The sequence below is a fragment of the Schistocerca cancellata genome, chromosome 1 (assembly GCF_023864275.1).
Source record: "Schistocerca cancellata isolate TAMUIC-IGC-003103 chromosome 1, iqSchCanc2.1, whole genome shotgun sequence".
In the NCBI taxonomy this organism is placed as follows: Eukaryota; Metazoa; Arthropoda; class Insecta; order Orthoptera; family Acrididae; genus Schistocerca; species Schistocerca cancellata.
This window is the reverse complement of record NC_064626.1, coordinates 310,749,586-311,037,943: the sequence shown is the minus strand read 5'-3', so window position 1 is coordinate 311,037,943 and position 288,358 is coordinate 310,749,586.

Genomic DNA, 288,358 nt, shown 5'->3' with positions numbered 1-288,358 from the left:
TAATTGCAACTGTGCTAGTTCTTCCCTATGTTTCCTACTTACTTCTAATTGCACCTCTTTAAGCTGTAATAGTGATTGTACCTCCCCCTGGTCGGCATAAACCTCTCGCTGCATACTGTCAGAACCTGTCTCGCCTCTTATACTGAGCTTTTCTACATCTGCACTAATCGTATTCATTCTGACCTCTACCTCTTTGATTCGCTCATCCGGCAACACGTCCCTACGCTCAGTAGTATCACTCTCTATTGCAAATACTTGTACCTCCAAATTATTACCTTTTTCTTTCACAGCGTCACATACTTGCTTCAATGCACCCAGATTCTTCTCCCCCTCATCTAACCGATTATTAACTGCGGACAGGCGCTCATCGATAACTGTGTGTAGCTTCCTCATTGCCTCTTTATTTCCCTTATCCATTGCCTCCAATCTTTCCTTATTTGCTTCCAATCTTTCCTTAGTCTCCCTATCCATCGCTTCCAATCTTTCCTTATTATCTCTATCCATCGCTTCCAATCTTTCCTTAGTTTCTTCAAATCTTTCCCTATTCTCCCTGTCTCTCTCCTTATTATCTCTATCCATCCTCTGTAAAAACTGCAGTAGCACACTGTCATTTGCTACTTTCGGTGCACTCGCCTCGTTCGCCTGAGAAACCATAGCTTCGCTAAGGGTAGCTGCACTTTCACTGCATACCTGACCTAGTCCCGGCTCGCCCGCGTCGTCGGGTAAAGCCCCCGATTGTGAACAATGCCTGCCGCTCAAAGGATCACCTTGCAGCGGTCCACTGAACAATTCAGCCCCTTCCGAGTGTTTGCCGTCCCCGCTCATTAACGGATGGTAAACAGCTACTTCCTGCTGCACTGCTACGTTCACCCCAGAATCGCTATTCTTCATGGTGGCTACACTTTTCGACTGCGACCTAGTTACTACGGACATTACGCAAAAAAAATTATACCACGATCTTCCAGCCTAGGACGATATAGCAATTAATTACATAAAAAAATAAAAGATCCTCACCAATCCAGAAAGAAATCGCAAACAGAAAAAAATTTACTTCTTAGCGCTATCACCATACATTCCATCAAAAAAAAACCTTAACAGCAATATATCCTGGCAAAATAATCTGGCAAAATATCCTGGCAGAATAATCTGGCAAAATATCCTGGCAGGGTCGAAATTATGAGAGGCACCCACATGCCTCGCTCATACTGTGGCATCAAGCAGTCAGGCCTGCAAGATGAGTGGTCTGCCAAGCGAGTGGATTCATCCTTCTTTATCGAGTAACATGAGCTCTCGTACTCACAATTAAGTTACAAATTATCCTCCTGTATGAATAATACGCAACGGAAACACGCATCTGACTATCAGTAATTTACAGAACTCTGACTGTACACTACGCACTGGCAATACCACATTTTCTTTCCTTTTTTTATTTAACGGCTTTTGTCTACACGTGGCCACCGCACTGAATATGAATGGCGCACACATTATAAATTCGGGACATTATGGCAACATACAATTCAATGGAAAAGTCCACCAATCTTTTTCATTTCACTATCTTATTTATTCCGATAAATTCTCTAACCTAAACACACAAATTCTATAACCTACAACAATAACACATGAGAAATTCCGCCCAGTGGGCATGACTTTACATTGGTGAATCTCTATATTATGGTCTCGTAATTATTTAACGCTACAGTGCACTTTCTGGATAGGATGGTGGATCTTTTATTATACCTCACACTTCGACTCTCACAATCATCATCACGTAACTTTCCTCCAGACCGAGCGGTACAGAAGGAACAAGCATAACCCACTAATCTTTTGAAACTACCCTGCTACTCTCCCATGCAAACCACACATACCCAAATTACATGACATACATCACACTGCAATAAGAAGTATAAAACACTAAATAGTCACAACACTATCACTTTCAGATTTCCCACTTCAATCAGTATTTATCCCAGTTTCACACGACACCGCCCCACTTCGTAATTCTACTTTCCTACTGTGAACTCTGGAGATATATGCACGTCTTCCTGTGTAATGCAAGCCAAGTGGCGTTGCTGGATAGACGGCCGACTCACCTTGCTTCTCTCTCAGAGTTTGAATCTAGCGTCACACGGAATCGTATCATGCAAAGTAATATTAAGAACGTATTCATCGCACACGAAAGTCCTCAACTGATACCATGGACGAGTACTTCTCTTTATCTTTTGTCTCATACACAGTTTGAGACTCACACAGTACTCACCACGTGGAAGTACTCGTCTCTAATTTCAAGTCCTGCACACGCCATTTCTTAAATATTTCAACTTACGGTACACACTTTATTTCTTAAATATTTCAACTTATTGTACACACACTAGTAATTCAGCTTAACTTAAGCACACGGAAGTATTTCAACTTATTGCTACACGTGGTTTCATTGTGACCGTTGGTCACTTCCGAAGATTACTACAATCCCATTAATATTACCTGCCTGACATTTAATTCTCCCCACAAAAGTTCCTGAAATAGAGAAATTATTATTTCAAACTACTCTTAAATATTCCACATGCATACCATGACTCCACTCTTTCGTCATTACGGAGAACAACTAAAACAGGTGTTAACAGCACAGGATCCAGCGGCAGAGTACCGAAACATGGCCGTTCTCGAGGTCCTCTCACACCTCTGTCGAAGTGGGGGAGCACCATACTACCCTATTGGTCAGCCACATTTCAGGTGCTCAAAGCTCAGGTAAATTTCATCTCTTTGGTCCCACCAAAGGTGGCCAAAGGATCGACTCAAAGATGATCATATATTCACATTCACTATCTGTGGTTAGCAGACGACCATACATTCATTCATTTCAAAAGATCTCACCAAACTGGACGTAGGGATTTACTTTGTGGGAGTGCAAATCTGATCAATTAAATAAATAAATTGTCATTCTTTCCCACACTGGTATCCGGCTTCGCTGTATTAATTGAGATTGAGTTATTTTACAAAAAAAAAGTGTTGTTCTGACAAAAATAATGAAGTATGTTGTACCTATTTTCAATGTCGGGTGGTACTGTACCCTTTCAATGTGTTCTCTTATTTTTGCTCTTCAAATTGTGTTTTTCTGTGTTGTGGTCTGAAATATTGTGACAATAATGGCGTGTGAAAAACGTAACACTAGGCTCCAAAGTAAATTGAAATGACAGTGAAGACGAAAGCAGTGTGTTAACGCCACCATGTAATGAATTAACTAATATTCACAGTAGTAATTTGGTAACTGTGCATAGGGAAATGGAGCGGGCGTCAAATAATGGTGTAGACAGTGAGACAGGTAGTAAACAGGGAAGCATTATCGACCGATCGGTCGGCAACATCTCGCCTCAGGAATTGGGAATGACAGAACACAATATTGCAAATACTGTAGACTCAGGTTTTGGGTTCTCACCGTTTTCTCAAATGAGTCAAGACACATTTTCTGCTTGTCAAAATGTGAATGTTGCTGGTGCAAATGCACTGCCGAAAAGCGTAGAGGAACAGATTCCAGACACTAATGCATTGTTATTACAATTAATGCAACAAATGGGACAAAATCTTCAAAAGTTAGACACAATGGAACAAAATCTTCAAAAGTTAGACACAATGGAACAATATCAGAGACAAACACAGCAACAGTTACACACAATGGAACAAAATCAGAGACAAACACAGCAAAAGCTTCAAAGGTTAGACTCATTGGAACAAACTCTCGAACAAACTCGTGAAGATTTAACTGCTGAGTTACATAACATTGAATCGAAATGTCAGAAAGTCTGTAATGACGTAAAAACACAAATTTGTGAGCATTTCCAACCTATTTTTTCGCGCCATAAAAATGCATTACAGAATCATGAAGCAGCCATAAAAGAACTGCAAACTATTGTTCATGAAAATCACGACACCTTGCAAGCTAAAATTGACTCAGTTGCATCTACCAATTCAGTTACGCAACTTGCAAAAACTCAAGAAAACTTAAAGGACACAGTAGATACGATTTCAACACAAATGGACACTCTGAAACTTGGTTCAGAAAAACACACTGAGGAAATAAGTACACTATCGGAGAAAGTAGCCGAACTTTCGGATCAGTTCACTAACTTATCTACAAAGGTAGATGATGATCTGAATGACACAAGACCTGTAGCAATCACTGACACAGAAGAGTGAGAACAAATTAGAAAATTCAAACAAAATCAGAATCAAATTAATACGCAACACCAAAGAGAAATCCGGGAAGTACAAGATCAGCTGACATAGGTAATACAAGAATTACGTATTTCAGAGGCCACTCGCGCTCCAATATGGGAAGAGGGACATAGAAATACGGAACAGCCACAAAATAATAACTCAGGGTACTTGAAATTATGAAAGAAATTGGCAAGGTACACCGAATTTTGAGATGGAACAGCCGACACGACGTAACAATGACCGATGTGCTACTCGCCGACACGATGATTTTGACTATAAGCTGTTCATTACTACACGTAAATTCAAAACGTTTAAGAATTCTGCCAACGACATTCATCCACAAGCGTGGCTCCATCAATTCTCTCATTGTTTTCCTCCCAACTGGTCATTGGAGCACAGGTTAGAATTTATGTGTGGCTATTTAGAGAATGAACCAGCTGTAAGAATGCGATCAATCATTCACGATTGTCACAGTGAAGGAGAATTTTATCATGCGTTCCTCTCAGCATATTGGTCTCAAGCTACACAAGACCGAGTAAAACATAGCATCATAATGATGAAACATTTCGAACAATCAGAATTTTCCAGTCTTGTGAAATATTTTGAAGACATGTTGCACAAGAATCAGTACCTGCCAAACCCATACAGCCCCTCAGAACTCATACGCATTTGCTTGATCAAATTACCTGAAAATTTACGACATATTATTTTGGCAGGGCATTGCAAAGACGACATTGAAGCTTTTCAGGGACTCTTACAAGAATTAGAAATTGACACAGACAGTCGCGGGATGCGAAAACAGGAAAACAATCACTACAGGTCACATCCGTCACTATTACGTGACAACAGAAACAATAACTGGACATGACAAGTCTAATCTTACAACGCAAATCGTGACCAAAACAGACACCACCCATATGACAACCACTGGCAGAGTAATAATAGTTACAGAGAAAGATCGCATTTCCGTAGTAATGAATATGACAGAGATTACCATTCAAACAGATAATATGAGAACAAAAACAATTATTATCAAGGGAGACAGAATAACTTGAGACGCAACAGTTCAGCGCACAGTTACGATTCCGGGAGAAATTCTTCACCACATGACCGACAAACAAGAAACTATGTCAACTACCGACAAAACGACAGAGCTGAATTTCATCAGAACTGGCGAGCTTCAAACAGAGCAGGGCCCTCTCGGCAAGGCGAATTTGTAGAAGTTAGGTCTCCAAATCCCAATAACGACGCGCGCCAACAAAGGAACAGACAATGACTCACACCGCAGGCTGCCGCGTGCGCCGGCTGGCTCAGAGAAAAATAACATAGACGCTAACCTTGAGAAAAATTCCAGTATTCTTTACGGACGAATACCGCATGATAATTGCATTCAAGTTGAAACTCTGCATACTGAGAAGAGCAAAGGGTTACACCACATTTCACATGTAAAACCATTTATTGACAGATAATCTGCTTTTTAACTTAGTCTTTGCAATTTTCACTTCACGCTACTTGTACAATTTGTCACACTGAAAAACTGTTAACATGCAACAATGTTTTGAAGTTCAATATCCACTCAAGAACCAAGAGAACTTATTTAAACAGAAATTACGAATGCATTGTTATTGCGAACAGACGTCACAGTGTTATTGTGTGGGTGCATTCTTGCTTGTTAGTTGCACGATTACGTAACGACTATAAGGCTCACATACTTAGAACATTTACCAGTACTGCTAATGAGATTTTAATGCAACATTTTGGTTTACTTGAAAATACATTCTGAATTAAAGTACTTTCTGAGAGATACCAGATGACACAGTGGTTAGTTTATGTGACAGCTACATGATTATATCACGACATTACTAATGAGTGACAATTTACAATGTTGCTTTTGTGGTGTATCTGTTTTATATCTGCACAGTTTTTCTGAATTCTTCTGGAAAGTAAAACATGTTTAATAGTAACTTTTGTGGTATAGCTACAATGAGACAGCCTTTTCCGTAGCACAACAATACGTTACAGCACAGTAATTTCTTCATCACAACAATAAGCGAAATAACTAAGATACCTATACGCAAAGCATTTCACTTTTGTTTATCATGAGGTAAGTACATGGACTTCTGCAGAACTTAGCTTTCGGAGGACAATAACTACGACACTTCCACAGAGATTATCTTACAGCAAGACGCACATTTAGCGCTACAGGACACGTATTTGAGTGATTAATTTTGTACTTAACACATTTATTTTTAAAGATTTTTGAATTACAAAGAAAGTTTTCCATGATACATTCCATTCCATTGCTGTAATCAGTAACACCTGAGGGTATAATTACACTTATCCTCAGGGGGTACACGCTTACTTTGTGTACCATGTGTTTGGCAAGTACAAGGAGCCCTAGCTAATATGGTATTTGCTTATACAACGTTACACATCGGTACCATATTCCTCTAACACACAAATTACACAGCTATCTGATTATTTAACAGAGAAACAAACATTTTTTTTACTACATCAGTGACACATGTTTACGCAATTACACAGTTGGGTAACTTCACACGTACGAAATTGTATTTTGTCTGTACTGTGTGAACTGTTCATATTTTTTCGGACCCATTGTGATACTGTGAGAGCTTTGAATGATGTATTTGGTATGAGATCATGATTTTTAAAGTACGTTTGAGGCAGATGACACTTTTGACATGAGCAGATGATTTTTTTTAGGTTTTGAAATTATTGGAGGAAGCTACGACGATTTTGAGAGTTGACTGAGGTGTTATGGTGTTATTTTTACGATGACGATGTGTATTATTCTGTTGAGGTATATTTATGATCAATAAGCTGATGTTATATGAGGAATTTGATTATGCTACATATTTATTAGGAAGAAATATTGAAGAAGTGTCGACGAATAAGGTAAGGAATAATGAGTAGTGTTTAGGGACTCTGGTTTGTGAAAAAGGTTGTTGGAAACCAAGAATCGTACTTTAAGAGTTATGAAATGTGTGTAAATGCGTGAATGTATCACAATGCAGGCGAAAATTTTTTGGACACTGATATATTCATAAGATTTTGTTTCTACACATTTGCAACGCAAATTCTCGACCCGTGAAATTTTGTATATGAGACTGACACTGTAGCGGAAACTGCTGTCGTAAATATTTCCGTAAGAAAGTTAAGTGACCACCTGCACATAATGCGTTTTGTGCGCCCATCTGAGAGGTAGTCGTCTGACAAAAGAAAGCCATTAGTGTGTGCGCCTTTCAGAGGCAGAGGTGGAGAAAAAAAAAGGAGACCATTAACCTCGCTATTGACATTCCTTTGTAGAAAGCATCGCATATATGACACGCTCATTACTTGAAAACATATGATTACTCGTACTTTGTGCTAATTATTGAAATGCTTATGAATTGATGGGAAATATTCGTACATCTGCACACCTGATTATGACAAGTGTCTTTCTACAAGAGTTGAGAGCTACTGACTTACGAAATGCCACATAGCTATTGAATGATGTTTTTATGCTTTGGTTTGCGTAATTGCTTATTTCATTTGATATCTGTTTTCCAGCTGTGTTGCAGCATTACTTTTATAAAATAAACTTAGATGCATTTGCTAATGTGAACACTTTCTGTCAACAGATCTATTAAATAATTATTTTATGATCCACATTCTTCGAAAAAGGAGCTCTTGGAATGGAAAGAACAATAAGAAGGGACTAATAACAGTAACTGCATACAGAATTTTCTTTTCGAGTACTTGGTAATTTTTTGTAGAATTAGTTTTTATGGTGCACCACTTTAATTACATAGACATTAAGATGTGAATATACATTTCCCTTATCTGCATTGTTGTTTTTACTGTAATATTTTTTCTGCTTGAGCTATGTCATGTTTAGGTATAAGTTACTGCTGTTTGCCAGGCATAGTGCTACTGAATTTTAATTTGTGTTACTCTTCTAAGCTAGTTTTACTACTGATTTATTTTTCTTGTTTGCTGCACAGTGCCTTATATTAGTTGTAGTCCTGCAATTGCTTTGCCTATTTAAATTTTTTGTCATTGCTGTTCATGTTAATTGTTTTGTGCTGCTGCATTGCCTCGTCCCTTAGTTTAGCATCTGAGCTCAGTACATTTAAGTTAGCTTAAGAAGGGGTAGCCTATAAGAGAATGAGTTGCGATGAATTTGAAGAAATGCACTGAGAGGTTATACGAGATAAATACAGAAAGCATGCTTGGATAGAATTTTTTGGGTGGAAGCAAAAGTTGAAATAAGACGAAAGATCTATGGAATGAAGTTTTGGGTTGGACTGCAGTATCAAATGTTACACTGAAAACAAACCCTGTCCTTTCCTTTTGGTGTTATCCCACTATGTGTTTGTCTACCCTTGTGTATTTGTTTTCTTCCTGTCTCTGTGTAGTTTCATAGAATTTTTTCTTCTTCTAATACTAAGCTACATTCACTATGATGAGGAATACTGATATCCTCGAATATAATTTGCATTAATAATAAGTTATTTACTTTGTAAAGATGTTTAGACATTATTTATTCTGTTTTGGTTTTAATGCTAATGTGTGGAGTGGATGTTTCAATAATTATTCTGATCTTTTATGTATTTACTTATGTCATAATTCCAGTAACACTGATGTATATGTCTATTTCTATTCTTTTGTAAAGCCTGTATTACTACAAATGTTATCTGTATTGTTATGTTTTTAATGATGTATTTTGTACCTTTGTTATTGTATTTTTTTATGTTATAAAATTGTAATTGACACCAGTTCATCAAATTAAGTAACTTGTAAGTTACATTTCACTGCACACGTTTCTGTTGGTCATAGTAATGGACAATATGTGAGAAGTAGGGACTTTTAGTGTTTGCACGTGTGTTAATAATTCAGCAAGGGACTGGATAACAGCATTGCTGGTTCTAAGGACAATTCCAAAAACTTCGTGAGTGCACAAGTGGTGGTTATGGTCTTGCTATATTATCCACAAGACTCTTCAATGGTGATTGTGCACCTGCACAGTCACAACAGATGGCTGCTTGCCATCTTTACAAGGACTACAGTGAGTCTGCATCTTTGATGACCCACCAATACGATACTCTCTACCAGGACTACAGTGAGTCTACTCTGTGATGACCTACCTACCAATATTGTTCAAAACGTCGATTGACTCTGCTGTGGGTTTGCTCTGTTGTGGCCCGTTACCTGTCTGCATGTCAAGAGTCAGCACTGTCTTTCCGTTGGAAGGACAACACTACTTCTTCACGACTGCATGGAAATCCACTACTTCCGTGTGCATTGTCTTTTACTGCTCAGACTTTGAAAAAAACACTGCAATGTTACTGTGATGAATGATCAGGACTGTCTTTATGGACTGTGAGAAAATTTTAGCTTTTGACCAACATTGTATCAATAAGTGTGTGCATTTGATTTCTTTGTTATTGTAATTATGAAAAATTTTATCAAATCATTATTCGCCACTGCCCAAAACAATTCATAAAATTTTTTGTGGGGAGCATGGGGGCTATGTGAGTAGGCTGTTTATGTTTTCTTATTGGCAACGTTACGTAGCGCTCTGTATGAAAATCACTGGCTGTGCTGTGTGCAGTCTGTGGCTAGTTTGCATTGTTGTCTGCCATTGTAGTGTTTGGCAGCGGCAGCTGGATGTGAACAGCGCGTAGCGTTGCGCAGTTGGAGGTGAGCCGCCAGCAGTGGTGGATGTGGGGAGAGAGATGGCGGAGTCTTGAAATTTCTAATACTGGATATTATGAACTGCTATGTATATTATGGTTTTTCAACACTATTAAGGTAAATACATTGTTTGTTCTCTATTAAAATCTTTCATTTGCTAACTATGCCTACTAGTAGTTAGTGCCTTCCGTAGTTTGAATCTGTTATTTAGCTGGCAGTAGTGGCGCTCGCTGTATTGCAGTAGTTCGAGTAACGGAGATTTTTGGTGAGGTAAGTGATTTGTGAAAGGTATAGATTAATGTTAGTCAGGGCCATTCCTTTGTCGGGATATCTGAAAGTCAGATTGCGTTGCGCTAAAAAAATATTGTGTGTCAGTTTAAGCACAGTCCTGTACTATTTTTCTAAGGGGACGTTTCAGGTGTTTAAAATATGTTGTCGTATTGAGGAAGAACCGTGTCAGTTACGTGAACGTTGAATCATACTACCACGCACAGAACAGTTACACTTGTGCCTTGTTGTTTCGTAGCTTTTATAGTTGCAGGGGACTTAATTAATGAATTGTGTTAACGGAAATTTCCGTTCATTCTTTATTGTTATTTTATGCAGTCAGATTGCGTATTTACACTACTCAGGGCCAACCGGTTACGAGACTTCGTAACCGGACTCACAGCTACTAAAATATTTGCATTTATATAATTAAGCCCCCATACAACGTCCATGTCCGATGGAGGACTCGAACCTCCGGCGGGAGTGGCCGCGCAATCCGTGACATGGCGCCTCAAACCACGCGGCCACTCCGCGCGGCACACATATCCTTCTGTTTGAGTTCAATAGAGGGGTGACAGTAGCGGAGGCAGCCAGAAACATTTGCGCTGTGCGTGGAGATGATGCCACTGGACAAAGCATGGCAAGAAAGTAGTTTTCTCGTTTCATGCATAACATCAGTAACTTTCCAATTTCAGGAAGACCTTCAGGTTTTGATGAAGAACGTTTAAACACATTAGATCACAACGATCCACGTTGTCTATTCGAGAACTGGCAAATGTGATGAACTGAGATCATTCCACCGCTGTGCGACATTTGGATACAATGTGGAAGGCTCAAAACTCAGGTATATGGGTACGGCATACTCTAAGCCAAAATCACTTAAATCATGCGTGTACTTCTGGTTGCTCGTCATCCAATTGGCTCGTGAACAACGCCGACCATTCCTGTCCTGTGGCGTTATTGCTGACGAGAAATGGGCGCCTTTATGCTAGCATAGGGAAAAGAAAGAAATAGCTGAGCCCAAACAAAGCAGCAACTCCCCTTAGAAGACCTGCGCGCACCCACAAAAGCTAATGTTATGCATCTGGTAGAACAGCGATGGTGTGATGTACTACGAATTGATTCCCAGACACAATCCAAGGACAACGATCAGGGACACTTTGTGACATGATGCTACTCCACGATAACACCCGCCCGCGTTCTGCTAGACTGAGAAAAAAGAGAGAGAGAGAGGGAGAAACACTATACAGGAGCTGGCTTTGGAAGTCATTCCGCAGCCACCTTATTTACCTGATCTCGCGCCCTCAGATTTTAACCTTTTCCGCTCTCTAGTGAACAAAGTTCAAGGAACTTCCTTTCCGGATGAAAATGCGCTTCGAACACGGCTCGGTGAGTTCTTCGCCGCAAAACCACTTGATAGCTACAGGCAGCGGAATCGAAAAGTTACACCAGCGCTGGTAGACTGCTGTAAATAGTAAAGGAGAATGTATGATTGATGACTAAAGTTTTGTTATGTTTATCTGTTGATTTATTACACTTATGGGGAAACACTACGAACTTATACAGGAAACTAATACCTTATTTCAGCTAACAAAAAATACAGACAGAGACCTCGTATATACTGTGCAAACCACTGTGAAGTGCAAGACTGATTGTACTTAGCGTCAGAGCTTGTGAAGAATATTTCTAGATTCTTCACTCAATAATGGGTCTTGAAATTGTGTAAGCAGGCTTTCACGGTATAATTTACGTCTGTCTACTGGCGTCTGTCATTTCAGATCTTTCAAAAGTTCTGTAAAGCTCTCCGAGTCAGACAAACCTACGACCATTCGTGCCACCTTCCTTTGCGTATTCGTTCAGTATCCCTGTTAGTTCTGTTTCACAATAGTCCCACATACTTGAGCAATATTCTAAGAAAGGACAGACAAGTGATTCGTAAGCAGCCTCCTTTGTAGATTCGCTGACCAGTCTGAAATGCCAGTAGAAGGCCGCAAAAGGAAACCCGAAGTTTTAAATTTCGTGTTTAAGAAACCGTTCGTGTAGGAGAATCGTAAAAACATACCGTCATTTGACCACTGAACAGACTCCCGTATGGACGACATATTAATAAACATCACTGACGTAGAGAAACAATTGAAAGAGTTGAAAAGAATAAATCGCCATGTCCTGATGGAATCCCAGTTTGGTTTTACATCACTGGCCCCTTACCTAGATTGCGTTTATCGTGAAAATTTTTACCAGCGCGAAGTCCCAAGTTACTGGGAAAAAAGCGCAGGTGACTGCTGTATGTAAGAAGGCAAACGGCGAACCCGCAAAGTTACAGACTAATGTCCATAACATCGGTTTGTTGCAGAAACCTTAAACATATTCTCAGTCCGAGTATAATAAATTTTCTTGAAACCGAGAAACTTATGTTCACGAACAAACATGGTTTTAGAAAGAATCGATCGTGCGAAACTCAGCTTGCCTTTTTCCCACGAGACATACTGCGAATTGTGGATGAAGAGCGACAAGCAGATTCCATAGTCCTAGATTTCCAGAAAGCAATTGACATGGTGACGTATTGGAGATTGTCAATGAAGGGACGAGTATATGCAATAGATTTGCAGATACGTGAATGGCTCAAAGAATTCTTAAGTAGCAGAACCGAGTACGAGGTCCTCGACGGAGAGTATTCACAGAGGCAAGGGTATCGTCAGAAGAGCCTCAGGGAAGTGTGATAGGACCGCTACTATTTTCTGTAAAAAAAAAATGATCTGGCAGACAGGGTGGGCAGCAATCTACGGTTATTTTCTGATGATACAGTGGTGTAAGTTGAGTGACTGTAGGAGGAGAGTTGATGTGATGAATGGCAGCGAGCTCTCAATGTAGAAAAATGTAAGTTAAGGCGGATGAGTAAGGAAAACAAACCTGTAATGTTTGGTTACAACATTATTATTGCCGTGCTTGACACAGTCATGTTGTTTAAATGTAGTGGCGTACCACTGCATAGCGATATGAAATTCAACGGGTATGTGAGGATTGTGGTAAAGAAGGCGAATGGTTGACTTCAGTTTACTGGGATATTTTTAGGAAAGTCTGGTACATCTGTAAAGGAGACTGCATGTGTGAAGCTAGTGTGACCTATTCTTGAGTACTGCTTGAGAGTTTGGGATCTGTACCAGGTTGGACTTAAGGGGCTCCGGAACGCCCTATACTTGCAATGTTAAAATAACGCTTATAAATTACATCTTTCCTCACAAAGTATTTGAGGTAGGAAGTTGAACTTTTTACAAATTATTTATTGGAATATGGGCTACAACTTAACACAGGGATTTTACAAAATTTTAGTTCAGTTATTAAAGATGATTTTTTTTCAATTGTAATGAAAATTCACAACATTTTTTTGCAATTTTTTATTTATATATTCAAAAATATACAGTTTTTTGGAAAATGGCTGTGTTAAATTATGGAGAAGGTACTGTGTAACATTTACTGAAAGTTTGAAACAAATATGTTTGGAAGATCCTTAGAAAACATGTAATTAGTATGAGAAAATAAGTTTTGGGAATCGAGCGACAAAGATTGGATTAACTTTTTAGTGCATTCCAGGTCCATAGGATGGATTATCTTCATCCTCTGCAAACTCCTCCTCCAGCTTCCTCTTGTTCCTCCTCCTGTTTACTCTTGCTTGTATTTCTAGACTCTTTACAGCCCTGTCTGCAGCCCGAAGGCGTTCCTTGTCTAAAGCAAGCATCGCTCGTACCATGTTAGAACCTATCTTCATTCCCATATTTCTAAATACCTTGCACCTTACAATGTTGCCATCATTGAAAGTCGCAACAGCATCATACACACCAAAGTGAAGTGTTTCTATTCCAACAAATACAGTCTTGGGGATTCTCGACCATATAACACTATTTACACTTTCATTGGGGTTTTCAGTTTTTCCGTGAATACACTTTTTCAACAGTTCAGGTGCTGCTAAGTCTCTGAAAATAGGTTTTATCACCTCCGTTATTGCATGAGGCAGACTATGCTTATGAGTGTACACTTCACCAGTTAGCAATCCTTTGTTATATTTACACCAACTGTCTTCTTCTTTGGGACACAAGCTATGTTGGGGATTTTCATCGGTTGAAGAAGTATGAAAAAAAGAGCCCTAACAGCCTTCTTCATTTCGTCGACACTTTGTGTATTTTGCCTAATAGCCATTCCATAATAGTTCTGTATTTTGTCAATTACACTGTCAGTTAACCTTCCCTTCCCATCCAACCCTTTACCATCACTGAGTTTTTGTTTTTTGTACGAAGCTTTCAGTCGCCGAAGTCTTGTTCCCATTCGCTTCTGTACGTGTCCAATACACTCAAATTTCTGCACTACAACATCATCACCATAGGGCTTCAGTCCTTGAACATGTTTGAAACTTTTAGAATCACCGTCACCAAGGTAATTAACATATCGCACAGCGCCACAGTGGGTCACGCCCATGTAGAACACATTTCAAAAAAAATTTAAAAATAGTTGTAGTCTTCGGAATTGAATAAATTATGTATCTATTAAAAGGTAATAGTCTGCAGATTCAGAAAACGCAAAAAAGTAAAAATTGAACTTTTCATGATTTTGAGCCTTTCCGGAGCCCCTTAAGGAATACATCGAAGCAATTCAGAGGCAGGCTTCTAGATTTGTTGCCCGTAGGTTCAAACAATATGCAAATGTTATGGAGGTGCTTCGCGCTTATGTGCTGGGAGACTTGGAACCACTGGTTGCTGTGCCAGCCGCTGCAAGTAGTAGCGGGCTAATCACTGGAAACACAACTACACTTTCTGTAGGCGTCTTCTGCCATCTCAAATGGTCTATATGCATAACCCACCTGTCGAATACCAGAGCACGCAAGAGACCCCTTCCTTCCAAACCGAATACCTGACTGGTAATCGATCCAGAAATACTGCTGAAGTTGATAAATAATTAATTTACAGTCTCATGATCATGATGTAGGGGATATAAGGCGGAAACGGTAGCTATTTCACACACGCACTAATTAACAATGACGCAGAACGAGTAGCAGGTTGACTAGAGATACACTTTTAAAAATAGATCTTTGCATACAGAGATGGAGGAAGGGAGATAGATAGATAGATAGATAGATAGAGAGAGAGAGAGAGAGAGAGAGAGAGCACTGTAGTTTGCTTTTCCAGATGACGTCATGGTAGCTTCGCAAGTCAGTGTTTGGACCGTCAGACCATTCTTGATCCGATCAGGTTACAAGTCTCTCACAGAGTTGATGATGTTGAAGGATCCTCAGAATATACAGCAAGGTAAGTGGGTGTATGTTTTGAAACAGCCAAGTTTTCGTCGAATTTGCACACAGTATGAGGGAGGTACAGTTCAGGTGGGATCTTTATAGGTCACCTAAAATTCTTCTGTATCGGCCAAGAGAAGTGTAATAGTATCTAGTCTTCAGTTATTTGTGTTTCTTCTTTTTACTATGTTTGTGTTCCTATTCTTCTGTTCTTCATGTCGCTTCTTTCTCTTGATATAAATATTGTGTTTTGAATAAGGATATCGGTAATTGCAGACAGGTAGGTTATGTGTTTGGTGACATTATACATGGAACTTGGGTCGTTGTGTGTGACTCAGATTTCTCAGAAGTCAGTGCCAGGTGACTGACTGCTACAGATTATGATGTTTATCAGTCTCTCTCTGGCAGAGAACAGCAGAAGGAAAAGCAAATAGAGTTCACAGTTCTGTACAGCTATTAGCAGTTGTGCTGTAGGATTAACTGACTGTATAATGTGTGCAATTTGTTTATCTCATCTCCATCGTGTAGTACAACTGTGAAGACACGTCATTAGTAGCCGTCTAAACACCCATCTTGAGCCGACCCAGCAGGGCTGCTGCCGGTGGCCTTTTGCTACCTGCTCTGTCGTTGCTGGACACCCAAGGTCTCCAGGCAGCCGCATTTGAATAGGCGTGCTGTTTGCCCAGGTCCATGACATGGCTTTAGCTTACCAACGGCGTCCCTTGCTTCTGCTTTTCTCTGCAGCTGTGCCGTTAGCCTCCTGTTCCATCCACACATCACACTGTTGCTTCTCGTGTATCTCACAAAGCTTTTTTGTGAATCCTGTATCCACTAATACATACAATTAATTTCCAATTCACACAAATACTATACAATACGTGTAGCTGAGAGAACCAGTCAACGTAGGAATTCTAAGTACTTTAAAAAAAATACACTTAACAGGCCTGTTGTTGTTGGGAACTTCATACCTGTGACGGTATAAATTCATGACGAAATTTGAAATTCCAACTATCATTTCATACATCACGCTTCCAGTCATGACTTCAATTAATAATAGGTTTTGATTATTTAATGAATTTCTCTCTAAAACATAACACTGTTGCTTATGCACACAAACTACTGTGCAGTGTCGATCTGTCTCTATTCTGAGTAGCTTTAAACAGTGTGTGTATGTGTGTTTGAAGTAAATTGTTTAAATGCCTGTATTAACAATGTAATTAATATTTCCTGTGGCACATCTTTTGAAGCATTATTGTGAAGTCTTCAAGATATGATGTCGAGCACCAGATTTAATAACTCCTGAAGCAGTTCGTGAAGTGCCCCACAAGGAGGCGTGCCAGGAAGGCTGGGGCAGTTTAGAGTCCATGGTGGGGTGGAAAAGCGCCTCAGTTGTTTCAATATCTGTGGTGTGCGTACTGTAAGACCTTCGGTACACACACCATCAGATTATTTGACTTGTCGCTCTAACGAAGTAGGCGAGTGTCAGCAATATGTCTCGTGGTCTTATCGTGGCGTGTTTATCTTCTGCCGTTAGGTCAGACGATAGAAATGCTACTTGCACTCTTAGAGTAGCAGATTGACGGTGACCAACTTTAAACAGAACTTGATTAATTTTCACACACATTTATCAAAATAATAAAAAGCATAGATATTACGTAACTTGATTCTGGATGCTGTTTACAACTGACCATCTGAAGATCCTTTGGTCTTGATACGTTAATCTTATTCTCACATATCTCTGATACTTGACAAAGTGTCTGTACATTTCTCTTCATGGCTATGTACAGGAATATGATAATCTTATTAGGCGCAGACTGAAACTTGACTATAGACTGGTGCAGACTAATGCAGACTGGTACAGACTGACTAATCGGAGGTCTGTACACTCGTTATAATACCTCGAGCGTTCAGGTATCACTGCGTGAGTGTGATCCACGAGGAGAAAAGGTTCTACGTTAGCAGCAATCTCATTGGCTGCGTTAAATATTAATACGCGGATCGGCAGAAGCAGAATTTGGTCCGTCTCTAAGACAGCGCCATCTCGTAGTGCGGAGATGGACGAGTGCTGCGCCTGCGCTGTTGTGCTTAGCGGCGCGAGCTCTAGTGGGAAAGTTGTGTACGTGCAGACTACGTGGAACTATGTACACAACAATATCCCATGCTAGTTGGTATGTCATCTGGAAAGCAAACTACAGCTCTCTCTTGTCTCTCTCTCTCTCTTTGTATGCAACTATCTGTTTTTAAAAGTGTATTTCGAGTCAGCCTGCTTCTAGTTTTATAACACTGTTAATTTGTGTGTGTGAAATAGCTACCGTGTCCACCTTATATCTGCTACATCACGATCATGTGACCGGAAATTAATTATTTATCAACTTCAGCAGTGTTTCTGGATCGATTACAATTCAGGTATTTGCTCTGAAAGGAAGGCATCTCTCACGAGCACTGGTATTCGACAGGTGGGTTATGAGTACAGACCATTTGAGATGGCAGATGACACCTACAGGAAGAGTGCTTTTTTCCCAGAGATAAGCTTGCTGCTACTTGAAGCAGCTGGCACGGATACCGGCGGTTCCAAGACCCATGGCAAATAAGTTCGGGCGTGCTGCTGCACGAGCCTGCATGGTGAGACAGCTGCCAGCTGTCTCGGGCCCTGGGGTACGTGGGCAGGACAGCCTGCATGGGTGGTGAGAAGCGAGAAAGTTTTCAGATACGTTTAAGCCATCTATGACAGTGTCATTAATTATTTACTTGTGCGATTGGTATGAAAAAAGCACCACAATTGTTTAAATATTGCACACTCTGCAACTGATTTCCTTAAAAATTCTTTAAACAAACTATATTCCACACACCACCTTGTATCCCATAAATTGCTTAAATAAACAATATTCCACATGTTGTCTAGGTTGTTTAGACAACATTCCATACACTCCAGTCGATTCCCACCAATCAATATTTAAAGAAGGGAGAGGCAAGGAAAACTGAATGATACTGATTTAATTAATTAGTCAATCAAACTGATACAGTGGTAGGGAGGAAGGAATTAGGATAACCTGAAGCAGCTCATGAATACAAAAAGCGGTACAATTCAGCTATGTCCTGCCAATTTTTAAATCAATTTAATTAATTAGTCAATTAATCTGATATCAGAATTGTTGCTGTTTTTATTAGAGGGAGTGAGAGGGGGAAGGGGAGGGGTAGGGTGACATGGAAAACCACTTAACTGAACAATAGGTTATGGACGGATTATCCCCAGGGGATAGGTTAAGGACCTGTCAATCAAAAGAGAACAATAGGTTTGCTCTGAATGTATACTTGCCCCCGATGTAGGCAACTCATAATGTTCGCATATGTGCCCATTGACCCCCAACTGACTAGTAGTGGTACACGGTACCCTCCGCCTTTCACAGTATGATGGCATGCAAGGTGTAAGTTTAGATTTTGCCAATGAATTGAAGACTGGCACGTGTATTGTATTTCTTGTTCAGGTAGTGCGTGGGTAAAATTTAACCTCATTTATATGGAAACTTAAACATATGAGACACATTGGTAGTGACTGATATGACATTTCATACTGAAATCAGTGGTGGGTCATAACCACAAATTCGCAATTATTTCGTAAACCATATCCAAGTCAGTTTTAGTTATTAAGTATCTCACACCCTGTATACGAGTCCCTGAAGGCATCAACAATGTTTGCTGGAGGAACATGAAGGACAAGTTGTCAATCAGCCTCATCCCAGACACGTTGAACGTGCAGCGTATCAATTGAGCATGTGATCGTTCCTCCAGAGAATAGAACTAAGATCTCGGCTTAATATCCCACTGTCAATGAGGTCGTTAGAGACAGAGCACAACCTGAGGTGGGATAATGTTGGGGTACTGAAACAGAGGATGACAGACTAAAGGCCGAAATACTAAATGTCTTTTACCAAAGCTGTTTCACAGAGGAAGACTGCACTGTAGTTCCTTCTCAAGATTGTCGCACAGATGACAAAATGATAGATATCGAAATAGACGACAGAGGGATAGAGAAACAATTAAAATCGCTCAAAAGAGGAAAGGCCGCTGGACCTGATGGGATACCAGTTCGATTTTACACAGAGTACGCGAAGGAACTTGCCCCCCTTCTTGCAGCGGTGTACCGTAGGTCTCTAGAAGAGCGTAGCGTTCCAAAGGATTGGAAAAGGGCACAGGTCATCCCCATTTTCAAGAAGGGACGTCGAACAGATGTGCAGAACTACAGACCTATATCTCTAACGTTGGTCAGTTGTAGAATTTTGGAACGCGTATTATGTTCGAGTATAATGACTTTTCTGGAGACTAGAAATCTACTCTGTAGGAATTAGCATGGGTTTCGAAAAAGACGGTCGTGTGAAACCCAGCTCGCGCTATTCGTCCACGAGACTCAGAGGGCCATAGACACGGGTTCACAGGTAGATGCCGTGTTTCTTGACTTCCGCAAGGCGTTCGATACAGTTCCTCACAGTCGTTTAATGGACAAAGTAAGAGCATATGGACTATCAGACCAACTGTGTGATTGGATTGAAGAGTTCCTAGATAACAGAACGCAGCATGTCGTTCTCAATGGAGAGAAGTCTTCAGAAGTAAGAGTGATTTCAGGTGTGCCGCAGGGGAGTGTCAGAGGACCGTTGCTATTCACAATATACATAAATGACCATGTGGATGAAATCGGAAGTTCACTGAGGCTTTTTGCGGATGATGCTGTGGTATATGGAGAGGTTGTAACAATGGAAAATTGTACTCTAATGCAGGAGGATCTGCAGCGAATTGACGCATGGTGCAGGGAATGGCAATTGAATCTCAATGTAGACAAGTGTAATGTGCTGCGAATACATAGAAAGATAGTTCCCTTATCATTTAGCTACAAAATAGCAGGTCAGCAACAGGAAGCAGTTAATTCCATAAATAATCTGGGAGTACGCATTAGGAGTGATTCAAAATGGAATGATCATATATAGTTGATCGTCGGTGAAGCAGATACAGGACTGAGATTCATTGGAAGAGTACTAAGGAAATGCAATCCGAAAACAACGGAAGTAGGTTACAGTACGCTTGTTCGCCCGCTGCTTGAATACTGCTCAGCAGTGTGGGATCCATACCAGATAGGGTTAATAGAAGAGATAGAGAAGATACAACGGAGAGCAGCGCGCTCCGTTACAGGATCATTTAGTAATCGCGAAGGCGTTACGGAGATGGTAGGTAAACTCCAGTGGAAGACTCTGCAGGAGAGACGCTCAGTAGCTCGGTACGGGCTTTTGTTGAAGTTTCGAGAACATACCTTCACCGAAGAGTCAAGCAGTATATTGCTGCCTCCTACGTATATCTCGCGAAGAGACCATGAGGATAAAATCAGAGAGATTAGAGCCCAAACTGAGGCATACCGACAATGTTTCTTTCCACGAACAATACGAGACTGTAATAGAAGGGAGAACCGATAGAGGTACTCAAGGTACCCTCCGCCACACACCGTCAGTTGGCTTGCGGAGTATGGATGTAGATGTAGATGTAGCTGAACCAAGTAGACTGTGTCGTTTTCAAAGCAACCATACAGGCATTTGCCCCAAGCGATTTTTCGAAACCACAGAAGCTCTACCCCTAGACTGAATCTTTAGTTCTAGGAGGATTGAATGTGAATGCTGCGTCTTAATCACTGAGGCACCTTACACAGAGACGTTAATTTCGGACATTCTTTTTAACTATGGATTTCTGTCTTTGCATTACCTCGTTATTTCGTAGTTCATTTGTCCATGTAATACACTCCTGGAAATTGAAATAAGAACACAGTGAATTCATTGTCCCAGGAAGGGGAAACTTTATTGACACATTCCTGGGGTCAGATACATCACATGATCACACTGACAGAACCACAGGCACATAGACACAGGCAACAGAGCATGCACAATGTCGGCACTAGTACAGTGTATATCCACCTTTCGCAGCAATGCAGGCTGCTATTCTCCCATGGAGACGATCGTAGAGATGCTGGATGTAGTCCTGTGGAACGGCTTGCCATGCCATTTCCACCTGGCGCCTCAGTTGGACCAGCGTTCGTGCTGGACGTGCAGACCGCGTGAGACGACGCTTCATCCAGTCCCAAACATGCTCAATGGGGGACAGATCCGGAGATCTTGCTGGCCAGGGTAGTTGACTTACACCTTCTAGAGCACGTTGGGTGGCACGGGATACATGCGGACGAGCATTGTCCTGTTGGAACAGCAAGTTCCCTTGCCGGTCTAGGAATGGTAGAACGATGGGTTCGATGACGGTTTGGATGTACCGTGCACTATTCAGTGTCCCCTCGACGATCACCAGTGGTGTACGGCCAGTGTAGGAGATCGCTCCCCACACCATGATGCCGGGTGTTGGCCCTGTGTGCCTCGGTCGTATGCAGTCCTGATTGTGGCGCTCACCTGCACGGCGCCAAACACGCATACGACCATCACTGGCACCAACGCAGAAGCGACTCTCGTCGCTGAAGTCGACACGTCTCCATTCGTCCCTCCATTCACGCGTGTCGCGACACCACTGGAGGCGGGCTGCACGATGTTGGGGCGTGAGCGGAAGACGGCCTAACGGTGTGCGGGACCGTAGCCCAGCTTCATGGAGACGGTTGCGAATGGTCCTCGCCGATACCCCAGGAGCAACAGTGTCCCTAATTTGCTGGGAAGTGGCGGTGCGGTCCCCTACGGCACTGCGTAGGATCCTACGGTCTTGGCGTGCATCCGTGCGTCGCTGCGGTCCGGTCCCAGGTCGACGGGCACGTGCACCTTCCGCCGACCACTGGCGACAACATCGATGTACTGTGGAGACCTCACGCCCCACGTGTTGAGCAATTCAGCGTTACGTCCACCCGGCCTCCCGCATGCCCACTATACGCCCTCGCTCAAAGTCCGTCAACTGCACATACGGTTCACGTCCACGCTGTCGCGGCATGCTACCAGTGTTAAAGACTGTGATGGAGCTCCCTATGCCACGGCAAACTGGCTGACACTGACGGCGGCGGTGCACAAATGCTGCGCAGCTAGCGCCATTCGACGGCCAACACCGCGGTTCCTGGTGTGTCCGCTGTGCCGTGCGTGTGATCATTGCTTGTACAGCCATCTCGCAGTGACCGGAGCAAGTATGGTAGGTCTGACACACCGGTGTCAATGTGTTCTTTTTTCCATTTCCAGGAGTGTATTTAAAATCCCTCTGGATAACCGTATCGTATACAATCCTCCACTGTAGTCTGCAAAAGCTATTTGAACACCTAAGGAATGCACTCGAATGTGTGGGTTATTTGGGTGTAAAGACGGCCTAGTGGTAAATTAATGAATTGATGTGAACGAAATGTGTTGATTCTGTAAGAAGCAATTCTTCTGACACAACCACATTTTTTTCCAATAACTGATTGTGACTAACTACCATGTAATCAAATATTCTAGTTATGCTGTGTTGATTTCTTAAAATAAGTAAGAAAAGGTAACTAAAAAACACACATAACGAAAACTCACAGTATTAAAAAATGGAATTTGTTTATTCGCAAAGAAAAAATGTCAGAATGTTCCATGTATTCTTCTTCTTCTTCGTTTTGGCCTCATTCTGCGTCTCCATGGGGTCGGCGTGGTAGCTCGGACGTGATATTATTACTGCAAGTGGGTCCCCAGATGCCCTTCGCGACGCCACTACTTGACGCTTATGTATAAAATTGTTTACAGTAAAAGCAGGAAATTATACAGACATGTTACATATGCATAATGATAAATCATTGAATAGTTTTTGAAATATGATCTAAAATGAGCTTCTTTAGATATCAATAAACAGATCAATATCTCATTATAAATGAAATATTGCATTATTGTTACTGAGGGCTAAAACAAAGAGTTCTGTACAGTTACGTGAAAAGGTTAGACACTGTACAAAATTTTTTTGTGGTATTGTTTTTAATTGTGTGATTGCTTAATAAGAAATTTGCGAAATAATGTTAGTAAAGAAGTTATTTGAATAACGTAGTGAAGAACTGCTAAGAGAAAATAAAGTTGTACGCTTGACTTCCAACTGCCATCCGTTTCATGTGGTGCACAAAGTATAATTTGTAGTTAATTTGTATTGCATTAATAGACTGTTATAAAGCGATCTTCAAGTGCAGCTATTCAAACATATATAATGTACAGAATGTATTTGAAATATTTGAAACTTGTAAGAATTAATGTCTACCAGAACGGTGGTTAGGCATGCAGGAATTCTTTTGACTAAGGTAGTCAGTTGAGGAAGGAGGAAGCCGAGTAAGTTTAAAGAGTCTTATGTCGCTGTTCTTGGTGGTGTGCGGTGGTAATGTCTTCTGCGATCGATGAGTCGCGCGTGGTAAGTGATAGCATCGTGTGCATGTAGTTTGGATTTGGTCATTTCAATGCAACAGTTTGCAGCTTTGGGAGTGTGTGTTCCCTTTATATTAGTATAGGCTTTTGTTACTCAGCTCTGCGTTGATGACTTAGTTGTCCAAATAGACTTCAGCAAACTGGTTAGATGTAGCAATTTGTACAGCTTATGATTTGGAGTACTGCACTGCACGTTGCCTTTGTATGTTCTGTTTGCATTAACAGCCCCCTCATTTCAAATTCTGTTGTTTTACTGTATTTAATATTAGCCTCTGTAAGGGCACCATTCAGTATAACTTGTTTTGGTGCTAAATAAAATAAAGTGAATCTTAATAATGTTGTCTGAATAGAGATGTGGCAATGGAAATGGATTAATAACTGCTTGAACAATTGGAAAAATTGATTGGAAAGAATAGTTAAAAGAAATTTGAAGGTAATTTATGAATCTGTGCACAATCTTGGCTGAACTTTGACGCCAGTATCAACAGACCTTTAATGTCAATACATTCAAGGCCAATAAACATAAGTTGCATTACGTACTGCTTCACGTTAACTCCATAGTGTTTAGCTTCGATTGTGACAAAGTCGAGGCAGGAACGCTCCTCTGGATACCGCATGAATTGTTCTTCTCTGCACCGAACCTCTTGATGCAGGATCTCGGCGGCGAGTGAAATGATGAACAGATAGGAGTTGAACTTGTAACCCTGTGAATAAATATTCCTTTTCTAATAACTTTATATAATACTGTTAGTGAACGGTTAAGATACACACTTTTAATAATGCTGGTACGGCGTACCCAAGCATACGTCCATACGCTACCACTTCCCGAAACAAAAGGGTGAAGGTACATGAATTAATAAATTGAAGAGCATATGTTTTACATTGTTCACACAGAAATTTAACGATGTATCAAAACATTGTCCTTGCCACAAAACAACTCGTTAGGTGTTTTGCTTTATAGCTCATTTTAATTTACATACAACTTATGTATAAGAAAAGAAAAGGAAGAAAAATAATATGACTCAATACACGTCGGAGTATGTTTTTATCTTACGGACTATCCTTGTATCATCTTGTTTAATATTTCACATTTGTTTGTACTGTTTTGGCACAAGTCCACCTGGGCCTAGCCATCTCGGATTATATCTAGTTTAACATCTTTTGTTTATTGTATTGTGTTTAATATTTCACATTTGTTTGTGCTTTACAGTTTATTCATTGACTGTTGCTTAATCTAGGCTCCTATGATTAAAAGGTTTCATCAGGGCACAATGCAATAACACACGGCCATACCCCTAGTTCAGTAGGCGAGTCACTAAATTACTATATAGGGCTCTGTACTTGACGACGGTGTAACAGCTGAAAACCATTCTGTAAAATAACAAATGTTGTAAAATATTTCGGCAGCGTTGTGTGCTTTTTCGTTCATAATGTCGGTATTATACAATGATGGGGATAATGCATGGCGCTGATACTCCTGTTATAGAGGATAAAGTGGTCATTAGTGCTACAAAACATTAGTTTTGATCTTGAAAGGGTAAGCCGACGGGTGTGAGGGAGTCGAGTGAATGCTTTCCAGACGCCGACATTGTACAATAGCGACAGAGACACGCTCGCACGGGCCTGAAGTAGCGGCTGGGCTAGAGGTTCCGTTACTTCGCAGAAACTTAGCGAAAACACTTTCTGGCGGGCTACCAGCGAGGCGTGGGAATGACTTGTGTACCCAGGCAGGTTTGGCGGGCAAATTCCCGCGCTTTCTGCAAAATCTAAACTGTGATTGGCTTGCTCAGGACATAGCTCCGTGACGTAGCAAAATCGGCGCAGAAATTGGCGCCAAGAATCTCCATTGGTGGAATGGTAGTGCTCCGGCAATAGAGTGGTATTTTCCGCCGGTTTTCGAGTTGCTGATTGCAACGGTTAACCACGGCCACTGTCAGGGGGGCGGGAATGTTCTGTGTTCGGTCTGTATGGGTGCTCTTATGAAGAGTCAGCTCTCGCCTTTCAGTCGGAGTAGGTTACAACACTGAGCTCTCACTGCTCTGGACAGCCTGCCTTCCATTGACTGTCTAATATACTTTTATTTGATTGTAACTGTTTAACGAAGTTGCTGAAGTTTCGACTTCAACGTAACTTTCTGAGTACAGTTGGCAATTGAGCGTTCTGCGTACAAGCGGCCTATGTTGTCTGTCTTGGGCAATTTTGGCTAAAGTTGACTGTATCGGAGTTACTGTGTGACTTCGCTTGTGAAAATCAATCACTGTACCGTCAGTGATTGTGTGGCGAGCCTTCTTCGTCTCCCTCAGAGGCGCATTGTATTGATAGGAAGTCTTTAGTCTGGAACAACCAGACCAGGACACTTTGTTTCGGGCTATACTCGCGATATTATCATCACCACGACGGGACGTCGAAGCAACCAGCCATCGCTTCCAGTACGCCAGATCGTGTCCTTGCAGCTAAGAAGACAGCTTGGTAATGTACGTCTGCAGCACCGGCAAAGCAGGCATTTTTGCTAGGCGATAATCAGAGCTCAGCAGAGTGCGCCTGTTCGTCTTTTCTAACTTTGTTCTAACTTGGGTGTTCATTGTCTGAGTTCTCACTAATGTAGCAGCAATTAATGTTGGGTTAGCTGTGTGTCTCTCTTAAGATTTGAGTTGCAAGGAATTGGCTCCACATACCACTTCGTCATAAACGTCACAATCTAGTTTAGGGACAACTTCACCTTCACAGCGTTTATTTGAGTATCCAATTTGAGCCAATTTGATGTATTGTAAATGTTTCATGTGTTTTTGTTTATTATTTTGTGTTTAGCCTTAATAAATCATATTGTTATTTTGGACAGAACTTTCATTCTGTTAATCGTTAGAGCAACCCTATCATTTCTCACTACGTTAATGAAACCTTCCTTTATTTAACTTATTTATCAAATTAAATTATTGCAGGTGCCAAACTCTTTTCTACTCCACTTGCAGGGTTGATTACAGTCAGTTCGCGTATCTTTTTAATCCATGTGCAACAGCAAAAGTCGGAGTTAGAATAGGGGGGGGGGGTTTGAGCATCATTTACATATGTAGATTCTAGAAGAATTTAGTGTTAAATACACTGCTAGCCCCGGCACCTCGCAACTTACGCTGACAGCACACACACCCATGCCCGAGGGAGGACTCGAACCTTCGACCGGGGGAGCCGCGCGAACTGTAGCAAGGCGCCCAAGACCGCATGGCTTCCCTGGGCGGCGGTCGTTAAGGAGAGACAATGCTGGTAGCCCATTGGTTCATCTAGGTGGCAGCTGCCCAATAGTTGGACGTCTATTCACCCGTACACATCTCCGCACCCATCGTTCATCCCTGTCATCTTCCGCAAGGCGTTCGATACAGTTCCCCACAGTCGTCTAATGAACAAAGTAAGAGCATTTGGACTATCAGACCAATTGTGTGATTGGATTGAAGAGTTCCTAGATAACAGAACGCAGCATGTCATTCTCAATGGAGAGAAGTCTTCCAAAGTAAGAGTGATTTCAGGTTTGCCGCAGGGGAGTGTCGTAGGAACATTACTATTCACAATATACATAAATGACCTTGTGGATGACATCGGAAGTTCACTGAGGCTTTTTGTGGATGATGCTGTGGTATATCGAGAGGTTGTAACAATGGAAAATTGTACTGAAATGCAGGAGGATCTGCAGCGAATTGACGCATGGTGCAGGGAATGGCAATTGAATCTCAATGTAGACAAGTGTAATGTGCTGCGAATACATAGATAGTTCCCTTATCATTTAGCTACAAAATAGCAGGTCAGCAACAGGAAGCAGTTAATTCCATAAATAATCTGGGAGTACGCATTAGGAGTGATTTAAAATGGAATGGTCATATAAAGTTGATCGTCGGTAAAGCAGATGCCAGACTGAAATTCATTGGAAGAATCCTAAGGAAATGCAATCCGAAAACAAAGGAAGTAGGTTACAGTACGCTTGTTCGCCCACTGCTTGAATACTGCTCAACAGTGTGGGATCCGTACCAGATAGGGTTGATAAAGGAGATAGAGAAGATCCAACGGAGAGCAGCGCGCTTCGTTACAGGATCATTTGGTAATCGCGAAAGCGTTACGGAGATGATAGATAAACTCCAGTGGAAGACATTGCAGGAGAGACGCTCAGTAGCTCGGTAAGGGCTTTTGTTAAAGTTTCGATAACGTACCTTCACCGAGGAGTCAAGCAGTATATTGCTCCCTCCTACATATATCTCGCGAAGTGACCATGAGGATAAAATCAGAGAGATTAGAGCCCAAACAGAGGCATACCGACCATGTTTCTTTCCACGAACAATACGAGACTGGAATAGAAGGGAGAACCGATAGAGGTACTCAAAGTACCCTCCGTCACACACCGCCAGGTGGCTTGCGGAGTATGGATGCACATGTAGATGTAGATGTAGATGGCCCGTGGTTCAAATCAGTTGCCTCGACGGCGATTTTGCATAGCGCCATTTTGGCATGCACGGTATGCTTTAACCACGGGGGCACGCGAACAGTTTACAAACTTGGCCGTTTCGAAAACGCTTCCACCCTTAGTCGGAAAGTCAGTCATCATTCCCTTTTAGACATGAGATAAATCGCCAAATTTCCGCGTTACCTCAACGACTGCACTGTTTCTCCGCGTTCCCAAGATACACTACATATGCCCTCCACTGCTAGTTGTGCCACCTGCCGTCTGTCAGAGGTTATGGCACGTTGACGTCGAACATACTCGATGGTTTCATCGCAAACCCAACATGTGAATTATACATCCTAATCGTTCATACAGAGAGGCAGAGTAATATTAATTATGAGTACTATCTTGACTCATAAGTCTTTTAAATGGAAAAAAAAGACAACGCAGAACGAAGAAGAGCGTGAGAGAATCATGTGAGATGTAATAGGTGTTATACTTCTGACACTTCAAAATGGCTCTGAGCACTATGCGACTTAACTTCTGAGGTCACCAGTCGCCTAGAACTTAGAACTAATTAAACCTAACTAACCTAAGGACATCACACACATCCATGCCCGAGGCAGGATTCGAACTTGCGACCGTAGCGGTAGCCCGGTTCCAGACTGTAGCGCCTAGAACCGCACGGCCACTCCGGCCGGCTCTGACACTTCCAATTCTACATTTTAATCCATAGTAGACATTCTTATCTGTGACCTCTCTACGCTACTGCTGTTGACAGGGCTCCCTTCTGAAACACTGATACAAGGCAAAATTTCCCCGGATGGGAAAGAATCAAATCTTTCTTGAGCATTTGTTTGCTTTAGGTCTTGAATAGTCCAAAAATTTTGGAAACACAATGATTAAGAGATATGTGCATGACAGTGATTTATGAGGGTCCACGTACACTACGAATCTTCTTCCTGACTGGATTCTACGGTCACGGTCTTCCCGCTGCACGATATCGAGCTATTTTAGTCTTGAACATTTTCCTGCCTCGCAGTGGCCTTTTCGTGAGAAGGATGAAAGGAAAGAAGGTCAGCGTTTACCGTCTTGTCAAGCTGTCAAGGTACTTAGACACGCAACACAAACATAAATTGGACAATGGCTGCGAAAGATATCAGTCGTGGCCTAGTAAAGGGTCGATACCGAAATTTGTCTCAGCGATCTAGCAGATCTAGACGAGGAAGGCCGAGAAGGGGATTGAACGTAGCCTCCTCTGAAAAAGAGTTTTTGTATCTTAACCACTGCGTCAAATCGATCGAGATTTGCAGACGTAATTGGAAATATGTACATAAATGTTAAAAGTGTAACCCTGCCGGTGGCAGGATACACCTTTAAAAAATTCTTCGGAAATTGAACCCGCAACTTGCACCGTTGAGCAGACCTATCAGTTCATTACAACTGTAAAGAAATTTATAACGTCTGATGGATACTGACCGCTGTTAAGTGTACCCACGGTCATTCTACATGGAATGTCAAAATTATTTCCTCATTCACTATAGAACTGCATGAGTTGCCTCCTTCACTCCCTTCTCTCACTCCATTCCCGTAAGTCAGCTCCTGGGCATGTTCTTTTTACAAAAAGAAAACTAGCTTGCAAATTCCGAAAAGGGTAATGACTGGATTAAATTCTGCAGTGAGTGACTTTTTGACTTTTGACAACCACAGTAAGCAATCGGTCTATGTTTGGAAAAAAAAAAAGGGAAGCGGTAAGGACGAATTCTGTCTGAATGGCTCAGAACGTGTCCAGATCTGTCATTGATTTCGAGATATGTTCCAGCCGCATAATCGACCGAGCAAAGTATGAGAATCCAACCAGAGATTTCGCTGTTCAAATATTACAGACCGTTACACTCGACAGTTACTCGCTGGTGGGCGGTATTATATTATTTTACTGTGCTGTAATTGCTTTGAAGATAAGAGCGACCTTTTAGGCGTTTTACGGTCGCAATAAACCCGAGGCGAGAAGACTTTACTGGGAGTTAATCCGAGATGGCCAGATTTTAGTGGAAATAAAGCCAGAGACGTAAAAGATCCAGCACCCGGCCTATGTGGGGCAATGTGGAAGCTCTGACGCAGCCATTCCTCTCACCAATACCGCCTGCATATACGCGCCGACACACACTTTTCTCCGTTCTTCAAGCACAGGACAACTGCAGTGGATCAAGTTAAAATTGCGAATTTAGCCGTCAGCTTTGATTGTGCGCCAGCTTTGAACATGCGTCACATAACATAAATAACATGGCTACTATAGCGTCATCCCCTTGGCCCTAATTCGAAAAATGAAACTTTCTTATGTAGGAGAATTTACTGCATCGGTATAATATTTCGAGTCACAACTATTATGATCAATCACAGACTAATAAGAAACATTTATCGCAAAGAGAACGAATAGAAAATCGTAAAAGAAGCTCTACACCCTTAATGAATACTGTGATGTATCGCACGACGTTAAAAAAAGAAAATTTATTTATCTTGAAGATAGCGGAGCTAGTGCCACATAATACAATTTCGCTATACAGGGGTGGATACAAAGTTGTTAATACATTTATGTATAAATGCTGAATCGAAATCGTTATCACAAAAAGAATCTCAACTACCTATCGGAAAGCAAATGAATCGGAGTTGCACGAAAAAAAAAATTTACTACTGTAGTAGAGTCCGAGAGAGACAATATGAATAGAAAAAAAGTAAAGTCAAAAGGCTGATAAATTGACGAAATATTAGAATTCTCGGCGAATCCAAAGACTGGAAAGTCGTACAGGTCACACCATTATTCAAGAAAGGTAGTAGCAGTAATTCACTAATTTACAGGCTCGTAACATTAATGTCGACACGCAGCATGGTTTTGGAACACACAACACGAAGTGTTGAGTGCTATTGACAACGGATTTCAAATTGATTGCATATTTCTAGTTTTCCAGAAGGCTTTTTGACACTCTACCTCACAAGTGGTTTATGGAATATCGTCTCAGTTATGTTTCTAGACTCATGATTTCCGGTCAGAGAGGTCACAGTTCGTAGTAATTGACGGAAAGTCATCGAGTAAAACAGAACTGATTTCTGGCGTTGGCCCTCTGCTGTTCCTTATCGATATAAACGATGAGGTAGACAATCTGAGCAGCCGTCTTAGGTCGTTTTCACATGATGCTGTCGTTTATCATCTAGGAAAGTCGTCAGAAGATCAAAGCAAATTGCAAAACGATTTAGAAAACATACTTGAATGGTGCGAAAAATGGAAATTTACGCTAAATGATGAAAAGTGTGAGGTAATCCACAAGAGTGCTAAAAGTAATCATACTTGAGTTACACGATAAATCAGTCAAATCTAAAGGCCGTAAACTTAAGAAAATATCTAGAACTTACAATTACGAACAACTTAGACTGGAAAGAACTCATAGAAAATCTTGTGGCGAAGTCAAATCAAAGACTGCGTTTTATTGGCAGAACACTTAGAAAATGTGACGTACCTACTAAAGAGACTGGCTACACTACGTTTGTCCGTCCTCTTTTGGAGTGCTAATGCGAGCTGTGGGACCCTTACCAGATAGGATTAACGGGGTACAGACAGAAAGTTAAAAAAAAAGTGCAGCACGTTTTGTATTATCCAGAAATAGGGGAGAGAGTGTCACGGATATGATGCGGTGATTCTCGTTGCCGCGGAATCTCTCACGAAATTTCAAACACCAACTTTCTCTTCCGAATGCGAAAATATTTTGTTGCCACCGACCTACATAGGGAGAAACGATCATCATAATAAAATAAGGCAAATGAGAGCTCGCACGGTAAGATATAGGTTTTTTTTCCGCGCGATGTTTGAGACTGGAACAATTGAGACTTATTGCGAATGTGGTTCGAGGAACCCTCTGCCAGTCACTTAAGTATGATTTGAAGAGTATCCCTGTAGACGTAGATGTAGAGAAAACAGAAGTGAGAGCTTTTTTACTGATGCACAATAGAATTTAAAAATATAATTTCTCTTGAAAGCAACGAAAATATGAGAACCAGTAAAACTACAAGAAATTAAATTCAAAATATGCACGAAGATCTAACACGACAACAGCCGTTACCATTACGTCATTGGGGAAAGCCGACAACTAGCATTGCAGATCTCTTGAACCAACTCAGTATTACTTAAACACTATCTGCATAAGTGTTATTCACGTAGGAGACAGTGCAAGGGAGAAGGAAAGTTAGAGCTTAGTGTCTTGTCGTCCACTAGGTCAGTACTGAAGAAACGTAAGTTCAAATTGAACACAAAAAGCGGAGAGAATCGCAGAGGGGAAATCTTCCCACCGTAGATCATGTGAAGTCAAAGTGACCACATTGTTGATCATCCGCACGTTGTACTACATCCTCCACTCGTTATCGACAATCACCTTCTATACTGGGGATTAACAGCATGTTGTCTCTCAAGAGTCGTGCACAGATACGGCATTGAGCAGGTACTGATGAAATGGAGACTGCATTTGTTTTTTGAAACTAGGCGAAGGATAGTAGCACCGGACTGTGTCAATGGCATTCACGCTGCGTGACATCAATACGATTTGCGTCATAATTGCGTCTTCTTGGTGGTTAACTAAGGTGCGCGGACTGACTCCCATAAGTAGCTGCTGCAGTCACAGAATTACACTGTGCAACAAACTGATTTGGTTCTGTCGTCCGTATTAACTACATAAATCCGTTTAGTAATCCTCTTCGACCTATGAAGACCACGGCCATAGAACATTCACACAAAGGATGCTTTCACGACGGCTGTTTATTTCTTTGGTGACGCACGGGGTTTGGGCATATTTTCTTCACGACGATTAGTCTCCAGGTGCTAGACACGATGGCATAGTAGGAATATGTGTCGAAATATTCAGTAATTAATTTCATACTGCCAATACGTCACATCAGAGAGAACCGCTGAATTATTTATTCCTGGGTCGCTGTTTTATGACGTCACAGGAAGGTCATCAAAGATCCCACACTATGTTGAAGTGAGTTCTTGTGCTCTTCCGGAAGAAGTATCTGCAATATTTGAATATTTGTTTTGTACAGCACCAAGTGCCACGTCTTCTTTCTTGTTAAATTTGTATGTTTGTTTACGAATTTGTGAAATCCTATGTAAGGTATATTTCGGAGGTTGGGGGGGGGGGGGGCATTTGTCCTCTGGCTGCTTTGATGTGGGCCGCTACGTCTTCCTTTTATGCGCCAACCTCCATATCTCAGCACTTACAGTCAACATCCACAATTACTTGTGGATGTATTCTAATCTCTGCCCACCACCACAGTTTTTACCCTCTACAACTACCTCTAGTATCTTATAAGCTATTCCCCAACGCCTTAACACATGTCCCAACATCCAATCCCTTAGTGTTTTCCATATGTTCCTTTCTTAACTGATTCTGCAGAGAACCTCTTCATTCCTTGTCTTATCAGTCCATGTAATTTTCAATACCTTTCTATAACATCACATCTCAAAATCTCCGATCTTTTCCAGTTTCCCACAGTCCATGATCCACTACCACACAATGCTGTGCTTCAAATGCATATTCTCAGAAATTTCTTCCTCAGACTAAGACCATTGTTCGTACTAGTAGACTTCCTTTTGCCAGGAACGTCCTCTTTCTCTGTGCTAGTATGGTTTTTATGTGCTCCGTGCCTCGTCAGTCATAGGTTATTTTGCTTCCAAGGTAACAGAATTCCTTCACTTCATCTGCTTCGTAGACCCCCAATTTTGATGATAAGTTCTCCATTAATCTTATATTTGCTACTCCTCGTTTCTTTCGACGTTCCTCGATTTATTCTCAATACAGGCGACTGTTCAGTCCACCCAGTATATCGTGTATTCTTCATCGCTTTCACTACAGACAGCAATGTTATCAGTGAATGTTATCGTGGATGTTCTTTCACTCTGAATTTTAATCCCACTCCTGAACTTATAATTCATTTCCGTTAATGTTTCTTCGGTGTCCAGACTCAAAAGTAAGGGAGAAGACTGAATTCCTGCCTTACACCTATTTCAGTCTAAGCACTTCGTTCTTGATCTTCTTATTCTTCCCTTTTGGTTCGTATACATATTGTTTATCAGCCGTCGCTTTTTTCTCAGAGTTTTACAATTTTTCCAGGTCGACAAACCCTATGAACGTGTCTTGATTTTTCTTCAGTCTTGCTCCGGAATCAAGCGCGATGTCAGCGCCACCTCTCTGGTGAGTTCACATATCTTAAAAACTAATCGTCACCTTAGAGATCCTCAGCTTTTTTCTCCTTTCTTCTGTATGTCATTCTTGTTAGCAACTTTGATGTGTAAGCTGTTATGCTGACTGTGCGAAAATTCTCGCACATATCTGCGATCGGTAGCTTCGGAATTGTGTGGATGATGTTTTCGCGAAAGCCTGATGGTATATCCTTGATCTCATACAATCTATAGATCACCTGGATTAGTCATTTGGCTGCTACTTCCTCCAATAATCCTCCGCCTCACTCATCTCCTCTCCCTCCAGCTTAACTCCCATCGCTCCGCCATTTTTGTCTCACTTGACCTCGAAAAGGCCTACGACCGTGTCTGGCATCCCGGTCTCCTGTTTAAACTCCAAACCTACGCCCTTCCTATCAACTACATCCGTCTGGTGGCCTCCTTCCTCTCCCACCGCCCCTCCTATGTTACCATCCATAACGCCAATTCCCACACCTTCTACCCCTCTGCCGGTGTGCCCCAGGGCTCTGTCCTCTCCCCTCTCCTCTACCTCCTGTACACGGCGGATATGCCCCAACCCCCTCCCCTCCAGTACACCTCTTGCAATATGCTGATGACACCGCATTCCTCGCCCTCGCTCCTACCCTCCAACGGTCCCAACGCCTTCTCCAGAATCACCTTGACCTTTTTGCTGCATGGTGTAACCAGTGGCTCCTGAAACTCAATCCTTCCAAGACCCAGGCAATCATCGTAGGTTGTACCACTCGCTCCTTCCGGCTCCTGGATTTCTCCCTTACTGTCTGCGCACGTCCTGTCCGCCTCACCCCCACCCTCACCTACCTTGGCCTCACCATTGACCGTCACCTCACCTGGATACCTCATCTCCGCTCCATCCAATCCAAAGCCCACAACCGCCTCCGACTCCTCAAACTCCTCTCTGGCCGGACATGGGGGTTGCACCCCTCTACCATCCTCCACACCTACAAATCCTTAATCCGTCCCATCCTCTGTTATGCCAGTCCTGCCTGGATATCTGCCCCCCCCCCAAATTCTATCAGTCCCTCCAGATCCTTGAGCGTCATGCACTCCGCCTCGCCTTCCGTATCTGCTTCCTGTCCCCTGCGCGGATCCTCTATGATCTCATTCCTTTCCCCCATCTGCTCCTATTCCTCGAACATATCCGCATCCTCTACACCTCCCGCCGTCTTGAACCCCCTCACCCCTTGGTTGCTCCTCTCCTCTCCCATCCCCGCCCCCTGCCCCGTCTTCACCGTTGTGTCCCTCCTACCCTCCATCTCTACACCCTCCATCTCCTTTCCCAAGGTGGCTTCCGTCAACTCCCCCTCCCGGATGATGCCCTCTCTCCCTCCATTTATCCTTCCTATCAACTCTGATCCTCACTCCCCCTCCTTTCCTTTGTCCTTTCCCTGGGCTCCCTCTTCCCCCCCCCCCTTCCGTCCTGTTTTCTCCCCACTAAACCTCTCCCTACCTCCCTTCTCCCCCCCCAGTCCTTTTGTATTCCCCTCCTCTGCCTACCCCACTCCCTGTCGCGTCTGCCCCCCACCCCTCTTATGGGTCCTCATCCTCCATCAGCTCCTTTCCCGGTTCCCCCTTTCGCTTTTACTCTCCTTTCCCCCCTTTTTTTCCCCATCTTCTGTCCAGTTTCCCCCCACCTGCTCTCAACTGTGGTATGTCACATTTGCCAACTTTTTAGTGCAGTGTTCCAGTGACTATTCCGTGTTGTTTGTCTTTCTCGTGTTGCGAACAGAAACCATGCTGTCGCTAGGTGCGAATTTTATGTCTTTTGCGAACAGAATCCAAACTGTCGCCGTGTTTTTTAATTGTCTGTCTATTGTTTTCCCTGTCTGCTTCGTATGTATTTTATTAGCATCATCATCCCTCTGTTGTTTGTTTTAAGTTCCACGATTTCTTTTCGCCATGTTACTCTTTAAGTCTCCGATTTTATCGCCTGTTTTTTATTATTTATTCTCTTGATCTTTCTCACAAAATCTGTAGGCTGAAGAGCGGCATACTAAGCTGCTGCCAGCCCGCCCCCTTCAGGGGGAATTGAAATTCAATAAAGAAAAAAAAATCCTCCAATAATTTTAGAAATTCCGACGGAATGTCATCTGTCTCATTTGCTTATTTGATCGCAAGTCTTCGCGAGCTCTGTTAAATTCTAATACTGGATCTACTGTGTCTTCCATAACGACTTCTATTTGTTTGTCTATCACCTCAGCATATAAGTCTTCTCTCCAGCACTTGCAATGTGCTCTTTCCACGTATCCGCTCTCCCATTTAACAGCGGAATTTCTTGACTATTTATTTCATTTGTAAATGACTTATACTGTTGTATTCTTGACTTTTCGTAAGCATTTTTGGAAGTTCTTCTTTCGTCAATCAGTTGATTTCCTCTGTTATTCAAAATTTCTTCGCAGTTACCTTTCTTGTACCTACATTTGCCTGTCGAACTTCTATGAGTGCCCTTGTTAGGGATTCAGAAGACTGATTATCCTGTAATTAGTTATGTTACTTCTGTCTTAGTTTTAACACTGAAATAACTTCAGCTTATCTCCAGTGCTCTGGTATTCCACTTGAGACAGACCGTTCCGAATTTTAGAAATGTTCCACCATACATTAACAATTCGGAGTTAATTCCAACTAATTCAGGTGCTTTTCTGTTTTTCGTTTTCTTGAATGCCTGTTTTAATTCTGTCATATGTATTAAATCTGTCCCTTCCTGTGCTGTACCTTCCGTTGCCTCTTCGAAACCCGGAATATGTCATAATTTTTTATACTGATTTACGTAGTCTTCTGAAAGAATGTCAGTAATATCGGCAGTACCATTGTTCTTTTTTAACTGTCTGATCACATTATATGCTATTTCCTGTCTGCCATACATGTCATGTTCAGCTCTGCTTATGAATGTCTCAAATAGGTACCCCACTCATACAGTCGTAGTCGATGGTGACTTCAATCTACCCTCGATATGCTGGAAAAATTATACGTTTAAAGCCGGCGGCAGGCATAAAACGTCATCCGAAATTGTACTGAATGCTTTCTCAGGAAGTTATTTTGAACAATTGGTTCATGAGCCCACTCGAAGAGTAAATGGTTGCGGAAGCATACTTAACCTCTTAGCAACAAATAATCCTGGACAAATAGTGAGTATCGTGACGAATATAGGGATTAGCGACCACAAGGCAGTTGTTGCTAGGCTGAATACCGTAACACCTACAACCATCAAAAAGAAACGGAAAGTATATCTATTTTAAAAAAGCTGACAAAAATGCTCTTAACGCCGTTTTAAGAAATCTGATCATGTAAGCGTAGAAAAGTTGTGGAATGATTTCAAAGAGATAGTATCGACAGAAATTGACTGATACATACCACATAAATTAATAAGTGGTGGTACTGCTCCCCCATGGTACACAAAACAGGTCAGATCGCTGTTGCAGAAGCAGCGAAAAAAGCATGCTGAATTTAAAAGAACGCAAAATCCCCAAGAATGGCAAAGTTTTACAGAAGTTCTAAATATAGCGAGTACTTCAATGCGAGATGCTTTTAATAATTTCCATAACGAAACTCTGTCTCGAAATCTGGCAGAAAACTCGAAGAGATTCTGGTCATACATAAAGCACACCAGCGGCAAGACGCAATCAACACCTTCTCTGCGTGATAACAATGTGAAGTCACTGGTGAAAGTGCCACTGAAGCAGAGTTATTAAACACGGTTTTCCGAAACTCCTTCACCAAAAAAGACGAAGAAAATATCCCTGAATTCCAATCAAGAACAACTGCCAAGGTGAGAAAGATAGAAGTAGACGCCCTCGGTGCCGCAAAGCAGCTTAAATCACTTAGTAAAGGCAAGGCCTCGGGTCCAGATTGTATACCAGTCAGGTTCCTCTCAGAGTATACTGATAAAATAGCTCCATATTTAGCAATTATATACAACCACTCGCTCACAGAAAGATCCGTACCTAAAGACTGGAAAATTGCTCAAGTCACACCAATACCCAAAAAGGGAAGTAGGAGTAATCACCTGAATTACAGGTCTATATCACCAACATTGATTTGTAATATTGTTTTGGAACATATACTATATTCGAAAATTATGAAGAACCTCGAAGAAAACGATTTATTGACACACAGTCAGCACGGATTCGGAAAATATCGTTCTTGCGAAACACTTTATACTCATGAAGTAATGAGTGATATCGACAGAGGTTGTCAAATTGATTTCATATTTTAGATTTCCAGAAGGCTTTCGACACCTCTTAACCAAACTGCGTGCCTATTGGATATCGCCTCAGCTGCGCGACTGGATTCGTGCCTGTCAGAAAGGTCACAGTTCGTAGTAATAGACGGAAAGTCATCGGGTACCATATTGATAGGGTAATTAATTAAATTGATCATGAGAGTCACTTTGCATGGTGAGTAATTTTTTTATAGCAGTCGGAGTACACTCAGTAGATAGGTCAAATGGGAATCCAGGGACGGGAGGTGTTTTTTTCAAGAAACACTATTGAGAAACGACATTTGAAGCTGACCACAAAGGGATTCTGCAGCCCACAACATACATTTCGCATGAGGAAAGCGCTATTAAAACCACGATCACAACGACTATGTTACTGTCACCCTGCATAAAAAGTGGTCTTGAGCCTACAGGCACACACGGGTCGCTGTTAGTGTTACGATTTTTGGTATACATGCTGTCCGCTATTTCGAATCAAGTCTATCCATTCAACCACATACTTGCATTGGATCTTATAGAGATGTCTTTTAATGATTACAGCACGGGTGAACTATATTAATGCCACTCTTGTATCTCTAAACGAGTCACCTTTTTCGAACCTATCTGCTAAGGATCCCATACAGCAAAAACTCCAGCGCTGTTTTTTAGACAGTCTCTCTGCATCTTGTAACTGCTCCTCAGTCTCTGCCTCGCCGTCACTGCAGCTTCTTTCATGTGATCGTCTTAGTTTAAGTCAGTCCTGAACGGAAGTCGGAGAGCGCTATATGTAAGACCTTCTGCATCTCGTGGAGAAACAGGATGAGCTGAGTTAATGCAACAATACAGTATTTTGACTCGTCGGTGGTAATGGGAACATATTTTCGTATCTCCAACAACAGTGTACAGTGTGTAAGGTCAGCGCCACGCGAAGCTTTCTTCTGGAACACAAGGTAGTAGGAAAGATAGTACAAGCAGTTATGGTGGTGTTTCTTGTTGGGAAAATTAGGAAGACTACACATCTTACAGGACATGGAAGAAGGACGAGGATGCTGCTACTGCATTGCGATACATCTCCAAACTACATACAGGTTCTGCAGTCCGAAGGAGATCTGCGTCTCTCAGGGTGCATTCATGTCTATCACCCAAACATTCCCTTCCATCTCGGTATTTAGTACCGTCCAACACCGAAAACCTAAGAGCTATAAAAACTCCAGTAACATCATCCGTTAGAGAACTCTTCTAATATATCTGAAACAAGTAGAGTCTGCTTTCCAGCACTGGCCATATGTGGCGATCCTATAAATTTACAGGTATTGGTTCATTGGAGCGGGCGGCTCGTGATCGAAGTTACTCCCACAGACCGGTGTAGAGTTTCGTCACCTGTATTGCAGGAGGACCATATCCAACAGACTATCAATCATACGAGAGGGCTCCTGTATTGTTCCTTCATAAGCAGTTTAATACATTGTTTCGTTGTTGTTGTTGTTGTTGTTGTTGTAACACGTCCAATCAGTTTACACCGCCATACATTTTGTTTTTTCTACGATGACTTAGAGATCTGTGTCAGCTGCTGATAAAGTGACATTAACACGTTTAGATCCGTTGGCTCTCACAGAAAGCTAAACATCGCATGGAGTAAACTATACTGCTACCACAACACAGGCTCTGACAGTAACTCGATCTTCTGTCTGGAGTATGGGACTACGGCTCGTCAATATCCAATAAAACAATACCAATTGCCGGTCTTCAGGTTTTATTTTTAGGCTACCAGTTTCGACGATTCACTACATCTTCAGGCGTGCTTTTGTAACACGAAGGTTACTCGATAGAAGAAGGCCTGCAGATGACGTAGTGTGTCGTCGAAACTGGTGGCCTAAAAATAAAACCTAAATAGCGGCGATTGGTATTGTTTTATTGGACAACACAGGCTGGTAAAGATAAAAGACAGAGGGGATGTTTCTCACTGACAAAAATGTGGAAGACATCACAACATATCAAAACTGGAAGAGTTTGCGGTAATGCAGAGTGCTTCGAACAGCTATTCAAAGGTGACGACCTGTACAGTTAATCTCATCTTCCCCATCGACAGGATAGCGAATGTCTCGGTGTTTCATTTCGAAAAGCATTGGTCCTTCATTTTGCACTCATGTACGTGATTACTGTTCTAGTGTTGACCATCGCCAGAAGGTGCTGTTCACAACACGCCCAAGGCAGTAGAAATAAAAAGAGTTACTTTTACCTTATTGGTGAAAAAAATTTTAAAAAATAAAAACATGTGTAGGGCATCGCAGCATATGGAAATGGGATGAGTCTGCACGATTGAGGAACGCTTCCAAACAGTTGTATGAAGGTGATGACCTCTACATTTAATCCCATGCTCCACAGCGACAAGTGGCAGATAGCCAGTGTTCCGCCAAGGTTTCTTTCATCTCAACCGAGTTGTCTCAGTCAATCATAATGTGGTAATCATCAGCGACCAAGTGGACGGTCGGGATGGGAAAGACACCGTTGATATGGGACGATGTACTGTAATACACACCGCAGTTGATAGCGAGATCAGTTTTAGCAATTTTACCTGCTATTCTGTAATTTCAACGCCAGTCAGTGACACAGAAGAACACTTCCCAGTTTCTGCATCATCGCTAAATCACCCCTCAACTACTTTTCAAGTACCATATACTAGATTGCGAATGCAGTTAGATGACTGTACAGTACATCCAGTCGACGATATACACCAAAGCACACCAGACAGCGTCATATACCGATGTAAAGGGGTTATCTACACATTTGCAGCACATCGAACGTAGTGCACAATTTACTATTACGACTGTCTGAATGGGCGCCACAAATTATTGTCACATTCGTAAAATAATATCATAGGTGGACAGATCCCTGCCACATCGTCCTTGACCAATCCCTCCTGCAACGCTAATCTTACCCACAGCACCCAACCGAAAGCACCAGATCTCCCCAGATGCGTGTGTGTCGAGGAGGGTCGCAACTCTTATCGATGTACATTATACATGACAGTGTTGCGTTGCTATAACAGACAGTTAAGAAGAAACGTGCAGTTTATACATGATAGAGGTCCAGAAGTATGGAGTTTGAAACATTCCATGTAAATCAACCGTGCAATCAATTCTGAAGCATTATTCCACTATCTGGAGTCAGTACCAGGAAGGTACCCGAATGAGCATAAACGCAAAATCCAATGATTATGCGGTTCTGCACCTAAAAATGCTGTATTGTTAAAGCTATACGGATTCCGAAGTATTAGTCGTGGGGAACGCAACGCTCTTGATACTCTAATGGAGGATATATCTGTCCGCAGCGCGGTTAGAGGCGCCATGTCACGGACTGCTGGACCACTCCCGCCGGAGGTTAAAGTCTTCCCTCGGGCATGGGTGTGTGTGTTGTTCTTAGCATACGTTAGTTTACATTAGTTTAAGTAGTATGTAAGTCTAGGGACCGATGACCTCAGCAGTTTGGTCCCTTAGGAATTCACAAACATTTTTATATCTGCCCATCATCAGACACACAACCACTCCGCAAGTATGTTACCCCATTTCCTATGGTGACAAACTTTAAAATGATAAAACTACTTTCTTCTACACTACCCTGGTATTCTAGGAAGGCATCATCACTGTGTATACACACCTTGAGCTGCTTATGAACCAACTAGAGCGAAGTCTAGAGACTGTTGTTCTGTCTCTCAGAAAAGTAATCGATCTTTTACGTCTTTTTGAGTCGTAAACGTACGTACCCTCAATCACACTTCCCATGTGAGCCGTGCATATCATTAGTAATAGTAGTAGTATCAGTTTTGAGTGATGCGGCTATGTCTCACTAGGAAATAGAGCGGAGAAAAACCGATTTGAATAATTTCGTTATCTGATACATAGAGGTACCACACACTCACTGCTGCAGGAAGATGCGCAGGAAGAAGCAGCAACTTCTTATGAAGGAGTAAGCACCACGAAGAGTAAACAAAGGAGATGTAACAGTCTTATTGCTGTTTGCTGTAGCATCACCACAGCTCTGACAGCATACCTATTGCACAAAGAAGACCTGGTCTCATGTTAAATAGTTTTGATCATGGGTAGGCTGAAGTTCAAGACATTAGTCAGGAAGAATCAATACGCAAAGAAGTGGGATACAGAAGTACTAAGGAATGATGAGATACGGTTGAAGTTCTCGAAGGCTATAGATACAGCAATAAGGAATAGTTCAGTAGGCTGTACAGTTAAACGGTGCATCACAAAAGTTGGGAAGGAAAACATTGGTACAAAGCAGGTAACTGCGAAGAAACCATGGGTAACAGAAGAAATACTTCAGTTGGTTGATGAGAGAAGGAAGTACAAAAATGTTCCGGGACACTCACGAATACAGAAATACAAGTCGCTGAGGAGTGAAATAAATAGGAAGTGCAGGAAAGCTAAGACGAAATGGTTGCAGGAAAATGTGAAGACATCGAAAACGAAATGATTGTCGGAAGGACTGACTCAGCATACAGGAAAGTAAAAACAAACTTCGATGACATTAACAGCAAGGGTGGTAATATTAAGAGTGCAACGGAAATTCTACTGTTAAATGCAGAGGAGAGAGGGGATAGGTGGAAAGAATACGTTGAAAGCCTCTATGAGGGGGAAGATTTGTCTGATGTGATAGAAGAAGAAACAGGAGTCAATTTAGAAGAGATAGGGGACCTAGTATTAAAATCAGAATTTAAAAGAGATTTGGAGGACTTAGGTCAAATAAGGCAGAAGGGATAGATATTCCATCAGAATTCACGTTGGTATGTAGAATGTGTGAGTCTGGCGACATACCATCTGACTTTCGGAAAAGCATCATACACACAATTCCGAAGACGGCAAGAGCTGAAAAGTGAGAGAATTATCGCATACTCAGCTTAACAGCTCATGCATCCAAGTTGGTTACAAGAATAATATACACAAGAATGGAAAAGAAAATTGAGGATGCGCTAGATGACGATCAGTTTGGTTTTAGGAAAAGTAAAGGCACGAGAGAGGCAATTCTGACGTTGCGGTTAATTATGGAAGCAAGACTAAAGAAAAATCAAGACACGTTCATAGGATTCTTCGACATGGAAAAAGGGTTCGACAATATAAAATGGTGCAAGATATTCGAAATTCTGAAAAAAGTAGGGGTAAGCTATAGAAGAGACGGGTCACATGCAATATGTACAACAGCCAAGAGGGAATAATGAGACTGGACGACCAAGAACGAAGCGCTCGTATTAAATACGATGTAAGACAAGGATGAAGCCTTTCGTCCCTACTGTTCTATCTGTACATCGAGGAAGTAATGATGGAAATAAAAGAAAGGTTCAGGATTGGAATTAAAATTCAAGGGGAAAGGATATCAGTGATACGATTCGCTGATGACATTGCTATCCTGAGTAAGAGTGGAGGAGAATTACATTATCTGCCGAACGGAATGAACAGTCTAATGAGTAGACAGTATGGGTTGAGAGTAAATTGAAGGTAATGATGAAGAAATTTCTGAGAATGTACGTCTGGAGTACAGCATTGTATGGTAGTGAAACAGGGACTATGTGAAAACCGAAACGGAAGAGAATCGAAGCATTTGAGATCTGGTGCTTCAGACGCATGCTGAATGTCAGGTGGACTGATCAGATAAGGAATGCCGGCCGTAGTGGCCGTGCGGTTCTAGGCGCTGCAGTCTGGAACCGCAAGACCGCTACGGTCGCAGGTTCGAATCCTGCCTCGGGCATGGATGTGTGTAATGTCCTTAGGTTAGTTAGGTTTAATTAGTTCTAAGTTCTAGGGGACTGGGGACTAATGACCTTAGAAGTTGAGTCCCATAGTGCTCAGAGCCATTTTTTAAGGTAAGGAATTAGGGGGTTCTACGCAGAATCGGAGAGGAAAAGAGCATGTGGAAAACACTGATAAGGAGAAGGCACAGAGTGGTAGGACATCTGTTAAGATAAGACATGAGGCAATGACATCCTTGGTACTAGAGAGAGCTGTAGAAGGCAAAAACTGTAGAGGAAGTTAGAGATTGGAAAACATCCAGAAAATAATTGAGGGCGTAGGTTGCAAGTGCTACTCTGAGATGAAGAGGTTGGCACAGGAAAGGAATTCGTGGCGGGCCGCAAAGTAATTTCATCCTTACACCACATCTCTCGAAGACACCCGCCTGACACTGTTAAAGGTGATATATGTGACGTCGATCCTCCCTCCTACAGAACACTCGAAGGAATGACTGTCTGATAAAAGCAATGCTACTTCTCTTTAATACTTAAGGAACAACACTATTTGTGAGAACCGGCAGTAATTCGGAAATTTAGTTTAGTTTCCAAATAAAGTACACTATGGGAGGATAGTCCTGTTAATAGGAAAAGCTACTCAATAGAGTTACCCTTTTACAGGATTTGACCGTATGTTGGGTCTAATGGATAAGTAAATCAGACTATTCAGTTCGTTTCCTAAGATCTTACCCAGTGGTTAGAAACAAACGCAGTATGAATAAATACGCTAGGATAACCCTGTTATAAGTTCATATAGTGGTTTAAAATACGTACCAACTGTCGCCAGGCTATCCAGGCAATGAACCTGTGAAGTGTTGTAAAAGCAAAAGTATGAATTGGCTACTTTCTTACTGCTGTTTAAGTTGTTTCTTCAAATAAATATCACTCCACGTAAGCAACGTTGCTACAGACACTGGAATTATTTGACTACTACATTCTTATACACTACGTTTTTAAAAGAGAAAAAGCTCAGTATATAACTTGAAGGAAGCTACAAAACATTTGCCAATGGGGGACCTTTAGAAAAGGCCTCATCTTTATGATTAATTACGTAGTGGGACCTATCTTTACTTCATTTTCCAGACCAAAATAAATAAATTACACTAATCTAACCTTCCTCACTTGTATCTTGACAGTTTCCATGTGTTGGGGGAGCACTTGAAGGACCAGGATTTGAGTCCCTAAAAGGGCACCAAGAATTTTAATTTCACGCCAGTTTCTGGGTGGGGGTGGGGTGGGATGTCAGCACAGCCCTGGGATAAAGAAGCTCCCACAAAAAATCGAAATTCCATCCAATAGGGTATGTGGGGGAGAGGAGGCGTAGGGGGTGGGAAGAGGTGGAGGGGACTGGGGCCCACGTGCAGGCTGAGGAAAACGCACGATGCCCTCCGGGGGTGGGCTGGGAGTGCCCGTAGTTGGGGAGATTAATTGATTAATTTAATAATTTGCATATCAATTTGTTATCAAAATTGCAAAAAAATGTTCAGATGTGTGTGAAATCTTATGGGACTTAAATGCTAAGGTCATCAGTCCCTAAGCTTACACACTACTTAACCTAAATTATCCTAAGGACAAACACGCACACCCATGCCCGAGGGAGGACTCGAGCCTCCGCCGGGACCAGCCGCGCAGTCCATTACTGCAGCGCCCTAGACCGCTCGGCTAATCCCGCGCGGCATCAAAATTACACCTGTAACCCCATCTTCCTGCTACTATCAGATATATATAGAGAGAGTATACAACAAACAAAGCTGTTGTTGCGTACTGTCTTTATATATCTGACTACCAAGATTTTTCAGACAATCCGATGATGGGCTCTATCTGAAACACATCGCTTAAAGGCATTGGTTTGTATGCTGATGGCTTTTTATTTTGTGACCAATACAGCAATTTTGCACTGTTCGTACTGATCTGTAGTATGTTCATATTCTTCCTGTGTGACTTCATGTCAGAATTACAACTGGCAACCGATACCTGTTGAAATATCGATCGTTTTACCTATGAGGAGTAATATATAGCATTTGGTGATGTAGGCAGTCTTACTGTTGTAGTTCATTACCCACAGTAAATTACTAAAGCATACCATCCGGGCAGATGCAAAGCCACAAGCACAACTGTGGTCTATGCAGGACCTGCACCTACCCATTTTCTACCGATCTTGTGACAGAACCTCACTGCAACGTGTCATGGGCGATGGGTTGGTCAGAGGGGTCTGGTAGTATGGCCTTCACGTTCTCCAAACCTGAATCCGTTGGATTTCTGGCTATGGGGACTTTTGTAGACACGGTGTGTGAAAATTAGCAAAGCGTGGGAATAAATGTCGAACAATAAATAGATGTCTAAAAAATAAAACGAACAAAGAAAGGAGAGTGAAATTTTATGAGACAGCGGCAGTTCCAGTGCTTGTCTACAGAAGTGAATCCTGGGTTACAAGTAAATGTCAAGAAGGCCGCGTACAAGCAACGGAGATGAGGTTTCTGAGAGCAGTGAAGGGAGGCGCAAAAGGCAATGGGTCTCGACATTCGGAAATTACGGTAGAACTGAACATATTTAACATCCTCAATAAAGTACAAGAAAATAGGAGAAACTGGAACATCTCGAAAGAATGAGTGGAGAAAGATCACATCTCAGATAAGAAGACTTAAGCCAGTTCGGAGAAGTCAAGGAAGACTGAGGAAGCAATGGGTACCGTAACAGGCAAAACAAGAAATGGCCTAATGATTGAAGTGAACATGACCATAATGATGACGATGATGATGATGATGATAATGATGATGACGATCGTGGTGTACGGCCCCCTGTCGACAATGGGCAGAGTTTACAGTAGCGTCTGACCAACGTATGTGATGCAGTCACAAAGGAACCAGGTGTATATGAAAGAGGGCGCGATGCACTGCGAAGAAAGGCTGGATGAAGTGTCAGGAAGCATGGTAATCGCACGCAGCATTACCTATAGCGCCCACATCTACGTAACCTGCAGATCGGAAAGAGAGGACAGATTGACCCATACCTGAACAGGTTTTTGTTTCCTGACATACCATTATAGGAACATTCGTCTAGCTCGAAGAATACTACCTTCTGTAGAAATAGGTGACACTTTTTTGAAGATCCTATGTAGCCTAGTTTGTGTCCTCCTGCCGTTCCATGTACTCCTAACGGTTTTTCTTCTAAGCTATTGTGCTATCTCTATTCGATGGTCACACTTCATTAAAATGAATCATTTTTGAATTAGAAATAAAAATTGAAAAAAACTTATAAAAGAATGGTATGTTGCAGGGGTTTCATTTAAACTGAATTAACTAGTTTCTCCAGTCACGCCCACAGTACCACGCGATCCGACCGACTGCCGATTTCTCGACTGTCCTAAATTATAGTTACGCCGCAAAAACTGCAGTGACGTGTGACCAGCTCGTGGCCTCAATAAAGGCTTTGTCATTCGTTGTCTTCACAAGGGTAAATAGTCAGCTTTCCAGTCCTACCTCCTGTGAAAAACCATTAGCGGTATCGGGAATCGAACCTGGGTCTTCTGTGTGATGGGCAGGCTCTCGGCGTCCAGATACTGAGGTTTCAGATCAGTGTCAGTACAGCCGGTGAGCTACGTTCCTTTTTCTCTAGCTGTTAAGTCCCAAATTTAAGAAAAGTAGACAGACGGGTAAAAAGTAGCTACACCCCTGCTTTCTTCGTTCGTTTGCTTTTAAAGACCTATACATGAACCAAAATTACCGAACTATCAGTTTAATAAGTCACGGGTGCAAAATAGTAACGCGAATTCTTTACAGACGAATGGAAAAACTAGTAGAAGCCGACCTTGGGGAAGATCAGTTTGGATTCCGTAGAAATATTGGAACACGTGAGGCAATACTGACCCTACGGCTTATCTTAGGAGCTAGATTAAGGAAAGGCAAACCTACGTTTCTAGCATTTGTAGACTTAGAGAAAGCTTTTGGCAATGTTGACTGGAATACTCTCTTTCAAATTCTGAAGGTGGCAGGGATAAAATACAGGGAGCGAAAGGCTATTTACAATTTGTATAGAAACCAAATGGCAGTTATAAGAGTTGAGGGGCATGAAAGGGAAGCAGCGTTTGGGAAGGGAGTGAGACAGGGTTGTAGCCTCTCCCCGATTTTATTCAATCTGTATATTGAGCAAGCAGTGAAGGAAACAAAAGAAAAATTCGGAGTAGGTATTAAAATCCATGGAGAAGAAATAAAAACTTTGAGGTTCGTCGATGACATTGTAATTATGTCAGGACATCAAAGGACTTGGAAGAGCAGTTGAACGGAATGGATAGTTTCTTGAAGGGAGGATATAAGATGTACATCAACAAAAGCAAAACGAGGATAATGGAATGTAGTCGAATTAAGTCGGGTGATGTTGAGGGTATTAGATTAGGAAATGAGACACTTAAAATAGTAAAGGAGTTTTGCTATTTGGGGAGCAAAATAACTGACGATGGTCGAAGTAGAGAGGATATAAAATGTAGGCTGGCAATGGGAAGGAAAGCGTTTCTGAAGAAGATAAATTTGTTAACATCGAGTATAGATTTAAGTGTCAGGAAGTCGTTTCTGAAAGTATTTGTATGGAGTGTAGCCATGTATGGAAGTGAAACATGGACGATAAATAGTTTAGACAAGAAGAGAACAGAAGCTTTTGAAATGTAGTGCTACAGAAGAATGCTGAAGATTAGATGGGTAAATCACATAACTAATGAGGAGGTGTTGAATAGGATTGGGGAGAAGAGAAGTTTGTGGCACAACTTGACTAGAAGAAGGGATCGCTTGGTAGGACATGTTCTGAGACATCAAGGGATCACCAATTTAGTATTGGAAGGCAGCGTGGAGGGTAAAAATCGTAGAGGGAGACCAAGAGATGAATACACCAAGCAGATTCAGAAGGATGTAGGTTGCAGTAGGTACTGGGAGATGAAGAAGCTTGCGCAGGATAGAGCAGCTTGGAGAGCTGCATCGAACCAGTCTCAGGACTGAAGACCACAACAACAACAACATGAACCAAAACTGATTACTAAATATAACAGAGATGATCCAGCTATTCACTTAAAAATTCAAGCATACGAGAAAACTTTAAGACTATGTTTTTATTGTAAAGAGGTTAAATGACATCAACTGTCGGAATCAATAATTTTTGAGAACATTTCCCGTCGAGAACAGCGATCTGGCAAAAAGTACTTTAAAGATATACACAGTCTCGATGGAAAAAAATTTATTTTGTTGGTAACAGGTTTCAGTCAGTATTTTACCATCCTCAGACATTCATAAAAGGGTAGGAAGATTTTTCTGTTTAGAAAAAGTGACAAAAAGCAGATTTCAGAGTCCCTGACGGCTCAACACAAAAGTTTTGTCTCTAGTACAGATAGTGTTGAGGATCAGTGGACAAAGTTCAAAACCGTCGTACATAATGCGTTAGATGAGTATGTGCCAAGCAAGATCGTAAGAGATGGAAAAGAGCCACCGTGGTACAACAACCGAGTTAGAAAACTGCTGCGGAAGCAAAGGGAACTTCACAGCAATCATAAACATAGCCAAAGCCTTGCAGACAAACAAAAATTACGCGAAGCGAAATGTAGTGTGAGGAGGGCTATGCGAGAGGCGTTCAATGAATTTGAAAGTAAAGTTCTATGTACTGACTTGGCAGAAAATCCTAAGAAATTTTGGTCTTATGTCAAAGCGGTAGGTGGATCAAAACAAAATGTCCAGACACTCTGTGACCGAGATGGTACTGAAACAGAGGATGACGGACTAAAGGCCGAAATACTAAATGTCTTTTTCCAAAGTTGTTTCACAGAGGAAGATTGCACTGTAGTTCCTTCTCTAGATTGTCGCACAGATGACAAAATGGTAGATATCGAAATAGACGACAGAGGGATAGAGAAACAATTAAAATCGCTCAAATGAGGAAAGGCCTCTGGACCTGATGGGATACCAGTTCAATTTTACACAGAGTACGCGAAGGAACTTGCCCCCCTTCTTGCAGCGGTGTACCGTAGGTCTCTAGAAGAGCGTAGCGTTCCAAAGGATTGGAAAAGGGCACAGCTCATCACCATTTTCAAGAAGGGACGTCGAACAGATGTGCAGAACTATAGACCTATATCTCTAACGTCGATCAGTTGTAGAATTTTGGAACACGTATTGTGTTCGAGTATAATGACTTTTCTGGAGACTAGAAATCTACTCTGTAGGAATCAGCATGGGTTTCGAAAAAGACGGTCATGTGAAACCCAGCTCGCGCTATTCGTCCACGAGACTCAGAGGGCCATAGACACGGGTTCACAGGTAGATGCCGTGTTTCTTGACTTCCGCAAGGCGTTCGATACAGTTCCCCACAGTCGTTTAATGAACAAAGTAAGAGCATATGGACTATCAGACCAATTGTGTGATTGGATTGAGGAGTTCCTAGATAACAGGACGCAGCATGTCATTCTCAATGGAGAGAAGTCTTCCGAAGTAAGAGTGATTTCAGGTGTGCCGCAGGGGAGTGTCATAGGACCGTTGCTATTCACAATATACATAAATGACCTGGTGGATGACATCGGAAGTTCACTGAGGCTTTTTGCAGATGATGCTGTGGTGTATCGAGAGGTTGTAACAATGGAAAATTGTACTGAAATGCAGGAGGATCTGCAACGAATAGACGCATGGTGCAGGGAATGGCAATTGAATCTCAATGTAGACAAGTGTAATGTGCTGCGAATACACAGAAAGATAGATCCTTTATCATTTAGCTACAAAATAGCAGGTCAGCAACTGGAAGCAGTTAATACCATAAATTATCTGGGAGTACGCATTAGGAGTGATTTAAAATGGAATGATCATATAATGTTGAGCATCGGTAAAGCAGATGCCAGACTGAGATTCATTGGAAGAATCCTAAGGAAATGCAATCCGAAAACAAAGGAAGTAGGTTACAGTACGCTTGTTCGCCCACTGCTTGAATACTGCTCAGCAGTGTGGGATCCGTACCAGATAGGGTTGATAGAAGATATAGAGAAGATCCAACGGAGAGCAGCGCGCTTCGTTACAGGATCATTCAGTAATCGCGAAAGCGTTATGGAGATGATAGATAAACTCCAGTGGAAGATTCTGCAGGAGAGACGCTCAGCAGCTCGGTACGGGCTTTTGTCAAAGTTTCGAGAACATACCTTCACCGAAGAGTCAAGCAGTATATTGCTCCCTCCTACGTATATCTCGCGAAGAGACCATGAGGATAAAATCAGAGAGATTAGAGCCCACACAGAGGCATACCGACAATCCTTCTTTCCACGAACAATACGAGACTGGAATAGAAGGGAGAACCGATAGAGGTACTCAAGGTACCCTCCTCCACACACCGTCAGGTGGCTTGCGGAGTATGGATGTAGATGTAGATGTAGATTCATATCATGATGTTAGGGGGTGGCTGTGAATAGAACGCGTAGCAGTTGTTCGTGGAGTTACAACACAAGCTCAATTGACCGCTATCGCCTACCATCAAATATGAAGGTCTGAGGATGATCAAAAACTGACCGACACTGGTTACCATAAAAATAAATGTTTTTGCAGTTGAGGCTGTTTGTGTCCATTTTTAAAACATCGGAATCAAGATGAGCCAGCAGAAAGGAATACTTTTACTGTGTGCTGTTCCAGACTTCCCGTTTCCTGACATAACATTAGAGGAACTTTCTTTAAGCTTTGGAGTCTTACACTTCTTACGTGATGATGAGGTGCCGAGACTTCTGCTTTGTATAAACCTGCGTAGCTTTTTTCCAGTTTTCACATTTGGACGGACTGTTTTGTTCTCACAGATATCGCCGGAGCTGTCTCGGGGCTCGTTAATCACAGTCTGTCATCTGATGGCCGAGCTGCAAGCCACGGGTTCCTATGTTTCTTTTTTTTTTATAGTGTGTCTTAACACACTGTTTATCCTTTTCAGAGTGCTGGAGCTAACGAGGATGTGTTCTGACTTGGTGGAGTCATTGTAATGTTCTTTTTCCAGTGTATCCTCGTAAGTGAAAGACATCTTACTTGCAGCCTACAATAAGAGCACTACTCAAAAAATTAATTTCATTGCTTGTGATCTCGTAGTATATAATTTTCGTCATCCTTAGACAGCCTCCTCTCCCCAGCGATGCGTGGCAGGATTACGTAAGAGTACTTTCTTGAAATATTTTATTCTTGTTGCAATTGCTGGCTTAGACATTTGTAGAAATATTTGAATTAGGGTATAAATAACGAAAGTTAGAAGACAACATATTTACAGAAAAATTAGAGTAGTTGTAGTAGCAATATGAACTCAGGACTTTCTTCGTGTAAATGAGACTGAATTTGTTATCTACCTAGCCCGCATCTCGTGGTCGTGCGGTAGCGTTCTCGCTTCCCACGCCCGGATTCCCGGGTTCGATTCCCGGTGAGGTCAGGGATTTTCTCTGCCTCGTGATGGCTGGGTGTTGTGTGCTGTCCTTAGGTTAGTTAGGTTTAAGTAGTTCTAAGTTCTAGGGGACTGATGACCGTAGCAGTTAAGTCCCATAGCGCTCAGAGCCATTTAAACCATTTGTTATCTACCTCTTTCGTTTTTCAGAACAGTATTTGAATTAGACCACCATAGTAATCATATGAGTTCCTCATTGTGTCTGATGAGAATTTCTTCTTCTGTTCTAAACTGTAAACCACTGATATCAGTTGTCTCAAAGCTGTCTTGTCCTTGTTTAACTTTTGTTCTGATACATGCCATTCATGGAAGGGCATGTATCATATAGAGATCAGAGTAAAGGTGAGCGTGATCGCAATTAGACTGAAAACATCGGGATACTGTGCGAAAGTACTGCTCGACCGGAGCCTTGTAATCTCTGTGGAGCAAGGGGGAACGAAGGAGCTCTGATACTGTGGAAGACCTTCGGCTCCATGGAAGACGAACCTCCGGCACCAAGGAAGACGAATATGATGTATAGAAGACACAGACATGTTAATGAGAGGTCTTTGAGATTGTAGTATTAGTTCGTTCTGAGAGTAGTAACTTCCCATGTAATGTGTAACCGTTCATGAAAGTTTGTGACAATATATAGAGTTAATTTGAACCAACCTACACCTCATTTAAGAAGAGAAGCAGTGTTTTGTATTATAGCCACTTCACTTGCGCGGAAGAAGGAAATTCAATGCCGAGGAAGACCAGGGACCCTAAGATGAATCACAAGGGTTGCAAGACTGAATCTTCGCACCAATCGCATAAGGAAATGTTAAGGCGGCGGTGTCAGGTATAGCTACATGGAGTAATAGGGCTAGGACAGACGTTGGTCAAGTAATCAAAACATCGCCACACAACGTGAATGCAGCAGTCATCAGCCACTAATAAACAATCCGCGTGGCAACCATATGGTCGTAAGTGGAAATAAATAAATAAATAAAGGTTCAAAGAAATTCCGCACTAAATCAGCAAAGAGAAGAGGTGTTGCCAAGGACAACAGGGATCATAAACAACAACGTCGATGGTCCTGCGCTAAACTGACGAAACACGTAACCGTAGACGACCCATCAAGAACTATCACGCAGCCAGCAATGTCCGTCCAGCACGCAGCCGTCGATGACTGTTTCATCACCAAAGTGCAGTTTACACCAGCGCAACGCCAGCATGCAGTCTACACCACTGCGACACCAGAGTGGAGTACACACTACAGCGATGCCAGTAGTCTATACCACCATGGTACCATCATGCAGTCTACACTTTTGTAACGTCAGCTCGCAGTCCATACCACCGTGACTCCAGCACGCAGTGTACACCACTGCGATGCCAGCACGCAGTCTACACCTCTGCAAAGCCAGCATGCAGTCTACACCTCTTGCAAAGCCAGCATGCAGTCTACACCTCTGCAAAGCCAGCATGCAGTCTACATCACAGCAGCACACAGTCCACACCGTTGTGAAGCCAGCATGCAGTCTACACCACTGTGATGCCAGCATGCAGTATACACCACCGCAACACCAGCATGCACTCTAAACCACTGTGATGCCAGCATGCACTCTAAACCACTACATTGTCATCACGGAATCTTCAACAGCCAGACCATCACCAGCATGCACTACGACTGCTGTGAGCTGTACCAGTATTTCACTTCAGAATTGGTGCTGTGGTTGTAGTGCGGTGATTCATAGTACTTGTGAGTTTGTTTATGCTGACGATGACAAGGAAAATGTCAACGGAGGCTATTATGTAAGTGTTATTACAAAAACTGGAAGATATACAAAGACAGTCAAATGAAAAATTTTCACAAGTAAGAGAAGCATCTAATGAAAAATTTTCGAAGATCGATAAGAGATTTGGACAATTAATGGACAGTAATAGAAATGTCAGTAGCGTTATAATGATAAGTTAACGCAAATAAGTCAGGGGCCAGATTAAAGATACTCATGTGCGAGTAATGGAAAACCTAAACAGACTGCGAAAAGCATTAGAATCTCAGATTAAAGACATTCACGAAGCTTTAGAGGAGCATTTAGGACATAACCTAAATCAAAGGCTGAGCGTGTTACGAGAAGAAAGATACACTGATGTCTTGAAGCAAAATGACTTAGTTCAGGCAGAGATACACGAACAATCAAAGATTTGCGTACAGACGTAAATGGTTTACATAAATTTGCAGAAACAGAATGTAAGTAGGTAAAGGATCAGATGTCAGATGCAAAACGCGCATAGAGATTTTAGAACAGAGAGACGACAACGGAGATTCCGTATATTTGGACGAGATACATACAAGTTAGAAGGAAAAATTACAAATATTGTTAGGAAATAGGCAGCTTTCTGGGGAGGGAGTCACTAACAACGCCTATTAATTTAAAAGACTATGGAGCGAATTGGCAAAAGCTAGAAGGGAATTAACAGAAAGTCAAGTTAAAGGTAAATCTTTCGATGCAACAACACTATTAGAGAGACTACAGTTGGGAAGGAAGTTCACTTTTATAAACATTTTCCAAAATGTAAACCAGATGGGGAAGTACATCTAACGCACTACTTCAAGCGTTTTCCGGGTAATTACCACAAAAGTGGGAAGACGCTAGAAAGATAGATATCATTTTGAGTTATTTGCCAGGGGGTGCTATTGATTTGGGAGACGCTCACTTGGAAGAGTTTTTTACCTCGAAGGACGATTTTCAGGAGAAATTCAAGCGTAAGTCTTGGTCTAAAACTATACAAGAGAAATCGTCACTAGAATTATCAGACCCACATTTTAACAGGTCATAGGTTAGTTTCAAAACGTATATAGAATGGCATCTACCAAGCTGTAAGTATTTGGAGAACCCAGTAAACGAAACACATCTTGCAAAGGTACTGGTAAGGTGTTTATCGCACCATGTAAGAAATGAAATTTTATATAGTGACTGGTCTACCATGAATGAACTGCTGTCGTTTGTTGAAAATCTAGATATGATGAATAATAAGCGCAATAATTTCAGTCACGAACATACATGCCAGGAAGGAGGTAAATTTAACCCTAAGTGGCGAAAAAACAGGAGGTTAATTATTGTCATGTAAATAAAAGTCAGAGTAGTAAATCTAAAAAATAAAAAAGGACAGCGAGTACGAAGCGCTGATACACAAACATTTACAAATAGTGGCCTAAAGGAAGGTGCTAGAATAGTTCATCCTTTTCCGACAAAGCAAACAGCAATAGTAACGGAAAAACGATCTGCATTCTGGTCAAGGGGTCATGATTCAGGACGTGTCCAACTAACTGTAGGCCCATGTGAAAAAAAAAAAATTGGTTACCTTTAGTGAGGCAACATCACTACGAAATTGGTTACTTACTGAAGAAGACGAAGAAACAAGTATTGAGTTCACTGAAACAATAGTTAGCCCGCCCGTTTAACCGTGCAGCCCAACGCACGGCTTTCTGGATTGGGAAGGAGCACCTGGTCCCCGGCACGAATCCGCACAGTGTACTTGTGTCGCGGTCCAGTGAGCCGGCCAGTCTTTGGATGGTTTTTAGGCGTTTTTCCATCTGCCTCGGCGAATGCGGACTGGTTCCCCTTATTCCGCCTCAGCTACACTACGTCAGCGATTGCTGTATAAACAAGTTCTCCATGTATGTGTACACCACCATTATTCTACCATGCAAACATAGGGGTTACACTCATTTGGTGTGAGATGTTCTCTAGGGGGGCTCCACCGGGAACCGAACTGCACAATAACCCTGAAAGAGTGGTTTGGTGTGGGGCGGCGGAGGGATGAAGTGGACTGTGTTAGTCGTCGTGGGGTTGTGGACTGATGCGACTGAAGTGGGGACAGAGCCTATCCATCGTTTCTAAGCCCCCGGTTAACATACAATACAATACAGTAAAATACAAACCAACAGTTTGGGGAGATTCATGATCAGGAAGTGGGTGTGTACATAGATTCTTAAAGTGACATTTCTATTCTGTCCAAGTCTTTGTTTGAAGTATTAAAACCTAAGAGTGTGTGTCCAATAGTGCCAGTTACTGGGGCATATGTAGTAGGAATAAGTGGAAGCAATGCAAGACAAATGAAGCATGAAGTGCAGTTACCAATAGCATTAAACAATTTTATGTTTATGAAGACATGCTTAGTAGCACCTAATGTAAATTTTCAGTTGTTAGTAGATATTGATTGGCTGATCCGATTTGAACTCATACTGGATTTTTCAACACAGGTATTAACATGTACTTATCAAGACCACTTACTTGTAGTACCATTTAGTGGCAAGATTAATGGTAATACCAAGACTTATGACATCTGCCTTGCAACAACGAACATAGTGATGGACTTAGAGAACACTTTGGGTACACAAAGTATGCTGCAAGAAGTAATTAGGATGGAAACTTATGAATCTGTTAACTGAGTTACAGGAAGATGATCTATACCATACATTCACGAAGTATAGTAAAGTTTTCTCAGATAAACCTGGAGCACTTGGTAACTATGTATGTAGTTTTTCGATCAAAGATGAATCACCTTTTTTTCTGTAAACCATATCCAGTAACTTTAAGTGTGTGACCAGCCATACAAGAGGAGATTAATAAAATGTCAGTAAGAGGAATAATAGAAAGGAGTTTTAGTGTATGCAGTAACCCATTACTAGGAGTGTGTAAAGCAATGGGAGCATCTAGTGTTGGACAAACATACTCTAAATAAGCACATAGGACCTGAAAGAGGTCGACCAGTCAGTATAGACAAAATATTGACAAAATTTGAACAAGCAAAGTATTTTAGCTCGATAGACCTTAGAGTGGCTACTGGAAAGTCAAACTTGATGAGACTTCAAATAAATGTATTGAATTTTTGTATGAGGGTAAGTTATACCAGTTTAGAGTGTTGTCCTTGGGATTAAATATCTCAGTATCAGTACTCATAAGAACCTTGGATGCTGTACTAGGTAAGGATTTACGGAAATAACTAATAATCTCTGTAAATGAAATACTTCTAGTGCCCAAGACACTGGAAGAACATCGTGATTTACTAGTTAGAACATTAGAAAGTTTTTATGTTAATGGACTAATGACTATCAAAGTCGATTTTTGGGAGACAACAACTTAAGTTTCTTGGTCACTTGGTAGGCAAGTATGTTGGCCCATACAGTGTCAAGGAGGTACCACACCCCAAAACAGTACTTTTGGCAGAGCTAACAATGGAGAAAGAGAAGGGTTTATACAATGTGGAAATAGTACTCGTAAAGAAGTACAAACAATGAACTTCGTGACCAAAAAAAAAATGTTCAGTTGGCTATGAATTTGAAGAACACAATATAAGAGGTGTTATGTAATTATTATTGAGGATGTAACTGATGACTTTAATTAACTTTTGTAGTAATTTGACATGTTGTGGATGGGTTTGTTTAACTTTTATAGGAGAGGTGTGGGATTTGTGCGTATAACACGTCACACACACACACGCACACACACACACACACACACACACACACACACACATACACACACACACACACACACACACGCGCGCAAGCACACATACACAAACCACACACATCCAAAATGCGTATACACGCCTACAGACTATGCACCAACAAAGATAATTTAGAAATTTTTTTTTTGCGAGACTTGTCACTTTTTTGATGGGAGAGAGGGCAGGGTGTCCTACTAATAAACTTGAAATAGAAATGACAACGCAACACTATAAGAGAAAGGAGTTTTGGTGGGAGAAAAATAGACCGGAGAACTCATAGCAGAAAAGTGGGAGATAGCTAGAGTTTCATGGAGAGTGCAGCCGTAAGGTGAGGTGAAGTGAAAGGAGGGAAGTACTGAAGTACTCAATTAAGTAGTAAAAAAGGAGGGAGAGGTACTTCAGATTGGGAGTTAAGGGTAAGTAATCCTCAAAGAAGGGACCTTATGCCAGGTTATGGTGGACCCATGGAAGGGAGGGCGCCAGCCACTTTACAGGAAACGGGAGCGAGTACTGAATCCCTGGAAAGATAGCATACCAGAGGGCAGAACTGCTTACAGGTAACAATTGTGAACAAAAAGGAATAAGAACCCTGCTTAAGGGAGCATGTCCTTCAAAGTAGATAATAAATTGAGAAAGCAAAAATTAGCTAACTCTGTATTTTACCACGGGTATTTGAGTCTCTGAGGAATCTCACGTTTGATTTTAAAGTTGTATATAAAAATTGCTTACTCCAAAGGCAAGAATGCAAATTAATGGAATTAATGGTTAAAGAGCTGATAGTTCTCTGAAAGAAAGCAGTGTAATTATGATTCACTCAATGTCACTTTGCTAGCCCAAGTATAGGAGCTATTAAATATAAAACAACAGATTTAACGAAAATTCTAATTAGAGGATATGTATGTTTGAACTGATTTACTGTTAAGTGTATGATCGTGACATCTTTTCTCTTAGTGGAGGGATATGTAAAGATCAATGCCATTCAAGGATGAAAGTGTATCATGTACGTCAAATATAGGGCTCAGAGTAAAGATGAGCGTGATCGCAATTCGTTTGTAAACGTCGGAATACTATAGGATACTATTACTCGACACGTGTGGAGTTAATCTGCTGGAGAGCATTTGTAATCTCCGTGGAGCAAGGAGGGACAAATGTTATCACAGAAGACTTCCGGCATAAAGGAAGACACGTATGATGTATATAAGCGATTGTTGTTATATACTATTCACAGACATGTTACTGAGAGATCTTTGAGACAGTAATATTAGTTCATTGTGGGTGTAGTAACTTCCCAATAGCGTATAACTCTTTACGAACGTTTGGGAACAATATACAGAGTTAACTGGAACCAATGAACACTTTATTTAAGAAGAGAAGCAGTGTTTTTTATAGCCTCTTCACTTGTAGAAATTTGCACGGAGAAAGAAGTTCGATGTCGAGGAAGAACAGGGCACAGCATAGCTGGCTTGCCCCTGTGATGAATCACAAGAGTTCCAAAGTTGAATATTTACACCAGCCAAATAAGGGAGTGTTAAGGCGGCGGTGTTAGATGTAGCTGCATGGAGTAATTGGTCTAAAACAGACGTTGATCAAGCAGTCTAAACATCGCCACACAAGCTGAATACAGCAGTCATCAGCCGCTAATAAACACTCCACTTTCACTGACTTCAGTACAGTTACACTACTGGCCATTAAAACTGCTACACCAAGAAGAAATGCAGATGATAAACGGGTATTCATTGGACAAATATACTATACTAGAAGTGACATGTGATTACATTTTCACGCAATTTGGGTGCATAGATCCTGAGAAATCAGTACCCAGAACAACCACCTCTGGCCACAATAACGGACCAGATACGCCTGGGCATTGAGTCAAACAGAGCTTGGATGGCGTGTACAGGTACAGCTGCCAATGCAGCTTCAAAACGATACCACAGCTCATCAAGAGTAGTGACTGGCGTTTTGTGACGAGCCAGTTGCTCGGTCACCATTGACCAGACGTTTTCAATTGGTGAGAGATCTGGAGAATGTGCTGGCCAGGGCAGCAGTCGAACATTTTCTGTATCCAGAAAGGCCCGTACAGGACCTGCAACATGCGGTCGTGCATTATCCTGCTGAAATGTAGGGTTTCGCAGGGATCGAATAAAGGGTAGAGCCACGGGTCGTAACACATCTGAAATGTAACGTCCACTGCTCAAAGTGCCGTCAGTGCGAACAAGAGGTGACCGAGACGTGTAACCATACCATCACGCCGGGTGATACGCCAGTTGGGCGATGACGGATACACGCTTCCCATGTGCGTTCACCGCGATGTCGCCAAACACGGATGCGACGTTTTGCCATTCACGCACCCAAGTTCGTCGTTGAGTACACCATCGCAGGCGCTCCTGTCCGTGATGCAGCGCCAAGGCTAACCGCAGCCATGGTCTCCGAGCTGATAGTCCATGCTGCTGCAAACGTCGTCGAACTGTTCGTGCAGATGGTTGTTGTATTGCAAACGTCCCCGTCTGTTGACTCAGGGATCGAGACGTGGCTGCAAGATCCGTTAGGGCCATGCGGATAAGAAGCCTGTCATCTCGACTGCTAGTGATACGAGGCCGTTGGGATCCAGCACGCATCCGCATCCGCCAGTGGTACTGTCAGTCAATCAGGAAGAAGTGTACCTCCGCCGTGCGGTAAATTAGGACCGCGCCCGCGTTGATCACGGTAGCCAGCCGAGACAGGAAGTCTGTTCCAGATCCAGTGCCGCCAACCATACGCCGACGTCACCACCAAAGGATCTCGGAACCGGCTCACAGGTATGTTGGTATTCTGTCAGAAACCGTAACGTCTGACAGACAGTAACTTAAGAGTTAATCTGCCCCAATGCGCTCCGCTCACGGACCGTGAGGACATAAACAATGGATAGTCAACTAGTAGAGAACGAACTGTGAATGTGAAAGCTTTCGTTTTGTTGTTTCAAGTACTTGCCTTTAGTTGTGCACTTATTTCACAGTTAGGAAAGAGCTACAACGTTGGTTACTTGTTTCTTTGACTGTCAACGAAGACCATTTTTGTTGAATTCATTGTGTTTTTAAATGTAGAGGATGAACTACATGCTCTTGTGTTTCTTATGGAGGTGTTCAAGGTTCAGGATACGTCATAAACTTTTATAAAACAGCAGAAACAGCAACCAAAGTTAATGGATAAAGGGTAAAAGTGCTTGAATTAGTTTATACACATTTTCTTTGAATGGTAAAAAATAAATTTGTATACTTTTCCGCGATCAGGAGAACAGAGGCGGCAGTGAAACCTGTTGTAGTAATCCGAAAACAAGTATAACACCTGATCTTGGCTTTTGAAATAACAAATCTTAGTGAAATTAACTCTTCCCGAACAGACCTCAGAAGGCCCAGTGTACCAACCGACCGCCGTGTCATTCCCAGCCGACAGACGTCACTGAAGGGGTATGTGGTCACCATACTGCTCTTCCGGCCGTTGTCTGTTTTCGTGACCGGAGCCGCCACTTCTCAGTCAAGTAGAGGGCACCCTGCGTGTCAACAGCGCTCGGCAGACCTGGAAGGTCACCCATCTAAGCTCGACAACACTTACCTTTGATGATGTGACGGGAACCAGTGTTATCACTGTTGTAAGGTCGTTAGCAACAAATCTTACTACTTCTTGATATTTCAATCGTAATTTTACTGTATATTTTCGTGCCCCATGGAATAATTTGACGCAAAGATAATCCGTTATTGAATAGCTTAGTAGTTAATTTAGTTTCCTGATAAAAATTAAAAGTTAGTCTTCTTTTATATAACAGAAAATAAGGAAGCAATAGCTTATACAGTAAGTAACATATTACTCCAAAGAATAAGTTATTAGATTCCTCATACAAAATTAAATGTTAAAATCTTGTTTTGTAAAAGAAAGCAAGAAAACAGTAACTTACGCAGTAAAAAACACTTGACAGGGCTAGGTTCTAAGCATGGAGTGCAGTGCTAAGATTTCGTAATAATGCAGACCTGCCCGTACAGTGGTTAAGGAAGTATTATTCAAGTGCAAATCATCGAATTTCACTTTGTTAATGCGATAATTTCTTACGAATGAGTCCATATTATTAACCACAAATCTCATAAGAGGGTTAATGTGCAAGAAAGACGTTTTTGTAGCAAAATAACGCGAACGTGATTCACAATGTAGTACTAGAATATTGTGAGTGGACAATTATTAATTTAGTAAAACGTTGCAAGTTAAAACTATTACCTTGCTCGGGCCATACAACAGTATCTAAACTATTTCATTAGAGACGTTCTGAAACCTTATGTACACTTTTCAGAATAATGGAAAAAAAATGACAAAACCGGAAAATCACTTCTACAATAGAAAAGCAGTTGCTCCTAAGTGGAATAAGCCTGAAGGGGAAGCGGGACACTCTTCTTGAACACTAAATTTAATTAACTGTAAATGGAAGTGAAGTTGTAGCTTTCATCTAATTTATGAAATAATATAGTTTGGCTGCACTACACAGATAATGGCAGGAGTCACATTTCAGCCCACACTTTTCGAGAGAAAAGCGCAACCATATCCCAAGTCGGCCGAATTTAAACTATCGGTACTCCAAAAGCCCTCTACAGGCTTTGACTGTTCAAAGATGTCACTAAACTCGCCCAAAGATGTAACAGACTTGAACGAGCAGCTCCTATTAGACGGAGGGGTTCCGACAGCCGATCAGTTCCAGTCATTCCAACAGGAAGGAGGTACGCGGCTCGTGTTGTCTGTAGTTCAACCATACTTAGACGGTCAATACCACGGTTCGATCGCGTCCGCATTGTTACTTTGTGCCAGGAAGGGCTCTCAACAAGGGAAGTGTCCAAGAATCTCGGAATGAACCATATCGACGTTTTTCGAACATGTAGGAGATACATAGAGACTGGAAGTGTCGATGACAAGCCTCGCTCAGGCCGCCCAAGGGCTACTACTGCAGTGGATGACCGCTACCTACGGATTATGACTCGGAGGAACCCTGACAGCAACGTCACCATGCTGTATAATGCTTTACGTGCAGCCACAGGACGTCGTGTTACGACTCAAACTGTGCGCAATAGGCTGCATGATGCGCAACTTCACTCCCGACGTCCATGGCGAGGTCCGTCTTTGCAACCACGACACCATGGTACAGATGGGCCCAACAACATGCCGAATGAACCGCTCAGCATTGGCATCACGTTCTCTTCACCGATGAGTGTCGCATTTGCCTTCAACCACACAGTCGTCGGAGACGTATTTGGAGGCAACCCTGTCTGGCTGAACGCATTATACACACTGTTCTGCGAGGGCAGCAAGTTGGAGGTTTTCTGCTGTTTTGGGGTGGCATTATGTGGAGCTGACGTACGCCGCTGGTGGTCATGGAAGGCGCCATAACGGCTGTACGACACGTGAATGCCATCCTCCGACCGATAGTGCAACCATACCGGCAGCATACTGGCGAGGCAATCGTCATCATGGACGATAGTTCGCCCCCCCCCCCCCCCCATAGTGCACATCTTGTGAATGACTTCCTTCAGGATAACGACATCACTCGACTACAGTGGCCAGAATGTTCTCCAGACATGAACCCTATCGAACATGGCTGGGATAAATTGAAAAGGGCTGTTTATGGATGACGTGACCCACCAACCACTCTGAGGGATGTACGCCGAATCACAGTTGAGGAGTGGAACAATCTGGACCAACAGTGCCCAGATGAACTTGTGGATAGTATGCCACGACGAATACAGGCATGCATCAATGCAAGAGGACTTGTTATTGGGTATTAGAGTTACTAGTGTGTACTGCAGTCTGGACCACCACCCCTTTTTTTGATATATTGACGAGTCATCAATTATTTCGTGAGTTGGTTACCTTTACTCCTTAAATTATTTATACATACGTTTATGTAGAGAAGAAGTTTTTAATGTTGACTCGAATACTATCTTCGAAATTTTGAAAGTAGCAGTGGTAAAATACAGGGTGTGAAAGACTATTTACAACTTGTACAGAAACAGGACTGTACTAATAAAGTCAAGCAGCATGAAAGGGAACCAGTGATTGAGAAGGGAGTGAGACAAGATTGTAGCTTATCCCCGCTATTGTTCGATCTGTACGTTCAACAAAGCAGTAAAGGAAACCAAAGAAAAATGTGGAGTAGGAATTAAAGTTCAGGGAGGAGAAATAAAAATTTTGAGGTTTGCCGATGACATTGTAATTCTGTCAGAGACAGTAAAGAACTTGGAAGAGCAGTTGAATGGAATGGACAGTGTCTTGGAAGGTGGGTATAAAATGGAAAGCAAGAAAAACAAAACAAGGCTAATGGAATGTAATCGAATTAAATCAAGGGTCCCAGATCACTCCAACTGTACACGCCCCCATAACATTACGGAGCCTCCATCAGCTTGAACAGTCCCCTGCTAACATGCAAGATCCTTGGATTCATGAGATTGTCTCCATACCTGTAAACGCCCATCCGCTCGATACAATTTGAAACGAGACTCGTCCGACTAGGCAACATGTTTCCAGTCATCAACAGTCCAATGTCGGTGTCGACGGGCCCAGGTGAGGCGTAAAGTTTTGTCTCTTAAAGTCATCAAGGGAACACGAGTGAGCCTTCGGCTCCGAAAGCCTATAGCGGTGACGTGTCATTGAATGGGTCGTACGCTGACACTTGTTGATGGCCCAGCTGAAATCTGCACCAATTTGCGGAAGGATTGCACTTCTGTCACGTTGAACGATTCTCTTCAGTCGTTGTCGGTCCCTTTCTTGCAGGATCTTTTTCCAGTGGCAGCTATGTCGGAGATTTGATATTTTTCTGGATTGCTGATATTCACGGTACACTCGTGGAAGGGTCGTATGGGAAAATCTCCACTTCACTGCTATCTCGGAGATGCTGAGTCCCATCAATTGTGCGCCGACTATAACACCAAGTTGAAACTCACATAAATCTTGATAACCTACCATTGTAGCAACAGTAATAGATCTAACAACTGCGCCAGACACTTGTTGTCTTATATAGGTGTTGCCGACCGCAGCATCGAATTCTGTCTATTTACATATCTCTGTATTTGAATACACAGGCCTACGAGTATACCAGTGTCTTTGACGCTTCAGTGTAGTAATTAATTAATTTGTGGTAAGGTCGTATGGGACCAAACTGCTGAGGTCATCGGTCCCTAATCTTACACACTACTTAATCTAACTTAAACTAACATACGCTAAGGACTCGAACCTCCGACGGGGGAAGCCGTCGCTGACTGTGACAAGGCGCCTCTGACCGCTCGCCTACCAGGCTTGGCTGCTTCAGTGTAGATTTAAGTGTTAGGAAATCCTTTCTGAAAGTATTAATATTGAATTTAGCCATGTATGGATGTGAAACATGGACGATAAACAGTTTAGACAAGAAGAGAATAGAAGCTTTCTAAACGTCTATCTATCTATCTATATCCGAATCCCGCTCCAGCTACTGCCGGGTCTGGGTGCTGACGAGTCCTCTCCATTTGGCTCGGTCCTCCCACCACTTCTCTTCCTCCACTTGCTGCCAGGTCACACCTCTCCTTTCAACAGATATTCTCACTCCCATTTTCCACCGTGTTCTTGGGCGCCCTCTAGGTCGTTTCCCATCCATCTTTAGTTCTTCCATAATTTTGGGGAGTCTCTGCCCATGCATCCTCTTAACATGCCCATACCATCTTAATCTCTTTCTTTCAATTTCTTCTCTCATACTTTCTTGTTTGAGGTCCTTTCTAATCTCTACATTCCTTACTCTGTCCATTCTTGTTTTTCCCTTTACTGCTCTGAGAAATTTCATTTCCCCTGCTTGCAGTCTGCTCCAGTCCCTTTCTTTCATTGTCCATGTTTCTCCACCATAGGTGACAATAGGGAAGTAATAATTCTTATACATCAGGAGTTTTGCTCTTTCTGGAACTTCATTATTCCAAATCAGATGTTTTATTGTTTGGTAGAAATTGCCTCCCTTCTGTAACCTCCTATTAATTTCGTTAGTTATTCTTCCATCCATCTTTCTAAACGTAATGCTACAAAAGAATGCCGAAGATTAGATAGGATAGAATGGCACGGAAAGCTGCATCAGTCCAGTCTGATGACCACAACAACAACATACAACGTTGTACCGTACATACTGCTGCTCTATTCCACAATATCTCTCACCAGAGCAAAGAACTAATATTATTTGCGTCGTCCGGGAGGCGAACCCGAACAGCCCGCGTCACAGGAAAGCATTCTACTACTTGTCTCACTGAGACATTAGTCTATGGCTTAACAGAACTCCTACAAAAATTAAGTATTATTCATTCACCATTTTAAAAATAAAAGTTTTCAAAGAAAACTGTTTTTCATTCTGAGTTTTAGTTAGAGGCCAATGCTGATTATTTTTGGGCGACTGGGAGGGGGGTACTAACCAATATCTGATTGAACTCAAAGGTAATGGTCTGAGAAATGTTGAACACCATTGTTCAAGTCGTATACTGTCCCTGGGCTACACTTTACCTAACGTGCTCTCACAGCACATTTTGTTCAACTTTAGATACGCCATCCAAAATTCAAAAATAGTAACCGTGGAAATAATGCAATAAATCCATGACGGTGATTGACTGCAACGTTGGATAAGCCAACAAAGTGCTCGAAGTGCTGTGAATGATATGAAAGTTGAAGAAGCCTTTTTTTTACGTTTACTTTCTCTTGCTCAAGTGCGAGGAGTATCAGTGCGGAATTTGTTGGTTTTTTCCCGATATGCTACAGGATTTTCTCAGTCGTTCGGATTTTTTTTTATCTGAGGCTTTTAGTTTTCAGTTTTAACTTAACATCAAAGATATATTGAATAACTTATTTTTAAACATTTTCTAGCTTTATTTCAGAACTCTTGCTTATCCTTAAATTAATCGTATACATCACCACATCGTTTAATCAAAAGGCTGCATTCGTATTAATACTTATTTAAAAAGTTTAAGTGGGTAAACTATGAGTGTCTTTCGATAAGTAATGCAACACTTTTTTTCCTGAAAGCAAGTTGGCTTCATTCAAAATCGCAATACACCACATTATTCCCCACTCTTTTGGCTACAAAACCCTATTTTCCAACATAATCTCCGTTAAGTGCTACACCCTTACACCACCTTACCGGGGAACATTGCAAACCCGCATAGTACAATTCTGCTGGTCGGCGGCTGAGCCAACGTCTTGCTGCATCAGTAACCTCTCCGTCATCCACGCATTGCTTCCGCAGAGTGCATCCTTTCTTGAGTCAAACAGATGGAAGTCGTAAGGTTCGAGATTGGAGCTGTAGGATAAAATCAAGAACAGTACAATGAAGTTTTGTTAGTTTCTGTCGGATGCACAGACTTGAGTGAGGACTTGCGTTGTCATGGAGAAGGAGAAGTTCTTTTGCATTTCTGTGGCGACGAACGCAGTGCAGGATTCACAGCTGTGTGCAGCCGGCCGCCACGCGGAAAATCGGACAGCTTTTCGCGATCTTTCTGCGATGATGAAAAGCGCGCCCCCAACGCCTCACCGTGCTTTTTTCACTGCCATTTCTCCGCAGACATTCTACAACCACCTATGAATATCTACGATGCTCTGGTTTTTCACCAAAAGAAACTCAGTGACAGTTTTCTGCTTGGAACACACTTTCGTTACAGACGCCATTTTGAAGGCTACGTATAGTGCTGCCACCTTTCGGAACTTCATGAAACTAAAGGAGCTCCAGCGGGAATATTGCACGATGCCCCACGACAAATTCCGCAGTTTTTCAACCGAAATTAGCCTAGAAAAATAATATGCAGCATTACTTACTAAACGCTGCTCTTATCAGTCGTTTGAGATACAACTACTTCTGTGTGTTTCTTGTGGCACATATTTTCAAACACACCGAAGCCGTCTTATCAAAGCCCGTAATTTTAGAATTTGGCCCCCTCTTGGAAGTGTTTCTACAGTCGTCCATGGCTATTATTCACGGAATATCATATACTGTGCAATTACCGAAAAAACATGGTCTGGATGAACAGGAGATCCAGATAAGCGAGGTTCCACTCTGTTAAAATGCAGAAACTGAAAAACTTATGCGATTAGATGAATTTTAAGCCAAGTGATTCAGCTCACGATTAACTAGCATTTCCATCCTTATTTTTTACTATGTGTGTGTTTTCCCATCTCACCGAATGGTCTCGCAAGTAGGTCAGTTTAGAAAATGGACGTGTATAGTAGTGAAGTACTTCTACTAGATAAGTGGAGCTGTTACGCGGAGTTGCTTGGCCCGTTCGTTTCAGAACGGAGGACGCGTCCAACAGAATTGTCTGGCGAGCTGAGAGCAGGAAATACGTGTAGGGTGCGGCAGGAAACTGCGGACAGATCTGGGCCGTCGGCAGCTTTCTGGGAGCCGTCCGAGACCGACCCACTTGGACGGACAAAGAGACAGGCAATTGTGTGGTCACCGCCGCGTCTCCGGGACGCCGGGATTATTTTTCTTCTTTTCCGCCTCTCTTCTCGCCACTTGCCGCTTTGCGGGAGAGCAGCAGTGTTGGCCAAAAACACCATACGTTATCAGTTTACTCGTGATTTCGTGACTGGAACATCCACTACACACTAGTCTGAAATGTTTGTTTACTAGTTTCTCTGCTTTGTTTTAAAAGATTACTCACTTGGAAGCAGTGAATGAAGCAATGTGTTTTGATTTCTTCGGATTTCTAGACCTCTCGCGGCGACTTGCTTTAGACGGGTCAGATAAGGAACATATGGCTTCCAAGTCCCGTATTCTATGCATTACTCGTATTACTAGTGTGCACTTCGAAAGTTCACATGAACTAGTTTTTTATCATGTCAAGATTGCGACATCTGCTAAAGGCAGAAGTAGAAGGAAGGATGACTCTTGCTTCTACCACGTTTTCCAAGAAAGCGCTATGCGGTTGGTAAGCTTCTAGAACTGAAAGATGATCTGCTGCCCCTCTCGCTTCCTCCACCTTCCCAATCCAAGTAGATGGGCCAAAGTCCTTCTGAAATTAACTATTTGAACAATGACCTACGGAACAAATTAAAAGCTGCTTCTTGTAGTCTTCATTTGGATTAAGAGCTAAGGTTTACTTTCAACTGAAGCAACCACTTGAGTTAAAAAAAGCAATCGACTTCATTGTGAGACAGAATCTTCAAAGATGAAACTGTGTACTGAAGATAAGACTTTCCAGAACTGCATTGAGTGCTAGAACACCTTTTGTGTGCCTCTTAGTTTATTCATTGTGCCAGTTGCACAGCCCTTGTAATTAATCAAATTCCGCATCATCTGATCCTTGGTTTCTAAACTGAAATGCGAATTATCTCTTCCTGTGAGATTATGCAAATTCCTTTATGGGCTGATGTGTTCTTTTAATCACTACGTCAACACTTTAAGCGACGATCATCCTTGTGCGGCAATTGATTTATCCCGGTTTTTGCACACCTGTATAACTCCTGCACATATCGGCTTTATTGCAACAGAACAACCGACGCGAAATCAGTAAAAATAAACATGGCCAAAGGCCCTGTACAAGCCGCTTACAAGCGACGCCTTGTATTCAGCGACTGAACAAGTGTCAGATGACAACTTATGGTAACAAAAAATAAAGAAACATTACAGTAACTCTTTGTGGCATTGAGATACCGGATTATACTCGATGGATCGGGAAAATATCAACGTCTTCAGTCGCTTTCCCAGTTAACCGCAGACTAAACATTTGGTGGACCTGAAATCGCCCTGCTTTTGCAGTGTATGAGAAAGAGGTCGACAAAAGACAAACCTGTGCTGAAAACTGGAAAGACATTACGGTTGAAGAAAGGACGTTCGTGCCATAAATGATAATACTTCGTGGGTGCTGAACGTCTGTGAAAATAAACAATAAAAACATGTATAGTGACTACGGATATTGACTAGCATGGTCTGATACTATTAGAATCGAAAGAGAATATCTCGAATTTTCCATCTGGACTAACAGATTAAATTCGTGGTTTTAGGGCGCACAACTTCAATGGTCATTAGCGGGATTAAATTCGAAATCACAACCACATTAATCCTAGCAGAATAAATTACTTTCATAGCTCACCATACTTCAATATTTTTGCATCGCATTTATTAGACAAACGCGGATTCTGCATGAAGCAATTACTAATTCAACTGACACCATTCAGTCTTTTCGAGGTACAGTACAATGCGATGTGTGTTAGACTTGTTTTCATTTGCGCACACATAACTCTATCTTTTTACAATTTTTTGAGCCCTGGAAGATCAACAGTACGCCTGAGATGTACAGAAAAACAAATAATTACAGCTAAGAGAAACAATTGAAATGAAAATATAAATGCAATCAGTCTAGAAAAGAGCTTGTAAATAAAAGGCTCGTGCGACCGATCCTAGAATATTGCTCAGTTGTGTGATACCAATACCGAATAGGGGTAAAAGGGCGCCGGCCGATGTAGCCGAGCGGTTCTAGGCGCTTCAGTCTGGAACCGCGCGACCGCTACGGTCGCAGGTTCGAGTCCTGCCTCGGGCATGGGTGTGTGTGATGTTCTTAGGTTAGTTAGGTTTAAGTAGTTCTAAGTTCTAGGGGACTGATGACCTCAGATGTTAAGTCCCATAGTGTTCAGAGCCATTTGAACCATTTGAACCTGTAAAAGGGCATATTGAATGTACTCAATGAAGGGCTGTACGACTTTTCACGTGTTTGTTTGACCCACGGGTGAACGCTTCGGATAGGTGAGAAACCTAAACTGGCAGACGTTTGAATAAAGATCCCGTGAAAGTCGCCTGCAACGTTTCAAGCATCACTTTCGAGGTATCTAGGAGTATACAACAGTCTTGCACTTATCTGTTCCACAGGCATTGTGAAGGCACGATGTGACTAACTGCACAGCTCACGGAGATGTTGAAGCAGTCTTTTTTTCCCCACCCGATACACTAATGGGACGGGAACAGGCCCAGTGGTTTGCAGAATATAAATGTAGACGTGATGTAGAAGAAGATAGTTTTAAAGTGCTTTACTCACAAGGTCTAGGATTACACAACGATATCACAGTATCGGAGTTGGCTACATTGGATAACCAAATTTAAAGTATTTGTATGCACTCACCACTGATTACGAGCCTGCAGTGGTTCGCAGGTTGGCTCATATGCAAATAAAAATTTTAAAAAGGAATGGTTACAGTTTCCGTACAAACTAGCAACTACGGGTCCATGCTTGTCGCCTTGAAATGGCGCTTTGTTCATGAAGAGGAAGTGTGGACCAGTTATAGCTCCGAAATTCGTACTTCGTCTCTGCACCCCTGAGCGTTGATGGTACTGCTCAAATCACCAACGAAGCTATGATGGTACATCGATAAACATGATTCCTCGCACTCATCCCTAACACTTCATCATTTTACAGTGAGACCTATTTGAGCTGACCACTTGAATTGTTGTGATAGAGTGGTCGTCTGGAGGGTTGGTCTTCTTAAAACGTGATCAAGGTAAAATGTAAAACTGAACATAATGGATTTAAACACAATTAATGACAACAACTGCTACAATGAAAGACAAGCTCTTATAATGTATTAATAACCGTAACAATAATACAATGCGCACCAATCGTTTAAGTAGTAAAATACGCGTAAATTGGCATCCGTACGCACTTTTTAGTACGTTTGTTTACAGTCACATTCTCATATTCCTTTCCTACTTCACATAGTAAGTACATCATTTTCTTGTTGGAAAGCTCAGAAGCAAGATATTTGTGTCTAGCAATAATATGTGAGGCATTGCCTAAAGGGATTGTCTTCACAAAAATTGTGTCATCTTCATTATCACTGTCTTGGTTGTCACTGTGCTGAGGATCTGGGTTCATTTCCGCAACGACAACTTCTCAGTTATCACCACTATTGAAGCACTCAGTGTCTTCGTTCACTGTAGAAATGCCCACCTAAATACTGGCAGCATCGCTGAGCTGACTGTGGAGTTTATTGATTCATCATCACCTTCTTCTTCTCCAGCATCCACTTTTTGTGAAGAGTGAAAACCAGAATTAATGAATCATTTTGTAATTGTTTCGTTTTTCACTTCATTCCACGCACTTTTAATCCAGCTGATAGCATAACCTAGGTAGCGTTGTCCAGTTTCGCAACAAGGGAACGCAAAAGCTTTTAAAAGACCGGATCACTCTTTGGTCAAGAGGCAGAACACACGATGTTGCGTTGGAAGGAAAAAATTTACTTCCACGTTTGATAACTTTTCTCTTCAGTGAAATGGTGCATTATCTACGAAAAGTAGGATTTTACGTCTCTTTTTGCTCATTTTTGAATTAAATTGTCAGCCAAGAACGAAAAACGCCACACGCCATCCCTGCATTTTTATTTGCAAGTCAGGAAACACTAAGCAAGGAAATTATTTTTGAAGCACCGTGGACGATTTGATTCTTTTTCACCGCAGAGGTTAGCACGAAGACAGATCATTAATCTTTGTTTTGGCATTTTGCCGCCTTTGCATTGATCGCCCTTCACATTTACTGTTTTGTTTGGAATAGCTTTAAAAATAGACCAGTTTCATCCATGTTGTAAATGTCACTATCACAATAGCCAGTTGTACTTACGCTAAGTCTCGACATCCAGTCGGATAAAACATCGTAACTTCTACAGTTTCTCCACAGACTGCTCGAAAAACAAGACTGTGTCCAACACGATAACGTCCAATCAGCCGTTGCTTGCATTAAAATTACGAATTCCAAGATCAGAAACAAATTTAAAGAGGTTTTTCTTGTAGCATCGGTCCACTAATAGGCAATGCTTTGGCACATGCTCTATTAAACCGCATTAAAGCAGCATTATTAACGTCTTCAGATGGTTGACACCGTATTTTTTTGAATTTTTGTTGGCGTTTTCTATCCATTCCTTAACAAACCTGCCGGGAGTTGCAATTGTATTCTGTATTTGGCTTTCTCCATTAAACTCACTCGATAACTGACGCTAAGATTTTCCTTTTTCACTCTCTCTAATAATAAAAATTCGCTGTTTTAGAGAAACAACAACAATTATCTTTTATTTGAAGTAGCCACGACTCTTCACTACAGAGGAATGATCAGAACTGTTTGCTATTAGAAGTACAAATGACAATGAAATTTTGAAAGGGTTGTGTTATATTTTCGACGAGAGACGTTACAGTAATACAGTATTGTAATTCCCTTCTCTATGATTGTTTGTGGTCGTCTTAAATGGAGGACATTGTTAGTTAAAGAGCGGTCGTTAGTCGGGAAAAGAAGTGGTCACCTTAAAGATAATAAAGATGCATTGGTCCTACAGAAGCTTATTTCCGTTCCTTAAAAATATGACCGTTAATAGAGGGGGTCGACTTAAAGGGTTGGTCTTCCCGAGAGGTTTCACTGTATCTCCAAAGAAATATATGGTGACATTTATTTTGCAAACTGGAATGTCGTGTAGCGAGGGCCTCCCAGCGGTAGACCTGATCGCTTGGTGTAAGTCTTTTAAGTTGACGTCACATCGGCAACTTACGCGTCGATGATGATGATGACACAAACACCCAGTCCCTGAACGGAGAAAATCTCCAACCGAGCCGAGAAACAAACCCAGGGCGCGCGGCTTGACAAGCCGGCGCGCTGTCCAATAAGCTACGGTGGCGGACGCAAACAAATTCATCGATGAAAGTGTTACGTTGCGTAGTGGTCATTCGCGATGTCTCCGACTCCACAGCACGAGGGCCCGCTTCTGCACTGATGTTAGTGGCAGACACGCTACTGGATTAAGTATATGTTGATACCTTCAGCTGCTGACAGAGTTGATATATATAGCAACAGGGACAGGTGAAAATGTGCGCCTCGACCGGTACTCGAACCCGGGATCTGCTGCTTACAGGGCAGACGCTTTATACATGTGAGCCACCGAGGGCACAGAGGATACTGCGACTGCAGGGACTATCTCGCGTGCGCCTCCCGCGAGACCCACATTCTCACCTTATATGTCCACACACTACATTCGTAGTGCCCCTACCCAACACACTCATTACTCGTGGATATGGTGTCTGTTCTTTCGGACATGTCCGAAAGAACACACACCATATCCATATAAGTAGCTATATAAGTAAGTCTGCGTTCACATTCGCCCCGACAACGGTCTCCATATTCCGTCCCCAGACGTCGCCCGATTACATGCTTAGAGACAAATGTTCCATTGTGGCTTTTGCTGTTAAACAGGCGCCGAAAGCACGTGAATGAGCTATACCTATCTCGAAAAGTACGTGACGCGTGCTGTACACACATTTCTCATTTACTAAAGTAAAAAGATGAAGAGAGAAATGTTCTATTAAATACTCGAGATGATTCATGGAGACGTTGAAAAGCAAAATTAGAACCGCTCTGTACAACTTCAAGTAAATTCACCGAAGCAGTCATATATCAATTCATCTTCAATGACTGTAGTTTAGCATACGTGTGGAAGACAAATATAAATTTCGGGATAAGGTACTCTGAATACCTAAAGGACTGAAAAGTGGAAACACATACGCCACATTTGAAAACCACCTCATATAACATAAAAATCACGCTACAGGCATAAAAAATCCAATTAACAGTTATAGTAATTGGTGAACAGATAATGCCCACCTACCACAACTCAAAACTAACCTACTACGGTAACACAAGATACGCCACTCTTCTCACCTAAACAAATTATTATTTTTTCGGTTACAATTTACGCACAAAATTTCCGATAAAAATTTTTGCCTACTCTGATTTCCAGTAAAGCTAAGATTGCAGGTCGTAGATTCTGAGCTATATCCCGATTACGATAAGTTTTCATTCTCAGGGTGGTTCAAACCCCTTCGTTCTTTGACTAAACTTATAATTTTCTCTCGCCAGTTGGTGTGGCCGAGCGGTTGTAGGCGCTTCAGTCTGGAACCGCGCGACCGCTACGGTCGCAGGTTCAAATCCTGCCTCGGGCATGGATCTGTGTGACGTCCTTAGGTTAGTTACGTTTAAGTAGTTCTAAGTGCTAGGGGACTGATGACCTCAGATGTTAATTCCCATAGTGCTCAGAGCCATTTGAATCATAATTTTCTCATAGCCCATATTTGGCTTGTGAGAAATTCGGCAGATTCTAATGAAGAAAAAAAAAACTGGTTTGAGTTTCACCGATTGTCGTTCAAAATCTGCACGTCCGGGTGGTGAGATCAACTGCACTGCGGCCGCGCACTTACTGCCGTACTGGTTTGAATAGTTCGGCCGTCTTCGGCCGATGTCGGTCGTTGGCGGAATCCAACGATGTCGGTGGCGCAGTGAGCGGGTCCTGGGTGCTCTGAATTGCAGAGGTACACACCTTGTCGGGAAACCATAGTACTTTTGGTAGCTGTATGCTCTGTAGAAAGTAGTTACCTTGCAGACATCGTCCAACTTCGTTGTGCAGTTAAGGTCAGATTTAGATCGTGCAAAGGAGATGATACATTTGGTGTGTCTTAAAGTGTGGTAAAGAGAAGTGTCTGAGAAACGTCACCTAAACAATAGGATGAAGCTGGGGCAGATTTTACGCTACCGAGACTAGAGACAGTGTGTGACTTGTTTCAACATGCCCAGGCTTCTACGCGGCAATTTCAGGGCTTTAGGCAAAACAGAGTCCAAACGCCATTTTTGTGACGTGAACCTGTACTTATTACCAAGAGAGCCTACGCTACGCCCACACCGATAAATAAAAGGAAAAGACAGCCACTGTATAATACGCTATTTTTCGCTATAGTATAGTGAGGGGCTTATCTGAAGAAGGTATATCTCACTTCGTATGTAGGTACAATAACACACGTTTGTGGGCAAATCATGAGTTTACTTACTTTGTGTGTCTTTTCCTCTTTTCCAGATTACACGCAAATTTTGGACACTAGCGTTCTCCCTTCTTACTGCGGGCTAACATCCCAAACGTGTTCGGGTTCACATGCTGTTCCTCTTCGTCGAAATATCTTGGCTCAAATTCGTCTAGGGTTTGAACCACATGTGTCGCATTGCACGCCCTAAATTAGACACTTGTGACCCTTTGGTTAAATTGTCTGGCTGATAGCAAGTTTACCAAATACAAAGTTGACATATAATAACAGTAATAATAATATCGGGAACTAAATTAACGACCCATAAATGATGTAGGCTACACAGTTGGGATTTGGTTAGAATAATGTTTATTCAAAAAGCAAACTAATAGTGAAAGTGGTCGTATTTAGAGTTACTGTTACACTCGAGCGCATATCAATTTGACAGAGTTCGATCATTCACAATCTCATGGTGAATTAAAAGTCCAAAACTCTACCTCGTTAACGACGCAAAAAGTTAAGAGTTCACAGAGGCGCGCATCTGCTCACCGCTCAGAGACTAAGTCCCGCGATACCACACAACGCGAAATTTTTCTTAGTCATTTCATTTCACTTCCTATCTGCCTAAAGATGGACTGTCCGCTTTCGGGTCTCAATCCGAACTGTACCCTTTGGGGTCTCCAGCCGAACTGTCCACTTTCGCGTCTGCACCAGCACTCTGAGTCCCTCTACCCGTCCCCGGCCGCGTTTCCGGCGTACCAAGCATCCTCGCTCAACTGACTAGGGCAGTTCCCTTTTCTGAAGCCGTCCATCTGACTGGCTACAGCTTATTTTACATTACTTTACATTTTAACATATTTAAATAATCAAAGCTTGACCACTTTCTCGTCTAAATAAAGTAACAATAATATCCATCACGTAATAAACGTTAAATTCTTTTACATAAAACCAATACAGTTTCCTTCTTAACTTTGAATGTCACGACCAGTAGCCTTGCACCAATGTGCTTTCTGATAATTAACTAAAGAACAAAAGTAGCTATTATGCACTAAACTTTTAAAACAAATATTCTATTACCTAATGATTCAATAAGGTGTATGCTGTCATCGTTCAATATGTTTTGTATGGAGGAAATGATGATCTGATGCTTAACTGAAAATACTGATGATTTAAATTTACTACGTCTTTTAAACAAATAAAGTTACAGAGTTGATATTATAACATTTGTCATTTTAATGATGCGTTTCTATATGAAATGTCGATCGTTCAGATCGACTAAAGCGTTCAGATTTTAGCATTCAGCTCTTTGTTCCAAAACCTGAGAATTTCACTTTAACAGCAAATCCTAAACTATTACAGATACGATCAATATTCAAGTTTTATTGGGATCACCATGAAAATTTAGGGAGGATGGCAGATTAAAATTATGTGGCTTGATTCTTTGCATTACTACAGAATTAAATAGTTTTCATAATGTTTCCCTTTATGGCTGATCTTAGGTCCGCCATATTTAACATGTTACGTCTCCTCGGCCACAAACAGATTCTGCTGGGTTTCCCTATGACGTAGGTGCTCGTCTGTCTCACTCGCACACTACAGTGCTTAGGCCTCAATAGACAATAGACGCCTGTGGCTTTCCCCATCTGGTGGTGAATCTGAGCCCTTTGTGGCAAAAGGTCCTCGACGACAGGGTTCGTTTCACAATTCCTGTAGGCTGACTCTTTCGGCCATATATTCGTAATTTATTTTACAAACGAAAGTTTATTTCTGGTCAGTGCCCATTTTTTGCAGCACTTCCATCGATTAAGCTCAATTTCTTTTCCTTTCGACGAAGAGTCAACAAATAAAATACCATAATACAAGTAAGTCCTCACTCCGTAACGTTGATAACTGATGTAGCCTAAAAGAATATCTTAATGTCTCCTCGTTAACTTACATGAGTCACGTGGCAGCAGTAAGGCGTTTATTTTTGGTACCGCTAACCGTACTGTGCAAGTAGTAGCTGTGTTTACTCGGCACCCCGCCACGCTAGACTCAACGCCACTCCTCGTTCCATTCACACTGTTTGGGTGATGGTTTGTGAAAGCGGTAATTGTACAAACAGCACTGATGGTTTAGTGGTGAAAAAGGGGCGGTAGACAGCTCTGCTGTCAGGTGGGCGACCGAGGTACGATTCCTGGCCGATGTAAATAATTTTAATTGCTTTCCCACTTGAGAAATATTGTAGAGTACACTGAATGTTAACACCAGGTCCTACAAGCGAAAAATTTAGATTTCGAATACATTAGTATGCCTTCGGTGGCGCAGCGGTTCGGGCGATGTTTACGTCTACATCTACATCTACATACATACTCCGCAATCCACCATACGGTGCGTGGCGGAGGGTACCTCGTACCACAACTAGCATCTTCTCTCCCTGTTCCACTCCCAAACAGAACGAGGGAAAAATGACTACCTATGCCTCTGTACCAGCCCTAATCTGTCTTATCTTATCCTTGTGGTCTTTCCGCGAAATATAAGTTGGCGGCAGTAAAATTGTACTGCAGTCAGCCTCAAATGCTGGTTCTCTAAATTTCCTCAGTAGCGATTCACGAAAAGAACGCCTCCTTTCTTCCAGAGACTCCCACCCGAGTTCCTGAAGCATTTCCGTAACACTCGCGTGATGATCAAACCTACCAGTAACACATCTAGCAGCCCGCCTCTGAATTGCTTCTCTGTCCTCCCTCAATCCGACCTGGTAGGGATACCAAACGCTCGAGCAGTACTCAAGAATAGGTCTCATTAGTGTTTTATAAGCAGCCTCCTTTATAGATGAACCACATCTTCCCAAAATTCTACCAATGAACCGAAGACGACTATCCGCCTTCCCCACAACTGCCATTACGTGCTTGTCCCACTTCATATCGCTCTGCAATGTTACGCCCAAATATTTAATCGACGTGGCTGTGTCAAGCGCCACACTACTAATGGAGTATTCAAACATTACAGGATTCTTTTTCCTATTCATCTGCATTAATTTACATTTATCTATATTTAGAGTTAGCTGCCATTCTTTACACCAATCACAAATCCTGTCCAAGTCATCTTGTATCCTCCTACAGTCACCCAACGACGACACCTTCCCGTATACCACAGCATCATCAGCAAACGTCCCTGCCACATACGTTGCATGGGAGGCATTTAGGCTAAGTATATAACGGCGTATGGCGGTAGTGCATAGAACGAGTCATGATCTTGTCGTTCCGCAAATCGTAACTGAATTTTAGTTTTGCTAATGCATATGCTCAACCGAAGGCTTACGAAATAGAGCGTTATGTACGGGGCGAGATAAAAATCTATCCTGGAGTTCTAGTCGGAATACACTTGTCCATAGTCAGTAGCATGGTCTATGTAAAGCTTACTGATGAGGTGGTGTGTGGCGAAATACTACTTCGACACCGTCAAGGACTTCGTTTCTGTCATTCGGAAAGGAATGTTGGAGCGGTTACAGATGAACACAACGGCATGCGACTACGAGCAATCTGAGTCTTTAAACTCCCGCTCGAGATGCCACAAGAATTGGTGATCGACGCATCTCACCCTTACAGATCGGTTCTAATCCATGCGCCTGAAACATGGGTGAGGTTCAAAACGTATCCTGTCCTAAATGGCTTCAGACAAGTACGGATCGAACTATGAAAACATTCCCCATCGTATCTGTCCATCTCTGATTGTAGGCGATTGTCGTCTGTGATGGACAACCACGAACGTGTTCCGGGTGTGGAACGGAGGGACACGTACGTTCCGAATGCATCCAGAGAAGTTTGTTACAGCTGCCACGGACTGATGCCCCATTCACTCCGCAACTGACCGTGCTTCCCGTGATCCATGCCCTGGCATTATGCAATGAAGCAGGAAACGCGACAGAAACATACCAGAGCAAAGGGACAGTGGCAGATCACGGCGAAACAGGGAAGGATGAAGTCACACCTGACTGCCCACAGTAGTCGCAGGACGCCCTGGCTTCTCGCGGCCCCCTTGGATACGACAGTTCTGGACACAGACAATCCGATGGAGGACGATTCCGAAGTGCCTCACGACCAACAAAAAGCCGGACTAACCTCTGATTTGGAGGCTCGGCAACGGAAACACGATCATCAAAATGCTGGAAGAAGTGTCGCCTCCCGCTGGAAAACGATCAACAGGGTCCAGAAGGGAATGCTGAAGGAGAAAGCGGAGGAGTGGGACCGACGTCACCAGGAAACAAGAAGGGCTATGGCGCCTGCAATGCACTGCAACGATGGAACACTGGGAGACTGGTCACAAGAACCGCCCCAGTGGGAACCAGATGAAGCTGGTAGAGTAGCACCCACAAATTCTCCCACTGTAAGACCGGAAGGGTGCATGGAGTAACACTAGACAAACTGAGGGGCTGGCAGGGGATGGTAGAAAGAACACAGCTTGGTTATGGTGGTCTGTTAACATTAGTAGGAGGGGGACGCTTGTGAAGATGAAGTTGCTCAGTGACGTGTTAATGGCTGCGGATAGACATAACGCTGTTATAGGAAGTTTGGATGCTCCGCCCCCCCCCCTCCTTACGCCCTCTCCTCCTCCTTGTAGCACAGCGATACTACTGAAGGAACGGATACGTTCAGACGTCGTGCGAGGTTACACCGTTGTTCCGGGGACGACACGATTCTTGTGTAATCGGCGGAGAGATTTTAATTCTGTGATCGACTGGAAGGACCAGTATCCTAACTACATTCCCTGTTAAGGACTTCGCGAGCTGGTCATCGGGATGGAATTAGTCGATACAGGGGACTTGAAGCATCACAACCAACTGGGAAACACATTTTTTATAAGCCACTCCGAGAGCCGTTTGGATCGGATAAGTGTTTCAAGGAAGTTAGTGTCGTCGACGGCCGACGCAGAAATTTGGCCGACTGCGTTTACAGACTATGAGACATATACCGGGTGATCAAAGAGTCAGTATAAATTTGAAAACTGAATAAATCATGGAATAATGTAGATAGAGAGTTACAAATTGACGCCGGCCGGTGTGGCCGTGCGGTTCTAAGCGCTTCAGTTTGGAACCGCGTGACCGCTACGGTCGCAGGTTCGAATCCTGCCTCGGGCATGGATATGTGTGCTGTCCTTAGGTTAGTTAGGTTTAAGTAGTTCTAAGTTCTAGGGGACTGATGACCTGAGTAGTTAAGTCCCATAGTGCTGAGAGCCATTTGAACCATTTTTACAAATTGACACACATGCTTGGAATGACATGGGGTTTTATTAGAACCAAAAAAATACAAATGTTCAAAAAATGTCCGACAGATGGCGCTTCATCTGATCAGAATATCAATAATTAGCATAACAAAGTAAGACAAAGCAAAGATGATGTTCTTTACAGGAAATGCTCAATATGTCCACCATCATTCCTCAACAATAGCTGTAGTCGAGGAATAATGTTGTGAACAGCACTGTAAAGCATGTCCGGAGTTATCGTGAGGCATTGGCGTCGGATGTTGTCTTTCAGCATCCCTAGAGATGTCAGTCGATCACGATACACTTGCGACTCCAGGTAACCCCAAAGCCAATAATGGCACGGACTGAGGTCTGGGGACCTGGGAGGCCAAACATGACGAAAGTGGCGGCTGAGCACACGATCATCACCAAACGACGCGCACAAGACATATTTCTTGCGTCTAGGAATACTTTTTTTTTTGTTCTAATAAAGCCCCATGTCATTCCAAGCGTGTGTGTCAATTTTTACCTCTCTACCTACATTATTCCGTGGTTTTTTAAGTTTTCAAATTTATACTGACTTTTTGATCACCCGGTATTTGTACTGACACCCCCTCCAGACAACAGATATGGAGACAGAGCGGTAATTGAAAGATGAAAGATGATGCTATTGACAAGGGATTTCAGATCGATTCCGTATTTATGGAATTTCCGGAAGGCTTTTGACACTGTACCACACAAGCGGCTTGTAGTGAAATTGCGTGCTTATGGTATATCGTCTCAGTTATGTGACTGGATTTGTGATTTCCTGTTAGAGAGGTCACAGTTCGTAGTAATTGACGGAAAGTCATCGAGTAAAACAGAAGTGATTTCTGGCGTTACCCAAGGTAGTGTTATAGGCCCTTTGCTGTTCCTTATCTATATAAACGATTTGGGAGACAATCTGAGCAGCCGTCTTCGGTTGTTTGCAGATAACGCTGTTGTTTATCGACTAATAAAGTCATCAGAAGATCAAAACAAATTGCAAAACGATTTATAAAAGATATCTGATGGGTGCGAAAAGTGGTAGTTGACCATAAATAACGAAAAGTGTGAGGTCATCCACATGAGTGCTAAAAGGAATTCGTTAAACTTCGGTTACACGATAAATCAGTCTAACCTAAAAGCCGTATATTCAACTAAATACCTAGGTAATACAATTACGAACAACTTAAATTGGTAGGAACTCTTAGAAGATGTTGTGGGGAAGGCTAACCAAAGGCTGCGTTTTATTGGCAGGACACTACGCTTATTCGTCCTCTTTTAGAATACTGCTGCGCGGTGTGGGATCCTTACCTGATAGGACTGACAGAGTACATCGAAAAAGTTCAAAGAAAGGCAACAGGTTTACTATTATCACGAAATATGGGAGATAGTGTCACAGAAATAATACAGGATTTGGGCTGGACATCATTAAAAGAAAGACGTTTTTCGTTGCGACGGAATGTTCTCACGAAATTCCAATCACCAACTTTCTCGTCCGAATGCGAAATATTTTGTTGACACCAACCTACATAGGGAAGAACGATCACAACGATAATATAAGGGAAATCAGAGCTCGTACGGAAAGATATAGGTATTCATATACGAGATTGGAATAATAGAGAATTGTGAAGGTGGTTCGATGAACCCTCTGCCAGGTACTTAAATGTGATTTGCAGAGTATCCATGTAGATGTAGAAGTAGAATGTCTCACATCTGAGTGACGTGGATTGCCGCCGCATGGTGGAAGACACGTGGCGTGGCTACCTCACACAGAAGATACTCTTATGGCTCCGTCCTACAGAGGTAGATCGAATGTGCGAAGCCAGCTTTAAGAAGGACGTTGATAGGTTATGGGAAAGAGGCTTATCGACGGCAGCGCACAACCTACGACTTTCACTTTACGACCCTCTGGGAACTGCTTGCTCAACCACCTTCACTGGAACGTCAGAATACTGTTCACCGAGTCAAAGTGAAGCTGATACAACTTGCAAAGGTAAGGATGGCGGGTATAGTAGTACGCGCGCGGTCGCCAGAGTGCCTCACAATGAACTACCCTCGATGCATTATCTCGTACGAGAAAGACGACGCAGACCAGGACGTTAATTTATGAGATCGTTCTCTGTGAAGGCAGTTGTTTTACAACACAAAGGGACACAGCACAGGCGTTCACGGATCATTTTAGGAGAGTCTTTCGGACCGATGAGCAACGCTGGAGGGAGCTAGGTACCTCCTCGACGAGATTCCAGATGCGACACGTGCGCACGTTCGAACGGGGAAGCAGACGTCTTATCTGAAATTATTTGTGAGGAGCTGGAAGCAGCAATTACGCGAGGGGCCCCCAATGGGTATCCAGGCCCTGACGGGTTCCCGTTGGAATTTTACTGTGAGTTTGTGACCAATATGACACCAATGTGTTCATGCATGTTTAATGAGCTTCTGAAGAAGGAACTCTCAGTTGCCGTTCAATCCGCGAAAAGACTCGTGATCCCGATACCCAACCCACGTGGTGGCAAACGATCATCTGATTATCGCCCCTTGACCCTCCTTAATAGTGACTACAAGATCTTTGTGCGCATACTGGGCTGTACGTATCAAAACGTCGTTGGCGGATCGTATACATGCAGATCAGACGTGTCTTGGCGCTACAAGCAGTATCCGTACAGCCTTGGGGTACAATCGTGATATCGTCACCCTAGCGTCGGCGTATCGCCGCTGCGGGCCGGGGGTAGGGGGGAGGGAGTGTCGGCGGGACTGGGGGAAGGGGTCGCAGGTCGCCATGTATTTCGACCACGCCTTTCATCGGGTGGATCATGCCTACCTGCTAGCAGTGATGAACAGGATGAGTGTCCCACATTTACTGATCGCAGCAGCGGTGTGACTGTTGCATGGTGCCAGATCAGCAATAGTGGTCAACGGAAGAGGAATGAGTATTTTAAGATCCTACGATCTGTCACGCAGGGCTGCCACTTATCGAGTCTCCTATATGCAATCGCTCTACAACCGTACCTCGCAGACCTTCACCATCTATTAACGGGGATCTTCCTACAGCATTTATCATTCACACATGGAGCATATGGAGATGATATTGTGTTTCTTGTCCAGACTGAAAAGGAGATTTGCTCCGCACTGGGTTGGCTTCAGGCTCATCGGATGGCAGTTGGCAGAGGTCACCTTCCGAAAATCATAATGTACGCACAAGGGGTGTGGACTAGAACCAAAAATGGAAGGACCTGTACCTGTGATGCAAACCCTGAGGTGTTTGGCTGTCATCTTGCATAAGGAGACTGCGGGAACGGCTCCGAACAACTATCGCCTGTTGCTGAACAGAGTTGGCACGTCTGTACGATCAAACGCCGTATGGTCGACGAAAATGCTGCAGCGCGTGTCACTCGTCAACCTTTATGTCGTTCCCATGACGCGCCACCAAACACACTTTCTTCCTATGACGCATCTGATGGCTAAAAGGCTTCGGGTAGCCTTTGGTACAGTTCGACACACTTACCCTCCCAGCGCGAGAAAGGGGTGCTGGCTTTTTCAACGTCAACGAGAAGGCGCGGGCCATGAGTACTAGTACCTGCGCAAACGGTGACGCCAACGGGAATCACTACATTACGGGGGCGTTCATCGGACATATATCGCCCCCGTTAACGTACACGTGGATGTTCATCGTTGAACACAGTTACATTCGGGCACGTTTACCGACATCCCGACAGCCGACTCGAAGGACGAGTGCAATTTGCTTCTTCGACAGAGTTCTGGGAATAATGTGGAACAGAAACAAACATTCTGCCGTTAAACGGAGTGTGGTGAGGCGCACGGTTCACCACCCTGACCTACCTACATCAGTCAGGTCGACATGGTAGATTGTCGTGAACACAAGTATCTCACGAATGACAAGAAGTACGCTATTTATTTGGTGGATTCGCGCATGTGTCAACGATGCGGCATGCTTGACACCGGTTGGTCTATGGCGCGGGGTAGGAGATCTGGACGGTTGGTCTATGGCGCGGGGTAGGAGATCTGGACTATGGCATGGAAGATCATAGCGTTCATAGGGCGCATGCAGTGACCAATTCCGACATAGTGTTTTCCCGGAGGGAAAGTTTTTTTCGCGTCATAAGATGAATGCGGTGGCATGAATCACAGATATGAGGGCCCTGTCATATACACCATGATACAGATACGAACGTACTGAATTATTGACCACATTGGCAATACGGATGTTATGGCTATGAAAATACAAGGATTCATACGCAGATTTCATAGGAACGGTTTTTGTGGGCCCATCAGATAGGGGAGGTGTGCCGAGAGCGCAGAGATGAGCAAAGATAATGTCGTTTGTGAAACCGTTCAAATAAAGCGCTCAGATAAGGAAAGCAGAGCGAGTAAACGAGCAGGGAGCAAGAAACAGATGCTCGCAGCAAAAGGTTTTTTTCTTTCTTAGGTTACCTTCCATTCAGAAAGCTGTTGCACTCAGCGACTGTTATATTGACTTGTAAATTATAGAGTGCAGCGATCAGTCGTCCTTTTTTAAAATTTATTGTGCAGATCTATATTTCGACTCGAAGCTAGCCATTCTCAATGCACTGTTATTTTCGCTCAATGCATGTAATGCCTGTTGGTCGGGTTTCATCCACAGTTCATTGAAGGTAAACAGGCATTACATGATTTTTTCTTTTTATTTTAATTTTATATTTATTTTTTATTTTTTAATATGTTTGTGAATTGTTAAAGGGTGCCAGAGGTGGTTCCACCTCGTTGTTATTTTCCTGCTGCATGGTCGGATGGCAGTGGGATTCCTTCCAGGACAGTTATAAGGTTATCGGGAGATACTAGGATTTTGTAAATAATGAAGGTTCCTGTTTCGCTTACTGCCTATACCCAGCAGGCATGATGGAGCTGAGGGGATACTGCGGCCAGGCCTCGGGTTCGATCCCTCCTCACTCCCCCCCCCCCCCCCCCCCTCGTTCCCTTTCTAAAAGAAAAAAAAGAAAGGAAAAAAAAACGGATGCCCGGGTTCGATTCCCGACCGTTGCATGTAATTTTAATATTTTGCCCACTTGAGAAACAATGTGGAATACACTGAATGTTAAGACCATCTCCTGCTATCGAAAAGTTTACATTTCAAATACATTAGTACTACTTAGGACGTAATTTAATAATAAAACTTGAGTCGTAATCGCACGTTCGCATTTATCTTACGAACGGTTAGGTTGCTGATCCATGCTTGCTGTAAAGTTTCTAATTCTCTATTATCGTACGCTCTCGCTAGTGTCAGCTTACGCCATTAATTGTGACACACTCTTATATGGCAGGTGACTGATGATGTAGGACGCAGCAGCTCAGTTGAAATGGACAGCTGCCAAGCGGGGGGATGGAGAAGTGCGTCAAACCAACTTCAGTGTTGATAACGGAAACAAGGACAATTAATTTTATTTTTAGGTGCCAGGAGGAATGAATAAAGGATATTTCCAGATTGGTGACGCTGCCACGAGACGACAAACAAATGGTGACCAAAACACGAGGTAATGGTTGATTTTGTTCTGGCGACGTCGCCCACGTGTCATAAAAAGCAAACGTCATATGTCACCAGTTTACCGTGAACTAATTTCTGTTTACAGTGAACTAATTTCTGTACTCACACCTTCACTTGTACATCTCTGGCCTCCGCAATCGTACATGTAAGTGTTGGACGTATAGTGCGAGAATACTCGCTCTTCTACCCTTATTTAGACTCAAATCATAAAACAGAAAAGAAAACAAGGTATCTTCTATAAAAATTGTGCTTGTGTAAGTCTCGTAAACGCTACAAGATACACAAAGCGTGCGAACACTGCAGGGCTTGTCTGGCTGAGACACGCATGCACTTGCAACGATGTCTTGGTACATTTTCTTCTCGGGACAGTGTAGCATGTAGTCTTTTGTGTTAAGTGCTGGTGGGTAAATCTATTTTGTGATTGCGCACACGCGGATAACGTATCTTACTGTCTTCTAAAGCCCAGGGTGGTAAACAGACACTCTACATAGTTATTAATTTTGGCCCTGTAATAGCACTAATGTTAGGTGCAGATCATCTCAAATTAATTAGAAATTCTGCTGTGACGTAAGAAGAATGCACAAATTGATATAAATGAGAGTCTGGTATTTTTGTAAAATGACAATACAACTTCTCCTGTTTCATTCTACATTTATCACTGCTTTCAGGGTTCAAGTGATAACATAAAAAGCAAGTTCAATTACTCTCAACTCTTAACAATATAATTAACATTTAGACATTGAATATGTGATTATTAAATCTTTATCTCTATATATGAGAATGTTATAACTAGCAAAACAATTAAATCTTCACCAGTGAAATTTACACCTACGTTGTCGTATCTGTTCAATGGATAAAGTTGGTGGAGAATGATATTTTATCTTTCAAGCTAATCAAACTCTCATGTACTCAATGGAGGGCATGTTAGTATTCAACTCTTGAAATTCTATATTCAAAGCATATGCAGGTGGAGTATTTAATGTCGCCTAATGCGTGTTGCTACATTAGCAATCGGGAACTGCAGCGGCGTTGTCTCCATGCTGGATCTGAAACGCTAATTCCCTACTCTGGCCTTGACTGAATCACTCAGTCTCAACTTTCCCGCATTCCGTAGAACTTTAAATTTTCCCTAGTCTAAATAATGGCTATTGCATATTCACTAAGGGATGGAGCGACGTGCAAATGCTCTGCTCGAAAAATTCTCGCAGGAATATGAACTACCGCTTTACATCTGTCGCCATGATACGTGAAGCGTACCGCCCTCACTTCGCAGACGTAAAGGTCTCAATGTCTTCGCTATTTTTCCACACATAGATGTGGCCTGCTGTGAGACGAGAGAGCTCTGTTAATTTAGTTCTCGAAAATGCTTTTATATGACGTGACTGTCCCCACCATGTCTCTTCTACGTCACACAGTATAGCTTCAGCCAACTTCTTCCTCGTTATAGGTGAATTTTTCTTGCTGGGTCGCCGCTAGCCTTGTTAATGCTGTCTAGCCACTTACCCATGGTCTCAGCTGTGTTTATTTAAAAGGTATTATATTGTTCTCACCGTATTTCTTTCTGCGCTGCAGCTGGGCCTTCTTTTGTTAATGTTAATTGTGGTTTCCCAATGCCATTACTCACATGCACAGTCCGCCTCCAAACTGCGTTCACTTTATGTCGTTTACGCATGCCCCTGTTGTTATAAGGGTAGATATTGGTTTGCTATTCGGTACATGAGATTATTACAATTGCTTTCTGTTAGCCGGCCGCGGTGGCCGTGCGGTTCTAGGCGCTTCAGTCCGGAACCGCGAGACTGCTACGGTCGCAGGTTCGAATCCTGCCTCGGGCATGGATGTGTGTGATGTCCTTAGGTTAGTTAGGTTTAAGTAGTTCTAAGTTCTAGGGGACTGATGACCTCAGATGTTAAGTCCCATAATGCTCAGAGCCATTTGAACCATTTTTGCTTCCTGTTAATAATGTAGAGTTATTTTCTGGGGAATTTCTTCTGTACTGTAATTATGAAGCTCATGTAAGGTCCGAAAAATGCGGACGCCTTACAACAGTGAAGTGTGGAAGGAGCAGCTTCAGCCTCTCTTGCGTTCTCTTGGGACTGCTCAGCTGAACAGCACTTGGCGGTACACTGAAATCACCGGCAGTACGGACACACTCGGCTCGCCAGCGCTCCACCATAGCTTTCATCGAATTATTATTCCTCATTCGTCTTTTTGGTAGTTTTCAGTTGTAAACATGATACACTTGAACAGTTATATGTAGAAAAAAAATGTTTAATCGGAGAGGTGCTTCCCCGTGAAGGTTTCTGCTGCTGTCTTTCACGTCAAAGCTCTACAAATTAACGCTAAAATATAAGAAGTGTATCTTATGCTACGGGCACTGAAGCCAAAGCAGGTGACTTTACATATAAGGAAATTCTGCTGTCGTTGGATACACAATGTTTGTTGTCATCCAATTTGCTGTTGCCATGCTATCAGAATTATGTTAACGATTTCGAACTCTGAGTAATTAGTTCCAGCGGTAGGGCCAAAGGGCAAGAAAGAAGGATCATTTTGGATTACATGTTGTTGTTTGAATATAATGATACTGAGCTCATTGTCGAGCTGTCAGTACCTACAAATGACACACGTCTCGAAACCACATGTCATTTACCAATCATTTTATAACACTGTCGTTATTTCTATAGTTATCGAATGATGTGTGATCAAGTAAGCGAAGCTGCCTTGACTGAAAGCTACAAGCTGTATATTAAATAACTTCCGCGATGCCAAAAATTTAATCATGTGTGTGCATTTGGCACAGAAAATGAATTCAGAAAGTTTTGTGAATGGTGACCATAAGACGGTACACAACGAAAGAAGACCGCAGTTTCAACTTTATAAGTTCTTTGCTTAGCCAGCTCTTGTTTCGTATCCGAGCTGGCCTGCTACAAGTACTCGCCGTTCCAGGTAGGCGCACAGTGTTTCAGAACAACACTGGAAAAGACAGTTGAAGAAGAAAAGAAATGGAAATAGATACTGAATGACTGAAGAAGTAGCCTACGGCGCTAAGCTTTCACCGAAGATCGGAATTAGTTCGTGTTAAAGAGATCGAGCGAGAGAATGCAAATAAATGCAAAGTTCTAGACAGGGTTGTGGGCTGTACTAGACAAACTGACCTGTCCACAGCGTCCTAAATACAGTCATGCATATCCCCAGTCAAGGACATGAAGTGGGGCCCCTCCACTTTCTACATGCCTACCCCCACTTCATCCCATACCCAACACGACAGAACGTCGCCCGTATCTCGTTTTTCACTGCCAGCCCTTACCTGTTCCTCTACTCTTTCCTGTCAACTACATATGCACTACATTCCACAACTACCTCAACCGCTATCCTCCCACTTGACTCTAAAACTGAAGTAAGAAAAATTTTTAAAAAGTCAATTTTAAATACCTTAATGAAGCTAAAATATATTCATAAGTTAAACACCTATTCGTCCCTGCAACGTGGCCTACAACAAATACTGTGCACCATACAAGGTACGTTTTGATTAAACAAACAGAAAACTGTTTCTTGTGAGAATATTTAATTATAAGGACAACCTTCTTATGTGCAGAATAAAAGCATGGAAAATTAACTAAATAAAAAACTTAATAAAATCACAAAAGTGAAATAATATCTAGCATTATACTAAAAGAAAACAAGACTGAACAGACAGTCTCAAAAAAGCGTGCAAGTTTGAATAAGCAGGTAAAAACGTAAGCTGTTAATGAAATTTATTTGTTTAGTGACCTAATTCTTGACATACTTGCTCGTTCTCGCACTTGCAAAATAGTCCTTTATTTTCGTGCTCTTTCATTTTTTACATCAGTTATACACCCACATCTCCATCTACAGTTCTGCAAACCACTGTAAACTGTGTGCCTGAGGATGCTTTTTACTGAACCACGCATTTACATCTGTTCCCCTTCCACCTGCGGATTGAACCTAGGAACAATAAATGCTTTTGCCACTCATAGAGAGCTGTTATCTCCATAATTTGATCAGCAGCATGTCTATGGGACAGGCATGTAGAAAGCTGAACACATTCGCAGTTTCTACGCTGAAAAAGAAGTCTTCGAGTTTTCCAAGCACGTTCTTGAGAGGTGTGCGGAGTGTTGCTTCGACTTCTGCCAGTTAAGATATTTCAGCTCCCAGTCAAACAAGTCGGTGACCATTCGCGCCACATTTCTCCTACTACCGGTATTTCCAAACACGTTGTAGAATGCCAAGCTCTTCGAAGTGCTTCTCTACCTCTGAAATTCGCTTGTTACCCAACTTCAACTCAATGACCCATCTTTCACAGACGTTGGAAGTTTCGTTAAACAGTCTCGCATACGATCCTTTGACGCAAACTATTTCTGGGAGCAACCGAGCACTATGTCGCAGCTTTAAGAGAATGGACTCGAATTTAGGAGGACGGCGATACAAATCCCCGCTAACCCATCCAGGATGAGGTTTTACGTGATTTTCCCCAAAATCGCTTGAAACTAATTTCGGGATGATTCATTTGAAAATGACGTGGTCAATTTCCTAATCCATTCTTCCCCTGCCCGACTTTTTCTCTAATTACCTCATTGTCGACGGGGCGTTAAACGCTATCTTCCGTCTTTATTTCTAACGGTATCGTCCCTAGGAAGTCGTATGTGGCTGCGGCTTCCATACTCCAAGAATTCAGGGCCTTGGTTGCTGTATTAATACTTTCAAATGGCTTATTATGAATTTTAAAAGGGTAAGATGATGGTTTTACAAACTATTCCTCTTATAAATTGCGTTTCTCGCAGCTTCAAGAGCGTCAACGAATCTCTTTTAGTGTATACAGGGTGATCCATTGATCGTGACCGGGCCAAATATCACACGAAATAAGTGTCAAACGAAAAAACTACGAAGAACGAAACTTGTGTAGCTTGAAGGGGGAAACCAGATATCGCTATGGTTGGCCCGCTAGATGGCGCTGACATAGATCAAACGCATATCAACTGTGTTTTTTAAAAATAGGAACCCCCATTTTTTATTACATATTCGTGTAGTACGTAAAGAAATATGAATGTTGTAGTTGGACCACTTTTTTCGCTTTGCGATAGATAGTGCTGTAATAGTCACAAACATATGGCTCGCAATTTTAGACGAACAGTTGGTAACAGATAGGTTTTTTAAATTAAAATACGGAACGTAGGTACATTTGAACATTTTATTTCGGTTGTTCCAATTTGATACATGTACCTTTGTGAACTTATCATTTCTGAGAACGCATGCTGTTACAGCGTGATTACCTATAAATACAACATTAATGCAATAAATGCTCGAAATGATGTCCGTCAACCTCAATACATTTGGCAATACGCGTAACGACATTCCTCTCAACAGCGAGTAGTTCGCCTTCCGTAATGTTCGCACGTGCACTGACAGTGCTCTGACGCATCTTGTCAGGCGTTGCCGGTGGATCACGATGGCAAATATCCTTCAACTTTCCCCGCAGAAAGAAATCCGGGGACGTCAGATCCGGTGAACGTGCGGGCCATGGTATGGTGCTTCGATGACCAATCCACCTGTCATGAAATATGCTATTCAATACCGTTTCAACCGCACGCGAGCTGTGTGCCGGACATCCATCATGTTGGAAGTACATCGCCATTCTGTCATGCAGTGAAACATCTTTAAGTAACATCGATAGAACATTACGTAGGAAATCAGCATACATTGCACCATTTAGATTACCATCGATAAAATGGGGGCCAATTATCCTTCCACTCATAGTGCCGTACCATACATTAACCCGCCAAGGTAGCTGATGTTCCACTTGTCGCTGCCATCTTGAATTTTCCGTTGCCCAATAGTGCATATTAAGCCGGTTTACGTTACCGCTATTGGTGAATGACGATTCGTCGGTAAATAGAACGCGTGCAAAAAATCTGTCATCGTCCCTTAATTTCTCTTGTGCCCAGTGCCAGAACTGTACACGACGTTCAAAGTCGTCGCCATGCAATTCCTGGTGCATAGAAATATGGTACGGGTGCAATCGATGTTGATGTAGAATTCTCAACACCGACGTTTTTGTGATTCCCGATTCTCGCGCAATTTGTCTGCTACTGATGTGCGGATTAGCCGCGACAGCAGCTAAAACACCTGTTTGGGCATCATCATTTGTTGCAGATCGTGGTTGACGTTTCACATGTGGCTGAACACTTCCTGTTTCCTTAAATAACGTAACTATCCGGCGAACGGTCCGGCCACTTGGATGATGTCGTTCAGGATACCGAGCAGCATACATAGCAAACGCCCGTTGGGCATTTTGATCACAATAGCCATACATCAACACGATATCGACCTTTTCCGCGGTTGGTAAACGGTCCATTTTAACTTGGGTAATGTATCACGAAGCAAATACCGTCCGTACTGGCGGAATGTTACGTGATACCACGTACTTAAACGTTTGTGACTATTATAGCGCCATCTATCACAAAGCGAAAAAAATGGTCCAACTAAAACGTTCATATTTCTCTACGTACTACACGAATATGTAATAAAAATTGAGGGTTCCTATTTTAAAGAACGCAGTTGATATCCGTTTGACCTATGGCAGCGCCATCTAGCGGGCCAACCATAAAGCCATCTGGTTTCCCCCTTGAAGCTAGACAAGTTTCGTTCTTAGTAGTTTTTCCGTTTGACGCGTATTTCGTGTGGTATTTGGAACGGTCACGATCAATGGACCACCCTGTAGATGGTTTCTTGTCGGCCAGCCCAAAGCGTTGGATTTGGTGTCTTTAGTGCTGCATGGGAAGTACTCATGAAACAAGATTTTAAATCCTGCCACCATAGCATGCTGTACCAAAAAATACGTGGATGTTTACAGTTGTTTCGAAATACAGAACTACTTCTTGATTAGCTTATTAGCCTTTGATAAATTTAATTGTGACGTGGTTATTTTTTGTCATTCATTGTGGATGTTCGGTCACAGCCTTGGCCGTAACACGTGCTCACATCTTTCGTTGTATATACTTAATTCAATGATGTTCATATCCAAAGGCAGAACGATCTTTGACCTAGGTAAAGGAGGTAACCGATTCGCATATCTTTATGTCAGAATGAACAGGAAAACACTTTTTCGTTGTTTTAAGATAGCGAAAGTCTTCTCTTCACTAATAATTTCTACCACATTTTGCACTTTTCGTTCCCATTTCAATTTTAGTCATGTTTTCCTATTTCTTTCACCCGAGAGGGAGCTACCCCGCTCGTCCCAGCCTAATTACGCGGCTAGTCTTATCGCTGGATACTTTCCTTGATTGTGCGGTTATTATTTTCCCCTTGTCCTCTTGGAGCAAAGAACATAGCACGACGTGACGCAGTTTTCAACAATACGGGGGTTCAGCTGTGTCCTTTGCCGTTGCGTAGCATCAGTCTGAGACGAGGCGACTAGCGAGCAACACGAATGTGTCCAACCCTACTTAGCAAAATCTTAAGAAAACAGCGAAATGCAGTAAGGGCATGGAGCAGCGACAGCAGTCACAAGGTAAGCGATCAATCAACATCTGAGTCCTGGCAGTCCATGGCACAAAATCGACTGCACCTAACTGTCGACGTGTAAATAGTTTTTTTACAGGCAGGTACATCTAATGAATATGCAGATCTTCGACATAGAAGATGTATTCAGGGTACCTTGTTTTTGCGATGCAGTCATCCAGGCTTTATCAAGTTTTGTCTGAGGCGGTTTCGGTTGGAGGTATTTTGGGTTTAAGGAATTTTATAAATCTTGTAAATGAAGGAAAATTTCAGTACTTCAGATTATACATTCCGCTACGGAATTTCTGTGCCGAGCTATCTCTTTATTCCTCGTAATATAGACGTTGTTCAACAAGTCGCTTCGGGGTTCTGATAAACATGTTTCCCGTGCACATATCGTAAGAAATAAAATATTATTATACGAATTTCTAACAATTATACACGAATTTCAAACATTAAGCAACATTTTTTTGTCAGAAAACTACTTTGTTTTTAAATCATGGGTGTCTTGTTAACGAAATGATATGCAAGTTAAAATTCTTTTTCCTGCTTACATATAAGTAATTAATGTAGGACAGTTTTCGTTTTTGTGCCAGTGCCGTTCATATCCTCAATGTTAGTACTGTTCACCCACATTGGTGTGGGTCATCGCTTTCCTAGAATTCACTCGGCAGAGGTCGCTGAAATTCGAGCTCACAGTTTGTTGATGCTCCTCGCTGCCAACTTGATGATCAACTAATATGGTTCTCATGAGGCCTGATACTTTCGTTATCACTGTTTAATTAATTCTGCACTCCATTTCAGTGATAAGTAATTTGTAGCTGTGAGTGTCATTTGTATGTAACTTGTTATGCCACTGTGTACACCCAGACATGACACTAGAGTATTAAGCGTTCAGTCTAAGAAGACTCTCGGAGCAGTGGCTCACGAGAGTAGCTGTCCCGATAGAAGTCAAAAGACTGTATGAGTGCGGACGAACATGCACCTGTTTGCATTCGCTACCAATCTGAGCTCCCAATATTGTTTGGAACGAATGTCTTCATTGAATGTATTAGTAAATTTAAACTAGTTGAAATTCGGTTAGATATAACATTTCTGTTACTTTTAACTCCGCTTGTTACTTTTGCTTTCATTTATGAGCACATAGAGACACTGTACACAGCCCCGCCTGCTAGCTAAAGTTTACTAAACGATTGGCATATCTTTGTCAGAATGATTTCCGAAAGCAACTTTGCTTCCTTCAGCATAGGGAAAGACCTCGCAAGACTGATCGTTTTTATTAATTTTTAAATTTCAATTGCATTTTATTTTTTTATTTTTTACTTTTTTTCTCTCCTTTTTTTCCTTTTGCAGTGGGTATCACAATGATTCAGAGAAGCCAGTATGTAAAGATTTCTGCTGTCTTTGGTGTCACGACGTAGTAATATCACACTCCCTACTCGTCTCTGGCTCAGGAATATTCGTAGCTAAGTGTGTTCCTTTCCTCTGGTGGTTACGTTGCTTTTTTTGTTTAATGTGAACAATGCTCAAGCACTACTGCTCCCGTGCAGAGTTAGTGTGCGGTAGAGATGTGCAAAAAAAGTTCTTTTTATGGAGCCATTCCTTTTGAGATAGTTCTTCTTACTGAACTGATTCGATGAACAACTTTAAGGAACAAACGCAGCATGCATACTTCTAAGAACTTTTTTTTGTGTGTGCTGTCTTTTTGTGAGAAAGGGCTGAACACTTTCATTTTTAAGACATTATTGGGAAGCTGGGTAGTGGAAACAATAAAGATCAAATTATTCTCGTTGTCACCAAGAGTGAGCGTTTACTTGCTATTTCTTTTTCTTAACTCACAAGGTCAGGAAAAAGAAAAATGCCTTCTTATTTAATAGTTCACAAAAATTAATTCTTCAATTGGCGAAGAAATATTTAGGTACGGGATAAAGAAAGGTGTAAAAAAACAATAGAAGTGTGTAATAAGCTGAAACAAATACTTATTAAAAATAATGTTAAATTGATATTACTATTGTTAATGAAGTATTTACAGTATTTTTAACTTCACGGTTTTAAGCATCATATTGTACAAAAATTATTTTGGATAACTTTTTTGTGTGTAACCTATTTCTTTTCTCACTCATTAGCTGACATGGTGTCATGGTTAGTTAGTAAGCTCCCATACTTGAGTCCAACAGCAGCAAAATTAATAAACCAACTAAGAAGGAGCTTTACACGTTTTGCCTTGACACGGACTAATTATTAGAAATGTGGGAACTCAACAAAACTTTTAATGTTATGTGAGCCTCACTGCCCCTTTTTTAAACTATTTTGTGCCTGATTTTATCCTGAGAAGCTCTGTAATGTATGTAAATACCGTAAATGTAAATGTGATTCAAAAAGTACTTGAAGTGAAGTGAAGCGCAGCTGGACAGCAAGAAACTCTTTAGCGCGCAATCCCCGCAACGATAGTAGTTGTGAATCTTTGAGTATGGACTCTAAAAAAAAGACAATTGATTTATATAAAAAAGAGAGCTATTAATCTGTATCTTGTGGAAAGAGTACGTGTTGCTAGGCCGTCGCTCAGAACTTATTGTTACATTTAATGAAAATTGATTTTTTAGTCATAAAACCGAGTAAAGTATGTATAAGAGTTGCCAAACATTTATGTATACAAAATTTTCTGGAAGTGAAGAACAGAAATATATTGTTTTTGGAAAAGGAGGTGCACTTCATTGTCGTCGCCATCTATCAAAAATGGCTCTGAGCACTATGGGACTTAACTTCTGAGGTCATCAGTCTCCTAGAACTTAGAACTACTTAAACCTAACTAACCTAAGGACATCACACACATCCATGCCCGAGGCAGGATTCGAACCTGCGACCGTAGCGGTCGCGCGGTTCCAGACTGGAGCGCCTAGAACCGCTCGGCCACCACCGTCTATCAATCGACAGAATTGTAAGTGTACAAAGATAGTTTTCATTCAATAATAACAACTTCTCATAATTTCTTAATTACAGTAATTGGATTATGTTCTTGTACAATAGTATGGTGCTGAACTCCACTGACCAATTTTGATGTAGCAGGACGTGAAGTTTGAAGGAAGTTCGTGTGCTAAGCAATCTCCTTTTCTTACGAAAAGCAGATTGCTGTTTGATCTTATTTACTTACAACAGTGGTCCCTTAGGTATGAAAAGCTACGAAAACTTGGGCTCGAAGCTATCCGCAATACGGCGAAGTAACTAACAGAGTCTTATTTTAAACCTTAAAGAACTCTCTCTCCAAACACTTATATTGTTTTTGTCTTCAGTCCTGAGACTGGTTTGATGCAGCTCTCCATGCTACTCTATCCTGTGCAAGCTTCTTCATCTCCCAGTACTTACTGCAACCTACATCCTTCTGAATCTGTTTAGTGTATTTGGTCTCCCTCTACGATTTTTACCCACCACGCTGCCCTCCAATGCTAAATTTGTGATCCCTTGATGCCTACAGTAAAGCGGCATGCCCTCGGGAAAAATTACGGCTGTAGTTTCCCATTGCTTTCAGCCGTTCGCAGTACCAGGACAGCAAGGCCGTTTTGGTTAGTGTTACAAGGCCAGATCAGTCAATCATCCAGACTGTAAACAAATATATAAATATTCATATTGTAAACAAAATTGAAGCATGACAGTTTCTTTTATGAACTGTCAGGTTTCAAACTCATTGGTTCCCTTTTCCATCCATTCCGGACTAGAGCCGTTTTTTGCTACAATCGCCATTTCTAAGCGCCACCTCCTGGGAATTCCTCTAACGTCCGCAGCTCGTGGTCGTGCGGTAGCGTTCTCGCTTCCCACGCCCGGGTTCTTGGGTTCGATTCCCAGTGGGGTCAGGATTTTCTCTGCCTCGTGATGACTGGGTGTTGTGTGATGTCTTTAGGTTAGTTAGGTTTAAGTAGTTCTAAGTTCTAGGGGACTGATGACCATAGATGTTAAGTCCCATAGTGCTCAGAGCCATTTGAATTCCTCTACATCCGAGCGCAGGTGAAACTCGTTCCCTTACGTCGTATTTACTAACACAGGAATTGCTTGCACCAGCGTACCGATCTCTACCGCTGACAGATGTCACGCGAGAGGCGCCCTGAGCAGTGGAACAGCTCACGGAACGGAGAACAACAACACCGCTGCGACAGCAAACAGGAGTGCGGGTGGTCACGCACCGCACGGCGCGCCTGTTCTGGTGAGGACGCGGAGCTGTCGCTAGTTTCACTCGCGGCCCGCCGGCGCGTTTGTTTATTGTCCTAAATAAACAGGGGAAGCGTGGCACCGCTGGTCCCCTCGGGGAGAAGAAAAGACTTTCGGCTGTCGCAATAAACGCAGCACGCGCTGTGTGAAGGGAAAGCGGCGGCGGTCTGCTTCCGGCGAGAACGCGTCACTCCGTGCGAATCAGGTCTGGGCGCCCACTTTCCGCCGTACACACACCTCCGGGTGTACTCACAGCCTCGTGGGCGTGCCTCCCCGCGCTGTCTACCAACGGAAAGCAGTGAGTGCTGGGGGCGCTCTCGTCTCCTTCATTTCCTCACACCTTCCTACAGGTGCCCAAAGTATATATCAACGGACACTCACTGGATTAGGCTCCACGTGTGAAGTTGCTACGCACGGAGATGTATAATGAACCGAAAAAGACACCAGCATGTGGATAAGTTACTCAGAAGCCTCGGTTTTGCTGTTAGGTATCTCTCTCTCTCACTGTCTTCATCTGCAGACAATATTGCCAACACACAATACTGGCCATTAAAATTGCTACACCACGAAGATGACGTGCTACAGATGCGAAATTTAACCGACAGGAAAAAGATGCTGTGATATGCAAATGATTAGGTTTTTAGAGCATTCACACAAGGTTGGCGCCGGTGACGACACCTACAACGTGCTGACATGAGGAAAGCTTCCAACCGATTTCTCATACACAAACAGCAGTTGACCGGCGTTGCCTGGTGAAACGTTGTTGTGATGCCTCGTGTAAGGAGGAGAAATGCGTACCATCACGTTTCTGACTTTGATAAAGGTCGGATTGTAGCCTATCGCGACTGCGGTTTATCACATCGTGACATTAATGCTCGCGTTGGTCGAGATCCAATGACTGTTAGCAGAATATGGAATCGGTGGGTTCAGGAGGGTAATACGGAACGCCGAGCTGGATCCCAACGGCCTCGTATCATTAGCAGTCGAGATGACAGGCAACTTATCCGCATGGCTGTAACGGATCGTGCAACCACGTCTCGATCCCTGAGTCAACAGATGGGGACGTTTGCAAGACAACAATCATCTGCACGAACAGTACGACGAAGTTTGCAGGAGCATGGACTATCAGCTCGGAGACCATGGCTGCGGTTACCCTTGACGCTGACCACCGAAAGAAGCGCCTGCGATGGTGTACTCAACGACGAAGCTGAGTGCACGAATGGTAAAACGTCATTTTTTCGGATGAATCCAGGTTCTGTTTACAGCATAATGATGGTCGTATCCGTGTTTGGCGACATCGCGGTGAACGCACATTGCAAGCGTGTATTCGTCATCGCCATACTGGAGTATCATACGGCGTGATGGTATGGGGTGCCATTGGTTACACGTCTCGGTCGCCTCTTGTTCGCATTGACGGCACTTTGAACAGTGGACGTTACTTTTCAGATGTTTTACGACCCGTGGGCCGGCCGCGGTGGCCGTGCGGTTCTGGCGCTGCAGTCCGGAACCGCGGGACTGCTACGGTCGCAGGTTCGAATCCTGCCTCGGGCATGGGTATGTGTGATGTCCTTAGGTTAGTTAGGTTTAAGTAGTTCTAAGTTCTAGGGGACTTATGACCTAAGATGTTGAGTCCCATAGTGCTCAGAGCCATTTGAACCATTTGAACGACCCGTGGCTCTACCCTTCATTCGATCCCTTCGAAACCCTACATTTCAGCAGGATAATGCACGACCGCATGTTGCAGGTCCTGTACGGGCCTTTCTGGATACAGAAAATGTTCGACTGCTGCCCTGACCAGCATATTCTCCAGATCTCTCACCAATTGAAAACGTCTGGTTAATGGTGGCCGAGCAATTGGCTCGTCACAATACGCCAGTCACTACTCTTGATGAACTGTGGTACCGTTTTGAGGCTGCATGAGCAGCTGTACCTGTACACGCCATCCAAGCTCTGTTTGACTCAATGCCCAGGCGTATCAAGGCCGTTATTACGGCCAGAGGTGGTTGTTCTGGGTACTGATTTCTCAGGATCTATGCACCCAAATTGCGTGAAAATGTAATCACATGTCAGTTCTAGTATAATATATTTGTCCAATGAATACCCGTTTATCATCTGCATTTCTTCTTGGTGTAGCAATTTTAATGGCCAGTAGTGTATTTTCACTCGGTTCTGTCTTGTGGCATAATCTTCTGGGGCGTTGTGGCTAAGGTTAAAGAAATGTTTATTATACAGCAGCGTGCAATAGAAATGTAGTGAGAAGCTGATAGTTGCACATCTGGCAGAAGCTTCCTTAGCCGCCTAGGGATTCTTACACTTACATGCCAGAGCATATACTCGCTAACTGTATTTGTGATTAATAACAAGAGTGACTCCGGAATTCACAACCACAATACTAGAAGTAGAAATAATATATACGTAGACTATGCAGCCTTCTCTGAAGTTCTTTCACAGGTTTCAGGTGGACTTTAGGCTGGAATTTGAAGATTCACAAACATTTACTAATCAAGTAGAAGAATAACTTACTAGCTACTCCTTCTAAAATCCGTAAGAAGACTTGGAGTCAAGAATGAAAAATCCGTGTAACTCTAATATTTGTGTTGGGTAACTCTTGACTGTGGCCATACATAGTCAAATGTTGTGATCTGTGAGAAGTTATACAGGGTGGTCGGAAATTCCCGTTACATTCTTCTAGGACTTGTAGAGGGGAGTGAGTACGTCGTATTTTGAATAGGAACCCATACCCGGAAACGTCATCCAACGAGATTGCAGAGCGTTGTAGTTATAGGCGCGGGCGTCTGTAAATGAACGTATACACGGGTTGATTCCGTGATGATATTACAGACTTTCTAGGATGATGGGGAAAGATAAATGTATTAATTTGATGTAAGGATCCCTGTACCGGAAACGAACGAGTTGAAAGTTATAAACGAAAACCGTTCTGATACCTCTGACAGTTGAATACATGTGCCGGTTCTTGTGTTGAGAAGAGTGTAGGGCTGGTAACTTTCAGTGGTGGTAGTGTGGACAAAAACGAGAAAAAAATGGCCAATAAAGCTGGGCTCTAAATTGCATACCTGAGGGGCTATGACCATTCGTTCATCTTCGCTAATGTGAAACATCTCTACTCAGCAAGTGTTCACAGCTGTTAAAGTACGCACTTTAGAGCCCACGTTTATTGGACATTTTTTCTCGTTTTTTGTCCACAGTACCACCACAGAAAGTTACCAACCCTACACTCTTCGCAACACAAGAACCGGTACATGTATTCAGCTGTCAGAGGTATCAGAACGGTTTTCGTTTATAACTTTCGACTCATTCGTTTCCGGTACAGGGATCCTTACATCAAATTAATACATTTATCTTTCTCCATCATCCTAGAAAGTCTGTAATATCATCACGGAATCAACCCGTGTATACGTTCATTTACAGACGCCCGCGCCTATAACTTTGACTCTCTGCAATCTCGTTGGATGACGTTTCTGGACATGGGTTCCTATTCAAAATACGATGTACTCACTCTCGTTGGATGACGTTTCTGGACATGGGTTCCTATTCAAAATACGATGTACTGACTCCCCTCTACAAGTCCTAGAAGAGTATAACGGGAATTTCCGACCACCCTGTATAATCGCATTGTTTGAGATGTTGAATATAGCCGCGCGGGATTAGCCGAGCGGTCTCAGGCGCTGCAGTCATGGACTGTGCGGCTGATCCCGGCGGAGGTTCGAGTCCTCCCTCGGGCATGGGTGTGTGTGTTTGTCCTTAGGATAATTTAGGTTAAGTAGTGTGTAAGCTTAGGGACTTATGACCTTAGCAGTTAAGTCCCATAAGATTTCACACACATTTCAACTTTTCTTTTGTTAAATATAAAGTGAAGATGAATAATAGAGGAGAAGGAGTAGTAACTTTTTTCCAAAATAGCTGCTTCTCTCCTAGTATACAGAACATAAAGTAATCTAAAAGCAATTATCATAATTATCGGTTTCGGTAGATTATCGCTACTCATAATTTGTTTCTATTATTCTTTACAGGAGTACCCATCAGTAATTGCTTCTGCTTCTGCCTAGTAATGTCTATCATGACTCGTTCCAAATTCCTAAAGGGCCTCCTTTACACTAGCATTTACGATAGACATTGTGAGATGAATGAATGAATGGATGAACGAATATGAAAACTTGTGCGTGGCGTGATATACCCGGTGTCAGGTTTTGAGTGTACCTAGTGCTGCAGAGGAATGCTGAAGATGATACGGGTAGATTGGCCAGTTGTTAAATATATACTTAATCCACCTGAGAAAGGAAATTTATGGCACAACTAGACCGTAAATAAGGATCAGTATCCCATTCGGCCTTCTTCCGAGTGAACTGACAGACTAAATCTACAGAGCTCGTGACCGTTTTTTGAACCGGAGGTCTTTTTGAACCCGAGGCCTTTTTGAACCCTAGGTCTTTTTGAACCCAAGGTTCCCATCCCGTCGTCGAGATCCCAGTATGCATCAAATTTCTAACCACGGACTCAATTCGTACAAAGTTCTTTCCTGCCAGACAACAATTCTGGCCCTTGTGTATCTGTGACAGCATGGGCACGGCCCTCTGCTTTAAACAGAACGTATAGCTGCTGAAACTGCAATCTGTCGGCTCACTCGGAAGATGGTCAAACGGGAGATGGCAGAAATATCTGTTGAAGAAATGGAATTTGCGCGACTGCGCGCTTAAGATCTAATTGAGCAGCCAATGCCTCGGGAGAACATGTAGATGCATGGAATGGTTACGTAGGCCCAGACGGTTGTTATAAGAGACAAGAACATTTTCATTCGCCGTCACAAAACTAGATGATTGCTAATGAGGCAGCATTACCTGTTTATAGAAATACTTTGAAAACCATCAATGACGTGAGTGAGGGAGATAACAAAGAAATATCGTGATGCAAATTGGACGACATATGGCTCTTGGTTGTCTGTCGGAAAGGTGTTCCAGAACGGCCGCTTCTTGCAACTTGAAATGAGAACGAAGCTATTAAGCTCAGTATCAGGCATCATGCAGAAATGGACCTAAACGAAGCAGACAATAGGTCTTTCGCCGTTAGTATGTTTACGCCGTTCCTATGTTTTTATTTTTCTTGTGCTAAGAGCGAAGGGGATAATGCCTACATGACTAATTTGGCTATCAACATGGAAGAAAGTGAGTGGTTCAAATGGCTCTGAGCACTATGGGACTTAACTTGTAAGGTCATCAGTCCCCTAGAACTTAGGACTACTTAAACCTAACTAACCTAAGGACACCACACACATCCATGCCCGAGGCAGGGTTCGAACCTGCGACCGTAGCGGTCGCGCGGTTCCAGACTGCAGCGCCTAGAACCGCTCGGCCACCCCGGCCGGCGAAGAAAGTGAGTGCAGCAGATACTCTGAAACCAGTCACTGACGAAGAGGCCAACGGTCGAATAAGAGGTCACTTCTACACGAAGAGTGTTAGTGAATATACTTGTACTAGGGCCATTTCTGTGAAAGATGAAATTTTGCTTTTAAAGTTATTCAATTCAGAACTCAGTGATGTGATGTGTTGTTTGTGACTAGTGTTCTACGGTGCTAAATGGCGAGGTCATCGGCGCCCAAATCAGAAATTCGTCGTAACTTCAACACGTAATAATTGCCTACGAGTAGTGTTTGCAAGACGATTCGTCATGGTCCCATACGAACTTCCTGACTTTCGACAACATTTACGGCACTTCCGACGCTGGACTCCACGTACCTCTAACGTCATAGTCGCAGAGCGATCCACGTTGGAGTGTGCAGTTACACCGATCTTGCGGCTCTGAAATCGATCATCAGTCATAATATTGCTGAAAGTAAAATCCAGACGATGCCATTGAACCACAGCTTACTTATAGGTAGTATTTTATTAATGTCAGCTGTTACTTTTGCAGACAAAATCAGTTTGCATTTTCTTACATGATATACAGCGAACCATGGAAGAAAGGCAACGAACAGATTCCATATTCCTAGATATCTGGAAAGCATTTGACACATTGCAGGCTGTTAACTAAGGCAAGGGCAATTGGCATGGGTTCCTAGATACGTGAGTGGTTCGAAGACTTCTGAAGTAATAGACCATAATAACCCAGTATTTTGTCGTCAAGGGTGAGTGTTCATCGGAGACAAGGGTATTGTCAAGAGTGCCCAGGGAAATGTGACACGACAGCTTTTGTTCTTTATATACATAAGTGAACTGACGAACAGGCTGAGAAGCAATCTGCCACTGTTTGCTGAAGATAATACGATGTGTGAGAAGGCGTCGTAGTTGAGCGACTGTAAGAAGATACCAGATAACTTAGACAAAATTTCTACTTGGTGTTATGAATGACAGCTTGCTCTCAATCTGTAAATGAGTAAATTAATCCAGATGAATAGGAAAAACAGTCCTGTAATTTTCGAAGACCGTATTAGTAGTCTGTTGCTTCACAAAGGCAACTCGATTAAAAATCTAGATGCAGTGTTGCGTGAAATGAAACGAGCGACGTAAGGAAAGGCGTATGATCGACTTCTGTTTATTGGGAGAGTTCTAGGAAAATGTGGTTCATTTGTAAAGAACACTAGTCGACCTATCCTTGAATGGTGCTCGTGTGTTTGGGAAACCCACTAGGTCGGATTAAAGGAAGACATCGAAGCAATTCAGAGGCGGGTTGCTAGATTCGTTACCTGTAGGTTCACTCAAGACGTGAACATTATGAAGATACTTCGTGAACTCAGATTGGAATCCGTGGACGAGAGGCGACATTCTTTTTGAGGGACACTACAAAGAAAATTTAGAGAACAAGCAATTGAAGCGGGGAGCACAACTACACATTTCGCATAAGCACCACGAAGTATAGATAAGAGAAATTAGGGAGCATACGGGGAGATACATGCAGAAGTTCTCGTCTTGTTCTGTTTGCGAGTGGAACAGGAAAGGAAATGACTAGAAGTTAGCCTCTACCGTACACCGTACGGTGGCCTCCGGTGTGTGTACGCATATATTTGGCGGCTGTCTGTGAAATATTACCTCAATGCGGCACAGACACAATCAATCAAAGTAGTTACTAACTATGGGCTATTGAATTAATATCAGGCGAAGAGAGATTCGGGGTACTACCACAAAGTAAACCAGGTGGAAAACTTGCTTCCTTTGCGAGGGTACTAGGAAAATAGTCTATCTACGAAGGAGACTGATTAATAACACTAGTGTGACCCACACTAGAATATTATTCAGGTATGTGCGACATCTCGCCAATGGTCGCTGGTTTGTGTCACGAAAATGCTGAAAAACCCGAAACGACAGACGTATATAAAATATGCCAGCGATCCCACAAAAGCGTGCTTACAGAATTCCAAGAACCAGTATTAAGAGCTGAATTTAAAAATATAGCTCCCTTGCGTATGGCTCCCGTAAGGAGCGCGAAGAGAAGATAGATTAATTGCAGCATGGGCAGAGTCATTTAAGTAGTCGTCGTTGCTGCGCATCATACGGTAATGGAACAGGAATAAGCCCTAACAAAAGGTACAATGGAAGGTGTCCTCCCCAGAAGCCTTCATAGTGGCTTTGCGGAGTATGGATGTAGATTTATATGCAGCAGAATGCTAACGAATTTCCTGCAGCACTAGAACAGAAGCTTACTTGGGATTCTCTTGCCAAGCTAGTGTTTCATACGCCGTTTTCCATTATTAAGACTGACTACGAGTAGTTTTCTGTATAAATAATGCTCATGACTTAGTTGCACGCGGGACTACCGGAGCAAATGTGTTTTTATAAAACAGATCTACGTACAAAAGACCGAGAATTACCTGTACCTCTTAAGTCGAACCGGTATAGCGTATATTGTATATTTGAGCACGTACACATAAAAACTCTGTATCCATTGGATCAGTATGTGCATCATCATGAACTGTATAGAGATCTATAAGCCTCCTCGTCTTCTTTGATACATTGAGGAGCATCTCAGTAAGTGGCTACTAGGATAGCGGAGTGCGTGTGGCGTGGACATGGGAGTTATTTAACTCAGAGGATCCCCTCTTTGGGATCGGCGATGAATTGCCTGCCGAAATCGAAGAGTGACCAGCCGCAATGTTCTTCAGAGAATGTTCATCTTAGCAGATCGGAAGTAGGAAAGGTTAATACGACATTAGTAAACTGCAGAAACATCAATGGTGAGGTTTTAGAACTAGTGCCGCTCATTAAAGGTAATAATGCCCTGATAATTTTAGGAACAGAGAGCTAGTTGAAACTATACTTGCGCTCTGCCAAAACTTCGGTTCTGTAGTTTTGGTACACTACATAAATGACGTAGTAAGTTGTGGGATTACCGGCAGTATTAGCAGAATTGATAGGGAAAGAAACATAAATGACTGTATAAGAGAGAAAATGGGAGCTGCGACTTTCCTTCGTTTTTTCTTTTGGTTGTTTGTTTTGCACGTAATTAGAACCTCACATCGTTCAGTGTTAGGCCATTGTGTGTCTTTACAGAACATAAATTGCATTTTATAAGTGGTAAAAATTAGTTGATCACGTAACTACTGCGTTTTTGTCAAACTGAAACAATTACTTTTGATGCAAGTACAGTTTATATGCATAAATATAAAGAAAAATATAATTATTGTTGTTGTTTTGTGCTCAATAGAACATAATGATCAAAGGCAAGTGGTTCCTGTTATTACTGATAAATGCGAAATCATATTATTAATAACAGATATATATTTTATACAATTTCTACGAAGTATTGGGGCGATGTTTGATACATCGTAGTTTAGCGTTTCTTTTGTTTAGTTTTACCTTTTTGATGAGGAAATTTCGTTTCCTAGCTCTATACAGGGTGAAAAGTATTTAAACCGACAAACTCTGGGAGGTTGTTGGGGACATCAAAACAAATATTTTTCCCGAATGTCATTTTTTCCTATGAGCATTATTTAAACCGGTGGAGGCCGTATTACGCTCTTCAGTTGTTAGAGGGCGTATTACGCTCTTCACTTGTAGGCAACTGCTGTACCCCAGTGTAGTACTGCATTGTCTCTGTTTACTAATGGAGCGATACACCTGGTGTGAGTACACTGATATGGTTGGTGCGTACTACGTAGCACACCACAACGGACGAGCTGCACAGCGTGTTTATCAACAACAATATCCTAATCGCCGTATCCCGCATCATGCGACCTTTGCTGCTGTGTACCAACGACTGCGTGAGATCGGGTCACTTAGCAGATTACCTGGACAGGGACGCCGTCGCACGGTAAGAACGCTGCAATTTGAGGAAGCTATCTTGCAGTATGTGGAGCGGGATCCTTCAATCAGCACTCGTGCAATTGCGCGTAACATGGAGAAAAATCAGATGAATGTAAGAACAGTCCTTCGAGAGCAATTTTTACGTCCATTTCACTTACAGCGCGTCCACAGCCTGGAACCAGTTGATTATCCACCCAGAGCACAGTTTTCATAGTGGTACCTGGAATAGTGTGAAATGCATCCTACACTTCCATCCTCTTTGTTGTTTACCGATGAAGCAATGTTCTGGTTTGATGGAGTCTTCAAGATGCACAATTCGCATGTTTGGGGTGAGGATAACCCAAATGCGACAGTTACTAGCGCTCATCAAATGCGGTTCTTCGTTAATGTGTGGGTCGGTGTTGTTGGGGACTGTTTAATTGAGCCATATCTGCTACCTAGGCCATTAAATGGCAGGCACTATTACAATTTTCTCGACAGAGCATTGTCAGCATTGCTGGAAGACGTCCCGCTCCCTACAAGACAACGCATGTGGTTCCAACATGACGGGGCGCCGGCACATTTCAGTCATCGTGTGCGTCGATTCCTCGACCGACAGTTCCCAGAAACGTGGATTGGCGGAGGTGGTCTTGTACCATGGCCTGATCGATCCCCAGATCTGTACCCACTGAATTTTTTGTGTGAGGAGAGATGCCCAACCTTGTTTACGCTACTCCTGTTGCATCAGAAGAGGACCTGCTTGCCCGGATAGTAGCAGCAGCAGGAACAATTCAGGATACACCTGTAATTTTTACTGTAATTGAAATTGGGTTGTGTTAATGTGTTGTCTCTTGGTCATAAAAAGAAATGGAAAAGTGTTTGTTGGTTTACTTAATTTGCCGCCAGAGAAATCTTCCTCTCCTCGTTTAAACACTTCTCATAGGAAAAAATGGTATTAGGGAACAATATTTGTTTTGATGTCCCCTACAACCTCCCAGAGTTTGTCGGTTTAAATACTTTTCACCCTGTATAGGGTGTTTGGGGAGAAAAGCTCAATATTTTAAACAGTGATAGTGTAAGTAATTCTGAACAAAAAATATTATATTAACATAGGTCCGCAAATGCTTCGTTAGGGAGGTATGGGTATTGAAAGGAACTTTAATTCTGCAAAATTGATGTGCACAACGTGAACGTATACGCAGTAGAACTGGACCGTAACGTGATTTTCTTGCAAACGATGCACGGGTACATGCCATGTTTACGCTATGCAACCTACCACGTATTATGGTCCTGTGACGTACGTAGAACCATCACCCGTTGTTTGCGCAGTTGTGCCGTGTAAGCCGCATTGTGTAGTGTACCGGCGACGGATCGTTTAGCTGTGTAGTGTATGGTGTTGACTGTGTTCATACAAGCGCTGCTAACAATGCCACATGTTTACAGTAATGAGGAATACGCTGATGTGTGTGTTTATGGTTTCTGCGACGGTAGTGCTACCGCTGCAAGAGAAGAATACCACAGGCGCTTTCCGACTCGACGATTACCTGATCGCAGGGTGTTTACCAAAGTGTTTCTCACTTTGTGTGCCACAGGCTCTCTTCCAAGCATACATTTTTCGTCCGAGCGTGCGCGCCAACAAACGGGAAGAAATTATCGCAAGTGTTCAGCGAAGTCCCTGTACGAGCATACAAAGAATGTCCCTGCATATGAATGTCCCGCAGACACGTGTATGGGAAACATTACATGCGGAAAACCTGTATCCAAAAACACCACGTTAGCGACAATGCCCAACGAATTCAATTCTGTCACTGGGTGATTGAGAATAGTCATTTGTTTCCATACATACTATTCACTGACGAAGTCCAGTTTTCACGACGTGGAATAAATAACACACGCAATAATCATCAATGGTCACGGGAAAATACACACGCTTCAGTGGATAACAATTTCCATGTTCGTTTTGCCACAAATGTTTGGTGCCGCAAGATCGGTAACCTTTTGATAGGCCCATTTATTATCAATCAGCGATTGACGGGCGAGGGATACCTGCATTTTTTTGGAAAATTCATTTGTGGAACTGTTGGAAGACGTTCCTTCCGCCAAGCGAACTGGAATATACTTTCAACATGACGGTGCCCCTGTACATGTTACCTTACGTGTGAGGGACCATCTCAACCGCACCTATCCTAATCGCTGAATTGGTCGTGGCGGTGCTATTAAGTGGCCTCCAAGATCAATTGACCTTACACCTTTAGACTCTGTTTATGGGATTGGATGAAATCAGAGGTGCAAAAAGTGAAGGTAAATACACGAGATGAACTGCTGCGTCGCAGCATGGACGCTACTGAATTGATTAAGAACCAACCACAGACAATTGAACAAGCAACACAACGTGATATCGCTAGAGCGCAAAAGTGAATTGACGTTCATGGTGGGATATTCGAAACTGTTCTGTGAAATGTACAACATCTGTACTATAAGTGTTAAAGCCGTTTGTAAAAGACGTGGTACGTCATTTGAAACTGAATACATGTAACATGCATATTGCACTGCACTATGTAGTAAATGCAAAGTAAGTGACTATTTTGTAAAAATGTGTGTACTTTTCTGTAACATTGTTTTCAAGAATATCACGTTACGGTCCAGTTGTATTGCGTGTACGTTCACGTTGTGAACATCAGTTTTGCAGGTTTAAAGTTCCTTTCAATACTCATACCTCCCTAACGAAGCATTTGCGGACGTATGTTCGTACAAAATTTTTTGTTCAGAATTACTTATACTACCACTGTGTAAAATATTGACCTTACCTCCCCAAACACCCAGTATAACTGTATTGTATTCTCTAGTTTTACTACAACATCCCTCTATTTCACGTTACATATCAACAATTGCCGAATCAACAATTTTCGAAGAAAGCACTAACAATTGCAGTTTTGCTATAAATACTGTTTACTCTTACGTAACAGGTAGGAGGAAAACTATGTAGAACAAAAATGTTCGGCAGGTTATCTGGCCATTTATACAGGGTAAGTCACTAACTAGTGCCACCAGTAATAACTCCGAAAGTATGATGGGAACTGAAAAGTTTGTGGGACAAAAGTGGCACGGGACAACAGGGGATAATATGTCATTGGTTTTTTGTTGCTCAGTGGGGTCGCTTCAGAGGTATGAGCGTCAATTATGTTTTTTTTAATGGAATTCTATAGTTTGGTACTTATTTTCTGATAGGGGCTATCGAGACAAATTCAATGATGTGTAACAGTAAGTCCTTTGAAGGTCAACGAAGGTAAAAAATGGTGGCATGAACGTCCATTTGCAGAAGGTATTCGAAGTGATGACCATTGGTATCAATGCAGTTGTGCAGTCTCCTTATCAGGGACTGAGTGGTATTCCTTAACACATGAGCACTTATCGAAGCGCATGCTCTGACAATTCTCTCTCGAATATCTTCAGATGTAGTTGAAACATCTTTATAAACAATGTCTTTTACGAATCCCCACAGTAAAAAAAATCCAGAGGCGTCAAGTCTGGCGAACGAGCCGGCCTCGACACATTTCCTCCGCGTCCAATCCAACGATCTGGGAATTGTCTCTGCAACTCATTTCTAGCCATCAGTGAAAAATGTGTCGGACACCCATCGTTTTGATACCACATTCTGTTCCTTGTTCCTAAAGGTATTTATACCAATAACAGGCCTAATATTTCTTGCAGGGATGTGGTGTACTTCCCACCATTAAGATTTACTTCCATGAAATAGGGTCCTATAATTCTGTCCTCCAGAGTCCCACACCATGCGTCCACCGATCACGGTTTTTGGTGTTCAAATTGCCGCAGCCAACATGGATTTTCACTTGCCCAATAATGCAAGTTATGCAAATTAATGTTTCCATGTTTCGTGAACGTAGCCTCGACAGTAAATAAAATCGAATTAATAAATATGTCATCCCCCTGAATATGAAGTAGAGCCCATCGGCAGAATGCAATGCGATGCATGCAATCCGTACCAGTTACTTCTTGGTGAAGATTGATGTGGTAAGGATGGTATTCGTGATGATGTAGAACACGAAAAACACTACTTCGGCTCATGCCAGATTCCCTTGCGATTTGACGCGAACTAAAACAAGGACCTCGAACCACAAGTAACAAGAGCACCATTATCCGTTTCCTTGTTAGTAACTTTCCTTTGCCGGATATGTTTCCGAAGCGCTAAAGATTGCGAGCTAACGTCCCTAGACGTTCGAGCTCACATGCGGTTCCTTTTCGTCGAAATGTCTTGGTTCAAACTCGTCTAGGGTTTGAACCGCACGTGTCGGATTGCACACCCTAAATTAGACACTTGTGACCCTTTGGTTAAATTGACTGGCTGATGGCACGTGTGCGAATTTGTATGAAACATACAACCTTAATATAACATGCAACAACGGGAAATAATAATATCGGAAGCTAAATTAACCACAAATAGATAATGTAGGTCACACAGTTGCAATTTAGTTAGAATAATGTTTATTCAGAAAGCAAAATAATTACGAAAGTGGTCGTATTTAGAATTACTAATATATTCGAGCGCATATCCATTTGACAAAGTCCGATCCTTCACAATCTCATCCCGAATTACCAGTCCAATACTCCATCTCGTTAACTACGCGAAAAGTTACAATTCACACCAGGCGCGCGGCTGCTCACCGCTCAGAGACTAAGTCCCGCGATACCACACAACGCGAAATTTTCTACGTCGTTTCACTTTCCAGCTACCTAAAGATCGAATGTCTGCTTTTGCGTTCCAATCCCCACTGTACCCTTTGGTGTCTCCAGGCGAACTGTCCGTTTTCGCGTCTCCATCCGAACTGTCCTCTTTGGCGTCTCCACCAGCACTGACCCTCTGCCCGCCCCCGGCCGCGTTTCCCACGTGCCGAACATCCTCGCTCAACTGTATAGTGCCGTTCCCTTTTCTGAACCCGTCCATCTGATTGGCTACAGCTTATTCTACATTATTTTACATTTTAATATATTTAAATAATCAAAACTTGACCACTTTCACGCTCTAAATAAAGTAACAATAATATCCATTACATAATAAACGTTAAATTCTTTTACATAAAACCAATACAATTTCCTTCTTAGCTCTGAATGTCATGGCCAGTAGCCTTGCACCAATGTGCTTTCTGATAAATAAATAAAGAACGAAAGTAACTATTACGCACTGAACATTACAACAAATATTCTATTACCTAATGATCTTATAAGGTGTCATGCTCTCATCGTTCTGTGTGGAGAAATGATGATCTGATGCTTAACTGAAAATACTGATAATTGAAATTTACTATATCTTGTAAACAAAGTTACTGGGTTGATATTTACTACATTTAGAATTTTAATGATGCGTTTCTATATGAAATGTCGATCATTAAGATCGACCAAAGCGTTCAGATTTTAGCATTCAGGTCTTTGTTACAAAACTTGTTAATTTCACTTTAACAGTAAATCGTGAACTATTTTAGATATGATCAATATTCAAGGTTTATTAGAATCACCATGAAAATATATGAAGGATGGTAGATTAAAATTACTGTGGCTTCATTCTCTGAATTACTAAAGAATTAAATAGTTTTCATAAATGTTTCTCTTTATGGCTGATCTTAGGTCCGCCATATTTAACATTGCTACGTCTCCCTGGCCACAAACAGCTTCTGCAGGGTTTCCCTATGATGTAGGTTCTCCTCTGTCTCACTTGCACACTACAGCGCTTAGGCCTCTTTCAGCACAACAGACGGCTGTGAATTTCCCCATCTTGTGGCGAATTTGTGCTTTTTGTGGCACACGGTCGCATATGACAGAGAAAGGGGGGGGGGGAAGGGGTTGGGGGAAAGGTGGGGGGATATAAGATGGAGATTCATCATAAGTGCTACAGCTTCCAACAGACTGAGGAGTTTAGAATCGACACAGAAATCAACCAAGAGGACTGTGTAGCACCAAATCCTCTTGTCATCAGCCTTACACGAAAATTTCCCGATTCTTAAACGGGGAATACGAAAGAAAACGTATTAAGTAAACAAATCGCAACCACCCGAGTTTCGCTGGTGACACTGACCTCTTTGCCACAAGTACACATATTATTCACCAATGAATGGAAAATAAGTTCTAAAGGAGATCTGGAAATCAATTATAAGAATATCAAATTGCAAAAATCAGCACATCAAAAGGCAGTTGTACAGTTGACCGTTTTTTATACTTAGCATACTTGGAGAAAACTACTGGATCGACTGCAAAAGAAACGAACAGAAGGGAAAAATAGCGTTGAGTAATATGATGAACCAAATAGAGTTTTCACATGTTAGCTTTTGATGTGTTTGAAATGGGGAGCTTACAGTGTGTATTATCGGTTTTGATTTATAGAAGTAATACATGGCCTTTTAATACAAAAATATTTCAGAAACTGACAATATCTCAGGGAACAATGATGAAGTGTGCGATGGTACCTGATGGTCTTCCGCTGTGCAGTTGCTCTTCTAAACAGGATCCCATATCAGCAAATCAGCTGCGACCTTACCTGACTTTTCTCACACTTTAGGTAGTCAGGCTCTGCACAGTTCTGTTTAAAAGGAATAGCTCGGTGTAGTTAGAGGCTCAAGCCGCTCATGTCTGCATGCCTGCACGACCGGCATCTAACTTGCTGCAAATAATAAACTGAAGCTGTGGTCTTGCAGTCAAATAGTCTAAGCACAAGCTAGAATTGTGAGTTAATAAATACACAGGAATATAAATAGAACACAAATAAACAACTGAATAAAACGGTTTCTATTCTGATGTATATAATTGACGTACACAACAGAGATTCATGTTGAACAATGTGTATTCGTGAATGTGAAGCTACAAAAATGGAAAGTGCTCCTACGAAAATTAAGAATAATCCAGATGGAAAATATCCTTTCCAAATGCAGTAAAATTATGTTGAGAGGTTCGTGTGAATGGTAGTAGAATTCCTAAACTAAATAGCCACCAAAGATACACGAAATATTCTCCAGCTCAAGACGGTTCAGAGTTCAACATTATAATTCACAATTTTACACACATGCTACAAAGAATTCTCTCTCTGTCCTCAGTCCCGTAATACAAGCGGAAAAAGTTAAAGTCCTACACTGGAGCACATTCAGATCTCTGAAAATATAATGTCCCTTCAGAAGTTATGACACGGTAGTGGCCGTTCACTGCCCAAAATTAATCACCTACATGATCAAATACCACTCACTATCGCAAGCAGGGCTGCCTTCTTCAAGCACATAGATTAAAAGTGTTTTCTTCGAGGTGTACCCGAAAAATGCCCAGAGTCGCTCCCCTGAGCTCTTCACTCGAAAAGTCTGACTCCTGTAGTGTTCCGCTACTGTCTGCTTCTCCATTGGCTGAATACTGTCACCACCAAAAATACATCATTGTTAAGTTCTACAGGCGACATTAACTCAATTTGGCTACTTCCCGCACTAAACTAATATATTACAACAATAAAGAAATATTATAAACATTCATTCATGCCGGCCGTGGTGGCCGAGCGGTTTAGGCGCTACAGTCTGGAACCGCGCGACCGCTACGGTCCTCGGGCATGGATGTGTGTGATGTCCTTCGGTTAGTTAGGTTTAAGTAGTTCTAAGTTCTAGGGGACTGATGACCTCAGAAGTTAAGTCCCATAGTGCTCGAAGCCATTCATTCATGCTAAGTACACGCACAGTAAATGTAGATAAAGGTTTGTTCGTAAATAAATGAGCCAGTATTTTTGCACAAATGTGCTCATGTTAAATGACAAGAGATTTTCTCTAAGCGTTGTTCAATTAATTATTTGTACGTGCTTGACAGAAAGGTCTTTTGGCATTCTTTTTAATGGTGGTGTCAGCTAACACAAGCGATCCACCGCTTTTTAAACTGCCAGTTTTTGTAATAGCTCTGGCACTTAACATTAAAATAAAATCACTGGCAAAATTTAATTAAATAAATACACATGTATGGCAAATTATAAGGTATTCATGCTGCGTCCATTTGTTGTGTTACTGTGGGGAATGCGATCTTCCGACAAACATCTGCATTGCGAAAAGGTATAAAAGATGTCATAAACTGATAAATAAAATGAATACATATGAATGGCTTTCAAGATGATAGCTGTCATACAGCGCTATCATCTGAGATTTAGTTTGTTGACTTCCCATTAAGTGTTTAAAAATTGTCAATTCAAGGTGCATTGCATTTATACCGGGTGATCAAAAAGTCAGTATAAATTTGGAAACTGAATAAATCACGGAATAATGTAGATAGAGAGGTACAAATTGACACATATGCTTGGAAGGACATGGGGTTTTATTACAACCAAAAAAATACAAAAGTTCAAAAAATGTCCGACAGATGGTGCTTCATCTGATCAGAAGAGCAATAATTAACATAAAAAATTAAGACAAAGCAAAGATGATGTTCTTTTCAGGAAATTCTCAATATGTCCACCATCATTCCTCAGCAATAATTGTAGTCGAGGGATAATGTTGGGAACAGCACTGTAAAGCATGTCCGGAGTTATGGTGAGGCATTGGCGTCGGATGTTGTCTTTCAGCATCCCTAGAGATGTCAGTCGATCACGATACACTTGCGACTTCAGGTAACCCAAAGCCAATAATCGCATGGACTGAGGTCTGGGGGCCTGGGAGGCCAATCATGACGAAAATGGCGGCTGAGCACACGATCATCAGCAAACGACGCGCGCAAGAGATGTTTCACGGATCTAGCAATTTGGGGTGGAGCGCCATCCTGCATAAACATCCCACGTTCCAGCATGTGTTTATCAGCCAGGCTGGGGATGATGCGATTCTGTAACATATCGGCGTACCTCTCACCCGTCACGGTAGCAGTTACAAAACCAGAATCACGCATTTCCTCGAAGAAAAAAGTCCCGATAACGGTAGATGTGATAAATCCAACCCATACCGTGACTTTCTCGTCGTGCAATGGAGTTTCCACGACAGTTCCAGGATTTTCGGTAGCCCAAATACTGCAGTTGTGGGCGTTGACAGACCCTCGGAGCGTGAAATGAGCTTCGTCTGTCCACAACACGTTACTCAACCAACCGTCATCTTCCGCAATCTTCTGAAACGCTCACACTGCAAATGCCCTCCGCTTCACTAAATCGCCAGGTAAAAGTTCATGATGCCGATGGATTTTGTACGGATAGCATCGGAGGGTACGCCTAAGTGCCAACCAAACAGTAGTGTATGGAATGCCGGTGCTACGTGCGACTGCACGAGCGCTGACTTCCCCGTGCATAGACGAACCCGCTACAGTCTCCATTTCTTCCTGATCAGTCTCGGCAGCATTACGCCTTGTGCTCGGTCGGCCACTACGGGGTCTATCGTCTAAACAACCCGTGGCTTCGAACTTCGAAATCATTCTCGCCACAGCTGCATTTGTCAACGGACCTTTACCCGTTCGAATCCCCTTCCTATGGCGATAGGATCGTAACGCTGAACTAGCACATTCCCCATTCTGATAATACAGCTTCACTAAAAGCGCCTTTTCAGGTAACGTCAACATGCTGCGACTGCTGGCGCATCTGATTCTCTCTCTCATTACAGCTCCTTTTATACACGATTGCCATGTGCAGTCACTGAAGTTTTGCTGTCCAGCGCCATCTGTCGGACATTTTGTGCACTTTTTTTTGTTCTAATAATACTCCATGTCATTCCAAGCATGTGTGTCAATTTTTACCTCTCTATCTACATTATTCAGTGGTTTATTAAGTTTTCAAATTTATACTGACTTTTTGATCACCCTGTATTTAGTGACTGTGAAATATTAAGTTCTGTAGTTTTAAAGACATTGAAAATATTGTTACGTCATTGGATGCTGCTCATGTTTCTGAGATTGGATATGTATTCAGATTTTCTTTCATACTCGACTGTGAATTATAGTTGAATCTCAGAGAGCTATAACTAAGCAGTATTTAAGACCGTCTGAGAGTCCGCCATTCACTGGAACATTGTTCGTCCTCTTAAGTGACCCAATATTATCAAAGTCCCCCGTACTGCGATTTACCCACACCCGGCCACGTAGCTCGCCTTTGTGGCTCACCTGGCTGGACCGGCCACGATGCGCCCTCGGCCCTGGGGCCGCACAGGCAGCCTCAGCCGTGCAAGCAAATTCCCCTCCCCTCATACCAACTCCAGTCGGATAAATCCCACGCCTACATACGCATAATGTTACAGGTGGACTTTGGGGATTACTAGGGGAGGCAGGAAAACAAACAAATGGCTCAGATAGCGGCTGAGGTTCATGATGGATACTGTAGCCCAGTGAACACATGGAACTTGGACCAGATTTTTTGCTTGATTTGGACTAAATGATGATCTGACGGAAGTTAGGCAAGTGACAGTATGAAAACTGCAAGAGGTTCATCAATTCGTATCACTGAAGATGCGAGAGCAGTGGATGTCAAATGGCTTATATGAACAATGTTTACGTCAATATCCAACGAGCCAGTAATTTTGACGATTGTTCTTAACATGTTATTAGGTCTACAACTTTGCTTTCGCCGTTTTGCAATAGACGGCAGTAGCGGCAAGTGGGGTTCAGGTGGTTGGTCATAGGTGTAGTACAAAAAGCTAAGGCATCTATAAACATAATGCCATAAAAATATTAGTCGATTTGTGATTGCATCTTAAGACTATTCTCGATTAAGTACGTCAACTTAAGTACCCATTTCTCACCATTTGTGGGAAGTTTTAATTTTCTGCCTTAACATGAAGAAATCTGCGGCTGTGGCTCTTGAACTGCTGGGTAAGATCAATGGTGAGGGAACTATTACTGGAAGAATGTGCAGAGAATGTTTTTCAACGCCTTAAGAACGGTGATTTTGATGTCGAAAACTGGCATGGCCGTGGAAGACACAACGTTTTCGTAGCTACTGAAACAGACGAAGACAGTCACAGCACATCATTTCCGAAAGCAATTTATGCGTTCGAGCCCAGCACTGAAACACAAACGGCCACAATATAGCGATAGACACGTAAAGGTAATTTTGCAGCAGGTCAGTACTCGACCCCATATAAAATCCGTCAAAATATACATGGAAACGTTGAAATGAGAAGTCCTGTCCCTCCCACCTTTTTCGATCAGTGGCATACAGCCTGGCTGACCAGCACTTCCCATCAAATGAACAAGTGCAAAATTGAATCGATTCACGGATCCCCACAAAAGACGCCCAGTTCTTCCGCCACGGGATTCGTATGCTATCCGAAATATGGCCAGCGATAGGCAATAGTATGAATCATAATTTTTTTTGTAAGTTTTTCAGAATAAAGCCCTGAACTTCGAGAAAAAAACGGCGGAAGCAAAGTTGTAAACCTAGTACTTGGCATACTTTTGCAATATATTCAGTTGCAACCCATAAGAAGCGAATGTTATTATACACGTCTTCAAAGATCCCGTTAAAACATTCAGTAAAATACGGTACATAATTACATTAAAAATATGATTATTTCAGCACCTCAATAACAACAAAAAAAGATACGAGTTTAACATAGAATAAAATGTACCGTTATGTATATTAACACAGAGAAAACATTGTTGCGGTATCTTTAACGGGAATGAGCTTACTTAAAACTAGTGGTTTGCATGGGTAGCACTAACAATGGAAATTTCCCATCGCATCCCTCTGAGATTTAGTGCTAAAATGTCCCAGTTGATAGCCCGTCAAAAACTGAACACAGATCAAGCATGAAAACAGGAAGAAGGTGTACTGAACTGTGAGAAAGTGGTTCAGATGACTCTGGGACTTAACATCTCAGGTCATCAGTCCTCTAGAACGTAGAACTACTTAAACCTAACTAACCTAAGGACATAACACACATCCATGTCCGAGGCAGGATTCGAACCTACGACCGTAGTGGTCGCGCGGTTCAGAAAATTATGACCTTTCCATTTGGACTGTTCTCCTTCTGATGTCTTGGCAATTGTGATCCTACACATATTTAATATGAGTCATGTGGTAAGATTATATTGCTGTCGGAAGTAAATATGATGAATAGTGAGAACAGGCAGAGGCTTCAAAAATGGTTCAAATGGCTCTGAGCACTATGGGACTAGAACTTAGAACTACTTAAACCTAACTAACCTAAGGACATCAGACACATCCATGCCCGAGGCAAGATTCGAACCTGCGACCGTAGCGGTCACGCTGTTCCAGACTGAGGCGCCTAGAACCGCTCGGCCACATCGGCCGGCGAACTGAAAAAAAAAAAAAAAACAGAAATAGTGAATGGTCCAAGCTGAAGGTGTGCAACAGCGAGCTAATTTCAAGACGCACGGCATCGTGGTTTTGTGGTCACGGTTGTGGACTGCTTAGCGATTGACCCATCGTCAATTCTCCCTCGTGCCCCGCTTTCTTTTTTCAGAAAATTACGACCTTTCCATTTGGTCATTGACATGTCTGTTCTCCTTCTGAAGTCTTGGCAATTGTGATCCTACACATATTTAATATAAGTCATGTGGTAAGATTATATTACTGTCGGAAGTAAATATGATGAATAGTGAGAACAGGCAGATGCTTCAAAAATGGTTCAAATGGCTCTGAGCACTATGGGACTAGAACTTAGAACTACTTAAACCTAACTAACCAAAGGACATCAGACACATCCATGCCCGAGGCAGGATTCGAACCTGTGACTGTAGCGGTCACGCGGTTCCAGACTGAGGCGCCTAGAACCGCTCGGCCACAACGGCCGGCAGGCAGATGCTGCGTAGACCTCTCACAAAAATGAAAACAACAAATAAACGGGTATGAACTACGCTACAACAAAGGAATTCAAGAGTCAATACTTCCGAAACGGAACACAATAGTCATAACGTGAGGTAACTGTATAGAACAAATAGGAGGTACATACACCTGGAGGTTCTTTCCTTACACCTCGCTGTTGCAAACGGACGTTATGCCACGACACAGACACAAATATGAATACAGCCGAACAGACACGTCAGTGACCAGACAGACAGTCCATAATTTTGTGAAAAAGAAAAGGGCCAAAGGAGATTTGGACACAAATCTCTCCCTTCGCAGCCCACCACCGTGACCAAATAACCCGACGTTGTGGTTACTGATAAACGCTAGTTGTCCCACATCTTGAGCTTGGACCATTCACTCATTCTACTCCGCTTCTTTTTACGCAGTTCAGTACACATTTACCTGTTTTCAGCTTGATCTGTGCTCAGTTTTTGACAAGCTGTCCACTCGGCTATCTTACCGCTAAATCTGATGGGGTTGCGATGGAGAGGTTTTTTTCCCTTTATTGTGTTTCAATGCCCCATATGGGGCGGGCTGGCAGCAGCACATGGGCTGCTTTTCAGCCGAAAGACAGTAATTATACAATAAAAGACAGTTAAAATGATAGAAAGGAGAAATATATCGTAGACATATATAGATATAAAAAGTGGGAACAGTACAGAAGAGAACAGACGAAAAAGGGGGCGACTGTAAAATGGAGATAAAAACTGTAAAATAGTAGCTCACAAAAGAAATCACACTGGGACAAATTAGAACTGAAGGCGAAGTATGACCAGAGTATAAAAGTATCGACGGATGGCGTAGCATATAGCAATCACTGACAGTAACACTATGTACAAGTCCAGCACACAATGAAAATCACAGCTCTTGACGCATGAGAGAACAGCACTAAACACAACACTAATGCAGCACACTTGAGAATGAATAAAAACCTGGGAGGATCTGCTGGCGGGGGGGGGGGGGGGGGAGAAGGTAGAAGAGAAAAGGAGGCGAGAATGGAGGGGAGAGACAGGGGGATGAGGTGGGGGGTGGGGGGCGCACCAAAGGAGGGCTGGGGAGGGAAGGGATGGGAGAGGAAAACAGCCAAGGAGATGGTGCAGGGACTCACAGAGGGAAGGAGGAAAATCTGCTCTGGGAGAAGGAGGGGAGAGGAAAAAGGGAGCCCTGTGGAGGGGAGGGGGGCAACGAGGCTAGGTTACAGATGGAAGGAAGGGTAGATGTCATGGTGGAGTTCAACATCCAAGAGGGGGAGGTGCTGGAAAGTGCTAAGATGAAGGAGATGGAGGGTGTGGAGGTAGAGAGAGGGAGGGATACAGCGATAGAGATGCAGCAATTGGCGGAGGGTGGAGAGGAAAAAGGAAACCAGGGGGTGGGGGGATCAAGCCTGCAGACAGTGTAAAGGACGCAGAGATGTTGGAGGAAAAGGAGGAGGAGGTGGGGGAGGGGATGAGGTCATACAGAAGTTGTGTGGGGGAAGGAAGGCGGATACGGAAGGCAAGGTGGAGCACATGGCGTTCGAGGAGGAGAGGACAGATGAGGGATTTGTAGGTGTGGAGGATGGTGGAAGGATGCAATCCCCATGTCTGGCCAGACAGGCGTTTCAGGAGGCGGAGGTGGGAATGGGCTTTATGCTGGATGGTCAGGAGATGAGGAGTCCAGGTGAGGTGACGATTGAGGGTATCTTAGGGTGGGGGTGAGCTAGATGGGACAGGTACAAATGGTGAGGTAAAGATCGTAGAGATGGAAAGAGCGAGTGGTGCGGCCTATGACGATTGCCTGGGTTTTGTAGGGGTTGATACGAAGGAACTACTGGTTACACCAAGCGATGGATGTAATTATATAGAACTGTACGACTTGTCTGACACAGTGATAATTTTCTTCATGGGCCTTGTAGAGTTATGATAAAAATTCAGACAACAGCATTAGATAACTGAATGGCATGATTTCATTTAACTTCAACAATGTAAGCAGCCTACACCAAGAACGTTCTCAGGAGGCACGAATGTTACCTATTCGATATTTAATTGGCGTTTGGAGTGACATCTCACGGCGCTGATGGAAGCTGCGAGGTACTGCACAGTTCGGTGCACGCTGCAGTCACGCGCCAGCTGCCCGTCTGAAATGAAAGTGTGGCACAGTCCACCAAGCCGCAATGGATTTAACTCAACAACGACAACTTACTGGCTGGCCAATTCCAGCGCCAGTTCTTGCATGAACTTTTCTTGCATTTCCCGACGCAAAATCACTGCGAACTACCCTCTGCCATGCAACAGTAATATGGAGAGCTCTCTCAACACAACATCAGTCTTCAGAAACCTCTGACACACATCAGTATGCAGCACCATCTGCTACGAGAGATCTTTATGAAACACGCTTGGCTACGAAAAATTTTTAAAAAACATTCTCTGCCACGGAGCATTGGTACGAAGCATCCCTGGCAACATAACATCACTACAAAGCACCCTCTGCCCTGCTACATTGGTTTCATGTTACATCGATAGGATGCACCCTCATTGGTGCAAAATAGTGCAAAGCACGTTCTGCCATTAAACATCTGAACGAGAAACCCTCTGGCATACAACACTGGTACAAAACACTCTCGATCGCTCAGTATTGGTATGGGGTACCCTGTACCTTTTAACATTAGTAAGAAGCACTTTACACTAAGAAACACTGGAACGAAGCACCATCTGCATTGTAACATCGCTACGAAGCATCGTCTGCCAAGCGACATTGGTATGAAGCACCCTCTATCAGTCGACTTCGGCGCGAAACATCCTTCGTCATGTAACAGTGACATATAGGACTCTCTGCCGTACGAAGCACTCTCTACTACGAAACACTGGTACGGAGTAACGGGCGAGCTACCGCGATTCCAAGGAGTTCTGCCATTCACGACCGTATCTTACGATAGTCCTTGAGACTGAGCCGAACATACAGAGAGAATTACGAAAGGGGATTTCCATTTATATGTGTATAGATTGACAGAAGACGATAAACAGAAGAAGTAATAACACAGAATCCTGTGTAACGATCGGTGAATACAACACTTCTCTGATATGGTAACTGTGAGATGATACCCACGGAATTAGTCAAGGAATGCCAACGATTATGATGTCGTGAAGAAAATTTAAGTGTGAATTAAACAATACATAAAAAGGAACTTAAAAATAATAAAGAGCTTCTGCATGAAAATTGTCGTTTTTTGTAGTAGTGCGTTTCTCCTAATGTACTTTTAAGACTCATTATCTCACATAGTTGTTCACTTACCTTTACATGATTACATTTTAAGTAGTAAATTTTTTATATTTTATACTTATAGGCAGACAAGTGCCCTGTTAGAAGTATTACGTACACATAACTTCACTCCAAGTTTAAACGCAGCCAAAACCTCTTACACAAACAGAAGCTAAACGATGTCAAAGTTAGCGTAAGGAGGGCTATGCGTGAAGCGTTCAGTGAATTCGAAAGTAAAATACTAGGTACCGACTTGACAGAAAATCCTAGGAAGTTCTGGTCTTACGTTAAATCAGTAAGTGGCTCGAAACATCATGTCCAGACACTCCGGGATGATGATGGCATTGAAACAGAGGATGACAAGCGTAAAACTGAAATACTAAACACCTTTTTCCAAAGCTGTTTCACAGAGGAAGACCGCACTGCAGTTCCTTCTCTAAATCCTCGCACCAACGAAAAAATGGCTGACATTGAAATAAGGGTCCAAGGAATAGAAAAGCAACTGGAATCACTCAACAGAGGAAAGTCCACTGGACCTGACGGGATACCAATTCGATTCTACACAGAGTACGCGAAAGAACTTGCCCCCCTTCTAACAGCCGTGTACCGCAAGTCTCTAGAGGAACAGAAGGTTCCAAATGATTGGAAAAGAGCACAGGTAGTCCCAGTCTTCAAGAAGGGTCGTCGAGCAGATGCGCAAAACTATAGACCTATCTCTCTGACGTCGATCTGTTGTAGAATTTTAGAACATGTCTTTTGCTCGAGTATCATGTTGTTTTTGGAAACTCAGAATCTATTATGTAGGAATCAACATGGATTCCGGAAACAGCGATCGTGTGAAACCCAACTCGCTTTATTTGTTCATGAGACCCAGAAAATATTAGATACAGGCTCCCAGGTAGATGCCATTTTCCTTGACTTCCGGAAGGCGTTCGATACAGTTCCGCACTGTCGCCTGATAAACAAAGTAAGAGCCTACGGAATATCAGACCAGCTGTGTGGCTGGATTGAAGAGTTTTTAGCAAACAGAACACAGCATGTTGTTCTCAATGGAGAGACATCTACAGACGTTAAAGTAACCTCTGGCGTGCCACAGGGGAGTGTTATGGGGCCATTGCTTTTCACAATATATATAAATGACCTAGTAGATAGTGTCGGAAGTTCCATGCGGCTTTTCGCGGATGATGCTGTAGTATACAGAGAAGTTGCAGCATTAGAAAATTGTAGCGAAAAGCAGGAAGATCTGCAGCGGATAGGCACTTGGTGCAGGGAGTGGCAACTGACCCTTAACATAGACAAATGTAATGTATTGCGAATACATAGAAAGAAGGATCCTTTATTGTATGATTATATGATAGCGGAACAAACACTGGTAGCAGTTACTTCTGTAAAATATCTGGGAGTATGCGTGCGGAACGATTTGAAGTGGAATGATCATATAAAATTAATTGTTGGTAAGGCGGGTACCAGGTTGAGATTCATTGGGAGAGTCCTTAGAAAATGTAGTCCATCAACAAAGGAGGTGGCTTACAAAACACTCGTTCGACCTATACTTGAGTATTGCTCATCAGTGTGGGATCCGTACCAGATCGGGTTGACGGAGGAGATAGAGAAGATCCAAAGAAGAGCGGCGCGTTTCGTCACAGGGTTATTTGGTAACCGTGATAGCGTTACGGAGATGTTTAACAAACTCAAGTGGCAGACCCTGCAAGAGAGGCGCTCTGCATCGCGGTGTAGCTTGCTCGCCAGGTTTCGAGAGGGTGCGTTTCTGGATGAGGTATCGAATATATTGCTTCCCCCTACTTATACCTCCCGAGGAGATCACGAATGTAAAATTAGAGAGATTAGAGCGCGCACAGAGGCTTTCAGACAGTCGTTCTTCCCGCGAACCATACGCGACTGGAACAGGAAAGGGAGATAATGACAGTGGCACGTAAAGTGCCCTCCGCCACACACCGTTGGGTGGCTTGCGGAGTATAAATGTAGATGTAGATGTAGAACTTTATCTGACCCAAGGGCTTTTCCTGAAAGCATTCAAAGCTGATTTTCAGTCATGCGTAGTTTTAATATGCGCAGAGATATCGACTGAAATTTTTAAAACGCAGTATTTATTGCATTTAGCCTGCAGTATCGAGTGCCGTAAACGATAAGGTAACTTGTACACCAAGAAAAATTATCACCCAGGCTATAACAGAGGTAGATTTTACACAAACAGTAAATGGCATTATTTTTATTTATATTGCGTTGACCGAGATCTCAAAAATGAAACTGTAAGGATATTTATTTATTATTGTTGGGTTTTTCACTATATTTATCGTGAACCCAGCCTCTCTAGGACAGTCTCAGTGAGTTACCATCTCCACTACGAGAGGTCGACACCACTGATTTATGCGTTTATGTGTTACTAATACCGCTGGTGTCCACCCCTGGTAGCTGAGTGGTCAGCGCCACGGAATGTCGTACCTAATGGCCCGGGTTCGATTCCCGGTTGGGTCGGAGATTTTCTCCGCTCAGTGACTTGGTGTTGCGTTGTTCTTACCATAATCATTTCATCCCCATCGACATGCAAGTCGCCGAAGTGGCGTCAACTCGAAAGACTTGCACCAGGCGAACGGTCTACCCGACGGGAGGCCCTAGCCACACGGCATTCCCATTTCCAATACCGGTGGTGCCAACTTTCTGAACGAAAATTAACCGTCGCTTGATCTTATCTATGATGTCTGACATAACGGTAACTGTATTAATTCAGATAACTGTGTCAGGAATGTAACTTTCTGTCAATGGATGCACTTCTTGTTAACACCAAGATTTTTTTCATTATGTTTATTCAGAGTCTAACACCGGTTTTGTTAACTACAGATGAAAAAATAAACCACCTAAAAGGATACATACAAATACTCCAGAAGTCAAAACATGAGTCAGAAAAATCATTCTGCACAATAAAAATCAGGTACCTTTCGATTGACGGCGAAATTTAGATATATATTTCTCCCTTTTGTTCGTCTACATCGACTTTTTGATTCTCTTTCTCTTGAATAAATCATCAAATTTTTCTCAAATTGTAATCATCTGTTTGCGTACATATACAGTCATACTCAGAAGTATCCGAACGACCTGAATTGCATTTCGCCTGACTCGCATGCCGCAGCTGTCTAGCAGGTCCTCTAATCGCTCCATGGTACAGTCGTTTGACTATTGAAAATGGTTCCAACAAGTCACCACTAAAAAACACCGCTCTGTATCGCAGTGGTAGCACACTGGACTCGCATTCGGGAGGACGACGGTTCAATCCCGCGTCCGACCATCCTGATTTAGGTTTTCCGTGATTTCCCTAAATCGCTCCAGGCAAATGCTGGGATGGTGCCTTTGAAAGGGCACGGCCGACTTCCTTCCCCATCCTTCCCTTATCCGATGAGACCGATGACCTCGCTGTTTGGTCTCTTCCCCCAAACAACCCAACCCCAACCCTGTATCGCAGTAACTCAAGATGTAAAGTAATACCACGATGCTACTAATAACAGGGAACACCTTATCACAGATAAGACTGTCCTTAAGACTTGTAAGCTCACATTTATTACAATAAATAACATACCTGAAACGTTACCACTCTCATTATTGCGTCAGATAGGTAATGCACGTAGTAAGTTCGTCGTATTCATGATTTCCTCTTCAAAGTAACCTACAGAACTTATTATATCACACAAAATGACATTAAAAATTTAAGTTATTCACGAGCAGCTAGTTGAGAATATGTATGAACTTCAAATGACACGACGAACCTTCTCGTTCTGCATATGGATTCCAACCCAGGTCAGGCAGACTAAGCAAAGATTTCGTGACTGACGCAAACTAACAGTCATTCCTGGTTAGGCATACAGAGAGTGATATACCTCGATTTTAGACAGTATCAGTTAGCAAATGTCAACTTTAAATTACATAACGCAAACATTTTAACGGACGCGAATTCCTCCCCAGCATCTCTTGTCCCTGTTGACGAACTACGAGAGATGTTAAATATTGCTTCTTCACAAGTAACTTACTTGAAATGCCGTGAAGTAAAGCTTTGTGTTGGACAGGGATTCGAACCCAGAACATAATCGGATTGATATCGAAGCACAACCATATCAGATTTCCTTGGCAGTAGCTAGACGTTTTAACTGAAATGACGAGACGAAACATTAATTTTTTCCTTCCCAGGACTCCAACCCGGCACCTATCGCTGTAATATCCTAGAGAAAACGAACGTTAAATATGGGTTTGTTACACCAGCAGCGACATGTGAGCGCGTTTGAACTAGAAATAATATGACTAAGAGTTTAGTGCTGACTGGGAATAGAGCTCCACACATATCGTTGTTGACTACACACAAAGAGACGTCAGCTACCGAATTTTTCTCCACCAGCAGCTCGGAATAACATCTTGAACTTACAGTGATCTCGCAAATAGTTCTGTGTCCCACTGCGAGTCAAAAACGTCAGATATCGTTAGTTTGACAACGAATGAAAAAACATTAAAAATCAGAATTATTATCCTCCAGCAGATAGGTGTTCTCATGCTAGAGCTTGATAATACATAATGAAATCTTTACTGCCGGGCCAGGATTCGAACCCATTCACGCGCAATATGTGGAGATGTTGAGACATCTGCAGTTTTGAACAAACAACAAATTGTAGCCGAGCTGTATTGTCATGAAGGGATCAAATTCCGCGTTAAGGGCGGTCTGAGTTGTATTCTCAGTTCAGAACCAATTTTATCGACATACAGAAGCTCAGATAAAAGATGGAATAAGTGTCCTGTGACCCTACATAGCGTTTGTTTCGTCACTAGAAATAAATAACTAGTATAAGAAAGGTTATTGGTGATAGAGTTTCTACATGTCGCCACTCCAGACCTTATTGTGGAACAACCTAACGTCTACTTGGCAGAGAAGGAACATCATCTTCAATGTGAATTTCAGACCACACTGCCATTATATCTTCTTCACTTGGTGTAGTCAGAAGAGAATGGAATCTTTCTCTTCCTATCTAAAATCATTGACAGAAGTGGGAATCGAACCCAGCCCATAGGTATAAGACCCCACCATCAGTCCAATAGACCACCAAACCCTCTGTTCTGTGACTTAATTTCCTATCGTAACTCCGTTGCGCCACACTGGATGAGAATTCTGACACACAGGCTCCCTGTAGTAAATTGCAGCATGTTCAGTAAATTAATTTACTTGGTTGCCCGAATCACCATGAACTAGCTGCCTCGGCTACACAGTGCATACATTCGACTCTATTTTGTAATCATCGAAATAAAATCACGTAACTGCCACCTACACAGAACTGCCAACAGTGTAGGATGCAGAAATTTAAATAGGAAGTGTTCCTTTCCACTTGAGCTATTCTATTGCGCTATCTATTTGTAAAAAACGCAAAAGAAAAGCTGTAACTGTTTCTTTCAGAAATCTAGACCCGGCCATTTGCATTATCTCGCAGCGCTGTGGTATGCAGAAGTTCTGGAGGAATTGTTGTTCGGCTCTGGAGCTGTTGTAGCTATGTGTCAGCTAGTAGCGTAATGTTAAGTGTTGTACACCATAAATAAGACGTCGTGAGTTCGAGAACATTTACTGCTAAATTTTTTTAAAACGCAATTCTGCTGCCTGCTGAAGTTACCAACCTAATGGAACTTTGAACATAATTCCCTTCACTTCTCAACCCGAAATAGTCGTATGTGGAAAAAGGGCTAACTTATGTGACATTTTGTTCTTTCCAGGTTTAATAGACAGCCAGGCAGCAGATGCATCTCGAAGCTTTTCTGTTATGTATGGGGAGAGTGCATCGTGCCCAAATACGTCAGAAAAGTGTTTTCTACATGAGCTGTTGTGTGGTAGTGGCATTTTATTCTTCTTCAAACATTGTTTGACAGCTTTAACTCAGAACAAGTTTTCTACATGCATGTAATTAATAAACTGCATGTGCATCGTCAGACTGTTATAGATAACATCAGAGAATTCGCATATATCGTTGATGATTAATTTCGCTCTCATGTTTACTATTGTTTCAACAACACTAAAGGAAACCTTACGAAAATTGTGCACTGTATTATAAGAAATGAAATAAAACTACCCATGATAACCTTACGATGAAAGTCTCTTTTAATAAAACAGTATATGTACACAAGCATGCCTCTATCGACACGAATTAGTAAAATACTACTCACTTAGATTTTGATTGGGTCTGTGTTTAATTGGTATGCTGTGTCATACTCAAGAGGTATGCAAATGTGGCATTTCATAAATATAGTTATGTATTTCTAGAAACCCAAAATTTGCTTGTTAGCAGCGGAAAGAGGCGTTACCTGTTGTGCAGCATTGTAAATTTTTAACCATTGCACTATGAGCCGAAAGTATTTTCTTGCGATTTCCTTATTGATGTTTGATCTGTCTGCTTGTAGCTCTTTCACAGAAGGGGTAAAAACATTGAGTCAGTGAGACTGGAACTGCGAACCATAACAGACGCTTTTTCACAGGTCAGCACCTTACCACAGAGCTGGCGAAGAGGTATGTTTCTTATCTTCCTCTTACGAGGCCTATAGTCGACAGAGAGAGAGAGAGAGAAAAAGAAAAAGAAATGAGAGAGAGAGTGTGTGTAACATCATGTCCAGACACTCTGGGATGATGATGGCATTGAAACAGAGGATGACAAGCGTAAAGCTGAAATACTAAACACCTTTTTCCAAAGCTGTTTCACAGAGGAAGACCGCACTGCAGTTCCTTCTCTAAATCCTCGCACCAACGAAAAAATGGCTGACATTGAAATAAGTGTCCAAGGAATAGAAAAGCAACTGGAATCACTCAACAGAGGAAAGTCCACTGGACCTGACGGGATACCAATTCGATTCTACACAGAGTACGCGAAAGAACTTGCCCCCCTTCTAACAGCCGTGTACCGCAAGTCTCTAGAGGAACAGAAGGTTCCAAATGATTGGAAAAGAGCACAGGTAGTCCCAGTCTTCAAGAAGGGTCGTCGAGCAGATGCGCAAAACTATAGACCTATCTCTCTGACGTCGATCTGTTGTAGAATTTTAGAACATGTCTTTTGCTCGAGTATCATGTCGTTTTTGGAAACTCAGAATCTACTATGTAGGAATCAACATGGATTCCGGAAACAGCGATCGTGTGAAACCCAACTCGCATTATTTGTTCATGAAACCCAGAAAATATTAGATACAGGCTCCCAGGTAGATGCCATTTTCCTTGACTTCCGGAAGGCGTTCGATACAGTTCCGCACTGTCGCCTGATAAACAAAGTAAGAGCCTACGGAATATCAGACCAGCTGTGTGGCTGGATTGAAGAGTTTTTAGCAAACAGAACACAGCATGTTGTTCTCAATGGAGAGACATCTACAGACGTTAAAGTAACCTCTGGCGTGCCACAGGGGAGTGTTATGGGGCCATTGCTTTTCACAATATATATAAATGACCTAGTAGATAGTGTCGGAAGTTCCATGCGGCTTTTCGCGGATGATGCTGTAGTATACAGAGAAGTTGCAGCATTAGAAAATTGTAGCGAAATGCAGGAAGATCTGCAGCGGATAGGCACTTGGTGCAGGGAGTGGCAACTGACCCTTAACATAGACAAATGTAATGTATTGCGAATACATAGAAAGAAGGATCCTTTATTGTATGATTATATGATAGCGGAACAAACACTGGTAGCAGTTACTTCTGTAAAATATCTGGGAGTATGCGTGCGGAACGATTTGAAGTGGAATGATCATATAAAATGAATTGTTGGTAAGGCGGGTACCAGGTTGAGATTCATTGGGAGAGTCCTTAGAAAATGTAGTCCATCAACAAAGGAGGTGGCTTACAAAACACTCGTTCGACCTATACTTGAGTATTGCTCATCAGTGTGGGATCCGTACCAGATCGGGTTGACGGAGGAGATAGAGAAGATCCAAAGAAGAGCGGCGCGTTTCGTCACAGGGTTATTTGGTAACCGTGATAGCGTTACGGAGATGTTTAACAAACTCAAGTGGCAGACTCTGCAAGAGAGGCGCTCTGCATCGCGGTGTAGCTTGCTCGCCAGGTTTCGAGAGGGTGCGTTTCTGGATGAGGTATCGAATATATTGCTTCCCCCTACTTATACCTCCCGAGGAGATCACGAATGTAAAATTAGAGAGATTAGAGCGCGCACAGAGGCTTTCAGACAGTCGTTCTTCCCGCGAACCATACGCGACTGGAACAGGAAAGGGAGATAATGACAGTGGCACGTAAAGTGCCCTCCGCCACACACCGTTGGGTGGCTTGCGGAGTATAAATGTAGATGTAGATGTAGATGTAAATAATTGTTGCACAGAAACTGAATCGTGGTATGTAAAGAAATCTTTCATTTAAAATGACACGTTCCACATCATTACGTAATGTCGTATTCATGATCTATGGAACAAGAATTAATCTAATCTAATCTAATCTAATCTAATCAGATCATATTGATGACTAGCCATGAAGAGTCATGAATTACCTAAATTTTTGCCAATACCAGTAATCAAATCTAAACTTGAAAATAAAAGACGACAGTTTTTGTAATAAACCGGGACTCCTATCAAGACCCTTTCATCCCTGTTAGCTAACCACGAAAGATGTCTTCTGATAGACCTCCATTGTGAAGTAACACAGTGTGCGTGCATTTAAAGATGAAGTGCATGATGTGAAGTTCTGTGACAGAGATACGAACCAAACATGTAATCGAATGTTAACTAAGAAAAATCAAATGTTACGTATCGGTTTTTCTTACGAGCTGCTAGGTGTTTAAATCTAAAATAAGGATACAAACTTTTGTGCCTAAGCGACAATCGAACTGCACACCTACTGTGCATGTAGCTTAAGTATCAGTTGCTTACTCACCAACAGTAAGATGTGTGCTTGTCTGACCAGAAATAACGACACATATTGCGATTTTTGGCAACACATGAACATGCCCGTTAATTTTCACTAGCAGGTGGGTGTGCACTTGATAGGGCTTGAAATGAAATTATGAATATTTTTGTACTGGATCCTTTGGACTAGACCTAGAGAAGATTGCGGTCTTGGGAAAAGGAACGCAATGATTGAACTATACTGTTCTGAGAGATTCAGATCCACAAAAGAGGAAATACGAATTCGAATCACAGTCCAGCACCAAATTTTTCAACGTCTCTAGTTCAATCAGGTACAAGTAAAATAAGAGACGTGTTCCTTTAAATGGCTATCGGTTCATCAAATAAAATAAAATTTTCTAATGTAAGTAAGTTTACTGGCGACTGTATTTCTGTTTGCCATGACTTCCGCTATGTCATTTACCAACGTAAACCGGCTCCGCCCAATTGGTAATGCAGGAACGTGATGTTTAATGCGGATGCTGGATTACAACGTCTTTCTCTTGAATGCTTAGAATGAAAATCTTTCTGTTTATTTCAAAGGAAAACAACTGATTTTCTAAAACATTGTCTGTCATACACAACTTGAAACAGGCCATGTCGACCAAATCATATGGAAGAACTGACAGCGACGTATATCGGAAGGCATTAAGATCTCTTGCCTTTTGGTTTGGCAGTACTCAAGAGCCATTTCTAGGCGCAAGTAAATGAAGAAAGGCAGCGCGTTTTTGTTATCAAGTAACGTCTTCATTAATTACTTTAGTTGTAATGTAATCTACGAGTAACTGCTGATGTTTGATATTAACATGAGAAGGATTCCGTAGACAGGGAAAGAACTTGTTCTTGGGAAACTACTTCTATAGTGACCTAAAGGTATTAAATGATCTTCAAGCACTTGTGTTCCAGCAGCGGTATGAATAAAATGATAGTAATAATGACGGTAATAATCGAATTATCCAGTAACTTAACACTTAACAGTGGATTTTCTCAAACTAAGAAATTAACTCAATTTGTGAAAATTCAAAATGGCTTTACTTCGAGCCTATGATGCCTAGAAGAGTCTTTACAGCCTGCTGACATGAGAATAGCATAATCTCCGTGACAGAAGCTTGCTTCTACTTAACCATTTAATAGACCCGCATTTTTTCCACCGTGACTAAGTTTGTAAGCTAAGCACATCATCCGTTTCAGCACACTCTTGAGGCTGGGAAATGTGGCCACAATCGACTGGTGGAACGAATTATCACAGGTGCACTGCGTGGTTTCAGGAATTTACTTTTAAGAGACAGAAACAGATTTATTTTACCTCTGGTAACCTCAAGAGAAAGACATTATAATCCATAATCCGCATTAAACATCACGTTCCTTCATTACCAACTGGGCAGAGCCGGTTTAGATTGGGAAGTGACATAGCGGAAGTCATGGCAAACAGAAACACAGTCGCCAGTAAACTTACTTACATTAGAAAATTTTATTTCTCTCTCTCTCTCCCTCTCTCTCTCTCTCTCTCTCTGTCACAGACACATTGAAAGGTGGCTACACTGAGCCACAGCGCCAGAGAGTTTTGTTCCGCCGCCTCCACTGGCAGTGATTATTGAGAAGTAGCGGTGGGCTGTGCTTGTTGAGATGTCGTAGTGAAGAGTGCTTGTCGAGAGGTCATGGTGGAGAGTGCTTGTCGAGATGTTGTAGTAGGAAGTGCTTGTTCCATGTTTTATGCAGTTGTTTGATGGGCTAGACAGCAGATGTTGTTCTAATGGAGATATTGTAATGATTAGAGTGCTGTTCATCAATATATATGAAAGTAACAAACTCGCTTTTTTTTCATTATTTCAGTGTCTTGAATAATGCGTCATTACAGGTTCAGTCAACAAAGAATCTGGCTTGTGTTCTTGTATTAGAGTGTAATTCTGGTTTTCTTGCGTAATTATAGTATTTCTAATTTTTTAATTACTTCAATATAAATTGTACTTAAAATTTCTTATCTTATTGAAGAAGAACCGTGCCAGATGTGTACGTTGAGTCACACTTCCACACACAGAACAGCTACACTTGTGTTTGTTGTTTCGTAGGTTTTATAGTTGCTGGGGACTTAATTAATTAATTGTGTTAACAGAAATTTTGTTTCATTCTTTGTTGTTGTTCTATGCAGTCAGATTGCGTACTAAAACTAGTCAGGGCCAACCGTTTACGAGACTTCGTAATCGGACTTACAGCTACTAAAATTAAAATTATTTTCATAAAAATTTAATTAAGCCCCCATGCACGTGGCGACCGCTGCTTCGGATCGTCCCTTGGAATCTTCTGATTGTAAAAATAGTAAACAGTAGTATTGTTGTAGTAATTTGTAGTTTAGTAATTGTAGTCTATATTGCATGTATAGATTTGGTAATTGTCATTCTTCTAATGGTATTTTTTTTTTTTTTGCAGAATTTAATTTTTGTTGTCTTGTACACGGGTTTGACAATTTTGTGCAGTTAGGAAGATTTCAATTGTTCGTTAATCGTGTTTGAGGGAAGCATTTCGTGTGAATGATATTGTTGATGATAAAGTGTCATTGTGTGTAATTTTCATATAGTGACGAGTTTTGTATACTTTGTAAATGATTACGCGATCGATGAAAAAGGCAAAAATGATGGATAGTCAGTATGACGAAATTGTTGACATGGCGAACTCGCCAACACAGGACAACAGTATGATGAATAATGAAGTTGAAAACAATTTAATAAGTCGGGAAAATAGTCCGGAACCAGTTCAAATTTTTTCACAATCAAAAAATTTTCAGAATACGAGATTAACGACAGAAGATTCTGGGATAGTATCGAACACAGATAGCTTTACTGCTATGACGAAGGAAGTTAGTTTTTCGGGAAATGTTAGGGGCGAAAAGAATTTCGAACAAGTTAACACGGAGCAGTTGATGAGTGCAATATTAAATTTGGGATCTCGGTTAGACTCACAAATGAGAACACTGGGATCACAGTTACGATCTGAATTAAAAACAGATAGGGAACAGTGGAAACACGGTTAGACTCACTGGGATCACAGTTACGATCTGAATTAAAAACAGATATGGAAACAGTGGGATCACAGTTACGATCTGAATTAAAAACAGATATAGGAACAATTAAAACGGAGATGGAAACAATGGAAACGCGGTTAGACTCACGAATAGGGACATGTTTCAAAAACATGAAAGACGAATTAAAGAAAGAAATTAGAGAAGAAGTCCAACCAATTTTGAATGCTCACAATAACAGATTAATTTCAATAGAAATCAGACAAAAGGAACAGGATAGAGAACAGGAAGAAAGAGATCGCGTGATAGTACAAAAATTTTTAGAGTTAAATTTACAACGTGCACACGATAAGGAAGAAATATTTGAGAGAATCGAGGAATCCGTTCCAAATGACAGAATAAATAACCTAACACAACAGTATGAACAGTTAACTACTAAATGTGTTAATACTGAAACTCGAGTCGCGACACTTACGGAAGACGTAAATAAACAGAAAGAACAAATAGGTGACTTATCCGAAAGAGTTGAGGAGATTGCAGATAAATTGACAAGTCTTAGTTTCAACGGGGACAGAGATTCAGATGATACAGCTCCATTTCCATTTTCAGAAACCGAAGAGTACAAGAACATAAATAAGCATGTTGAAAATCAGGGAAAATTTAATGAACGCGTCAAAAGGGAATTTGAGGCATTATGAAAGCAAGTCAAAGAAATTGAAGGCGAAATCATACGAAAAGACAGCAAAAGAAATTTAGAATCACAAATAGCAGAGGGGTTTGACGAAAATAATTTATTTCATTTACGAGAAGCAACAAGAGAGCGCCAGGCGCGCGAACTTGACAGTAATCGACATTCGGACTGGGACAGACGCGGTAGGTCTTTGTCGCCACAAGGAGAAAACTTTGACTATAAACACTTCTTAACTGTTCGGAAATTTAAGATCTTTCGCAATTCTAAGAACGACATACATCCATGTTCATGGTTAGATCAATTTATGTACGCACTTCCACCAGATTGGCCACTAAGTCACAAACTGGAATTTATGTGCGGCTATTAAAGTTCTCAGGGGATTCGCTACGCTAAAGTGAATATGTGCCGTAGCGTGCACAGGGCCCCGAGCTGTAGTAGTGCTATTTCCCTCTAGTTTTCTGCACTGCTGCCTACTCTTTTACTATTCTTTGCATCTATCAAAACAACTCTTCGACTATCAATCTATCTAGAGAGCGTGTAAAAAATAACCGGAAATTACCGTTTGGACTTACTGTATCTTCAGCAGCATTCATTCGTAGTTTAAACGAAATTTTACCTGTTTATCTTCGTGACAATATTACTTCATATGTTGACGATATTCTTATTGCTAAACGTTCTTGGAGTGAGCATAACAAAATTTTGGATTCATTATTACGTATTTTTGCAAGAGTTGGCATTACAGTGAACTTGGAAAAATCTGAATTTGGTCGTTCTCAGGTGAAATTTCTTGGTCATATTATTTCTACAGAAGGTATTCTTCCTGATCCAGAGAAACTAGACGCAATTCGTAATTATGCTGTTCCTACCACAAAACGTGATGTTCGTAGTTTCCTTGGTGTCTGTAATTTTCTTAGACGCTTTGCTGATTTGGACGATTTGGCCACACCTCGTTTATGTGAACTGTCTGGTAAGAATTCTAATTGGTGTTGGGATGAGGAAGCTCAGTCAGAATTTGAACAACTTCGTGATGCTTTAGTTGCTGCTCCACTTCTTTCACACCCGGATTTATCTAAAGATTTTTGTTTGGCGACGGACTCATCATACAAAGGCCTAGGTGCACATTTATTTCAAGAGATAGAAGAAAACGGCGTTGTAGTACAGAAAACTATTGCATTTGGAAGTCGTGTTCTCTCTAAATCAGAAAAGAATTATTCGATTACGGAACTTGAAGCCTTGGCTGTTGTATGGGCTTTCACAAAATTTCGCATATTTTTGTATGGCAGACATACTAAGGTTTACACTGATCACCGAGCTCTGGAATTTCTTATGTCAACAAAATTAACTCATGGAAGATTGTCACGATGGGCGCTGTATTTACAGGAATTTGATTTTAGTATTGTTTACATACAGGGATCTTCAAATATTATTGCTGATGCTTTATCACGTGCACCTATGGGTTTGAAACAAAGTGCCGAAGAGGACTGCAAAGAAAACAATTATTGTTTGATGTATATTCAAGGTGTTGCGTTTGAGAATTTTATTTCTTCTTCGCTCCAGGACATCGCTAAGCAGCCAAATAAGTATCCAATCTGGAACGACATTAAGGAGAAGTGGAGGAGAAAGGAAAGCGTAGCGATTAGACAGCATTATTTAGTTCGCAATGATATTCTTTTTAAACGAAAATCGGTCGACAACTCTGTTTGGTTAGTTTGTATTCCTGATGAGTGGGTTAATAAATTGATTTGGTACACACATTTCAGTTATGCACACTTTGGTCCCAGAAAATGCTTTCATAAATGACGAGAAAATTGCTACTTCAGTAATATGGAAAAACGTATTCGATCTGTTCTTGCCAAATGCAAATTATGTCAAAAGGCTAAGCCGCCAACTATTTCTCACAGAGCACCGTTGTTTCCTATCATTCCAGCAAAATTAAAGGATATGGCTGCAGTCGATTTGTTCGGTCCAGTGGTTCGTTCTACTAATGGTTTTGCGTACATTTTCGTAGCAGTGGAACTGACATCAAAATATGTGTGTTTTACACCTTTACGCAAAGCAACAGCTCGTTCATTATCTAACGCTTTCATCAAACATTTTCTTAAACAAGTGGGTCATGTTGATAAGGTTATATCAGATAATGGATCACAGTTTCGTTCTAAAATTTGGCTTCGTACTCTACGGCGTTGTAAGATTAAACCAATTTTCATTTCACTTTTTCACCCTCAATCTAACGCTTCAGAGAGGTGGGTGAAGGAAATCAGTAAATTGTGTCGTCTTTACTGTCATCAAAATCACAGAACGTGGGATCAGTATCTTCATATTTTTCAAAACATTCTGAATGAACTCCCTAATGATTCAACTTCTTTACCGCCTATATTGATATTAAAAAATAAAGCACCGACAAATCGCATTTCTGAAATCGTTCCTTTTCCGCCTACACGGAAACTGCGGCATTCTGAAGTTGTCAACCTGGCTCTACGAAGTATTGCATCGGCGGCTGCTAGAAGAGAGAAATCAGCTAAACGTCCTGGTCGTTTAAAAACCTTGTCAGTTGGTCAAAAGGTGTTAATTAAGTCTCACCGTTTGTCTCACAAAGGAAAAGGCTTGTGTCGCAAATTTTTTTCTGCTTTATAACGGTCCATATAGGATTCGCAAAGTTATTCATGATAACACTGTTGAAGTTGTTGTTGTTGTTGTGGTCTTCAGTCCTGAGACTGGTTTGATGCAGCTCTCCATGCTACTCTATCCTGTGCAAGCTTCTTCATCTCCCAGTACCTACTGCAACCTACACCCTTCTGAATCTGCTTAGTGTATTCATCTCTTGGTCTCCCCCTACGATTTTTACCCTCCACTCTGCCCTCCAATACTAAATTGGTGATCCCTTGATGCCTCAGAACATGTCCTACCAACCGATCCCTTCTTCTGGTCAAGTTGTGCCACAAACTTCTCTTCTCCCCAATCCTATTCAATACTTCCTCATTAGTTATGTGATCTACCCATCTAATCTTCAGCATTCTTCTGTAGCACCACATTTCGAAAGCTTCTTGTCCAAACTATTTACCGTCCATGTTTCACTTCCATACATAGCTACACTCCATACAAATACTTTCAGAAACGACTTCCTGACACTTAAATCTATACTCGATGTTAACAAATTTATCTTCTTCAGAAACGCTTTCCTTGCCATCGCCAGTCTACATTTTATATCCTCTCTACTTCGACCATCATCAGTTATTTTGCTCCCCAAATAGCAAAACTCCTTTACTACTTTAAGTGTCTCATTTCCTAATCTAATACCCTCAACATCACCCGACTTAATTCGACTACATTCCATTATTCTCGTTTTGTTTTTGTTGATGTTCATCTTATATCCTCCCTTCAAGACCCCATCCATTCCGTTCAACTGCTCTTCCAAGTCCTTTGCTGTCTCTGACAGAATTACAATGTCATCGGCGAACCTCAACGTTTTTATTTCTTCTCCATGGATTTTAATACCTACCCCGAATTTTTCTTTTGTTTCCTTTACTGCTTGCTCAATATACAGATTGAATAACATCGGGGAGAGGCTACAACCCTGTCTTACTCCCTTCCCAACCACTGCTTCCCTTTCATGTCCCTCGACTCTTATAACTGCCATGTGGTTTCTGTACAAATTGTAAATAGCCTTTCGCTCCCTGTATTTTACCCCTACCACCTTCAGAATTTGAAAGAGAGTATTCCAGTCAACATTGTCAAAAGCTTTCTCTAAGTCTACAAATGCTAGAAACGTAGGTTTGCCTTTCCTTAATCTTTCTTCTAAGATAAGTCGTAAGGTCAGTATTGCCTCACGTGTTCCAGTATTTCTACGGAATCCAAACTGATCTTCCCCGAGGTCGGCTTCTACTAGTTTTTCCATTCGTCTGTAAAGAATTCGTGTTAGTATTTTGCAGCTGTGGCTTATTAAACTGATTGTTCGGTAATTTTCACATCTGACAACACCTGCTTTCTTTGGGATTGGAATTATTATATTCTTCCTAAAGTCTGAGGGTATTTCGCCTGTTTCATACATCTTGCTCACCAGATGGTAGAGTTTTGTCAGGACTGGCTCTCCCAAGGCCGTCAGTAGTTCCAATGGAATGCTGTCTACTCTGGGGGCCTTGTTTCGACTCTGGTCTTTCAGTGCTCTGTCAAACTCTTCACGCAGTATCGTATCTCCCATTTCATCTTCATCTACGTCCTCTTCCATTTCCATAATATTGTCCTCAAGTGCATCGCCCTTGTATAGACCCTCTATATACTCCTTCCACCTTTCTGCTTTCCCTTCTTTGCTTAGAACTGGGTTTCCATCTGAGCTCTTGATGTTCATACAAGTGGTTCTCTTATCTCCAAAAGTCTCTTTAATTTTCCTGTAGGCAGTATCTATCTTACCAGTAGTGAGATACGCCTCTACATCCTTACATTTGTCCTCTAGCCATCCCTGCTTAGCCATTTTGTACTTCCTGTCGATCTCATTTTTGAGACGTTTGTATTCCTTTTTGCCTGCTTCATTTACTGCATTTTTATATGTTCTCCTTTCATCAATTAAATTCAATATTTCGTCTGTTACCCAAGGATTTCTACTAGCCCTCGTCTTTTTACCTACTTGATCCTCTGCTGCCTTCACTACTTCATCCCTCAAAGCTACCCATTCTTCTTCTACTGTATTTCTTTCCCCCATTCCTGTCAATTGTTCCCTTATGCTCTCCCTGAAACTCTGTACAACCTCTGGTTCTTTCAGTTTATGTAGTTCCCATCTCCTTAAGTTCCCACCTTTTTGCAGTTTCTTCAGTTTTAATCTACAGTTCATAACCAATAGATTGTGGTCAGAGTCCACATCTGCCCCTGGAAATGTCTTACAATTTAAAACCTGGTTCCTAAATCTCTGTCTTACCATTATATAATCTATCTGATACCTTTTAGTGTCTCCAGGGTTCTTTAAGTTGTGCTCTGTGCAAAATTCTACCAGACGGCTTCCTCTTTCATTTCTTAGCCCCAATCCATATTCACCTACTACGTTTCCTTCTCTCCCTTTTCCTACACTCGAATTCCAGTCACCAATGACTATTAAATTTTCGTCTCCCTTCACATTCTGAATAATTTCTTTTATTTCATCATACATTTCTTCAATTTCTTCGTCATCTGGAGAGCTAGTTGGCATATAAACTTGTACTACTGTAGTAGGTATGGGCTTCGTATCTATCTTGGCCACAATAATGCGTTCACTATGCTGTTTGTAGTAGCTTACCTGCATTCCTATTTTCCTATTCATTATTAAACCTACTCCTGCATTACCCCTATTTGACTTTGTGTTTATAACCCTGTAGTCACCTGACCAGAAGTCTTGTTCCTCCTGCCACCGAACTTCACTAATTCCCACTATATCTAACTTTAACCTATCCATTTCCCTTTTTAAATTTTCTAACCTACCTGCCCGATTAAGGGATCTGACATTCCACGCTCCGATCCGTAGAACGCCAGTTTTCTTTCTGCTGATAACGACATACTCTTGAGTAGTCCCCGCCCGGAAATCCGAATGGGGGACTATTTTACCTCCGGAATATTTTACCCAAGAGGACGCCATCATCATTTAATCATACAGTAAAGCTGCATGCCCTCGGGAAAAATTACGGCCGTAGTTTCCCCTTGCTTTCAGCCGTTCGCAGTACCAGCACAGCAAGGCCGTTTTGGTTATTGTTACAAGGCCAGATCAGTCAATCATCCAGACTGTTGCCCTTGCAACTACTGAAAAGGCTGCTGCCCCTCTTCAGGAACCACACGTTTGTCTGGCCTCTCAACAGATACCCCTCCGTTGTGGTTGTTAACGTTAAAATTTTTGTGGAATGACATACTTTTGAGAAACTAACAGTTATACGTAAACATACAGAGAATACAAGGATACCGCGCTGTGTTTTTGCGGCGGCACATACTCAAAGCAACAGTCAAGTATCCCCCCCGCACAAGGCAGTCGTTGACCGCAAACAATTACTTCCTACGTCACGCGTACCTACAGCTGATCGAGCGCTCAGTGCGAATGCACTGACAGCCGTAAACAAATACACAGTCTAATTTCTCCGATTAAATTCAGTATAAAGCTATAGTGACATGATAAATTATGTTATTAACGTTCAGTATTTTTGAGGATACGGTTGTATAAAATATTTAAGACCTTCAGGTAAATTCTGTGTGTGTCCGACGTTAAGAGGACTTGCTACCGAGAAAATTTCAGGAAGAATGTAATTAAAAAAAAAGTAATAAACCAAAAAGGTAACTATTAATTGAGTTTATTTTTCAGATAACATATTTCCACTTAGGTACGTACTTTAGACGTAATTTGCTGCTCGCGATTACGTGATTCATACTTTGTACTAAATTTCATGTTCTATGAATTTACTTGTGAAGCGACGTGCTTGCGTACATTAACTGATATTGACAATGATTGATTAATGAACAGGGTTGTTACTTGTGTATATTATGCATCGCTTGGCTGCACTGCTTTTTCACTGATGTCATATTTTTCTATTATGTGCCTGCTGTGCTTATTTATTTAAATTATAATTGTCACTTGATTAATTGTGCTGATGTGGTTATGTATGTAGGTTACACTTTGTGATTTATCTGCTTGCGCCTTCGTGTTTACTTATTAAGATTACTTATGAACATTTATTTGCTTATGCTGATATGATGCTAGTGACCTGTTTATTATGTAAGATACCTATTTGCTGCTTTTCGTATGGATTGCATATTAACACATTTCTGTTTTTTTGTTATAACTGCTCTTTAATTTGGTGTATAGAAATGCTGATCTACTGTGTACGAACATGGAGTTTAGGTCACACTACGGTATTAATTATAGATTGTTTGCTTGGCAGAGCCTCGTTGTAGGAATTGTGCTGCATCCACTTGTTGACATTCTGTTCTCCATTGGTATATTTACTCGCTATTGCATGTTTTGCTTACGCTCAGTGCCTTATATTTTTAAGATAAGAAAATGAACTGCTATAATTCGACGAACGACATTAGTACAAGAAACTTCATAGAAGTCACATGAGCTGGAGGTGTAATGGAAGCTGTATAAATTTATGCTAATAGGAAGGAAGCTAACGACGTGACATACCAACACTAGGTTTAGACCATTGACAGCTATTACACTGCATTCTTCGTGAGCATTTGTAATAGCAAGTGACACTTGACACAAGAAATACTCCACATGTTTGCTTCTGTTTTCCCATGATTCTTGAAGTGGTGTACACACTGTGAAATATTACGATGATACACACTCCGTAATCGTACTTAATTACTGAGAGTTCTTCGAACTAAAGGCTGTTAGAAGTCATGTATGCATTTCTTTTGTTTAATGATGGACAAGGTAACCAAAATGTATCTTATAATTCATAATGAGTAGAAGATTTGGGTCAGATGGATTACACAGAGGTTGTGTGTGGACATTGTGTCTTCGGATTGCATGGGATGATGAATTGAAGTTTGCATTAGGATTTTATCTGTACTTGTTCGAGAAGACTGACTAGAGGAAAGAGTTGTTATGGAAGTGAAATGATATTGGTAATAAGGTTTATATGTATCAACGTATTGAAGAGGTATTATTGAGGTATTGAGATTATGTGAAGTTGATGATTATAGGAGTTTTCGTGGACAAGAGATAAGATAAATGATATTGATGATAAGGTTTATATGTATCGACGTATTGAAGAGGTATTATTAATGATATTGATGATAAGGTTTATATGTATCGAAGTAAGAGGTATTATTGAAGTATTGACACTATGTGATGCTGATGATTATTGGAGTTTTGGTGGATAAGATGTAAAGTAAGTGAGGAGCATATTTTTTTTGTTGGTCTATGTGGAACAAGGAGGATGAAGATGGCAGACCAGAACACTCAAGTAGAAGGAAGATTGTCTACTCACACACTTTGTTAAATCAATAAGCAGTATATACTTTTTTTTTGGAGAGAGGAAGTATTTGCATATCTTGGCACACTGACAGTTGTTCAGCAACTGTACATTTTGATCTGGCTTGGCAAACATTGGTCTTGACATGATGACTATGACGTTGACTAACTATTATTGACTGTTATACATTGCTGCCACTACTACTTGATACACATGATGAACATAAAATTTTGGACAGAATTCCATTTACACAGTTAACACTATTTAACTACACAGTAGCACTAAATGTGAATGAAAGTTGAGTGAGTGTGTTTTGTGTGTTTTCCTTTTATAATCCCAGATAATTGGTACCAACCTATCTCCTAAATATTATTTTACTTGATTGTTGTGGCTTGCACTGACACCCATAAACATTATAGGTTTACTGTTATTCGTTTTGTAATAGTTAATAGGACAATTATCTGATATCATTTGTGTGTTTATTATGATTTGTATGTTTAGTGTAAGAGCATTGATAATAATTTTGTAAAAGCAATTGTGTGTGCATTCAAACTGTTGTTCATGCATGAACTGTCTGATTAGTGATGGTGAATATTATGGACTGTTACATGCACTTATTCAACATGGTGGATGCCACCTGGAAATGTTTAATTACTGCTGATGAACTGTCTAATTAGTGATAGTGAATATTATGGACTGTTACTTGCACTTTTTCTACGTGATTGGTGCCACTAGGACATGTTTCATTTCTGCTGACAAACTCTGATCAACAGTGTGATTAGTGATAGTGAATATTATGGACTGATGTCTGCACCTGCTCAACATTGCTGGTTGCCACTGATGGACTGCTTCTACTGAAATGAAGTCACTTGTTGCTGTCTGCACCTGCTCAACATTGCTGGGTGCCACTGATGGACTGTTTCTACTGAAATGGTGTCACTTGTTGCTGTAGCACCTGTTCAACATTGTTGGGTGCCACTGATGGACTGCTTCTACTGAGATGATGTCACTTGATGGTGTCTGCACCTGTTCAACATTGCTGGGTGCCACTGATAGAACTGCTTCTACTGAAATGGTGTCACTTGTTGCTGTAGCACCTGTTCAACATTGCTGGGTGCAACTGATGGAACTGATTCTACTGAGATGATGTCACTTGTTGCTGTCTGCACCTGCTCAACATTGCTGGGTGCCACTGATGGAACTGCTTCTATTGAAAAGATGTCACTTGTTGCTGTAGCACCTGTTCAAGATTGCTGGGTGCAACTGATGGAACTGATTCTACTGAGATGATGTCACTTGTTGCTGTCTTCACCTGCTCGACTTTGCTGGGTGCCACTGATGGACTGCTTCTACTGAAATGTTGTCACTTGTTGGTGTCTGCACCTGCTCAACATTGCTGGGTGCCACTGATGGACTGCTTCTACTGAGATGATGTCACTTGTTGCTGTCTGCACCTGTGCAACATTACTGGGTGCCACTGATGGAACTGTTTCTACTGAAATGATGTTACTTCTTGCTGTTTGCACCTGTTGACCATTGCTGGGTGCTACTGCTGGAACTATCAACTACTTGTTTTTTTTTTTTTTGAATCATTGAAAGCATTTTATGTGAACATTTGTATAAACTGATTTTTTTGTGTATTGTGTAAACTATTATGTAATGTCACATGTATGAAAGAATTTGTATTGCTTACTGTATTTTATATATTAGGTTATTGAAAGGTCAGTGCAAAGCCAAAATTTTATTTAGTTATGTGATATTTACTTATTAATATTGCTTTTTAATTTTTGTCTGTATTTAATGGACGAATTTGGTGGTATTTTCACCACCAATGCTGGCAAAAATACCATCAAATTCTAGCCCGTGGAGGAGGGGCATATGAAAGGTGGCTACACTGAGCCACAGCGCCAGAGAGTTTTGTTCCGCCGCCTCCACTGGCAGTGATTATTGAGAAGTAACGGTGGGCTGTGCTTATTGAGATGTCGTAGTGAAGAGTGCTTGTCGAGAGGTCGTGGTGGAGAGTGCTTGTCGAGATGTTGTAGTAGGAAGTGCTTGTTCCATGTTTTATGCAGTTGTTTGATGGGCTAGACAGCAGATGTTGTTCTAATGGAGATATTGTAATGATTAGAGTGCTTTTCATCAATATATATGAAAGTAACAAACTCTCTTTTTTTTCATTATTTCAGTGTCTTGAATAATGCGTCATTACAGGTTCAGTCAACAAAGAACCTGGCTTGTGTTCTTGTATTAGAGTGTAATTCTGGTTTTCTTGCGTAATTATAGTATTTCTATTTTTTTAATTACTTCAATATAAATTGTACTTAAAATTTCTTATCTTATTGAAGAACAACCGTGCCAGATGTGTACGTTGAGTCACACTTCCACACACAGAACAGCTACACTTGTGTTTGTTGTTTCGTAGGTTTTATAGTTGCTGGGGACTTAATTAATTAATTGTGTTAACAGAAATTTTGTTTTATTCTTTGTTATTGTTCTATGCAGTCAGATTGCGTACTAAAACTAGTCAGGGCCAACCGTTTACGAGACTTCGTAATCGGACTTACAGCTACTAAAATTAAAATTATTTTCATAAAAATTTAATTAAGCCCCCATGCAACATTCTTTTTTATTTTTGTTTGTTTGTTGTGCTCGACTATCGGCGAGGCACGTAAACGTCTGTGAATGAGTTTCTTAGTTTTGAGTACACTTGCGAAAGAACTATAAAAACAACTACGAGAGTTATTGATTTATTATGCTTAGTTTGCAGTCAATTATGAGTATTATTAGTAACAACGCTCCAGTCCCTAAACCTAGTTACAGAAATGCGAATCAGACGCATTACGTATTCCAGGCCGTAGCAGCTGCGACTTGGAGACACCATCTATGATCACACATCCCAGCCCGCTGTAGGATCACATCGGTTCGTCTTCTTCCTGCTGGTACTGTAACTGAGATTTGGCAACAACGCAACGTATGTTTGGGAACTCTGTGATCGACGAATGAAGCCTCAAAGTTCACTAGATTTTACCTGTCATTTCCATTGAATAATCTCAGTTATTATCGCTTCAGGTGTAACAAAAGATTGTAAACTTACGGTTTTCAGCCCAGGAAAGTCGTTGCAGGTGAAAATCGCAACTAATCTCGTCCTTTAAATAGCGGTTGATGAGTTCTAGCCACTATTGGCCTTGTAAGAGGAAACTAAGACACATACTTCTTCGCCAGCTCTGTGGTAAGGTGCTGACCTGTGAAAAAGCGTCTGTTATGGTTCGCAGTTCCAGTCTCACTGACTCAATGTTTTTACCCCTTCTGTGAAAGAGCTACAAGCAGACAGATCAAACATCAATAAGGAAATCGCAAGAAAACACTTTCGGCTCATAGTGCAATGGTTAAAAATTTACAATGCTGCACAACAGGTAACGCCTCTTTCCGCTGCTGACAAGCAAATTTTGGGTTTCTAGAAATACATAACTATATTTATGAAATGCCACATTTGCATACCTCTTGAGTATGACACAGCATACCAATTAAACACAGACCCAATCAAAATCTAAGTGAGTAGTATTTTACTAATTCGTGTCGATAGAGGCATGCTTGTGTACAGATACTTTCGTCGTAAGGTTATCATGGTTAGTTTTATTTCATTTCTTATAATACAATGCACAATATTCGTAAGGTTTCCTTTAGTGTTGTTAAAACAATAGTAAACATGAGAGAGAAATTAATCATCAACGATATATGCGAATTCTCTGATGTTATCTATAACAGTCTGACGATGCACATGTAGTTTATTAATTACATGCATGTAGAAAACTTGTTCTGAGTTAAAGCTGTCAAACAATGTTTGAAGAAGAATAAAATGCCACTACCACACAACAGCTCATGTAGAAAACACTTTTCTGACGTATTTGGGCACGATGCATTCTCCCCATACATAATAGAAAAGCTTCGAGATGCATCTGCTGCCTGGCTGTCTATTAAACCTGGAAAGAACAAAATGTCACAGAAGTTAGCCCTTTTTCCACATACGACTATTTCGGGTTGAGAAGTGAAGGGAATTATGTTCAAAGTTCCATTAGGTTGGTAACTTCAGCAGGCAGCAGAATTGCGTTTTAAAAAAATTTAGCAGTAAATGTTCTCGAACTCACGACGTCTTATTCATGGTGTACAACACTTAACATTACGCTACTAGCTGACACATAGGTACAACAGCTCCAGAGCTGAACAACAATTCCTCCAGAACTTCTGCATACCACAGCGCTGCGAGATAATGCAAATGGCCGGGTCTAGATTTCTGAAAGAAACAGTTACAGCTTTTCTTTTGCGCTGCACGACGTTTTTTACAAACAGATAGCGCAATAGAATAGCCCAAGTGGAAAGGAACACTTCCTATTTAAATTTCTGCATCCTACACTGTTGGCAGTTCTGTGTAGGTGGCAGTTACGTGATTTTATTTCGGTGATTACAAAATAGAGTTGAATGTATGCACTGTGTAGCCGAGGCAGCTAGTTCATGGTGATTCGGTCAACCAAGTAAATGAATTTACTGAACATGCTGCAATTTACTACAGGGAGCCTGTGTGTCAGAATTCTCATCCAGTGTGGCGCAACGGCGTTACGATAGGAAATTAAGTCACAGAACAGAGGGTTTGGTGGTCTGTTGGACTGATGGTGGGCTCTTATACCTATGGACTGGGTTCGATTCCCACTTCTGTCAATGATTTTAGATAGGAAGAGAAAGATTCCATTCTCTTCTGACTACACCAAGTAAAGAAGATATAATGGCAGTGTGGTCTGAAATTCACATTGAAGATGATGTTCCTTCTCTGCCAAGTCGACGTTAGGTTGTTCCACAATAAGGTCTGGAGTGGCGACATGTAGAAACTCTATCACCAATAACCTTTCTTATACTAGTTATTTATTTCTAGTGACGAAACAAACGCTATGTAGGGTCACAGGACACTTATTCCATCTTTTATCTGAGCTTCTGTATGTCGATAAAATTGGTTCTGAACTGAGAATACAACTCAGACCGCCCTTAACGCGGAATTTGATCCCTTCATGACAATACAGCTCGGCTACAATTTGTTGTTTGTTCAAAACTGCAGATGTCTCAACATCTCCACATATTGCGCGTGAATGGGTTCGAATCCTGGCCCGGCAGTAAAGATTTCATTATGTATTATCAAGCTCTAGCATGAGAACACCTATCTGCTGGAGGATAATAATTCTGATTTTTAATGTTTTTTCATTCGTTGTCAAACTAACGATATCTGACGTTTTTGACTCGCAGTGGGACACAGAACTATTTGCGAGATCACTGTAAGTTCAAGATGTTATTCCGAGCTGCTGGTGGAGAAAAATTCGGTAGCTAACGTGTCTTTGTGTGTAGTCAACAACGATATGTGTGGGGCTCTATTCCCAGTGAGCACTGAACTTTTCGTCATATTATTTCTAGTTCAAACATGCTCACATGGCGCTGCTGGTGTAACAAACCCATATTTAACGTTCGTTTTCTCTAGGATATAACAGCGATAGGTGCCGGGTTGGAGTCCTGGGAAGGAAAAAATTAATGTTTCGTCTCGTCATTTCAGTTAAAACGTCTAGCTACTGCCAAGGAAATCTGATATGGTTGTGCTTCGATATCAATCCGATTATGTTCTGGGTTCGAATCCCTGTCCAACACAAAGCTTTACTTCACGGCATTTCAAGTAAGTTACTTGTGAAGAAGCAATATTTAACATCTCTCGTAGTTCGTTAACAGGGACAAGAGATGCTGGGGAGGAATTCGCGTCCGTTAAAAATGTTTGCGTTATGTAATTTAAAGTTGACATTTGCTAACTGATACTGTCTAAAATCGAGGTATATCACTCTCTGTATGCCTAACCAGGAATGACTGTTAGTTTGCGTCTGTCACGAAATCTTTGCTTAGTCTGCCTGACCTGGGTTGAATCCATATGCAGAACGAGAAGGTTCGTCGTGTCATTTGAAGTTCATACATATTCTCAACTAGCTGCTCGTGAATAACTTAAATTTTTAATGTCATTTTGTGTGATATAATAAGTTCTGTAGGTTACTTTGAAGAGGAAATCATGAATACGACGAACTTACTACGTGCATTACCTATCTGACGCAATAATGAGAGTGGTAACGTTTCAGGTATGTTATTTATTGTAATAAATGTGAGCTTACAAGTCTTAAGGACAGTCTTATCTGTGATAAGGTGTTCCCTATTATTAGTAGAATCGTGGTATTATTTTAGATCTTGAGTTACTGCGATACAGGGTTGGGGTTGGGTTGTTTGGGGGAAGAGACCAAACAGCGAGGTCATCGGTCTCATCGGATAAGGGAAGGATGGGGAAGGAAGTCGGCCGTGCCCTTTCAAAGGAACCATCCCAGCATTTGCCTGGAGCGATTTAGGGAAATCACGGAAAACCTAGATCAGGATGGCCGGACGCGGGATTGAACCGTCGTCCTCCCGAATGCGAGTCCAGTGTGCTACCACTGCGATACAGAGCGGTGTTTTTTAGTGGTGACTTGTTGGAACCATTTTCAATAGTCAAACGACTGTACCATGGAGCGATTAGAGGACATACTAGATAGTTGCGACATGCCGGTTGCATGCGAATCAGGCGAAATGCAGTTCAGGTCGTTCGGTTACTTTTGAGCACGACTGCACATCACAGCTACTGATTTCCGTACCGTTCGTGGTACGTTTTATTTTTATCTTTTTAATTTTTTGTCTTAGAGAGTGTATAAGAAAATCGGAATGCAGTTAACTGCAACTGAAGGTAATCAGTCTCGTTTTGAGTTTCACGTCTGTCTAATTTAGAATCTTAGAACATATTTAGAGAGCAAACCCAATGAACTCCTTCATGCCAGCCAGCGTGGTCATACGAAACCCAGCTCGCACTATTCCCGTACGTAATCCTGAAATCCACTGGTAGCCGTCATGTAGGGGCGGGACTTATTGCCTCTGAATCAGACCTACGCTTATTATCAAATGTAAGCTGTGAAGCGAAATTTGAGACTGGATTGAGGATTTCTTGGTCGGAAGGACGCAGTATGCTATGAAGAGTCAGTGACAATGAATGGCTCTAAGCACTATGGGACTTAACATCTGCAGTCATCAGTCCCCTGGACTTAGAACTACGTAAACCTAACTAAACTAAGGATATTACACACATCCATGCCCGAGGCAGGATTCAAACCTGCGACCGTAGCAGCAGCGCGGCTCCGGACTGAAGCGCCTAGAACCGCTCGGCTACAGCGGCCGGCTAGTCAGTGACAGAAGTAGCAGTAACCCCAGGCAGTGTACTGGGACACTCAGTGTTCATGTTGTACATTAATGACTTGGCATTCTTTTCACAGACGATGTAGTTATTATAAAGAAGTACTCTCTGAAAGAAAGCTGAACAGATATCCAGTCCCACCTTGACAGGATTTCAAAGTAATGCAAAGACTGGCAATTTGCTTTGAATGTGCAGAAACATGAGCAGAAGTTAGAATCATTCAACTTGTGTAAATAAGTAGGTCTAACAATTGGACACTTGCACTGTGTCCCATCTTAGATTACTGCTCAACTTGTGGGACTCATATGAAATAGGACTAATAGGGAGTATTGAACGTGCACAAAGAAAGACAATGAATATGGTGACACGTTTGTTTGACTCACGGTAGAGCGCCACAAAAATACTAACGAATCTTATTTGTCTGTTGCTTAACGACAGACTCCAGTTATCTAGATAACAGAGTTTCAAGTACCTCTCTTAAGAGAAGACTTTAAAAATATATTCCACTCCCCTGTGTGTGACAAACTTTGACTAAATGCAACGCACGCAGTGGCACTGAAGCAGTCATTTTTCTCGCACTACTTACGTGAATGCAACAAGAAGAAACCCTGACATTCCTTGTAATGTTAGGTACCACCTTTCAAGCACTTCACAGTGGTTCGCAGAGGATATCTGTACATGTAAACTATTAGTCGCTAGTAACAGTGTGGCGGAACCGGTTTATAGTATTTCGTGGCTTTAATTACTTCTAAATGGTATTTCAGGTAGATAAAAAAATATAAAACCAGTTACCTATTGTCACCGTAACAATCCGTTTGATCTCAAAAATGATTATCCCGGCTAATATTTGTGACTCTGCTACAGAAATCTCCATCTGACGTTGTGCAGAAATGATGTCTGTAAAGTCGTGTGAGTGGCACTAAATTACATATCATTTATCAGGTTTTACACAACTGTTACTTAAGATGGAAGCACTTTTGTCTAACAAATGGAAAATGGAGTCACAAAATACTATCCGCGCACAACACTGACGTACCGGTATGTCTCCTATTAAAATATTTCATGTAAATCGTCCGAAATAATTAGGCTTCATACATCAGTAAATAAGAAATTGATATTACATAAAGTGCTGTCAGCACTATTTTTAAAGATTTAATCTGAGTTGAATTCTGTCTTTTAAAGTAGATTCGGGACCACCGGTGCACATTTATTTCCATTCATTTATATCTATCAACATTTATGTTTGCTAAAATTCTCGATTCAAAACTGCCGTGGAGATATTTTTGCTAAGATGGCGGCAGACAGACGATAGTCAATTTGTCTATTGTTATTCTCTATTCCTTTTATATCAAGTTAATACTCGTATGTTCAGATAAGAGTCTTTAAGCCTTTTGTTCTCTATTCTTTAGCATTTAAAATTATTCTCAATGAAAAATTTTTTCATATTTTTTATACCAGCCGCTGTAAGTTACTAGCGCTAATGGCTACGCTCTTAATTGCGGAGCTGAAAATTAACACTTAAAAACATTAATTAGATTGTATTACAATTGAAATAAATACAAATCCACGTCTAGACAATAGCGACTCTATTTTCAAATAATAATTAACAATATAGTTACACGTTTTCTCTTTACAGGCTTCACACGCCTCACGTCCGAACAGTTCATCGGTTGGCATAAGAAGAACAACTGAACCACAATTATCACAGATAAAAAAAAAGATGATAATTGTCGTTGTCTATGAATGTAGTTCTCTGATAATAGTTTTAATTCACAGAGAAATTAAATTATTACAGAAATAATGAAATAATAATCGTAATTTTTATACGATACAGTCTTTTTTATATGTAGTATCGACAATATTTGTTGAAGTTTGTACACTTAGTTCATACTAACATCTTGTGGCTAGAACATAGTGTCGTGGATATTACAACAGCTTTCGGCAGTTTACCCTGAATGGAAGAAGCCTTGCAGTACCGATCTGTGGCACGTGTTTATACAACAGTAAACTGTGGTAAGACTGCTGCGAATAGCTCGTGTGGGACGAAGTTCCCACAATGCCTCCCTCCTAAGAAGGCGCACGTCGAGTTCAGGCACGTGCTGACGAGCGCGCTCCCGTATCCTGACTCCCAAGTGGGAACACTTTACCTGCAAACAGTTTACACCCCGGCGCCCACACACTTCCGCAAATTCCATTATAAGTTTGCGATCTGGCGCCGCTGTCTGTCAACTCGAGCAGTCCATCGTCGTTGGCGCCGCTGGGGCCGTCTTCCGGGTATCGGCTGCGGCGTCTTCTAAACTGCATTACAGTGAAGAGCCAAAGAAACTGGTACACCTGCCTCATATCGTGTTGGCCCTCGCAAGCACGCATAACTGCCGCAACACGACAAGGCATGGACTCGACTAATGTCTGAAGTAGCGCTGGAGGGAATTGACAAAATGAATCCTACAGAGCTGTCCATAAATCCGTATGAGTACGAGGGGGTGGAGATCTCGTCTGAACAGCTCGTTGCAAGGCATCCCGGATATGCTCAATAATGTTCATGTCTGGGGAGTTTGGAGGCCAGCGGAAGTGTTTGTACTCAGAAGAGAACGTTCCTGGAGCCATTCTGTAGCAATTCTGGACGTTTCGGGTGTCACATTGTCCTGCTAGAATTGCCCAAATCCGTCGGAATGCACAACGGACATTAATGGATACAGATGATCAGACAGGATGCTTATGTACGTGTCAACTACCAGAGACGTCCCTAGACGTATCAGGAGTCCCATATCATTCCAAATGCACACGCCCCACACCATTACAGAGCCTCCAACAGCTGGAACAGTCCCCTGCTGACATGCAGTTTCCATGGATTCATGAGGTATTCTCCATACCAGTACACGTCTATCCACTCGATACAAAGAAGACTCGTCCAACTAGGCAACATGTCTCCAGTTATCGCCGGCCACGGTGGCCGTGCAGTTCTAGGGGCTTCAGTCCGGAGCCGCGAGACTGCTACGGTGGCAGGTTCGAATCCTGCCTCGGACATGGATGTATGTGATGTCCTTAAGTTAGTTAGGTTTAAGTAGTTCTACGTTCTAGGGTCTGATGACCTCAGATGTTAAGTCCCATAGTGCTCAGAGTCATTTGAACCATTTTTTTCTCCAGTTATCAACAGTCCAGTGTCGGTGATGACGGACCCAGGCGACGCGTAAACCTTTTTGTCGTGCAGTGATCAAGGGTACACGAGTGGGCCTTCGGCTCCGAAAGCCTGTATCGATGATGATTCTTTGAATGGTTCACACGCTGACACTTGTTGATAGCCCAGCATTGAAATCTGCAGCAGTTTGCGAAAGGGTTGCACTTCTGTCATGTTGAGCGATTCTCTTCAGTCATCGTTGGTACCGTTCTTGCGGAATCTTTTTCCGCCCCTCAGCGATGTCGGAGATATGAGTTTTACCGGATTCCTGATGTTCACGGCACACTCCTGAAATGGTCATACGGGAAAATCCCCACTTCATCGCTACCTCGGAGATGCTATGTCACATCGTTCGTACGCCGACTATAGCACCACGTTCAAACTCACTGAAAACCTGCCATTGTAGCAGCAGTAACCGATCTAACAACTGCGCTAGACACTTGTTGTCTCATATAGGCGTCGCCGACCGCAACGCCGTATTCTGGCTGTTTACATACCTCTGTATTTGAATACGCTTGCCTATACCAGTTTCTTTGGCGCTTCGGTGTATCTGCCAGTTGAACTCCTCGCTTACATGTGTAACGTTCCCTGGCAGCACACACACTATTAATAAAATGAAATGACATTTAATTGTACTATGTACGCCGCTATGAAGCAATTCGTATGTACTGTTATTGTTTAACAAAAAATATTATTTAATTTTGTATAAAGGACGTTGGTTATTATTGTAATATTTTCTGTAATAATATTCTCGATGTATTTATGATTGTAATATTTCTATACTCATAATGTAATTACGAAATATGTTAATATCTGCGATGAAAAAATGTAAAATATAGCCACAGAGGAAAATAATGTTGTAAGATTACAAAGAGATATTCAAAATCAGCAGTAGTATAAAAAAGCACTACATAATGTGCATTCTTTGTCGTCTTCCTCGAGAGCTGAGAGAGAGAGGAACCTGTGACGTAGCATTATATGAATGAGTAGACTTCTTTTGTCTGTATCTATATTTAGCCGCCATTAGAGGAGAAATTATAAAGGTGTGTAATTTTAATTATTGTTGTGGTCTAAATACATCATTAATTAATCAAAATTGTGTATTACTAATGTAAATTAGCTTGCCCATGTCATCTATAATATTTCTTTAAAGAATTTTCAGCATTTTTAGCGATTATCGTTGGTTTTGCTGTGCTGTGACGCGACCGAACGATTTGCAGCGGCGGCACATATAAAAAATTGTTCCGCTATAAAATTAACCAAACCCGTAAATCGGGAGCAGGTAAGATATATATATTTTCATTAAACATGCCATTGAAAAAACTCGTTATTGTGTTTCAAGTACATTTTCCTGTTTTCTTGTTAAATGCATAGAACTCTCCAAAATGCGACCGTATCGTAATTTTCTTCCTCTAAAGACGCAGAATTAGTGCTATTATGTTTAGACGTTGCAACATAGTACAGTGATTTCGCCGCTGCAAAACTAGTCTGCGAACTACGAGGATGGAATACTTCAAGGGCGACATAAAGGAAAATAAAATAAAACGTAACGAAGAGTCAGACATTTGTTTCTATTCTATTTTTTAAGGAGTAGATCATCTTTGTTCATTGAGGTACAGCTGTCTGCAAACGGAGAGAAGTCCATTGAGGTACAAAAACATCAGTAAACTCTCCAAGATTTGTGGTCGTGCAATGTTTGCTGAGAATGTCTCTATTATTCCTGCTTCTGATGTGTACACTACAAATGCAACGACTTTAATATGAACTGTCTAAGTTCTCCATCATAGAAATCCTGAGCAACTGCCATGACGTTCACACCTTGAGATGCCATGGAAGGCAATGGCAAACCATCTCCACTAGGACCTTGCCTAGTGCAAATGGTACAAATGGCTCTGAGCACTATGGGACTTAACTGCTGTGGTCATCAGTCCCCTAGAACTTAGAACTACTTAAACCTAACTAACCGAAGGACATCACACACATCCATGCCCGAGGCAGAATTCGAACCTGCGACCGTATCGGTCGCGCGGTTCCAGACTGTAGCGATTGCCTAGTCAGCGGTGCGGGTCTCCTGCATCATCCCCTATGCTCCTCGGAGTATGGAAACTCATTATCATCATCAGTACACCGTATCTATGAGTCCATTATCATGGACATCGATTAGTCTCAGTTTTATTGTGCTATGTTTGGTTCGATTATATCGAGCATTTATTTCTGGGAGGATATTTGTATGAGCCTCGAAGGTTAAAACACATTCACATTAGACCTTTTATTGTTCTGTTCAGTTGCTCCACCACACTTGTATTCAGGTGAGTGAATGTTGAGTAGTGGTGTATTCCATACCGCTGCATCACGGTCTTGAAATACCTATTGTAAAACTCTCCACCATGATCGGTTTGGACGTTGTCTGGGCATTGATTTGTCCCTGTCTGTAGCAAAGTTTCAAACACATTCACAACATTTCTACCCGTTTTTGTTTTAACAGGTAATTCCCAGGCAAATTTTGAGTACGTATCAATAACCATTAAAATATATCTGAGTCCATTATTCTCATGTGAATATTCCCTCATATCTACAAGATCAATCTGCCATAAGACATCCAAACCTTTAATCACAACATGCCTATGAGGGGATGTTTTGCGTGCTGGTTTGTGCAGTTCTCGAACTACTGTCTCCATACTTATTCGATGATACCTCTCTCTTTAAGCTCAGAGATGGCTGAAACAGCCTCATTCGAATGAGCCATATTACCTGCAGCAGCTGATGCCATAAGCAGCCGTAGTCGATTTATTAGCTCATCGGGGTCGTCATAACAAACACCCATCAAAAAAGGGTTTGCATCACCCCGATTCCCAGAACTCCTGAAGATAGACGTTGACTGTGGCTATTGTATCACGAACATAGTCCCTCTTACTGTTCAGAGATGTCACTAAAGTCGCCCAAAGATGTAAACAACCAGGTACGAGCAGCGCCTATTAGACGGAGGGGGTCTGACAGCCGATCAGTTCCAGTCATTCCACCAGGAAGGAGGTACACGGCTCTTGCTGTCTGTAGTTCAACTGAAACGTCCCCTTAGAAAAATTATACAAGACTGTGCTTAAACTGACACACAATATTTTTAGCGCAACGCAATCTGACTTTGAGAAATCCCTACAAAAGAATGGCCCCGACTAACATTAACCTATACCTTTCACAAATCACTTACCTCACCAAAAATCTTCGTTATTCGAACTACTGCAATACAGCGAGCGCCACTACTGCCAGCTAAATAAAAGATTCAAACTACTGAAGGCACTAACTACTGATAGGCATAGTTAGCAAATGAAAGATTTTAACAGAGAACAAACAATGTATTTACCTTAATAATTATAATATATATAGCAGTTCATAACATCCATTCTTACAAATATCAAAACTCCGCCATTTCTCTCCCACATCCACCACTGCTGGCGGCTCACCTCCAACTGCGCAACGCTACGCGCTGTTCACATCCAGCTGCCGCTGCCCAACACTACAATGGCAGACAACAATGCAAACTAGCCACAGACTGCACACAGCACAGCCAGTGATTTTCATACAGAGCGCTACGTGCCGTTACCAACATAAAAACATGAACAGCCTACTTACACAACCATGCCTAGACTGTCAATATTGCGGTTCGATCATGTCGGCATTGTTACTTTGTGCCAGGAAGGGCTCTCAGCAAGGGAAGTGTCCAGGCATCTAGGAGTGAACCAAAGCGATGTTGTTCGGACATGGAGGAGATACAGTGAAACTGAGGATCACATGCCTCGCCCAGGCCGCCCAAGGGCTACTACTGTAGTGGATGACCGCTACCTATGGATTGTGGCCCTGAGGAATCCTGACAGCAACGCCATCATGTTGAATAATGCTTTTAGTGCAGCCACAGGACGTCGTGTTAGACTCAAACAGTGGCTGCATGATGAGCAAATTCACTCCCGACCTCCATGGTGAGGTCCATCCTTGCAACCCTGACAGCATGCAGCGTGGTACAGACAGGCCCAACAACATGCCGAATGGACCGCTCAGGATTGGCATCACATTCTCTTCACCAATGAGTGTCGCATATGCCTTCAATCAGACAATCGTTGGAGCCGTGTTTGGAGACAACCCAGTTAGGCTGAAGACCTTAGACACACTGTCCAGCGATTGCAGCAACGTGAAGGTTCCCTGCTGTTTTGGGGAGGCATTACGTGGGGTCGACGTACGCCGCTGGTGGTCATGGAAGGTGCTGCAATGGCTGTACTATACGTGAATACCATCCTCCGACCGACAGTGCAACCATATCGGCAGTATATTGGCCAAGCATTCGTCTTTGTGGACGACATTCGCGCCACCATGGTGCACATCTTGTGAATGACTTCCTTCAGGATAACGACATCGCTCGACTAGAGAGTCCAGCATGTTCTCCAGATATGAACCCTATCGAACATGCCTGGGATAGATTGAAAAGGGCTGTTTATGGACGACGTGACCCACCAACCACTCTGAGGGATCTACGCTAAATCGCCGTTGAGGAGTGGGACAATCCGGACCAACAGTGCCTTTATGAACTTGTGGATCATATGCCACGACGAATACAGGCATGAATCAATGCAAGAGGACGTGCTACTGAGTGTTAGAGGTACCGGTGTGTACAACAATCTGGACCACCACCACTGAAGGTCTCTGTATGGTGGTTCAACACGTAATGTGTGGTTTACATGAGCAATAAAAAGAGCGGAAATGATGTTTATGTTGATTTCTATTCCAATTTCCTGCACAGCTTCCGGAACTTTCGGAACCGAGGTGATGCAAAACTTTTTTTGATGTGTGTATATACTGCGGGATTCTATTGTTCACTGCTTTATGCTCAATGTCAATACCATCGCCGCTGCTGCTTTTGTTGTTTTCTCAATCAAGTATTGGTATTATAATGATTTTATATTTCTTGTTCCTCAGGCTTTTTGTGATCTTAAGTTCATAAGTCAAATGCAGTATTTCATGGTAAATTTTCCTTATCATTAACTGAATAATTTATAGGTTTTATGGTAGGTCTTAGAAAAATAAGGTTCATTAAGCCAGGTGTTCCCTAAAACTGACTATCACCAATCTGTATTGTGTCATCAGTTACATTTATAGGATGCATGCCCAGCATGTACTGTCTCCCCTGTTAACGCCGAGTGTTTTATCTATCTGACAAGGGGAGTGACGGATAATGAATTCGCCAAAGCTAACACCATCGTTATGGCGTGGTTTTGTTTTTGCCGAGAGTTGCTTGAGAGATTCAATAACGGCCTTGGAGGTCTCTCTTAGCGCTTGCTGTCGATCCACATGCGTGAATGACTTTCTGCTTCGTTGACATCTCGCTGTATACTAATCAGACGTCTCCGCAGTATGAGGCTTCATATATCCGCTCTTCTTCTCCCTCTTGTTATGTGCCTGCTTCCCCTTCTCAACAAGAAGGACCTCTACATCAATTTTCCCCTCAAAATCCTCGACCTTTTCAGTTAAGTCGTTTACTTTCTCGCCGATTGCATTAACTAACTCATTTAATGCATTGATGATTCTCAGAAAAGTCTGGTAATATGTCTCTAGTTTCCTGCCCATACCTCCAACTTTATGCACGATAGCCTGAATTTTCGCATCCATGTATATGCTAATGTTGTGTCTGTGTACACCCATTCTCTCGTATTGAGCGCTAGACAGGCGCGCGAATTTATCCGTGGTCCAGCGTATACTGATGTACTCATTTCTCTTACCAGGCTATATATACAGAAACTCTTGAAAGTTTCGCCTGTACCTACCATCATTCAGTTTTCTTGTTTTATCAGTAACGAGAAACCCATACTATGAATGATTCCAGCAATCAGCACACATCTTGACGAAATCATTTAACAACGCATCGGTCCCTACATGTGCCTGATAAATGTGTCTTGTCTGAATGCTATAATGAGGTTTGCATTATCCATAACCAACTGTTTCAAGATTCTGGAATATGTTTGGCTTTGAAACAATACACCAACGCCCCATATAACGACCGAAACGGAAAGATTTTCGAATTTGGCCTTGGTTTTTCACAGCAACACTGTGAAATATGAGGACAGTGTTTAACTTTGCTTTTTCAGGTGGGATGGGGGATCACCACTTTCACTGAATGTCGTGTATGTAACACCTTTTACACTCCAGTAATAGTTGATATTTGGGCTGAAACAGTGTTTTTGAGAATATACAAACATGTTCAAATCGGACTCCATCTACATGTGTTAGATGCGTCATGAGGACATTAGTCTTGCCACAATTGGATGGAACTACAATAATTGCTCGTATATTATCAGGAAAAAGAATTCCATTCTTCTTCAGGTCTCGTTTTGCATCTTCACAGGATCAGTCACCGACGACAAAGTCCTTGTGGTGAGGATGTTTCACCCTAAGTATGCCATGTATAGCCAAGTAGTTGCCATATATAGAAAGATACATTTGAAGGGATGGTAATGGTATGTGTAGCCACTATAGCACCATCACTTAACCAGATGAGGTACACTGTCTACACAGAGAAATCATCTGTATACACATCTTCAACTTTTATAGTCCTGTCTTCCTCCGTTGCGTGTAATATTACGGTATATTAATAATTTTTACTTATGGACCCTCTGACAGCAACTGAATAAAACACAATTTTAGTGCCATACGCGTTTCGCCTTTATTTTCTGCAAGGCATCATCAGTGGCAGGTTGCGTGGACAATTTCCTACATATTACGCTCCTGTTGCATTTTTTGTGTTGTTCTTCTTCTTATGAACGCCAATCATTGTTTTAAAACAAGCGTTCTGTGCATAGTGTTGTGGAATGGCGAAAAAAACCGCAAACTGGCGTTCATAAGAAGAAGAACAACACCAAAAATGCAACAGGAGCGTAATATGTAGGAAATTGTCCACGCAACCTGCCACTGATGATGCCTTGCAGAAAATAAAGGCGAAACGCGTATGGCACTAAACTTGTGTTTTATTCAGTTGCTGTCAGAGGGTCCATAAGTAAAAATTATTAATATACCGTAACATCTGTATATATTTTACCCATTTAGAGTAACTTCATCATTTATTTTGTCAATTACTTGCGAGGAGATGATTGGGGCAATTATCTGCTGCTACTGCTGTTACTTTATTTAAATATCGTACATTGGGTGCAGTATATCAAAAACAAATCATCAGACCCTTTCTTTATCTTCCTCATTGCACCTGTACAGTAATTCCCAAACAAAGATTTATGATGTGCAATAGATTCCGCGCGTATCTCCTTCAAGCAATGGCTACTTCACAGGACTCAGGTTTTTCACACTCGTATTTAGTCTGTTTCTCTTTTGGTTCTGCATTCATGCGCAAACAAAGATACTGCTACAAATCATCAACATGTACATTATGCACACGTAGGAAGTTTGCAACATTATCGAATGCGGAGTCTATGCTCGGCAACCAATGACTCAATCTCTCCAATGGAAGGAGTAGTGTAGTATACAGATTATATAAGTTCATAATTGAGGTGTGCCATAGATAAACACACTTGTCACACAATTTTACACATAGTGCAGAGTCATCATACACTGTTGTATTAGACAGTGTTACACCAGTAAGGCGAATAGGCGAATGTCGGGGAGGGGGGAGGGTTTATGAGTTGGATAACACACTGCAGTCATCTGCTTACTGATGTAGCACTCTGTACAACATATTTCATCCCGGTCAAACTCAGAAGTATGCACATCAACACCTTCTGACGCATTTTCAATTTCAATTCTTGCATGCAAGCCCCAGTCATGGTGTGCTTCTATAGCTACATTTACATGTTTCGTTCCACTGTGAATTAAATTGTATGTAGAACTGAACAGCATGGGTACACTTGAGGCCTTCTTATCGACTGTATCTGCACTCTGTGCCTGCACTATTATAGGGATTTACTGCTGCGGTGGGTCGTATGTTGGTGCCAGTACTGTCCTCCATCTTGCTGCTGTTTAGGACCACCAGCAGCATTCGATGTGTTGGGAGGAGACCGTGTGTCCTCATCACACAAATCAAAGAGCGGGACAGACAATATTATTTATTTATTTTATTTATGCATTTATTTTACCTGGCAAGATTAGGGCCTTCAGGCCCTCTCTTACACCTAACCAGGCATACTCAGATTCAACAAATTTCAGTTTCTACAGAACATTAAGGACATATAACATGTTTACAGTATTAATGTTAAAGAAAAAAAATAGAGATTATAAAAGTAGTACAATGATAATTATAACAATCAAAAAATAATTATAACAATCAAGAATAATAATAGTAATAATAATAGTAATGACTATGTATATGAAAGTAAACATATTTTTCTTTGATGAATGTCAGTCCTATTGCTAGTTGGGAATTTTCTCGTTATATTCTTGCAGCTTGTGAGTTATTCTCATCAAGCAGAGACATAAGACGATAGAATGGGGTGAAAGAGATATAGAAGAGGTAGATAGGTTAGAGGAAGAGAAATAGAATGGTAAAATTCGAAGCTATGATGGAGAGGAGAAAGAAAAAGATGAGAGGGGCACAACAATGGTGGCTATACCGTCCCTAATATGTAAGTCTTGAGTTCCCTCTTGAATGTTGAGTGGTTCTGGATAAGACGCAGATCACAGGGGAGCGCGTTCCATAGTCATATGGCTGAGATGGAGAATGACACGGAGAAAGATTTTGTGTTATGTAAAGGTACAGCCAAGATGCTAGACGTATCCGATCTGGTACTGCGGTTGTGGAATGATGATAGGTGTTTAATGTGAGAAGATAAGTATTGGGAGCACCAGTGGCTAAGAAATCGATGAAGTAAGCACATCGTGTGGAGATCGCGTGCCTTATGTGGGCGTATCCAACCTAGCTGGGAGTATGAAGGACTGATATGATCATAAAACCGTATATTGCATACGTATCTAACGCAAGCATTCATCACTAGCTCGAGGCATCTCGAGTTTTCACTATTTGTGCCGTGTTGAACTACATCACAGTAGTAAAGATTAGGCAAGACTAGCGTTTGGACTAAATTTCGTTTAACATGGGTTGGAAATATTTTTCTAAATTTTTGAATTGCATGTAGGGAGGAGAGCGATTTCCGGCAAGCTGTGACTGTTTGTTCTTCCCAGTTTAGGTGTTCATCCAAGATTATTCCAAGGTCTTTTACTGTTTTTTGGTATGGTAGTTGACTACCATTGAGGAGTATTTGAGGGACTGTTTCGCGAAAGTACCGACTGATTAACTTTGGATGAGATATAAGTATTACCTGGAATTTCTTGGGGTTTAGTTTCAGACCTAGGTTCTGTGCCCATCGAGAAACAGAGCAAAGATCTGCGTTCATACTCGCTACTGCGTCAGCAATGTTCTTGGGGCTTGCACTTATCTACAGTTGGATGTCGTCGGCGTACAGATGGTAGTTGCAGGAGTGAATAACTGGAGAAATACCATTAATGTACAGTGAGAAGAGTAATGGACCAAGGACGGAGCCTTGGGGAACTCCAGAGCGCACGTTTTTCCATGATGGCTTTTCCGACCCACAAATGACTTGTTGACTTCTGTTTTTGAGGTAGCTGTCGAACCAGTGTATTGCGCTGTTTGAGAAATTCATCTGCTTCATTTTAATTAGTAATATATCAAAGTCAACTGTATCTAAAGCCTTGCTAAAGTCAAGCAGTGTTAGGATGGTAGCTTCACGTCTGTCCATAGCATGTTTAATGTCATCAGTTACTTTGATTAATGCAGTTGCTGTACTATGGTGCTTTCGAAAGCCTGACTGATATTTGTCGTGGATGTTATGAGTTTTGAGGTAATCCGTCAGCTGTTCATGGACGATGTATTCTAGGGCTTTAGATATTGCAGGTAGTATGCTGATCGGCCTGTAGTCACCTGGCGACTTAGGGTTGTCAGTCTTGGGTATATGTTGAATTAAACTTTGCTTCCACTCAGAAGGATATGTACTACTGACAAGAGACAGGTTGAAGATGTCTGTGATAACTGGAGTAATAGTGTCTACGACGTTCTTAATCATGCCAATGCTCACTCCATCATTTCCTACTGCCTCGGAAGAGATTCTCATAATTGCCTTGTGTACTGTGCCAGTAGTGACATGTTTTAGGAAAAACTTGTCTCTCGAGAGATTGATATCTTGGGGCTGGTAATCTGTCACTGCGTGGCAGTTTACAGCTGTTGAGAAGAAATCATTTAATTCTTCTGCAGACGCTTCCCTATACCGAAACTGCGCAGCTTTTTCCACAGTGCAGCAGGTTTTGATATGCCGCATACGACAGAGCGGCCATGTCCGATTTTGGCATTCCTCACGCTTTGCTTGGTTCTATTTCGGAGTTTCCTGTAAGCTTCGTACGCCTCGGGAGTTGGGTTACGCTTGAAGGCCCTATGTGCAGCATCACGTTTATTCATTAACTGGCGTAATGCAGTGGTGAGCCACGGAGCGGGAGCTCTCTTTACCTTGACAGTGCGTTGAGGAGCATGTTTATCAAACAGTGCAATAATTTTGCGACATAATTCCCGAATTTTTCCGTCTAAAGTCGGTTCATTTCTTATATCATGCCAAAGGATGTCTGAGCAATCCTTTTGAAGAGCGTCATGGTTAAAATTTTTTAGCTTTCTGTAGGTTACCAGGTGAGATTTTTCTTTGGTAGTATGCACTGAGTAATTTAAGAATATCATGTCATGAGCAGAGAGTCCTGGAGTGGATGTCTGATTGGCGCGAATTATTTTATCTGGTCGCTTTGTTGCTATTATATCTATGAGTGAATGGCTGTCTGGCGTGTGATGAGTTGGGTCCAGCGGTGTTAAACTCATATCATTGGAGTGGAACAGTCTCCTTAGTTTTTCTGCAGAGGGAGATTTTAACTGTAAGTCGATGTTTGTGTCGCCCATAATGATTATGCGTTCATACAGTGTCACGAGCGAGGACAGGGCAGACTGAAAGGAGGACATAGCACCGACGTTTGGAGGTTTATAGACTACTCCAGTTAGCAGTTTCTGATTTGACGTATTTATTTCGAAAAACAAGAACTCTGCTTCTCCTTCGCCCTTAGCATCCGATGTGCGTAGTATAGTAGGTCTCAGATCAGAGCGAACATAGGCACCCACACCACCCCCGCGTCGTGTTTCACGACCTGCCCTTAGGAGAGAGTAACCAGTGATTCGGATAGCTTCGGAAGAAATGTTTGGTTTCAACCAAGTTTCAGAGACGAGGATAATATGGAACAGCGATTGGCAGAACAGGTCACAGAACTTGTCGAAGTGAGCCGTTAGCTCCTTGTTCTGTTACAGCAAGTGGGCTATGCGTGTTACAGGGTCCCATGTGGTCGCTACAGGTTCAGACATGCTGAAGGTTGTTGCTGCCACAGGTCGCAACAAGATGGCAGCTGAGGTTGCTGCAGGTCTAGAGGCGGCAGAGGTCGACATGTTGGCGCTTGCCCCTAAAGTCTTGGACGTGTCAAGGTCTGCTGCTGCACAAAGAGGAGGAAGCATTTCATATTGACCAAGATGCAAACACAACCAATAATAATAATTATGCTAACTATAGACAAAGATGTGATATGGGATATTTACTTTTCCTTTTCTTCCTGATCCTTAAGGCTGAGCTGGACTGTGACTGCTGTTAATGCTTCATGGTTCTTCTTATTCTTCTTCTTCTTCTGCTGCTGCTGTTGCTGGCTGACTGAGCGAGACTGAGGTCACTACAGCCCCTCAATGACGTTACCAGATACCACCATCCTACTGGTTGAAGTGTAACACATGACTGGGTTCAGTTCTCCTATTTGTTCCTACCATTTTCCTCCCAGAGCACCATCTTATATTACATCACAGGAGGGATGAGAGTGCCCTCTGGTGGCAGTACTGTGTACCAGGTCAGTTGGACTCCAGACCTCATGGTGAACACACTAGATGGAGCTACTGTCTAGGACAACTCAAATTGTTTCAATAAAGACTGCGTGCAAAATAAAGACTTATGTCTATTGTATCCAGCTGCCCAACACAGTCTGAGTCCTTTTCCCACCAACTCCAGGGAAGAGGTGGTGGTTGCATAACTTAGGTTAGTGCAGGTAGCCTAAGTGACCTTTTTTCACTCCAAACTTTTCCCACCATTTTCTTACAATCGTGAAGGTACCCCAAGTGATCTTCTTTCCAGCAAAACTTGAGCAACGCGCCATTTGTTGGGGAGGGGGGGGGGCACATCTCTCTCCCCCATCTTGGACCCGCCATCTTGAATAAATTTGGCAACAGTGCAACGTGGGGCGGTGCTCTCTTTGCCCTAATACTAATGATATAACTGATGCTTAGTGAAATAATGTTTGATGTTTCTGTAATCCATTTGGAAAGTATTTGAAAGTTCACTACGTGGCCAAGCTTCTCAACAATGTGTATGACTCAGCTTTATGTAAAAAGACACAAATTTCGAAACCTTTGGGCAGGCAGGCAGACAGGTAGGTAGGCATCGGCAAATCTGAATTCACTGACTAAGGGTTTGCTTACTTTTCTTTCTTTCTTATCTTGCTGACTTTAGTAAGTCTGAACCAGTTGGAATTGGTTTAACTTGCTGACTCAGAAGGAAGGGCTGAGAAAAGTGTGGGCAGCCACTCATGGCAAATTATTGCTTGAACTATCATAGCAATCGCTAAATGCTTTCTGCTTCTTGGAACATATGAGCAACTTACCAAAAATGTAAAGTATCACATATACTAATGATAACAGTCTTACATATTTCATCTACTGATTACTTGCTGTAACTCAGACATGTTTTTCTCGTTCAGCGCTGGTAATCGAGAGAGCAATGATTGTCTTCTAGTATGCAGCCATGTCGAAACTCTGAACCTTTGGACACGAGCGGCAAACTCTCCAGAAATAGCTATGAAATCTTCACAGGTTATCAGCCGAGTGGCGCAACGTTGCAATGGATTGCGTATACATCATCTTCAGGCGAAGAAGACGACGTCACTCGCCTGATAACCCGTGAAGATTTTATAGCTGAAATACGCCGAGAAAGCCTGCGTATCTCCAGAAATACTTTTGAACATGATACTACTCTATGAAAATTCATATCGACAGATACTTTTGAGTATGGCATTAAATTATGGAATTTTAAACTACTAGTGTGAATGATCCATCCAGTTTTATTACTTGGTGACCTATTCCAGTTTTTTGAATGTGACCCAACCACTATTGTTTAAATGGTGGCCCATTCCAATTTTTAAACAGTCTATGCAAACAAACTACACAATTTTTTTAATTTAGCCATCTCATATAAACAATGACACATTCTGTATTTTTAATGGTCACCTGTTCCATTTTTGAATGGTCTGTGTTTATGGTCCATTCAGTTTTTTTGATCAGTGAACCATTCCATTTTCTTATATGGCGATCTGTTCCATTTTCTTAAATAGTCTCTGTGGAAGAACCAGTTTTTTAATTGGTGACCCATTCGATTTATTTCAGAGGTAAACAATTTCATTTATTTGAACATGCTATATATGAATGACTCGTTCTGTTTATTAAAAATGATGTGTGCAAATGACCCATTCTGTCCTTTTTTACGAAAATTTTGGTAATAATCACATAATTTTGAAGATGGAGCTCAGTTCATTTGATGAAGCTTATGGAAATACCTACTTCTGAGTATGGTGCAAATGTAATTCAGTACTTTAGAACGTGGTGGGTTGTACTTACAGATTTTCCTGTTTCGTTACAGGTAAAAAAATACTGTGCTGTCACTTGCTGTTTCATTTTAATGGATACTAAATAATTTGGTCCAACACCGCCTTTTTACATTTCTAAGCACTATGACTGGTTAGTACCACTTTTAATTCACGCTAAAATTAATGTTCCTGCAAGCACCATCTTGCATATTTTTGGATTTCCCTGCTATTGACATCTTGCGTTTTTAAATATCCTGCAATCCTGCATTGTCATGCTGACGATGTCGTATGTATACAATGTGGTCAAAAGTATCTGGGCACCCTCCCCCACCCCCAAAATACGTTTTTCGTATTAGGTGCATTGTGCTGTCACGTACTTCCTGGTACTCCATATGAGCGACCTCAGTAGTCATTAGACGTGATAGAGCAGAACGGGGTGCTCCGCAGAACTCACAGACTGCAAGCATGATCAGCTGATTGGGTGTCACTTGTGTCCTAAGTCTATACGCGAGATTTCCACGCTCCTAAACATCCCTAGATCCACTGTTTCCGATGTGATAGTGAAGTGCAAACGTGAAAGGACACGTAGAGCACAAAAGCATACAGGCCGACCTCGTCTGTTGTCTGACAGAGACCGCCGACAATTGAAGAGGGTTGTAATATGTAACAGGTAGACATCTACCCAGACCATCACACAGGGATTCCAAAATGCATCAGGATCCACTGCAAGTGCTATGACAGTTAGCCGGGAGGTGAGAAAACTTGGATTTCACGGTCGAGCGGCTGCTCATAAGCCACACATCACGCTGGTTAATGGCAAACAACGCCTCGCTTGGTGTAAGGAACGTAAACACTGGAAGACTGAACAGTGGAAAAACATTGTGTGGAGTGACGAGTCACGGTACACAATGTGGCGATCCGATGGCAGGGTGTGTGTACGGCGAACGCCCGGCGAACGTCATCTGCCAGCGTGTGTAATACGAACAGCAAAATTCAGAGGCGGTGGTGTTATGGTGTGGTTGTGTCTTTCATGGAGGGGGCTTGCACCCCTTGTTGTTTTGCGTGCCACTATCACAGCACAGGCCTACATTGATGTTTTAAGCACCTTCTTGCTTCCCACTGTTCAAGAGCAGTTCCGGAATGGGGATTGCATCTTTCAACACGATCGAGCACCTGTTCATAATGCTCGGCCTGTGGCGGAGTGGTTATACGACAGTAACATCCCTGTAATGAACCGGTCTGCACATAGTCCTGACCTGAATGCTACAGAGCACCTTTGGGATGTTTTTGAACACCGTCTTTGTGCCAGGCCTCACCGACCAACATCGATACCTCTTCTCAGTGCAGCATTCCGTGAAGAATGGGCTGCCATTCCCCCAAGAAACCTTCCAGCATCTGATTGAACTATGCCTGCGAGAGTGGAAGCTGCCATCAAGGCTAAGGGTGGGCCAACAAAATACTGAATTCCAGCATTACTGATGGGGGGCGCCACGAACTTGGAAGTCATTTTCAGCCAGGTGTCTGGATACTTTTGATCACATAGTGTAAAAGGTCATCAATGACATCATTCCCTCTGGCATGTGGACCAACATTTGCTCTTTGAAAACTCGCTTAAGTACAAAGTGATCTGCGGGCCCTCATTTCGGCAGAAGAATAATATAAAATAGCTACTGAGGATGGAATGCAGTTACTGAAATAAGTTGGGTTAAGAGTAACAGACAGCACTGGGTCACGAAATTGAAACATATGTTAATAACGCAAGACACGCCAGTGCCTGGTCGATTAATGCAGAAGATAATTTGAGAACGTGCTCTATCAAGAGTTATTCCGCGCATTATCCGATGAAAGAATATAGCCTCCACTACAGAATCAAAATGTTGGTTCTATCTGTGTTCATTCAGTCAAATACTAAGGAAATCTTACACTTCAGTTACTTTTCACAAGTAATAACATCACATTTTATGCATTCTGCTATCTGAATGTAACATCTTTAAAATCTACACCCAAGTAAAAAATATTTGTATAAAGCATACTTTTGCAGCTGCCCGCGAGAATATCCTCTGCAGTTAAGATGATACAATTAACTTCAGTTCAAGAACAGTTAGTTGGGCTGACAAACTTTGATGTCTGACAAAGTGATCATTTCTTCTGAAATTAACAATATTCTCTGAGATAATACGAATGGAGGCAGTTACAGTTTGTGTGTCTGCACATTAAATTCTCTTCATACACTACAGATTTTCGGAAAGTAATGATACATCTTTCGTAAGAACAGGAGAATATTTATTTTTAAGTAGGTGATAGTTAGAATCACGGAGGAGGAGATTAGTGTTTAACGTCCCGTCGACAACGAGGTCATTAGGGATGGAGCCCAAGCTCGGGTGAGGGAAGGATGGGGAAGGAAATCGGCCGTGCCCTTTCAAAGGAACCATCCCGGCATTTGCCTGAAGCGATTTAGGGAAATCACGGAAAACCTAAATCAGGATGGCCGGAGACGGGATTGAACCGTCGTCCTCCCGAATGCGAGTCCAGTGTGCCAACCACTGCGCCACCTCGCTCGGTTTAGAATCACGTTCGACAAGTAAATTCAAAACGAAAATGTCGGATCCAAATCCGCTGTAATGGTACAAGAAGCCTATCATCTGCACTTCACAATGACATGTAAAAAAACTCATTTAGTGCATCGAACTGCAAGAGAATCATGCTTTAGCGATGATGTAGAAATTAGGAAACATTCTGCCGTGTCAATGGCTGGTGTTGAAATTACAGAACAATTGGTATACTTTGAATTATATAACTGAATAGACGTATTGCCCAGTCATCTATCTGCATTCACAGTCTAGTGAACTAGCGGAGGGGTGATGTAGCAACGATACAGAAACTAGGAAGTGATCTGCTGTGTCGTTGGTTGGTGTTGAAATTATGGAAGAACTCGTAAAGTCAGCAGCTCGTGGTCGTGCGGTAGCGTTCTCGCTTCCCGCGCCCGGGTTCCCGGGTTCGATTCCCGGCGGGGTCAGGGATTTTCTCTGCCTCGTGATGACTGGGTGTTGTGTGATGTCCTTAGGTTAGTTAGGTTTAGGTAGTTCTAAGTTCTAGGGGACTGATGACCATAGATGTTAAGTCCCATAGTGCTCAGAGCCATTTGAACCATTTGAACTCGTAAAATAGCTAAAGTTGATCTAGGTATCAACTGAGTCGACTGAGGTGTGTGTTACCGTACATCGCCCCATATCAACAGTGTCTTTCCCATCCCATCCATCCACTAGTACGCTGTTGACTACTGCGTGATGATCGACTGACACCACTCGTTGTGATGGAGGGAGCCTTGGTGGAAGACTGGATATCTGCTATTTGTGACTGTGGAGCATGGGATTAAATGTAGTGGTCATCACCTTCAGACACTTGTTTGCAAACATTCCTAAATTCTGCAAACTCGTCATACACTCCTGGAAATTGAAATAAGAACACCGTGAATTCATTGTCCCATGAAGATGAAACTTTATTGACACATTCCTGGGGTCAGATACATCACATGATCATACTGACAGAACCACAGGCACATAGACACAGGCAACAGAGCATGCACAATGTCGGCACTAGTACAATGTATATCCACCTTTCGCAGCAATGCAGGCTGCTATTCTCCCATGGAGACGATCGTAGAGATGCTGGATGTAGTCCTGTGGAACGGCTTGCCATGCCATTTCCACCTGGCGCCTCAGTTGGACCAGCGTTCGTGCTGGACGTGCAGACCGCGTGAGACGACGCTTCATCCAGTCCCAAACATGCTCAATGGGGGACAGATCCGGAGATCTTGCTGGCCAGGGTAGTTGACTTACACCTTCTAGAGCACGTTGGGTGGCACGGGATACATGCGGACATGCATTGTCCTGTTGGAACAGCAAGTTCCCTTGCCGGTCTAGGAATGGTAGAACGATGGGTTCGATGACGGTTTGGATGTACCGTGCACTATTCAGTGTCCCCTCGACGATCACCAGTGGTGTACGGCCAGTGTAGGAGATCGCTCCCCACACCGTGATGCCGGGTGTTGGCCCTGTGTGCCTCGGTCGTATGCAGTCCTGATTGTGGCGCTCACCTGCACGGCGCCAAACACGCATACGACCATCATTGGCACCAAGGCAGAAGCGACTCTCATCGCTGAAGACGACACGTCTCCATTCGTCCCTCCATTCACGCCTGTCGCGACACCACTGGAGGCGGGCTGCACGATGTTGGGGCGTGAGCGGAAGACGGCCTAACGGTGTGCGGGACCGTAGCCCAGCTTCATGGAGACGGTAGCGAATGGTCCTCGCCGATACCCCAGGAGCAACAGTGTCCCTAATTTGCTGGGAAGTGGCGGTGCGGTGCCCTACGGCACTGCGTAGGATCCTACGGTCTTGGCGTGCATCCGTGCGTCGCTGCGGTCCGGTCCCAGGTCGACGGGCACGTGCACCTTCCGCCGACCACTGGCGACAACATCGATGTACTGTGGAGACCTCACGCCCCACGTGTTGAGCAATTCGGCGGTACGTCCACCCGGCCTCCCGCATGCCCACTATACGCCCTCGCTCAAAGTCCGTCAACTGCACATACGGTTCACGTCCACGCTGTCGCGGCATGCTACCAGTGTTAAAGACTGCGATGGAGCTCCGTATGCCACGGCAAACTGGCTGACACTGACGGCGGCGGTGCACAAATGCTGCGCAGCTAGCGCCATTCGACGGCCAACACCGCGGTTCCTGGTGTGTCCGCTGTGCCGTGCGTGTGATCATTGCTTGTACAGCCCTCTCGCAGTGTCCGGAGCAAGTATGGTGGGTCTGACACACCGGTGTCAATGTGTTCTTTTTTCCATTTCCAGGAGTGTATTTCCATATGCTGTGATGCCCTCCACATGTATTTATTTTTTCTTTATTTTTTTTCACCAATAAGGTAACAGTACCTCTTTTTATTTCTACTGCTTCATGTGTGTTGTGAACAGCACCTGTCAGCAATGGTCAACACTGGAACAGTAATTATGTACATGACTGCAAAATGAAACAATTCTCTTCGCAACAGAACATCAACACATCCACTACCCTGTCACTGTGGAAGATGAAATTAACTGTATAGGTCATCACCTTCAGATAACTGTTGGAAACGCTCTACAATTGTGCAGACTCTTCCAGTTTCCATATTTTGCGATGTCTTCCACATTTTTGTCAATGAGAAACATCGCCTCTGTGTTTTATTTCTGTCAATCTGTGTGTTGTGGGAGCTGCGTAGTTTACACCATGCGATGTTCAGCTTTCTGTGACAGCCAAAGGATCAAAATTGGTTCAGCAGCTGAGACAGATATCAAAGTCATGGTAGAAAAACAAAGAGTAGGGCGGTGTACAAACCTGTAGTCATACATTGTTTGGATGTGTTACAGTCGAAAAAACAATGTATTAAACTGCTTATGAAGGACCAATACAGAAACCCTCTTTGTGATTGCTATTCTGTTGGATATGGTCTTCCTCCAGTTCAGTCGACGAAACGATATGCAGATCTGTGCAAGTAACGTCGAGCACTGGCCATATGCTCCAATGGAGTGATATGTGTATATGTAATATGCTCGATGTCAACTCGCAGATGGAACTTATTTCTTCAATATATCGGAAGAGAGAGAGAGACACACACAGAAAAAACTTGTAGCAGGTTCTACAGTGGTATAACTAGTTAAAGTTTTGATGCAGATAGTTCTCTCAAAACTACTCCAATTTTGCTCATAAAACTAATAGAAATCGGCTGTATCTGTTCTCGTGGAATCATGACTGTTTTTATTATTATCATCACAATTGCATGTTTCAAAAATAGGTGATACATGAAGTCCTGTGCTGTTTCATACTTCATAGCCTCTAATTACAAAGTAGACACCAGTTGAATTGTAGATCATTGCGGAACCTGGAAATGATAATCTTAGTTCTAACATGTGAGTAGATTGTGTGAAACAGGCTCTGTGGGGCATGGTTCAGATTTTGTGGGTGGGTGGTAGCGCTAGGCAGCTGTGTCTCAACCGAGATGTAGCCTGTGGTGCGGGGTGGCCTTCATTTATCTCATATTGATTAATAGGGTTTACTGCTTTCCTGTCAGCAAAGGACTGTCTCCTCAAGGAAGGACTGGGTGTCACTCATCCACTGGCAGAATGCTGGTAAGCCACAGAAAAACCGCAAGGCAGTCGGCAGTAGCAGCCAGTAATATCAAAAAGCCTTGTCTCCCATAGGTGGAGGGTGGGAGGGATGAAGGGAGGGAGCGGGAGGTATGAGAGGAGGTAGAAGGGCCTCTAATTTTCGTACATCGTGGAGAACACCCGTTCAACTACCACTCCTTCTCCAATCTTTTGGGATGACAATTTCCCTAGTAAATGTGTTACACTATACCCAATTCATTGCAAGTGTTGGTTCTTTTCACAACAATTTAGATATGAAATTAGAACAGTGATACATTTTTTCACATCAGTTATGGTAGCTTGTACTGGCTTTGATTACCTGGGCTGCAGGGTGATTGTCATGCAGGCTCCTGTAGCAAATTCTGATGTCAAACAGCAATAGGTGCAGTCCTCAGTGTTATGTTTACAAGTAATACACTTTTGAAACTCCTCTCTCTCCAACACCAACATCTCGTCAGTTGAATGTATTTCCTACCAAAAAAAATAATAAAGGTAATACCTTACACACCAGCCTTTTTCCTGCCAGCTTGCAGGTGAAGGGTAGAGTTTGAGTGTGTCTGCCACTGGTTTCAAGTGATATTGTGAAATCTTTACCCAGCAGGATAAAACTAGTTATATGGAACCGTCAATTAGTAGTTGTATTGAGATTTTAGGCAGTCCTTGTGCAGCGCTATGCACATGGTTGCGTGATTAGGACTGATCTGTATCGTTAATTACTTAATTATAACCGATCTTTACTTCAGTTTCCCAACCAAAATAAATAAAGTACACTAAACTAACCTTCCTCTCCTACATCTGAGTACAGTGTGATTGGGGTGCTCTTGGGCTTTCCATCAGAAGGACCAGGGTTCGAGTCTTGGAAAGGGTACCACCATTTTTAATTTCCCGCCAGCTCCAGGGTGGTGGGTGGACCAGGGTTCGAGTCTTGGAAAGGGTACCATCATTTTTAATTTCCCGCCAGTTCCAGGGTGGTGGGTGGAGTGGAACGTTAGCACAGTCCTGGGTCAAAGAAATTCCCACCAAAATTCGTAATTCACGCCAAAATTCGAAATTCCCAACAGTAAGGTAGGTGGGGGGAAGGGCAGAGGTGGGGAGGGGACAAGTGTGGGGATCTACGTACAGCATGAGGAAAAAACATGGGTATGGGGAAGGGGGTGAGCTTGGTTATGAATTTGATGTCAAAATTTATATACTACTGGCATATGGTTCATGATACAAGGTGCAGCGGTTATACTGAAGTGAAGAGAAGACAAGCACCACATTCAACCAACCTTGTCCACAGCTCATGGTCTAGGTGCTAGCATTGCTGTCTCTGGATCATGGGGTCCTGGGTTCTATTCCCAGCTGGGTTGGGGATTTTCTCTGGCCGGGGACTGGGTGTTTGTGTTGTCCTCATCATTTCATCATCATCATCATTTGTGAGAGTGACTAGATTGGACTGTGAAAAGAAAATGGACTGTGTAAAAATTCCGAAAATATTCTTTTAGCTCTCATGTTGGTACCTCAAAAACTTCATTGTGTACGGATTTAGCAACTTTTTGAATGAGTTGATGAAAATCGCTGCCACATATCTTCGGTTTGACGCAAGCGAACAAAAAAGCGTCATTATTCGATAAATCAAGGGAGTGAGATATTAATTTATTAATTTTATGCTTCTCTCCGTCTGATCACTTATATTTCAGGTGCTGTGTGAAAGCTGGCTTAGTCATGATGAAGAATGATGCGCGATTTTCAGTCCACTCATAATTCAATCTCTATACTGTACTTAGTGTAAGACACATTCGACCCTCAAATCAAATATTTCTACACCTAAATTGTTCTACAACATTTCACCGATCACTTTGCAACGACATGGTTTGGTAGAGCTATTGTAATTTACTCACTTACCTCCATGAGTTTCCTTAGAACCACAGCTTGCCCTGAAGCGATGTAAGTACATATAGTACAGGGTGCCTATATTGCAACTCTAGTATATAGTTCAAGCATTCACCGCTAGTCAGTGCTGCAGCCGCAACACTGCAGTTGCCGGTGGTGGCGAGAAATTCAAATCCAAGATGTGCAAATGGCGGGAATTTAAAAAATACAAGATGGCGCTGGTAGAAAATGTACGATGATACTGGCGTGAAATTCAAAAATTCAAGATGTTGGTAAATTTAAAAAAAAAAAAATTTCAAAAAATCGGCACTTAGAAGATGTAACAGATCTGTTTAATTGACTACCTACACTACACGACCGTCCTCTTTTGGAGTACTGCTGCGCAGTGTGGGATCCTTATCAGATAGGATTAACGGATTATATCGAGAAAGTTCAAAGAAGGTCAGCATGCTTTGCATTATCGAGAAGTAGGGGAGAGAGTGTCATGGACATGATACAGGATTGTGGTGGACATAATTAAAACAAAGGCATTTTTCGATGCGGTGGGAACTTCTTACAAAATTTGTCACCAACTTTCTCCTTCGAATACGAAGATATTTTGTTGAAACCGACCTACACAGGGAGAAATGATCATCATAATAAAATAAGGGAAATCAGACCTCGCACGAAAAGATCTTTTTTCCGTACGCTGTTCGAGAGTGGAATAATAGAGAATTACAAACTGCTTGTTGGCTTCTGTCTCGGGTTCTTCGCCTGATGACTTTTCTGACGTTTCGCCAGCACGTGTGGCTCCATTGCTGATGGTGGACTGGAGCCGAGCTCGCAGCCGCAAACTATATGTACCTGGTGCGCCAATGTCCAAGGGCTTCTCCGCGGTCATTTCCGGTGCCACTCTCTTGCTATCTGCGACGGTCTTTCACTGCAGCACGGGAGGGCAGGATCCGTTTACCTTGAGGGTACCTTCTTTCTTGTTGAGGTTATTCTCGTGTTTATGTATTTCTACAGTTTCTCTGAACAAGCGGATGTGATAGTTCTTCTCTCCAGCCAGAACTTCCATGTCGGCAAATTTTACTACGTGGTCCGTCTCAAACAGTGCGAGCTCTGCCACAGCCGATTTCGTCACCTGGCCCAACCTACAGTGTCACGTATGTTCTGTGATCCTGATGTTGATTAATCGTCCAAACATTCCAACATAAATTTTTCCACATGTGCATGGTTTGCGCTATATTCCCGACATTGCAAGCGGGTGCCTTTTCTTCTTTGCCGATATGAGATACTAAAAGAGATACTCAATACCAGGATCACAGAATATAAGCTTGTCACCTTAATGGGTCTGATTCTTTTCTAAGGTCGCCTAAGGCCCATGTATGGGACGACAGTACAGTTATGTTTGCCTGCCTGGGAAAAATTGCCAGTTTGTCAGTTATTCTTCCCCTAGTACGTGAAGACTGAAGCTAACTTCTACGGCGCATTCTGTTATGTCAAGTGAACCTCCGATCTTTGGGCACTGGTGGGTGTGACGGCTGTATCTTCTCTAGTGGAGAGATGCTAGGGGTGGGAATCGGCGCCAATAAGAAAGGCAGATTAAAACTGTGTGCCGGACCGAGACTCGAACTTGTGACCTTTGCCTTTCGCGGGCAAGTGCTCTACCATCTGAGCTACCCAAGCACGACTCACGCCCCGTCCTCACAGCTGTACATCTACCAGTACCTCGTCTCCTACCTTCCTTTCAGGAGTACGTTCAGTTTTGCTCAGCTGTTTGAAAATCAAATAACGTAGAGGTTTATCAGCACAGTAATTCATTAATTTTCCTTAGGGGATGTTTCATATGGTGACCCTGTCAGGATAATATGAAACATCCCCTTAAGAAAATTAATGAATTACTGTGTTGATAAACCTCTACGTTATTTGATTTTCAAACAGCTGAGCAAAACTGAACGTACTGACATTTCTCTCATTACTTATTCTGATCATCACTCAACTGACACAGAATATTTTTTTAGCGCAACGCATTCTGACTTTCAATAATCCCTACAAGAGAATGGCCCTGACTAACAATAACCTATACCTTTCATGAATCACTTACCTCACAAAAATCTTCGTTACTCGAACTACTGCAATACAGTGAGCGCCAATACTGCCAGCTAAATAAAAGATTTTAACTACTGAAGGAACTAACTAGTGATAGGCATAGGTAGTAAATGAAAGATTTTGATAGAGAACAAACAATGTATTTACCTTAATAGTGTTCAAAAGTCATAATATATATATCGGTTCATGACATCCAGTCTTACAAATTTACTCTTTCTGACTGACACACGTCCAGATCATCCGCTCTCAAAACTCCGCCATGTCTCTCCCCACATCCACCACTGCTGGCGGCTCACCTCCAACTGCGAAACGCTACGCTCTGTTCACATCCAGCTGCCCAACACTACAATAGCAAATATTCCAACAATGCAAACCAGCCGCAGACTTCACACAGCACAGTCAGTGATTTTCATATAGAGCGCTACGTGGCGTTACCAACATAAAATCCTAGACAGCCTACTTACAAAACGAAGTGTAATATTAAGTCTGAAGTACAAATCATTCATAAAACCTAGTGTCTTACTGGAAATTACCTACGGTATTGTGAAACGGATGACAAATGAAGTACTGGAGTTGGTCACATTGGGTCTTTCAAAGTAGCAAAGCTTGTTAGTGGCAGTGTCACCAACTCAGATTATACCATGTGCATACCATTAAAATGTACCTATGTCAACTTGAAAAGCCCTAGAGAAGCGAAAAACTTTATAATAAACAAATAAAGACAAATGTCAGCTTCTGATGGCCTAACAATTGCTATATAGCAATATTAAAACATATATAGCAGTATCGCTCAGAAAAACACTTGGTAATAACACTTTGAAACTTTTGCAAGGAGTGGAAAAATCCCCGTAGCCGATACTGCCCCAGCCTACACATCTCAAGAACATGTCAGGAATGACACGTGGTTGAAGAGTTAGTTTCCTTTTTTCTCTAGGATTATTGGGGAACGTTAGTAGGACGCAATTCGACGAAGTGGCGTCCGATTGAAAGACTTGCACGAGGAGGCTAAACACATGCCTTGAGAGACACCAAGCCAATCTCGCCATACCACTATTTTTTTTGTTTTGTTTTGATCACTGCACTGTAAGAAAGTTACAGCCTTCCGAGACAGGTGTCCCGTAACCTGCTTCTTCCTTACAAGGGAGTTCGAATAAGAAATGTGCGTCTCCCGTCTAAAAAATTCTGCTGTACGTCATAGATAGTGTTCTGAAATCTTCACACTGTCTAATTTCCCTTCCATGACGAACTGCAGCAACTTAATGTTCCCATACAGTTAATGCCCACCGATAGTGTGCAATAATTATCCTCACATCTCCTGGCGTAGACTGTGGCTGTGGTAATCTCTCGACCTGATCAGTTTATACAATACTTGCTTCTGTTCAAAATACTGTATCGTAGGCAGAAACCGCAAAAGATCGATGAATGACGTGATTATGTTTACTATGACCGTATCTCTTCCGTCAGTTCATTTATTTTTGTTATTGGTCACGGTACAAAATACGCTGCTTTTGGGCACTGCCACTTAGCATGTCAGTAATAGCATATGCCTGTTAACCTTGTAACAACACTAACGTTATCCTATTGTATATGTAATAAATTTTTTTCTTCTGAATTTCAATAAATTAGTATAATCGATGTTCTGATTTCATTTCTTTTTTGTTTCATGCCATTATGTTGAAGAAGCTATAAACAATTTTCGATGTAGATTTTAATATTTATGTCAAATTTCAAGCAATGTTGTAATCAAAGTGAAGTGTAACTAATGTTGGAAATATTGTAAGATGTGAAAGTTGTAATTGTATGCCTGGTCCATACGTAGGCAATGTATTAGGATAAGTAGAATGTAAAACCTTTGGTGAATACCCTGTCTGTAGGGGAGCGGTAAAAGGTGGAGGCAGGCGAGCGCGGGAAAATGCACACGGGCGCGGTACGACATAACGGGCTCAGCAGTAGTAGTCGGAGTTGGGCATCAATCTGAGAAACACGTGCTGGATCGAGGAGGCTCTCCTGGAAAAAGCGGTTTCGTGGAGCCTCGGATGCGCTGTTTCCGACGCCTATACAGCATGGCAATATTCCATAGGCACTAAATGGAAAAGCATTGCGACGCCATGAAGAAGTAAAGTGCCGATATTTCATGAGCCATTGAAATTGCACATGTGCTTTGTGCCTCGCCGTCTCGCCACCTGCCGACCGCCTCATCGATACGAACAGGTTGAAACTTTCAGTACTGTATTCGTGTGGACCAGTGTCACCTTTGCTACATACTGTTCAATAACAACTTAAATTTTACCAGAACTGTCCTATCAATTAATTATCCTCACAACTAACCTAGACAGGGTCCTTTCCACATGTTGTGCAATCCGAGTATCCTAAGATGAAGATTTAAAGTTTATGTTAATAATAATTACCTGCAGACCTATCAATGTTAAAATGATGTTTAAAGATCTTTGTTGTTAATGAATACTGGACGAATAATATAGGTATGACAAAGTTGGAAGATAATGTTGAAATTGGTTTAGTAATGAAGTTTATTTAAATTGAGACAAAAATAACGGTAGTTAAATGAGCAGGAAATAAGACAAAAAGAGTGGTAAATCATATTTTGAAAATCTTGAATGCTTAATGCTTTCAATAATCAAACTTTCACTACAGTGATCATAATAGTTTCAGGCCCCCCCCTTTTTTTCTTTTCTATTCATTTGTATTCTGAAGTGTACTGAACTGATTTGACCAGAAAAGTTAAAGTCAAAATAAAACCTAAAATTATCAGTGTTTTACCCTTCTTAAAATTGACATTGTATGTGTGTTTCAAAACTGCTATTTCTAGGGTAACCTATGACCGATTTCAGTCGGATCAATAGACAAAACGCAGTTTGTAGTAATCATTATAGTGTAATGTTGTGTATTTATAAGCTTGTCCAAATTAGTACAGAAAGGGAAAATATTAGTTCAGTAGATTTTTTCTGGTTCTAAAATTTGCCATATAATGCAGTATTACTACGTGTTGTTATGCTTGTACGTACATCCACTTGTACAAGGAAAAAACTCACTTAATGCCTAATTAGGCTGGCGACCGTATTATTAACAATTGGTAGCATCTGCTGTGTATGTTTCTTGCCCGTCCTAACGTGTAGTTGCACTTTAGACTTGCTTGACGTATCATTGTTGTAACTGAGTGGGTGTAAGTCTGATTTTGCCTCCATTCAGGTACACGCGGTCAACATATTTACTAAAATCCTTTCTTATAAGGTGAAGCCCGTCAACTTACCATAGTACAGGCTTTAAAGAGTTAACGTCCGCCCGAGCGTAGGCGTTACAACCTACTGTAGTTTCGCTGGCAGTTTCTTTTCCACTGGGTAACCTAGTCGACTGTCTCATTTACAGAGTATTCCAAAGCCGGCCGTAATGTTTTCCTTATGTTCATGAGACACTCGGACGCTCAGTTTATGTGAACTTTTTATCTTTTTATCTTCTCCCTCACAAAAAGGCGACGAAAAACCAACGGACAGGTAAAGTCGAAAATAATATTCGTCACTTTTTTTAATCGACTTACATTGAAAATAAAGGAAGGCTATTGTCTGAAGACACTGCGGATGATCCTCGTCTAATAACAGATTGAATAACACCAAAAAAGAAGTCGAAAGATTGCATAAGAGTGAATTTTCTAAAGTAAACGTAGTGCTAGACAGTACGCTGCAGCACCAGTCGAGCGACACGCAGGCCTGAGTAATCTATCGCCACTGCGGGCCCACCGCAAGTGAAAGCTGTGACGTTTGAGTCACTCCCTGTGCCGTGTGATGCGATAAGAAAACAAATGTTGTCGTTAGCACCAGCGGTTCAGTGGCGCCGCCACAGTAGCTCAGCGTGTTCGGTCAGAGGGTTAGCTGCCCTCACTTGTGTGAATGGATCATCGATGAACTTGAGCGGCTGTCATGGGACGTCCGCTCCGAACAAATGCAACGAACAGTATCGAAACATGAGATGCTTTTTTGTTTAAAAAAAGTGTGTTAGAATGCTCGCCTGTCACGCGGGCGGCCCGGGTTCGATTCCCGGCCGATGCATAACTTTCGCTCATTTTCTCTTGAATCTTCCCTTAGTAAAGGTCATTATGGTTGAAGATGCGTTCCTTTGTCTGAAATTACCTTGACCTCCAAATTTAATTTACGACGAAAACACCACTTTTAAATATAATTTGCGGACGACTGCTAATAAATCAACCAATACGCTTTCTCCCGATTCGAAACGAATATTTTGTGAGTATTAGAACGCTCGCCCACTTCCACACATCGTCTCACCGGTAATGTTTGTATGCAGCCCACGTAACAAAGCTTGTCATCACTTCTGTGGGAAGCTAGTGAGACCGCTGAATTTTGTGCTAAAAGCAAGCCTCGCGCTGCTCAGTGTAGCTCTGAGTCTCAAGCAATCATTCACCGCCACCTGGACACTGATTACTTTTATAACAATTACAGACCTCTCTAGATTCGAGTACATTACCACCATCATCACCGCTCATGTTTCAGTGGAGGTTAAACACCTCTTGTAGTCCTCTCCACATACTACAATGTCTAGCATTACGCCTCCAATCTAATAAAAGTCCTTAACCGATCTATAATCAAGTCATCCGGCTGCATCCCATCGATCTCCATCTAAGTTTCAGGACAGTCACAACGACATTCCTATACCGCGTTTTTCCGTTAGCCATTGTCCTGTTGAGTTTCGGTAGTCCCAAAATACTTTTTTCTATTTCAGGTTTGCCAATTTTTAACCTCTGTGTAGTACACGATCACTCGTTTCATTTATACTGCAATCACAGACATTGTCAACACGGAGTCGAAAGTATTCACACAACTCGTGCACGAAAAACAAACTTTCAACTCATGATCCTGACTTGTGTCGTTACTGGCAGTTACAACTTGCTACAGAACTATCGTCCAACAGATACATCTCCAGCCGGCCGCAGTGGCCGAGCGGTTCTAGGCGCTACAGTCTGGAACCGCACGACCGCTACGGCCGCAGGTTCGAATCCCGCCTCGGGCATGGATGCGTGTGATGTCCTTAGATTAGTTAGGTTTAAGTAGTTCTAAGTTCTTGGGGTCTGATGACCACTGATGTTAAGTCCCATAGTGCTCAGAGCCATTTGAACCGTTTGAACACATCTCCAATCAGTTTATTTCCTTGTCTTGAAGTGTATCGTTTCATCAACATCGCTTATAAAAGTCGTGTGCGCCATCGATGGCGCTGTATTCAGCGCAAGAGCGCAGGCGTTTGGATAGAATGACAAACCGAAATCGGGTTCGATGGGACTCAAGGACATCGAGCATCCTGACAGTGTGGAATCAATCAAACGCGAAGGAAACGAGAAACTGCTTTACGATAAATATACCTTGAAACTTCCTGGCAGATGAAAACTGTGTGCCGGACCGAGACTCGAACTCAGGACCATTGCCTTTCGCGGGCAAGTGCTCTACCGTCTGAGCTACCCAAGCACGACTCACGCACCGTCCTCACAGCTTTACTTTTGCCAGTACCTCGACTCCTACAGTCCATATTTTTCAGAAGCTCTTCTGCGAACCTTGCAGAACTAGCACTCCTGAAAGGAAGGTAGGAGACGAGGTACTGGCAGATGTAAAGCTGTGAGGACAGGGCGTGAGTCGTGCTTGGGTAGCTCAGATGGTTGAGCACTTGCCCGCGAAAGGCAAAGATCCCGAGTTCGAGCCTCGATCCGGCATACAGTTTTAATCTGCCAGGAAGTTTCACATCAGCGCACACTCCGCTGCAGAGTGAAATTCTTATTCTGGAAACATCCCCCAGACTGTGGCAAAGCCATGTCTCCGCAATATCCTTTCTTTCAGGAGTGCCAGTTCTGCAAGGTTCGCAGGAGAGCTTCTGTAAGGCTTGCAGGGTAGGAGACGAGGTACTGGCAGAAGTAAAGCTGTGAGGATGGGGCGTGAGTCGTGCTTGGGTAGCTCAGATGGTAGAGCACTTGCCCGTGAAAGGCATACGTCCCGAGTTCGAGTCTCGGTCCGGCACACAGTTTTAATCTGCCAGGAATTTTCATATCAGCGCACACTCCGCTGCAGAGTGAAAATCTCATTCTGGAAACATCCCACAGGCTGTGGCAAAGCCATGTCTCCGCAATATCCTTTCTTTCAGGAGTGCCAGTTCTGCAACGTTCGCAGGAGAGCTTCTGTAAAGTTTGGAAGGTAGGAGACGAGGTACTGGCAGAAGTAAAGCTGTGAGGACGGGGCGTGAGTCGTGCTTGGGTAGCTCAGATGGTTGAGCACTTGCCCGCGAAAGGTAAAGGTCTCAAGTTCGAGTCTCGATCCGGCACACAGTTTTAATCTGCCAGGAAGTTTCGTATCAGCGCACACTTCGCTGCAGAGTGAAAAATCTCATTCTTAAATATATCTTACTTGCCAAGCCTTAAATGTCGAAACGTAATAATTATATTGTACAATCATACCTGCAAAAATAAATTACACTTTTAATAATAATATCAATCGCCGGGACCAAAAATTTTACGCTTTTGCCTAATGGAAATGAGCGTATGGCGTTAGTGGCCGAGAGTTCCCAAGCGGGAAGTTCGGTCGCCAAGTGCAGGTCTTATTGAGTGCGACGCCACATTGGGCGACTTGTGCGTCGATAATGCGGATGAAATGATGATGAGGACAGCGCAACACGCAGTCCCTGAGGGGAGAAAATCTCCCGCCCCAGCTGGGAATGGAACCGGGGCCCCGTCCGTGGCATTCCATCACGCTGACCATTCAGCTATCTTCCTTTTTTTTTTCGGGCCTCCATCCTCCCCTTATAGCCCGTCACTTGCACTCGCTAAAATTGCCTTCAGCGGCTAGCTTCAGTAGCTGTAATTATAATGAACTAAATGACTCCTCATTAGACGGAAATGAAAATACTTCTTGCGTGGTACCCCTGACTCTCCGTAGGGGTACGCGTGGAATTTCAGCAGACTGGTGGCTTCAGAGTTTGTCTTCTCGGTGAATAGCTATTGCTAATGTATTCCGTTGTCGAACATTCGTTTTTTCGTCCATCTCGCAAGTGTTATTTCGGTTTCAGCTTCTCTGAACTCCGAAGCCCCGGCCACCAAAGTCTCCATGACATCCTACCAGGGAACCTTTTTGGTTTTCTAACTTAAAGGAAATTAAAGAATAAAAATGTCTCCCCATAAGTATGGCAAATGATATGAAAAAAAAAACTAGTAAAGAGATTAAAAGAAGTGATAAAGTAAAGATTCTTGCAATATAATGACTCTATGTCAACGTTCTTAATAAAAAACAAGCATAGTTTTCTCTATATTTCGTCGTTCGTATCAGTGTCTGGTGTTCCATCGTTAAAAGTATCCAATATTCTTCTTTTCTCTTTCTCGGATAGGATGTAGTATACAGTCTGGCCCTTTAGCCAATTGACTGCACGTCGTTTTGTATTGGGATAGGGAGCTTCGTCAGGGTTGAGTAGGCGTGTCGGTGTTATCGTTCTTGGTGGTGTTCGCATTATGCTTGCGAGTTTCTGTGTGCAGAGGGACCATATATCCTGTACAGCGTCGCAAGTAAATGTATGCTCGTCTGTGTCGACTAAGTGACATCTGATACAATTCGGCGTTTCAGCCAGGTGAATCTTGTGTAACCTCGAATTGGTCGGGAATTTCCTATTGACTGCCATGTACCAAGTTGAGCGCACTGTAGATGAAAGATGCGGGTCGTGAATGTTCCCCCAGACTTGTTTCCAGTTATAACCTTTACATTTCTCCTCCACTATATTGCGAGGTTTACTTTCTGTCATTGTGGCGTAAATTACTTTGACTTTGTGTCGGTCTGCCTCTGGAATTCTTCTTTGTATGTAGCTAAGTTCTAGGATGAAATACTTTAAGCGACAGAGCGAGTTCAAATGTGTTTTACATCTACAGGTGGGTCCAGATTGGGAGGCACTATTTCATTTAAAATGTGAGCCGTCAGTGTGTTAGGTGGTCTGTGCCACTGTTTGTATGTTTGACTAACATACAAGGCTTTTGCTTTGAGGTAGACATCTGTCAAATTGAGGCCTCCCTTCCAAACTGGGAGGGTGAGGGTTTCATACTTTACTTTAAATATCTGACCCCTGGTAACAAAGTGGCCAAGCGCTGCTAACATTTGTTGTGCCATAGTCTTTGGTAATGGCAGTACTTGGGCAACGTCATTTACTTTGGAAATTACACTCCTGGAAATGGAAAAAAGAACACATTGACACCGGTGTGTCAGACCCACCATACTTGCTACGGACACTGCGAGATGCCTGTACAAGCAATGATCACACGCACGGCACAGCGGACACACCAGGAACCGCGGTGTTGGCCGTCGAATGGCGCTAGCTGCGCAGCATTTGTGCACCGCCGCCGTCAGTGTCAGCCAGTTTGCCGTGGCATACGGAGCTCCACCGCAGTCTTTAACACTGGTAGCATGCCACGACAGCGTGGACGTGAACCGTATGTGCAGTTGACGGACTTTGAGCGAGGGCGTATAGATGTTGTCGCCAGTGGTCGGCGGAAGGTGCACGTGCCCGTCGACCTGGGACCGGACCGCAGCGACGCACGGATGCACGCCAAGACCGTAGGATCCTACGCAGTGCCGTAGGGGACCGCACCGCCACTTCCCAGCAAATTAGGAACACTGTTGCTCCTGGGGTATCGGCGAGGACCATTCGCAACCGTCTCCATGAAGCTGGGCTACGGTCCCGCACACCGTTAGGCCGTCTTCCGCTCACGCCCCAACATCGTGCAGCCCGCCTCCAGTGATGTCGCGACAGGCGTGAATGGAGGGACGAATGGAGACGTGTCGTCTTCAGCGATGAGAGTCGCTTCTGCCTTGGTGCCAATGATGGTCGTATGCGTGTTTGGCGCCGTGCAGGTGAGCGCCACAATCAGGACTGCATACGATCGAGGCACACAGGGCCAACACCCGGCATCATGGTGTGGGGAGCGATCTCCTACACTGGCCGTACACCACTGGTGATCGTCGAGGGGACACTGAATAGTGCACGGTACATCCAAACCGTCATCGAACCCATCGTTCTACCATTCCTAGACCGGCAAGGGAACTTGCTGTTCCAACAGGACAATGCACGTCCGCATGTATCCCGTGCCACCCAACGTGCTCTAGAAGGTGTAAGTCAACTACCCTGGCCAGCAAGATCTCCGGATCTGTCCCCCATTGAGCATGTTTGGGACTGGATGAAGCGTCGTCTCACGCGGTCTGCACGTCCAGCACGAACGCTGGTCCAACTGAGGCGCCAGGTGGAAATGGCATGGCAAGCCGTTCCACAGGACTACATCCAGCATCTCTACGATCGTCTCCATGGGAGAATAGCAGCCTGCATTGCTGCGAAAGGTGGATATACACTGTACTAGTGCCGACATTGTGCATGCTCTGTTGCCTGTGTCTATGTGCCTGTGGTTCTGTCAGTGTGATCATGTGATGTATCTGACCCCAGGAATGTGTCAATAAAGTTTCCCCTTCTTGGGACAATGAATTCACGGTGTTCTTATTTCAATTTCCAGGAGTGTATGTAGGTATTAACTAAAGACACTCTTTGAATGGCATTTAGAATTCGCAGGCTATGTTGCCGTATGCCAGCGCGCATGTTTGCCAGCAGTTTTCTATAGTTCAAGGCAGCCGTGCGGCGGATATTACACGTGTATTCAATCCCGAGGCAGGTGATCGTTTCCAAGCTTCTGATTCTTTCAGCAGCACCGAGTTCTAATCCGCGTCCAATGTGCATTAAGCCTGACTTGTGACGGTTGAGTTTTGCCCCCGATGCAGCTTCATACGTTGTTACAATGTGGAAAGCTTTCTCTAAGTCCTCGTCTTTCGTTACTACAAAACTGACATCTGCGTATGCCTGGCAAATGATCTTCTGACCATGAATGAGCAGGCCCCGTTTGGTGTGGGGCCGGGAGGGGGGGGGGGGGGGGTGGGCGAGTTAGGGGCTGACCGTTTTAGCACAGATAAAAGATTCATATAATTCTAAATCACGTTTTCATTTAATAATGAAATATCTGTAGCACATGCAATGAAAAAGGTGTGATAAATTTTTCCACATGCAGATGTGCTAGAATATGACGGTGAACAAATAATCACACGACAACAGCAGTATGAAACAAGTACGTGGAACTTAGTTGAGCAAGTGATCTTGCTGAGTTCTGCTCTGCATTTCACCGATATCACACATACACTATCTGATCAAAAGTACACGGGCACGTACTATTGGATCTGGCAAGACCACCATTCACCTGTAAGACGGTTTGAACTATAACGGGGACACTTTTAATCAGGTGTCCGAATGTCTGCGGTGGACTGGCAGCCCAGTCTTCGTCAAGGGCCGAAACCAGAGAAGGCAGTCATGTTTGACACTTGGGTCTGGAGCGAAGTCGACGTTATGACTCATCCCAAAGGTAATCCATTGGTTTCAGGTCGGGACTCCGTGCAAATCGTTGTCAGTGTCATTGAAATTCTCAAACAGCCGTGAAACGTAAGACGTTATTTTAATTTATTTTGAAAGCTACCAGTTTTAACATTTCGCTATGCCATCTTCAGGCCCCATATGCATCTCTGCCTGAAGATGACATAGTGAAATGCTGAAACTGGTAGCGTTCAAAGTAAATTAAAATAACATATTAAGTCACACGACTGTTGGAGAATTTCATTGACACTGACGATGACTTAATCAGCTAATCTCCCCTGTACATGGCGGACCAACAGAGATATGTACAAGGCATTCTATTTCAGGAATATTATCTTACAGAAACCACTTTCTCACAGATGCTGCCTTATGTCAGGGAGCATTGTCATGCGAATACAAACAATCTTCGTCTCCGAACAAATCCTCTACTGTATGCAGAACACAATACTGCAAAATGTGCCGCGGTGGTCTAGCGGTTCTGGCGCTGCAGTCCGGAACCGCGGGACTGCTACGGTCGCAGGTTCGAATCCTGCCTCGGGCATGGGTGTGTGTGATGTCCTTAGGTTAGTTAGGTTTAAGTAGTTCTAAGTTCTAGGGGACTTATGACCTAAGATGTTGAGTCCCATAGTGCTCAGAGCCGTTTGAACCATTTTGTACAACATGGTAATGGAGTTCATGCTCATATTAAACTTTCCCCCGATTTCTAAAATTGCACTCCATTCTAAAAATAATGTCGCAGCCCACGATTGACTGATGTAGAAGGGGGAGGGAGAGGGTTCCATAGCCGGAATCTAAAATGGAAAATAAACAGAGGAAAACAGAAGCAAATCATACCGTGTACTAGTGGATCAGACGATTGGAGCACAGGGCAACGTCGCGACTGATCGCACAGAACGCGGAAACATACGACGGGCCACTACACATGCGGCACATGAGTAAGAGACCTACAGCGGAGTCTAAATGAAAAAAGAAAGTACTGGGAATCGGATGCGCACGAGATTACGTACTCAAATGCTTGCAATACAAAATATAAACTGGAAACACAAAGTTGAACTGAAACCTAAATCGATTTCAGCTTAATTCTTCATATTTGTTGCCATATTGTCCGTAGTTGTTTTGCAATTATTGAGAGTATTTTTGTTGCGTCGTTACAACTACAACAAAATACGTGTTTTTCCACCAGTCGCATTTCGGTTTATTAAAATAAAGCATCACCGGCTGTCTTCAATTATAAAGATATTTATAATCTGAATTTTTCTCTGGACGAAAAACAGTTCGTTAACAAATTGTTGGTTTTTTACTTGCGGCAATTTCTGCTTGGTTTGTGGCGTACATCAGGAAGTACGGCCTGCTAGCGCGTCTTTGGTTTATTTCTCCGTTAGCCACACATAACTGTAGTGTAATAGCAGAATTATGCAATTCTTACGTAGACCACAGTTCCGTGCACTTCTGTTTACTTGTATACTTCCTTGTATGCAATGTGTTTCGTAGTGTTGCCAACTTTGCACTAGTTTTTCTTTTATCTTTCCATGTGATTTCCTTCATTTGCTTTATATAGTGCCTGGCTTTCAGTATTTATTTGATCATTGAGCAAATCTTTGTTTTGTGTGAATGCTTTGTGTATTCGAAAATCTTCTTGGAAGGGAGGTGGTGTCTGTCTATACTGATTCTTATGATATTCATACCAATTTCAGTAGTGCTTGGTCTGTAGTATTCTTCTCTCACTTAGTCTCACTCAGCCGCTTTTGGCAATGATCGTACGTTCTTTTTATCAAAGGTGGACACTACCTGGTATTATTTCGCGGTTCCCTTCTGTTCAAAACTTCACCTGATGATGTAACTAACGTTGCGAAACAGAACGTGCCTTTTAATTAAAGGAACCTCTTATAGCTGTAACAGTGTTTTTTCACTCAACATGACGATTTTTGTGCTGGGGATGTCTGTTAAATAAACATTTGTGTAGAGTGAAACAGGACGTTACGCATTGACCCTCGTACGTTCATCGCGTGCTGAGACATGTAATGGGTTTTTGCTTCTGTTTAAAGTATTTGTGGTGGTGTATGCGTGTTATTGTAAAACGTGTGAAAATGTAGCAGCGTGAATAACAGTATTCTTTGAAAAATAAAATAATCTCTTTTGTAGTTGGTTATCTAGTTACAAATAAAGGTCCGTACATTAGAATTCCATTTAGTAAATTTTATGTTATATTTTTCTTTTTATCACTTATGCCTACCTTTTACAGCCGCGCCTGATTAGCCGAGCGGTCTGAGGCGCTGCAGTCATGGACTGTGCGGCTGGTCCTGGCGGAGGTTCGAGTCCTCCATCGGGCATGGGTGTGTGTGTTTGTCCTTAGGATAATTTAGGTTAAGTAATGTGTAAGTTTATGGACTGATGACCTTCGCAGTTAAGTCCCTTAAGATTTCACACACATTTGAACATTTTTTGACTACCTTTTACGATATTTAAAAGAACAGACCTCAGCTTGTCTTCGATCTCATCCGCTTCGTACATCATAGATAACAACAGAAGAAGGAAAAATTTTCACAGACAATACAATGCCAATACATTCTTTTAGTGTTATTTTCCGCCGGCCGGTGTGGCCGAGCCGTTCTAGGCGCTACAGTCTGGAACCGCGCGACCGCTAAGGTCGCAGGTTCGAATCCTGCCTCGGTCATGGACTTGTGTGATGTCGTTAGGTTAGTTAGGTTTAAGTAGTTCTAAGTTCTAGGGGACTGATGACCTCAGAAGTTAAGTCCCATAGTGCTCAGAGCCAAGCCACAGTCACTAAAACAATAACAATTTTAAAAGGTTACAAAACTGGTTTCGACGCACTGAGTCGTCATTGTTCAATGTAGTCAGAAACCTAAAAAACTACATTAAAAATTGGACCCACATTTCTTTCAAATATTAAGACAAATACACTGAAACAAGTAAACTGAAGCAAAGGCAGGAGAAATGGGTCACAAGACGTAATGACACTTTTTGACAGATTGTCATTTCACGTCTTAATACAGTGCTAATGAAAACTGCATCGGGATAAAGGTATTATACACTCTTGAATTACGTCCTACAGTGATGCGACGATCATTTTACAAACAAAGGCTCACAAGTCGTAATAAACGTACAGCAAGCCAGAAACATAACGCAATCGTACTGTGTTCTGCTAATGAAATCTTACAAAGACGATGCACTCCCAAATTACTGCAAGTTTACGACATGTGAGCCTTTCTTTTCAAAATGATCGTTGCATTAGTGCAGGACGTAATGCAAAAGTATACAGTGAGTATAAAAAGAATCATCCGATTTTTAAAAGAAAGCGTAACTATTATGCTATTTGAGAAACGTGCGTGAACAACATACTGTTGGAAAGAGCCATCTCTCGAGTTTTACATGGTTCCAGCTATGTAGCAGCAATGTGCGCCCACTTCAGTTCTAGTAAAAATTCCGTCGGGACAACAGACTGTGTTCTACGTTTTGCACAGTGCTGGTCAATAATAACAGTTCAGCGTGACTTTCGTACTAGGTATGATTTGAATCCTCCTACAACACAGAGCATTAGACGATGCCATGAACAATTCCGAGAAACAGGTTGTTTGTGTAAAGGTGAATCGCCGGGCCGTACCCGAGTGTCTGACACAGTCGTCGAACGCATCCGTCATACACTCCTGGAAATGGAAAAAAGAACACATTGACACCGGTGTGTCAGACCCACCATACTTGCTCCGGACACTGCGAGAGGGCTGTACAAGCAATGATCACACGCACGGCACAGCGGACACACCAGGAACCGCGGTGTTGGCCGTCGAATGGCGCTAGCTGCGCAGCATTTGTGCACCGCCGCCGTCAGTGTCAGCCAGTTTGCCGTGGCATACGGAGCTCCATCGCAGTCTTTAACACTGGTAGCATGCCGCGACAGCGTGGACGTGAACCGTATGTGCAGTTGACGGACTTTGAGCGAGGGCGTATAGTGGGCATGCGGGAGGCCGGGTGGACGTACCGCCGAATTGCTCAACACGTGTGGCGAGAGGTCTCCGCAGTACATCGATGTTGTCGCCAGTGGTCGGCGGAAGGTGCACGTGCCCGTCGACCTGGGACTGGACCGCAGCGACGCACGGATGCACGCCAAGACCGTAGGATCCTACGCAGTGCCGTAGGGGACCGCACCGCCACTTCCCAGCAAATTAGGGACACTGTTGCTCCTGGGGTATCGGCGAGGACCATTCGCAACCGTCTCCATGAAGCTGACCGTTAGGCCGTCTTCCGCTCACGCCCCAACATCGTGCAGCCCGCCTCCAGTGGTGTCGCGACAGGCGTGGATGGAGGGACGAATGGAGACGTGTCGTCTTCAGCGATGAGAGTCGCTTCTGCCTTGGTGCCAATGATGGTCGTATGCGTGTTTGGCGCCGTGCAGGTGAGCGCCACAATCAGGACTGCATACGGCCGAGGCACACAGGGCCAACACCCGGCATCATGGTGTGGGGAGCGATCTCCTACACTGGCCGTACACCACTGGTGATCGTCGAGGGGACACTGAATAGTGCACGGTACATCCAAACCGTCATCGAACCCATCGTTCTACCATTCCTAGACCGGCAAGGGAACTTGCTGTTCCAACAGGACAATGCACGTCCGCATGTATCCCGAGCCACCCAACGTGCTCTACAAGGTGTAAGTCAACTACCCTGGCCAGCAAGATCTCCGGATCTGTCCCCCATTGAACATGTTTGGGACTGGATGAAGCGTCGTCTCACGCGGTCTGCACGTCCAGCACGAAAGCTGGTCCAACTGAGGCGCCAGGTGGAAATGGCATGGCAAGCCGTTCCACAGGACTACATCCAGCATCTCTACGATCGTCTCCATTGGAGAATAGCAGCCTGCATTGCTGCGAAAGGTGGATATACACTGTACTAGTGCCGACATTGTGCATGCTCTGTTGCCTGTGTCTATGTGCCTGTGGTTCTGTCAGTGTGATCATGTGATGTATCTGACCCCAGAAATGTGTCAATAAAGTTTCCCCTTCCTGGGACAATGAATTCACGGTGTTCTTATTTCAGTTTCCAGGAGTGTAGTTTCACAAGGAGTCCGCAGAAATCCGTTCGCCTTACAGCTCGACAGCTCAGCATGCCCCCGATGTCTGCCTGGCGTGCGTTGCGGTGACGTTTACGTATGAAACCATACAAAATTCAGCTACTGCAAGCTCTTCGTGAAGGTGACAGACGACAACGTGTGGAGTTCTGTAATTTCATTCTTGGCAAGATGGAGGATGCAAGTTTTCTTCCACGCTTAGCGTTTAGTAACGAGGCAACATTCCATCTAAATGGAAAAATGAACCATTATAATGTGAAAATATGGGGTACGGAACAACCATGTGAAGCTGTACAACATGAGAGGGACTCTCCAAAATTTAATGCGTTTTATTCAGTTTCACGGGAAAAGGTGTATGGTCCATTTTTCTTTGCCGAGAACACTGGGACAGGAAGCACATATCTCGGTATACTTGAGAACTTTCTTTTCTCATCGTTGGAGACTGAGTCGAACGACTTCATATACCAACAGGATGGGGCGCCGCCAGACTGGCATTTGGAAGTGCGGGAATTTTTAAGTGAAAGTATTACTGAACGACGTTTCGGTCGCACTTGGCCAAATGATTCAGCCTTACATTACTGCCCTCCAAGGTCACCAGTAAGTGACATTAAAATGTATGAACTAAATAGTTAATATATCACACCAAAACCTCTTCCCACAACAATACAGGTGTCGTAAATATTTTTACTTAATTTCACTGATTAATTACTCTGAGAAAAATTAATCTTACGCACCAGCCAGGAAAGTTATGGTTCAAATGGCTCTGAGCACTATGGGACTTAACATCTATGGTCATCAGTCCCCTAGAACTTAGAACTACTTAAACCTAACTAACCTAAGGACATCACACACATCCATGCCCGAGGCAGGATTCGAACCTGCGACCGTAGCAGTCGCGCGGTTCCGGACTTAACGCCTAGAACCGCAAGACCACCGCGGCCGGCCAGAAAAATTATTTCATTTACGTAAAGCGTAATGTGTTCTACTGAATGTTATTTTCGCTCTTAGAATATAAAAATAATAAATTCCTGTAGGTTCTTGTCCTCGGAGTTGAAGTACTGTAATATGTGATTATTTCTTGTGGGGGGTTTATCAAAGACTCTGCTTATGTGCCTCCATTACCAACAACAATGAATAAACTGAGACATCGCATAACAGCAGCTGTGGAATCTGTAACTGAAGACATGCTCGCTGCAGTGTGGGAACAATCTGAACACTGCATTGACCTCTCAAAGGGGGCATACTGAACACCTACGAAAAGGTATAAAAAATTTTTTTTTAGTTTTCCGTTCATCAAAAAACAAAATTAGTTGTATATGTTTATTATGTTCAGAAATATAGACGTGCCAAATCGGATGATTCATTTTGATACACCCTGTATAATACCTTACATCCCGATACAGTTTTCATCTACACAACATTAAGGTGTGAAATGACGACCGAACAAAAATTTTCATAACGACTTGTGACCGTTATTGCTGGTTTTGCTTCAGTTTACTGGTTTTACTGCTTTAGAAAGCATCGCTTCTGCGAAACACAACTCGCCCTTTTTTCACATGATATCTTGCGAAGCATGGATGAAGGGTATCAGACGGATGCCATATTCCTTGACTTCCGGAAAGCGTTTGACTCGGTGCCCTACTGCAGACTCGTAACTAAGGTACGAGCATGAGATTGGTTCTCAAGTATGTGAGTGGCTCGAAGACTTCTTAAGTAATAGAATCCAGTACGTTGTGCTTGATGGTGAGTGTTTATCGGAGGTGAGGGTGTCATCTGGAGTGCCCCAGGGAAGTTTGGTAGGCCCGCTGTTGTTTTCTATCTACATAAATGATCTTTTGGATCGGGTGGATAGCAATGTGCGGCTGTTTGCTGATGATGATGTGGTGTACGGGAAGGTGTTGTCGTTGAGTGACTGTAGGAGGATACAAGATGACTTGGACAGGATTTGTGATTAGTGTAAAGAATGGCAGCTAACTCTAAATACAAATAAATGTAAATTAATGCAGACGAATAGGAAAAAGAATCCTGTAATGTTTGAATACTCCATTAGTAGTGTAGCGCTTGACACAGTCACGTCGATTAAATGGTTCAAATGGCTCTGAGCACTATGGGACTTAACTGCTGAGGTCATCAGTCCCCTAGAACTTAGAACTACTTAAACCTATCTAACCTAAGGACATCACACACATCCATGCCCGAGGCAGGATTCGAACCTGCGACCGTAGCGTTGACGCGCTTCCAGACTGAAGCGCCTAGAACCGCTGGGCTACTCTGGCCGGCGTCGATTAAATATTTGGGCGTAACATTGCAGAGCGATATGAAGTGGGACAAGCATGTAATGGCAGTTGTGGGGAAGGCGGATAGTCGTCTTCGGTTCATTGGTAGAATTTTGGGAAGATGTGGTTCATCTGTAAAGGAGACCGCTTATAAAACACTAATACGACATATTCTTGTGTACTGCTCGAGCGTTTGGGATCCCTATCAGGTCGGATTGAGGGAGGACATAGAAGCAATTCAGAGGCGGGCTGTTAGATTTGTTACTGGTGGGTTTGATCATCACGCGAGTGTTACGGAAATGCTTCAGGAACTCGGGTGGGATCTCTAGAGGAAAGGAGGCGTTCTTTTCGTGAATTGCTACTGAGGAAATTTAGAGAACCAGCATTTGAGGCTGACTGAAGTACAATCTTACTGCCGCCAACTTACATTTCGCGGGAAGACCACAAAGATAAGATAAGAGAGATAAGGGCTCGTACAGAGGCATATAGGCATTCATTTTTCCCTCGTTCTGTTTGGGAGTGGAACAGGGAGAGAATATGCTAGTTGTGGTACAAGGTACCCTCCGCCACGCACCGTATGGTGGATTGCGGAGTATGTATGTAGATGTAGATACTGTATTTTTCGTAATATTTGAAAAAAGTGTGATTATAATTACTAATGCAGTTTTCCACGTTTGCGATTGCATTTGAAAATGACGACTCAGTGTGTCAAAACTAATAACGTAACTTTTTTTAAAAAAAATGTTGTTCTAGTGAACTGTACCTTGACGACCGTTTGTGGTGTGAAATATGCATTTTACATTTCATTCGGGCACACTCCTTAATGACATTTATATCGGAATACAAAGTATGCTGAGGCTAGTTGAACAGGTAGTTACGGAGCGCGCAGTCTTTGTGGCGGAGTCTTGGCTGGAGAGAGGGCTGTTTTCAGGAGGGCAGCAGCCAGTGGAGTGGCAGGAGTGAGGCGGGTGCTGAGTGCTGACGGTTCGCGCCGGCCGGCGGTAGTTGGCGCTATTTTCAGCGGGTAAACACATTGTCGGTGGCGCCCCAGTTCCCGAGTTGTGACGCGGCACCGCGCAATGACAGCGTGGGTTCGCGGTCGCTGTGGCAAACACGTGTATGCCTCACACTCTCACCAGACACTCCTCCTCCTCCTTTTTCTTGTTCTTGTAGTACCCTATTACCGCTTTTTTTGACACGCCATCTCTCAACTTTTCTCTTCCCTCTCTTCCGCTCAACCATATTTTTATCTTGCAATTTTGCTTTTGTTTCATCCTTTAACCTATGCCATATCCTAATTTTGTCTCAGTTTGACTGCAATGTTTTACTTATTTCTGACAATTTCCTCTAGATGTTTGCATTCATTTCTAATCCTTTTACGGTTTTTGATGATGTGTGGTACATTTCTTGTCAGCATCTTCTTTAGATGGCTCCACAAAATATTAAACTTCCTTTTGACTTCACCTGTAATTTTTTCGACCTATTTTTTACTTACATCTTACTATTTAATTTAAATATTTCTCGATTGACTTGTATCACAGTTAGCTTACAATTTTGACTTCATTTATCTGATTCGTTAATTTCGTGGCGTCCCTTTGCATAATAACGTTCATTATGTAATTTATTTATCATTTTTTAAACATGACTCTGCTAACTGGTTTGAAACTGCTCTTCATTCTGTAACACGACCGGGAGCAAAGCAAAGGGGGTAAATATGCGGTACTAATAAAAGCCAGTCTTTAGCTCTCTGCCCTCGGCTGTGGCCTAGCGGTTCTAGGCATTTCAGTCCGGAACCGCGCTACCGCTACGGTCGCAGGTTCGAATTCTGCCTCGGACATGGATGTGTGTGGTGTCCTTAGGTTAGTTAGGTTTAAGTAGTTCCAAGTTTAGGGGACTGATGACCTCAGATGTTAAGTCCCATAGTGCTTAGAGCCATTTGAACCATTTTTTACCACTCGAGACTGTACAGCACTCCCTAGACACAGGAACGGGGTTGGATATTTAACGACCGTGTGGCTAAATCCAAGTGCCTGGTCCTTGCTGCAGCGGTTGATCTGCTGCTCTCTGCACTGCCTGCTATGATGCGTCCTGTAATGACTATTGTCTAGCAGGAAGAGGAGCCACTCACACCAACAACACCAAGTTGATCTGGTAGAATTCACTGTATTCTGTTAAATACTCGCACAGGGTGGGGCTTCACTGTTCGCAATTAACATTATTCCACAATGGACGTGATCAGCATTTGTATTTCAAGTACGTGTCCGTTGTAATGTATAAGGTTGCTGGCTAAATGATGGCATACAATGCAAAATCACGGTGCATAGATCACAAAACAATCACTGTTCAACGGATGTTTCATCAGTCCACGATTGGCACTGTTCTTCCAACAGTACTATACAATTCAATAGCTTATAACACGAGAGTGCGCATGACCGAATTGTGACGTGGATGCCCCACAAAATTTCGGGTACGATGTGCGAACGAGAATGTACCTGCGCTCGTGATATTCATCCAGTCAAAACGATATGTGTTTCTTTCACTTAGAACTTGCAATAGGATCACACCAGTCCACATTACTTTTCCGTAACCGTCACGACGCGGTTGATTGTTGTTCTCCCGGCACGACACACGAAACCGAGAAACATCACCTTTTGGATGATACTCCTTCGTGAACACAAATTAAACGCAAAACTTGTGTGGCAAACATTTTCAATTACTTCACCATAACTTGTAAGATACGTACTGAAGCCACAGCATGAACACAACACTCCGCACACGCTCCACGAAGGCTACGCCACGACGCCCCACTGTTGCTCTGCGCTGGGCAGAGAGGCGACTATCGATAGTCAACGATACAGTTCTATGCTTACAATTTCTACTCTTTATGCTCTTCTACCGTGCAAAAATTTTCACCCAATACTTTCACTGACTGCCGAGTGACGTTAACTGGGTTTATGTTACTTTTTAAGCGATATTTTTAATGCATTAAGTTAAAAGTAGTCAATTAAGCCACATAATTGTGTTCATGTTTTCTGTTTCAGGTCATGGGGCGCGAGTGAAAGAGACCAGCGTTGCATACTTCCTTCGTAAACGTTCTGACAGCACAGATCGCGCGAAACCTACCAGCTCACGGCCAGAACTTATGTGTGACAAGCTATTCACAGCTTTTAATTAGGGCAGTAGGTTTTATAATAAAGGATGTATGTTTTGACTTGGAACAACTAAGTATTTCGGAATATGCGCATAATTTGAAAAAAAAATGTTCCAGATGAAAGGTTGATATTTTCAAAAGGAACATCTGTCCGTGCTAAATCTAGCCACATCCTTTTTATTTTCAAATATAAACCCTCTTTTTTATTGAAGTTTCTGATTCTACGCCAAAACATTCCAAATGGTTATCTGAAACAATGTTTTCAATTCGTTGTAGCTGGCGCTGTAATCGATGCCAGATTACGGTGGGTGGACAGAAGAACACACTGAAATGAGATTCGAGGGGACACACCGAAATCAAGCATTTCGATGGTGTGGGGACTCAAATGAAGCACGAAGGAAACAGAAAACTACGTTACGTTAATCGTAGATTAATTGTTAGACTTTTAAGTGTCTAAACGTAAAAGTTTTACTGTACAGTCAATTTTGCAGAACTAAATTAGGTTTTTAACAATAATATCAACAGTTTAGAAGAAGAAAGTTTATATTTTATCGTAAATGTTAAGTAGATTCAAATGAGCCTTTTCTTAATTGTAAAAAACATCTATCTGTTTTACACTCCTGGAAATGGAAAAAAGAACACATTGACACCGGTGTGTCAGACCCACCATACTTGCTCCGGACACTGCGAGAGGGCTGTACAAGCAATGATCACACGCACGGCGCAGCGGACACACCAGGAACCGCGGTGTTGGCCGTCGAATGGCGCTAGCTGCGCAGCATTTGTGCACCGCCGCCGTCAGTGTCAGCCAGTTTGCCGTGGCATACGGAGCTCCATCGCAGTCTTTAACACTGGTAGCATGCCTCGACAGCGTGGACGTGAACCGTGTGTGCAGTTGACGGACTTTGAGCGAGGGCGTATAGTGGGCATGCGGGAGGCCGGGTGGACGTACCGCCGAATTGCTCAACACGTGGGGCGTGAGGTCTCCACAGTACATCGATGTTGTCGCCAGTGGTCGGCGGAAGGTGCACGTGCCCGTCGACCTGGGGCTGGACCGCAGCGACGCACTGATGCACGCCAAGACCGTAGGATCCTACGCAGTGCCGTAGGGGACCGCACCGCCACTTCCCAGCAAATTAGGGACACTGTTGCTCCTGGGGTATCGGCGAGGACCATTCGCAACCGTCTCCATGAAGCTGGGCTACGGTCCCGCACACCGTTAGGCCGTCTTCCGCTCACGCCCCAACATCGTGCAGCCCGCCTTCAGTGGTGTCGCGACAGGCGTGAATGGAGGGACGAATGGAGACGTGTCGTCTTCAGCGATGAGAGTCGCTTCTGCCTTGGTGCCAATGATGGTCGTATGCGTGTTTGGCGCCGTGCAGGTGAGCGCCACAATCAGGACTGCATACGACCGAGGCACACAGGGCCAACACCCGGCATCATGGTGTGGGGAGCGATCTCCTACACTGGCCGTACACCACTGGTGATCGTCGAGGGGACACTGAATAGTGCACGGTACATCCAAACCGTCATCGAACCCATCGTTCTACCATTCCTAGACCGGCAAGGGAACTTGCTGTTCCAACAGGACAATGCACGTCCGCATGTATCCCGTGCCACCCAACGTGCTCTAGAAGGTGTAAGTCAACTACCCTGGCCAGCAAGATCTCCGGATCTGTCCCCCATTGAGCATGTTTGGGACTGGATGAAGCGTCGTCTCACGCGGTCTGCACGTCCAGCACGAACGCTGGTCCAACTGAGGCGCCAGGTGGAAATGGCATGGCAAGCCGTTCCACAGGACTACATCCAGCATCTCTACGATCGTCTCCATGGGAGAATAGCAGCCTGCATTGCTGCGAAAGGTGGATATACACTGTACTAGTGCCGACATTGTGCGTGCTCTGTTGCCTGTGTCTATGTGCCTGTGGTTCTGTCAGTGTGATCATGTGATGTATCTGACCCCAGGAATGTGTCAATAAAGTTTCCCCTTCCTGGGACAATGGATTCACGGTGTTCTTATTTCAATTTCCAGGAGTGTATACGAAGAGTTGAAAACATTTGGTAAACTCTGAAAATTTATTTAAAAGTTCATAAGAATATTACTGAATACCTCTCGAAATTTGGTTTCGCGTAATGTGACAGGAACAGTGAAGCAATTCTGCAACGATAAAATAATTTTACCAAAAGATGGCACCTAAGTAGTCCAAATTATACATTCATACGTATCCATTTTTACGAAGAGACACTGAACATTTATAATCGATAATAAAATCTGTATATGCCGAAAGTCATTAGTAAAACTTCGGATGCAGTTTATGATGTATGCAATATCTTTGGAGCAGCGAAGTCAGTGAGTCACTATACGTTTCCATAGCGACTGTAAACTAAATAAGACGAAAAGAAGTTTCTCCTCTCTTTAATGTAATTCTACGAGACCTAAGAAGAACTTTCAATAATGGGTGAAGAGAATAAAAGTTGCAAACACGCGACGAGAGTTTGCATCCACTCCCTTTAAGGGAGCGGAACCTGATAGCAATATATAAAAGGGCACTGCTACATGTTGCGTAACTACTATACCCACAATCTTCTAACTGGACCGGCATTTGGTAGGAGCGTGGTTCGAATTCCTTCTGACCACCCAACTTGAGCTTTTCCTTCGTTCCCCCAATCTGCCAATGCAAACGGCAGTACAGTTCATCCGATAACGACACTACTGATTTCCTTTCCCAACCCACTCCAATCCGAGAGTGTTCTCATCTCTAATGACAGAGTCGTTAAAAATTGAGCAGTTAGCGTTCGTGGAGTTGTAGCGGCTGGTCCGTTCACAGCCACCGTCTATCATTATGGTTTGAGGTCTGAAGAGGTCTTAAACAGACCGAAATCGGTAACCTCATAGAAGAAGTTCCTTGCTGTTGTGACTGTTCATATTTATTTTTAAGTTGTAAAGAACCGCTGTTCTCCAAGCGAAAAGTTCTCAAAAATTAAATAGTCGTTGACTTGACTTGAAACTTAATTTTTTTTCTCTCTTCAAAAATTTCCCCCCAAATTTTATACGCCTCGCACTAAAGTGTTTGCCCTCCTCTGCTCTTTCCCGTCTCAAATTGACTATTCCCGGTGAGAATAGGAAGTATTCCTCTACTGTTTTTCTTACATATCTTCCGTCAACTATTATTTATTTATACCGCGTCTGCATTTTGTGTTCTTCTGTACACTTAATTTTTATCGAAACGTTTGTTAGGAAATATCCTCCAATACAAAATGTAATAACGTTCAGTCAGATATGGACAAAATATCAGCCTGATGTAAAAATCGGCAACTAGCTCGTAGTGTAGAGAAATGTAAATCCGTAAACCTCACGAAACCTAAAAATGTAGCACCTTTAGATAACACTGGTAACGGGGTAGGATTGAAGTCAAACATACCATAAAAATATATACAAAGTAACAATGTATGGGTGTACGGTATGGAATGATCTCATATGTTTGTCATCGATGGATGAACAATTATAGGTCAGTGGTGTGTAACAGACAGGAATCAACTACGCAAGTAGCACATTACTTATGTAGTGCACAAGGGGGCTCTTAAGGATAGTAGATAGTCTTTGGTCCTCTGATGAACGCTTTTCAGTCAATACACAGAGAACTAAGTTAGATAGCCTACGAAATAAAAACACTTCGAAACTCAATATTGTAACACTACAGTGCCGAAACTTTTACCGCCCTCTCGGAAACCTGTCACGCTCAAATTATACTCGAAACCAAGAGCCGAATGAAACAGCGGTAGAAATCTCCGAAATATTTAACATAGCATGGGGCTTATACCGAAACACCAGGTTAGACATCACAGAAGGGAGAGTCCTCATTGCAATCGAAGAAATATTAAGCCTATCGAGGTCGAAATTGAGTCTGACTGGGAAATTGTAAGGACGAAAATACCCGGGGAGGAAAGCCTAAATTATCATCAGATGATTTTATCGGTCAATCGTTGCTGTTGTACGAGTAAAAGTCACAGGCTCGTTCAAAGAAAGTCTATTTTCAGTAGCGCAGAAGTACCCCGAAACTACATTAACTGGTGGTGTGTTGAAACCTACATAGACGTCTATAAATTCATTACTGGTGGTACGGACGGATTGTCTTGCGAAATAGATTTGACTGCTTTCTCCAAACGCTGTCTTGAGCAACTATGGCGACAACCGACACACAATAGCTAGAAACACTGCAAACAATGCTGGCCTTATCAACAGTTCAGTATAGAGCATGGATTGGCGATCATGGTGTCATCATGGCCACGGATGGTTACTAAAGATAATAAATCCTTCAAGAAGGCTAGGAGAGTTTTTATAGTGCAAAGAGCAGATGAACAGTAATTAGCATCCTACTAAGACAATGAATGGACATAATTTAGTTCCAACACAGTGGACGCAGAGGAATTACAGGAAAAGCTTAAGCCGATCTCAAATCCCGCTCTGGAGAAGTGTGTATCAAGTAAGTGGATTAGGGACAGAAAAGACCCACCATGATTTAACAACAAAATTCAGAAAACACTGACGAAACAGTTGTTGCACTCTCAGTTGAGAATAGAACGCAGAATATGGACAGCAAAAGCTAGTGGAAATTTGTGTGTCTATAAGATGATCGATGCGCAAAGCATACGACAACTTTGATCGTCACACTTTAACAAAAGATCTTGCCGATAATCGTAGAATGTACCGGTACGACCTAAAATCTCTATAGCGGGTTGAAGGGTTCTATTGTATTTATAACTCCCCCACTCCCCCCCCCCTCTCTCGCCACCGTATGTTCCCCTCCTCGTGAGATTTTTCATCATTAAAAAATTATTTTATTAACATCGTGCATAATTCCCTCTCCTGGTTCGTTCATATTGGAGTGGCCTTCAAATGACTTGCCAATGGACAACAGTGGACACAGCGATGCTTGGCACAAAAATATTTACATTGTCACAACATAACGTGGTTATAACGTCGAAATATTCAAACTACACGGAGAAAAGTAAATTAAATGTGTTATCTTAGGCCGATACAAACGAAGAGAATGCTGCAGGAAGACATTTCTCCGTTGATCCTAATTCAGTACGGTACTGGCGGAGACAAAAAGACGAACTCATAGCTGCAAAAGCCGGCTCCAGATCTTTCCATGGGCCTAAAACAGGGAAATAACCGGAATTTAATAATGAACTTCGAAACGATGGCTGTGCTGTCTCTTACGAAATGATACAGAACAAAGCTCGCTAAATTGCTGCCACGCTTAACATTGACAGAAAGTATTTTAAAGCAAGCATTAGTTGTGTGATTCGTTTTAGTAGAAGGCAAAATCTCAATCTATGGAAGAGAACATTCTTGAACCAGCGTTTATCAAGAGAGTACACTGATAATGCAATCGAGTTCCATCGTTACGCAATATAGGTCTTTTGTGTTAATTGAAAATAAGTACGGGTAGGTACAATTTTTTCACAAATTACTGGGTAAATTCACAAACTGCCGAGTTGGGGTTGTTTTGGGGGAGAAGACCAGACAGCGAGGTCACCGGTCTCATCGGATTAGGGAAGGATGGGGAAGAAAGTCGGCCGTGCCCTTTCAAAGAAAACATCCCGGCATTTGCCTGGAGCCATTTAGGGAAATCACGGAAAACCTAAATCAGAATGGCCGGACGCGGGATTGATCCGTCGTCCTCCAGAATGCGAATCCAGTGTGCTAACCACTACGCCACCTCACTCGGTCAAATTACCGAGTAAATATAAATTTCACCTACCTAATACATCGTTTCCCTTCCTTTCTGAATCCCTGGAAGCACATTAATCGCATAATCCTCTCCCTACTGTTTTCATGAAGATTTTTCGAGAAAAAAGGAGGGTATCATGCAATAAAACACAGTATTTAGTGACTAGTGTCCGCAGCTCGTGGTCGTGCGATAGCATTCTCGCTTCCCGCTCCCGGGTTCCCGGGTTCTATTCCCGGCGGGGTCAGGGATTTTCTCTGCCTCGTGATGACTGGGTGTTGTGTGCTGTCCTTAGGTTAGTTAGGTTTAAGTAGTTCTAAGTTCTAGGGGACTGATGACCTTAGATGTTAAGTCCCATAGTGCTCTGAGTCATTTGAACCATTTTTTAGTGACTGGCTGACCATCTAGTGCGCCGATAGCCGACAGCAAGTGGAAAGCTAAGGTTTTAAAAACTCATTCATGCAGGATGATCCATTCACACAGGATCGTACAGACATGCTACAATTTCACCTCCGCACAGCGTCCCGTGTGGAGGACGTTGAAAAGCAACTAGAAGATTCTCTCCCCCAGCACAATGACCCAAGTGACTCGAAAAAAAAAGTTAGGTGACTTCCGTGTACGGGAAGGATACAAGAACGGACCCGCAAAATCGCAGACCAGTATCCTCAACGTCGATTTTCTACATAGTTCTTGAGCATGTTACGAGTTGACCGAGTGAGGTGGCGCAGTGGCTAGCACACTGGGCTCGCATTCGGGAGGACGACGGTTCAGTCCCGCGTCCGGCAATCCTGATTTAGGTTTTCCATGATTTCCATAAATCGCTCCAGGCAAATGCCTAGATGGTTCCTTTGAACGGGCACAGCCGACTCCCTTCCCCGTCCTTCCCTAATCCGATGAGACCGATGACCTCGCAGCTCGGTCTCTTTTCCCAAACAACCCAACCCAACCCATGTTACTAGTTGTAATATCCTAGGAAGGGAGAAAATTTCTGTCAATAAATCCGCGCTGATTTACAAAGCATCGTTCATTAGAAACTCGGCTTACCATTTTCTCACACGATATACTGCGAACTATGGGTGACGGGCAGCAAGCTGATTCCATATTCCTAGATTTCCGGAAAGCATTTGACGCAGTGCCACAGTGCAGTGATAACGATGGCCCCAGCATACGGGAAATGTTCTCAGTTGTGTGAGTGATTCGATGACTTTTCGAGTAGCAAGACGTGTATTCATCGGAGACAAAGATATCGCCAGTAGTGGCGCAGGGAAGTGTGGGACTGCTCTTGTTCTCTACACAGATAACGATTTGAGGGATAGGTGTGGCGTCCGTGACGCATCATTCGTAAGGAAATAAATAATTTGTACGAGTGTTGATCAAGAAGGACTAAGACTGATTTTCTGCGGTAGCTTTCGTGATAGTTTCCTATCTGTAACATGAATATTTGAAAAGAGAGTGTTTTTATGTATAACGTCCTTATTCAAAAGCACTCTCGTATTGCTAGGTTGGTAGTAATGCTCTGTTTTGTAGACGCTCTTTGCATTTCGCATACCAAAAAATCGAGGTGACGCGAGAGGTGTAGTACAGCGCAATAAAATTCTGTTCGTTTAAGCCACACAGGTGCTGAAACTTAACGAAAAGCTGCAGCAAGCGTTCTGTGCAGATGCAGTACCTCATGCAACAGTATTTAGATGGTTCAAAGATTTCAAACAAGATCGACTTGTCTGTGCTAAGCAAGGTGGGCCCGGTATTCGACTTGTGCTATGACTCAGGTCAACATCAACACAGCTGCTGTGATTGTCGGTGAGGATCAACAGATAACATCACGAAACAGCGGTGAAGTGTTGAGAATTTCACATGGCAATGTCTTTACGATTATGCATGATCATATCCACAAGACCCATATTATTTGCGCGTTGGATGCCACGTCTGTAGACTCTTGAGCAAAAGCCTGCGCGAATGGAGACTAGCCTTGAGGTGCAGCGTGTATTTGTTGAAGGAGGAAATGCGTTTCTGGAATAAATTATCACCGGTGATGAGTCATGGCTGCATCATTATGATTCTGAAGGAAAATGAACCAGCACAGTGTGGAAATCGCGAGCAACACTAAAAAGACGAAAGGGTTCCATCTGCAAGGAAAGTGATGGTGTCACATTTTTTGACTATCATGGAATTACTTACCAGAACGCAGTTCCTCCTCATACTACTGTTTCAGCAGCACACTAAGCGTCGATATTAGCTAAACAGAGGAACAACATTGCAAGGAAACGAACAGAACGTTTTCGGACTGAGTGACGATTTCATCATGAAAAGGCGTGTCTCCACGTCGCAAATCAAGTCATGCAGTTTGTGGCTCAGTTCAACTTTACGTGTGTACCGCATCCACCTTTTTAGCTCCGATCTTGCACCCTGTGATTTTTTTATTCTCATCACTAAATGCAAAGCTTTGGGGCATTCGATCTGAGAACTTGAAACACGTATGTAACATAGCAGCGATGGTGAGGCACGTTAAAATCTTTGACCAGAGAGCCTATTTTCGTGGTTAGTCTGCGCTTGACCGCGCGAGTGTTGCAAGCAGTTGGGCAGTACTCGTCGAGTTGAGCGGTATTTGTCATGTAGAGCAGTTCAGTTGTAGTCGTCATGTAGAGCAGTACGGTGGTAGTCGTCGAGCAGTACGCTAGTAGTCGTCATGCAGAGCGGTCGGTCAGTAGTAGCAGCCCAGTGCGGTTGTGTGATGTAGTCTGTCGGCAACACTGGTCAAGATGCTGAATGAGGTATATTGTTAATTAAGGTAATCATCAGATAATGTAAAGTCTATTTATTGTAATTAATTTCCAACAAGTGTCCCAATAATAATTTTGATTTCAAAACCAATTTTACAAAAAAAAATTTATTTAATTGAATTAACGATTTCATTCCACTTCCCTCAAAGAAAAGTTTCAGTTAAATTAAAAAAAAAAAAAAGGAATATTATTATTTGCAATGCAGTTCCTCCAAGCTGTGCGCAAGAATAAGAGCAGAAATTTGACTAGCAGTTACAATGAGGTAAGAATTTAATTCTGATTTGCACAGGGCCAAAGACCGATATTTCGGTTTAATTGAATTATCATTATCACTGACATTTTCTTATCACTGAATCGACTTTCATTTTTTTGTGAGGAGCTTATACTTGGGTCAGATTGCTAATTTTTGTCTAATTGTCACTGTCAGTAGATTTCATTGCGGGAGGTTACACTTGGCTCCCATTTTTATTAAATATTGTCCTTTCTTTTAAAATTTTTGTGGGGAGGTTACACTTGGCGACACCCAGTCCAGGATCGTATTTCGTTGAGAGTCTTCCGAAAAGTAGTCAGAAATCTGCTCTTATTTGCTTAGATATAATTAGGATTTGGCGCTACGCTTTTACTAATCTTGTGACTTTTTTTCTACAGGTCAACGGCAATTCGGTGCTCTGTTGTATTTGTGTGTTGTTTTTGCATTTGTGCTTATTTGTTTTGTGAATATTTGTGACTATTGTAAAAATGCCGCGAAAGACTGTGAATAGTGTATCGCGAGGTATTACGAACGAAATTACCGGCTCAAACGACTTTACCGATAGGACATGTGACACGCAGTGTAATGATGACAATCCTGCGTTCACTAACAATCAGTGCATTACAACCACTAATGATGACTTTTATCTTAATGAGGAACAAACGAACTCAATTGTCTCGTCTGTTAATTTGACGACAGTTGATGACGCGGAACGCTCTATTGTAATGAGCGCTGCCCAGCTTAACATACCCGATTTGGAAAATTCAAGTAACGTACCGAGAAATTTTTCTAATGAAAATGGACAGTGTACTGAAAGTACAACGGATTTATTTAATTCCGAAATAGTGAGTGACAGTGTAGGTCCGAATGATAATCCCTTTTGTAAATTGCAGAATGACCAAATGGTCACACAAAGCGCGACAATTCCAGGTACACAATCAAACAGCACAGATAATGGAGTAGGTAATGTTACTCTGGAACAATTTATGGCAATAATGCTACAGTTTAGGAACGAACAGAACGAAAAACAAGACAAACTTAGTGTGGATACCAGACAGTTAAATGAAAATTCCAGACAGCTTAGTGAACAAATTAGAGCCGTTGCCGCGCAGTGCCATGACACTAAGGAAGAGTTGCGCGTGGAAATTGAGGCTTGTTCAAAAAAAAGCAGCGAGGAAATTAGGTCTGTTGCTCAGGAATTAAGGGAAATGCCAACAGCCGCAACAGAAACACTCAGAGACGAAATTAGCGGAATCGCTAAACAATGCTCTGAAAAAGCTACACAATTACGGGACGAGTTTAAAGCAATGACGGTAGAACTTTCGCGCACAATGGACGCAAAGATAGACGCGAAATTCGAACAGCAGAACACTCAGATTAACGAGCGCTTTAATCAGCACATACAGAACAGTGATACGCGTTTCCGTAAATTTATTCAGGATCAAAATAAAGTCAAACGTCAAGTCATGGAAACAATCACGGCTCAGAGACAAGAAGACAAACGTAAAATGTTCGCGAAAGCGAAGACGTATGTAGACAATAATATTACTACAGTGTCCGCCAAAATTAATACCATAGAACAGTTGAACGCGGAATTACGGGATGAAATTTCTGATCTTAAATCAAAAACAGATACACACACAGTAAATATTCAAACAGTGACAGACAGATTCGAACAATTAGAACTAACACAGGATTGCGATGTCATCAAAGCTGATGTTAAAAAACTGAGCGAAACTACGCGTAAGTTGCAAAAACAGATTAATGCGTCCGATTCTAAAACCGATGATCAGGCAAAAATATTGACTGAAAAATATGATGAATTAGCCAGTCGTATTGATGCTATTGAAAGTAGTAATGACAATAAATCAGACGATACTACACCGATTTCATTTAACCAAACACCTGAATTTCAAAATTTACAGCAGACAATTGATGAGATCGATTCATCTAATAACACGTTGCGTAGAAAATTGTCGAGTTTACAACAAGAAGTAACAGAGATTAAAAATATTTCAGTTAATAATAACATACAACAGACACCACTTTATGAACATTTGTCAGACTCACGCAGCGCATATAATTTGGGTAATCTACAAAGAGTACGCGATTTAAAATCTGAAAAGCTACGCAACTTGAAATCCGAACTGAGACAGAAAAACAGATTCTCGCACAAACCTGAACGTGTTCACAAATTCAGAGAGGATAACGTTGATTACGAGCAGTTTTTATCCGTAAGAAAAACTAAGGAATTTAATGACAGAGCACAGATACACGATTTGAACTGTATACGACGATTTATTTTTGTACTTTCACCGCTATTACCTGTAACGCAGAAACTAGCTTTGAACTGGATACGACAATTTGCTCTTGAATTTTTACCAACATTTCGTGTAATGCAAAAACTTGAATTAGTATGGATACAGCAATTTATTTCTGAATTTTTACCGGCATTGCCTGTAAGGCAAAAGCTGAAAAGTATTTGCAGTGCGTAATTAACCTCAGGGGATTCATTACGCTTTAATGAATATGTGCCGTAGCGAGCATAGGGCCCCGAGCTGTAGTAGTGCTGTTTCATCTTTAGTTTTCTGCACTGCTGCCTTCTCTTCTACTATCCTTTATATCTATCAAAACCGCTCTTTAACTATTGCTCTATTTAGAATTAAGAATATGTAAAGAAAACCGGATTTGACAAGTTATACCGAAAGTGACAATTTTTATTAGGCACTCCACAACTACCAGCGTAATTTTAATAACTGACAAAATTTTAATCATCGGTACGTGTAAAATTATCAGTAACAGTAAACACATTTTTTGTAACAATAGACGTTTTTCACCACAACAGCATGAAAGTCAGCCGCTTAGCATATTAACCAACAATGCAGTCTACAAGGTCAACCAGGCTTTAATGTTCCGCCGCGAGCACGTATAGTCCCTGATACAACAAATAGTAACGTACGGCAGCAAGGAAACAACTACGTACAAAGAAGGCAGTATTTCAATTCCTATCGCAATACACCGTATAGGAATGACTATCACGACAGACGTAAAAATAATGAGCACAATTTTCAGCGTACGTTTAATAACAGTCGGTCCTACAAGCAACAAAATGATCAGCAACAACACATTTTCATGAATGAACCAGACACTAGGTGTCATACATAGCGTAATACGTCAGGAAGAAATAACAGAATAGTTCAAATAGTCAAAATTCCACAGTGTCCCCCTGAAAATAGTAACACGTCAGATAGAATTTGATTGAAATACAGTACCGATTGCATATTTCAGTAACGCAAGCAATACCTTAGACACGCAGAATCTTGTCCACGAAAATGTTATTTGAAATACGCTTTGTTGAATGCACCACTTTTATCGCACCCAGATCTTACCAGAAATTTTTCCATTGCCACCGACAGTTCTAACACCGCTTTAGGCGTACACATTTTCCAGGAAATTGAAGAAGATGGTTCAATAGTAATTAAAAACATCGCATTTGCAAGCCGCATTTTGTCACCTGCTGAACGAAATTACTCCGTTACAGAATTGGAAACATTATGTGTTGTATGGGCTTTTACAAGATTTCGGCACTTTCTTTATGGCAGACATACAACCGTGTACACAGACCACAGAGCGATACAATTTTTACTTTCGGCCAAATTCACGCACGACAGACAAAGCAGATGGAAACTTTATTTACAGGAATTTAATTTTACAATAGTTCACATTCCCGGTACGCAAAATGTTGTAGCAGACGCACTATCACGTTCTCTCGGCAACAATCAGCAAGACGTAGCAACCTACTTCTGCAAAACAAATTTCAGTGTCATGTACATTCAGCAAGTAGCATTTGAAAATTTTATTTCATCGTCATTACAGGACATAGCACAAGAACAAAATAAAGACAATGTGTGGAAAGAAATTAAACACCTTTGGCAAGATAGGAAAAATGTTACGATTAGGAACCACTACACTGTACGCAATGACATTCTGTTTCGCCGTTCTCATCCTGACAGCAACAATTGGTTGTTATGCATCCCTGACGAACTTGTTAACAAATTAATCTGGTACACTCATTTAAGTTACGCACATTACGGAGCACGAAAATGTTTTCTTATACGGAGACAGAACTGTTATTTTAACAACATGGAGAAACGTATACGACGAGTTTTAGCGTCTTGTAAAATTTGCCAGAAAGCTAAATCAGACACCACTTCACATATTCCTCCTTTATATCCCATTGTACCTGTTAAATTAAGACACATGGCCGCAGTAGATATTTTTGGTCCGATTCCGAGAACTAACAGAGGTTTTTGCTACATCTTTGTCGCTGTTGAGCTCACTTCAAAATTTGTTACTTTCACTCCGTTACGCAAAGCTACTGCTAAAACTGTTTCGAAAGCATTTGTAAAACATTTTCTATTTCATGTAGGGCATGTGATGAAAGTAATTTCTGACAATGGATCTCAATTTCGTAGTAGCATATGGACACGCATGTTACGAGCCAGAAACATTTCTCCGATCTATATATCCAAGTACCACGCTTCTTCGAACCCCTGTGAAAGATTAATGAAAGAAATTGGTAAGCTGTGCCGAATATACTGCCACAAAAGACATATTGATTGGGATACATACATACTCTCATTCCAAGATGTAATTAATTAAAAAAAAAATGGCTCTGAGCACTATGGGACTCAACATCTTAGGTCATAAGTCCCCTAGAACTTAGAACTACTTAAACCGAACTAACCTAAGGACATCATACACACCCATGCCCGAGGCAGGATTCGAACCTGCGACCGTAGCAGTCCCGCGGTTCCGGACTGCAGCGCCAGAACCGCTAGACCACCGCGGCCGGCGTAATTAATTCCATTCCAAATGAATCCACTATGCTATCTCCGTCTGTTATACTGAAAAACGTTGAACCACCAAACAAAATTAAAGAATTTGTAAATTTTCCTACATCTCGTCGCTTACGACACCACGAAATAATTGACATTGCGCTGAACAACATCAAACGTGCCGCAGAGCGCCGGAGAAGACAGCAAAAACAGGTTTGTACACGCCGCGACTTTCACGTTGGACAGAAAACACCATTTATCCAGCAGAATAAAAGGTAAGTGCAGTAAATTTGAACTTCTATACGCAGGTCCATATCGGATTCGGAGCATTCCTCACCCCAATGTTGTACACGTCGAAACTTTGAGAACGAAAAAAACTAAAGGCAATCACCACGTCTCCAACATCAAACCGTTTATTGAATGAACATACTTTATGATTTATCGCACAGTAATGCCATTTCCTAATTTTTTTATGACCACTTATGCAATTATATGATTACCTACTGATGACTGTCGTATTGTTTCTTGGCAAGTGCCTGGCAAGGCACGGTTAGCAGGTCGCTCTTCTTGTCGTTACACATCAGACCATGCATATTTTTTCCAGACGAACTTACACATTTTATGACCACTTTTGCAATTATATTTATATGATTACCTACTGATGACTGTCGTATTTTTCTTGGCAAGTGCTCGGCAAGATAAAGTTAGCAGGTCGCTTTTCTTGTCGTTACACGTCAGACCGTGCACATTTTCCATTTTTTTATGTATGTATGATTATTTTCCTGTTTTGTTTGTATGCACTATGAATTAGCTAAGATATAGCAAACACCAGTTGACTTTGACATTTTGCTTTGTGATATCTCAACATCGTGACTACTTTAATTTTTTGCTGCTGCATTGTGATATTCCGTGTACATTTTTTTGCCTTTGAACACTGTCTATGCTTTTGACATATTACGTTTTCTGTCATGTTATGCTGTATGCTTAATTCTGTTACCGTTAATCAGTAATTATTTAGTGAGTATATGATGTAAATGCAAGACATTAATCTTTGTTCATCAATTTCAGAAAGAAATGACGTGTAAAGGAAATAAATTAAACAGAAATGGGAATTTCACCTACGGAATAAACGAAAGAAGATGCAATACCTCGTGAGGAAGAGTAAATGGATCAGGATTAACAAGCATTAACAAGAATATACTATACTCATCGTAGAATAGCAGTCTTAACTAATTTTTTCTTTCAGAATACAAGGTGATTGACGCAGGCTGTCGGACAGAACTACACATCTTAGTTTTAGTGATGAAATATGCTAGAGATAAGGAATAGTTGTATAATGAGTAATGAAGTGATATTTTTGCAGATGATAATGAATACTGATGAATAATGATGAAGAATATGCTATTATGAATAATGAAATTTTTCTTTACAGGTGATGATAATAATGAAGTTATGATAATATGGATAATGAAGTGATTGATAATGAAGTTTTTTTCTTTACAGATGAGGATAATGTTAAAGTTATGTATTTATGCTACGTAGTTATTTAAGTATTTGTTGCAGTTTGTTTTGACAGCAGGTGTTATATTGCATAGTAGGATGACGGAAAGTTTTGGAAAGGACAGCTATGGAACACATGTTTATACACATTTCACTACTTGTTAATTCGAAGTTCACTACTTTTCAGCATAGTGTGCGTTTCTTCTTTCAGGTCAATAATCCATTTTGTATTTTTTTTCCAGCAGAAGCTTTTCAAGATACTTACTAAACCTGTTACTTATTATACCTGTACTAGCACTTACATTTTTTACCCATTTGTGTCTATCATTTATACATGTGATCACATTACTGCCTTGTTTCACAACCTTGCTACAGCTGGCTCATGACGAATGACGTTACACATTTTTCATTTACAGGAACAACCCAGAACCAATTTTTTTTTCTTTTTCTCTTCTTGCTTTCCCTTATAATAACTCCACTGTTTATTGTAATGAGACTACTTATAATGTGTATGATTATTAATGCTATGACTGTAATTAGCTGATTTTTAATAATGACTTCGTAATGATCTGAATGTCACTCAATGAATTGTTATTACTTCTTAATGATCTGAATAATACTGAATGAGGAACAATGTTTTATACTATTCGATACTTGATGGCCACTGAGTGCCAATAATTAATGTCACTCAATGAATTATGTTATTAATTATGCCATTAATTAGCTCTTGTTTTCAATGTTGATACTTTGTAACTGGAAAAGTATATGATTCTTACTATATTGAAATGACAAATAATTAATTAACGATGCCATACTTTGTAACTGGAAAAGAATGCGATTGCTTCATAATGCTTTGTAATTAGGAGAAGGCTAGTGATTAATACTACTGGAATGACCAATGGTTAATTAACTATGGTATACTTTGTAACTGGAAAAGAATGCGATTATTTAATAATGCTTTGTAACTAGGAAAAGAAGGTTACTGATTCTATGTAAAACAATTAATGAACATTTTTCTGTAATACTACATACTTGGTACAGAAATGTTCAATCACTGGGCTATGAATACCGCAAACTACTAATGAAGACTGTCATTGTCAATATTATGTGACTTAATGTCCTTCACCTCATGAGCTAACTACCCTGAATTACTGCAATGTCCATTTGTCCTGTCTATCCTAGTGATCATGGAGCACTATCTTTGGTTTTGCACTAATTCTACGTTGGTGTGCCTTGTAAGAGCGTGGTGTTGACACGACATGCTGTCCACCACCGTGAGCGATGAAGACGTTATTATGGTCCCACTGTTTGGTGTACCTAATGTACTGCCAAAATGAGAACATGAAATGTTACTACGAGAGTTCAGTGTCTTGGCTACCCTGATAAATTCTGATGGGAAAAGAACTTCAAATTGTGTCACTTGGTGTTGTACTTCTGTGGAAAGATATGGACTTTCAGAACAGCTGTGTGCAATCTAAAGTGCTACAACCATGATGCAATCCTTCCCTTTCCTATCCTAATTCTTGTCACATAGTGAAAATCATTCTTTTTTTTGCTAACATTATTTATGTTCATGGGTTATACATTTTTTGATTCGCTGAACTCCAGTGCGAGTACAGTTATGTCACTTGTCGATATGTATTTTGCCATTATGTTTATTTATTGCAAAAATGCCTAAGACATTTTTTCGATTTGTTCTCAAGTACAGTATGTGCACCCTTGTCTTTAATATTGTATATACATTTTTTTTATTATTTTATTTTAATGATATGTTCTGAACTACAGTGCATGTGCACTTATGTTATGTGTTAATATGTTTTCTACTGAACTTCAGTGCCTGTGCACTTTTCTCATTTTTCAATATGATTTGTACTCATTCTGTATATTCAATACTTCAGTGCGTATGCACTTATGTCATTTGTTACTCATTGTATATACATTTCATCATTTACTGATATGTTCTCAACTGCAGTGCATGTGCACTCATGTCACTTGTCAACATAATTTTTTTTTGCCGGTCTGTTTATTTGTTCTGAATATGCTAAAGAATTTTTTCAGTGCCTGTGCACTTTATCTGTCAAATAATTTTTTATATACATTTTTCTGATTTGCTACTATGTTTTGTACTCACTTTGTCTTTGTCTGATATATTTTGTACTCGGTGCATGTGCACAACATTTAATTTATGTACTAAATTTGAATATTCTGTAAATTGTAAAAATTTCTTGCGATGGCAAGTCCAAATGACTCACCATCGCTGCCAAATTTTTGCCCCCCCAGTGGAGGGTTATGAAACGCGTATGTAACATAGCAGCGATGGTGAGGCACGTTAAAATCTTTGACCAGAGAGCCTATTTTCGTGGTTAGTCTGCGCTTGACCGCGCGAGTGTTGCAAGCAGTTGGGCAGTACTCGTCGAGTTGAGCGGTATTTGTCATGTAGAGCAGTTCAGTTGTAGTCGTCATGTAGAGCAGTACGGTGGTAGTCGTCGAGCAGTACGCTAGTAGTCGTCATGCAGAGCGGTCGGTCAGTAGTAGCAGCCCAGTGCGGTTGTGTGATGTAGTCTGTCGGCAACACTGGTCAAGATGCTGAATGAGGTATATTGTTAATTAAGGTAATCATCAGATAATGTAAAGTCTATTTACTGTAATTAATTTCCAACAAGTGTCCCAATAATAATTTTGATTTCAAAACCAATTTTACAAAAAAAAAATTTATTTAATTGAATTAACGATTTCATTCCACTTCCCTTAAAGAAAAGTTTCAGTTAAATTTCAAAAAAAAAAAAAAAGGAATATTATTATTTGCAATGCAGTTCCTCCAAGCTGTGCGCAAGAATAAGAGCAGAAATTTGACTAGCTGTTACAATGAGGTAAGAATTTAATTCTGATTTGCACAGGGCCAAAGACCGATATTTCGGTTTAATTGAATTATCATTATCACTGACATTTTCTTATCACTGAATCGACTTTCATTTTTTTGTGAGGAGCTTATACTTGGGTCAGATTGCTAATTTTTGTCTAATTGTCACTGTCAGTAGATTTCATTGCGGGAGGTTACACTTGGCTCCCATTTTTATTAAATATTGTCCTTTCATTTTAAATTTTTGTGGGGAGATTACAAACTCTGAAGCAGTGCTCAAGAAAAGTGAGGCGATTCTCAAGGAGCTGACAAAAAGTGGCCTGTGCTGGTGTTCGAAGGCTGGCACAGACGCTATAGAAAGTACATTAAAGTTGGAGGGGAGTATCTGAAAAAGATCAAATAACATTAAAATGAAGTAATAAACATATGTGAAAAAAATCAGTCTAAGTATTTGTTGAACAGTCATCTTACATTTCGAACTGTTCGTGTTTACACAGGCTGTCCCACGAGAAATGATCAGTATGACTGAAACGACCATTCGAAGCAAAAAGTGCAGTGAACAAGGGCTCTAAAATGCATGTCTCAAGGGCTATGAGCGCTTCTTCATCTCCGATGCTGTGAAACAAATCTTTTGCTGCGAGCTCTTTGCTTTCCATATTTTTGTAGTAGGTACTCGTAGTATGGACCAAACCAAGAAAAATTTCCAGTAAACATTGGATCTAAAATGCGTATCAGACGAACTGAGCACTGATTCAGGAGAAGAGATGTGTGTCACAGTAGCGAAGGTGAACAAGTGCTCACAGCTGTTAAGGCATGCACTTCAGAGCCCATATTCACTGCAAATTTTTTTCTTGTTTTTTTTTCATACAACTCTTGAAAAAATGTGGAAAACAAAGAGCTTGCAGTAGAAAAAATTTACTTTACAATATCGAAGACGAAAAAAAATGGCTCTGAGCACTATGGGACTTAACTTCTGGGGTCATCAGGCCCCTAGAACTTAGAACTACTTAAACCTAACTAACCTAAGGACATCACACACATCCATGCCTGAGGAAGGATTCGAACCTGCCACCGTAGCGATCGCGCGGTTCTGGACTGAAGCGCCTGGAACCGCTCGGCCACACCGGCCGGCATCGAAGATGAAGGAGAGCTCATAGCTCTTAAGGTAGGCTATTCATCTAGGACTCGCTCTCGCAGTCGAATGTGACAGCATTGTCACAAACGACCAGTTCCTGAGTCAATCCCACATGCACATGGTACAGAATTTTGATACGAGAAGACTGCACATTGGTCAAAAAAATTGCTAGTAGACTGACTCGCATCACCGCTAAGAAAAATATTGGCCTCACTAGCAGCATCTGCGTGTCAGTGATCAATGGAATACAGAATTTAACTTTATGTACAGGGCTATTACAAAAGATTGAAGCGATTTCATAAATTCACTGTAGCTCCATTCATTGACACATGGCCACGACACACTACAGATACGTGGAAAAACTCATAAAGTTTTGTTCGGCTGAAGCCGCACTTCAGGTTTCTGCCGCCAGAGCGCTCGAGAGCGCAGTGAGACGAAATGGCCACAGGAGCCGAGAAAGCGTATGTCGTGCTTGAAATGCACTCACATCAGTCAGTCATAACAGTGCAACGACACTTCAGGACGAAGTTCAACAAAGATCCACCAACTGCTAACTCCATTCGGCGATGGTATGCGCAGTTTAAAGCTTCTGGATGCCTCTGTAAGGGGAAATCAACGGGTCGGCCTGCAGTGAGCGAAGAAACGGTTGAACGGGTGCGGGCAAGTTTCACGCGTAGCCCGTGGAAGTCGACGAATAAAGCAAGCAGGGAGCTAAACGTACCACAGCCGACGGTTTGGAAAATCTTACGGAAAAGGCTAAAGCAGAAGCCTTACCGTTTCGAACTCATTGATGGGGACATGCTGCGCCGAGTGTGGGAGGAACTTGATTATCGGCTTGATGTCTGCCGAATCACTAAAGGGGCACATATCGAACATTTGTGAATGCCTAAAAAAACTGAGTTTTTGTATGTGTGTGCAAAGCATTGTGAAAATATCTCAAATAATAAAGTTATTGTAGAGCTGTGAAATCACTTCAATCATTTGTAATAACCCTGTATTAAAAAATAGTTTGGTATACGGAATAGGATGAGCAGCAGTCTGCGGTTGTTTGATGATGGCGCAAAAGCGTACGGGAAAGCATCACAGTTAAGTGACTACAGAAGAGTGCGGGATGGCTTTGACGGACTTTGTATTTTGTGAGATGAATGGCAGCTTGATCTAAATGTGTAAAAATGTAAGTGTATGCAGATGAGGGGAAAAAGTAATACTTATTTTTCGAATACGGTACAAGTGGTGTGCTACCTGACGTAGTCACTTCGGTTAAGAATATGGGGATATTTCTAAGAAAGTGTGTCTCTTGGACAGCATAAACGAGATCACGTACAGAACACACGTGCGACCCATTCTCGAGTGCCGGCCGTTGTGGCCGTGCGGTTCTAGGCCCTTCAGTCTGGAACCGCGTGACCGCTACGGTCGCAGGTTCGAATCCTGCCTCGGGTATGGATGTGTGTGATGTCCTTAGGTTAGTTAGGTTTAAGTAGTTCTAAGTTCTAGGGGACTGATGACCACAGATGTTAAGTCCCATAGTGCTCAGAGCCATTTGAACCATTTTAGCCATTCTCGAGTGTCTGGGATCCCCACCAGTTCGGATTATAGGAAGACATCGACGCTATTCAGAGGAGCTCTACCACATTCGTTACCTTTAGCCTTGATGAACATGGGAGTATTACGGAAATGTTCCGTGAACTCAGTGAGAATTGCTGGAGGGAAGAAGATGTTCTTTTCGCGAAACGTTGTTGAGAAAGTTTAGAGAACCGACATTTGCCACAGACTGCAGGAATATTCTATCCCCACCAACGTACATCTTGCGTATAATCGCATAGAAAATATGAACCTCGTGGTCGTGCGGTAGCGTTCTCGCTTCCCACGCCCGGGTTTCTGGGTTCGATTCCCGGCGGGGTCAGGGGTTTTCTCTGCCTCGTGATGGCTGGGTGTTGTGTGCTGTCCTTAGGTTAGTTAGGTTTAAGTAGTTCTAAGTTCTAGGGGACTGGTGACCATAGATGTTAAGTCCCATAGTGCTCAGAGCCATTTGAACCATTTTTAGAAAAGATGAACAGACCTCGCGCGGAAGGACATAGATAGTCCCTTTTTTCTGGGATCTTTTGCGTGTGGAGCGGGAAAGACAATTAGTAGTAGTGTTACAAGGTACCCTGTGTCACGCACCGTATACTCGCTTGCGGAGCATGTATGTTGATGTAGGTGTAAATGGAAATGGCAGAGTCCACGGAAACCTTAGGTCTATCGGCGCGCCACGAGCGGCGGTAACTACGCCACGACGGCACGCAAGTCGACCTCCGTGTTAAGCAGATTGTCACCAGCTATGGCTACGCTATGCCGCCGTCTTCTCACCGTCACTGCCTACTTTACTACAACATCGATCCGCTCCGTAGCGCTCTGCCAGATTCGTCGCGTTGCACTGCCGCATGGCTTTGACTCCGACAGCAGCGCTTGACCGCTGATGATCGACTCGGTAGCATATCCTCTGCATATCTGTGGTACCGTCGCCTATGTAGTGTGACACCGATTACATCCTGTACTAGTCGCTAAACTTCTGTAACTTCAAGTGCCAATTCGTTCCACTTTGTTTATTTTCTCGTAACCTTTAATTTTTTTATACAAGGATCCATCGATTTAAGTGTTACTTCACGTTTAGTGAATATTGTAACTATAAAAATATTTATTTATAGTGCATCTTCATTTTTTCGCGGCGCAATGACTGCTCCACTAAGTTTCAGTTGTGCAGTCGTATAAATTCAGCCTCTTCTTGTTCTAATATTTCGGCTGCATACCATTCAGTTACCTTCAGAGTGAGCCGAAAAACTGATGCTCCACCAATCATCCCGTTCTTTTAAAGTCGCGGACCTTGCCACTGCACATGCGACCACAGGCAGGCAGGCGCCAAAAACGTTGAACGACGGCAAGGAAGTACAATATGCATGAATTACATCCGTGGATGCGTAGTCGATCCACCCTGAGATGTTGATGTATCACTGTGTGGCAACTCTTCACTAGGAGAGAAAATAATGATTGCACAATAGCGAGCGGTAAGAATAATATGTGATGATGACCCACGGACGTCATGCAGGTAACTCTTCGAGGAGCTAGGCATTTTAACTGTGCCGTAACAATACATATTTTTGCTAATAAGATTCACGTAAATAAACCATCACAATTTGACAAGAACATTCATGTAGATTTACGTTAGAGGGAAAAATGACCTTTATTACCCATTGTTAAAGCTGTCAGTGGCTCATACAAGAGTTCAACATGCAGCAATAAAAATTTTTGATCAATTGTCCAGTAACATAATGTCTAACAGGCAGCGAAGTAAGTTTTAAATCTAATTTAAAATAATTTCTTCTGGACAGTTACGCCTATTACATTGACGAATTTCTACTTTAAAAAGGTATTCATGTATACATACCCCGTAAACTGACTCATTCCACATCATTTCGATAAAAGAATCGTTCAAATGATGTATGGAACATGTAACTAACTAATGACGCGACGCCTTTGTAAGTTTATTACAGAACGGATTCCATGCATTAGCCATGTAGCGTCTCACCTGACAGACGATTCTTACAGTCCATGAAAGACGTATGGAACAGCGCAGGTACACTCGTCTCTTACAGCCAAATAAATCGGTTGTGGCAGAACATTATATTGATACTGGTCACTCTATGTTGTACGAAGCCGGCCGCGGTGGTCTAGCGCTTCTAGGCGCTCAGTCCGGAACCGCGCGACTGCTACGGTCGCAGGTTCGAATCCTGCCTCGGGCATGGATGTGTGTGATGTCCATAGGTTAGTTAGGTTTAAGTAGTTCTAAGTTCTAGGGGACTGATGACTACAGATGTTAAGTCCCATAGTTCTCAGAGCCATTTTGTTGTACGAAACCGTCGAAATTTTAGCGTCTGAATCATCTTTCTGGAACTAGGTGGCGAAAGAGGCAAGTTATAATTCATGCACTTCGTACTTCTTTGCCGCCGCTCAACTCACCACGCCCAATCTCAAAGGAAACTAACACTCGCGACCTTTACAGCGCGTATTTGAAGCAAAACCGATTTGCATCCTCATAGTGTCGCACAACTTCCTTTTACTGGTGCAATTCTTTCTCTTCAATGAAGCTGTCTACTTCTTGCTTGGCACAGAAGAGACAGATTCTTGCTTCCCGCGCCCGGGTTCCCGGGTTCGATTCCCGGCGGGGTCAGGGATTTTCTCTGCCTCGTGATGACTGGGTGTTGTGTGATGTCCTTAGGTTAGTTAGGTTTAACTAGTTCTAAGTTCTAGGGGACTGATGACCATAGCTGGTAAGTCCCATAGTGCTCAAAGCCATTTCAACCATTTCATTTCAACAGATTCTTCTTCTTCTTCTTCTTCTTCTTGTCGATAGCATTCGCCTCCGCCGAGGACGGGATCCGCTGCACTCATGTGCTGGCAAATTTATCTCTATATAGCTTTCCGGTGGACGCCCTCTCTGTCTTCTCAGTCGTCCGTTACCTGAGGGAGGGAAATCGTACGCGCCAACTATCTGTCAACTGTGTGAACTTCCTTCTGTTTTTGATCGTATTGTAACTGTTTGCGTATCGCAATATCTGAGGCAGAAAGTGGCGACCAGCTCAACATTTGCCTAGACGACCATGAGAAACCGCCTAAAAGCCACGATCATGGTGACCTGTGCACCAGACACGGTCGTTAATAGGCCGCGTGGTCTCGATCCGGGTCTTGTGACGAGAGACAGGTTACATTCGAAAAGCGTGGAAACAATGGAGGTCCAGACCTAGTGAAGAAGTCAGTCAGGTTAATAATCCGAACTGCGCGCCGGCCAGAATTGACGCGGAAGTAATATTGCAGAATACCGTGCGATGGAGCATTTCGTGCCACCAGACTGCGGCGTTTCTCTTAGACTGACGAGCAGCGCTAAACTGCTAAGAGCTCATTTCCGGCCCCGACATGCACGTTAGATGCCGTGGTTGGGAACGCTCCAAGTCTGAGGAAAAGCCATCGACCTTCGCCGTGTCGTTAACCTAACTTGTACTGTGGCGAGGTACGCGAGTGCCCACCGTGCTTACAGGTAGAAATTACAATAGGCCCAAATTAATTTTGTCGTATTTAGTGACATGGAAACTACATGAGATTATTGACTGACACGTAAGTTTCGTGTTGTAGCAGTCCAAATTATGTTTTATAACGCTTGTTACCCGTAAGGTTGATTTACAGGTCGCTGCTCTATACCGTAGGGGCAGTGATTTTATGGTTCCGTAGTTCAATCTGTAAAAACTTAACACTTGCTATTATAACCCTTTTTCTCAGAAAACGGTAGAAGTATAAAGCTGAAATTTATGCCACATACTAAGGTCTACGGTCCCTTGGCGGTGTTAAGAAACTGAAGTTCTAAGTCAATGAAATCAAAGGATGCGGCCATTTGTGTCATAATATGATATTCGCATACTCACTCATCAAAATCTTTGGGGTGCTTTCCATTGGTATAGAATCATGAAATCTGTCAAGAAGCAAGGTTTCACAGTACAACTAAAGGAGAGAAAAAACCGAAAATTGTTAAATTGTAATTATATTACACAAAAAATCTCTTGTGGTTAGAACTTGCATTGCATTCATCATCCATTAAAAGCATAATAGAGAAATATTCCTGCAGCGAGACATAAAATGTAAATTGTAGTCACATTTTAATAAATAGATAAAATTATTTCTCTGTCTACAAACATAAACTGAAGTCCGCTGCTTGCTTCCTCTTGCATGTCCAGTTTAGCCTTAGGAAGAGAAGAGATTTTGAGTAGAGATTTTGATATGTTCTTGGAATGACTGAGACCGATACGTTGTCAGTATCGATATCGATACCAGGCAAAAATCGTCGGGATTCTCGGTTCCTATTGTGGATGAACTACCTGTATGCATAGTTGAGTTTGTAGGGAACCCTGAGTTCGCGAGTCCTGCTCGCACTTGGCCATTTTTTTTTTTTTGTGTGAATGCACAACTAACGTAAATTTCGCACAGGAGGTAATTTTCGGGAGCAGGCAGTTCTTTCGTTTAGAAATAAACACTGTATTTCATGTTTTAGCTATTAATTACTAGTAATTTAGTCTCCTTGAGCATTATCAAGGTATATCACTATAAAAGTACTTGTTGCATGCTACTTTCTGCATATGTGTGGGAGAAAGGCAATGTGTGACTACGTCCCTAATAAGCTCTTCGGAAAACCGTACTGGTTACGGGCATAGCAGCTACAGAACGGGGTCCATTTGCAAAATTAAAAAAGTGGAGCAGTTATCTAGGTCTTCCCTGTGTTCCAGTAAACAGAGTACATTACAGTTTGTTAAATTACTGAAGTTGAAAGGTATGGCACAAACAACGTCTGAAAGTTACCTGTTCGTTCGGAAATATCATTTGCACCCACTATACAGGATTTTGGGGCATATGTGCAGATATTGTGATCATTGGTGCCTTAATATATACCCACTTCATTGTGTTATTTGTTTTTTCTCTGTGTCTAACAGTTTTTCTGCAAACACATCACACAGTTTACTACCTGATGATTTATTCACGGTCGTAACTGCACCACTTTAGTGAATTACGCCTGTCAGTATAGACTAACTGTTTTGCATCCACTCCTACACAGGTCGACATCAGACCTGCTGCCCAGGGAAAAATGAGCATTAATGGCTTGGAGACACTGACCGTCCTAAAAACATACTAGTCCTAATAGCTATAATTATTAGTTGTAGATAAAGTAAATACTGATATAATGTTGTTCAACGCACCTTCCCCAGTCACTAATTAAAATATCTGCAGTTATTCTCCTAACAACCTGTATGTTGCTTTCATTAGATCGCAACACTTATCTTCCCAATGCTTTGCGTATCTTTACTCTCCTCACCTTCGACTGAGCGAAATACGCTCGTTAAGGCACATCGCATGTCCACTGAGACATTTCGGCAGTCTTTGGCAGGTTGGTTTGTCTGTTAACCAATGGGAAAATTTCGCTTTTGATAAATCGCGAGTTGTTTCTCGTTTGAATTGTTTGAACATGTTTCCGCCATTCTGGTTATGTGTCTTGATGTGTTCTGTTCTGGTACTGATGAGAGTTGTGCCTAGGGAGGAAGATCGCCGTTGTCTGGTATCGATCTGAGCTGGTTTGGATAGGTTGCTCAATTTTGGCCAAATTTAAGCGAATTATAGCGTGAATGTTATCTTTTCAGTCTTTGGTGTTGTAGATTCGAAGTTAGCGCCCTGCCTTGAATTATGGACGAGATGCTGTCCTACTATACGTTGTGTACTGAGGACGTAGCATTCCGTCTGCTCTTTGTGAATTTCACACATTTTTGTACTGATCTGAGGACCCAAGTGGGCTTCTAAATCGACTGTATTCTTTCCGTAACAATATATGTATCTATTAACGAACTTCTTCCAGAATCGTTTCCCTTTACACCAAGTCGTTTCTTTGTTACCTGCCTGTGCTACAGCGCCATGTTGCTAAGCCGCCGTATTTCTTCAATTTATCGAATCTAGTCACAGGCCGTTAATATTCTTATGCATCAGTAACCACTCACTGAATTAATTCTGCAGATACAAAACATTAGTAGCTAGTATTTTCTTTCAGCACAAAGTCAGGTTTCAGGTGCAGAGAAGTGGATCGACGACTGCAGTTTCGGCAATCGCTATAAGCTATATACTAAACGTACTCTGGACTGATCTGGCACCTTAATGAGATATTAGATGGAAGTCGTATTCATAAACTATGTTGTTTTTTGATGGTTCATATTATCTGTTATGCCGAGAATCAGTGACTATAAGCTTGAGAGGACATCTTCGTGAGCACTGATTGATGCTATAAGCCAAAAGCAAACACTTATTCAATTTTGCACGAGTTTCTTCATGCAAAATTACTTACTGCTCTATGTGAAAATCGTGGCTACGAAAAATCCAGTTTCAGTTGCGCTTAAACGTCTAAAAAAGAAATACGATATTCTTGACGGTACTGTTGTGCTGCTGAGTTCATCGACATTGTGCATTCTTTTGACTTTAAGACGGTGGCCCCACCATCCTGTGTTTCTACTTCAGTAGTTACGCTGGCGTAACGGACTGTAACGTATTATGTATGCAATACACGCGTAAAGGTTGCCGTACTCCATCTTTAACACAGATTTCATGTGTGTAATAGCTGTGCTCGATCGTACTGTGAGTAGAGTTAGAGAAGACGATGGTAGAACCTGTGACGTTCCCTGACACACTAGCTGAAAAGTACTAGTAAAGCGGTTTATCTTGATCGGCCAGTAGATGATCTGACTTGTCTGATGTCTGCTATTTTCACGTTGCTGACACTCCCGATGAAAGAGACTATTCTCGTGTATTTGAACTGTTGTGTAGCTTTCTCCCAATTACAGAACCGTTACTTTTTTTAAAAAAGGGTTCCTTTTGCGGTTTCCTATTGCTCACTGTGTGGACGGACCTAATGCAATCGGAGGAGAGAATACAGTCACTTCTACTTTCTTCATATTTTCGTCACAGACAAATCAAAACCATTCCGCTTTGTAAGACTTTCCAGCCCTTCGCGGAAACTTATGACAGAACAGGACAAAATGTAGTTAGATGTATAAGATTTTCTACATGGTCTGACAGTTGCTTTAGAAAGGGGCAGTTGAATTCAGATTTAAAAAGAACTATCAGCCAAATACTAATAGCATATTTGCTGAAGTACAGCATAAACTTTATCGCTGGCTCTACCTTTAGACCTGTAAGTCATGTACATCTCTAAGCGAATTTCGAGGAGCAAAAACAGCGTCTCCCCCCCCCCCTTTCCAATCAGACTTTGCGGCAGGAGGAGGGGGTACACAATATATGACACACGTCTTTTTGAAAGAGTCGACGGGTGTAAAAACTATCACCCGCATAACAGCGAATGGCTTTGTACTTCCAGCAACATTAAATGCCACGAACACTTCGTTCACTCTCCCTGTCAATTGTCATTAGTTTGATGGCCTTGTGTGAAGGTGCAAATGAGTGCGACTGCGGGGCAGAGGTCTAAATACAGAAGTAGGGCCAGTTTTGGAGAAGCCACAGTAGAAGCTCATTGGCTGCCATACTGCTGTAGATAGATACGCAGTGAAATCAAGCCCTGGCGCAGCGATTATTGTGCATTGCCTCGCACGAACAACAGTGGACACCTGCGCAATTCCTCGTGTTAGGAGACAGTTTCTTTGTTGACGACGACGACAACATTCCGTTGCAGCACATAAGTAAACCACCTGTGCCTTCTAAAACTTAGATTGTAAATTTAATCGAGTGTGTACCCGCAACATTACGCTAAAGTAAACTTCATTTGTACCAACACCTTTAACGGGGACGTTCATGAAATTAGCCGATAATGTCGATTTCCAATTTATTTTTTATTTATTGCTAGAACTCATGGACAAGAAGATCCGAAAGTTTCAATAGTGAAATCGTAACAGAAGTGAAAAAAAAAATTAAATTTGTGACGCTGCCTTCCTGCCACGTCCACGTTTTGAAGCAGCACCAATACTAATTCGGTGGATAACGACTTCGTGAATTACTTTCAAGCGCATTTGCACGGGCTGGCAGGGGTGGCCGAGTGGTTCTAGGCGCTACAGTCTGGAACCGCGCGACCGCTACGGTCGCAGATTCGAATCCTGCCTCGGGCATGGATGTGTGTGATGTCCTTAGGTTAGTTAGGTTTAAGTAGTTCTAAGTTCTAGGGGACTGATGACCTCAGAAGTTAAGTCCCATAGTGCTCAGAGCCATTTGAACATTTGCACGGGATACATCGAGGCGGCTGTAATATATACTCTTCGGTTTTATAGATCATCTGTGACTTTGTTCTGTATCTTAGAAGCAATAACAAACCAGCGGTTTGTCTATGGAAAAGCAATTCTTGTTTAGCGTTGTGCTACCGGCGGAGATGGCAATGCTATCAGACGAAACCTGTAAGCGTAACTGGCTTGGAAAGCGCAGTATGGGCTACATATTTCCACAATATGTCAACAGATGAACATCCCATTCGTCATCCGTGTCACATTCGCTGGTGTAAATATCCACAACCTCAGAGGGACCACAACTCCTACATGTACTAGGAGAGGTTTCCAGATTGCATCCAGGATGTTGTCAAGTCCACTGACAGTATTCTGGGCAAGCATTAACTTTTTGCTCATGGCAAAATCCAGAATTCAAATGCGTCACTAAATTCATTCCTACCGAAAAGATGCTCCACAGTTGCAACTTATGGTGCACTTCTTGTACTGATTAAACGTAGGGAGGATGAAGGTATCAGAGAGGATGGGCTTTAAGATAGGAAATTTCACTTAAGACGCTTTGAGAAACAGATTTACAGCTCCTCTCTGTAACTAAGTAAAGGAAAGAAGGCAGAAAACAAAAAAACCAGAAGAGAAACCTTCGAGGGAAAGAAAACTGTGAGTACGAATCTGGAGCCGTCTCAAGAAGTGACATGGACAAATACGTTAGGCTGGAATTTAGGCCGGTCGGGGTGGCCGAGCGGTTCTAGGCGCTACACTCTGGAACCGCGCGACCGCTACGGTCGCAGGTTCGAATCCTGCCTCGGGCATGGATGTGTGTGATGTCATTAGGTTAGTTAGGTTTAAGTAGTTCTGAGTTCTAGGGGACTGATTACCTCAGAAGTTAAGTCCCATAGTGCTCAGAACCATTTTTTTTAATTTAAAATGCATTTCCCGAAAATTATGTTTCTTAAAAGTTTACGTACGTTTTTCTCAGAATTTATGAACGCTATAATTATGAAATATTCTACACTTATTTTCATAAACCCAATAAATGTCTCAAGAGAAGATTTTGAAGTTATGAGCGTAAGCTGACACATGGGGCAAAGTGCTAGGAATTTTACATGATTTTAATATTATATTTACAGGATTATAGTTAAAAATTATTAAAATTCTCCTGTTCGATACATTCCAAAAACCTAATGAGATAAGCTTATTATATGCAAAGAGATGAAAGAGAGAAAATTTTGTAGAAATCTTTTGGAATGTTTCTGAGAAAAAGGTAATTATACTACTGTCTGAAAATAAAATTTTTAATTCTATTAAAAATTATATAAATAATCCAATGAACTTAGAACTAAATGCGTTAATTTCATATAAAACATGGTAAAAAATTTCAAATCTTGGAAATAGCAAATTTGGGCATCTTTCAAGTAGTGTGTGTTTTTCATGAACGGGAATGGAGGAGTTAAGGGGGACGTTCGTAGTGAGCGTCAGCTTTTTTTTTCAGTTAAAATTATTGTTTCACATGGATGTAGGAATTTATAAGATTGTTGAATAATACACCTTGAATTACCTTTGTTAAAAAGTTTCATAGAAATTACAGTCATGTCAGTAGATACTGCAGTCAACAACGAATTTTCGCTCTGAAGCGGCGTTTGTTATGATAAGAAACTTCCTTGCAGATTAAAACCGTCTGCCGGACTGTGACGCCAAACAGGGACCTTTGTCTATCGCCGGCAAGTGTTCCGCCGGCTGCGTTAACCAAACACGACTCAGGACGCTCCCTCGGAACTTTACTTCCGCCAGTACTTCATCTCCTACGTTCCAAACTTTACTTCGTCCCAGGTCTCGAACCCGATTTGAGTCCTAGTCGGCCCACGGTTTTAACCTGCCAGGAAGTTTGACAGGGCTGTTTTCTATTTAAATTCAGGACCCGATTACAAAATAAAATGTAGTCCTATTTAATGGAATTTAGTTAATTTTGAAATTAATTTCTCAGGGTGCTCGCCACTGAAGTGCGGGAGGGATATTAAAATTCGTTGTTTACAACAGCATACAGAGAGTGCGTCATGTCGAAATCGCTTACATTCTTTCTCAGGACTGTAAAACATTAATATATCTGAGTCACTGACAGTTTAAATATTTGAGAACGCGAAGCATGGTTTTCAAAATTGGTTCAAATGGCTCTGAGCACTATGGGACTTAACTTCTGAGGTCATCAGTCCCCTAGAACTTAGAACTACTTAAACCTAACTAACCTAAGGACATCACACACAACCATGCCCGAGGCAGGATTCGAACCTGCGACCGTAGCGGTCTTGCGGTTCCAGACTGTAGCGCCTAGAACCGCTCGGCCACCCCCGGCCGGCCATAGTTTTCTCTCTTGCGGGCAGGTCCTGAGAATTCGATGAATACTGATATTGGAGGAAAACACACGTTGCTGTAGATTTGAAATACATTCCGGAACATTGTGTTTTCGTAAATGAATCGCTGTTTTAAGCTCTTACGACAAGAATAAACTAATAGACAAAATTTCAGTATTAACAGCAATCACAGACGGCAGGAAGTGATCAAAAGAGAAGCACCTATAAAATGTAAATAGAAGTTAATAATAGTACTGAATCTTTTTTAATCTTTTTGCACAGACAATGTGATTTCACAGACGGCTGTGTTAAAGGTGTCATGTAGGTACGAGGAAGCAAGTTTAGGTACCGAGCGACAAGTAAACCGTAAGCTATGCTGTAACGAAACTATAAGCTTTATATGGTCTGAGTAGGTGTTGCCTCTACGAGAGATGTTTCTTCAGGCACTTTTATGCAGTCGGAAAATAACTAGCGCCATACTAAGATTAACAGTATTAATCGATTCTGACATTGTCAGTAAGGAGGCAGCGCTCTTAACGCAATTTATTAAATAATTGTCACCAAAAAAAGGTTTCAATGCCTAAACCACAATTTTCACTATACAATTACAGCATGAGTACTAGTTTCGGCGGCTTTCTACAACCCTCTTCAGATATGTAAATAAGTAAAGAAAACACAAAGAAAATTTTGTGTAGTAAATTAGTATATAAAACAATGTATAACAGCTGAGCAAAATATATAAGGAAAGTCTACTCCAATATTAAAATCGAACTTGTAACAAACCACTTAATAAGGTTGTTTTCACGATGACTTAAAGCTCAAATCCTAAAAAAGGAATTGAAATGATATGCATTCGTATTACTGGCCAAGAAGACTATGGCAATTCGTAGATAAAAGCTTGCTTTTTAACATGCCAGCCACGCGGAGTGGCCGCGCGGTTTGGGGCGCAATGTCACGGATTGTGCAGCTCCTCCCGCCGGAGGTTCGAGTCCTCCCACCGGGCATGGATGTGTGTGTTGTTCTTAGCATAAGCTGGTTTAAGTTAGTTTAAGTAGTGTGTAAGTCTAGGGACCGATAACCTCAGCAGTTTGGTCCCTTAGAAATTCACACACACACAGACACACGCACACACACACACACACACACACACACACACACATACACACACACACATTGAACACGCCAGATTGTAAACCTGCCGAAAAAATCCAAGACCAAAAAATCTTAAAAAAAACTTACCTAAGTGCAAGTAATTTTAAAACTATAAAGATAATAAGACAATGATGTTAAAATTCTAAGGCAGTGAAGCTACGTTTTACTATTGGAGTTGACTTTCCTTATGTATTTTGTTCAGCTGTTATACATTGTTTTATATCCGACTTTACTGTATAAAATTTTCTTAGGCTACTTTTCCTTTACTTATTTACAGATCTGAAGATAGTTGTAGAAAGCAACCGAAACCGAAACTGGTCATCATACATTAATTGCATACTGAAAATTGCAGTCTAGGCATTAAAAACCTTTTACGTCAAAAAACTTAATACGTTAGTAATAACCTATTAATAAATTAATAACCGAACAGTGTTGTTATGCACTTTTGTCAAAACATGGACCTTCTGAAATAACACACTTAAATGTATATCCCCTATGCCGTTCTCCTGCACTCCACTAGCTGGAAAAGTCAGCTCAGAATCGTATGTCAGAATCGTAATCCTCTCTCTCATATTCCCACCTGGGAACTTAGTCTTCCATGCATACGCGAAACGCACAGCTTTATTTTATAGCTGAGTGTAGCAAACGCGCTCGCGAACACGCACAGAGGAAGCAATTGCGTGTGCAATCCTCAAGGTGTTGGCTGTTGTCTTCTCGCTTTACCTCTGTGGCACGGAATGCTGAGAAGTGACGCGTCACTTGCAGGACGCGGGCATAATCGCCGTGGTGCCGATGAACATGGGGTTCTAGGTCAGTGGGTCAGTCGAAGAGCTTATCTCAGCATCCGGCTCTCTGGCCAAATGAGATTTTCTGCGTACCCCGCAAGAAGCTTTCCGTAGTTTTTCACCGGGAGTAGCCGGTTAATTGGAGAAAGCTAATTTTTCTTTCCCATCCTGATTTATCTTTCCAGCCACCGAGCTACTTCTTTACTAACCACTGAGGTCTACATTTCGATAAGGGCGGACGTAGTAGCCAAGGATCTGTCTTCGTTGCAGTATCTGTACCAAACTGTCCCAGGACACAAGAAGCACCGCGTGCTTTGCAGTTTACACAGCTACGTCAAGTTTAAATTCGTATGGATATTATGATGGACGCTTTACTTATTCACCTTTCATGTATAGCATTCTTCATACGGGACAGTCTGTAAACGTTCGAAAATAAATTTCATTTTACATAGGTGAACATGATAGTGGACCAGAGTCTTTTGGCAGATTGTAAATTGTCTCAGCGTTATTATTATAGACATTTTTATGAAGTAAATCAATCAGAAAAACAATCATTACTCCAGTACATTCAAGACAATTAGTAAATGCGAAAGCTGCTCTCTACTGGATACTGTGTGAAGAGGTCGACAGAGACAAGTGAGTAACACCCGTTTTTTGCCCTGATTCCAATAGTGACGCATCGTGGCGGGGACTACTCGAGAGACTGAAGGCATTGGAGAGCAGTCCTGATCCATGACTCACCATCAAAAGATTAACAGACGAGAACGTCTCGTACAGTGACGTTCCAGGTGTGTTCAGCAGGACTGAAGTACGTTGAAAAAGAAGCCACGCGGCGTTCCTGAAATCATTCTAACGTAATTCAAGAACTTTGAGGTGGTTTATTGTCTGGCTGATGACACAGTCTCCCTGAGAGTGCTGTAGGTGGACAAACAAATGTATATACTGCAACAGTATGTTAACGTATCTTTGATGGTAAGAGGCGAGGCCATATACATCAGACTTCATTTTATTCTTTTTTTTTTTAGATCTAATCACTGGTTTTTCAACATTGCAACGTCCAGGACGTCCGGGTGATGCTTGGGGTTAGTTGAGACGTTGCTCGGCTCTTGAGAGCCTATGGTAATAGTTTCTAGCTGTTCTTCGAGGTCGTAGAATCGTATTCTTCTTGAGTTGTTGCGCCGAGAGTTCCAACCGTAATGTTTGGCGTTAAGATCCCCACACTTGAGGGTCTCGTCAAGTCGGTCGAAAAGGCTCTTGAGATCTTCGAAATGTCATTGTGAGCTTAAGTACGCACATGCCATCAGGACAATGCCATGAGAAGTGGATACATTCACTGCTGTTGTCTCAAGATACGTGAATTGAGGAAGTGCTAGTGGTATGTGCATGGCTTTGTGAAGAAATACGGCCGTGCAACACCCGCTGTCCCGCCCCCTGCCATTGCTCGGTCTGCTCTGTAACCAATCATGTTCCGAAGCTTAAATGTTTGTGTTGGTCACAAGTAGGTTTTTGTTAAGAACAGGATGTCCACCTTTTGTCGAGTGAGAAAATCATCCAGTTCGTTCTTCTTGCTGCCAACACATCTGGCATTAAATATGCAAAGTGTGAGGCCTTGTAGCTTTGGAGGTCTACGGGCCATTATTGGAGGCGAAGGTCTTCATAGCACTTTCGAAGAGGATCAGTAGTTTTGAGAGACAGTCCAGTGCATCTTTAAATTTCTGGTAAGTTTCGTTAAGGATTTTAAAAATGTTATTCTGGCTGAGTGATATTATGAATTCCGATATGCTCAAGAACACGTGAGTGACATCGCTAAAGTCGGACGATTCCTGTGCTGAAGGTGAGGTGGCAGATGGGTTGCGGACTCTAGTTCGGGCTGAAGATAGACCAGTAACTTGTGGTGACGTCGTCCTATTAGGCAACGTAGGAAAGTCCTTCTGGTTGTCCATTTTTGGCGGCAGAGGAGCAGTGGCTGGTTGTTATTGGCGTGCTTGAGCTGTCTGTCCTTGTGTGGTGTACGTTCTGAGCGCCTGTTAAAATGTGGGACACCCCCTCCATGTGGTGGGGTGCTTGCCTTCACTTCATACACTTAGGCTTCTACGTTGTTGGTTTAGTGCTGCGCAGTACATTTGACGCATCTGGGCGGTAGTGAGTAATAAAGTGAGTAATAATTGGTTGTATGAAAGAAGCGTTGGCAACGCTAATATAATGCTGGTCCATCCTTCGGACAATAAGTTTAGACTTGGACCTCGGTGTTCATGATGTGGCAAATGTCATAAATCGAGTCGCTAGTTGGTCCAGGCGGAAGTGGAACATAGTAGACAAGTTGTCTCTTTAACCTGTTTGTTCGTTCATAACGTGACTCGAATTGATGAACGGGGGCCCCTGTGAATCTCATGGTTCGAGGTCCCTTTTCAACTTCCTCGGCAGTTATCTCAGCTGAAAAGTACTTAATAACAACTTTAAGTGTTTTCTATAGTATTCTTCCCACTCGTCTAATACAGGGTGCCTAAGAAGCTGTTTTCTCGGATCTCTAGAGAACAATTCAAGCAAATCATGTTAATGGAGTTTGTTACAGTAAGTTAATTGACAATATTTAACTTTGCGTATTCACTAAAGTGAGACGCAAGGAAATGGCGACACGCAAATAATCAATGTCCTTTGATATATACAAGTTCAATGCAAGCAGATCAAAACAGTTCATAAGTCACTACTAGAGCGTTGTAATGACGGCTGGTCTTCTACTGCGGCCTCGTCCAGGCGGCACGGCGCTTATATTCTCTTCGTATAGTTGCCGCTCCTGTCTTCGTATCGTCCTAGTCAACGTACTATTGGGTGACGTCTATTGGTGAACAGTAAAAATACAGCTTGCATATCGCTGGTGTGGAAAGATATAGGGTACTCTCTTTATTTCATCATCTTTGGCACAGACGGGCAGCCTTACTATGAAGTCACAATCCAAGACGGCCGACCCAGAAGACTGGTGCAGTTAAACTCCCCTCCCCACCCCTCCTCCTATTGGCGGGAATTCAAAAATCGGCGGAAAATTCAAATTCGGCGATAAAATTAAAATTTTTTGGTTGTGAAGCACAAGGTCGGGGAGGGGTAGGTCCCATTGATTCAGCACTAGAGAGTGACTCTAACCAGTCTCTTCAATGACTACTGCATGTAGAGAGAATATTTTCGTTATTTGTCTAGGACTAGAGAGATGCGATACTGCGTGAAGAGTTTGACAGAGCACTGAAAGACCTGAGTCGAAACAAGGCCCCGGAGTAGACAACATTCCATTGGAACTACTGACGGCCTTGGGAGAGCCAGTCCTGATAAAACTCTACCATCTGGTGAGCAAGATGTATGAAACAGGCGAAATACCCTCAGACTTCAAGAAGAATATAATAATTCCAATCCCAAGGAAAGCAGGTGTTGACAGATGTGAGAATTACCGAACAATCAGTTTAATAAGCCACAGCTGCAACATACTAACACGAATTCTTTACAGACGAATGGAAAAACTGGTAGAAGCCGACCTCGGGGAAGATCAGTTTGGATTCCGTAGAAATACTGGAACACGTGAGGCAATACTGACCTTACGACTTCTCTTAGAAGAAAGATTAAGGAGAGGCAAACCTACATTTCTAGCATTTGTAGACTTAGAGAAAGCTTTTGACAATGTTGACTGGAATACTCTCTTTCAAATTCTAAAGGTGGCAGGGGTAAAATACAGGGAGCGAAAGGCTATTTACAATTTGTACAGAAACCAGATGGCAGTTATAAGAGTCGAGGGACATGAAAAGGAAGCAGTGGTTGGGAAGGGTGTAAGACAGGGTTGTAGCCTCTCCCCGATGTTATTCAATCTGTATATTGAGCAAGCAGTAAAGGAAACAAAAGAAAAATTCGGAGTAGGTATCAAAATCCATGGAGAAGAAATAAAAACTTTGAGGTTCGCCGATGACATTGTAATTCTATCGGAGACAGCAAAGGACTTGGAAGAGCAGTTGAACGGAATGGATGGTGTCTTGAAGGGAGGATATAAGATGAACATCAACAAAAGCAAAACGAGGATAATGGAATGTAGTCGAATTAAGTCGAGTGATGTTGCTATTTGGGGAGCAAAATAACTGATGATGGTCGAAGTAGAGAGGATATAAAATGTAGACTGGCAATGGCAAGGAAAGTGTTTCTGAAGAAGAGAAATTTGTTAACATCAAGTATAGATTTAAGTGTCAGGAAGTTATTTCTGAAAGTATTTGTATGGAGTGTAGCTATGTATGGAAGTGAAACATGGACGGTAAATAGTTTGGACAAGAAGAGAATAGAAGCTTTCGAAATGTGGTGCTACAGAAGAATGCTGAAGATTAGATGGGTAGATCACATAACTAATGAGGAGGTACTGAATAGGATTGGGGAGAAGAGGAGTTTGTGGCACAACTTGACCAGAAGAAGGGATCGGTTGGTAGGACATATTCTGAGGCATCAAGGGATCACCAATTTAGTTTTGGAGGGCAGCGTGGAGGGTAAAAATCGTAGGGGGAGACCAGGAGATGAATACAATAAGCAGATTCAGAAGGATGTAGGTTGCAGTAGGTACTGGGAGATGAAGCTTGCACAGGATAGAGTAGCATGGAGAGCTGCATCAAACCAGTCTCAGGACTGAAGACCACAACAACAGAGAGTTGCTCCTGCCAGTCTAGCCAGTAGCCCTATGTGGGAAGGATGGGTAATAATAGTAGGACACCAAACTATCACTGAAATACAGAAAGAGTGGCTTCTTGCCAATCTACAAGCAAATAGTTGCTGCTGGAGTCATATAGCAACAGCATTGGGAAATGAACCACACTTACACGCAACAAACATTTCAAATAAGGACCATGAAAATAAGAAACAAGAAATCAGCTCTCATATGCAGCCATTTTTACAGTCTTTTGTTTCGCTCTATTTGTGAGTGGAATATTAAAAAAAAGACTGGTAAATACAGCGTACTGATAGCTTGCGAAGTATTCATACAGATGTAGATGAAAATTTAATGTGTCTATTAATATGTCAGTCCATCCATTTATACGCACACAAAACTCAAGGAAGAATGTTCTATCTTATTTATCAAGAAATTTGCTGCTGACCGCCTTTCTGTAAAAACTTTCGTATTTGTCTCTAATTTCTTATTTCAGTCACTTCGCAAGATTTATCTGAGAGGCTGTAATATGTTTGCCCACAACACTTAGAAGAAGCGGTATAGAACTCACCTCTCAACTCCCCTTTGTGAGAGTTTACTTACCCGCCATATTCTCACGACTCTTCCAGTCTATATATAGTGATATGTAACCAAGTCACAGGCCTCTGCTAATTCTCTCGAAATCCCATCACACTGCAACAGCACTATTTGATCATTTAGAAGACTGTCTATCCCTCGTCCCGTCACTGGCTATGCAGAGAGCTATCACAAAAAGATGAAACAACACACTAACGATCAGGGAAAAATTCATCACCATCCATTGCTCGCGTCCCCTACAGATTGCTTTTGCAACCCTGCTGTAGACAGGATCCTGGATCAAAAAACGTATTCCGCAAACCACTTCACAATGTAGACTGTGTCGTAACAGTATTGTCGATTTCATTGTTCCTTTTCCAGACACGTGCATACTGACTGAGTAAAAGTGAATGTCTTTATGTCTCTGTATATACCCTTATCTTCTCTATGATCGCTACGCCAGATATAGGTTCTTTTACGGCCAAGAAAGCCATGCTGGTGCACCTTTATTGTAGGAGGTAAGCACAAAGAAAATCTGATACATCCACAATCCATCGCTATCGAATGATTGTCTATAGCAAATATGTCCCGGTAAACTCCTTTTTTCGTATTCCCTTGACCGCTACACTAGACATGCGATGGTATAATGGATCAGAGCCTTCGTTGACAGCATAGTGTTTCATGGGAAATACATCGCCAGTTTTGCCGCGCGGGATTAGCCGAGTGGTCTAAGGCACTGCAGTCATGGACTGTGCGGCTGGTCACGGCGGAGGTTCGAGTCCTCCCTCGGGCATGTGTGTGTGTGTTTGTCCTTAGGATACTTTAGGTTAAGTAGTGTGTAAGCTTAGGGACTGATGACCTTAGCAGTTAAGTCCCATAAGATTTCACACACATTTGAACATTTTTTTGAACATAGCTTCCAAAACGCACACTATCCACTGAATCATTACATTGGCGCAACGGCTTCGCATCACCGAGCACAATTCACAGCTCCTGCAAGAGTAGGGAAACATTCAGGGTTTAGTCATAGCTGTGTTCATTTTTCACACACCCGATTTTTGGCAGTGGACCGACCATGATACCATATTCCTTCTAGAACAGAGTGTTTCCACATGGTAGTATACATATGCATAGCACAATTATTTATGTAAGAAGCAAACCTAGTACCTACATGCGTATCTGACTGTTGTATATCGAGAGCCAATCAACCAAGGACAAACCAGACAAAATCAAGGTCGATGTTTCCTCCAGCAACAGCAGTTATCTTACTGCCTCTTGCACTTCGATCTGAATGGTAGTGTCAGAGTCTCCAGATGATGTGCTGACAGGAACTTGGTCAGTCACCTCCTACATTGTCATTTTTAATGGGTGGGTTACATCCCCATAAAAATCCATGCAAATGAATTCGAGCCTGATATATTCTTCTACTTTAGCTCACTAACCCCTCAGTCTTCTGTGTCTGCGTTGCTTCCATTAAGATTCCAGGTAATGAATGCGACCCCGACGTACGCATTCTTCTTCAACTCGCTCCAGATGCTTTCTTCTAGGCATTTTAGTGCGGTTAACGCTTCCAATGCCAATGTACAGCATTTCTAGTACTATTTTTATGCAATAGATTTAGTTTCATTCAGGTCAACTACCAGCCCCACTACGGGTCTTCCAATCTCCTTGCTGACAACTCCGTCACATGCGAACACTCTACATATAAAACTAATACACTGCAAGTCATTGTACTATATATGGTGGAGGATATATCACACTAGTATTATCGATTACCCTTCCATTCCAATCTCAAGTGCTGATCGACTAAAGAAAATGATTATATATATACTTCCTCATCCACCCTTTTGCTCCCGCAGAAATAAGCCGTCTTTCACAGAGTTTTCTTTTGTTACATTTTTGAAAGGGGTATGACAACCTATACAATCCTAACAGCGTTCCCATAATGCTTTTGGTTCGTGGATCAGCCACGTAATACGAACTGATGTGGACTCACATGATTGGTGGAGACTATGTTGTGTTGAGCTGTCGAATCAATGTTACTGTCCAGCAATACATGTCATTTAACCGCTTACGGGACTACGTGTGTTATTCTCAGGATAGCAGCTGACTGTGAACTCAAGATTACAGTGTAATTGGACACTGTAAGGTGAGGTAGAAAGGTGAAGATCTTTCAGATAGCGTGGAGAAGCTGTGTGGGGAAAAGTGACACACATATCGATGGGCAGCTCAGTGTTAAGTACATCGCAGGTTCGAATCCTGCCTCGGGCATGGATGTGTGTGATGTCCTTAGGTTAGTTAGGTTTAAGTAGTTCTAAGTTCTAGGGGACTGATGACCTTAGAAGTTAAGTCCCATAGTGCTCAGAGCCATTTGAACCATTTTTTTGTTAAGTACAACACATTCTGTCTCGGCCGTCCCCTCTCCGACAGCAGGAATGTTAGCGCATTATTACTCAGTTTGCTTGGTGTTGCTATGCAGAGCAAATTACTAAGCCATCAATGTGTCATTCTCGACCGTGGTCTGCAGGAAGCGGTATTTGCTGCAGTGAAGCGACAGTAGATCTACGGTATTGTCTTGCTTAAGATAGTGGAGGCAATGAGATGGAGATGTACTGTTTGCGATTTCGGTCACTCAACCTTCAACGGTCAACAAAAGTTCAATGCAAGGTGGTAAGTCTACTCCAATAGGTTTTGGATGCAGTAAATGTAGAATTCAAAGCATAAAAATAATTATTTGCGAAATACTGTTCCATAGTCTCCAAACGTAAGTCAGTGCTATTTAATTACAGCGATGCTGTGTGTGGTAATCCCTCTCACCATTAACAAATGTGTCATTAATGACACAGTTTCCACGCCATATACATCCTGTACCGATTTCTGAAATGTACTTCCGTGTCACTAATATTTAGACAGAAACAAACTCGTATAGTCCATCTCCTTAGTTAAAATTCGGAGCTGAAGACTTAGATTTTTTTTGGCGGAGGAAGATGTAAACGTTGCTTCCAAACGTTATGTACTCGTGCGAATCCAAGCTGCCAAAAAAAAAAAAAAAAAAAAAAAAAAAAGGGGGGGTGGGGGTTGGAATAGGATTCTATCCAAGTCCATAAGCCATTGGTCATCTACTATAGAAGGCCATTGAAGTAGCACAGGCTGATTGCTCATTTCAACGTCAATCAGTTCTCATTTAGATACGGTTTTTATATTTCCACTGCATCCATTCCAATTTCTGCCAACATACACCCTAATGGAAAATGGTACAATGTCTTAAGAGTGCAAAGACGTCCCCCTAGTAAAGTACTGATATGATATTATTCTTCTGTCCAACATATACTGCATACCTTAAGAAACCAAGCACCTTCATTGGCCGATTCCATAATGATTTATACTAAAGTAATATGACGAATGGACGCAGGCAGCTTTCAAATTTTCTTTTCCTACTTGCAATACACCCCAGTATAGAATCTAGTCGTTACTAGCTTAGTGGTGTGTACAAAACATTTACTACCGGATCGTATGGAACAGTGTAACACAGATCTTAACAACTGTACTCTATCGGAGGACGTAATGATGTTTTTTTTTAACCCCATGGAAGACTGCATACGTTGACAGAACAGTGGTATTGTATGCCAGTTCTATGTTTCGATACTAAAAAGTCACAACAACCTTTCATCGCAAATCATCGTGTAACAGTAGCTATCATGTTAAGAGCACACGAAAGTGATTGATGTAGGAAAAACCAGGAAGAGAACGCATTTTAACGATTACGTTTCGTGTTTCAATGTTTATTAACATAATATAAAAAATATATCACTACGATTGCAGTGGGCACGGAATATCGGTATTCGACAGTCGATCAATGGAAACATGCCGTATCTTCGGCTGAATCAAATTCTGTCTGCACTATTTCCATGATCGTCTCTACAAATCTTATCCAGGTGAGCGGTGGCTCGAAACTTGGAGCGCGCCACGGACGCAACCTGATGGGGGCGGCACTGTGCTATGGGAGACATTCTCCTGCGCTTGCATGGGACCCGTGGTAGTAATCGAAGACACGCTGTCAGCTGCAAACCACTCGCTCCCGACGGCGATGTCATCTTTCAGCAGTATAACTGCCAGTGTCTCGCAGCCAGAACCGTGCCACAGCGGTTTGAAGACCGTTATGGTGAACTCACGTTGATGTTTCGGCTACCAAATTCACCAGATGTAAATTGTGTGGAAGCCTTCTGGGTCGCTATCAAGCGCCATTACCGCGCACGCAGATTAGTGGCCCGTTATTTACACGAATTACAGGACGTGAGCATAGAAATTTAGTGCCACGTACCTCCACAAATCTGCTAACAATTTTCCGGACCACAGATATGCAGAATTAGTGATGTATTTCGTTCCAAAGACGCAGAGACAATCTATTAAACAGGTGGTCATAATGCTTTGGCTCATAACTGAATGCTCCATTTCAAAAAAAGGTGATGTATTTGTCACGAAAGACTATGCTGTCAACGAAGAGACTAGCACAATTATGCTACTGTATTGCTAGCGTAGAAATCACAGGAGTACGATAAACGAGATTAGGACACTTACATGGGCATATTTGTAGACAATCTTTCGATATCGATGAAAATGGTTCATATGGCTCTGAGCACTATCGGACTTAACATCTGAGGTCATCAGTCGCATATACTTAGAACTGCTTAAACCTAACGAACCTAAGGACATCACACACATCCATGCCCGAGGCAGGATTCGAACCTGCGATCGTAGCAGCAGAGCGGTTCGGCCACAACGGCCGGTGATATAGATGAAATGTAGATGTAACGGTTTTTTTTCGTGCAGTCCTCATGTAGTATATATACAGCGGTAAGGCTTCCTCGGCCATTAAAAAAAAACTGTCTGGTGTAGCGGTCATATAGGAGATTTAGGGCATATACTGAGGCATACATTTGTGTTTACTCGGTCATTACGCATGTGACTGGAAAAGAAACGATGAAATCGATAATATTGTTGCAACAAAGTCCGCATCGTCCAGTGATTTGTGGAATACGTATTTAGATGTGGCTCCTGTCTACAGCACGATTGCGACACCGGTAAGCTACAGCGATCTGCGGAGGATTTAGGATTGGTGGGAGTTATACCTGTATGTAGATAAATGTAATTATTAAATCTAAAACATCCAAAGAGACCTGCTACTACTATATTAGGTCACTGACTAAAAACACTAGAAGGAGCAGCAATCGTAAAAAAAAAAAAAAAAAAAAAAAAAAATGTGGACGCGTGCATCCACATGGTAGTAAATTTCTCCCTGAGAGTTAGTGTGCTGTTTTATCCCGTTGTGATAGCTCTCCGCATAGCCAGTAACGGGAATAGGGCCAGACAGACTTCTGATGGTCATGTGACGGGCCTCCCGTCGGGTAGACCGTTCGCCGGGTGCAAGTCTTTCGATTTGACGCCAATGCGGCGACTTGCGCGTCGATAAGGATGAAATAATGATGATGAGGACAACACAACACCCAGTCCCTGAGCGGAGAAAATCTCCGACCCAGCCGGGAATCGAAGCCGGGCCCTTAGGATTGACATTCTGTCGCGCTGACCACTCAGCTACCGGGGGTGGACACTTCTGATGGTATGTGACGGGATTTCGAGAGAATTAGCCGGGGTCTGTAACTTGGCTGAAGGTGTATATCGCTATTTATCGAACACTGGAAGATTCGTGGGAATATGGCGGGTAAGTGGTATTCTGACAAAAGGGGAGCTGAAAAGTAGATTTCTACACCGCTTTTTCTACGTGTTGCCAGCAAACATTTTCCAACCTCTCAGATATGTCTTGCGAAGTGCTGAAATGAGAAAATTAGAGGTTAATACGAAGGTTTTTACTGAAAGACGATCAGCAGCAGAAGTTCCGTCTTTTATTTTCTCGATAAATTAGAGGCAACGTTCTTCTCTGAGTTTTGTATGCATATAAATGGACGGACTGACATCTTAATAGGCAGACCAAATTTACGTCTACATCTGCACGTACTTTGCAAGCAATCGTATAGTGCATGGGGAAGGGTACCCACTACCGCTACTATTCATTTACTTTCCTATTCCACTCGCAAACAGAGCGAGGGAAAGAAGACTGTATATATGCCCCCATATGAGGACTAATTCCTCGTATCGTATCTTCGTGGTCCTTAGGCAAAATATGTGTTGGCGGCAGCAGAATCCTTTCACACTCAGCTTCAAATGGCGGTTCTTCAAATTTTCTCAATAGTGTTCCTTGAAAAGAACACCACCGTCCCTCCAGGGATTCCCATTTGAGTTACCTGGCGAGTGTAATCCGACTGCAGGAAAAAAATTACCGAGCATGCAAACGGACTGTCACGATCAATGTAATTAATTAGTCAATCAGTATAATGTCACTGACATGTCGCAGGGAGAGTGGAAGCGAGGATGAGAGAGCGACGAATATGATTCTTGAGTTGCAGTGGGAACCATATTTTTTCGCTGCAGTGAGATCTTTTAACGAATTTTCAATCTCCCGTTTACACAGGGAGATACAGCTATCGCAAAAAAAACTTCATTGCCACATTTATAAAGTGATACGTTGTATTAACATGATATTTTAAAACTCCTCTGTGCTGCTGTTTGACTACTTGAGAGATTTCGTAGGTGACGAGGCATATGAGTACCTTAAGAGAGTTTGAAATTGAGGAGTCACAGGTGGCAGAGGTGGAGCATGCTCTTAGCAATCTGTTATGAGCCAAAAATGAGTTTAATGTTCTACTGCCTTTATTCAGGATGTAACATATTAAGCTTATAAGAACAGATTTTTTTTACCAGATGAGAGAATACTTAGAGAAATTATAGCCCATACCATACTGTTGTATAGGATTTTAATACAAAGAATCAACATGTAATGATACTTTAGCGATGTGAAAACGCGCATATGATCCTATTATTTCTGTTTTCGAAAATAACGCGCATAAAAGGTGGGAATTTACACTTCGCTTGAGAAATTCAAGGTGAATGGACAGCAACATCCTTGTGTCAGATTGGGTAAAGTGGATTTTTTAAACTGTGAAGTCTTTGTCGGGGACTGCATTGCAGTTAGTGCTCTACATCCAAATCACCCCTGCTTGTCTCGCAGTATATTAGGAGCTAGCGATGGCGGTCGGCGGCCAGCGGCAGGCGTGGTCACGAGGGCTCACCTGATGAGAAGCCACAGCCCAGCCTGTCGCGACCTGGCTGGTTCAATGAAATGCTCCTGCTAGCCAGTTCATTAGGTACACAAAATACTCAGTAGATGGCGCTGTACTAGACTGCAGGTGACTGGTCAGTTTTTCGTACTGAGATGCCATGTTCAAGTAAAATAATGAGCACCACACTCGTAAAAATATCACATGATGTATTTCCTATGTCTGAGTTGACTAGGATGTGACTCGTGACTCGAAAATAGGTGTAAGAATGTTTCATTGCCAAATGCTGTTGCTACATGTCCCTTGGATGTAGGGAGCATGGATTTACAGCAGCACTACTCCTTCGCATCAACCCTCCCAAGACCCAGGCAATTGTCATAGGTCGTACCACCCGCTCCTTCCAGCTCCACGATTTTTACCTCACCGTTTGTGATCGTCCTGTCCACCTCACTCCTACCCTGAAATACCTTGACCTCACCCTCGACTGTCACCTCGTCTGGACTCTCCTTACAGTCCAAGACAAAGCCCGCAATAGACTCTCCCTCTTGAAACTCCTGTCTGGCCAGACATGGGGACTGCATCCTTCGCACCTACAAATTCTTGATCCACACCATCCTTTGTTATGACAGCATTGCTTGGATTTTCACCCCTCCCAGATTCTATAAAGGCCTCCAAATCCTAGAACGCCATGCACTCCACCTCGCCTTCTGTATCCACCTTCCCTTCCCCACGCAAACCCTCTACAGTCTCATCCCCTTCCCTCATCCTCTTCCCTCATCTTCTTCTTTTCCTCGAACACATCAGCATCCTGTATATCGTCCACTGACTTGGTCTCCCACCCACCATCTGGTGTCTTCACTCTTCTTCACCCTCAGCCCATTGCCACACCTGTACAATTGTGTCTCCCTCCCTCTCTCTCTCTCTCTCTCTCTCTCTCTCTATCTATCTCCACACCCTCCACTTCCTTTCCCAACGCAACTTCCAGCACCTACCCCTCCCAGATGATGAGCTTCACCCTGATCCCTACGCCTCCTACCAACTCTAACCCCACCTTCCCCCTCCTACTCCTCAGGGCTACCACTCCCCTCCTTTTCCCTTCCCATGGACAGTTTTCCTTCCTCCTATGCCCCCCTCTCTTTCCTGTGTCCCCTTCTGTGTCTCTGCACTCCCTCCTGACTTGCCTTCCATCTCCCGACCCACCCATCTCCTTCCTCTTGGTGTGCCCCCCGACCCTCCTTTTCTTCTATTCCTCCCACCCCCTCCAAACTCCTCTTTCCCACTGCACCTTCCTCTCTTTTTCCCTCTTCTCAGGCCTCCCATCCCCCTGCAAGTTCCCTACCAGCGGTTTTTATTCTTTGTGTGTACTCCGTCGCTTACAGTGGTTTTTAAGTGTCTCTCACTCTGTGTTTTTATACTGTGGCCACCTTTTAACTTGTGTGTGTGACTGCAGTATATTTTAAGTCCCCAACAAATCGCCAACTGTCTTACTTTAATCTTACGTCCACTTTTTTTTAACTGTCCCCCAATGAACATCACGGTGTCAGTGTCTATTTTAACTCCCATTGTATCCATTTACTGTGTTTTTATGTCCCCCTTTTTCCGCCCACTTATGTATAACTTTCTATTTTTTATTTTTGTAACGCCACTCAGCTGAAGAGCAGAGGATTCTGCTGCTGCCAGCCCTCCCCTGCCCATATGGGACAGAAGAATAAAATTACAATAAAAAAAGAAATACAACAGCGGATTGCTGTCCTGGTATTACTATCTATCCTTATGGGTCTCCCAGCAATATTTACTTGTAGATTGGCAAGAGGCCACTCTTCCTATAATTCAGTGTTAGTCTGCTGTCCTGTTATTATACTCATCCTTCCCACGTAGAGCTATTGGTTAGACTGATTGGAGCAACTCTCTAGTGCCAGACTAATAGCAATGTTTTGACTATAGCTGGATGGCCATCAGCTCACTCGATATATGTGTACTCTAAAATCAATCGTTCTAGGGTCTCCCTTTACAGAACGTGTCATTATCAATGTATGTGCACATGTGTTTGTTGTAGAATAGAACACAGCAGGATCAGGATTCAGTACAGTAAGTGCAATTCTCATGCACTGAATTAATCAATTAATTTGATATCTATTTGATATCAAAAGTACACTCAAACCACCCATAGCTTATTACTTGTTCAAGTAAGGTAAGGAGCATTACACTCGTAAAAAAATCGTAGAATTCATTTCCCACATTTGTGTTGGCTAGGATGTGACTTAAGACTCGTAAGTAGGTATAAGTGTGTTTCACTCGCCAGTGTTGTTGCTACATGACTCCTGTACCTAGGGAGCCGGGATTTACAGCAGCACTGGGACTGTAGGTGACTGTCCTAATATTATTATCCATACCTATATTCCTCCCAGCAGCAACTATTTACTTGTAGACTGCAGGCGCCCACGCTTCCTGTACTTGAGTAAAGAGTTTGCTGCCCTATTATTATCACCCACCATTCCCAAATAAGCCTAGTGGCTGGACTGGCTGGCGCAACTCTCTAGTGCTAGACTCATCGATGTTTTGATCATAGCGGGATGTCAATGAGGTCGTCCAATATCTGTTTGTTGTGCACTCTAAAATTGATCGTACTAATGTCTTTCTACACAGAACATGTTATTACCGACGTGTGTGTACATGTGTTTGTTGTAGATTAGAACAGGGCAGGATAAGAATTCAGCACAAATAAGTGCAATTATCAGCCAGCAGGTGTGGCCGAGCGGTTCTAGGCGCTTCAGTCTGGAACCGCGCGACCGCTACGGTCGCAGGCTCGAATCCTGCCTCGCGCATGGATGTGTGTGATGTCCTTAGGTTAATTAGGTGTAAGTAGTTCTAGGGGACTGATGACCTCAGATGTTAAGTCCCATAGTGCTCAGAGCCATTTGAACCATTTTTGCAATTATCATACGCTGTATTGAATAGTTAATTAATTTGATTTCAAAAGTTCTCCTTACCACATTTACCCCACTACTCCCATGAACTCATGTATCCTTGCCTTTTCTTCTCATGTAGCTGTGTCAAGTGTTGCTGAGCCAGAGGGTGACATTATAGGTCGCCACACTTTTGAAACATTACAGAGAAAGTTTGTAGACACTTTTGAGCCAAATTTCAAACTCTGGGTTGTAATGAGGGAAAATGATCGGGTTTCAAAACAGTGATACGTTAATAGTGTCGCGCAGTGTAGATTTGCGCTATACTCAGCAAATCACGTGAAGCACTTGATAGAGGGTCTCCCTCAGTACCAATTATTTGGGTTTCTTCCTACTCCGTTAGTGCTTGAGTGCACGAAGAGCTTTCATGATTTTTACCTTCATGCAGGTGTACGAAGACTTATCGCACATTGGCAGTAGTGTCTGAAAGAAGTTGGTCAATTATTCTGGTTCATGTTATGCCACTTATGTCACCTTGATAGAGAAAGGATGAGAATAGTCATCATCAAAACAAACGTTTGCACGAGAGCAATGAAAAATACCTTACGACATTCCATTTTCTGTGTTGTTTGGGTACATCTGTATGAAGCAATAACTGAGCAATTATAATCGTTCGTAACATGAATAGTTTCTCGCCCCCTTGTCAGATTTTCTTACTGGCGCGTCCCACTGTGTGGAGAGGCATTCTTTCTTTCCAGTCCAACCGAAAACAGTCAAGGCCACCCTTGTGTCGCTTGTGATAGATCGCTTACGCCTGCAAGGCTGGAGGTTTGATCCTTTAGAAATACAGCGTTAACGTCACTACGGCGGAGATGCTACGGTAAAACGCGCACCTCGCTCATCTCCTGGTGGTGGAGTCACTAACGAATCGGTGGAGCTTCGTGTGCTCGGTTTAGCGGGCCGACAGAGCAACGCCGGAGCAGTCATCATTCGCGAGGCGTTTTGTGTTTTGTGGACGCTCTCCTTAGTCGCACTCTCACAAGCACAGTGAGAACGAGGGTGTTGCTCCTCTTGCAGAAGCTATTCTTCACAAACTATTCCTTAAACTGTTCCCTGGCAACGACCAGACTGCAGCCTTGCATACTTACGCAGCGGTCGTGATGTTCATGGTCGCAGTCCTGTGACCTCGAAATTGTATCGTCACGACAGCCTGGCGCCAAACGGTTCGGGAAACGACGAATTTTTCCACTCATGGGTGGTAAAATCTCATGGGTCACACACTAAACTTCATGTGGAAGAGGACAGCAAATTCTCGTTTTTCTCCCGTGGGCCGGCCGGAGTGGCCGAGCGGTTCTAGGCGCTACAGTCTGGAACCGCGCGACCGCTACGGTCAAAGGTTCAAATCCTGTCTTGGGCATGGATGTGTGTGATGTCCTTAGGTTAGTCAGGTTTAAGTAATTCTAAGTTCTAGGGGACTGATGACCTCAGATGTTAAGTCCCATAGTACTCAGAGCCATTTGAACCATCTGCCGTCACTAACAGGCCGTGGTTGGGAGATTTTGACTGGACGAAGCAAGCTATGCGTTTTTCTTAAAGCATAAGTGAAGCTGAGATGAGAAGTACGAGTAACATTCTGGTGCGAAGGAACAAGAGATTCTTCGATGCTGACGGCCGATGCCAACAGACGCCACTTTTTGGGGCGCATGTAACAGATAATAATAAGGAGGTGAACTATTCATGCAACAGTTATGTGCTGCATGCGTCCCACTAATTTTTTCCTTTTAAATTCTACAAGTATTTTCATAGCTTTTAAAAACTGAGAAGCATAAATTTTCAGAACTATCTGCATGTGGCTAGGAATTTGTATGGGGATAGGAGAAATTATTTTATACTTTTTAGTCCACTTTAAAGGCGTGTTACATTCAAAAGATTTAAATACTTGTTCTCTGCTTTTTAGTCTTGAGAGTGTGTCAAATTTTTCAGTCGACTTCAAACATTTTGATGAGATTTCAACAGAGACTTGTGGTAAATTTCAGGATTATTTCAGCTTCTCTTCATCTGAGTCAGCCGATACATTGTATCCTTCTACCCCTTATCTCACGAAAAGACCTCAAGGGTCAAAATGAGAGAGAATCGAGTTCTCAGGGGCACGTACAAGCAACCGTCGTTATCAAGAAACATTCGCAAGTGGAACGGAAAAGGAGGAAAAATCAGTGGTACACAAAATTACCTCCGCAACACACCAGACACATAAACAAGTTAATATATCACTGTCACAGAGTTATGAGCTACGCTCAACGTTTCAAATCTCTAGCTCATCGGGAAGTTAGCTCAAAATCAATTGCAAAATTTATACCGAACAAAGGCAGACGAAAGTGACCTAATGAAAACGTGTTAAGAAAGGGTGCCTTGCTCGTTATAGATGTGGATGTATGGACGTACTAGTGGCCATGCTGTTCAAGATACCTCAGGATGTCGGAGCTCTGAAAATTCTACAAGAGTCTGGACGGTAGTTTCGTGGATCACTCCTGCTACTTTTCTTGTTGAAAGTGCGCTTTCCGCAACAGCTGGGCACAGTATTTTATTCTCGATATCTATGGCGTATTATGCTTATAAGAGGAACCTAACACAGCCGCCAATTCTGTATAGAATCTGACAAGGCACAATCGGCCCACAGAACTTAGACATGCTAAAATATTCTCTTTGTCGTGGCGCGAAAAGCGCTCTCTCTCTCTCCAACAGAACAGTTATGTTTAATTCAGTTATTCACCTGTGTTCTTGTCAGCTACTACAAATGGACTTTGTTGCCCCGCTGTTGCGGAAGTAGGTGACGACGATTCGTCGAGATGAGGCAGGACTAGCTTAAATACAGTACCTCACTAGTGACCACAAGAATTAATTGTGTGACGTTGCAAAGAGTTATAAGAAAACAAAACACAAAAGCGAAAAAAATAAAGGTTTCTTGGAAATTACTGCAACTAGTCGCCTTGTTTTTTGTTCTTCAATTTTATTATCCCATTGTCCGCCCCCGGTAGCTGAGTGGTCATCGCGAAAGAATGTCAATCCCAAGGGCCCGGGTTCTCCGCTCAGAAACTGGGTGTTGTGTTGTCCTAATCCTCATCATTTCATCCCCATCGACGAGCAAGTCGCCGAAGTGGCGTCAGATCTAAAGACTAGTACCCAGCGAACGGCCTACCCAACGGGACGCCCTAGTCACACGACATTTACATTATCCCATTACCGGTTTCGTACCGCCTAGCGATTCATCATTAGATGGTACATATTTATTGATTGTTTCCAGCAGTGTGGGAGTCGTGTAGCTGTGGCAAGATGTATAAACGAAACATGTAAGCACCGAATAAGGCGAGAAGTATTCACATTATGAGATCGATTTTGTTGCTTTACTTACAGTTACTGGTATCCGTTGATCGGTTGTTGGTGCACACAGTATTCTGGAAAACTTGATGAATGTTTTCTAGTGTCGTTAATTTTGCTGCACTTTACACACTTAACTAATAAACCAAGGACTACAGCTAAAGTTGTGTCAAAGAGTTTGTGTTAGGGTAGAGTGTCTCTTTGTTCTGCTCTTGTAATACACAATGGTGACAGTAAGGATGCATCTATTTCTCTGATGCAAAAATAACATGTAGTTATATGGTAAAGTTAACATGTGCTATTCGTAAATCTATTAAACAACGAGTTTGGAAGATATTACATTTACACTTTCAACACTGAAATTTCGTTTGACATTTCATTTATCTTTTGTTTAACTGACATTTGATCAACACTTGTGAAAGAAACAATAAACATCTCAGCATTAATATATTTTTTTAAGTAATGAAGAAAGTCTATGGATTTATGAAGGATTATGAGATGATGAGCCACGGTACACAATGGGCCGCAAACACGAGTAAGTGCATTTGGCGGATCTCTAGCGAATAGTATTTATGAGAATGGTCTGTAACAACAAGCAAAACCGCGTCCTTGAAAACGTGTTTCCTACACCGCAATAAAGCTGCGAAATCAGACTTTTCCTATATCGTTGTGATACAGTATTCGTACCCAAAGCAAAGGACCTCAGCATTATGATTCCCAGGAGAAAGCACCAGACTGCGGAACTGTTCCAGTGAAGTCGATAGAGGAGTTTGATGGGCATTATTTGAATCAGCCTGTTTTCATTCCAGATCACTTCTGCCAAAAAAATCAGCAAAAAGTATTCAGTAAGTTTCAAGTAGAATGTAAATAAATTCCAACGTCAATACGTGAAAAGTTAACTGAACCTCATGACGAAACACTGTGACAGTTAGAGCAGGGAGTCTCACGCGGTTTTTCCTAAACGACAGGCGCCTGCGTGAAGAAACAGAAATTTGTGTCCGGTGCCCGTCCCCCGTTTTCTAGGATGGTGAGACACAAAGTAAGCAACTGGCGCTCTCATTCTAGTAATCTACAGTATACGACTGGTAGCCGAAAGTAAACGACTCTACGCCATTGTGTGGTTTCACAAAAGGGTCTTTAGGGATAGCGGATATAGATTATCAGTCTTACTTCATAAGTGTCGGAAATGAACCGTCTTTCTAGAAATATGCATACTGATGTTTACTCTTAGAACCCGCCGCGAGCGAATGGCGTGCCGGCCACGAACTTCGATAACTTTTGTCCGTTGGCACTTTTACATCCTTTCGGCAGTAAAATTTGTTTAAAGTCTGTGTAAATATGGACTATCATGACGAGACGTTCATGCCCTTTCACCCTGTTCTAGCCTGAGTTTCAGTACGTTACTAGGTAATGAGTTATGGATTATAGTAGATCTAGCTTTACATTTTCTCTGTTTCGATGAAATGGAACACAAAACTTGACGTTTGCGCTTTTAGCTCACTGGCTCACCCGCGTGTGAGAATAATTCGAAACCTGGAGTGATCATTTGTTACTGCCTTTGTAAGCCCATTAAGTGAAGTGTGCCTAGCGATGGTAGTTTCTCAGAGCTGCATTGTGTTTCGCGGGGAGACATATGGAGCTATCGTGTGCTCGAATCAAATGAAGAAGGGAACGATAAGAACAGACTTGTCTCGTACATGCTACTGACAGTTCTAGGAAACACGCACAAGAAAGCAGGACAACGAGGTCATTGTATTACTCAAGGAAAATGCACCGTTGCTCCCGTAAGCGTGCATTATACTTGTTCGGGTTTCAGGTTCTTTCGTCTTACACATACCACGCCTGAATACTTCTCTACGTGACGAAGGCTTACGTTCTTCGCCTCATGTGTCACAGTACGTGAGAGCATTTTTCAACAAAACACTTACAACTTCCTGTTTACTCAGTCTAAAAATACAGGCAGATGGTGTATTCTAAATAGTTGGAAACGAGAAACAAAACAAAGAAGAAAATGCAGGAGACCAAACAGGATATATAACACTGTTTAATCACTTCACTGCTGACGATGCACAGTACGGAACAATTAATTGGAATATCGAGAGTTTAATTTCTTGTTACGTTATGGTAATAACAAACACCGACATTTTGTTTCCTGGAAACAACTAATCGAAAGAGTTACCACAATTTTACATATTTTCAGAAAAAATTTCCACTGTTTGACCGCTACTGTCTTCAGGTTGCAGCTACTTGCTTATCTGAAAAGGCGTTATCCAGCAATGATACTTCGCTACTGGGCTTGCTTAGTGTATTATCGGCTAGCTCGTTCGCCGATAGAAATTTAAAGATACGTTTTAAAAATACACACCTGTTAATTGAAGTTACCTTACATTTATTTTGAATAAAATCACTTTGCGAATTACGCCACGTCATTATGCAAACCCAAACTGAAAGTATAAAACGACTGCTATTGTGTCGAAAATTGACATAGTGGGACCGTGGGTGTGAAAAATATAGGATAGTTCGTGAAAGAAAAGTGAAAACAGCAACCAAACACTGTTAATAATGCTATTTATCTGGAACAAATAACGTCATTGCCAGCTTCTAACCGACGCGTTCGTCATTAGATGGCTGTCCATATTTAAATTTCCATGTAGTTTAGGCCGCACATGTGCTGTTCGCTGATTTTCGTTCATCAGAAGATACGACAGGAAGATATACCTTCGAAACTGGCTTCGGTCATCACCAAATGATTAGTGTTGTTGCTGTGCCCTTCAGTCATAAGAATGATTCGATGTGGCTCTCCATGCTATTTTTGTCCTTGCATAACTATTGCAGCCTACACTCACGAGAACCTGTGTACTCTAGTTAAGCCTTGGTCTCACTCTAGAATTTTTACCTCCCCACACTTTCCACCATCACCAAACAGACAATCCCTTAATGCCCCACAATGTGCCCTATCAATCTTTCCATTCTTTTAATCAAGTTATGCATTAAATTTCTTTTCTCTCCCGTTCTGTTCAGTACCTATTCGCTACTTATTCCATATACTCATCTAATCTCCATCAGTTTTCTCTATACATTTCAAAAGCTTCTACTCCCTTCCTGTTTGGATTGTTTGCCTTCCACATTTCATTTCCATACAAGGTTACGTTCCTGACAAATACCTTCAGAAAAGACATTCTAACTCCTAAATATGCATGATGTTTCAAAACTCGACGGCGAAACTTCAGGAATGGATTCATCATACAACAAGAAGAAGAAAAATTCTAGTAAACATGGTCTCTAAAAAGCGTACCTTAAGTGCTGTGAGCACTTATCTTCCGTTCTGTGAAACACATGTCTACTGTTGAACAACTATCTCATCTTGGCTACTGTGAAACAAATTTCGTCTGCTGAAGAAGTGTTCATAGCTCTTAAGATATGCATTTTAGGGACCGTGTTCACTAGAGGTTTTGTCTTCTTGTTGTATGAGGAATCTATTCCTGATGTTTTGCTCTTGAGTTTTGAAACATCCTGTAATTTAGGAGTTAACAAATTTGTAAGCCAGAGCTGCCCTTCTTGCTATTGCTAATCTGCATTTTATATGTGCCCTACTTCGGCCACCGTCTGCTCTTTTTTTCGCTCGGTCAGGCAACCTCATCGACTACTTTTAGTGATCGTTTCCTAATCTAATTCCGTCAGCAACAACTGATTTAATTCGACTTCATTCCGGCACACCTGTTTTACTTTTGTTGAGCATCTTATAATACAGATGAAAATTTCACTCTGTAGCGCAGTGTGCGCTGATATAAAACTTCATGGCAGATTGAAACTGTGCGCTTATCACTTTCGGTTGACTAACACAATCCATTGACAAGTTAACGCTTAGTAACGTTGTTGTGTGGTCAGCACTGTACATGGGTATAATTTATTCCAGCGTAAACATGATCTGATGATGGTTGCTAAACCAGATGAAACAGGTAATCATCATGTTGTAATTACAATTTACTGACATCGAGGCCATTAAAATTTACAAAGATTAATTTGACAAGAAAGATCGTATGTACCGTAAAATCAGTACATAATATAAGTTAGGGTGGGCAAACCTTGAAATTTCGTAACAAAATATTTTTTTTTACTTAAATAGAAATCACTGAGAAGATGAAACTTCTTTATTAAGTTTTTACTTAAACTGCTGAGTGATTTTGACTATACTGTCTCTTTGCTTGTCTTTATCGTTCGATTTCTGACCTACAGAATTGGCCCTGACTAACCCAGCTCAAACTTTTTCTATTAATTAATGACCCACAATATCCCAGCACAACGCAATCTGACTGCTCAAAAAATGAAAATCTGACTTCAAATAATTAATACAAAAGTATGGTTCTGAATTAGAAGAAATACTAACAATAACCCATACAAATCATTCGTCACAAAAATCTTCATTACACGAACTACAGCAATGCAGCAAACACCAATAAAGCCAGCTAAATGAAAGGTTCTAACTACTGTAGGCTCTAACTACTAATAGGCATGTGGTTAGCAAAGGAAAGATTTTGTTGCAGAGCAAACAATGTATTTACGAAATTTTACCTTAATCAAGTGACAACATGTTAAAAAAAAACTATATTATTATCAGTAATAAATCTCAGTGACGGATACACATTCAGACCTTCCGCTCGTGCTAATACTGCAAACCTCCAACACTGCTAATTATTAACCTCTAAACTCCAACACTGCTGACTACTCACTCCCAACTACCATCACTGCTGGCTGTTCACCTCCAACTGCTAGTCCGATCAGCCACAGAGAGTCTCTTACAGAGTGCGCACAGCGCTGTCAGAATTATTAATGCAGAGCGCTACATAGCGCTGCCAACATACAAACACATGAACAGGCTACTTACAACCTCACTTAATACTGATAAATGCTGTAACTTTTTTAAAGACTTTTTGTAGAAATACGTTAGCAACAATATAATTACCAGTATTAGCCTAATGTTCTGTGTTTCATATAAATGAGGGCTGTTCGGAAAGGAAGCCCGATAGGTCGCGAAATGAAAACGACTGTGAAAATCCGATGAAGCTTTGCACAGATACACTATAGCGCCAAAGAAACTGATATAGGCATCCGTTTTCAAATACAGAGATACGTACACAGGCAAATACGGCTCTGCGGTCGGTAATGCCTGTATAAGACAAGTGTCTGGTGCAGTTGTTAGATCGGTTACTACTGCTACAATGTCAGGTTATCAACATTTAAGTGAGCTTGAACGTGGTGTTATAGTCGGCGCACGAGCGATGGCGCACAGCATCTCCGTGGTAGCGATGAAGTGGGGATTTTCCCGTACAACCATTTCATGAGTGTACCGCGAATAAAAGGAATCCGGTAAAACATCAAATCTCCGACATCACTGTGGGCGGAAAAAGATCCTGTAAGAACGGGACCAACGACGACGAAGAAAATCTTTCAGTATGACAGAAGTGCAACACTTCCGCAAATGCTGCAGATTTCAGTGCTGGGCCATCAACTAGTGTCAGCGTGCGGACCATTCAATCAAACATCATCGATATGCACTTTCAGAACCGAAGACCCACTCGTGTACCCTTGATGACTGCACGATACGAAGCATTGCGCCTCGCCTGGGCCTTTCAGCAGCGACATTAGATTGTTGATGATTGGAAACATGTTGCCTGATCGGACGAGGCTCGTTTCAAATTGTATCGATCGCACAGACGTTTACGGGTATGGAAACAACCTCATGAATCCATGGTCCTTGCATATCAGCAGGGGCTGTCCAAACTGGTGGAGGCTCTGTAATGGTGTGGGGTGTGTGCAGTTGGAGTGATACGGGACCCCTGATACGTCTAGATACGTCTCTGACAGGTGACACGTACGTAAGCATCCTGTCTGTGCCCACCTGCATCCATTCATGTCCATTGTGCATTCCGACGGACTTGGGCAATTCCAGCGGGACAATGTGATACACCACACGTCCAGAATTACTACATAGTGGTTCCAGGAACACTCTTCTGAGATTAAACACCTCTGCTGGCCACCAAACTGCCCAGACATGAACTTTATTGAGCATATCTGGGATGCCTTGCGACGTGCTATTCAGAAGAGATCACCACCCCCTCGAACTCTTGCGGATTTATGGACAGCCCTGCAGGATTCATGGTGTCAATTCCGTCCATCACAACTTCAGGCATGAAATGAAATGAAATGTCGTGTCGCGAGGGCTTCCCGGCGGATAGGCCTGATAACCTGGTGCAAGTATTTTGAAGTGACGCCACTTCGGCGACTTGCGCGTCTATGAGGATGAATTGAGGACGATGAAGACGACACAAACACCCAGTCCCTGAGCGGAGAAAATCTCCAACCCAGCCAGGAGTCGAACCTGGGCCCCCTAGCATCGCAAGGTAGCGCACCGCCCAATCAGCTAAGGTTGTGTACACTTTAGACATTAGTCGAGTCCATGCAACGTCGTGCTGCGTGCTCGCGGAGGCTCTACACGATATTGGGCAGGTGTGCCAGTTTCCTTGGCTCTTCAGTTCTAAACACACAGTGAGCATACAACGATACCTAGAACAGTACTGTCTCCCATCAACTATGGGTGCCCGCTGCGAGGTTTCGTCTGAATTCATGCAACCTCACATGATCTACCTGTCATGCATTTCCTTCTTCATGACAGTTATCGGCCTTACATTCCAGAGGCAATGAAGACACCCCTGCAGCGTTTTCGATGGGAAGTGCTTGATCACCGACCGTACACCCCGGATTTGGTTCCCTCTAATGTTCATCTCTGCTCATATGACCCGCTGGCCATTAAGACAACATTTTGGCAAAGACATCGAACTGCAAACCGACGTGTAGAAGTATAGAAGTGGCGGAATGCACAGGCGGCTGCCTTCTACGACGAGGGTGTCGTTTGTACAACGCTACGACAAACTTTTAAATCGGAGCGGCGAATACGTAGAGACGTAGCTGTTCCAAATAAAACAGTTTTGATTTTCATTGTGATTTTATTTCACCACCTTACTTTTTGAATAGCCCTAGTATTACATATATACGCTCATGTTCAGAAAAAAAAAACATCTTGATCGACTAGAGACAGGGCGTTGATATTCACAAGACATGTACACTAGTATCTTCTGCAGAAATGATCAGCGTTTCAGTCACTTCTGTTCAGCATGTGTCCTGCTGCCTATTAGACATAGGGTCCGCCATGAGCCCTAATAACTTATTGCATGCCTTATGGCATCGACGCATATAAGGCGCGAATGGCGTGCTGTGGTATCTACATCCATGCTACGTTCAACTTGATCCAAAGTTCATCTATGCTGGTTGGAATTTGGTCACACCACTGCACCCGTCACTTCATCATATCCCACACATATTTGATTGGCGATGATTCTGGTGATCTGGTGGACCAGGGCAAAAGGCTGACATCGTGTGACACCAAGAAGCCGCGTGTTCGTGCAGCAACATCTGGTCGTGCGTTGTCTTGCTGAAAAATGACGTCTGGTGTGTTGTGCACAAAGGGTATGACTACAGGTCGCAGGATATCATTCACGAAGGTCACACTGGTCACAGCGCACTGATACGCACCAACTGTGATTCATGGTTGTACGCAATAGCACCCCACAGCATACAGCCCTGAGTTTGCGCTGTATGTCTCGTGCGAATGCACAGTTATGCCACTCCCCCTTCCTGAAGCGAATCAAAACGCAGACATTTTCTAACAAACAAAAACTGGATTCGTCAGAAAACACTATTTGATTCCACCCCTGTCCCTAGTGACGTCGCTCCAAACACTATTGCCAGTATAGCATGTTTCTGCACATTCGTCAAAGGTAAGAGGAGAGATGAACGGCGCGCACGTAACCCATGCAACAAGAAACAGCGACGGACTGTCACCCCTGATGGTGTACGATGTGTTACACTGTTCGACTGTTGCGCCAGAGCCGAGAAAGACGCAGATCTGTCCTGCAATGCTATTCGGATGAGGTGTGGATCTCCTCGGGGGTGGTGCGACCTGACCCTGCTCTTCGTGAACCATTCTGCACACACTGCCGAAACATTTCGTGCCAGACGAGCAGCCATTTTCCGGATGGAAGCATCGCTTTCTCTCGTGCCAAAATTGGGCCTTCTTTCGGACTCACTGATTTGACGGTAAGGTTGGCGCATACGTCTGCGAGGCATCCAGCACGTCTGCTCAGTCACACTGATCCGTTACCTGCTGCTTGCAGCGACAAGAGCTGCAGGTACATTTTACCGGTAGGTGATGTGCCGCGATATCGATGTTTACTTTGGACACACGGGTTGACATCGTTCAGATGCCCATTCGTTGTCAACTGCATATCTCGCGGGCGGCTGCTGAGGTTAACGACACAAGAGAAGCAAAAGGCTGACGCGTTAAACGTTTTGCATGTTACCTCAGTTATATTTTCACAATATTTCCGTTTCATGTGTTGTTTTCTTTATTTCTGCAGAACATACTAATGTAAATGTCCTGTGAATGTGAACGTCCTATCTCTAGTCCTTCAACGTTTTCCGTTTTTTTATGAACGTGGGTGTACATGGGAACTAGCGAACATTTTGTCTCTAACAAAAGTTGTTTCCCATGATGTGATCTGTCACGTGTAGACGTTTGTTGGGAAGACTTTGAAACATATATATATATATATATATATATATATATATATATATACAGAATGTCCCTCATAATAATCTCCAGGCGCATTTTCCTTGCCGGCCAGGGTGGCCGAGCGGTTCTAGGCTCTACAGTCTGGAACCGCGCGATCGCTACGGTCACAGGTTCGAATCATGCCTCGGGCATGGATGTGTGTGATGTCCTTAGGTTAGTTAGGTTTAAGTAGTTCTAAGTTCTAGGGGCCTGATGACCTCAGACGTTAAGTCTCATAGTGCTCAGAGCCATTTGAACCAAGCATTTTCCCTGCTGTTTCGATACATATTTGCAATTCGCTTTTGCAGTGTGTAGCTGGAGTGAGCACGAACAAATAATGCTCAGTACGCCTTTCATCCGGCACCCCGTTTCGAAGGAAAGCGTCGGTTTGTTTCACGGAACAAGCAAAATGATTTTTAAAACACAATTTACGTGCCCATTCGATAGAGTGGTCCTAAATTAGTCTAGTGCGATATTTATTTTACTGACGTGTATTAATAGGGATAGTAAAGCATCAAGAACATCCAGTACGGTGCTCCAGCACCACCGTGGTCCGCGTTGATTACTATCGCCATGCAGCATCGCTGCTCTGGCGATGCTAGAGTACTGGTTATTCTTCGTGATTTATTGTATCTATTGTAAGCAAGCTGTTAAAAATTTTTATGTTGGTAACGCCACGTAGTGCTCTGTTCGAAAATCGCTGACTGCGCTGTGTGCTGTCTGTGGCTGGTTGGACTCATTGTTGGAATATTCGCTTGTGTACTGTTGGGCAGTTGGATGAGAACAGCGCATAGCGTTGGGCAGCAGTGTTGCCAATTTAGCGACTTTGTCGCTAGAAATGGCGACTATTGCCTTCGTCTTAGCGACAAAAATTATTTAGCGACTTATCTGGCGACTTTTGGAGTACTGACGACTTTTGAAGTACAAATCAAAACTATTTTGGTCCAGTATTTTCAGTAACAAAACTAAGATTTTAACTATAGAATGGGTACTACACTGACTTTTTTCTAGATTTACTAAGTTAAATTAAGTTCTTAGCAGATCTTGTAGCATTGTTCAGCATTTAGTAAACCTGAATGTCGGAATTGCCTACAGAGTAAGAAAACCTTGACTATAGAACAATTCATTATTCATTACCCACTAGCCTGTTATCGTCGATAACGTATCGATCTATAATTCTTCAACTTTTGAACTCCCTTTATTTTTCGAATTGACAAAAAACATACGTAATATTAAGTATAATAAAATACATTTCTGTCCAGCAATCTCTAATTTTTCGAAATGTTAACTCGCAGTCAAATTATTAACACATGCACAGTGGTAATGCAAGAACAATTCGGTGGGGGTATCTCAGACATTATTACGTTTTAAACAATGAACAGTAGGACTGATATCGAGTTACCGAGTGAGTAGATTGTTTCATCACCTCTAGTTCGCCTGAGTTTTAATGTATTTTCAGTGATTATAAATTGGTGAAACTTATGTTGTGGTGGCTTACATAATGGATTTACCGCAGAAGAAGAAGCAGTACGCTCAAAAATATCGGGATGCGTGGGAAGCAGAACCTGAATTCAATGGTTGGCTGAAACCAGTCGTTGGAGACTTAGCCAAGACAAGATGTCAAGTATGTCCAACAGAGTTTTATGCTAAATTGTGTGATATTAGAAAGCATTCGAAAACTATTAAGCATAAACAAAAAATTGATTTAAAAAAAAAACACAAACCACCTTACCTGTGAAAATTGTTCCGAAAACTACAGTTAGAATAGCAAGCAGAGAGGAAGCTGCCCTTTCTTTATTTATTGCTGAATATTGTTCTATTTTAGCTGTAGATCATTTAGCAATACTGTGCAAGAAGGTGTTTTCCGGTGATAAAACATGCAATTACATCGTGCAAAGTGCACTAACATTATAACTGAAGTTTTGGCTCCATATTTTACACAATAATTGGTTGAAGATATAAGTGACCAAAAATACAGTGTACTAATAGATGAATCCACAGATGTATCAATATCTAAAATGCTAGGTATCGTTGTACGGTACTATAGTGTAAACAACCAAACCATTAGCTCAGCATTTATCAAACTCGCTGTAGTAGAAACTGCAGATGCAAGAAATCTGGCTGCTGTTCTTGTGAATTCTTCGAAAGATCGCAAACTTCCAATCGCTAATATGGTAGGAATTGGCACAGATAATGCTTCTGCAATAGTTGGAATAAACAATGGGCTTTACGAACAACTCAAGAGAGAATATGGTTTGACGCATTTGGTAGTGATCCGTTGCATTTGTCACTCTCTTCAGCTTGCAGTTTCGCACGCCTCAGTGAATACCAACTACAGTTCTGTCAGAGCATGAAACAGAAGAGTTATTCGATCTTCTGATTGACGACGATGAATAGCTCACATACCGGTATGTATATATTTTGTAACCTAATTTGAATTCTTGCTTTCTTTTGTTACAAATATAGTTGTATATTTCTAGTATATTTGACTACTCTGATTGAAACAACAATTTATGTGTTGCGTCAATTATGATAACATGTTTAATTAAACGTCAGTGTATTTTATATGTATGTTGTTGCAAGAGATGCGTCATTTAATTAAGACAATATAGCAATTAGGTATGAGACAATTTTTATTAATATTTCATTAACACCCCCCCCCCCCCCCCCCCCACTGGCTTATTGCACCATTCACAGCACGGAAATTTCAGTACACCCCTAGTAAAATCAGTTTTAGCGACTTTCTAGCGACTTTTTATATTGAATCTAGCGACTCTGGTTTTTTAGAGTTGGCAACACTGTTGGGCAGTTGGAGGTGAGCCGCCAGCAGTGATGGATGTGAGGAGAGAGATGCCAGAGTTTTAAGAGGTTACTATGAGCGGACGATCTGGACGTTTATCCATCTTTTCCTGATGGACAAACGTCCAGATCGTCCGCTCATAGTAAGTTGTAAGAATGGATGTCATGAACTAATATATATATATATATATATATATATATATATATATATATATATATATACACTCCTGGAAATTGAAATAAGAACACCGTGAATTCATTGTCCCAGGAAGGGGAAACTTTATTGACACATTCCTGGGGTCAGATACATCACATGATCACACTGACAGAACCACAGGCACATAGACACAGGCAACAGAGCATGCACATTGTCGGCACTAGTACAGTGTATATCCATCTTTCGCAGCAATGCAGGCTGCTATTCTCCCATGGAGACGATCGTAGAGATGCTGGATGTAGTCCTGTGGAAAGGCTTGCCATGCCATTTCCACCTGGCGCCTCAGTTGGACCAGCGTTCGTGCTGGACGTGCAGACCGCGTGAGACGACGCTTCATCCAGTCCCAAACATGCTCAATGGGGGACAGATCCGGAGATCTTGCTGGCCAGGGTAGTTGACTTACACCTTCTAGAGCACGTTGGGTGGCACGGGATACATGCGGACGCGCATTGTCCTGTTGGAACAGCAAGTTCCCTTGCCGGTCTAGGAATGGTAGAACGATGGGTTCGATGACGGTTTGGATGTACCGTGCACTATTCAGTGTCCCCTCGACGATCACCAGTGGTGTACGGCCAGTGTAGGAGATCGCTCCCCACCCCATGATGCCGGGTGTTGGCCCTGTGTGCCTCGGTCGTATGCAGTCCTGATTGTGGCGCTCACCTGCACGGCGCCAAACACGCATACGACCATCATTGGCACCAAGACAGAAGCGACTCTCATCGCTGAAGACGAGACGTCTCCATTCGTCCCTCCATTCACGCCTGTCGCGACACCACTGGAGGCGGGCTGCACGATTTTGGGGCGTGAGCGGAAGACGGCCTAACGGTGTGCGGGACCGTAGCCCAGCTTCATGGAGACGGTTGCGAATGGTCCTCGCCGATACCCCAGGAGCAACAGTGTCCCTAATTTGCTGGGAAGTGGCGGTGCGGTCCCCTACGGCACTGCGTAGGATCCTACGGTCTTGGCGTGCATCCGTGCGTCGCTGCGGTCCGGTCCCAGGTCGACGGGCACGTGCACCTTCCGCCGACCACTGGCGACAACATCGATGTACTGTGGAGACCTCACGCCCCACGTGTTGAGCAGTTCGGCGGTACGTCCACCCGGCCTCCCGCATGCCCACTGTACGCCCTCGCTCAAAGTCCGTCAACTGCACATACGGTTCACGTCCACGCTGTCGCGGCATGCTACCAGTGTTAAAGACTGCGACGGAGCTCCGTATGCCACGGCAAACTGGCTGACACTGACGGCGGCGGTGCACAAATGCTGCGCAGCTAGCGCCATTCGACGGCCAACACCGCGGTTCCTGGTGTGTCCGCTGTGCCGTGCGTGTGATCATTGCTTGTACAGCCCTCTCGCAGTGTCCGGAGCAAGTATGGTGGGTCTGACACACCGGTGTCAATGTGTTCTTTTTTCCATTTCCAGGAGTGTATATATATATATATAATGACTTTTGAACACTATTAAGGTAAATACATTGTTTGTTCTCTATCAAAATCTTTCATTTGCTAACTATGCCTATCAGTAGTTAGTGCCTTCAGTAGTTACAATCTTTTATTTAGCTGACAGTATTGACGCTCGCTGTATTGCAGTGGTTCGAGTAACGAAGATTTTTGTGAGGTAAGTGATTCATGAAAGATATCGGTTATTGATAGTCAGGGCCATTCTTTTGTAAGGATTATTGAAAGTCAGACTGCGTTGCGCTAAAAACATTGTGTGTCAGTTTACTGATGATTAGAATAAGTAAAGAGAGAAATGTCTTGAGTACGTTCAGTTTTGCTCAGCTGTTTCAAAATCAGATAACGTAAGAGTTTTTCCAGCACTGTCATTCTTTACGTACAAAGGGAAAGTTTCAATATCATTACCTATCGATAAAATAAATATCATTTTGTTTGTAAAGGGAAACAAGCTGACGCTTTCCTAAGACACCTGGCGTTGCATCAAAGACGCGATAAGCGGTGTCTGTCACGGCTGACTCGAGCTACACTTTGCAAAGACAAAGTATCTGGCGAAATATCAAAGAAAACCCTCCTGACGATTCTTACGAGAGACATCCGGTATGCAGGGTGTTCGGAAATTTCCGTTACAAACTTCTAGGACTTGTAGAGGGGGCGTTTGAGTAGATAATATTCTGAACTGGAGCCAGTGTCCGGAAAGTATAGTTTCCGTGCTACAACCAACTGAAAACATGTTGGTAACGCGACCGCTTTTACGAGCAATTGATTACACACGACACAGTACACCACTTATTTCACAATTCCACTCATTAATAGCCAAAGAAACTGCGCAGTTCCCCGTCGAAGGTCCCCCTCAACTTGAGGCAGTACGGCCTCTTCCAGTTCGGGTGTGCGGTGTCTCCTTCGGGCACCACGTCACGCCTACTGATGGTCAAGTTGCCCTTTCTCGAAGCCGTTGCGTAATTGTGGCGAAAAGAGTATACGATGGAGTCGGACGTTGTGGAGAACTATCTTGATAAAGGCGACGAGCAGCAGTTCCTTGACTGTGACCTTCGCCATGTCGGTGTATTCTGCAAACGTGTACTCAACCATGTTCCTCTAACTCTCATAAACAGGTTAATGAGGCCTGAACCAGATCAGAGAAGTGGGATACACGTCAAATGACAACATCCGATCCGCTGTAATCACGCACCATCATGGCTGCCCTGTTACATACATACATACCTAGCAAACGCCTTTTCAAACGGCTGCAGCACGGAAACGGTACATTCAATTCAAAATACACTCCTGGAAATGGAAAAAAGAACACATTGACACCGGTGTGTCAGACCCACCATACTTGCTCCGGACACTGCGAGAGGGCTGTACAAGCAATGATCACACGCACGGCACAGCGGACACACCAGAAACCGCGGTGTTGGCCGTCGAATGGCGCTAGCTGCGCAGCATTTGTGCACCGCCGCCGTCAGTGTCAGCCAGTTTGCCGTGGTATACGAAGCTCCAGCGCAGCCTTTAACACTGGTAGCATGCCGCGAAAGCGTGGACGTGAACCGTATGTGCAGTTGACGGACTTTGAGCGAGGGCGTATAGTGGGCATGCGGGAGGCCGGGTGGACGTACCGCCGAATTGCTCAACACGTGGGGCGTGAGGTCTCCACAGTACATCGATGTTGTCGCCAGTGGTCGGCGGAAGGTGCACGTGCCCGTCGACCTGGGACCGGACCGCAGCGACGCACGGATGCACGCCAAGACCGTAGGATCCTACGCAGTGCCGTAGGGGACCGCACCGCCGCTTCCCAGCAAATTAGGCACACTGTTGCTCCTGGGGTATCGGCGAGGACCATTCGCAACCGTCTCCATGAAGCTGGACTACGGTCCCGCACACCGTTAGGCCGTCTTCCGCTCACGCCCCAACATCGTGCAGCCCGCCTCCAGTGGCGTCGCGACAGGCGTGAATGGAGGGACGAATGGAGACGTGTCGTCTTCAGCGATGAGAGTCGTTTCTGCCTTGGTGCCAATGATGGTCGTATGCGTGTTTGGCGCTGTGTAGGTGAGCGCCACAATCAGGACTGCATACGACTGAGGCACACAGGGCCAACACCCGGCATCATGGTGTGGGGAGCGATCTCCTACACTGGCCGTACACCACTGGTGATCATCGAGGGGACACTGAATAGTGCACGGTACATCCAAACCGTCATCGAACCCATCGTTCTACCATTCGTAGACCGGCAAGGGAACTTGCTGTTGCAACAGGACAATGCACGTCCGCATGTATCCCGTGCCACCCAACGTGCTCTAGAAGGTGTAAGTCAACTACCCTGGCCAGCAAGATCTCCGGATCTGTCCCCCATTGAGCATGTTTGGGACTGGATGAAGCGTCGTCTCACGCGGTCTGCACGTGCAGCACGAACGCTGGTCCAACTGAGGCGCCAGGTGGAAATGGCATGGCAAGCCGTTCCACAGGACTACATCCAGCATCTCTACGATCGTCTCCATGGGAGAATAGCAGCCTGCATTGCTGCGAAAGGTGGATATACACTGTACTAGTGCCGACATTGTGCATGCTCTGTTGCCTGTGTCTATGTGCCTGTGGTTCTGTCAGTGTGATCATGTGATGTATCTGACCCCAGGAATGTGTCAATAAAGTTTCCCCTTCCTGGGACAATGAATTCACGGTGTTCTTATTTCAATTTCCAGGAGTGTAGTATGTACTCACTACTCTCTACAAGCCCTAGAGGTTTACAACGGGCATTTCCGAACATACTGTATATCATTGCACGATACATTTCATTGCAAAGTGAATGGTTGACCGTGGACATAAGATGCTTCGCTGTGGTTTCAGCGAGTACAGCGTGGAAAGAGGTGGCGCCTCTAGACGAACCTTCTGAGGGCCAGGGCACCCTCCTCTGCCGCAGATGGCCCTCCCTGCACTCCAAATAACGGCTGAGTTATGGGTCGCTCTCCCACAAGTTTGTATTCCTTCCGGCGCCCTTGTTTTGACAGTGGCGCCCGCGTGATATACGATTGTGGGCTGGCGTGTCGTGTGTACTGCAGCCCTCTCCGACTACCAGACGGGCTGTCGGCTGCCCTGGGCGGGGCTTCGTGAAATCCGCCCTGTTCAGCGGCATTCGCACCGAGAGATGGTAAAGAGCATGAAAAAGACCAGTGTAGGCGGAAATTACAATACTGCGAGCATCGACGCTGGGGATGGAAGGCCTCCGCTTTGAGTTATGGTAGCCGCAATCCTGGGAAAATAAGCTCAACGGACAAAATTTTAGTGGACCCCGTAACAGAGCACACTGGTCGCTTTACAGCGCTGTAGGTGGCGTAGAACTGGTGCCGGGCTGTCGTGTTAGCCTCCACATTTGATGTAAAGTCATGTAGAGACGTCACAAAATAGCTGAAAAGCACCGTTGTTAATGTTTTAATGCAGACTTTCCTGTTTACAAGCAGTGACATATTCTAACACCTATGTAATACGATCTAAGAACAGAGGTCGTAAAAAGGTCCTAACCGACAGGGGAAAGAGACAAGTGTGAACATGTTGTCAATGAGAATCATTTCCTAACAGGTATTGCTGCTGGCTGTGAAGGCACAGTTTCCTAGCAAACTTTCCGAAGAAATTCCATGCGACGGACATTTGGAGTTGGGTACCTCGTGAAAGGCCATTGCTCAGAGACGCACCTAAGGCTGCATGGGGGGTAGGGGGGGGGGGATAGCCCAGACAAAACGTAAAGCTGAGCAAGCGTGTAGTGTGCCGGCCGTTGTGGCCGAGCCTAGGCGCTTCAGTACGGAACCGCACAGCTGCTAGGGTCGCAGGTTCGAATCCTGCCTCGGGCATGGATGTGTGTGAAGTCCTTAGGTTAGTTAGGTTTATGTAGTTTTCAGTCTAGGGGACTGATGACCTCAGACGTTATGTCCCATAGTGCTCAGAACCATTTGAGCCAAGCGTGTAGTGTTGTTTAACAAGTTGTGATTTTCCCTTTTTTCAGATGAGGCAAGGTGTCAAGTGGGCGACAGCCGAATCGGTGTTTTGACCAGCAGTGTGCGGAGGGTTTAGTTGAAGCCGGAGATGGTCCAGTGATGTTTTGGGGGTAATTTTAATACCGCAGCGAGTATCACTCATTCAGGCTACCGGGAACATGAACGAGGGTGAACGTTCTCGGTGGCCAAGAGTTGACATTTGTTCTACATTTTCATCAAGAGTATATTCTGATCACTCTTGCTTCCCAAAACAACCGCGTTCACAGGGCTGTATCCAGCCGTTCCTGGTTTGATGATGATGTTTGGTTTGTGGGGCGCTCAACTGCTCGGTTATCAGCGCCCGTACAAATTCCCAATCGTTGCTCCGTCCAATCTCGCCACTTTCATGAATGAGGATGAAATGATGAGGAAAACACAAACACCCAGTCACCTCAAGGCAGGTGAAAATCCCTGACCCCGCCGGGAATCGAACAACGGACCACGTGCTCGGGAAGTTCTGGTTTGACGAACTGTCAGGCACCTTATCGTACCTCGCCTGGCACGCTAAACTGCCTGATCTTAATCCCGTAGAAAATGTCTGGAAATATGTGGAACAGCGGGTGAAACGTAACAGGCGACATCCCCACAATTTGGTAACTCAGCGCGATCTAAACATCAATCAGTGGCTTCAGCTGGATATGGAATACCTGAAGAAACTTCTGAACCTTCTTTCCCACCGAACAGAGGCTATTATCAAGGCCAGAGGCGGTGTTACACGGTGTAAGTGTGATGTCTCCTGTGTGTGCGTGTGGGGGGGGGGGGGGGTGCTTATGAGTAAATAAGGTTGTCAACTCAACTACATATCTCGCAGGCGGCTCCTGAGGTTAGCGACACGATGGAAGCAAAAGGCTGAAGCGTTAAACATTTAGTTTGTTACCCCAGTTATAGTTACATAATACTTCAATTTCATGCGTTGTTTCCTTTGTTTTAATTACAGTTACTGCTACCTAAATATGTTGAAGACATATGCTTCGCAGCTGTAGCCCTTCTTCTTTTATATCTTGTGTTGTTGTTCATTGTCTGCATTGGTATTCTTTTTGTTGTTCCTGCCCTCCACAACAGATGAAGAGACAGCTTGTCTTGACTGCGGTGCTGAGGACCCGGGTTCAATGCCAAGTACTCCTGGAGAGTCTTCCTTGGTGGGGGGGACTGGAAATGATGTACTCGGCATCAGGATGCCAATTGAAGAGCTATGTGAATGAGAAGTAGGAGCTTCAATGACTGGAAATTAAACAACAGCTGGTAGAGCCGTGTGCTCAGACCATGCCGATCCACACCGCATCCCAGTGACACCAATGGCAGAAGATGACATGGCGACCAGTCGGAGTCATCTGAATGTAGAGTCTGTTGGATTCATTATTGTTAAGATGTATGTACATCACAGTTTACATTTACACTATGTATCAATGAAATTAAAAAGACGCAACATGCATGCGAGCGCGGCGACTCGGGTTCTAACTCGACCCACAAAGCCATTGTGCTTCATTTAGAAAGTAAAAAGATAGAAAACTAAGTATAGGAGGGATTACAAACAGAGCGCTGTTTTAACGAGACCACTGAGGACAGTTCAGTTTACTTTAGAATTAGTATGACAAGTGATAAATGCTTCTACCAGAGTGTGCTGAGTAGCAACGCCTCCGATATTTTTATATGAAAACTCTTAACGTTTTTTAAATAAAACAAACTTTATTAATATTCTACATGTTTGTTATTCATGTTTAAATATTTATATCTTAACATAGTCGCGTGTGGACGAACACATTTCTCCCAACGAGACACCAGTTTGCTGATTCAGTCACTGTAGAAAGTTAGATTGACGGGTCTGCACCGCTCAGTGGTTATCAAATTGAAGCCCTTGAAGGTGTTCTTTAAGTTTTGGAAACAGATGAAAGTCGGAAAGGGCCAAGTCGGGACTGTAAGGAGGATGGTCGATGACAGTGAATCCAAGACATCTTACTGTTGCAGAAGTCGCTGTTCTCGTGTAAGGTCATGCTGAAGGAGTGTGTGCTCTGTGTGTGGGCGAACTCTTCAGATTCGTGCTTTTGCTTCTCTGCGGGTCTCGCAGTACCTTTCAGAGTTTATGATGGTGCCGGTACGCGCTATTGTGATACGCCACACTTACCAGAGAGCTGTGCCTGTGTTATCTGGCGATTCTCTCGGATGAGTTCGTCAGCCCGATTCCAATGAGTCTCGTCAGTTTCTGTACGCGGTCGTCCACTCCGAACTCTGCCACACACGTTGAGGCTAGTGAGACCTAGTGGTCAAAGAAGGCTGGATTCGGTTACGATTGTGGACTGGGCCGTAATCAGTTACTATTGGCTGGCTTTTCTTTTAATCAGACACAATTCATTTAAAATCAACAGTAAATTAAAAAATGGCAATAATTTAAGAATTGTTTCACGGCTGAAGGCCTTAATGGCAATAAATTAAGAAGTGATTAAACTCGCTGCAACTTACAATTACAGTTATTGAAATATAAAAGACAAGTGACCAAGGTCTTAAGACTCGTTGCAAAATCCAATTGACAAATAAAAATTTTAAGACAAGTAACGACACTCACGGCTGCAGGCCTTAATGACAATAAATTAAGAATTGTTTAACTTGTTGCAACTTACACCCTACAGTTATTAAAATATTGAAAACAAATCACCAAGGGCTTAAAGGTTAACTGCTAAAATAAATTGCCACATTAGAATTTTAAGACAAGTAACGACAGTCACGGCTGAAGGCCTTTAACGGCAAGAATGGCAGTTATATTAAAAAAATAGAAACATACAATAAAACAGCAAATATAATAACAAGGTTAATTCAAAAGGACAAGCAACTGATCACCAAACAGGTGGGACAAATGATGGTAACTTGGTAATACAATAATAAAATAATAACACAATAATGAAACACAAGGCCTAGTCACCGACGGTGCTCCAGGAATCGACCTCTGAGTAGGTCAGGCCAAAAACACTTTCGCGAGCAATGAGAAAGGCAGCGAAGAGTTGCATTCACTTCACAAAATGGTAACTCAGACTAGTGGAAGTCTAACGAATGATAAATGATAATCTGCTGAAGCTACCTAATGTCCGATAACCAATGCAACGATGGAACACCACGCAAAAGCCGGAACCGGCAGTCAGCACTACGTCCTCAGAATGCTGTGTTTAGAGCGTCCGAAAGGAGAAAGGAACCACTACTACCAGAGTAGAAGAAACACCAACCGACCTACAAATCACGGAAACTGTGAAAACTACACGCCTTACCGTGTAGCAGCGGCAAGGCAAGGAAATGTACACTGCCGTTACATACACTAACTTCCAGGGCAGGTCACTGGGGCGTTAGCGGTCACCAGGCAGGAAAAATACCACTGGTTGAACTTAACAAATAGTAACACATAGAATGCAGCAATTAGTAACAAGAGGTCGAGGAAAGCTAATTAGATCCGCCTTCCCCAAACACTACCCTCGCTGCTCTTCGTCTCGGCGACACTGTGAGCAGCAACACTAACACAAGTCACTGGAGAATCGCGAGATCTCACTGGAGGAGGTTTCACTGCTAGGATTAAGATCCACTCAACTTAAAGCTTGTTGGATCCGGTTGACGACCAGGTCGTGTACCCTCGCAACCACAGCCCTTCCATCAGGCAGTGCATGCCTGCTGCCAGTGGTCCCAGCGTGTTCTCGCACTGCCCTCTTGGCTCCTCCGGAGTCCCCAACCTAACTGCTCACTCACACGACCCGGATGAACAATGGCGTCGGCCCAAAAATAGGGCCACAGGTACTACATATCGATAACGGCGCTGCTGCCACTAGCAGACAGGCAATGATAGCGAAACCAAGTGGCGCCAGTCAACACAAGAAGAATACAAACAACTGTAACCATGGCAACTAAACGATACAGTCTGGCCTCCAACATAGGACGGAAACCCACAACAGCACCAACGCGAGCCGCAGCATGGCTCAGTTATCACCACCATTTCTTCACTATAAGCACGAACAGCCCAACTTTGCTCATGACTGAGGTCATAGGTCATCACCATGCACAGCTTTCGTTCTTCTATGAATTTCAATTGGGGAAACAGTTTTTGCGGCTAGAAACTTGATTACATTTCGCTGTTTCCCACGCACCGACGTGGTTATATTATACACCACCATGTCACACACAACAATTCGGCGCCCTCTAGCGGCAGAGGCCTACCAATTGCATCAGCGAAGCAGGAAAATCGACTGAGTAATATGCATGACATGCAATACCTCAACCACATTGAGAACAGAATAAAAATTTCGGAGGCATTACGATTCAGCACACACTACGCACTAATGAGCCAGAAAATTATATCCACTGCCTAACGCGAGATTCAGTGCCGCCTGATGGCGTAGCGGCGGGGCCCACGAGAAATACGAACTTGTGACGTCACACTAGTTGCCTTCACTGTCATACATCGCAAACTCTCTGCTCTGTCCAGGGCCCACAGGAAATCAGTATGTAAATGAAAATGTACCCAATTAAGGTCCTAACTTTGTAATGTGGTTTCGAGCGCTTGGACGTAATTTAGTATGATAGTTAAGAACTATTTAACTCGTCTGAAATAGTAACTTGTTCCCCACACGAGGGGCTGCGATATACGCCACAGGGCTCGTATATCTCGTTGGACTCGAGGGAGGGCAAGTGACACGGTAAAGCAAGGAGAACAGAGACATACGAGGAATCACTTCGTCTGCAAATAGGGAAAGCCAATGATGCAGGTGACTTTGTGAAAGGGCAGATTATAATGGCTTGGTGCCCGGCAATGAACATCTCGGAAATGATGAAGCCGGTCATTTGTTCGCTAGCTTCTGTCCTAAGGATTTATGGAACGTGGTTGAAAGATGGTGAAACATCGAGTAGGTGTCGAATGTCCTCACCTAATCACCGAATATGGAGTTCGGAGCCATATGCGCTGCGGAAAACAGGACAGGCGGCGATCTGGGGCAGATCTGACGACAGAGTACAACAATAGTGCAGACACAGCTGTTTCTGAGCACATCGTTCAGTCCACATCGTTCAACATGGCGCTCACCAGCAGAGGAGCTCTATGTGTTTTCAATTTGACATCGTCAGTTACGATAGCCGTGGTCACAGGATCACCGAGATTGGACCGTAGATCAATAGAAATGTGTCACGTGGTCAGAAGAATCGCATTCCTTATTACACATGATCGATGGTTGTGACCAGATTTGCCGCCATCCAGGCGCCACGGACGCAAGCCCTTGGGGGCAGTATTGTGCTATGGGGATCATTCACCTACGCTTCCATTGGACATGTGATATAATTGAAGGAATCTTGACAGCTATGGACTGCGTGAACATTATTATGGGTCACCTGCATCCCATCATGCTTGTTGTCTTCCCCGAAGGCGATGGCGGTATAACCGTTCGTGCAACAAGGCAATAATTGTGCTGCACTGAGTTGAGGAGCATGATGGTGAACTCACGCTGATGTCTTGGCCAACAATTCTGCCTGATCTGAACATGAGGGTATACCTCTAGGAAGCTATCAGGTGCCAGCTCAGCGTCCACAGACCCACAACTTCTAATTTACGGTAACTGCGTGAACGTGATTGCTATTGGACAAAAGGGCGCTAATTGAAATAGGTTGGAAGAATCCAAGAATAAGATTTTTCCACTTTTATTGATATGTTTATAGGCCAGTGACAGTACAGTGGGATCTGCGGTTACCTTTGGAAAGATTTTATTACGATTCACTAAGCCTTGATCTCTACACATACAGATGCTGTTATATATTTGAATATAAAAACTTCACTGGCGAGGAAATTACATTTGTATACACATGCTGCACACGGCTCTGTCACTGGTCTGCAATTGACTGCAATATTTGTTCATATTCATTGTCCACTACCTGAGGTACCCGGCATCGTCCAGGGAATTGATATACGTGTTCTATGTACAATACTTGTCCATAAACAACATTTTGCATTTTGTTGTCCGGGTGTATGCACAAATTTTTCGAATTTCTTACAAGAGAGCAAGCTACGTATAGTTGACCGTGAGAGAAGCAGGAGTCTTTGAGGTTGATGCCGCGATATTTTAAAGTTTGTCATTGCACTTCGTTATTTGTAAGTGGGCATTGTCTAAAATATAAATCAAATCAGCTTTTTATTAACAAACATTCCGCCCCCGGTAGCTGAGTGGTCAGCGCGACAGAATATCAGTCCTAAGGGCCCGGGTTAGATTCCCGGCTGGGTCGGAGATTCTTTCCGCTCAGGGACTGGGTGTTATGTTGTCCTAATCGTCATCATTTCATCCCCATCTACGCGCAAGCCGCAGAAGCGGCGTCTAATCGAAAGACTTGCGCCCGGCGAACGGTCTACCCGACGGGAGGCCCTCGTCACATGACATTTACATTTACATTAACAAATACAATAATTACACTTTACACACTTTATTTTCGATTTATCTCAGTCGCTGTATCATTTTGACTATTCAAACTTCATTGTTTGTTTTTATTCACTCACTGCACTACTTTTTCAGTTCCTCTCTTTGTAACTGATAAGAAACTGACGTTCGAACGCACGACGGGTCTTTCTTTATATACTGCTACCACTGAGTGGCCCCAATTCAAGAACATACCCTAAAGGATTGAATGGTTCACAGTGTTCTCGAGCATTCTAGAACATCCCGGAACATTGTGGAATGTTGTGGAAAGCTCTAAAATATTCTCGAATGTTCTGTCGAATAATCTCGAGTGTTCTGGGATGTTCCAGAAATTTCTAGAGAGCGATACTTCCCAGCCCTTATATCTTCAAAAGCACGCCATTCGGTTAAAAACGGGAACCTTCTTCACGGATGGGGGCTAGAGGGCTACCATACCATAAAACTTCCTTTATCGCACTATTACTCCTTACTGAACTTTAGCAGTACGCACAATGTACGCTTACTTTTATAATATATATTGATTGGAAATCGCTTGCACTCCAAAACTTTTCTCACGTAGGACTTTGCGACTCTAGTGGCAAAATTTTGTTCATTTGCATTCTTCTGTGGTCCGTAGTGCTATTTTTGTGTGTTATTATATGTATTAGTTTATACTTAGAACACTTATAATGAAATCGGGCTTCGCTTACTTCAATCATTGGGAGCTTTTCACCTGTTTTTTTTTGTTATTTTTCGTTTTACTCATTTTGTATTTTTTTTAATTTTTTTGTCGCACTTCTGTGTCTGCGTTAGCTTAATGATGACCAATTTCTAGTTAATACTGGGAGGGAGAAACAATGGCATCTTCGAATGTAACTGACACAACGAAAAATAATTGAGGGATGATCATCATTTCAGATGGTCTCAAGCTAGAAGTGGTGCGGTTATGTGTGAATTCAGTGACGACTGATACCGCTGTTACGTGAATTGGATTAGACTTTGTACTTATAATTAGCAGAACAACTTCGGTGGTTACGAGGATTGTTATTGAGCTGAGTAATACCTTAGTATTATAACTTGGTAGGAAGATTTCTTCTGTAACTGTTTGTGCATTTGGTTGCTTAGAATAATTCGTAGAGTTGACACAAAATCGTGTTATATCGGAACACCCACTGCTTGTACAACATTTCTGTTATAAAAAAATGGCTCTGAGCACTATACATCTGAGGTTATTAGTCTCCTATAACTTAGAACTACTTAAACCTAACTGACCTAAGGACATCACCCACATCCATGCCCGAGGCAGGATTCGAACCTGCGACCGTAGCAGCAGCGCGGTTCCGGACTGAAGTGCGTAGAACCGCTCGGCCACACCGGCCGGCTTTCTGTTACAGGTACGTATTTATTTCTCATAGAAGTGTACCTTCAAGTGTATCAGGAACCGTTCTCAACCTGACGGAAACCATGCAATTGGTTAGGAGCAGGAAAAGAGCACCAAAGATCTTATAGCCCCGGAAGATACGAAGTCACATCAGCTTTTGTCTGTACGAACAATATGTTTTCGTAGTCAAGTAATTCGTGTTTGTAGATAGTTTGATGCTGATTGTATTCATCTGCACTGCACAGTACCATAGGTTATTAAGCCACATACAATTCTTCATGTTGCAAGTTAGTAGTTGGTTTTTTGTCCCCGACTAATGGAAGGTGTGGATAAAATTCTAGCTGTTATATAAAGCCACAATTTTACCGCGGAATTTATTCCGAAAATAATATTTTACAAGAGAGAAAGCAAATAATGTAACAGTTCCTGTGCCTATTAAACACTAACAGTCACATATAATTGGTTCGATAGCTGTTTGGGAACGGGTGTGAAGCTTAACGGGAACGTTGTAGCCACACTATTATTCTCGACAGGACACATTTAATTTTTTCTCTTACTATATGAAGCGAAACTATTTCATTGGTGAACTGAGGAAGCGACACTAGACCGGGAAAGCCCACCAAATAAATTCTCATTGTAGTGATACAGTGAAGACTATGAAAAAATGGACAAATGCTTATAAATTTGAAGCAATAAAAATGCTAATGTATTTGAGAGAGAGAGAGAGAGAGAGAGAGAGAGAGAGAGAGAGGTTGGCGTGCAGGAAGTGAATGTGTTGACGTGGCGGATGTGTCATAAAAGAACCTGACTTAACTTTCGTCTGTCGTGAAGTTGCTTTGTGTATCTTAAATACACCAACAATGACCGTGTCTCGGAAGGCACGTCGATTTCAAGGACCCGCTGCAGTAAGCGACTGAATGCCAATGAAGTTTCGCTGGACCACGGAAGGTAACTTTAAATCGTGGCTTCTGTGATTTACTTACGAGTCAAACCAGCAAATGTATACTACCATATAAAGATAACTGGTTATTTTATGTTGTTACCAAATGTCGCAAAAAGTTCTTGACTGATTTACTTCAAATTTTTACGCAATGCTTTACACGCATGTGCTATGCTGTGCTGTGAAAATGTGCGGTTTCGTTATCTTCCTCACACCAGTTTTAACTACGATAACAGGGCATTTCAACCATTAGACAAATCGCCCATCTCACTTCTATTCTTTTTCCTTATATATAATTTTACACAATAATAATTGCATGCTTTAACAATGTGTTGTTTTTTTTCCTCTCATTCGGTTTTAACAGAAATCAGGAAAGTTAAATTAATGGCTAATTTTGTAATCTTACATGTTCCCAGATTAAAATTACGCAGAAAAAGTGTCATTGAAGCCACTATCCTTTCAGATTTCGCAATTGGAGTGGATTCTCTGATACTAGGTACACCAATGATCCCAACCTATTTATCCACTCATTTTAGAGACCCCAGTTCCAAATCAAGGTTTCGTTTGCTGTAATAATCAACAAGGCTCTAGGTCACAGAGAGAGAATGGAAGAGGAGATGGACAGAGAGTGAGGCAGGGAGGAAACAGACAGGTTGAGGAGGAAGCGGTGAGAGAGCGGGGAGGAGAAGATGCTCATGGCGAAAGGAGAGGAGGTGATGGACAGAAATAGGGGAGGAGGTGGGCAAATGGAGAAGGGAGAAGGAGGTTAGGACGTGTATCCAGTTCCCATACATAATTAGCAGTTGCCAAGCATTCCTGGGTTCACTATTTGAACTGTAAAAACTGAAGATAGTACTATGTTCCTCTACTCTCATTTTATTAGGCGATGCATGGTCCTATATCTTTCTTTCCTGAATGGGATTCTCGAGGAAAGCCGACAGAAAAAGATTCCCTCAATTAATTATTTCTACCCTAATGCGCTGTTTGCTCTTTCTAGAATTGTTAAAGACGACACTCTATGCTATAGATTCGCCACACAACAAACTGCACATTTTTCCCTTGTTGCCGTTCCTGTTTCTCTATGGGATCGATACCGTTAGATATCGGTTTTGACACTGTTAGTGGAATTTGGTGGTCAGATGGCCTTCCTGATGCCACTCCCCCACCCCATCCGCAATCCACCATCTGTCTGCTTGCTTTTAGTGCAGATCTCACGTTCAACTGTGGTAACGTATACTCATTGTTTGCGTAATATGTGTCTAAGGCGGGTCGTGGGTGCCAGGCCGATATTTACCTATTTCGATGTAGGAAACGACCTAAAACCCACATCCAGGCTGGCCGGCTAACCAGTCCTCGTCGTTAATCCATGAGGCGGATTTGATCCGGCGTTGGCTTATCACTCCGTATCGCGGAAGCGGACGGGTTAGCGGGTTTTCGGGCGAATGCACAATATATTGTATAGTAGATAATTATAAAGTCAACCCGTTTGTAGTTTCCTTTGTTATGTGAAATAAACTTCAGTACAGAGATGAAATTCCATATGATATGAGTATTGAAGTTGCTGTTGAAGCCGTTGAGGTAGCAGTATGCACAGTCTAATTTAAATAACTGTGCGCTGGCGTACACATTTACTGGATGATTAATAAATGCATTCAACATTCTGGTAGCGTTGAACGTTAGGGCAGTCTACACTCAAAATTTTACCTGCAGAAAGATTAAGTCACCAGTGCACTAGTCAAGGAAACAATACTAGCAAACTTCCCTCTTAAAGCATTGGTACTCATGAATGGTCTGTTTCTCAGCTCCTCACGCGGTCCCCTGTTACTGTTTATTCTGTTCTTTCAAAACGTATTGCCTGTAAGGAAGGAGGCCTGCCACCTCCTGTAGGGTAATAACGGAATTGTGCCGTGCAGCCGCGTTTAATTTCGCGTTATTCCTTCGGATTTGGAATCCCTCCGGCCGCAAGAGAGCATGGAGGTCGCCGATACAGGACAGGTCGCAGAAGAAGGTAGTTGGGCTGCGGCGAGCTGGAGCGACACCCTCGGGATAACAAGGCCGCCCAGCAGTGTTAGTGACGTCACACTAAGAGGCCCATAGCCGACGCAGCAGTCCACGAACACCTCCGTACAGACGCGCCAGATGCTAACGATCTCCTGTCCGTCATACAGAAAGGAGAGAACTATAATTCGAACCAAAGACCAAATTATATATATTCTTGTAAACAGCATAAAGGTTCATAACGAAATACCGATTAGATATACGGGCAGGAATAAGTTTAATCGATTGAGGAACTTTGCCACTATTTTATAATTGTCAGAACACTATTTAGCTTTAAAACTCGCATACAGGTGGTGACAAATGCCAACTGACAGCAGGACTTAACATTTTCAAGCTATTACACTGAAAGCAAATTATCTTAAACACTGTAATACATAGCAAAACCTTCACAACTTTCGTTTACAATAAGGTAACAAGAGTTCGCTTTATCTCATAAAACACATGACTATTGTGGCTCAAATGGCTCTGAGCACTATGGGACTTAACAGCTATGGTCATCAGTCTCCTAGAACTTAGAACTACTTAAACCTAACTAACCTAAGGACAGCACACAACACCCAGCCATCACGAGGCAGAGAAAATCCCTGACCCCGCCGGGAATCGAACCCGGGAGCCCGGGCGTGGGAAGCGAGAACGCTACCGCACGACCACGAGATGCGGGCTGACTATTGTGAATTTACTCATGTGTTCATGGTTCTTTTCAAGAATTTTTACAAGTGTACCCCCAGTAATAAAGAATGGAAACAAAAGATAGATATCAAATATTCTCCTTTTAACATAGACATCACTGAACACAAGATTCTGTCTTGCACTGTGATACTAAGGGACTCCTCTTTCCTTTAAGAAAAGCCTGACAATTTGAAGTTCACTCTGCTATTGAAGATACACTTCTTGAAACGATATTAAAAATGTTGTGAAAGGTAAGGAAATGAAAAACAACCAAGTAAATTACATGTAAGAATGTGAGCAAAAGGCTGAGGCTCACTTTACTTACCATTTTCAATCTCTCTACAGATTATTTCCTTTTCCACGTAGAAATCACCAACTGCAAGTCTCATTATTGCTGTCTGTTACTAATAAAGTGCTTTTCTATTTAGAAAACCTGACAATTTGATGTTCATTCTGGTACTGAAGATAAACACTTTTCAGAGGAGTTCTAGAACCTATTCCTGGCCGTATATGTAATCGGTATTTCGTTATGAACCTTTATGCTGTTTACAAGAATATATATAATTTGGTTTCTGGTTCGAATTATAGTTCGCTCCTTTCTGTATGACGGACAGAAGTGGTTAGCATCAGGCGCGTCTGCACGGAGGTGTCCGTGGACTGCCGCGTCCGCTATGGGCCGCTTAGTGTGACGTCACTAACACTGCTGGGCGGCCTTGTTATCCCGGCGGTGTCGCCTGGAGACTGGAGAGTGTGACACGGGCGGCGAAGACCGGAAGTGCGTGTTGTTGTGGCCAAGCGTCTGCCGTGGCCCGTTGGCTAGAGTTGGGCCTTCGCTCACTGCGGGTTTGCCGGGCCCGAGTGCTGGCCGTAGCAGTGAACATTGCTCCATATGAGCTACTTCGGCAGGACGCACAGTATTCGGCGTGACCTCTGCTATTGAAGTTGCACGCAGTTTGTGTCCATTGTGGCGCCGGGTCGGAGTCCGGTCTGACCTTTGCGAATAGTGGATGCGGTGATGTCTGCTGGATGATACCTGTGGGTTTCCGACTGTGAGTAATCTACGTTACATCCTTCTCTCGGCGCTCTCTCAGAAAGGGGTGCTGGATTTACGTGAAATCACGGTGAGCATCCGAGTAGTGTGCACGTCACTTTGTGTCGTGTGGTGGCTGTTTTGACTCCGTGTCCTGGTTGCCCGTTGTTATGTATATAAATGTGTTATTTGCGAAGGTTTTGCCTGGTACTACGTGAGTCCAGTTCTATCAGTGTGTGTGGGCTTGTGGCTGTTACTATCCCAAAACGATTTTAAAAACTAAGGATATAGAAGGCAGATGTAATTCTTCTGACTTACGAATTGTACCTTATAGTAAGTGAAAACTGTTGAATCTAGCTACCTTATTTCTGAGAAATGTCTATAGCTACCTGCTGGCTAGTATCACGAGCTGGAGCTGTTTACTAAATTGTGTACATCTAAAAAAAATTCTAAACAACAATTTCTGCAATTGTAGTGTGTTAATTTTTACTAAATAATTAACGAGTGGTCTCTGTGTTACAGGACAGGCGATTGTATCTTTTGTTAACTGTGATCTTGTTAATGATGCCTAAGTACCAAGACTGATAATTTTAATGAAGATTTCTAGTACTGTGGTAGCGGCAACGGCCGTCCTCTGTTAGTAGAGGAGGAGGAATTATTGCTACAGCCGTCGCTGCTGCCACTACCTCTATCATCATAAAATTGAACTACTTTTGTCAGTCATTTTGGCTACTTTGTACCTTTCCACTCAACTTTGTACTTTTCCACTCAACACCAGCTCCCTACCGAATATCAGAAGTCAGGCCTTGAATTTTGGAAAACTGCGCAAGCAAGAGAAAAATCTAGCACAAAACAAGCAGGCAATTATGAATCATACGGAGACTCTCAGCGTCCCAATGGCACTAATCTAGGCCAGATGTTTGGATTACATTTGTTGTCCTCAGATGTAATACAAAAAACAAAGACAGGATCCTGATTTAGTAGTGACTTGAGGAAAATGATTATCGACTGAACTATCAACTATGAAAATTTATTCACAATAAAGGATGACAGCCAAAAACAGTTGCAGGATAAATTTTTTTATTAAATTCTTTATTGTGAAGAATTTTAACAGTTGCTGCCGCAGCCATGTTTAAAATCATGAAAATTTATTACTCATTTGTATTCATTGACAAAATAAGCTAACAAGAATACAATTAATTATGACTTAAGTCTATATAGGTTGGGAGCTTGGCGCAATGTGGTTCTCTCGTGGTCTTAATAAGCATTTACAATCTATTACAGATAATTAGGAGCCTCTGCGCGAAGTCTGCATATCCAGAATATACACTACTGGCCATTAAAATTGCTACACTACGAAGATGACGTGCTACAGACGCGAAATTTAACCGACAGGATGAAGATGCTGTGATATGCAAATGATTAGCTTTTCAGAGCATTCACAAAAGGTTGGCGCCGGTGGCGACACCTACAACGTACTAACATGAGGAAAGTTTCCAACCGATTTCTCATACATTCAGCGGCGACGCCTGCTGAAACATTGTTGTGATGCCTCGTGTAAGGAGGAGAAATCCGTACCATCACGTTTCCGACTTTGATAAAGGTCGGATTGTAGCCTATCCCGATTGCGGTTTATCGTATCGCGACATTGCTGCTCGCGTTGGTCGAGATCCAATGACTGTTAGCAGAATATGGAATCTGTGGGTTCAGGAGGGTAATAGGGAACGCCGTGCTGGATCCGAACTGCCTCGTATCACTAGCAGGAGATGACAAACATCTTATCCGCTTGGCTGTAACGGATCGTGCAGCCACATCTCGATCCCCGAGTCAACAGATGGGGACGTGTGAAAAACAACAACCATCTGCACGAACAGTTCGACGACGTTTGCAGCAGCATGGACTATTAGCTCGGAGACCATGGCTGCGGTTACCCTAGACGCTGCATCAAAGACAGGGGCGCCTGCGATGGTGTACTCAACCTGGGTGCACGAATGGCAAAACGTAATTTTTTTGGATGAATCCAGATTCTGTTTACAGCATCATGATGGTCGCATCCGTGTTTGGTGACATCGCGGTGAACGCACATTGGAACGTGTATTCGTCATCGCCATACTGGCGTATCACCTGACGTGATGGTATGGGGTGCCATTGGTTACAAGTCTCTGTTACCTCTTGTTCGCATTGACGGCACTTTGAACAGTGGACGTTACATTTCAGATGTGTTACGACCCGTGGCTCTACCCTTCATTCGATCCCTGCGAAACCCTACATTTCAGCAGCATAATGCATGACCGCATGTTGCAGGTCCTGTAGGGGCCTTTCTGGGTACAGAAAATGTTCGGCTGCTGCCCTGGCCAGCACATTCTCCAGATCTCTCACCAATTGAAAACGTCTGGTCAATGGTGGCCTAGCATCTGGCTCGTTACAATACGCCAGTCACTACTCTTGATGAACTGTAGTATCGTGTTGAAGCTGCATGGGCAGCTGTACCTGTACACGCCATCCAAGCTCTGTTTGCCTCAATGCCCAGGCGTATCAAGGCCGTTATTACGGCCAGAGGTGGTTGTTCTGGGTACTGATTTAACAGGATCTATGCAGCCAAATTGCGTGAAAATGTAATCACATGTCAGTTCTAGTATAATATATTTGTCCAATGAATACCCGTTTATCATCTGCATTTCTTCTTGGTGTAGCAATTTTAATGGCCAGTAGTGTAATTCATACAACATATTTAACTTAAACGAATGAAGGAGAGGACAGTTGTACGGTCAGGCACATTCTGAGGAGACGAGATTCATAAACAACGACACTATGCGCCCTATAAAAGAAGTTTAGGAAAAAACCCTATTTTCAAAACCAAGAACGATATTCATCAACATAACGGCTCAAGAGAGCGTCTCTATCTTGATTGGTGGCTTGTGGCCTTTTAAATAGGGATGGCGGTTATAACTGAAACAACCAGATTTCATTTATACCGGTACTTTCGTTTCCAGATTAAGCTGACTGTTAAAACCGCTCATAATAACCGATTTTCGGCCTTCTATTGCTGTTATTCCCAGAAATAACCACAGGCTTAGAACAAAGCGAGGAAACTTCTATTGAGAGTGAAGAAATAAGAGATCTCGATCGATATGACGTTGATTCTGTGTCAATCTCAGTGTTTCCAGTAAAGATGGCGAGGATGAAGGAGACTGGAGTGGCGAGAGGAAGAGGTCACGCGTTGATGACCTCCCTGCATCGTCACATTTGAATGGTACCAATTTTTCACCCTGAAACAACTACATAATTAAGGATTCAATTATTATGCCAAGCTTATAGCGCATCAACAAAGTTCTATGTGTATCAGTCAAGTACCTCTTATCTTCCAAGTAACAATGTGGATGTTTTCTCCTCATATGATGACGCAAGTTTACTATGACTCCTCCTGTTTTTAATCTTTTAAAGCAAATGGAGCATTTATTTCATTGCTACTGCACTTCGTAAAATATTTCGAATTAAGAATGGTGCCATTTTGGAGTACAACAAATGTCCGAGGACGGAACTATCGCACAGACCAAGTGGAGGAAAACCTCGCACGCTACACGTATAAACATTCTGTCCAATGCACCATACAACACGGCTACAGGTACCTTATGCCAGAATGAGATTTTCACTCTGCAGCGGAGTGTGCGCTGATATGAAACTTCCTGGCAGATTAAAACTGCGTGCCCGACCGAGACTCGAACTCGGGACCTCGCAGGAGAACTTCTGTAAAGTTTGGAAGGTAGGAGACGAGATACTGGCAGAAGTAAAGCTGTGAGGACCGGCCGTGAGTCGTGGTTCGGTAGCTCACTTGGTAGAGCACTTGCCCGCGAAAGGCAAAGGTCCCGAGTTCGAGTCTCGGTTGGGCACACAGTTTTAATCTGCCAGGAAGTTTCAGGTACCTTATGGTTCCAACAATGACTTACCAATTCTTATACCATGTTTTTGTTGCTTATTTCCAACTGTCGGCATTCTTATTAAAATAGCACTCATCGCTTGTCCCATTTTCTACAATAACGCATTATTTCAAAGCAATGGAAATTTTACACATAAACCTTGCTCATTTGTAAAAGAAGTTTCATTTAAAAAATAAAAAATTTATCACTGCCAAATTAATATGCAGTTCTTACTCAGTTATAAGTAAAAATGAAATAAAATATATTATAATCGATACCAAACGAATACCAAAAAATACCGTATATTCAGAACTACTGTATTGGAGTCGGTTTTAGCAGATCGGTGTTTCCCATTCCTACTTTGAAATCAGTTCACGTGGGAAAAAGTTTTTAAAAAATGTCGGAAGAATAGTAACCGTAAAAAACTGATAATCCCATCAAAATGGCAGAACGTATATACATATGGGTATTATTTAACCAGGGAATAGTGCGATGAAACATGCAAAAGTAATATTAACTCGAGGCGACGAACGTTTCCTTGTAAGTGTAAGAGCACGTGGGCGCCTGAGTTCGAGACTATCTCCCATAGTTAACTCAGTCTCAGGAAACTGTACACGCTTCTATTGCCAAGGTGAAAGAGGCCATGAATTTCTATGATGTACGGCAATGGGTACAAAGCAGCCTAATTGCAGGTGAAGCCTAGCGACTGGAGATTCCGAATCATTGCAGAGAAGCTTCTGTATTTGCCTGTGAGACGGGATTCACGGAAATGGAAAAAAGTGAGAGACGAGACTTCATTAACCTGCTGTAATGCCGTTACTGAATTAAATAAGTGAACAGTACATGCACTGCACGAAAAATCCTTCTCTGCGTGTACGATTGCTAAGGCGTAGGGAATCACGGATTTCCACAAACCAGAAAAGAAACGAGTTCTAATAAGACACGAATCTTGCTGATTAGTATCGAAATACGAACGCGCACGTCTTCATATTTGCCTAAACAATGTAATGGGAACACACAACCCTGAAATGAAAATGATTACAAACACTGTAATCTGACTAAATACACTATGTGATCAAAAGTATCGGGACACCACAAAAAAATATGTTTTTCATTCTAGGTGCATAGTTTTACCACCTATTGTCAGGTACTCCATATCAGCGACTTCAGTAGTCATCAGACATCGTGAGAGAGCAGAATGGGGCGCTCCGAGCAACTCGCGGGCTTCGAAAGTGGTCACGTGATTGGGCGTCACTTGTGTCACACGTCTGTACGCGAGATTTTCACACTCCAAAACATCCCTAGGTCCATTGTTTCTGAAGTGATAGTGAAGTGGAAACGTGACGGGACACATTCAGCACAAAACTTGTACAGGTTGACCTCGTCTGTTGACTGACAGAGACCGCCGACAGTTGAAGAGGGTCGTAATGTGTAATAGGCAGACATCTATCCAGATCGTAGCACAGGAATTCGAAACCGCATCTGGATCCACTACAAGTACTGTGATAGTTAGGCGGGAGATGAGAAAACTTGGATTTCATGGTCAAGCGGTTGCTCATAAGCCGCATATCAAGCCGGTAAATGCCAAACGGCGCCTCTCTTGGTGTAAGGACCGTAAACATTAGACGATTGAACAGTGTAAAAACGTTGTGTGGAGTGATGAATCACGGTACACAGTGTGGCGATCAGATGTCAGGGTGTGAGTATGGCGAATGCCCGGTGAACGTCATCTACCAGCGTGTGTAGTGCGAACAGTAAAATTCGAAGGCGATGGTGTTATGTGGTCGTGTTTTTGCGTGGCACTATCACAGCACAGGCCTACATTTATGTTTTAAGCACCTTCTTGCTTCCAATTGCTGAAGAGCAGTTCGGGGGTGGCGAATGCATCTTTCAACACGATCGAGCACCTGTACATAATGCCCGGCCTGTGGCGGAATGGTTACACAACAGTAACATCCCTTTAATGGACTGGCCTCCACAGAGCCCTGACGTGAATCCTATAGAACACCTTTGGGATGTTTTGGATCGCCGACCTCGTGCCAGGCCTCACCGACCGACATCGATATCTCTCCTGAGTGCAGCACTCCACGAAGAATGGGCTGCCATTCCCCAAGAAACCTTCCAACACCTGATTGAACGTATGCCTGCGAGAGTGGAAACTATCATCAATGCTGACGGTAGCCCAACATGATATTGAATTGCAGCATTACCGATGGAGGGCGTCACTAACTTGTAAGTTATTTGCAGCCAGGTGTTCGAATAGTTTGAGATCACGTACTCTATTTCGATGCCTGATGCTGGAAACAAGTGGAGAGAGAAGTTCCTCCTAAGAAGATGCGCTGCAAAGGCCACGAGTGCACCGAAGAGTCTAGTATGCTAAAATGATGCCGAAAAGCCTCACAACAGTGCAGGACATTCGAAGAAACGTTTTCATTTATCTTCTAGAGAGGATTGCCAATGATCGCGAATGGTTCAATCGTATGATCACAGGTGGTGAATCCTGGATTTTTAAGGTGATTGTGGGAAAACAGGTCAGGTATCTTAGGCCACAGCAGAAAAACATTTCCCTTCTGAGCCTTATACACCGGTGACCATCCTCATAAGCACTCTGTCCTGTCTCAGAGTCGATAGTACGTTCATAGAGAATCGGGGCCTCTCAAGGTCGGGACGCAGAACAGTACAAGGGGGAGAAAACCAGAGAGTGTTGTGCTGCACTGTTTGAAAATTCTCTTACATTCACATAGGTCAAGCGCACCAGCAGGGTAGCTTTTCCATAAATACAGAGATGCGGGATGGAATGGGTATACTTTTATTTTGCTACAGTGGGGTACCAGGTCTTTGAAACACATCAGAGCCGTGCTCTCCATCCTGTTTCGTAACCTCATCTACGAATAGCGTGAGGAAAACGATGAGGCTGCCAATAATACGAGCGATCTAGGGACGCAGTACTGTCCTACTTGTATAGCACAGTGTGTTCATCCCTTCCAGATGCTCACTACGAGTTTCAGCTGCGTATAACCATCATGTGATTTCTGAGAGCGCCATAAGTGAAGTTGTGTTTTTGTTGTGTGTTACGAAAATGGAACACCGGAATTTAAAGCAACGTTATGCAATCACGTTTTGTGTTAAACT